Genomic DNA, 234155 nt, shown 5'->3' on the forward strand with positions numbered 1-234155 from the left:
TGGCTGAAGTCGGACGCTTAACCGACTGCGCCACCCAGGCGCCCCATCCCCATAGTGTTTCAAATGCCTAGTAAAAGCTGCATGTGGAAGAAGTATTAAATGTGAAACTAATTATAATAAACATTATTGTGGTTTTCATCCTAGAATTATAAGAGACCATGGATTAATCAACCTTAGAAAGTTTCAGTGTAAGTATTAGCTGCTTTCTTTATTTTAAAATTTCTTCCAACATTATTGAACAGTTTTGAACAAATCATTTATGGCAGTAGTTCTTAATTTAACTTGCATATTAGCATCAATCCGGAGCCTTTTTTTTTTTTTTTAAGCAATCTTCACACTTAGCATGGGGCTTAATACGTGACCCCAAGATCAAGAGTCACATGACCTACTGACTGAGCCAGCCAGGCGCCCCAGCATATCATGTAGGAAGCTTTAAAAAATTCTCATGCCTGGGTATCAACTCAGACTATTCAGAATCTCTGAGGATTAGTGCTAGAACATTTTTATTTTTAAAATATCTTTAAGGCAGTTCTGTTACATAGTGAGAGTTAAGAATCATTAATATCTGATCAACATTTATATGATAATTCCTTTTTTTTAAGTAGTATAGTAATTACAGCATGAATATTAATGGGTCATTTTCTGGAACTGGATAGGAACTATATGTTAAACACAACCGTGATCATCAGGTTGTTAAACGTTTTTATGGAAAAAGTCAACCCGTATTGTGCATGGTAGTGGACACAGAAGACATTTAGCTCTGTATGATGGTGAGAATGAAACTATAATGATTTTTAAGTGAATGTTCACTTTGATGTTACTGTTTTAAATATTGAAGTTACCTAGGCTGAGCAGAAAGAGCCCCTGTACTTTTTCTTCTTCTACACTGCAGTTTGTTCAGCAAATAAGAATTATGATCTGATAATTACAACATTTTTATAGAAATGTTTATAATACTCATATGTATTCTTTTTTGTAAAAGTACCTGATGATTATTGTGCTTTGTATCCTAGTTGATAGAACTTTATAGGGCTTGACACTCTGTGCCATTATAGGGTGCAGGTCAGCCAGTCATGGGTTAAATGTTTTTGTGATCATAATGTGACATTTTTTTTCACTTTCTGTTACACTTTTTCAAGTGATTGTGGTGTTTTGAGGATGTCACTCTTAATAGTTAAGTAATAGGCTTATCTTTTATTATTAGATATTTAGCTTTTTAAATCATCATACATAATTCTCTGGTGCATTTGTGAATAAAGCTTTATATATATTTAGAATTTTTTAATGTTTATTTATTTTGAGAGAGAGAGTGAGCGAGGGAGGGTCAGGGAGAGAGAGAGAGAGAGAGACAGAGAGAGAATCCCAAACAGGCTCCCTGCTGTCAGCGCAGAGCCCAGTGCAGGGCTCAAGCTCACAAACTGTGAGATCATGATCTGAGCCAAAATCAAGAGTCGGAAGTTTAGGGGTGCCTGGGTGGCTCCGTCGGTTGGGTGTCTGACTTCGTCCCAGGTCATGATCTCACTGTCCATGAGTTCGAGCCCCATGTCAGGCTCTGTGCTGACAGCTCGGAGCCCGGAGCGTGCTTCGGATTCTGTGTCTCCCTCTCTCTCTACCCCTCCCCCGCTCGTGCTCTGTCTCTCTCTCTGTCAGAAATAAATAAACATTAAAAAAAAAATTTTTTTTAAGAGTCGGAAGTTTAATCGACAGAGCCACTCACGTGTCCCATAGAATTTTTTTAAGGTGGATTCCCAGAAGTGGAGTTAGTAGGTCAAAGAATATGATCATTAAAAATGCTTGACATGTGCTGCCAGATTGCTTTCCAAAAAATGGTTGTATCAATTTATATTCCTTGCCTGTTTAACCTCATTGAGAACTGTGGGTTTGCAAAAATAACTCACAATCAGATTTCCATTGCCCTTTTTATAGACAATAATTGGTCATATTCTTGTAGCTACAGTAGTGGGTTCCTGTGTCTGAATGCCTGGGTTTTCAATAGCAGGTCAATAGGATTTTGACCTTTACTCATAGTAGAACTTGACTCATGTAAATTCTGTTCTCAGCTGGTAAACACAGGTCAGTTTAGCTTGATTATTCTTTTAACTGTACGTGTAGAGCTGAGAGGAGGCTCTGTTGCTTCTGAGAAAAAAGCAGCATGTGCAATGTGATTTCAGAGTTTTCAACTACCATTATAGTGAGTGTATGTGACCTTCATATCGTAGGCAGAGGGTTTTTCCATCAAATTTAAAATTTTTACTCCAAATTTTTCTGTACTATCCCTGCAGGGTTTTTTTTTTTGCTTTTGGTTTTGGGAGTTTTTTGGTAGTGAAAATAATCTGTGGCTGCCCATCAAATCAGCACCTGGAATTTGTGGATAAGAGTGTCTCCTATAAGGGAAGAGATGGAGCTGAAAAGAGACTCAATTTCAATAACGATCTTAACTGAAAGCCTGTATCTATAGTGGAAAAGTACGCAGAATTAGTTTAGTTACTGATCAGCTCATCTAATCAGTAGTTACTAATTCATCTAATCACCTGGTTTTGGTATAGTTCTTCTGATGGAAATGACCAAGTAGCAGTTCCTGGCACTTCCAACCTACCACTTAATTGTTCGTAGGTTTTACTCCCCATCCTCTTCACTGATACTTCTTTTTATTAGAAATTTGGTCATTAGTGATCCTCAGAGTTAACTACCTGAGGATCAGGAACCTGTATACACAGGATGCTATGACCATTTACTTGGATGATAATTCTCAAAATATAACTTCATTAGAAAGAGAGCACACATTTTTTCTAGGCTAACCTACCTCTTCTACATGCACTTCCCTTGTTTTCCTGTGGTAGTTCATACCAAAATTCTGCCCAACATTGTTCCTAACAATGCATGATCTGCCTTTAATTGTCTTTCCCATTACTGCCAGCAGTCCCTGCCCCTGTACAGATTAACAGACTGAGGTGCGGAGGTCACCTGGGTGCTCAGTAATGCAGATGACCTTCAATTCTCCAGTGATAACCGCATCCCTGTGTGATAGTCACTGTGATGCTGTTATCATTATGATTAATGTTTTGCATTCTTGGCTTTCCTGTTTGCTTCCTGTCATGGGTAAATTAGTCATGTGAGGTTAGGCATAGTATCCTTCCATTTGACTTCTAGTAAAAGAAACACAGACTCTAACTTAGAGATTTTTATATTCTCTATGGCATGGTTGTGTTTTATTTTCTCTGTAGTAATGGAACGGCGGTATCCCAAGGAAGTCCAAGACCTTTATGAAACAATGAGGCGATTTGCAAGGATAGTGGGGCCAGTGGAACATGACAAGTTCATTGAAAGCCATGCATGTAGGTGCTTTTTGAACTTTGTGCAAGTATTTGTGTGTTTGTGTATGTGTGTGTTTATATAAATAGAGATAATGGTATGTTTTAGGTGAAGTTCTATGAATAAATAATAAATAAATGAATATTTTTATCTTTTCTTCCCCTTTATTACCTTGAAATGACTTGGGGGTGGGACAAAAGAGGTTAAAAGCCTGGAAGCTTTCTTTTTTCCCCAGATAAACAGTAGTTTTATAGTCTCTCCCCTGACTTTTCATTATGGGAGTTTTCAAATACATATAAAAGTAGGTCTGACAGTGTAATGAACCCCCATGTATCCATCACTCAGCTTCAGCAATTAACACATCCAGTTTCATTTCTATTACCCCCTCTTCTTCCGTGCTCAACTGGATTATTTTGAAGCAAATCCAAGACATCATATCATTTTATTCATAAATACGTTAGCATTAAGAGTAGTTTTTAAAATGGGGACAAGATTTGGATGACTCATGGAGGTAGTACTTCCATCATTCTCTCTCTCTTTTTTTTTTAATGTATTTATTTTTAATGTTTATTTGGTCTTGAGAGAGAGAGAGAGAGAGAGAGAGACAGAGCATGAGCAGGGGAGGGTCAGAGAGAGAGGGAGACACACAACCCGAAGTAGGCTCCAGGCTCTGAGCTGTCAGCACAGAGCCCAGTGCGGGGCTCGAACCCATAAGCTATAAGATCATGACCTGAGCTGAAGTCTGATGCTTAACCGACTGAACCACCCAGGTACCCCTCCCCTCCCCCTCTCTTTCCCTTTTTTAATTAAAAACTATTTTTTTTATTTCCTTAAGTAATCTCTGTGCCCAACATGGGGCTCGAACTCACAACCCTGATCTCAAGAGTGTCATGCTCTACCGACCGAGCCAACCCAGTACTTCCATCATTCTCTTGCCTATCTTTCTGAGAGACCTTTGCCCAGTTACTATTTGATTTTTCACTATAAAAAAATTGAAGTTGTTAAGGCAGTAAGGCCTACACTTTAAAATAATCTGGACTGGGCAGCTTAGTCTGTATGTTTCATTGTGAGATTTATGTATTTGACCCTCAAATTTAGGGAAAATGCTTTACCAAGACTCTTATCCTGTTCTCATCATGCAATTATTTGTTGCATGGCATTATAGGCATTTATCTGAGCCTGGGTGGTTGTCCTCATCAAACACCCTGTTTGGTTGGCATTCTTTGTGTGGTTTGCACTAGGTGACTGATCCTTTACTTCCTGTCCCAGTTTGTGCCATCCCTGGTTCATGTGTCACTCCAAAGAACTACACCCCATGAATTGTCTGGGCTCTTCCTTCATCCTCTGTTTCAAAGCACCCAAATTTGAATGTTCTATCACATAATAACGCAAGCAGTACAACCTGATCTGTCCACTCAGAGGAAGCAGAAATCTTTGGTTTATGGAAAACAATGCTCTTTTGTTCCTATAGGAGAAAAGCTGTAAAGAAGCTATCTGGGACTTGAGCACAGAGCTTTTGTCCTTTGCTTATAAAAGGGCCACATCAAGTAATAGCAGAGATAGCTTTTATAAAAGAATTTGGTTATTTGGATAGATAAATAGAGGATAAACAGAGCAAGGAAACTTAGTTGTTTAAAAAAATTAATTCGTTACTTCTGTAGCTAATGAATTCAGCCAGTTCATTGTACCACCTTCTGGGAGACGTTTCCAGCTGCTTTCTCCAGCTGGAGATGGTAGCCAAAAGATAGCTAGAGTAGGTTTTTCTGAGCTCTTGGGTAACATTTCTTTTTTTTTTTTTAAGTTTATTTATTTATTTTGAGGGAGAGAGAGTGTGAGTAGGGGAGGGGAGAGAGAGAGGGAGAGGGAATCCCAAGCAGGCTCCACACTGTCAGCACAGAGCCTGATGTGGAGCTCAAACTCATGAACCATGAGATCACGACCTGAGCTGAAATCAAGAGTTGGATGCTTAACCAACTGAGCCACCCAGGCACCCCTCTTGGGTAAAATTTCTAATGAAATGTCATCATTATATAGGATTTCCCAAATGTAATTGCCCAGTCTTTTATATAAGACAGAATTACTGAAAATACTCAAAAGCAGAAGTATTCCTCTTAATGTTGATTTTGGCTTTCCAATTTTTCTCCTTCATTCTTTTTGGGATAAACAGTGGAATTTGAACTCCGAAGGGAGATCAAGAGGCTCCAGGAATACAGAACAGCAGGCATTACCAATTTTTGTAGTAAGTATGCTTAAGTTACACATTATATCAGTGGGCAAGTGTCTTCTTAGAATTTTTTTTTTTTTTTTTTTTTTTTGAGAAAAAGAGAGGGAAAGAAAGAGAATGTGAGTGGGGGAGGGGCAGAGAGAGAGAGGGAGAGTAAGAGAGAATGCCAAGCAGGCTCCATGTCCACTGCAGAGCCCAATGCAGGGCTCTATCTTACAACCATGAGATCATGACCTGAGCTGAAGTCAAGAGTCAGATGCTCAGCCAGCTAACCCACCCAGGTTTCCCTGCAAGTGTCTTCTAAACACATAAAGGAAGTCTCTGAGGCTTTGTGGATTTTTTTTTTTTTTTGGCTTTGTGAATTTTTTTAAAACAAGTTTTCCTTTTTTGAAATGAGTTTTTGATCTTTCCAGTAAAGTTTCATGTGTATAATCCTTATAAATACCCTTATATGGTTATCTCAGGTAAAATAAAAGTGACAACACAAAAGAGAGGTGCTGTTTTAGATGTGGGAATCTGCTATGGCCTCTAAGAAAAGGATTTTATATTCTGAATTTTAGCCTCAACCTTTTAAAATTTTGTGAATGCATGGTCTGATCATTTGTATTAACCAAGCTTCAAATGGTTCTACATGCTTGCATCCCAGTTCTTTGAGGTGGTAATAATACTTATATTAATAGCAGCCAACATCTTTCACCATGCACCAGGCCCTACACTATGATTCTTATAACAGACTTATGAGATCGGCAATGTTATTTCCATGTAATGAAGAAACAGATTTAAAGTGGTTAAAGATGGGAATGCAAGCTGGTGCAGCCACTCTGGAAAACAGTATGGAAGTTCCTCAAAAAACTAAAAATAGAACTACCCTACAACCCAGCAATTTGCACTACTAGGCATTTATCCACGGGATACAGGTGTACTGTTTTGAAGGGACACATGCACCCCCATGTTTATAGCAGCACTATCAACAACAGCCAAAGTATGGAAAGAGCCCAAATGTCCATCGATGGATGAATGGATAAAGAAGATGTGGTGTGTGTGTATATATATATATGTATGTATATACACATACATACAATGGAGTATTACTTGGCAATCAAAAAGAATGAAATCTTGCCATTTGCAACTACGTGGATGGAACTGGAGGGTATTATGCTAAGTGAAATTAGAGAAAGACAAATCATATGACTTCACTCATATGAGGACTTTAAGAAACAAAACAGATGAACATAAGGGGAGGGAAGAAAATAATATGAAAACGGGAGGGGGACAAAACAGAAGAGACTCATAAATATGGAGAACAAACGGGGTTACTGGAGGGGTTGTGGGAGGGGGGATGGTCTAAATGGGTAAGGGGCACAAAGGAATCTACTCCTGAAATCATTGTTGCACTATATGCTAACTAATTTGAATGTAAATTTTAAAAAATAAAAAATAATAAAATAATAAAGTGGTTAAAGAGGTAGTTGTAGTAGACCCAGGTCATAAGAGAAGGCAGTGGATTACAGTAGTTAAAAGCTTAAGGTCTAGACTTGGGCCAGTTGAGTTTGGATTCTGGCTCTCTTGTTTACCAGATTTGTAACTCTGTTTAGATTTCAGTTTTCCAAGTCTCTTAGAGCTAATAAGGTTAAATTAAAATAATGCATAAACACATAGCACAGTACCTGGCTCAAATGCTCAATAAATGGCAGTTTCTGTTGTTTTATTGGAAAGATCTTTAACATTCCCTCCTTCCTGTTGGTTGAAAGCTACTGCCCACTTCCCATAAGAAGTAGCCTTATTGGGTGTAAATTCAGCCTCGTGTAATGGTTCTTTATTTTTAACAACAGAAACCATTTCAAAATGGAATTTTATGTAGAGCCTAGTCTATAAATAAGATGAAAGTGAAACTACTTTGAATTCCGGTGGTACAGGTCATGTATGGAACCCAGGACCACCAGTATGTGGTGGTGCCTTTGCTCTTTACAGTAACCCCTGAAATATTTTCATGATATCCTGGGCTTTATGGAATATGGTTTGGAACTTTGGAATCTGTACAGCTTTTTTAACGTGTAGAAAACACCACACAGCTTTTGTTTGACAAGATGTACATAAGAGACACTGATACCAAGTTTTGATTACCCAATATTGATTGCCTCTGGGAAAGAAGGGAAAGAAATAGTGCTAATCAATGAGGACTTATTTTTATTTGTAATTTTAATTGGTTTTTAAAGCAGTATGCTTATAGCCCTTGTGTAACTTCGGAAAACATATAGATAGAAAAATACAACAGGATGCAAATATGATAGTATTTTAAGTTACTCTTTGGAAGTGGGATATATGAGTGACTCTTTCTTTCTTTGTACTTCTCTGTTTTGCAGGTTTTTGCCCCCATATTTCTCTTTCTTTTTTTCTTTAAGATTTTATTTTTAAGTAATCTCTACACCTGACATGGGGCTGGAACTTACAGCCCCAAGGTCAAGAGTTGCGTGTTCCACCGAGTGAGCCAGCCAGGTGCCCCTGCCCCCAAACTTCTTTCCATTTCTTTCCTTTCCTTTTCTTTTTCTTCTCTTTTCTTTTTTTCTTTTCTTCGCTTTTTTCTTTCCTTTCCTTTTCTTTTCTTTTCCTTTTTTTAATGTTTATTTATTGATTTTGAGAGAGACAGAGTGTGAGTGGAGAAGGGACATAGAGACGCAGAATCCAAAGCAGGCTCAAGACTCTGAGCTGTCAGCACAGAGCCCAGTGTGGGACTCAAACCTATAAACCAAAAGATCATGACCTGAGCTAAAGTCAGACACTTAACCAGTTGAGCCACCCAGGCACCCCCCTGTCCACAGATTTCTTAAAGCTAGAAAAAGAATAAAAATATTAATCATTTCTTGTCAAAAAAGGGATTTCAAACTGAGGGAACTCACGTTGCCCTTAGAACAATAATTGTGGAAGCAGTTTTGCAAAGGAAACCAAATAAAGGCAAACTGCTTGCTGGTCAGTTTGGAAGCCCTTCAGTTAGTTCTGCATTGTCATTGCAATTATGTGTCATCTACACCTTCAGGTGCCAGAACCTATGATCACCTCAAGAAGACACGAGAGGAGGAGCGCCTTAAACGCACCATGCTCTCCGAAGTTCTCCAGTACATCCAGGACAGTAGTGCTTGCCAGCAGTGGCTCCGCCGGCAAGCTGACATGTGAGTAATTAGTCCAGGAAGAAGGAGCATCTTCTTGGATGCTTTGGCTTTTACTTGTAGTTTCAGACATTTCCGTGGGTACCCCACCCACATGGCAGAAGAGTAATAATTGGGTAGCTAGAAAAACTCAGAAAATTTTAGCAGTCTATCTCAGAACTGTGGTACTGACTGTTTTGAGGAACATAGCTGCCCCCCCCTACTTTGCTACTTTGATCTTATTTTTAAAAATTAGAAAATTCCTCCACCCATGCCTCCTCTCTCCCCCATATCTACTGGAATGATTTCCATTGGTGAATCATGTCCTTGTCCTTTCCCTGTGATTGGTCTCCATTATGTTCCAGACTAAGAGGTCTTCTTAACAAATCCAAGTAATTTCTTACACCCCACGGAACAGATTTCCCTTAATACAGTATTTTCCCTGTTTAGTATAGTAGGATATCCTGTAAAACAGTGAAGTCTGTCTCATTACATCCCTTTAAAGTAACCAACCTAATAAATGGCACCCAGCCCACATGGGCTTTTGGAAATTGCCGTCTTTGGTGTGACATTAGTTAAATTCCTCTTCTTTGTTCTAGTGATTCTGGCCTGAGCCCTTCTATTCCGATGGCTTCGAATTCAGGTAATTATTTTTCCAGGCTGGAGCAAGACTTGATTGTGAAGTTTTCATTCTAGGGATTCACCCAGTAGTCCCTTCCCCCTTTCTGTGAGCAGTGTGCTTAGGCAGAGGAATGGTAAGTGTTATCGCAGTTTGTAAACATTAGCAAGTTTCAGTCTTTTCAGGGTTTGAGTACAGAGACAAGGGAAGAAAGAGCTCCAGAGAGGTGTTTTCTTTATTTTACCAATGCTCATGAGCAGTTCATTTGCTGCAGTTGTACCTACCACAGCTTTTGAGATTTGTCCCACAGTGGGTAAATTAAAGGCTTTGTATCCTGAGCAGAAATTCAAGGATTTCTTAATAATTTGGAGACTTGAGGTATTTGTTTGTTATCTTTACCTCTTTGGGTGTGTCCTCTATTTTGGGGTTAGTTGACAGAGCAAGATTAAACCATATGATAATCTGGAAATCCTTTGTTCTTGGTAATCAGTGAATGGTAATTTGGAGTGGAATAAGTTCTAGACTTCTGATCCAAAATTGTGGTGTTTGTTTGCCAGTTCTCTTGGTGGTTATTCTCACCCATGCTCCATATGCTATATTTGCCACTTTCCCTTATTAGAGCACACAGACCATGCTACTGTGGAGCCTGAGCTGGTCAGAAAGATGATGCACCTGCACTTTTACCATGCTTGAAACAGTAGACCTTTGATCCCATTTAAAGTCTCTCAGGTTCAGGGTCTAGACCAGGCTCAGATAAGGCTACTTTAGGAATACTTTTTAAAAAATTTATTCCTTTGTTTCAGGTGATTATTTCTTAATACTTAGAAAAGAGAGCCTTTTAGAGAGTAGTCAGGACAGCTGAATCCAACTTTTATTTTACAAATTTCATACTTTAATCCTGTCCCCTGAATCTACATACAGAAATACAAACAGCAATAATGTGACACGATAATAACTAATAATTTGGCATTTGTGTTTTCTGAAGCATTTATTCTGTACTGATTTATTCTTTGTTGCTTCCAAGGCTGGTGTTAGCCTTTCTCACCCCCTATTTTAGGTTGAGGAGACTCCTTGCTCCTCTTCATGTTCTCAGTTGGTCCTAAGGCAGTGCAAAGTAGAAAGTCTGGATCATTAATTACAACCTAGCCTCTGGTAACTTTGTTGAGGTACTAAATGATTTTAGTCTCCCTTTTTTAGTGTTTAGGGTAAGTCTAGACCTGTTGGTTATGGAGAACCCCTTATCCCATTGTTGATCCTATAGAGAAGCCTGTTTTCTAGCAGAGCAGCCTATAACAGTCCCTCCTCTCTCTCCCCACCTCTTAAAAGTCAACACCAATAAAACTTTTCTTTTGCCTAACCCAGCCCATCTATCTCCCCACTAATCCCAAATATACATTCAAAACAAAACCAAAAACTTTTGTCCATCAAACTTCCCATCCTGAGCAGTGACCTCATACTTGGGTTTCTTTCCCCATGTGTGAGTTCACCTCAGCTTCTAGTTTGCCATATAATGGCTCATTGTTCCTCTGTGTGTATCTTTCAGGTAAACAGGACTACTTTGGAAGGAACAGATATTCCCTCACATAATAAATAAGAAGGGCCTTTTGCTGGCCTAACAGTCTGCCTTTGATCTGAAGGCAAATGGTACTTGGTTAATTACCATGTTTGCCTTGTACTCCTGGCAGAGTAGTGAGGATTAGGAAATGTCTCTCCTGCAGAGTTGTTATTTCCATTCATCAGCTGTCAAGTGAGGCAGCATATGACCTTTTTTAACTGGATAACATCTGGGCTTTAGATTTTAGAATCTCCTACTGGGTTAGGAAGAATAGTCATATTTGATGTTTAGGTATATGTAATTGTGTATTTTAGCAGAGCAAAGGGCATGTGAATTACCATTTATATTTTCAGGTGAACGTTGGGGTGCCTGTGTTGCACACCAGACTGAGGCTGGAGGTATTGGGGAGAGATTTCTTACAGCTGGACATAGTGATCTTGTACCTAAGTGGCCTGGCTGTAGTGGACTTTGCTACTTTACACTTGAGGAATTGGCACTCCTATAAAATATATACCTTTTTCTGTGTCTGTAGGTAGACGAAGTGCACCACCCTTGAACCTCACTGGCCTCCCTGGCACAGAGAAGCTGAATGAAAAAGAAAAGGAGGTAACAAAAAGAAGGGAGCTAAAGGAAAGAGAGTAGAGTTGATTATTCATTGAATTGTCATTAAAACACATTATAGGATCCAACCCGTTTGGCTCTGCTCATGTGACATACATGTATAGCTGTAGTCTGTCCTACAATTTAAAGAGCTGAAGAGCTAATCTCAGCAAGTTTCAGAGAATTCCTTTCCTTAGCACCCTACCATTCGAAGACCATATGATATATAAATCTAATCAATGCAGCCATCATTTATTGAGGATTACCATGTACCAGATACTTTACTAAGTGCTTCATGTGAATGAAATTAATTTTTTATAAATCTAAAATAACTCCTATATGAAAATGTTTATTTCCTATTAGAATGGTCACTTAGATAAGTCCTACACTTATTCAAATAACTGTCTCCATAGCATGTATATAAGCCGTAAAGAAAGGGCTGCATCATCATATATAATCACATACAAATTTTGATTAAAAATGCCATGTCCTACTTTTGTTTTCCACTATAATCATCAGACTCATCTTCATATTACTTTTGGTTGTCTTAAAAATTTAAATCCAGCCTCAAAAGAGTCCTCCTCTAGTATTTTCAAAAAAAATGTGCACAGTGCTGAAGTCCATTCCAAAAGAGGAGTTCCTCTTTTGCTCCTCATGTGCTCCTCTTCCAGTTCCCAAGATCAGTCTCCCCATCTGCCACTCCAGACAAGTGAGGAAGAGTCATGGAGTAGGTAGGGGCTGTTAGTCTTTTAATTTATCCCCCAGGAACAGTAAAGATTAGTTTGGGAGTAGACAGAAGTGTTTGTTATATTTAAGTATTGCTGAAGAAGGTCACAGGCCATTCTGAGTCAAGTATTGAATGGCCTGGGGTTTCAAGCAGTTTTTATCCTTACCCACAAACGGTGACCTCACACTGCTCATTGTCATGAGATGCTGTGGCAGGTGAACTGGAATGGAGCCAGCTTTCTAGATTTTCAGCAGCTGAAATAGCCTCTTCGCAAGGTCTCTATATTTCCTCCTCCTCCAAAGTAGGAAATATAATCACAAAAGCAGGGACAACTACTTTATGCTGATACTAAAAATAATGTGATTCACACTTGGGAATCCAAGTATCTGCACCCCCGCCCCTACTGTGCCTTGTGGCTCTTCCTTGACTGGCTGTGTTGGAATGTGCTGGGCCAAGAGTTGTGTGGACCCAGGCTGCTCCTCTCGACACAAACTTGGAACTCCTTGACAAACCCAGGTGAGCCAGCTGACAGGTACTAAAGGCTCTCCCAGCATCATACTCTGGTTTTCTCTTCCTGAGTGTCTGTCGTTAGGGAGTATTCTCTCCAAGGAAGAGACTAAATGGAATGTGGTCCAGCCACCCAGCAGCTCCTATAAATAGTTGGAGGTTGATGTCACTTTTTAAATTTTATTTTGGCTATACCTACTGGATTAAATTACGAGAATGACAGATGTTAATGTTTATTAAATTTGCCGTGTCTTGCAGCTCTGTCAGATGGTGAGGTTGGTCCCAGGAGCCTATTTAGAATACAAATCTGCTCTATTGAACGAATGTAACAAGCAAGGAGGCTTGAGACTGGCACAGGCAAGAGCACTCATCAAGATAGATGTGAACAAAACGCGGAAAATCTATGATTTCCTCATCCGAGAAGGATACATCACTAAAGCCTGAGGCTCTGAGGGCTTGCAATCAGAAATCACAAGTTTGGAATGTGTGGGCCAAAGGACAGTACGGGCATTCTGGAGAGTTTCATTTCTGAGCTGAATTCTCATTGTAAAAAGAGGGGAAGGACAAAGGAAACCTTAAGTTGTATTAATACCTACTTTTTTCTCTGCCCTGCTTTAAAACACTCCTGTTGTTGGTATTGTGCTGCAGAGTTATGTGCTAGATAAGCTATTATTAAATGTGAGTGGGCATTTATTCCTAACACCTCTTGTAGCTAAAACAAGAACCATAGTACCTCACATCAGAGTGTTGGTAGAAATAGAAATGAACCAGTCTTTAGTCCCAGGAGTCCAGCTCAGATCTTTGTACTTGGGAGGTTGGTTTTCTGATTATCTGTTTCACCTTCAAACATTACAGAAAGATTTAAAATAAAGAGAAAGGTTATGGAGCATGAGAAAGCTTTCTCTTCTGAAGATTTCTTAAGCTGACATCTTCTGTTTATGAGCAAAGGGAAGGAAAATTTCCCTGTGATGGTCTTGTCCCAAACTACATCTTTCCCTTTAATGTCTGGCTTTGTACATTGCTGTCTGACTGTCTAATCTGCAGTAGACTTTTGAGGAGGTGGCACCGGATGTTAAAATGTCTCTGTTATTTTTAGAATTAATGGATTAAAATGTTTTGCTACTTAATTTGTGGGTGTGTCAAATATTCTGGTAACTAAAGCACACTTAGGGTGTTGAATGCCTGCCTCATCACGCTGCACTGTCTCTGCTAACATGTGTGTCCCGGAGTCACCCTGGTCTTACTGTGGGTTTCCCAGGATACCAAGCCCTTGAGGATGGAGATGACACAACTAACCTCAGCATTTGCTTGGATTGAGACCTGAGCCCTGATTTCTCAATGGTGACAGGCTAGCCTGCAATAAAAGCTACTTTTAAAACAAAAGTAAAGCAGTTTCATATATGAGACTCACTAGATATGAGGGTGAGTAGCCCCACCATATGTGAAACGATCCTCAAACCTTCCTACAAAATAAGCCAAACGCAGAGTCATGGTTATTCCATTTCTGCTAGAAGCAAAGCTGTATATAGAAAGAATTTCAGAATCTGCACAAATAGCCTTCAGTAGCTCACTGATTCCTTAGTTCTTTCAGCGTTCAACATGTCTAATTAAAATATATACTTTGGTGGAAGTATTTGCTCAAACTTTTTGACTGATACAAATATGCATGCAGCTTGCTGATAGACTTATCTAGGGGGTTATAAATGAAAAGGAAACTCTTGGGGCACCTGGGTGGCTCAGTCGGTTAGGCGGCCGACTTCGGCTCGGGTCATGATCTCGCGGTCCGTGGGTTCGAGCCCCGTATCGGGCTCTGTGCTGACAGCTCAGAGCCTGCAGCCTGTTTCAGATTCTGTGTCTCCCTCTCTCTGACCCTCCCCCGTTCATGCTCTGTCTCAAAAATAAATAAACGTTAAAAAAAAAAAAAAAAAAAAGGAAACTCTTAGGATCAGAGGAAATTGGAATAAAAGACTTCAATCTGAAAAAGGGTGGCTTGTGGAAATGCTCCCTTTTTTTTGCATTGTCATATCTCTTAGAAAATGTACGCTTCTACCACCATCACCCCTACTTGGTTATAAAGGGATTGCCTCTTGTTCCTGAAAACTAATTCCTCTTCTAAAGTGGGGGGTGCATTAGACATGGATGTCAAGTGATGTCTGTTGTAGTCCCAAGAGTCCTTAGTCTTGATTAAGGAAGGCTTCCTGAGAGAGGTGAGCTCTTGAAGCAATGAAACAATCGAGAAGAGAGAGAGAAAACGGCAGATGGAAGTGGGAGACTGTTCCAGACATGGTGGGTGGAGGACGATGTGGAGGCAGCAGTAGGAGTGAGGAAGATAGTACCAAGAGGTGTAGTTGGCTAGGACATGGGGGCAGCTGTAGTAGTTAGGAGTGGGAGATGGGAGGACAGTCTCGTAGAAACCTTGGGACCAGTCAACTCTGAAAAAACTGGGGAATCAGTTGATTTGATGAGGAAAATGGCAGAGTTGAAAATAGTGATAGTAAAATAAGGCTGTGATTTCAAATGACTGGATTTTAGAAAGTAGGATTATTACTGTGGTTAAGGTTTCTCAAGGATCAAGTCATATTTGGGGTAAAGGGTACTCTTCAGTCACTGCATCACCATCTTTGTGCATTTATAACAGAAAAGCACTTGCTGATATTTGATGTGGCTGGCTTAAGTACATTATTTTCTTCCATCTTCGTATCACCAAAGGAAGGCCTTTCTTGTTCTTAAAAATTCAGAGCTAGCAAGGGCCTTCAAAGTATATTCCATCCTTCCCCTTTGCTGCTAGATGGAGTTGGCCTTAAACCAGCTACACTAATCCAGGTCTCTCTTAGGCCGTATCATTACAAAGAGGGAACGTTTACCCTGAAATTCAATGACATCAGTAAAGACCTTTTACTGTTAAGAATTTTTATTGCAATTTAAAGGTTTCTGCTGGAATTCTGTGCATATCCTTCTTTGCCAGTGGTGAGAAATAGAGAATTTCTTCCTATGTCAAGACCCTTCCCATGCTCAAAGATCTAGACTGTCTCTCTTGAGACCAACTAACTCAATGGTTTATCTCTTTTTGGGTTCCAGTTTTTATTCTTTTTAGTCTCTCCCTGCTCCCCAACTCCCCATTTAAATCTGAAGTCAGTTAACCAATCCTTGTTGAGAGGTAAAAACAAGCTTCCAGTTTTCAGTAATGAAACCAGCCTGTGGTTAGCTGGAAAGGGGAGCAAACCAATGACATTCATGAAGAACAACAGAATTCCAGGTGGTAAATCACTCTAGCTTAAGGAAATCTGTAGATATGTAATAAGAGAACTAAACTTTCCAGTGTAAAGAATCAGAGGCCCAAATTGTAAAGAAAAGCTTGGAAAAACTCATTCATAATACTCTTCCACTTGTCTCTGGGCAAGAGAGTGGTACTGTGTTCTAAACAGCATTCTGGAATACTGTCCATCTTTCAGGATATCTTTGTGAGTACCTTCTAGATATACACTGTATTTTTGTTTTGTTGTGGTCTTTTGGGTTTTTTTTTTTTTTTTTAGAGACAGAGCATGAGTAGGGGCGAAGGGCAGGAGGGGGAGAGAGAGAGAGAATCATACTCCACACTCAGCGTGGAGCCCAATGCGGGGCTCAATCCCATGACCCTGGGATCGTGACCTCAGCCAAAATCAAGAGTCAGATGCTCAAATGACTGAGCCACCCGGGTGCCCCTATATTATTGTTAACACAAAAGGCTTTCCCACAACTTCTATGTTTCGTTTGAAGTTTGATTCAGGAGGTACTGATGTAGAAGTTTTGCTTTCCTTTCCAATATACCTAGCCAGATGTGGTTAACCTCTCCCTGATCTGCTGGAAAGGATCATGTCTGGTACAGTGGGGCACTGTGTGGCCTTGTGTAGAAGCTAAGACAAAGAATTTCTCTTCAAGCAGACACAATAACCAGCTCTTGTGAGCACAACATAGTAAGGGAGATTGAGCAGGATCTCCATGTGCAAGCAGAGTCAGAGCAGCCTGGTTAGGGAGTAATGGGCGTGCTGATATTGGCACTTAATTTGGGAGAACAGTAGGGAGCATTTAGTGAGTGTTTTGGAAAGAAGCCTATCCGTGAAGTATGCATCAGAACTTAGTTTGCTGCTTTTGAGTGGTTGGGGGCTAGGGGGTGGGGACACAGGTGAATCATTCCTGAGTAGTCTGGAAGGCCAGTTTCTAAATCTAATGGGAGGGAGTTCTTTTCCTGTTCAGTTTTGCCTACTGCCTTGGCTTCTGTCAGGAGTACCTCCGCCCCCAGCAACTGCCTTGATAAGAATATCAAATGCTCTTTGATTTGACTGACCAGGCTTACAAGTCAAGAGACAGGTATTTAAGGGAATGGTGAATGTTTTAACATCTGGCATTAAAATTCCTTTGTCACTATGAGTTACTTGCATGTTATGTATTGTATGCTGGGCCCTCTTCCCTGTTAGGAGTAAGAATAATAAGGAAGTTAAGAATCCAGAAAGTGACCATTAAAAGGTTTAAAACCCCAAACTGAGAGCTACAAAAATTTTTGATTTAATAGATGTACCTCCCTTTGTCTTTGCAAGCCCTGTAGTTACCCTTTGCCGGCCCAGGCTTGTTTCCTGTCTTTCAGGACTGGATAATTAAGTCTGGTGTGCTCATTTTCTACTTTGGAGCACAGGAGGCAGACTTCTGTGGCACCACACTAATTATTTGGTGGAATCAATCTCATTCTTAACCAAGCAACACTTTTTCAGCTTGCTCTGGTTTCCCCTGAGGTCTCAATGTGACAGAAAGCTTCCAGGTACCTTGCTGACAATCCTGCCTTGGTGCAGGTTATGTTGAACAGAAGTAGCATTTTAGGAAGTGTGGAAAGGAGAAGACCTCATAGTTGTTTTAAGAAACCAACATTTTATTAATCAAAGTAAAAATGCTGAAATGCTGTCATCTTATCACCTTCTTCGGTGAACTGACAGCCAAGTGCCAACTCGTGACACTTCTAATGCATCTCTCTTCTTGGAGAGCTGTCTGCCAAGTGTATTCTCTGTTTCTGAAATTGTTTGCAATGACCTAACCTGTTTTCTCCCATTTAACAATGGATAACTCCTGATTTGGATTTCCCCCTCCTATTTAGCACCCTTCATTTAGAGAATTCCTTAAAAACCCAACATTTAATATTTTAAGAAATAAAACATTAATGGAACCTGCACTGTGGAGCTTAATTTTAATATTCCCAATCAATGTCTCCTGTGAGAAAACTGGTATTGAATTGGGGCTGTTTTATGTTTTATTGCCCTTTCCGATCTTAGGAGGTTGTCTAAGATGAAAAGGGCAGTTTTCAACGGTAATTTAATAGCCTTCCCCCCGACAAAATACTGAAAAGGAGTGAAAAGTTTAGAAATGCCGTGAAGACACTAGCTCCCAAGTACCAGCGGCCTTAGAGATGGGTGGACTGATTTGAACTCTCCGTAGAGGAGAAGGGGCAGCAATGTGCCAGCCCTGACCCCCTGGGAATTTGCTGTCTGCTTTGGAGAAGGTAGAACAGCTTCACACAGTATCCTGCTTAGGAGCCTCTTTCTAACCAAGGGCGGGCTGCAGGAAAAGTCACTCTCCTGGGGGCAGGAGCCAGAGCCCTTCTTTTTTTGCCTAGAGGATAGATAGCACTTTGATTTATTTTTACCAAAGGGCATTTACCTAATCGCTAGCCACAGATAACAGTGACAACAACGGCAAGCTCACCTGGCAGCCCTCCTCTCCCACCCAAAGAAAATCTTTGCCTTGTTCAGGGCGTGCATGGTTTCAGATTCAGGACACCTGTCAGATCCAAGTCAGCATAGGTTTAACTTCATGATGCAAAGCAAAATGCTTTTGAGAGCAAAATCTCCCAGGAGTGCCTCCGCCCCCAGCAACTGCAGAAAAGAAGGCGTCTGTGGGAGAGAAGGGTGGCTATAGACGTCATTGCATCTTCCAGATCCCAGCTGTGACCTGGCTCAGAGTTTTACAGTTAAAAATAACCGTGGCTTAGAGTTGGGGGAAAAAAGTAAACTGTTGGGTCTCCATGGAAACTAGGAGAGGGATAAAAGCAAGCCATGGATTTCCAGCAGATGTGGCAAGATGGGGAGGATATCGGGGGCTGGAGCTTAGAGGCCCTCTTGGTGAAACAGGATACCCCTGATTAGCATCCAGAATATAATCAGCCGTTACTCCAGGGCAGTGGGGATACACTTTGCAGCCAAGATATGTTTGCAACAACAATGTATACATCCTAGGTCTGGTGAAGAATTATTTGAGGCAGCCAACTTCCTGTAATGTAGATTTGCTACTATTTGGCAAAGCAGAGAGCAGATGAACAACATAGGTTAGATTCTGCCTTTTAACCAATGTAAGAACTTCTGCTATACCCTCCCCCATACACATTCCACTCTCATTTACAAAGTCAGACTTGACCTCAAGTAGCAATTGTAACTATAGGAGAAGTCTTCAGTTTCTTGAGTTAACATGGACTTTTACTCCCCTTGAATAGGACCAGGTTTTTTCTCTTTGATGTCAGATTATGCAAAATGGCATTAATTACCTAGGATGTCTTTAAAAGTGTATCTCTTACCAATTCTGGTATTGTTACTACCAGAGATGATTAACTGTCTCTTGGGGGGAATTAATTTTATTTTTTCATTTACTCTTTCTTAAAGGTTTCTTCAAAAACATGTTTTTCAAGAAATACATGAATATAATATTCTGGTTGTAAAAAAAATTAACCCGTCTTTTCTCCTTTTTTAATGACGTTTATATACTTTCTTGCTTACTGCCCCAATGTATTCGAAAGACCTGAGGGCTGGCTAATCTTTGTTCTGCTACTTAATAATAATGCAACCTTGGGCAAGTTTCTCAACCCCTCATGTCTAAAGTGTGGTTGATAATATCTACTTGACTGGTGTGATAAAAATGAAATGGGATCACACATCTGGCACCTTTCTTTTTCCTTCCCATCAAGATTTTGATATTTTCATTTAACTCCAGCCAGGTATGAACAAGCACTTGATTTTCCTGTACCATACAATTCATAACCATGCTAAAGTCTCACAGACGGACACTAAGATCTGAAAGATACAGAGCAAATCCTAAAACAGGCAGATGTGTGTTTTCCAAGAATGTTTATATTGGGATTCTCAGCACTGTGCATCATTGCTACAGCCCCAGGGTTGAATTAAGGGCAGAAAACTTCAGAGACAGATATTAAATGACCTAGTTATCACAGGCATGTTGTAATATTCCCTTATATAATACCTAGCTCAAGGAGCTTGAAGTCAGGGTAGAAAACTGTATATACACTATGATTGTATAAATAAAACTAAAAAATCATGCATAGAAAAAAGACCAGAAAGAAGAGTTGCTATTTGTTGTTCTGGTAAATTTATGGGTGATGCTTTCTCTTTCTCTCTTTTTCAGTAATGTGACATTTCTTTGTTAATGGGAAAATAAATTTTATGAGAATTATGAAAACTCTCAAAGTAGCAGTTTAGGATATTTTACATATAAGGTGCTATCTTTCAACTTACAAAATAGCACAAGCCTTAGGCAAATTTCTGTAGTAGATAAAATGTGTTTGGGGACTTCTATCCTCCTAGTTCTTTTATCTTTTCCGTATTTATAGAGTGTCCTCCCATATGTCTGGAATCCACTGTTCAAAAGACAAAGATTTACTTCTTTAGGGGACTTGCATCTTTGTAGCTATCGATAGCATATACTCTGGAATTATGAACATTAGCAAGCAGGTGTTCAAAACATCTGTGAGCCATGAGCCCTGATGGCACCCTGAAATCAGACTTCTGTAGACAGGGGACCACTGATCACAGCTATTCCCCAATGCTGACAGATATAGCGAAGCTGCTGCCGGTTTGTTAACCAGAAGCAATGATACGAATGGAAGATGCAACCATTCTTTCTAAGGGACTCATAAAGGTCTGATTAATCTAATTTAAGTCATTGCCCAAGCAATTAAGGAGAATATTTTTGGAAAGGCAGACTTCAGTAGCCAAACAGAGTAGAAGTTTCCACCCTCAACTTACTGCATCTAATCAGATTAGCTCTCATTCTGCACCAAAGCTGCACTGCCCTAAAGCACTGCTTACTTAGATGTAGTTGGGAGCACCCACCCCTTCCCTGGGCATAGACAAGTCTTACTTTTGTAGCAGATGGCTTCTAAGATGTATTTACATCTAAGATAATTGATACTTCTAAAAATACCTACCTACAGTCTAGTAATGTGCTGTCCAATAAGATAGCCTCATGTGTCACCAGGCTCATGTGGCTATTTAAATTTATTAAAATTAATTAAAACCAAAAATTCAGTGTCTCAGGCACACTAGAGCCACATTTCAAGAGCCCAAATGCCACATGAGGCTAGTGGCTACTCTACTGGACAGTGCAGATACAGGATATTTCTATCATACCAGGTTGTATTAGACAGTGCTGATCTAGAAGAGAATACCTTCAAATTGCATTTTTGTTTTGTGTGTATGTGTTTTTTTTTTTAATTTTTTAACGTTTATTTATTTTTGAGACAGAGAGAGACAGAGCATGAACGGGGGAGGGGCAGAGAGAGAGGGAGACACAGAATCCGAAGCAGGCTCCAGGCTCCGAGCCATCAGCCCAGAGCCCGACGCGGGGCTCGAACTCACAGACCGTGAGATCGTGACCTGAGCTGAAGTCGGATGCCCAACCGACTGAGCCACCCAGGCGCCCCTGTATGTGTGTGTTTTTAAGAGAGAATGCAAGTTGGGGGAGACGGTGGAGAGAGAGTCTTTATTTTTTTTTTTTTAACTTATTTAGAGAGAGAGAACGAGCAGGGGAGGGGCAGAGAGAGGGGGCAGAGGATGTGAAGTGCCTCTGTGCTGACACCAGAGAGTCCAACACGGGCTCCAACCCAGGTACCATGAGATCATGACCTGAACCCAAAGTCAGATGCTTAACCACCTGAGCCACCCAGGCACCCCAGAGCAAGAGAAGCTTAAGCAGGCTCCACTCTCAGTGTGGGGTTGATCCCACAATCCTGGCATCATGATTTGAGCTGAAATGAAAAGTTGGATGCTCAACCAACTAAACCACCCAGGCGCCCCTCAAATTGCGCTTTTGTAGAGGCATGCTCACACATTCTGTAAAAAAAAACATAAAGCACCTCCCTGCCCACAGGCATATACAGTCACTAAATGGTTTTACTGACTTTAGCACTTCTTCCTACTTTTCCTTAATCTCTAGATCTTTACACATACATCACATTGAACACTATTTTAGCCCTCCTCCTTCCTTTTTACTGATGAGGATATGATTCTTTAAGGTAGACTTAGTTCCTGTAATCCATGAAAATGCCCAGCTCCTTGTCGCTAACTAGAGCTGTACTGGAAACCTGCCTTCTGTGTAACAAACAAGCTTGAATCTGAAGAGGGATGTATCTATTTGTGTTGCTGAGTCATTGAATTGACTGAAGGAAGGCGGGGGGGGGGGGGGGTGTGGAGACACCAGTGAAGCGGCATACAATCGTTTCTATTAGAGATTTTGCTATTTTGGTGTTCGCATGTCAAAATAAGTCACTAGATGAATTGATGTTGGAGAAGTTTAGTGCTCGGAAGATGCCTTTCCCAGGCAAGATTTGAACTCCTAGTGTTTTCATCCTGAATCAGATTCTGGTTTGTTCTCTTGCAGAAAGATTAATTTTGCCTAACTTTAAAGTTTTAATTCTTTTTTATGAAGGCAAAAATAAACAAAACCTCTCCATTGCAGGCCTTTTTAGCTCCCCTAAGATTATCACTAAAATGCCTTCGTGTTGTATTTTTGTCTGGGAAACAGAACTTTTAGACATTCCTGCACCCACGGGATGACGCTGAATCCAGTCAGAGATCAGAAAGAGCATGAAAAAGCCTCAGCTTTTGGTTGAAGATGCCGGGGAGACGTAAACCCAAAGAGCGTTTTTTCTTTTCTTTTCTTTTCTTTTTTCTTTTTTTTTTTTTTAACTTCCCTCCCCAACCCCTCCCCCCAAAGCTAGGACTACTCGTTTGTTCAGCAGTTCTGATGCCAACGATTTACAACGGTGAGGAGCTGGGTCTGGTGAGTAAAGGGCTGGCTGGGCGTGGTCAGGACCCTTAGGTGTATGACTCACTGCGGAGCTTTGAGGAAGTCCTTCATACCTCCCCTCACCTGCCGGGGCAGGTTGGGCTGAAAAAGTCCGTTTGCATCTACTCATGTTACAGACGAACAAACCTAAATTTAAAAAGACCCTCACAGTGACACAGCAGATAAGCCCTCAGCGAATCCATGTGTTGAGCCAGGTATCGGACGCCTTATGGCTCTACCTTGGGAGGCACGGGTTGTGGATCTGGTGTTTTGAGACTCCGACCGCACCTGCGGTGTCTGGCGGTGGGTTGCCGGTCTCGGGACTCAAATCTGTAGCTACTTTCGAGTCTCGGACAAAATAGTCTTCCAGAGTTACTAGAAACTGTACCTGCCCAAGCAAAATTCATCCAACAGTTGCCATTTATTTTCCCTTCACTCTTTGGTCCCAACTCCTGGGCGCTCTCGTGCTGGATACAAGGTGGGGGTGGGGTGAGAGGCGGTGATTAGTCACTTACTGCAGTCTTCACACCTTTTATATTTGTATTGTTGTCCTTAACCCTCTCGCATCCAGAAGGTATCCCAGTACACCACCCCTGCGCCCCCGCCCCCCAGACCCGGTTTGCAGGTAGACGCTGAAGTGGCGACAAGAGGGGTCTTATGTTGTGAAACACTTGAGACCACAGAGGACGCCTGAACGGAGGGGCGTCCAGGCGAGCGGAGAGGCGCGCCCCGCAGCTCCGTTCGGCGGCGGACGGCGCACTGCGCACGCGCGCCGCCCGCCGCTCCGCGCGTCCCCCGCCGGCTTCCCCCCCGCAGCGCGCCTCCTGCGCCGAGGCCCCTCCCCCGCCCCAAGTGCCCCCCCCCCCTCCTCCGGGAGAGGGCGGTGGGGCGCAGGGAGCGTGCGCGCGGCCCGCCCCGGGCGCGGGCGGAGGGGAGAAGGAGGGGCGCGCGCGGCGGGCAGCCCGCAGAAGCCGGGAGCCGCGCAGGAGAACGGAGCGTCAGCCGCCGCCCGGCCGAGCGGGTAGGGGGCCGCGGGCCGGGCAGGGGACGGGGCCGGGGGCGGGCGGGACTTGAGGCTAACGCGGCTCCAGGGGGCTGGCAGGACCCGGCGGCCGGAGCCCCGCGCGACCCTAGTCTCTGGAAACTTTGTGTCGGCGCCCACACCTGCCCCCCGGCGGTTCTCGCATCCTTTGGGCGACCGGGAGCGGCGAGGCCCGGGGCCCTCCGCAGAGCCCCCTCCTCGCCGGATCTGGGCGCGCGCCCCCCGGCCGCTCCCCAGTGCGGCCGACGCCCCGGCCCCGCGTACCGGCCCTAGGGCTTTTTCGCCAGCATCCTGTCGGCCCCCCTTCCCCCCTCCTCCTCCTCCTCCTCCTCCTCCTCCTCCTCCTCCTCCTCCTCCTCCTCCTTCCTGACCCTCTGCTCTCCGGCTGCGCCATGGTCTCTCCACCTCCTCACCCGCCGTCAGCATCCACCCGCTCTGAGCCACTGGAGCCGTCGGTGGCTTTTTGCATCTTCCATAGGTTTCTGGTGCATTGATAGGAGCAACTTGACTTTCAGCAATGCCAAGTACTCAACTTGAGCGTTCTCTGCGGTGGTAGATTGGGGTGCACAGTGCTAACGTGTCTTTTCGTTTCTCCTAAGTACCCTCGCTTCAAAGCGAAGTTGAGTTGTTTGTGTGCGAGAGGAGTCGCCTGCTGGAGCTGCCTTAAGTGGATTGTATAACTATATTTTATTTAGATGGATGTTGCCAATGGTACCAGCCAGTGTTATGGTAACTGGGCATCCCAGAGGCACAAATGCAATTCTACAGTGTAGGGAATTTTTTTTTTTTTTTTTTTACTACCTTGTACTTTTCTTTTTTTTTTTTTTTTTTTAATTTTTTTTAACGTTTTATTTATTTTTGAGACAGAGAGAGACAGAACATGAACGGGGGAGGGGCAGAGAGAGAGGGAGACACAGAATCGGAAGCAGGCTCCAGGCTCTGAGCCATCAGCCCAGAGCCTGACGCGGGGCTCGAACTCATGGATCGCGAGACCTGAGCCGAAGTCGGCCGCTTAACCGACTGAGCCACCCAGGCGCCCCTACTACCTTGTACTTTTCATCCAGCAGGACCTCAAGGCATTTGGCATGTGTTATCTAGCTGTTCATTGTAGTTTTATAGGAGAGGTAGGTAGAGAGCATTACCATCCCGTTTTACAGATGTAACAACGGAGGCAAAGAACCCAATCCTGATTCTCTACTAATCTTAAAGGAATGTGGACCAAGAAACTTAACCCTGAGTTTCCTGGAATTCCTAGTCCATAAGGCTACACAGAAGTATAATGGAATGTTGGAACATCTTCCCTGAGATTGTATAGATCAATTAAAAAGTCAAAGAGGCGGGGACAGGCATCAGCAGCTCCTTGTGAGAGACTCAGCTCTGTCACGAAGTTAAGTGATACTGGACAAGTCACAGCTGCTCCCTGCGTGTTTCCTGTTGTTTAAAATGAGGGGAACAAAGGTGCTGTATTCTTTGCAAAGTTGTGTGAGTGTTTCTGGAAGTTCCATTCACTCCCTTGAGCTGCATTTGGTGATTGTTAGTTGTTGTGGACTCATAAAGGTTCCCATTCTTGGGCTCCCTTTGGAAATGCAGGGAACGAGGTGCCCCCAGAATAAATAAGTGCCTCTTTTTCACTAGGGACACCTGAGAACTCATGTCAGGGACAGGCTGAGGCAGGGACCCCGACCTGGGTGGGAGGAGAGGGTTGCCGGCTGGAGGTAGGAAGGCACCCTGCACAGGCGGCTTGACACATGGGCCCTATTCCTGCCTCCAGCTCTGACTCATCTTCTGACGCTTGGGGGAGGAGAGGTAGTTGCTTGATATTTTTGGCTTTCCCCCATAAAACAGGAGACAGTTTCCTTCATTCCAAGTCCTTTTAACGTCAGCGTCAAACGTGTCTGTGCTGAGTTCTCATCTGAAACGTTTCATATTGGTTGAATGCAGGTACGATTTCTGTAATATTCCTTAGTAGAATGGCATAAATGTGTGTCTGTGTACATATATATGGATATATATATGGATATATATATGGATAAACTGGTCAGGTGTATAAACCCAGGAAATCTTTTAAAACTTTAGCATGAAAACTTTAGCATTTTTAAATGATGGTCTTTAGGGGAGGAATGTGTGTTTGGTGAATTCCTTTGCAACTGGGATTTTAAGGCAAGGTGGATTAAAAATGCTTTTTTCCACTATCACCAGAAATTCATTAATCATTCTCTGTGTAAAAATTAAAACTTCACAGATAAGGTTAAAGCCTTCTTCTGAGTATCATTCCCAAAAGTAACTGCTGTGTGTTTCTTTATCGGTCTGTGTGTATCCTCTTAGACTTTTCTAAGCATTTTTATGTCTGCACAAAGTGATTTTTTAATTGAAATGAATTATTATAAAATTAGCCAGTCCTGTTCATAGAGAATTGGTTTCTGTCTAGAATAGGTAGCATGTGTTTTAAGTACAGCTGGTTGTAAAGGGTTATTTATTATTTCTGTAGCATGGTAGTGTTTCTCAGGACGATGGGCAAATGGCCCCTTAAGCAACCTCAAAGCAGTTAAATCATTAAGATCCTAGGCATTACTCTCGGTTGAAATGAAAACTTTCCCATTAAAAAAGTATCTTGGAATACTAGTGTATTCATCTTTTCTTTGCTTATAAGGAAGCATAAAAGGGAGCGGAAGGCGGTGGGGGGTGGGGTAGGCGGAGGGGTGTTGCTAAAGCAACAGCACCTGGGTATAAACTTACAGAGCGAACATTTAAGGTAGTAGCTTTAGTTATTTATGAAAGCTTCACTGGGAGACAAAAGGAAGTGTTAATGTGGGCACAGTTCAAATCAGTAGTTTCAGGAGATGGGTGAGTTCAAACAATTCCTATCAAGAGTTTATGTTAGAGGACTTTTGCCATGCCAAAAGTAAAATCATTAAGTGCTGAATATTGGGGTAGCAGGCGAATAAGGTCCCTGACCTCATGAAACTGACAGGCATTTAGACATTTAGAGTGACATTTAGAGAGGAAATGTTCTTTCCCCACATTGGCCAGAATGTAATGGTTCTGAATTCCTGGACATCAATGTTTTATTTACTTAACTTTTTTATTGTGAATTATAACACAGAAAAAAATGTATAAAACGTAAATGGATAAGTTAATGAATTTTTTTAAGAACACAGAAGCATCGGGGCGCCTGGGTGGCTCAGTCGGTTGGGCGTCCGACTTCGGCTCAGGTCATGATCTCTCAGTCTGTGAGTTCGAGCTCCGCGTCGGGCTCTGTGCTGACAGCTCAGAGCCTGGAGCCTGTTTCAGATTCTGTGTCTCCCTCTCTGTGACCCGACCCCGTTCATGCTCTGTCTCTCTCTGTCTCAAAAATAAATAAACGTTAAAAAAAAAAAAATTAAAAAAAAAAAAAAAGGAACACAGAAGCACCTTCCTCCTATAATTTCCCAGTGACAGCATCTCCCCTCACCTCCCCTCAGAGGTAACCTAGCCTTTTTGTAGAAATCACTTCCTTTCTTGTCTGTCATTTTCATCCCCTAAATATTAATATCTAAACAAGTTTCATTTTTCCTGTTTTTACTTTTATGCAAATGGAATCAAAGTAGGTATTCTTTTAAATATTTTTTTGGGGGAATCAACATTGTATACATGTATATATGTAAATATATATACCCACTCATAATTTTTTAAAATTCTTGTAGCATGGTGTTTCTTTTTATGATTCATTCACATTGTTACCTGTGACTGTGATTGGTGCATTTTTATATGAACATACCACAAGTTATTTATCCATCTGTTGATGGATATCTGGGTTGTTTCTGGTCTAGGGCAGTTATGAACAGGGGTCACACGTGTGTGTATCTGCAGCTTTATTAGCTGATGCCTAATTTCCAAAATAGTTGGTACCAATTTACATTCCTCCAGTGGTGTCAGCCTTGAATTTATAATCTGCAGTATTTGTTGTTTAACCACAGTGTGTTTGGATAACCACAGTGTGAATGAATGAATGAATGAATGTCACCTAGGTGGTCTGATCCCTGGCCCTTTGTGTACTAGTGTATTTATATATCCTTGTGTTTAATTGTATAGTTTGGACTGACATACCACCCAAAGGCCTGAGATGGTTTTTCTACTCTATTTAGTTGGCAAATACCCAAGAGAATCATTCCTTCATTTTTTTTTTTAATGTTTATTTATTTTTGAGACCATGCAAGAGACAGAGTGCAAGCGGGGGAGGGGCAGACAGAGGGAGACACAGAATCTGAAGCAGGCTCCAGGCTCAGAGCTGTCAGGCCAGAGCCCGACGCGGGGGTCGAACTCACCAACCATAAGAACCTGAGCCGAAGTTGGATGCTTAACCGACTGAGTCACTCAGGTGCCCCCCTTCTTTTTTTTTTTTTTTTTTTTAACAGATGTGTAGTTATAGGAAAATTTAAATATGCAAAGTGTAGTATTAAAAATAAGTGTCTAGTTACCTAGAAGTCTTATTTTTTTAAACAATTTTTTTTAGGTTTATTATTTTTTTAGTAATCTCTACACCTGCAATGTGAGGCTTGAACTCACAACCCCTAGATCAAGAGTTGAATGCTTTTCCAACTGAGCCAGCCAGGTACCCTGACTAGATGTCTTTGGGTGAATCCTACCTCTCAGGCCACTATATGCTGTGACTTGGTGACTTGAATTATGCTGGTGAATGCCTGCCATGTGCCCAGCCCTGAATGTGTAGACCAGCAGTGCTGGCTTTGGTGTGGATGGGTGCAGGAACCCAGGCCAGTCCTTGTTTAAGTATCCTCTAAGGACCCTCTGAGTATGCTTTGTGCATGTGCAGATCCTTTTAAAGGCATTGAGCAACAGACCAAGGCTCATGCTTCCTTGGCATTTCCAAAGGAACCACAGCTTCTTGGCTATGGGGTAAGTTTCTCTTTTACGATCTTTAAAATGTACTTTTTCCCCCCCACATCTGCCTTGGTATACCATAGTAGAGGTAATTAAAACTGGATTTGAAATAGAGAATTTCTGCTTTTGAGTAGACAGTTGCCAGGTTAACTTCAATTGCTTGTGTTTGGTGTTGCTAGCTGGGTTTAAAGCTAGGTGGGGGGGGAGCGGTGGCAGCAAGTGTGCTTGAGAGAGATCTGGGGGAGGGGAGCAAAGGGAAGGAAGGGAGAAAGAGAGGATAGGGAGAGATAAGGAGGTTATGTCAGGACAGTTATTAAATTATTAAATTCAGGTATTTTTTGAGTATCTATAGTGCCTAGGATTAACTGCTAACAGTTTGTTTCTGTCCTTAGAGTAGAATGTTCTACAGTTCTGTAGGTTTAGAAAATACCCTCAGGGATATCCTTTTTCTTAGTTGGAGGGATAAAGGATGAATAAATAGCCCAAGGAATGTGAGATTTGTAGTTCCTTTTTTATTCTGTAAGGCATCTTAGAAAATGGCTGTGTATGCTCCATTTTCTGGCTTTACATAAATCATGAGTACTTTTTTTACTTTTGTATTAAAGTTTTTATTCAGATTCTTTAAAATAATCATGATTATAAAAACTACTTAACTATAAAAAGTTTTAAAGGAAGGATCAAAAGTAGTGTCAGAGCTTCTTCATTTGAGTGATGGGGGGTAGAAATCCTATTTGTGTTCTTTTGGTGTCCCTTTGGGCGGGCAGTGATTTGCAGAGGAGCTCTGTGTTCACCTGTTGCAGGGAAGGGGGTGGAGTGTGGGTGCTGAGGTCATGGCCATACTGGCTGCATAATGTCACATCCACCCACAGCCCTCACAGCTCACTTGGAATTCTTGCTCTTAGCACTGACAGAAAGTGACCTCCCGTCCAGTTTGGCCAGCTTTTCCCCCTGCCTTCTCAAAGTCTCAGTGGACAGAAAGGTCCTTTTGAAATTCACATGCAACTGCTGGTCTTAACTTCTGCCTTTGTCTCAGAATAGTTTGAGCATCAAAGGCCTTAGGCGCAGGTCTTCTTGACTCTTTAGGTCTTTGAGTTTGTGGGTACACGTGAGAAAATTCTTCCAGTAGAGCATGTTGCTTCTTTTGACTGGTAAACACTTAATGTGGCAGATAGAGAGCATGCCAAGCACCACCCTTCCTTGCTTGGAAGAGAGAGACTATGAGGTGAGCTTGCCTGAAGTTTTGAGAAAGTACTGATAAAAATAAAATCCAGTAGAGTACTGTCAGCATACAAGTTACATACAAATCTGAAATCAAAATTTATAATTAAGAATTTCACTAACTTAGCCATTGTGCCACTCTGGTATCCTTGCCAAGTTCTCTTACCAGATCAACTGTTAGTCTGGCTCCCATGTGAAGAGCAGGTGCAGGCCAGAGTCTGGGGGGTGGGGGGGTGGGTTGGAGTTGACAGCCATTTGTTACAATTAATTTTCTTCTATTCCAAATAATTTTTATTTTTAGAAATTGCAATCATACAGAAAATTACAAAGAACAAATTGGTCATACTTTCTCTCTTTTATTAAAAAAAGTGGGGTGAGGATTATAAAGTTGAAGCTTCCTTGGGCTTCCTTCTCCACTGAGACGGCCATCCCCCATGAATATGATAGGTTTCACTCCAACCCACTTGATTTATTTATATCTGCTTATTTAAAATTAAACTGCATTTTTCCTTTTTTTAAAATATTTATTTATTTATTTATTTTGAGAGAGAGAGAGGGAGAGAGCGAGCACATGAGTGGGGAGGGCAGAGAGAGGGAGAGAGCGAGCACATGAGTGGGGAGGGCAGAGAGAGGGAGAGAGAATCCCAAGCAGGCTCTGCACTGTCAGCATAGAGCCCAAAGCAGGGCTCGAACCCACAAACTGTGAGATCATGACCTGAGCTGAAATCAAAGAGTCAGATGCTTAACTGACGGAGCCACCCAGGCGCCCCTAAACAGTACAGTTTTAGTGAATGTCAGAAGGACACAAATTTTCAATAGCCTTTAATTTGTACCGTCACATATGTCATGTTTAGGGGACAGAACTTTCAGGGTTAGAAGTTGTATTTCATTTCACATGGTTCTTGCTAAAAACTGGAGAAGTATATTCAATGTTTGACGGAGTCTCAACTACCTGGTTTAAACTTTGAGCTAAAGAGAATCCAAAACGTAAGTGAAATGCAACTTGTTTCATACTGGATTATGTCTTAAGTCCAAATAACTACTGTATTATTTTATTTGAAAATAATTTTTTTTAATTTTTTTTTTTTTTCAACGTTTTTTATTTATTTTTTTTGGGACAGAGAGAGACAGAGCATGAACGGGGGAGGGTCAGAGAGAGAGGGAGACACAGAATCGGAAACAGGCTCCAGGCTCCGAGCCATCAGCCCAGAGCCTGACGCGGGGCTCGAACTCACGGACCGCGAGATCGTGACCTGGCTGAAGTCGGACGCTTAACCGACTGCGCCACCCAGGCGCCCCTTGAAAATAATTTTTAAAAATGTATATTTATGGAGTTTCTTGTTCCATTTATGCTCATGTAAATTATGTTTCTCTTTTCCACAATAGCTTAGTCTTATTTTAAATTCCTTTTACAAAGATACTTGCTAGAAATATAAATTCTCAGACCTTTTTATAAATTCTCAGACCTTTACCCCTAGAAATTCTGATTATTATGTCTGAGGTGGGGCCTTGGAACATGGATGGTAACCAGAAGCTCACATGCAGGAGTCCTTGGGACCACACTTTGAAAATATTCCTTTGCCATACTCTGGTGACTTCATAACATAATTTCAGCCAAGCCTTTTCTGTAGAGGGCCAGGTAGTAAATATCCTAGGCCTGTGGGCCATATAGTTTCTGCAGCAACTGCTTAACTCACCTTTGTGGCAAGAAAGCAACCATAGTTAATACGTAACAAATGAATGCATCTGTGTTACAGTAAAACTTCATTCACAAACACTGTCATTTAGTTTCATATTGTTTTAATATGTCATGAAACCGTTCTTTTGATTTTTTAGCATTCTTAGCTCATGGGCTGTACAAAAGCATGTGGCCGGCTAGACATGATCTGGCTGCCACAGTTAGCCAACCCTTGATTTGAACAAGAGTAGAGTGAGGTTGCAAGGCCATTGCATTCTCTCATAGCATGTAAATAACAGTAATATAATCTAAAAAGATTTATATATATTGTCTTATTGTATTAGACAATTTTTTCAGGGGACAATTAAAGACAAGGGAATAACTTCAGGATCTTCTGCCTTTGGACTTCCATTTAGCTAAAACTTGATTCCATGCAAATTGGTGCAGCCACTCTGGAAAACAGTGTGGAGGTTCCTCAAAAAATTAAAAATAGACCTACCCTATGACCCAGCAATAGCACTGCTAGGAATTTACCCAAGGGATACAGGAGTACTGATGCATAGGGGCACTTGTACCCCAATGTTTATAGCAGCACTCTCAAAAATAGCCAAATTATGGAAAGAGCCTAAATGTCCATCAACTGATGAATGGATAAAGAAATTGTGGTTTATATACACAATGGAGTACTACGTGGCAATGAGAAAGAATGAAATATGGCCCTTTGTAGCAACGTGGATGGAACTGGAGAGTGTTATGCTAAGTGAAATAAGCCATACAGAGAAGGACAGATACCATATGTTTTCACTCTTATGTGGATCCTGAGAAACTTAACAGAAACCCATGGGGGAGGGGAAGGAAAAAAAAAAAAAAGAGGTTAGAGTGGGAGAGAGCCAAAGCATAAGAGACTGTTAAAAACTGAGAACAAACTGAGGGTTGATGGGGGGTGGGAGGGAGGGGAGGGTGGGTGATGGGTATTGAGGAGGGCACCTTTTGGGATGAGCACTGGGTGTTGTGTGGAAACCAATTTGACAATAAATTTCATATATTGAAGAAAAATAAATAAATAAAACTTGATTCCACCCTTTGCTATAGGGAGACAGCCAGTTTTCCTCAGTGCAGTAGGCCTGTTGTCCCTACGTAGGGAAAGGGTATGGAGCTTCATGGGGTTCCTTCTTTCTAGTTAATTCAAGAGATTTACCTAGTTACCTTACTCCAGAACTGTAGTGAGTAATTAATTTCTTTAATTTATAAAGAAAAATGGGAAATTAATTTATCAGTACTTTATAAATGAAGTTAATTTGCTATAAAATCCCCCAAAATGTGGAATTGGGACATAGGTATGATAAAGAAATCCTTGTAGGGAGAAAATTGAAGCTCACTGATTGGGTTTTAAGGATGTTGTTACATCCAATAAGACATGGGAATAAAATGATCAAAGGGAGGTCAGCTATTCAATGTTGAGCTCTTAGTTCTGTGAACTTCATTCTGATTTATAAATTCTTTTTTGTCTTCCTTAAAGTAATAATGAACTTTCAAGGACTGAGATCTTATTTATGAAAAAAAAATCTGCATTTTTGAGATTTCATAGTCTTGCTTCTCAGAAGGTAGTAGTGACTGGCAATTTTGAGGCATATTTATACTTATTTTGGGTGTAATTGCTGTTTATGCTTTTTTTTTTCTTTTTAAGTATTCTGCATGTTGATGTTCTGACTTATATAAATCAAAGTTCACTGCTTAACCAAGAATCTATGATTCATATTTAATTTTTACCACTTAACTCCTTGAAGATTTTATAGGCTCTGCCACAAATTGGTTGCTAGTTATCACCAAACAAATTTAAATATGATTGTGGATTTTGCAAGCATTTTCTTGGTTCAGGTTTATCAGATTTTTTCACACCCTAAGACTATCTCATACCACATAGCAGTTTAGGATTTTTTAGATTCATATCCAGATTATAGATAAAGCACAGTCAGACTGACCTTATGTTCCTTAATTTCTTTGCAGTTTTTATTTTCTTCCCCAATGAAATGGGGACATTTTAGTAGTCTTTAGATCAGTTGACCTGTTGTGGTCAGATTGTATGACTAATCAACAGACAACTCATGGAAAAGGGGTTCTGGCCCCAGTGGGGTTACTACTTTTCTCTGTAGAGTCTGGCAAAGCCTCTTAACCTCCATTTACCTCTGATTCCTCATCTGGGAACCATGACAGCAGAAGGATACTGATCCATGTGAGGCTGATTGTGTTTATGTAGCTTAAACAAAACAGGCATTTGAGATTTTTCCAGCAAGTCCAGCGGGACAGACCAAGGCAGGTTGAAAGTGATGCTTCTCACACTTTACTGTGTATATAGATTAGCTGTTGAATCCCATTCCATAGGTCTGGGACGGGGCCCGAGATTATGCATTTCTGTTAAACTCCAGGTTGGCACTGCTGGGTTTTGGATCATACTTGTAGTGAGGGTTTGTAGAAAAGGGCTTATGTTCTCCATTTGGGATCTGAAAGTGAGAAGGCTCTTGAACAGCAAGAATGGCAGTATGTTTTAAATGGATTGGAGAAAAAGGATGATAGTATCATCTATGAGGCACCTCCCCAAGAAACAGCTTTCTTTTCCAGCCCCATCGACTGTTTTACTTTGCTTTGACCCCGTGCCTTCTCTGAATTGCCAAGGCACCCACTGTTTGCACTGCTCATTTGACTCACTTGATGTTAGTCAATCTTTTATTGTTATTCAACAGTTTTATATGTGTATCTTGTATCATCTCTTTAGGATGATAAAATCCTAGCGCAGGGTGATGGCTTATATTACCTTTTTATCCCTGTTGTAGCTATTGCTGCATAGCATACCATTCCAAAACTCGGTGGTGTAAAAACAACCATTTTTTATGTTGCTCACAGATTCCTATAGGTCAGGAATTTGGACCTCATGTAGTGGGAACAACTTGTCTTTGCTCCATAATGTCTGGGGCCTCTAGTGGGATATTCAAAGACTGTAGGTGACTCAGTGGCTGGGGGCTAGAATCATCAATTTGTCTTTACTCACATATTTCATAGCTGATCCTGGCTATCAGCTGGGCCACTGGCTAGAAGACCTATGTATGACCTCTGCACATGGTAACCCTGTTGAGCATAGCAGCTGGGTCCTAAGAGCAAGTCCCAAGACAACAAGGTAGAAGTGTGTGCCACGTTTATAATCTAGCTTCAGAAGGGTTATTCCTGCTGTACTCTTCAGGGTGAGTTGGTCACACAGTAAGAAGTTCAAGTGGGATGGGGGAGATACTGTCATTTGTGGCAAAGACATCTTGCCACAATCCTCACAACACTTAGAATAGTGTTGAACACATGACTTGAACTCAGTAAATACTGTTATGTAAATGAGTGACAAGTAATTTAAACACCTAAGTGGATGAAGACTAAATTAAAAGATTCAGTTCCAAATATGAACAGATTACCCCAGGATACCAAAATAAGTATGTGTTCTCACTTTTTATAGTTATTGACAGTCTCTTCTCCATACACGGGAATAATCTCTGAATTTACAGAGCTGAACTTTTTTTTTTTTTTTTTTTTTTTTTTTAGAGAGTGTGCAAGTTGGGGAGAGGGCAGAGGGAAAACCAGAGAATTTTAAGCAGGCTCCATGCTCAGCACAGAGCTTGACATGGGGCTTGATCCCATGACCTTGGGATTATGACCTGAGCCAAGAAATCAAGAGTTGGGCGTTCAACTAACTGAGTCACTCAGGCGCCCCTGGAGCTAAACTTCATAAACCTGCTCTCTTCAGGTGGACTGCCCATGTCATTCTTTGGAGTGTGGTATATTCTCCATCCAGCAGCTGGTTACAGCCTTAAAATGATTGGCCTTTTAGTTTTTGGGATGGTGGTCCACATGAGGACATTGAGATGGCCAGTCAGATCGCTACACAGGCAGTTGCCGTACAGCACATTACATGTGCTCTGTGTGTCACACTGGGACAATATCTGTGGCCAAACCAGAATGGTGTCTCTGTTGTTAGCTTTGTATGTATTACGGATATTTATCCTCATTCCAACACACCTTCCTATCAGTTAATTTATGTAGTGGGAAAAGCAAAAACAACCCTTCCTCCAGAAGTAAGATGTTGAGGTGGTTTAGCCAAATTACTAAAGCTTGACAGATGAGCAAGAACAGATTGTGAGTATCTTTTATTTCATTTATTTTTTTTTAATGTTTATATTTGAGAGACAGAGTGCAAGTGGGGAAAGGGAAGAGACAGGGAGACACAGAATCCGAAGGAGGTTCCAGGCTCCTTGCTGTCAGCACAGAGCCTGATGGGGGGGGTTGAACCCATGAACCATGAGATCATGACCTGAGCCAAAGTCGAATGCTTAACTGACTGAGCCATCCAGGTGCCCCTCATTTTATTTTAATACAAATCTAACTCAGCATTTGTTTGAATTTTATTCTTAGTGTGCTATCAGAAGGGTTGAAAGATTGCTACATTATGATTTTTATTTGTAAGAGTATTTTAATTTTTCCCCCAATGGAACACATTTCCAATTTAATCATGAAAATTAATGAGAAGAGTAACATTTATTTATTTATGGCAATGGAGGCTAACATGCTTCTATTTTAAAAAGGGTGACTTTATCTAGTTCTTAAAAAAAACAAAAAAAACCTTGAACATTTAACTGAAGGAGAAAATGTGATTACATACGCTTTTCAGGTATTAAAAAAATAACACTGTAGGCCTCCAGTATATACTATGCCCTTCTGAAATTCCTAAAGTTAAAATAATTTAGATCATTTTACACAGTCATTTCTAGCATCATTATGGCCATTTTCTGCTTATTCAATGTGAGAAGAGAGAAGGCAGTAGATACAATTTCAGTTTTAAATTGCTAATTCTAGTGGTTATTTGCTATGACTTAAAAAAAAAAAAGAAGAAGAAGAAGAAGGAAAACTAGCCCCTATGGCCTGGGGATGGATGCTCTGAGTAGATTGTGACTCCAGGTAGCTCCAGGTATGGATACCCAGTGCTAACTCCAGGCTGGTGCCCCAGGAGTTCTCCAGTGCAGGGAGCTATCAGGTGTTAATAGCTTATGCACTGAGATTACAGGCCACCTGGACAGACACTAATTCTGCATTTTGCTTAGCACTTTAGTGCTTTGATGGTTATTATTCAGACCAGCAAGATGTTTCTTGTAACTTGTAAACAAAGAAGTACCTTTCTGGGGTTGGCTTAGGACAGCTCCTCCTTTTTGTCTTGCATCACACACCCCTCCCACCCCCTTTCCCCTTGCCAGGAAAGCATTTTTTCCCTCCAAGAAGTAAATGCAGCTGCCAGAGCAACTTGGAAGAACTTAGTTGAACACCATGGACAGCGACATGGCCATTCCTTGGCGAGCCCTCTGGTCATCTCAGAGACAAGTGTGCTGCAGGGGGAGTGGTATGTTCACTCAGTACCTTACAGTCTTTGATCCCTCAACCATGGCTCAGTCTCTTACTCCGCTCGCTAATAGATGCCCTTCCTCTGTCTTCCAGTACACATTTACTAAGTTGATTTTGACAAAGCTGTGATGGAATACACATGTATCCTTCATGATCAGACTCTCCTGAGCTTGGCACTGACACTAGGGCTTCTTGTTGTGGAGCTGCTCCTTGGTGAGGTCCCTCTGCTGTCAGGGAGCTTTCTGTGTCCTGAAGGGTATCTGGGTCTGCAGCAGTATGTCTGTCCCTCTTCTGGGCGATAGGAGAAACTGGAGTAGCTCAGCCCATCTGGGCATTTCTGTAAGTAGCACTTACACACATTCTTCGTAGGCAGATCCAAGACCCTTTGGACGCACTGAAGGCGTCGGCTGGTGGTGTTGGGAGTGCTGTAAGGCAGGTGCTGAGCCACTCCCCACAGTCTCACAGAAAGGTGGTGTGTGGGCTTGAGCTAGGAGCCCGGAACCTTGGTTCTCTTCCTGGTTCTGTTATGTATCTTCTCTGAGTTGAAATCATCTCACCCTTTCTGAGCCTTCTATTTTCTGATCTGTAAAACGGGTCAGGAGTGTTTGTCAGAGGAGCATCAGTTATATTTGTGCCCTCTGAGTGCTCTTTGGCAGACGTTGTTTTTCTAAACCTTGGACCTAGCTTTAGCATTTTATGCAGGTTTGTTGGCACAAGACTGACTAGCAGCAGCAGGGAGGGAGCATCATGTCTGTCTCACTTGGATTCTGCCCTGAGGACTCACAATCTGTTGTCTCTGCAGTACCAAGTGGCTTAGCACTGCCCAACAAAGGAGAGTTAACAGAGTAAGTTAGGCTTCCAGGCCACCCATTACTTATCCTTGATGAAAAGACCAGCAAGTCTGGAACCCTTTCCTCAGGAGGGCAAGTGACTTCCCAAACAGAATGATGATTTGGGAGACCATAAGACTGAGTCACTATTAATTAGACAGTAACCAAGTAACCTGGTTGGAAATTTGATTAGCATCTTCCAGATTTTCCACATTCAGGAAGGGAGTAATCACCAGCAGTTTGAGAGCCTAATTCTGTGTTTGTTACTGCAGTGACTTTGCTTTTTAAATCACTAGGATTGTGCCAGGGAAAAACTTGGAAGTGGCACGAGACTGTGTTCTGCGGCAGGACAGGATGTTCTCATAAAAGTTCTGCCCGTTTCCATTTACAACTAACACACACATCTGTACACATTTCCTTATGCAACTATTTCTTGTTTCTCTTCAGGATGCGATCTCACCTATACACTTCATGTGTGCCGCCATCAGAAGGGGTCCCCAAGAAAGTTGTAATCTTGGGTGGGGCAGGACCCTTCAGACAAGGGCTCTTTCTGGGGAGGGACTTAGGATCTCTGTGTTCCAGCACTCTGAGTGCCCCAGTCTTGAAGCAGGGAATCTGGGTGGCTCACTGCAACATTGACCTCTACAGGATGACCTCTACAGGATGTGTCCTCTGACTGGCAGCATCACCTACAAAATGCCAGTTACTGAGTTCCAGCTCCACTCTGGAACTACTGAAGTGGAAACTCTTGGGGTGTGGTTCAGCAGTCTGTGTTTTAACAAGATTCTGATGCATGTTAAAGTTTGAGAACCACTCCATTATGAAGCTATAACTTTTATTATTTTTTTTATTGAGGTATAATTGATATATAACATGTTTCAGGTGTACAACATAATGATTTAAAAAAAATTGTTTTTAAGTTTATTTTTAGAGAGACAGAGACAGCGTGAGCAGGGGAGGGCAGAGTAAGAGGTGGGGGGAGAGAGAGAATCCCAAGCAGGCTCCACACTGTCACTGCAGAGCCCAGTGTGGGGTTTGAATTCATGAACCGTGAGATCATGACCTGAGCTGAAATTAAGAGTCGGATGCTTAACTGACTGAGCTACCCAGGTGCCCCCAACATAATGTGATACTTCTTTTTTTTCAAGTTATTAAAAAAAATTTTTTTTTAACGTTTATTCATTTTTGGAGACAGAGTATGAGTGGGGGAGGGGCAGAGAGAGAGGGGCACACAGAATCTGAAGCAGGCTCCAGGCTCTGAGCTGTCAGCACTGAGCCTGACGTGGGGCTCAAACTCACAGACTTCAAGATCATAACCTGAGCTGAAGTTAGACGCTTAACCAAGCCACCTAGGTGCCCCTGATTTGATATTTCTATTAGTACAAAATGATGATCACAATAAGTCTAGTTAATATGCATCACTATACATAGTTATAAGTTTTTTGTGTGTGATGAGAATTTTAAGGATTTACTCTTAGCAACTGTCAAATATGCTATACAGTATTATTAACTTGTACATTACATCCCCATGATTTATTTATACCTGGAAGTGTATCTTTAAACGCCCTTCACCCATCTAGTGCTCCTTCCCCCCACTTCTGGCAATGATCAGTCTGCTTTCTGTATCTGTGAGCTCCAGTTTTTGTTTTCTTTTTTGATTCCACATACAACTGATACAGTATTTGTCTTTTTCTGACTTATTTCACTTAGCAAATCTCCCTCAAGATGTGTTCATGTTATCTCAAATGTAAGATTTTCTTTATGGCTGAATAATACTCCACTGTGTATTTATACCACATTTTCTTTGTCTCTTCAATCTGTCAGTGGATCTTCAGGTTGTTTCTGTGTCTTGGCAATGAACATGGGGGTGCATATGTTTTTTCAAGTTAGTGTTTTCCTTTTCTTAAGATAAATATCTGCAAGTGGACTGCTGGATCATATGGTACTCCTTTTTTTTTTTTTTTTTTTTTTTTAAAGTAACCTCTGCCCCCAATGAGGGGCTCGAACTCATGACCCCAAGATCAAGAGTCACATGCTCTGGGGCGCCTGGTTGCCTCAGTTGGTTGAGCGTCTGACTTTGGCTCAGGTCACGATCTCATAGCTTGTGGGTTCGAGCCCTGCGTTGGGCTTTGTGCTGACACCTCAGAGCCTGGAGCCTGCTTCGGGTTCTGTGTCTCCTTCTCTCTCTGCCCCTCCCCTGCTTGTGCTCTGTCTCTCAAAAATTAATAAACATACAAAATTTTTTTAAAAAAGAAAGAGTCACATGCTCTACCGACTGAACCAGCCAGGTGCCCCTGGGAGTTCTATTTTTAATTTCTTGAGGCGCCTCCATACTGTTTTCCATGGTGTCTGCACCAGTTTCCATTCTCACCAACAGTGTACACAGGTTCCTTTTTCTCCACATTCTTGCCAACACCTGTTATTTCTTGTCTTTTTGATAATAGTCATTCTAACTATAACTATGAGATATCTAATGATATCTCATTGTGATATATCACATTGTTTTACAGATGTTGAACCATCCATGCATCCCTGGAATGAATCCCACTTGAGTGTGATGTATTGTTCTTTTAATGCATTGAGTTTAGTTTGCTGATACTTTGTTGAGGATTTTTGTATTATGTTCATTAGGGATATTGGCCTGTAATTTTCTTGTGATGTCCTTGTCTGGTTTTAGTATCAACATAATCCTGACCTTGTAAAATGAGTTTGGAAGTGTTCCTTCTTTTTGTATGTTTTGGAAGTTTGAGAAGAGTGGTATTAATTCTTCTTTAAATGTTTGGTAGAATTCACCAGTGAAGCTCTGTGGTCCTGGACTTTTGTTTGTTGGAAAGTTTTTGATTACTGATTCAATCTCCTTACTAGTTACTGGTCCATTCATATTTTCTACTTCATGATTCATTCTTGGCAGGTTGTATGTTTCTATGAATTTGTCCATTTAAGTTGTCCAGTTTGTGGGGATATAATTATTTATAATAGTATCTTATGATCTTTGGTATTTCTGTGGTATCATCATAACTTCTTGCATTTCTGATTTTATTGAGTCCTCTTTTTTTCTTAGCCTAGCTGAAGGCTTGCAATTTTATTATCCTTTTAAAGAACGAGCTTTCAGTTTCATTGATCTTTTCTATTGCCTTTTTAGTCTCTATTTCATTTATTTTCGCTTTGACCTTTGTTATTTCCCTCCTTCTACTAATTTTGGGCTTTTTTAAAAATCTAGTTCCTCGAGGTGTAAAGTTAGATATTTTTTGAGAGCTCTCTTGATTCTTGATGTAGGTATTTGTCATTATGAACTTCCTTCTCAGAACTGCTTTTGCTGTATCCCATAAGTTTTGGTATGCCAGATTTCCATTTTCATTTGTCTCAAGGTAGTTTTTTATTTTTTATGACCCATTAGTTCAGTAGCATGTTGTTTAATCTCCACATATTTGTTAATTTTATAGTGTTCTTCCTGTAATTGATTTTTAGTTTCATACCATTGTGGTCAGAAAAGATGCTAGATATCATTTCAGTCTTCTTTATTAAGACTTGTTTTATGGCCTAATGTATAATCCATCCTGGAGAATGTTCCATGTGCTCTTGATAATATGTTTTCTCTTGCTTTTGGGTTTAAGTCCATCTGGTCTAAGGTGTTGTTTAAGGCCAATGTTTCCTTATTGATTTTCTAACTTGGATCATCTATCCATTATTGAAAGTGGGGTGTTAAAGTCCCCTACTACTATTGCTGTCTATTTCTTCCTTTGGGTTTATTAATATTGTTTTATATCCTTGGGTGTCCCTATGTTAGGTACATAACTACTTTTCATATTTTTAAAAAGTAATCTCTAAGCCCAACATGGGACTTGAACTCACAGCCCTGAGATCAAGAGATGCATACTCCACCGACGGAGTCTGCCAGGCACCCCTGTATCATTATGTCATGCCCTTCTTGTCTCTTATTACAGCTTTTGTTTTAAAGTGTTTTTTGTCTGGTGTAAATATAGTTATCCCAGCCTCCTTTTGGTTTCCATTTACATGTAATGTCTTTTTCTGTCCCTTCACTTTCAGTATGCTTGTGTCCTTACATCTGAAGTCAGTCTTTTGTAGGCAACATGAGTCTTTTTTCATTCAGCCATTTTATCTTTTGATTGAAGAATTTAGTTCATTTATATCTAATTACTGACAGGTACATACTTATTGCCATTATTGTTCATTGTTTCCTGGCTGTTTGTAAATTCTGTTACTTTCGTCTTTGTGATTTGATGATTTTGTGGTATGCTTAGATTCCTTTACCTTTTGTGTACCTATTATAGGCTTTTGTTTTGTGGCTACCATGTGGCTTATTTGTAACAACTTACAAGAGTCTGTCTTAAGCTGATAACAACTTAAGTTTGAATACATGCTAAAGCTCTATGGTTTTACTCCCTCCCCCCCCCACTTTATATATATGTTTTTTCCATTAAGCTCTATGGTTTTACTCCCTCCCCCCCCCCCCACACTTTATATATACGTTTTTTCCATTCTATATTTTTGATGTCACATTTTACATCTTTTTATCTTGTATATCCCTTAACTAATTATTGTATTTATAATTTTATTACTTTTGTTTTTTTAACCTTCATACTAGCTTTGTAAGTGATTAATCTACCACCTTTACATTGTTATTCTACATTTTACTATATTTACCTTCACCAGTGAGATTTATACTTTTACGTGTTTTCCCATTACTTTCTTTTTGGCTTAAAGAAGTCCTTTAATATTTCTTGCAAGGCTAGTTTAGTGGTAATGAACTCCTTCCTTTGCTTTTGCTTGTCTGGAAAACTCTCTCTCCTTTACTTCTGAATAACAGCTTTGCTGGGTATTCTTGGAAGTTGTTTTTTTTTTTTTTTTTTTTTTTACTGCCCTATGTTGTGCCACACCCCTCTGGCCTGCAAAGTTTCTGTTAAAAAATCTGATACTCTTGGGGGGGGGGGGGGTTCCCTTTTATGTAGCAAGTTGTTTTACTTTTATTCTCTCCTTGTCTTTTAACATTCAACAGCTTGATTATAATGTGAGTGTGAGTCCCTTTAGGTTCTTCTTTGGAATTCTCTGAGCTTCCTCAGTCTGGATATCTGTTTCCTTCTCCAGCCAGGTTAGGGGAAGCTTTCAGCCATCATTTCTCCAAATACATTTTGTGTTACTTTCTCTATAATGTGAATGTTGGTCCACTTGATGTTGTCCCATAAGTATCTTAAGCTGTCTTCACTTTTCTCATTCTTTAGCTGTTCTGATTGTGTCATATGGGTCTCCTGTTGAAACCCTCTAATATATTTCTAGTATGTTTTTCAGTTCAGTTAGTGTGTTCTTCAGTGCTATGATTTCTGTTTGGTACTTTCTTATATCATCTATCTGTTGAAGCTCTGTGTTCACTCTTCTCTCAAGTTTAGTGAGCATCTTTATGACCCTTATTTTGAAGTCTTTATTAGGTAAATCACTTCTCTCCAATCTCGTTTCCTGAGATTTTATCTTGTTCTTTCATTTGGAACATATTCCTGTTTCTTTATTTTCCTCAACTCTGTGTTGATTTCTATGCATTAGATAAGACAGCCACCTCTCCCAGTCTTGAAGGAGTGGCCTCATGCAGGAGATAAACCTGATTGTTCAATACTGCCTTAGTTTTGGTTTTCTCTCAAACCTTTGTGATTGTCCAAGCAGCCTATTTATTTTTAGTGGCTCCTAATAGTTGGCCATGTGACAGGTGATGTTCTAAAGGGGAGGATCTCAGTCAGCAGCTTTTAGCATATGCAGATATACATAATAATCCTGTGGGACTGCAAAAGTTGTCCGTCCCACTGGCCAGCCAAGCCAGGTGGTCTAGAGGTGCCCCCCTGGGCAGCAGTCACAAAAATCAGGGCAGCAGACAGGTATACAAGTTCCTTTCCAGGAGATACTGGAGTCCTAGAGTGGGGCAGAGGGAAAGCACAGAGACGGTATCCCCTGGCCTCCACCCGAGGCTCAAGCTCCAGAACAAGCAATAGCCTTTTTCACAGAAAGGCAGAGGGTTATGTTTCAGTTGGCTGTCTGTGCAGTGCCCTGGGGGTGGTAGCCAGCTGAAGTCTCTTCAGTTCCAACAATCTCATGGGGTGCAGAGGCGCAAGCCCTGCTGACCACCAGAGCTGGCAGGCAGTGGGTGTCCCCTGGTGGCAGCCACCAAAACCAGGACACAAGACACATGTCTGGGCACTTAACAGTTAATCCCAAGCTCCTTGCTGGGAAAGGAGGGAGAGGAGGGAGAGGATGACAGTGGATGCTTATTACATCCATGTGTGTTTAATTAGAAGCCTGCCCCTCAAGCCGCATGCTATAACTATTTTTAAAGCTTTTCAAAAATGTTAAATAGGAACCTTGTCAGATGATCCAGCCCTTCTAGTCCTAGGTATTTAACCAAGAGAAAGGAAGGCATACCTCCACAGATACCTATATATGAATGTTTTACACCATTTTATACATCAGCTTTGCTTGTAATAGCCTCAAGCTACAAACAACCCAGTTTCCATCCGTAAGTGAATAAACCATCTGTACCATGGAATACTACTCAGCAGTAAAAAGGAATGAACTGTTGATACATGCAACAACATAGAGGAATGTCAAACTATGCCGAGTGAGAAAGCCAGGCCAAACAAACAAAAAAACCTATATTATCATTCTGTTTTATAAACATCTAGGAAATGTAAAAATAATGACAGAAAACATCAGTGGTTGCTTGGGAATGGGGCTAGAGAGTGAGGGAGGAATGAATTATAAAGGAGCGTGAGGAAATTTGGAGGTGGTGATGGATCAGATTATCTTGAGGTCATGGTGTGTCGAATGTACACAGAATTCAAAACTCATTGGCGCCTGAGTGGCTCGGTCGGTTAAGCATCTGACTCTTGATTTCGGCTCAGGTCATGATCTCAGAGTCAAGGGATCAAGATCCATGCTGAGTGTGGATCCTGCTTGGGATGCTCTCCCTCCTTCTCTCCCTCCCCTGCACACATTCTCTCTTCCTCTCTCCAAAAATAAAAAAGAATTCAAAAATTCAAAACTCCTCAAGTTGTACACTTGGTCAAGTTGTGTATCAACTTGTATGTCAGTCATACCTCAACAGAGCTGTGGAAAAAGTTAAGTGTGATGGTTACCTGGGAAAAGCAGAGGGACAGGTAGGGGAGGAACCCATTTTTAACAATGCTTGTTGGTGGTCATCATACTGTTACATAAACAAAAAACTAAGATGTCCAATTTGGAAGAGAGAATGAGATTTCCGATGCTGTCCACAGCACCAGCACCTCCTGCAGGTGGCATTTGTGAAGCTGGCCCCCTGCGCCTGGCTTAGCTGAGGGCATGTGGAAGAGACTCTAGCTTGTTCTGCCTCTCTTCTGGGCCCATTGAGCAGTGCCTTACATTTCCTTTCAAAAAACTTGTTGTGGCCCAAACTGCACTTAACGTTTGTCACACCGTGGGTTACATGTCATTCATAAAAAGCTGAGACTTAGATTGATACTTCCAAACTGGCACATCCTTTAAATGCACATCTAGATATATTTAGCGTGCTTTCCACTCCCTAGATTTATTCCAGTCAAACCCAATTTAGTAGTAAAAACCCAGGAGGAATTCTTTTGAACTTCCTGATTGGCTACATTGTTGCCTCTTTGTCTTTCTGCAGATCTGATTTGTATCCACTGTGATCAACACTCTGAATTAGGACTTTCCAGATCCTGACCCAGGACTGCAGAGTAACCAGATTCCGCACAAGTGAGTGGCTCCAGCACCACTTCTGTCCGTGGAACTGAAAGTGTTCTTATTCACCTGAAATCACTTTAGGTGCCCCTACCCTACCCTGGGTGGGGATGAACACACTTCCCAGTGGGCCCAGACTATAAAGCAGTGTGAGAAAGTGATGTGTCTGAAATCTCAGGAAACCAATATTTTCCATTTCTTTTGTTACTGGTTTACTCTATGGGCATTATATAATATTAAAGTCTTTTATATCAAATACTCTACTAATAAAAATGTAGATTTTCAAATATTAAACTACATTTTAATTTCAACACGCATCTGAAGCCAGTGGGATTCATCTTGCTGCTGAGAATTGTCTGAGGAAGGTGACGTTCTCATTTAACCACACCCAGGGTCAGGTCAGCCGAAATTGCTCATGAACTTAGACTGATGTATTTTTTTAATTATGTAACTCATCTAAGTAATCTCTATGCCCAACTTGGGGGGGTCGAACTCACAACCCTGAGATCAAGAGTTGCATGCTCTGCTGACTAAGAGCACGCAAGCTAGGGAGGGGGAGAGAGATGGGGACAGAGGATCCAAAGCAGACTCTGCTTTGATAGCAGTGACCCTGATATGGGGCCCAAACTCTCGGACTGTGAGATCATGACCCCTGCTGAAGTCGGGCGCTTAACTGACTGAGACACCCAGGTGGCCCGAGACTATTGTATTTTTGAGATAATGGCCTTCAAAGTGCCTTGGGTTATTCCCATGGAGACACCACAGCACAAGTTACTATTTAGCTATTTTGTTTTTTGAATAACGAAGGGCTAAGGTGACCAAATGTCCTGGCTTTTCTGGAACTCATTCTGAATTCAGTATCTTTTTAGTTCATAAAGGCAGTTCCTTTAATAGATTACCTAATGTGATCATTTTTATACCTTTATAAGATTGCTATGTCTAGAACTAGGTTTAGGAAGATAATAGCAATCATAGCAGCATAAGTAGGCAAGAAGTGTATGAAAGAACATGGCTACAGGAGTGATCAGAATTTCTCGTTTCTTCCTAATTACCAAGGAACACCACTCCCTTCAGTTCGAGCAAGGCCCTGCAGGATTGCTGTTCAGGAACCAGTTGGGCATGTTTCTGAGTTTAGACTATTTCTAAAATAGAATGACTATTTCCATTTAGTGCCTCTTCTTTTTTTTTTTTTTTAATAGAATCACCAGAGAGCTGGGTTTTAACCTTGATTTTAGGCTACTTTTCCTGTTAATCAATAGGAAATGATTTGTCTACATCCTTGAAAGAATGGAGTCTATTATAGAAAATGACCACTTCTAATCCTTTCACCTTCCCATTCCACAAAACTATAGAAGGCCGTGATGAATCAAGAATTGATAGCATTTAAAGTACTGACAGATACCTGTGTTTTGCAGGAAGAACACTGACTTTGGATTCCTTGGTGGAGGAACACAAAACCCTCTGGTCTTGCTGCCAACGATGCAAGTGTGATTGCTGGCATCTTCATGGGCTCCAGAGGTCACAGCACGCTCCCACGGACTCTCATGGCCCCTCGGATGATTTCTGAGGGAGACATAGGAGGCATCGCTCAAATTACCTCCTCTCTCTTCCTGGGCAGAGGCAGTGTGGCCTCCAACCGGCACCTCCTCCAAGCTCGTGGCATCACCTGCATCGTTAATGCTACCATTGAGATCCCCAATTTCAACTGGCCCCAATTTGAATATGTTAAAGTGCCTCTGGCTGACATGCCCCATGCCCCCATTGGACTGTACTTTGACACTGTGGCCGACAAGATCCACAGTGTGAGCAGGAAGCATGGGGCCACGTTGGTGCACTGTGCCGCAGGGGTGAGCCGCTCGGCCACTCTCTGCATCGCTTACCTGATGAAATTCCACAGTGTGTGCCTGCTGGAGGCGTACAACTGGGTGAAAGCCCGTAGGCCTGTCATCAGGCCCAACGTAGGTTTCTGGAGGCAGCTGATAGACTACGAGCGCCAGCTCTTTGGGAAGTCGACAGTTAAAATGGTACAGACACCTTATGGCATAGTTCCAGACGTTTATGAGAAAGAGTCCCGACACCTGATGCCTTACTGGGGGATATAATGCCACCAAAGCCTGCATCAGCAGCCCCTTGAGCAGTACCAGCATCTGCTACACACCGTCTGTTCCCCTCTTCACCTTTCTTTTCAAATGGTTGACTCCTGGCTCTCCCTGAAGTGTTTTTTACACTGGGTGTTCAGGTTTATTTTAAAAGATGGAGGGGGGGGGGAACATAAGGGGAATGCATACATTGCTAGTAACATTTTTAAAACTAACATTTTGGAATAGTGTTTATGAAAATCTTTAACTGGCTTTTAATCATTTTTAACAATTTGAACAGTTTAATAAACTGTTTGGTTCTGCTATATTCTGAATCCCATGCCTTTAGGCATCATGGCAGGTGCCAGAGGAGCTCAGTGCAAAAATCACTTTGGGTCCTGATTAACCCTTTAGAGACAAGCTTTGCCCAAGGCTGCTGACCACACAAATGCTTAGGGAAGATTGATACCAGCTTCAGTCTCTACTGGATTAGCCCTACTCTTTCCTTTCCTATTTAGTGACTCTGTAAGTTAAAAAACAAAAACAAAAAAAACACCTTTGTTATCTGGTTGTTAAGTAATTATAATGAAATCTGCTGCAAACACCCTCTTGGAATCATTGTGCCCCAGGACTATATTAGCGTTATTTTTAATAAATATATCTGCATAACCTATTAGAATTTTTACTAAGAACTCCAGGGTGTGTGTATGTGTGTGTTGATGCTGGAAGAAAGATGCTCTCCAGTAACTGCATTAAAATCCGGCTCCGGTGACAACTATGCCACTTAAAATAGACCTCTCGGCTGAACTGTGTCAACGTTTCACATCCTTGCAGATGGGCAGACGTTAATATCAGTCACAGTGCTAAAGCCGTGGAAAACAGCACAGAGTGTCCACTCTGATAAAAGATACAGTTTTCGGATGTCTTTGGCAACTGGAGTGCACCAAAGCAGTGAGTCCTCCATCAAAGAAATTGTTTTTTAACAAAAGCTATGCCTTTGCTCCACACAAAATGTTCTAAACCAAACCTCCACAGAAGTGACCATCAAACAACAATGACTTCTTTTGTTGAAACTTGGAACCATGTCATCCGGTTCACTGCTCCTAATAAATATGACAGCATAACTCATCAGGGACTTGGGAGAAGTTTAATTAGTTCTTCCCTATTCCACACTCCTCAAAAACTATTGGGAACCATCAGATTGCCCCTGCTCAGTCACAGTGCTGCTTTATCTTTCTTCATTTGCCACGTAGGTTGTAGCTCGCTTCTCTGTGGAATAATTTTCTAGGTTTTTGGCCCGTCTTGACAAGAAGCCATAAATATAATGCCGGTGGTTACGTATTTATATAAATTATATTTTCTAGATTTTTATCTGGTCCGTGGCAGTGGTTTCATCCAAATTCTACCTTGTTTCTTCCCAGTCATTCACTTTTATAAACATGTACTACAGTCTAAATAGGAAAATTAAAATGAGGTTAATAGTTTGGGAAATCAGAGGAACCCATAAATGAATGCTGCATCAATTAGCACATGATCGAAAAGCAGTCAGAAGAACAACAAAGCAATTCGTGGCTGTGGAGGCTATGGCTTCTCTAGTATGAAGGCAAACTGTAAGTCCTGTAGTCTTTGGATAAGAGTCCAAAAATAACCACTGTACTACAGTAAGAGAACACTGGGTGACAGATGTTCTTGGTAGGAAAATTTCCGGCAGAAATCCCGGCCAACACCACTACTGGGATGTAACTAAGCATTCTTAGTACTTAAGAAGCCTAACACCTTTCTAATCTCAATGTCAGAGTTTATTAGCTGGTCACAAAAGGAAGGCGTGTGACCTAGAAGGTGTTTGTTAGGGGAATTTCTGTGGTGATCCCCAGTGCAGGGCAAGCATTTCAAGTTTCTATAATGTAGAGGCCCTATAATCTTACCAAAGCTTAGGATCACACAAGTTATCAAAAGGCAAGTAGAAGGCATCTTGAAACAAGACATAGGTACATGCATACAAAATATTCAAGTAATTTAGAATATGCAACCTATTTGGAGTGTTAACTAGTAGTCACAGGACAAATAAGGCATGGATAATAACATACCCTGTGCCGCCTCTACATTGAGCACGTCCAGACAAAAATTAAGTTACACGCTAAGCCATAAAACGTCTAAAAGCAAAACACAACACCAAAAGAGAAAAGCGCTTATTCACCGCCACTCAGGCAGCAGGGTGGGAGCTGCCGGCACCTCAAGCAGTACGGAAAGAAGTAACCTTGGTTACTGTTTCCAAGGACACTGGACTCTGGCGCGTCAGAGCCGAGATGCAGACGAGCGCAGTGTTGAGTCGTCTGAATAAACTTGCACACGTAAAGAAAGTGCAAGGGTATGGTTCCACACTCTGGAAATCCTTACTGGTGGTATGTGAGTGAACATTTCCACTACTAAACAGTATTTTTCATAGCAAAGCCTTTTTGTTGGCGTCTGCTGTATATGCCTCTAGCGCCTCCCATGGAGTGACCAGACCTGCCGTACCTGGTGAGGCCGGCAGTGATTATCCTTGCGCTCTGCAACCTCTCTAGGAATGGAACCATTCTGGTTAGCAGGTGAGCACACGTTAAAAATGTCATTGACACAGGCCATTGCGACAGAATAATAGCCCATATGGCATTTCCAGAAACTCTCAGCACTGTGAATCCTGTCAAACTGGGAGACATTCTTAGCTGCAAACAAAGGCAGATTCGGTCATCCTGCTCTACCATGGAATGTACCAGACGGGTCAGAGGCCCGCTTCAATCCTGGCGCCGTGATGAAACTCTAGGTGCTGCTCAGGCTGAAGTGGAGACAGAGGCCTCAGGGAAGCCTGAGGACCCAGCCTGATGCTGTGGGTACTAAGGTAGCCATGTGGAGGACAAAGGCCCTGAGGGTAATAACTCAGGCTGTGTCAGTCACCCAGCTGGAAGGGAGTCTGGAGAAAATGAGAAGCAGATTTACCTCGTCAACACTTCCCTGTGCATTCTGGGGCCCAGCAAGGTAAAGCAGAAGCCTCATCAACAGCTGTTTAACAAAAACGTCCTATACCTTCCTTGGAGAAGACACCACTAAGAGGGAACAGAACAGGATCCCCTCAAGTTTAGTGCCGGGAAGGGAAAACCACCTACTTAATTATGTAAAACGGCAATTTTATACCCAAAATGACCTTGTTCAGTTCACAAATAAAAACTGACTCGAGGTCAGAGAGCCTAAGTCACACAACTTGTGAAACACAAGAGTCAAAATCTCCTTGTAGAGCACAGAATTTACAAGTCAGAGATGTGTATGTCCTAGGTTGGCCTGTTCTTCCCAGGGCTTCACAGCTTCACAGTCCTTAGCCACTTCGCCTTTTTTTTTTTTTTTTTTTTTTTTTTTTTTTTTTTTTTTTTCTGATTTTATGCATTCAGTTCTAGGCAGCAAATTCCCTACACCAGATAGCAAGCATGAGCCTTTTCCTTCCAGAATTCCATGCAGTTTTTGAACACTGTGCTTCCACTGTTTCTAAGTCATGTACCTCAACCATAAATATACATACATCTGTTTGCCTCAGTAGGCCAGGAACTCCACCTTCCAACTGTGAATGAATTTTCAGATCTCTCACATAATACTGTGAAGTCAGGCAGTACTGGTCCCTATGCAGTCAGTCATTTCTGGACATTTGGACAAAGGCCACTGCCAAGAGGTTTCATCCAGCTGCCTTTCCAAAACTTGTCTGCAAAAATACCATGTTCACAGTCTTTGAGGTAAAAGAAAGTTTTCAGTGAAGGCTCCGAAAGGGGAAGGGTGTTTATTCATCCTGATACACAAAGATTTGGGCCTCTGTCAAAATGAACATTCAATCCATTGCAAAGTGCCCAGGCGTGTTTTGAGAAAATACCTTCTTGAACGCTGATAGTTTGAGAAATGAACAAAAGAAGAACTGGTTCAGCTGTGACCACAAAGTCGGTAAATCTGCCCTCACCCACTTCCATCGTCTGATGGAGATGAGCAGAAGTTTTTCGATAAAAAGAACATCAGTTTAGTCACAATGTCCCCTTTTTATTCATTTCAGATATCAACAAGCTACATGTGGGTAAATGCATTCTACTTCACAGGACAGCAGGGTTCTAGATAGAAGCGAGCACTGGCTCAAAACGTTCTTGCCAATTCCAAACCTATTACAATTTATTTTTCTTCAAACGTCAAAATGTCAATTCTTCACAGTTTCAATATACGGCAGCAGCAAATGATTCCTTAAAGAAAACCGTGCCATATTTTAAAACATCTTAGCAGAACTAGAGAGAAGTTAGCAAACTTCTGGTGCCACATGCAGTTTGGGCAGGGCAATTTTACCTCAAATCCCTAAGACTTGCGGTGGGACCTAGGGGACAAATGTCTGCAGGAACGACTGGAGCTCGCAGCTTCTTTCTTGCCCCTGACCGTGCAGGGAACTCCTCCTATAGCTTCGTGGAAGCGAACTGCGCAGTCCTGCATTCTGTTCATTGGTCCCTGTCTCCTCCTGGGGTATGATGGGAAAACAGACCCAGTAGGTACTTCAAAGAGGTACTTTTCAGAGCAAATCAGGCAGGATGAGGCCGGGAGGTTTTGGTTCAACACAGTTGATCCAGAAGTTGGCACAGCTGGCGTGATACTGGTGTCCTCCATATGCCAGCTTGAAGCTGTCCGTTTCGGAGTTGAATGCCTGCCAAAAATAAACAGATATGTGGGGCGAGTCAGGCTGCTTCTGCACCTAAGAGCTGGTCGGCACCCTGCACGCATCCCTCGCCAGGTCACAGAGGCTGAGGCCACACTGGCACACACACAAAAGCTGAGCAGGTGGCTACAGGGCTTCAAGTGAGAAAGTTTTTTGCTGCTAATTAAAGGCATAAAAAAATCTTTACCATTAAACCCAGTTTCAGCAAAAGAAGGCCAAATGGTTCATAGCAAAGGCAGACCGAGGCTACAGGGGGTTGTGTGTGGGGGTGTTCATGTTACGGGGAACTAAAATAGCTGTGGAGGATTTTTATCCCTCGTTGTGCCAAAGGGAGCCCTGCCCTCAGGCTGGCATTGAATGATACATACAGTCCCTTCCGTTTCTGGGGCTGATTACAGTCCTCTCATGGAAAAAAACAAAAGATTAAAAGCTCTCAGGGTCGAATGCCACTGGGACCTGATAACGGAATCCACGTAATTAAAAAGTCCAAATAGGTATAGGATTTGTAAAAATAAAGACATTGAACAGGTCAGAATTACTTCCAGATGACTAATGCTTACAGGTAAGTCACAGCCAGCCAGTCCTCACCTCAGTTCCCTGGAGGGTGTCCTAAAGCACTACAAGTAAACAAGTAACACAGAACTCTAAACCCCAATTTGTTTTTGATCACTGCCAAATCGTGACGCTCTCTGATCTCGCTCCGTGTCACAACTTCCAGTCTTCCAGAAGTTGCTCATTCTGTTACCTTGTTCATCACAGAGGGAAAAATGACTTGTAACACCGGAAGCCAATTACAAGAGCTACGAGCATGCAAACAAGACAAGTGGACCCACACAGACACACTAGCTGGTCAAATCAAACACTATGGGAACAGACATGACTCAGTAAAGGAAGGATTCATGGTCACAACAGTTCAGGATGGCAGTGGAATCATCTGATTGGCTTTCCACACTCAAAATTAAGATGGAGATGCTAAGATCGTGTATAACTGGTTCATACTTTTTTGGGATGTTCTTCTGCAGGCTTCTCTTCTTTCTGAAATAACGTTGAAACCATAAGGTCAACAAAATTCCCAGGACAGGGCCTCCTGCCCCCAAACAAAGCCTTACAGGCTTCACCTCTCTCTACCACCCCACTGTGCACAGGGCGGGGGCACAGTGCAGACAGCTTTCTGTTAGAGAGGGAGGAACTACCTCCATTCACTCAATGGCTTCCCCTACTGCCCTTTTGTAAGAGTACATGTACTTCCGTGTCAGACTTCCGTGTCAGGCTTTATAAAAATCCCCACCTGTGGTCGTAGACCTTGCAGTGAAGTGGGCTGGATGGGGTCATCCCCAGGGGTCATGTCAGGGAAGCGCTGTGCCATCTGCAGGGGGAAGGTGTATCACTCACCTGGCTTCTGGAGTCCACATTTAAAAGGCACACCCCACAGGCAAGTTCCTGAGCATTTTTAATCCCAGGCCGTAGCATACAAGAGGAAAAATCCAGTGAATTCTCATCGGGCTAGGAGGACAAGACAAACGAGTAAGGACTCGGCAATTCCAAATGCTGCTGGCTTCACTCCCTGATCACTTATCCCCAGTAGGTCCAGCAGCAAGTGAAGTAACTTCTAATACCATCGATACAATTGTTCAATTTCCCAAACATTTACTGAGAGTTGCTGTGTTCTAGGTGCTCGGGACACTAGCATGAGCAAAACCTGGTACCGTCCTCTGAGAACTCACAGTCGAGGGTGGGGACAGGCGGGTAGCAGGCAGCACAGGGCCACAAGGACTACACCAGAGCACATGGGCTGGGCGGCACTTACTCCAACCCAAGGGGAAAAGAGCTGGATGACAGAAAAAGCTTCCTGGCACTTACAAACATCCTGAGTCTTGACAGGTAGATGCTAGGTGAGGGGACGGGGAAGGGCGAGGTAAGGGAGGGGATGGTATTTATTCTGTGTAGAACAAGCAACACAGGCAAGGGCAAGGCCTCTAAGCAGAAGATAGAGTGTGGGAAGAACACTCATAAGCATGTGGGAGCCGTGCTTATGAAAGGAGGGAGGAGATGGAACTCCAGCATGAAGGTCTTGGAAGGACTAGAAGAGACTGTATCTTGGGAAGCCATTAAGGGTTCTGACTGGACCGGGACAGGATCAGGATTGTGTCACGGACAGATCCCTCTGGGTGAGGTGTGGGCAATGAACTGTGGATGGCAATCCTCAAGGCATGCACCTCAGTTACAACGCCACTGTAAGGGGTCCAGGAGACAGCGAGGAAAGTTAGAACTAGGGAAGTAACAGCGGGGGCCGGCCACCTGAAGAAGCCCGGGTCATGTGTGGGATGTGCAAGGAGGGGTGAGGCTTAGGCAGCTGGGAGGGCTTGACATAGTAGGCATGCGAAAGGAGACCCACATTTGGGGCTGAGGGCTGGGAGGAGTTCGGTTTGGTCTAAGCGGAGTTGGAGTTGTGTGGGGGACAGCCAAGTTCCGACATCAGAGAAGCAGGAAGACAGATACATGGGCCTACTGCTCAAGGATGGAAGAATGAGGCATTATCAGCTAGAGAGTACATACACATACAGCTATTATCAGTGAAGCCCTTACTTGCCAGGCACCACACTAAGCTCTTCAGGTGCATTATCTAATTTCTTCCTTACAACAAATCTGTGGAATATGGGGTAAGAGGGCAGCCCCCAACTTTGGAAAGCTATCAGTTTTTTTTTTTTTAATTTTTAAAAGTTTTATTTATTTAAGTAATCTCTACGCCCACTGTGGGGCTTGAACTCACAGCCCCGAGATCAAGAGTCACACGCTCTACCAATGGAGCCAGCCAGGCACCTGTGGAAAGCTGTTCATTTCTTAAAATATGTATCTACTATATGAACTTATATGCAATTCCACTCCTTGGTATTTATCCAAGAGAAACGAAAACATGTTAACAAAAGTTTGCACAAAAAGTGCTCATGGTAGCTCTATTCACATAAGCCAAACTGGAAATAGCACCTATCTATAAATAAGAAAGTGGGTTAAAAACTCATGGTATATTAGTACAATGGAATATTACTCACTGATAAAAGGAACCAAATTGATACATGCAAAAATGTAGATGAATTCCCCCCACCCCTTCTTAAGTAAGTGCCATGCCCAACGTGGGGTTTCGAACTCACCCCCTTAAGATCAAGAGTCACATGCTCTACCAACTGAGCTGGCCAGGGGCGCCTTTTTTTTTTGTTTTGTTTTTAAATGAATTTTTTTCTTTTTAGATGAATTTTTAAAACATGTGAAGAAGCCAGACAGAAAAGCACATATATATTAATTTTATATAAAGTTCTAGAACAGGCAACTCTCTGATGACAGAAGTCTACGGAAAATGGTGGTTATTTCTGGAATCAGATCAGGACAAGAGGGAACTTTAGGAGGTGATGAAAATACTCCATACATTGCTGGGGGTGTGGGCTTACATGGCTAAATGCATTTGTCAAAACTGATCCAACTATATATTTAAGATCTATGCATTTCACTGTAAGTTATCCCTCAATTATGAAAAGCACTTGAATTACAAAACAAAAACAAAAAAAGGAAAAAAAAGTTTCAGAAGAGCTGTATATATTTTTTCAAGATTTTCTTTTTAAGTAATCTCTCTACACTCAACACGGGGCTCAAGGAACTCACAACCCCAACTTCAAGAATTGCATGTTCCACCAACGGAGCCAGCCAGGCGCCCCAGAAGAGTTACATTCTTAGTGTACAAAGTGTTAGATGTACCGAAAGCAATTTGTTTTGCTTATATATGCCCTAGAGCAGAGGCTTCTCACACTTGGCACCATTGACATTCTAAACTGGATAATTCCTTGTTGTGGGGCCTGTCCTCTGCACTGTAGGATGTTTAGCAAGACCTGTGGACAATTTGGGGGCAAAATCATCCCCTTCTTCCACTTTCCAAAAAAAAAAAAAAAAAAAAAAAGACTTTCCAAAGAGAAAGAAACGTGCACACATACAAATACACACACACACACACACACGCGTACATGAGCTTATTATAAATTCTTATTGATATAAAGACTGAGTAGCACATAATTTACAAGTAATAAATATACAATTATCTTTACTGAAAATTCCATATAATCCTTTGATTCTCACAATGCTTTCTCTGAAAATGTCTGCCCAATCCTGGGATCCACAGTCAGCCTGTGCTTGCTCTCACCAGAGTGTGTATGCTGTAAGTGCAGGCTGGTGTTTCTCAGTGAAGGGCTAAGACTGAAATGAGGCAGCACATTTCAGAATGTCCCCCCTCTGTCAAATACATGAGTGACTATGTTGAATTGGGTAACTGTTCTCAAATGCTGGAGAACATTCCCTCAGCTTTGTGATGTATTCACAATACAATGGCTATAGACACAGTATACTTTGATGTCTGATCTGCATTATTAACATCTGCTCGATAACCTTCATAAGTCTAGACAATCAACAGTACAACAAATTAAACACTGATCTGTAGCAGTTGCGGATTTCCATGGTATAAAAATACTCCCACCATGGCTGATGTCAAGGCACCAATGTGAGGTCACTGAACCTGGCACTGGGAAGGGATGCCGACCAGGGTGACCAACTTCCTAGTTTGCTCAAGACCGTCCCAGTTTCAGCTCTGAGAAAATCCCTCAGCAATAAGCAAACTGGCATCAGGGGTCGTCCAAGGACAGACACAAAGAACTGCTAAGGACTAAGCAGGTAGAAAGGAAGTGAGGATGGGAGTCGGTAGGAACGAAGTAAAAGGATCAAAAAACTGTCCTATCTTGAGGACCTGAAACAAAAGCAGTGTAAGCCAAGCATAAGCAAGTTAGAGGGTTACCAATCTGGGTTCAGAACAGGTCTGAATTAAGAGGGCACAGGTACTGCGGTGTGATGTGATCACGTGAGTGGGTGGCCGAAGTGCCATGGAGACAAGGGTCCCAGAGTCCAGAGGTCAAGGATCTTAGAGCCCGGCATGTTGGCTGGTTTGTCCTAAAGGATACTGATGTGACCCAGGATGATGGCAAATTCCTGCCAAAATAATGGCCACATTTTCTATAATTAGTTGAGGCTGAACCACTGAGGAGTTATTATTTTGTATTTGAAAAACTGTATTATTTTTTCCCTAGGAGAAAAAAATGGGATTCTCCCTATAAAAGTGTATACATTATATATGATGTTTGTCCCTTTCTAATTTGAAATAATAAACCATGCATTAGGCCCACAAACCTTTCCTTTTTTTTTTTTTTTTTTTTTAAGAAACAGATGATATTGTTTACTTGTTTGTTTGTTTGTTTAGAAAGGGGGTGGGAATCTTAAGCAGGCTCCATGCTCAGTGTGGAGCCCCACTTGGGGCTTGAACCCACGACCCTGGGATCATGACCTGAGCTGAAATCAAGAGCTGGATGTCAAAAGACTGAGCCACCCTGGTGCCCCCCCCCCCCCACAAACCTTTCTTAAACTAACTTGAGCTGCATTCAGATCACACCTAGGGAAGGAAGGACAGACAGTTCTCAAAGAAAAGAAGAGGCAGATGTTTCAACTATATGCATGAGGACTCTGACCTTGAAGTGAATCTACATGGTCTTAACCAATCCAGATGATAATCCACCCACCTCCCACACTTTTTCCCTTTTTTTCTTCTCTAGTGCAATCATGACCAAGTCTGGTCAACCCTAGAGGCAGCTGGTGCTATTATTTGTTTGCTGTCCCATTCTGTCACCTTTAAATGGTTAACAGTTTCATTGTCTTACCTGCCTTCCTCAGTTGCTGTTGGGACCTTCAGAGATATATAAAAAGTGCTCTGAGGGACGCCTGGGTGGCTCAGTCAGTTAAGCGTCTGACTTTGGCTCAGGTCATGATCTCGCGGTTTGTGAGTTCGAGCCCTGTGTCGGGCTCTGTGCTGACAGCTCAGAGCCTGGGCCTGTTCGGATTCTGTGTCTCCATCTCTCTCTGTCCCTCCCCTGCTTGCTCGTGCTCGCTCTCACTCTCGCTCTTTCTCAAAAATAAACATTAAAAAAAAAGTGCTCTGAAATGCCCTAAATGATAAAAATTACTCACTTTGACAAAATCTAAAAAGCTTTTTTAAGAGGTTAAAAACATAGCAGCACTTCCATAAACCTACGTTATAGATATTTGTCATGTTACTGAATAAGGACTATTTGAGAAATAACTAGAATCTAGGAAAACTCTGAATCTTGAAATCAATCCAATACCAGCCCTTTAGGTATCTGTTTGACCAAAGGCATAAGGAAAGCGAATGAAAAGGTCATTTTGTAATCTCCCATAAAAATCATAAGACTCTGCATAAACTATCCTGTGGTCAAATTAATCTTTGAAATGATAAAAATTAACCTTTATAAATACACTGCCATAACCCGGGGGGGAGGAGGAAGCGGGGGGGGGGGGGGGGGGGGAGGTTGCTATAGTACACAGTAACAATGTGACACCAATTCTCGGCCATAATTCTTTAAGAAGGTACGCCCTCTACAGGCCATTTTAAATTGAACATCATCTACATCAGCTAGCAAGTGTTTTATGCATTTAGTAAAGATTTCTAAAAGTAGTTGTATTACAAATGACCTGCATACACTCAGTCCCAGAGTCAGACTGGGATACATAATCCTGAATCTTTAGCCAATAATAAGCTGCTAAAATAGTGTCCGAGAAAATCATTATTGAAGAAGAAGAATTTGGTAGTAATTAGTGTTCTTTACAAACATCCTCATTATAATTCTTCTGGACAAATGGTAGGATGGGCCTTTCCGATCCCCTTAAATTGTGCAGAGCTGCATAATTTGCACATGTGAGTCACATGTGGCACTTCTGGGAGGAAGCCTTTAAAACTGATGTGCTCTTTGTCATGTTCCCTTGACCCTCTCACAGGAATCAGCTATGATGCACGTGGTAGAGGCTTTGTCAGCTAGGTTCCTGAGTGAAGGACCCGTCCACAGAGACCCCTCCAATTTGAGATGGACATGTAGCAGGAGCAATACAGCTCTACTGTGTTACATCACTAAAACGGGGTTGGGGGAGTTGTTACTGCAGCATAAGCCAGCCTAATCTGATACAAAAAAACTATCTGGACACAGGTTCCACAAGCAATTCTAGACTTTTGGTTTGGGTTACAATGTAACCATCTGGATTCTTAGTTGCAATGTTTTGTCTAATTTTTCCTATAGCTGCTATAACAAAGTAGCAAAAATTTAGCAGCTTAAAACAACACATTCTCTTAGAGTTCTGCAGGTCAAAATTCTAAAATGGGCTGGAAATACAGCGTACTTTCTGGAAATTCTATGGGAGAATCTCTTACTTTACCTTGTCTAGCTTCTAGAGACTACCTGTACATTCCTTGAATCACGGTCCCACCTTCCATCTTCAAAGCCAATAGCGCAGAATGTGCCAGTCTTTCTCTTTGCTCTGTCATATCTCTATTTCTCATGCTCACTCTCCTGCCTTCCTCTTTGTGAGACACTGGGCCCACCCAGATAATCCAGGATAAATCCCCTATCAAAAGACCCTTAATTTCATCACATCTGTAAAGTCCCTTCTACCTAAGGTAACAAATTCAGGTTCCAGGGATTAGGATATGGTTATCTTTGTCGAGGGAGGGGCACATTATTCCATCTACCATATCACCTTCTGTCAACGAGGACAGCCATGCAGAAACACAATGAAGATTCTGTCTTGGGGTGCCTAGGTGGCTCTGTTGGTTAAGCATCCAACTCTGGATTTCAGCTCAGGTCATGCTCTCATGGTTCATGGGTTCAAGTCCTGTATCGAGCTCTGTGCTGGTGGTGCAGAGCCTGCTTGGGATTTTTTCTCTCCCCCTGCCCCTCCCCTGCACACACACCCTCTCTCTAAGTAAATAAACTTAAATAAAAAAAGATTCTGTCTCTAAAACATTGTGTGGCACTGGCAAGATGACAAAAATGTTATCATTACTAAAAATAAACTGATCTCCTAAAATGCCACAGCAACACGAAGTATATACTCTGAAACTCACTGTTTATTTCATGTTGAAAGGAAGTACAGGGGGCCTGGGTGACTGAGTAGGTTAAGTGTCTGATTCTTGGATTTTGGCTCAGGTCATGATCTCATGGTTCGGGAGTTCGAGCCCCATGTCAAGCTCTGGGCTGCCGGCGTGGAGCCTGTTTGGGATTCTCCCTCTCCCTCCCTCTCTGCCCCTCACCCAATTGTGAGTGCTCTCTCTCAAAATAAATAAACAAAAACAAAAAACAAAAAAGAAAGGAAATAAAGGATTATATTATACTGAGGATAACAGTGACATCAAAGCCTGTGTGATTTTCAGTCGACTAGAGGTCAGGAGAAGAAGATCGCAGTCTCTTTTTGGAGATTTTATATGGCAAAAGTGGATCAGTTTTGTTTTCCAGGGATGAATCTCTCTTTGTTCCAAACCTACTGAACTTCAACCCTTAGGCAACAATTCACTCATCTCCCTGAAACTGGTGATTCCCACCTCCCGAGAAACAACCAGTACCTTCAGTCTGTGCCCAGAGGAGATGTACTTGTACCACAAGGGGGGGTTTTGGTCCACGATGACATGCGTGCTGCAGGGAAAGGGAAGCAGGAAACTTTGCACTGTAACTTCTAGCTTCAATAAATATCAAGGAGCCACAGTTTGGAGTTTAGGATTGTGTACTTTGCTTTCCTTAGCCCAAGCATTACTACTGTGATGTAGCACTAATATTCTAGGACTTTTTCACTGAAGAGAGGCAATGCGGTCACTTTTTGATGGGAACAGCTTCATGATGTCTTCATGGAGGAAAAGCATCCTCGAAGCTGGCACTGACACAATAAGAAAAATGGACTTTTAAAACTACGATACACATTCAAATCCCTGCTCTGTCAGTTTCGGACAAGTTTCATCTCTGAGCCCCAATTTCTTCACCCGTAAAAATGGGGATTATACTACTGACCTTACAGGATTGTTACCAGGATTAAATGAGAATGAATGTCAAGAATATGGCACAATGCCCGGCAGGATTCAGGTGCAAATAAACTATTATATTACTGGAATCAAAGAGCCTGGCACTGGCAATTTCGTTTATTAAGGAACTTTAAATTCTACCTAAAACGAAGCAGTGATATAAAGAGTTAAAAGCTTCCACCACAACATCAGCCACACCCCTCTCTAGTGACTTCTCGGCTCCCAGAGTCCCTGGGGCTTGCACAGTTTAGCTGCAACTAAGTGAACTCCACACATGTTGGTTTGTGTCATTTACATTCACACATCTATCTATTTTTAGGGTAAAAGCTTCTTTGTGACAAGACTTAGACTTCCTCTGGAGACTATATGCTATTCTTCAAGCAGCAGGCAATTCAAGTAAGTTTTATAGACCAAAGACCTATCAGTTATCAAGAGAAAATGACACGGTATAATTAGGAATAATATCTGAGCAGAGAATGGTTGTTCTTCTGTCACAGCTAATTCGGTGAAGAAAGGCACTTATAGCTGGAAACGTATGGGTAAATACAACAATGAATACTCAGCGGTGTTCATATACAATTTGAATGCATTCCTGTGTTGTGTAGTTGCAGACTAATTAATCTCTATACTGTAATCCAGTGTCTAAAAAAATGTCAGGTAAAATCACTTGCTAGACCCTGATGCTAGATATGAAAGTTCCTTAGGGGAGTTTGAATGAGAGGGCATGAATGCCTGGCAACTCTTCCCATTTACTGAGGGATTAAAATCACCATATGTGAACAGGGCAACACTTCCCAGGTTAGATGGGTAACCAGACCCAACAGGCTTTCTCCAAGATCACAAAAGCAAATTCTATGTTTGTTTGTTTGTTTGTTTGTTTAAGATTTTATCTTTAAGTAACCTCTATACTCTATGCGGGGCTCAAAGTTACAACCCCGAGATTGAGTTGCAGGCTCTAATGACTGAGCCAGCCAGGTGCCCCTCTATGGTTTCTTTAAAAAGGTCTGAACAAAACTAACCCTTGGTATAAAAAATCAGAATAGGGATCACCTCAGAGTGGAATGATGACGAAGAAGGAGCACAAGGAAACCTGGAATGATGGGATATCCTCTAACTTGTATAGGGGCATTGGTTATTGTTGGTTATTATTTGGGGTGTGCACTGAATGATTTAAGTAACAAAACTTACTGAATGATACAACTGAGCTTTTTGCATTTTCCTACAGGAAGGAAGGCAGGAAGGAAGGCCTGGAAGGGCAGAGTCCAGAAGGCAAGCCTTTCTCATGAGCAGCGGTGGCACTGTGGGGAGCTTGGATGTCTAAGAAGTTGTACAAGGATGAAACTGGCTTCCACCTCACCCAGTGGCAGCAGCTACCTCAAGAAGGAAATACAAGATAGCAAGCAACTCAAGCCAGGATTCTCCTCAATTATCCTTTGCCCCAAACTGAAAAGGATTAATACATAATGAATGAGCTTGGTTAGTGCGCTGGGTCTTTTGTGATAATTTTTCTTCAAAGAGCTCATGGCAAAGAAGAAGCTTTGCTATCGTGGCCATTTTTTTTCTACCAGCGCTAGAAGAGAAGAGATGGGTGGCTGATTTGAGGGTCTGTATAGAAATCTAGTTTTCAAAGCATTGTACAATGAAAAAAAATTAAAAGCTTTAATTATAAAAAAAAAAAAAAAAGAAAGAAAGAAAAAACAAAGAATCTTAAAATCCAAATGGAAAAGGGGAGGCTAATCTTAAGCTGGTTTTTAGTCCTGGGCTGTAACAACAGGGAGGAAATGTACAGAAAAGAACTTGACTCTTTCTATCAAGTTGCTGCCAGGAGAGATGCCTGGTGTTTCACCTCATCGACTAAGTAAGTAACAACCCTCTTTCCCCAGAAAGGCTTTTGCTCATCTCTGGTTTTACCCACCCAGCTTGCCCATTTCAAGGAGGCAACAGAGTATAGTGGGGGAGAAGCAGAGGTCTGACTTTTACATTGAATCCAGGTCTAATACCTTGGTGCCCCCATTTTCTTCATCTGTAAAACGTGAAGAATAATAGTATCTACCCTCAACACTTCCGTATTAAGTAAATTATACACATATAAAGAGTTAAGAATAGGGTACAGCACATGGTAAGCACTCAGTAAAAGTTGGCTAATCATGATGAAAATATTCAGGCTTCACCTGGTTCATACCAGCACAAAGTTAGGAAGCAAAAGATGGGTGAATCAGGAGAGAACCAGACACGTGCTGACCTCTAGACTGCTAATGCTTGGTCTTATACATCTTGTTGCCCTAAAAACATGCCACGAATGAGTTTTGAGGTAAGACCTCTGTAAGACTGGGTACAGAGGCTCTGATGAAGCAAAGGTAACAACACACTGAACTCTACAATCAACAACTGGTAACAGAGCCTCCTCTATTCCACAGCCACCCTTGAATATGTCATTAGTCAACCCACTTTATTTGTAGCTGGAGCTTAGAAATATTAAAAAACCCATGGTTTCATCATCCAAGCACAACCCTGTTGCCACTCTGGCACATTCCCTTCCAGCCCCATAGGAACAATTCTGTGTTATTTCAAACTCTGTGTTCCTTTAAAAAATGGCTGCACAACATCCGAATATATGATGCTTCACACAATTTACTTGATTGACCCTCTCGAGTTCTCACTTTTACAAAGAACAACTTGTGCATTTAACTTGCTTCTTTTTGTGAGCTTGTATTAGAACTGCTGCCTTAGGAAGTTATTCTATAAGTGAAGTTGCTGAGTTAACTACTCAGAATGTGAGTCCTTTTATTCATTCAACTTTCATTGGGTATTTATGCAGTGCCTGGCACTGTGATCAGACTGAGAATAAAACGTGGTCTTGGTCCTTGTCCTCAAGGACTTCACAGGTGGGGGTGGGTGTGGGAAGTATATTGCTAAATACCCTTTATATAGGGTGGTACCAATTTATGTTTTCTAATAAACAGTCCCCATTTTACCACATCAACACTATTAGGATTCCAATAAACAAGCCAAACAAAAACTGGGTTTACTATTAGGTAAAAAAATGAAGTCTTGCTTGAATTTGAATTAATGTTTACTGGTTAGCTGTGCCTCCTCTTGTATGAATCACTTCATGGTCTTGCTCAGCTTCTACTGGGATATTGGTGTATTTCTCATGGATTTGTTATGTTTTCTTTATGGAGCAAAGATGTGAGCCCACCATTAGGACGCACTGCCGTGCTATTTCCTAGTTTACCGTTTAGTCTATTTTTCCACACTTGAATGACTCTCACTAATTTGTACTTGGAGCTCTGCAAATTGGCCTATACTGAGAAATTTCATAAGAAATGACTCAGTGAAACCTATTGCTTCATCTGCTGAAAGGATGTTGAGGATAACACAGGTTACATTAGTTTCCTCTTTACAAGAGCCCACAAAGAAATTTCTTTCTGGTATCAGTACCAGGAATAATTATGTGTCTCCTGAGTAGTGGGTTTATTTTTATGTTATGAACACAGTGAATCATGGAACTCATCGTGTCTTCCTTACCCTTCCTAGAAAGGGTAAAGTCAACTAACTACCGCTCACCACTAGCAAATGTAAAGCACTTTAAAAGCACTTCATCTTCTCTCTCTTCCTTTCTTTTTCCCCCATTTCATTTTTCTTATGCATTTATTTAAAAAATTTAAACCAGGGGGGCGCCTGGGTGGCTCAGTCGGTTAAGCATCCAACTTCGGCTCAGGTCATGATCTCACGGTTCGTGAGTTCGAGCCCCACGTCGGGGTCTGTGCTGTCAGTCCAGAGCCTGGAGCCTGCTTCAGATTCTGTGTCTCCCTCTCTCTCTGCCCCTCCCCCACTCACACTCTGTCTCTATCAAAAAAATGAATAAACGTTAAAAAAAAAATTAAAAAAAAAAAAAAAAAAAGGACACAGTCTGGCTTTTAAGGGGCAGACAACCAGGCAAGAAGCAAGCACACGATTACCAATAAGCGCAGTAAGTGCGAGGACAGAGAGAGGCGCTGTGGACACACACCGGAAGGGCGTTGAATTCAGACTGAAGGGCTCTCTGGAATGACTTCTGGGGAAATGATGCAGAGGCCAGAGGGAAAAGCAGTCTAACAGAGAATGAGAGGCAAAGGCAATCCAGGGGATAGAAGAGGCCTTATACACTGACCTAAGGAGCTGAAACTTGATCCTGAAGACTATGGAGAGCCCACTGCAAGATTTTAAATGGGATTTGAATGACATGACCAGACTTGCATTTCAGAAAGAATGGGCTAGAAGGGCGTGCAGAATAGATTACGACAGGGGATAACAAAATGAACCAGCAACTCCAGCTATGCAGTCAGAAGTGATAAGGACTGGAGTGATTGAATGCATTAACCAAATAAGGTTCCCATTTTTATTACACTTTCTAGCTATTATTAATATGTAAGAATGTTATGAATTTTTGCCAAACTCAATAAATTTAACCTCTTGAATTCAGATTTCTATAAATATTTCATATCACCAAACAAGCATAATTTTATCTCTTATTTTCAAATATTTATATTCCTTATTGTACTGGCCAGAGCTGTATTTTTTTTAACAAATAATGACCCAAACTATAGAAACTGAAAAATAGTCCAAGGGAACAAAACAGAGAATTTGGCAATGATTTAAACTCTTTAAGAACTTAATACCACAAACCAGAAACAATGAACACTGGGGAGACATGTGCTGGGACAGCTACTCCCTGCCTGGCTGTGGGCACAGCTCAGGGACAACTGCTACCTACCACGTGGCCGCAGTCCTGCTCAGATGGGCCACCTAGTTATATGTAAGGAAAAAAAGAAAGAAAATGGAATAGCGTATTTCTTCCAGCTGTGGAAGGAAGATAAATTTCTGACTTTTGTGAAATAAAGGATATTATCAGAGAGACAAACTGAATGGTGTGAATATGTAAAAATAAAGTAGTTTTACCCAATGAAATGGAAAACGAAGGGAACAGGTGACGAAAATAACTGATATAAGCTTTCCCATAGACGTATGTGTGCGCGCGCGCGCGTGTGTACATCCATTACAAATGTGAAATACGTAAGGTCAATAACCATATCTCATTGAACATATGGTCAAATGGTCAAGACAGGTAATCAATTTACACGTAAAGGAAACAGAAAGAGTAAATTATCATTTGGAATACCGCACAGCTCCTACAAAATGAAAGACCTATAAAAACACCGTTAGGGACTCAATATACATTTGCTAAATGAAAAAGCGGACAAAGAAAGCTAGAACACAGTATAAAGAAAAGTATGCTTGCATGTTGCTGGCAGCACTGCCAACTAGCCCGAGCTCTCTGGAGAGCCACGCAATAAAAGAGACAGCTACATACGAATGCACGCACATGTGTGCAAACACACACTCTGACCTCTTAGGTCTTGGAGGAACTATATCCCTGAAAGGACACAGAGTCATTTGTTTAACGATATTCAGAGTAGAACCATTCAGAACAGGAAGAAGTGGAAATAATCCACAGACCTAAAAAACGGAAAAGGCGTTTAAGACAGTCACACTGAACAGTTTCTGAAAAGACACATGTAGGGTCATAAAGAACTAGAAGTGCGAACAGAGGAACTCACATCGATGCTTTGCAAACGTGCATATATGCATGTGACTTAAGAAGGATGCAGACAGGGAGCCTGGTTGACTCAGGCGGAAGAGCATGTGATTCTTGATCTTGGGGTTGTGAGTTTAAGCCCCACGTTGGGTGTAGAGATGACTAAATAAATGATCTCTAAAAGAAGAAAAAAGAAGAAGGATGTTGACAGAGTGAATGTCCTCCTACAGTCTTATTTTATGGAGGCCCACAGGCCTTTGTGCAATCCTGAAGCCGAGCTGGTGCTACTCAGTGAACCGCACAATTATCTCCTTCCTTTAACGTAACACGACCCAGCAGGCACCTCACCGTCACCCTTCAGTCAGGGCCACCACAAGAACGTACACTTTGCTTTACCACTGAGGTTTCTGGAAAGGAAAGCAAGTGCTGAACATCTAACGGACTTACCGTGAGTGTGGCCAGGGACATAAAGCCAATAAGGTTATTCCACACTTTATCGATGTCCTTCAGCAGCTGCTGGAGTTTCTCACTGCACACCGCGGTGGCTTTTATACCCAGCTCCACACGCTTGGTCACCCTGTACACCTCAACAACACCTACAGAGTGAGAGAGTGGAGTTGGGCGCGGGCAGTGCAGAAAGGTGGGCGGCACAAGGCGGCACTACTGCGTGCAGGTATCTTAGCTGGAAATATGGATTGTTTCTCAACAGAAGTGAACTTACCACTCCTTGGGACCAGTCCACCTCCAGTGCTGCAGGGTAACTTACTGGTAAGAGCACAGCCTATAGCTATACTACCTGGGTTCCAATCCCAGTTCTGTCGCTTACTAGCTGTGTAACCCTGGGCCAGTCACATAACTTCTCTGAGCCTCACTTTCCTCATCTGTAAGATGGGAATACTAAAAGCACCTCACCAAAGAGGATTAAATGGGTTCATACTGTAAAAGGCTTAGAAGAGTGCCCATAGAACATTAGGCACTATGCAGTGTTAGCTCATTTTCTTTCTGGCTTCTTTCTTTCTGGCTTTAAGTTTGGGAAATCCCATTTAACTGGCTGAAAATGGGAATATCAAAAGCTTAAAAGAATCTGAATGTCAATATCACCACAAAGTAATTAAGAAACAACTCACTTCTCCGAATGCCCAATGATTTACAAACCCTGTGGCTTCACGCATCGTTTATAAACATAACAGAACACAGGACGGCTCTTTTCCCGTGGTCTCTGAATTGTGGCTGAGTTCGTCAAGCAAGGAGGACAGGTGCCAAGTATCTTCACATTCTAAGGATGGTCACCAGACACATCCCCAACCTTTACCCGAGCCTCTAGAAGCGAGGACTGGAGGAGTTGTCTGCAGAGCAGTACCTCATCAACCTGTGTACAGCCCACTGTGGCTTTTCCTCTTCTTTCCCCAGAGGAAGGGCAGGAGTCACTGCCTATCCTACACCAAGTGAGGGGACTTCTCAGACAACCCCTCACAGACACTAGGCGATGTGTGCAAGGAAAGACAGGCGCCCTACCACCTGGTGTGTTCCCGCAGTACAGCCGTGGCCGTCTGAGCAGGAAGGAGGAACAAGAGTGCGGCAGTGGAACTGCAGGAGAGACCACGTCTCCCCCCCACCCACTCATCCAGCAGGTATTGGTGAGGGACTACTACGTGCCAGGCGCTCAGGTACAGTGCCTTACAGACATTCCCAGGGGACAAAACAGACCAAATCACTCCCTTCTTAGAGGTTCCTTGCAGGGGAGGGAGACAGATAACAAATAAGAAAAGGTAAAATATACAAGATATTAAAGCTGACGGGACAAAAGACAAATAAAGCGGAGAATGGGAGAGGAAGGATGAGGGTGGGGTGAGAGGGCACAGTTTTGAGAAAGAGAGGCCAGGGAAGACCTCCCTTAGCGGGTGACACCTGAGCAGAGATGTGAAAAAGACTAGGGTCCAGTGCATGTGGCTCTGGCCACGGGCCAAGCGGGAGCTTCAGGAGGAAAAGAACACCAGATTGGACAGAGACCGGAGTTTCAAGCTGGACTGGGACATTTAACAGCTGAAGGTAGTCAGGGAGGTAAGGAATCGGTGATGTCGTGAAGGGGTGGAGAGGAAGAATCGACAGAGCATGGTAAGGCATTAATTAGAGACCCAATGTTTTCATTCTAGTAAACCAGTAACACAGATGCAATTTTACATTGTTGCTGCTAGTTTGTGTATAGTAAGGACTGAAAAACTTTGCCACAGATACTTTAAGTCAAATAGTGTGGTTTCTGTCTGTGACTTAAGCATCTCACCCACAAACGCAGATACTACTTAGTGAAGTCATATGTAACTTGAAAGATCTAGATTAAAATACTTAATGTAAGGGAAAACTGAAAATACTATCAAGTGTCAGGATTTTGAATAAGTAAAACATAAATGAACATACCTAATAAATATTCCATGCCTTGGGCTGACTGAATTACTTCTGTGCACACAGAACTACTACTGATTCCATTTAAGGTATCATTTGCCTTCTTAATGACCTATAAGAAATGAAATCACATCACCTTATATAATTGAGAAAAGTCATTGCAAATCAATTTACTATTAGTAGAGAACCCAACAGAGAAGCCAGGAGGTGTGAAAAAGCATGACTGACTGATATATGTATATGATCATGCTGAAACAAATGTGAGAATTTAATTTTAACCTTGAAGAAACCATCCTCCATTTCTTTGGAAAAGACAGAGGTTCTTTAAGTTTAAATATTATTTTAATTTAGGCAGCATTAATGATATCATTTTGTTATTTTCTTTTTTCTTCTTTAGAGAGACAGAAAATGTGCTCGTGTGCATGTGAGAAGGGGAGAGGTGGGGGGGAGAGGGAGGGAGAGGGAAAGGGAGGGAGGGGGAGAGAGGGAGAGAGAGATAGAGAGAGAGAGAGAAAGAGGGAGGGAGGGAGGGAGGGAGGGGGCGAGAGAGAGAGAGAGAGAGAGAGAGAGAGAGAGAGAGAGAATCTTGAGCAAGCTCCATGCTCAGCATGGAGCCCGACAAAGGGCTCAATCCCATGACCCTGGGATCACGACCTGAGCCAAAATCAAGAGTCAGATGCTCAACCAACTGAGCCACCCAGGCGCCCCTCACTGTTATTTCTTAAACACAGTGACAGGTGAGGGCACAAGGGACAAATGAGCCACTTTTGCTATCATACACGTGAAAGAAGCCTCACTTAAGCTGTATGGCTTTCCCTCCAGCTTCCCTTTGCACAAGGCCATGGAGGAAGAGCTCTCCTCAAGTTTTCCTCTGTCCATTCAAAGGCACCACGGAGAGGGCAAAACGGCACAAGACAGCACTCACACATGTGAAAGCACCGCAAAAGTGACATACTCACATCTAGGGCGCTCCCCAGGCACCTCTGCCATTCATATGCATATCTCTCATTCTCCTGTGAAATTTGTAAAAACAACGGGGTTAAACAGGCAGGACTGGAGTCCTCTATGATTTCTGTCAATGTACAGAGCATTGGAAGGCTTTACTTTTTATTAAAAACACTCTACTTCAAGCATGGTTTATCTCTTGAAACCACTGATGACTCTTCACAATTACTAAGTGCACCTTCTGAGCACATGATCTGTGAGTCTGAGGGGAATGTTTTGTAGCAGCTTCCCTCTGCAAATGTTGGCTCACTGGTTCTAGGAATAGTTTAAGCTTCTCCAAAGGCACTCGCCACATAGGTGTCTAGTACAAGAGCTAATACTAAACCACCAGCTTCCCACTCCACAGTTATGACGCTGTGTGTGCGTGAGCATGTGTGAACGACAAGAAGGGCACAGAGGAGAGATAAGGGTATCGGCTGTAGGAGGAAGACAGCGTGGGACTAAGACGCAGCAAATGCAGACTTTCCTCATCTCCTCTATCCGGTGTTTTAACATTCACTAAGTCTAAAGTGATAAAGTCCAAGTGCTCAAAGAAAAACTCCCCCAAACACCCCTCCTCGTGAAGTCTCCTGAACAATTTCAATTTTAGGGCCGCTGACTCCTTTCAGCAGATGTCCCACCTGAGAAGTATTTTTATCCAGGCCTAATGCTGCCATTCTCTCACTTTAATTGAATATTTTGTGTCTGGTGCCTTGTGACTTTCTGTCCCTCGCTTCCCCACAGAAAGTTGAAAGCAGTTTTTCTTGAGGCCCTCAGTGCTCAGTTGGTCTTTTCCCTGCCCCTCTGTAGAAAACTCCCCTGCTCACCTCCACCTCTCCTGTCAGATCTTTGTATTTGTCACGGATGACAGGCAGAGCCGGCTTCTCACTCAGAGTGTTGGAACGGTCCCTGAAAGGCTGCTCCAAAGCCGGAGAAGGAGAAGAACGGCTTATTTCTTTATCACCAAGGCTCAAACTCCTTTTGTGTGATCCTGGAGAAGTGGATGGCACAAAGGTTCTGATTACTCAGCTTAATTCAAGCCGAGGCTCTTCCTTGCTAACATGACCCTCTTCTTTAGATGCTTCTGTCATGAGGCATTCAGAAACATAATCCGTGTTCATTCTCCTCTGGCAAGCTATCCAGGCATATCTCGGAGATGTTGCGGGTTTGGCTCCCAACCACATCAATAAAGTGAGTATTGCAATAAAGTGAGTCAAATGAATTTTGGGGTTTCCCAGTACAGATAAAAGTTATGTTTGCCCTACGCTATAGTCTACTAAGTGGGCAATAAATAGCATTATGTCCAAAAAAAAAATCAATGTGCAAAGATTAAAAAATACTTCATTGAAAAAAATCACAAGCTCAGCCATCATCTGAGCTTTCAGTGAGTTGTAATCACTGATCACAGATCACCATAACAATGTAATAATGAAAAAGTTTGAGATGTTGCAAGAATCACCAAAATGTGACACGGCGACACAAGTGAGCAAACGCTGTTGCAACAATGGCACTGACAGACTTGCTTGACTTAAGGCTGTTTCAAATCTTCAAACTGTAAAAAACACAGTACCCAGGAGGCGCAATAAAATGAAGTATGCCCTATGTTGAATCCTTCTGGTTGTTCACTTCTGCTTGGTTTCCCTGACTTTAATTTTCTCCATTACTCTTCCCTGATCTAGCACAAGTGCAAAGCCACTGGAGTCTGGAGGACAAATTGTCTTTTTAAATATCAGTGCGTAAGAGTCGTGTTGCCTTTCCAGTCATTAGTCACGGATTTGCACTGAGCTCCTACATACTCTCGATCCAACAGAAATCAATGATGCCTTCTGTTAGGATGGGCTTAAAGCAGAAGGGGCAAACTCAAATGCTTTCAGAGAGCAGGCAGGTCAAGTGCATGGCTGAAGTGGGTCAGCCAGAGAGAAGAGGTGATGGGGACTGTGACAAGGAGGACAGCATACCCCATCTGTTAGAGGGGGCAGTGCCACTCAGCTCTACCTGATTGTCAAAAGGGGGAATACAGGCCTAGTATTGCCAGATATTACTTTTCAAGAAAAGCTAGAAATCCAGATTGTGAAATCTCATGATTCTTATTGGCTGGCAGCACATTAAAAAAACCTTCCGTGTGGCTCAATCAAAACAAGTCTGCAGAGGCAATCTGGCTGGCTCGGTCATTTAAGCGTCTAACTCTTGGTTTTAGTTCAGGCCATGTTTACACGGTTTCGTGAGTTCGAGCCCCTCATCAGGCTCTGTGCTGACAGTGCAGAGCTTACTTGGGATTCTCTGTCACCCCCCTCTCTGCCCCTCCTTCACTCGTGCTCGCTCTTTCAAAATAAATCAATAAACTTAAAAAAAAAAAAAAAAAAAGTCTGCAGACTGGATCCAGACCCACGTTGCAGCCTCTGGATTAAAAAACACAGTCCATAGCCAGGGAATAAGAGCAGGGTTGACTTGTCCCCAAGTGCATCAAATCCATTTCTCTGGCTCTTTTAACACAGTACCCCTCTAGCCAACAAGCTAATGAACAGACTGTATGCTGTGCTTGTTTTTAGCCCAAAAAGCAATTATCTGAGGGATACTGCCTTGACTTCAGTTTAGCTGCAAACCCTTTTGTATAGCCATCTATAATAGACCCTGATTTCAGAGGCTGCAAATCCATTTCCCACTAAACCAGAGACCAACTTTCTGTTAGAAAGAACACCTAATATCTCAGTGGAAGAAACCACCACAGTACAGTCGACACTGAAAGCAACTCACCTTGAACAGAAAGGTCAAAGGTCGCCAGCTCACTTTTGATCATTTCTTCACTGGATTTCATTTTGCTCTGTGAATTGGCCACCAAAAAGTCAAATTTGCTGATTTTGGGCTTTTCACTTTGAAACTCTCCAAAGTCATCTGCACATTCTTTGGGAGTGTCGTGAGAAGTGCCGCTGGAGGCCGGGCTTGGACAGGTGGCGTCCGGGCTTCGTTCGGCTGTAGGCAAGTCCTGTCTCGTGAAATCTTTATAGTCCCCACTTTCATATTCCTTTTGCTCACTGGTCTGAGGAATCACATCTTTAAAACTGGCAAAAGCTGGGAAGGTGGCCTCTGGAAGAGCATCTTCATTTGAGAAGGTTGTTACTCTGGAGAGAGAGGTCATGGTGATGTTTTCGGAACTGCCGAATGAAGTCTCTTTCTTTTGAAGAACCGAGGCAGCTGAGGAGGACCCGCTTCCTGCTGAGAGGACAAATGGAGAGAGTTTTCTGCCCTGAGACGCATCATCCCTGTCTGACCAGTCATAGCTCGTAAGTGTGCTCACTGCAAAATTGCTACTGTAGGTTCCAAAAGCAGCATATTTTAAGTCCTCTATATCTGAAAGGGAAATAAGACCCCACAATTAGAGGCAAGCTCATGATTTAGGCAAAATGCCCTAAACTCTGCAGAAGCAAAATGTCTAGCATATTTGATTAGTTTTATGCTATGCTGGAGTTAACTACATTTAGAGCTTGTACTAAAATTAAAGGAATTGGGCTATAAAATCTGATCTTTAAAAACCCACATTAGCTTTGAGTTGGCATTTATATTTAGTTACAGAGTTATTTTCTTTGCATATAAAGATTGCTATAAAAGACAGGAGTATCATCTACCAACATATGACATGATTAGGGTTATTTGATAAACTGTTCACTTACAAGTTTTAAGATGTACTTACAATACCCCCTGCCTACAACTGGTGCCTTTTGTCCCAGCTTGGTTGGGAAATGTTCCTTTAACACACGGATGGACAGAATGTACATGACAAACTAGTGAAAAACTGACAATTTCTCAAAAGTAAAGTGCAAGTAATGTCACCTAACTTTTAGCCAGTTCTCAGGAGTCTCTGTCTCGCAAGATCGAACAATAGATTTTAATTAAGCAGTTACTTACCTAGTTGTTATTTTGGTCAATATGATGTCATACTGCTGTGATGGAGTATGAGGAAAGAAAAATCAACCTAATCTACTTTAGCCTCTAAAAAATAGAATCAAAGGTCTGGGTCCTGGTGGGCTCCTGTTTCTCCTTCAACTATGTATCAGCCCCTCATTAAAAAAAAAAAAAAAAGAAAGAAAGAAAAAAGAAAAGAAAGAAGAAAAAGAAGGAAACGCTGGGGCAGAAGACTCATTTCACAAAGCATTCTTAGTACACGTTTAGATCATCTGAGATAGCATAAAACACCAGAAAAAATGTAGGTTTTTGATTTAGACACATCAGGGTTCGACTCTAGTGCTGCCACCTACTACTTGTGTGACACTAGGCAAGTTATTTAACGTTTCTTAACCTTGTCCTGCTCACGGAAGGGCCTGTGTTGTGTCGACTCCCCAGTAATGTGTGGAAAGGGCCGCCCCGCTCGATGCCCGCTGAGCAGTACATAATAGCAACATCTGTACAGCATAGTTGCCCCGGGCCTCCATTTGACATTTAGGTGCGGCTTTAGGGTCTACCATGGAGTTATCTCAGAGTGCAAATGAAGGGCCAACTCATCACTTTAATGGTCTGACAAGGGAAAGTTTCTTGCCCATTTTCAAAAAGCACACCCAGCTGAGGCCGAAAGCCGCTCATGCGGAGTGCCCCGGTTTCAGCAGCGCGGTCTATGCAGCCTGGCTGGCGGGCTGAGTTTCATCCTGGTCGCTGTCTACGAGGCCGGAGGGCCAAAGGCAGACTCCCTCTCTCTGACGGCCACAAGTGTACTTTACAAGGCAAATGCTCACGAGTTTGGTGATCCAGGTTTTCCGAACTAAGTCAACAGGTGAACCACACTCGGTCATTTTCTCTTTTTTTCCTCTGAGGGTTAAGGGGCTCCTGCCATGTCCATGGCTCTCCTGACAGTATAAACCAAACCTCTCTCGCTTTAAACTCAAGTAGGAAAAGGGTACTAAATGAATAATAACAGTGGAAAACCCTAGATTACACAAAAGGCGAACCAGCCAAAAGCGGGTACCAGCTTTCATAGAACAGTATATTTTAAACCTCTGTGGTGCAAATGGTACCCTTTCAGATTTGGCTTATTGAACAAGAGGGAGACAAAGATTCAGGTGAAAACTGTACAGTTTAGAATGAATAAAACAAGGCTTCAGGCAAAATGCTTTCTTAATCTCCGGCTGTAGCGTTTTGTGCCTCCCACCCCCAGCTACTACTATTTAAAGGGATCAGAAGGTGCCCTGACTCCAGTGAGGGAAACTTCAATCAAGGGGCAGACGCAGTGACACACGAGAGTGGTCTTCAACGTGTGCGTTCAGAAAAATGTCTCAGAATACGGATATTTTTATTATTGGACCCTACCAGAAAGCTTTTTGGGGAAGCTGTATTATGAACTGCTTTAAGAATCTCACCTCCTAAAAGGGTAGCAATTTTCCCAAAGACTGAAGGTAAATTTATTAGAAAGTTAGGCTCTAGTTCGAAAACCACAATCCAGTTGCTATGGTAATAAAAAGACCCTTTTGTGCACTTATGCAATAAGAAAAAAAGGGTTAAAAAAACAACCAGAAATGATTGCAATATAATGAGGTAAAAGGCATTATAAGCAATAAGGGATTACCTTAGCTGAAGAGCTTTTAAATATTTTTATAATACTACAGATCTTCAACAAATCTTATTTTTATTAAAAATGAGAGACATAACATTTTGCCTTTTGGAGCAACTCACAGAAATGACCAAATGAAAGATTTTTAAAAAATTAATTATGTAAAAAAAAATCATATATTAAAAAAATGAAGTGTAAATATATAAGATATACCAAAATCCAGCTGATCAAGCTGGATACCAAAATCAAGGCTGGTTTTAAAAGTTTACTTTTGCTTATTTATTGGCCATTATTATGTAAAAAAAATTTACTGAAGTGCAATTCATTTGAACGCATAAGGAAATACTAAAACTGAATTACATAAGGAATATGAGAACATGGTATTCCTAAATCTTAGTATCTATAAATAATATTAAACTGAGTAGTATTTCCTGACCTGGTGAATATTAGTAAACCATTTTCTAAGAAAACTGTGGTAAATCAATTCACTGAGGGTAGGGTAAGCCAAGGAAATTTCTCATTGCCCATGATAACTGTTTTACATTTTCTAAGCAAATTACATGTATTATTGTATGACAGTCTTCAAAATATTAAAGATTCTGGGAGAACTACAACGTAAGTGATGGAAGCCCTGTCTACAAAAATGATATGGAATAACCCACACTTTGTAATCACTGAAGTTTCTATTGCTGGGTCTTCCATTCGATAGCTGAAGTTTGAAAATTGCAAAAGAAAAAGGAAAAAGAAAGCAGAAGGGCTGCAATAAAATGAACAGAGAATCACTACTGTATCTCCAAGTCTACAGGAGAACTCTTACTTAGGCTGTGCTAGGTTGAACTGCTATTGCACACAGATAATAGGCCAAATTGTGTGCTGTAATACAGGTATTTGTTTGCAACCAGGAATGTCCTATTACAGAGGCCAAAGGAATAAACTATGCTAGCTCCTTTCCATCATGGATCTTAAATCAAGACATGGATTTCTTGCTTATGCTGGCAAGTAACCCTATCAGTCTTTTCCATAACCTCTATTCAAATCCCTTCTGAACGGATGTTGAACACAAAAACAAGGTATTTCTTGGAACAAAGAATGTGAGCTGCCACAAGACACAAAGGCCATACCAATTCCCATGGACCTTTTCTAAAGCCGTAAGCATATGCCCAGATGATTACGTTACTGGCTTTTGAAATGGGGGTTTAGAAAAAGAAGAAAGGATACATGTGCAAAATCCACTATTCTCCAGTGTTTTATATAGCAATAAAAATGTACATCGGACTGAGGAAGAAATATCTTTTAATTTCCAATGCTGATTTAATCCAAACTTCACTTACCAACACAAACCATGAAATATGTGTACATTTCAACTTCTTTCTACCCCTGGCCCTATTCTGCCTTTACATTCTCTATTAACTATAAAACCTGGGTTGTGTCCTGTAAGTCTCAAATACTCTGAGAGTTATTGAAGAAAAGAGGAAAGTGATCACACTGTTAAGTATGACAAGCTACAAAAGGCTGCTGTATGATTGCCTTCTAGTTTTTCTAATTTGCACAGAGACCTCCCATTCTTCATTTGTACCGACTCACATACATCCAGGGTTTTAAATGATACCCATGCTATCTGTAAGCACCTTCAGGTTCCTGTTAGTGCTTTAAGTTCAATAAAGAAAAGCAGTTACTCTGTGGGTATTTTAAGTCAGAGGGGGCTGGAAGGCTAAGGAATGGTGTCAGGACATACAGCTGACCCTTGAACAACATGGGTTTGAACTGCATAGGTCCACTTATACATGGATCTTTAAAAATAAATACAGTTTAGTACTGTAAATGTATTTTCTTGTCCTTGTGATTTCCTTAATAACTCTTTTTGCTAGCTTACTTTATTGGAATACAATATATAATACAATACATGTGTTAACCAACTTTATATACAGTAAGGCTTCTGGTCAATGGTAGGCTATTAGTCAAAAGTTGTATGTAGATTCTGGACTGCACTGGGGGTCAATGTCCCTAACCCCCATGTTGTTCAAGGATCAACTGTATGTACAGCAGGACTGCTCATGGTCACCATTAACGATCTCACCAAATGAGCATAGAAGATGGCAATTACATTTAGGGCCTTTTGGCCATGCAAGGGAGAAAGCAGCACCCAGAAGACCCTCTTACGCACATAATCTTATCATGCTCTCAAAGCCACTGGACCAACATTTTCCAAAACAACTTATCAAAAGAGTTCAACTGATGGAAAAACAAAGCTAGAAGCAGCTCTTTAAACATAATTTGATTCTGGGGCACCTGGGTGGCTCAGTCGATTAAGTGTCTAACTCTTGGTCTGGGCTCAGGTCATGATCTCCCGGTTCACGAGTTTGGGCCCTGCACTGTCAGTGCAGAGCCTGCTTGGGATTCTCTCTTTTTCTGCCCCTCCCCCACTTGTACTCTCTCTTTCCCAAACTTTTTTTTTTTTTTTTCTTTTTTAAATTGGGGTGCCTGGGTGGCTCAGTCAGTTAAGCGTCCAGCTTCTACTCAGGTCATGATCTCACGGTTCATGGGTTCAAGCTCCATTTTGGGCTCTGTGCTGACAGCTCAGAACCTGGAGCCTACTTCAGATTCTGTGTCCCCCTCTCTCTCTGCTCCTCCCCCACTTGTACTCTGTCTCTCTCTCAAAAATAAACATTAAAAAATTTTTTTAAAAAGACTAAAAATAAATAATAAATAAAAATAATTTGATTCTTTGAATTATTTTTGTATTTAGCCCAGCTTCTTCAATACTGCCAGCATCCCCTTCCTGTTCATTTGCTACTTTTAAAAATCCATACAGATTTTCATGTGAACAACAGAGTGAATGTAGAATATGAATACACTTGTACATTTGCTCAGGCACTGATGTGTGACACCAGCACTAACTGGATTACTTTACTTGGCATGGGAGTAAACACAACAGTATTTGTTTGTTTGCTTGAACCTGTAGCATAGAGTTCTTCAAGTCTTTGTTGCAAGTTTATATTACCATATTATTAAGACTTCCTCCCGAAAAGTAATGTTACTCTAGAAAAATTAACTGCTCAGTTTATGAACGTGATTATGTTTTACACACAGTTCAGTCTGCTCAGATAAATGCAGAAAGGACAAAATAAAGCAGTCCCAGATGGACCAATTTAGCATTAGATAATTCCATTGACAAAGCAATTTCTTAGCTAAAGCCACCACAAGATTAGTCTCATACACAGCGCTGGAAAATTCTAAATAAAGGGTAGTTGGTATTATCACTAGATGGAGGCTACACCAAGAACTCTTTCTTCCAAATTAGTTAGCAGCATACATCATAATTAAAATGTAATATAATTTACACAAGGTTTCTGAAACCAAGTATTATCCAACTTTCTAAAGCATTAATTTCTGGAAAACACAGTAGTTTGAATGGCAGATTCAGCTTTCCTTTGCATTAATCTAAACATTACTTTAAAAAAATTTTTTTAAATGTATTTATTTTTGAGAGACAGAGAGAGTGAGAGAGACAGAGCATGAGAAGGGGAGGGGCAGAGAGAGAGGGAGACAAAGAATCTGAAGCAGGTTCCAGGCTTGGAGCTGTCAGCACAGAGCCCGACACAGGGCTCAAACTCACGAACTGTGAGATCGTGACCCGAGCTAAAGTTGGACGTTTAACTGACTGAGCCACCCGGGTACCCCTCTTTGAATTAATCTAACCCCCAACATGCAACTTTTTTCTTTCTCAAATGGCCTATTGCAGATACTGTAAGTGATCTCTCTGGAATCCTCTTCAAAATCCTCATTTTCAATGGTTTAATTTCTTACTGCCTCAAATTCTTAAAAAAAGAACTAAAATTTCAAAATATAAGAAAAAAATGGAAACCATGGAAACAATCCTTTTTTCCAAGGTTTTTATTGGTCTTGGGTTTATGATCTAAAAAACAATAGTATTCCTAAGGTTTTTTGCTATTAATATTCTCTAAGATAGAAAAAAATATTTTCCAAACTTAGCATTCTCTTATTGCTAACTTTTGTGCATCTTTCTAGAATTATTTTCTCAAAAAATGAAAGTGATTTAAAGCTTGCTTTGAAGATATCCTAAAATCGTTTTAAGAACTTGCTTTATGGACTGTGAGCTTTATAATACATTCTGAAGTTGGAAAGATAACAGGCTCTACAAGTAGAGGGTGAGCACCTATTTCAGACCCACACTGAATTCAGACCTGAAGACTTCCTGATATTAACACTGAACACTCTCCATTACAAAGATTATCAATTTAAATTCAGTTTGCATGTACTGTGCTCAGAAGCCCATCTCAACACCATTTCATGATTTATTTTAAATTTACAGACATCTAGTTATTAACAGATGTATCCCCTGTCCCCAACACTCAACTATTAGATCTGTCCCTCACCTGCCCCTCTTCACAGTATAACTCCTTGTGGTGGTGGGCTCTGTGAGGTTTACTAAGCAATAAAATCGACTCCCATTTTCTCACTAGAAGAAAGGAGTAACTTTTCCCTATTACACAGTGTGTAAGGTTTACATTTATTTTTTAAACATTTAAAGTTATGTTTTAATCCAGTGCCATGTTAAAAATTTATATCAATGGGATTATTAGGGGAAAGGGCTAAACCAATACTTTCTTAGGAGAAAGGTATTTGAAGAGACAAAAGGGAAAACCCTTTAATCACAGGAAGTGCTGTTGTTTTACACTTGATATGGACCAGGTATTTCTTTGGTCTAATCCTGAAAAAGTACAAATTACACACATCCCCACACTTTCAAAATATGCCAAAGAATTATTTATTAACATAGGACTTACAGATCACAAAAGAGAGTGGTACAGAAGAGCTGGAAAAGAAGTCATCAGAATAAGCATGCAGATCAGTATTTGCAGAGGAATATACCAAAGCAAGTTCGAAAAGGCACATTCACACAGAAAATGTCTAAATTCAAAAAAAGACATCAGAAAAGCAGCCAAAAAGAAAAAAATACTGATAATAAGGCGCTGATTAAAATACAACGATTTTCAATGTCAAAGAAGAGCTACTTTACAGGTAGGTAGGGAGCTACAGAAGTCTCGCTAACCCTTTGAGAGTGTCACAAATGAGGGTAAGCTCTTGCTGCCAACAAAACCAGATGATTGTAATGACTGCACATCAAGATGCTTTGGGGCCATATTAAATTTAGTGGTGGGGATAAAGCAGCCTAGATGAAATTATATTGCAGCAAGGGCTCAAAGGGTTAAATGTAATAATACGCAGAGAAATCAGGTAATGTTATTATTAGTATTATCTACCTTCCATACAAAGAATAATTGCAAGAGTTAAAAGAGACAGTATCCCTTTCAGAGTTAAGTTAGGGTTCCTCAACAACACTAAGGTCCAGAGATAGCAATCTGCTAGGTTTTATTCTCTTTTCATCAGCCCAGTTTTTATTTCTCCAATGAGAAGTTATCTTTAACCCTCAGACCAAGAGAGCATGAGATACTGCAGTCAATGGGAGGATAAAGAAAAACCAAACTGCGTTGAAGAAGTCCCTGCCATTTACCTTCTACAGTACATTTATGCAGCAGTTTTGCCCAACAACAATATAGCCCATTGGTCAGACATCAACCCCTTGTGACAACCGCTCTAAAGGGATACTGCTCTTTCTGACAGGAGGTTTACAGATCAAAAAGAGGAAACAATCTGCTTTTAAGGATATCCTCAAACTGAAGAGACTTGGCTTGAACATTACAGGTTCCAAGCTGGGAATGTTCCAAACATACATAAAAGAACATGTGCACAGAAGATTATTTTCACAGGTCAATCAGAACAAGCTCAGTCAAAAAACCTCCCCTCCCCAAATAAAATGGAAAAATTTAAAAGAAGGAAAAAGAAAGACATCACAAACCTGATTAGACTCATCTCATAAAGACATCTAGCTTGGCACTATGAAAGAATATAGATTCACTTTCAGAAAAATAGCTTCTAATTAGTAACTCGAGAGTCCAGAAGGCTAGTATACATGTTATGAGATTTTTAAATAAAAATCAAATATTGTTCAAAAAAACAGAGCACTCTGCAACCAACCACGGTGGCTCAAGCAGCTCATACAAAAAAGAGAAACAAAATCACCCTATCAAACAAAGAGCAGCAAAAAAATAGGAAAACGTCTGAGGAAAAGTACAAAAAAAGGAAGTCAACAGTCAGGGGCACAAGGAGCCCCGCAGACAGCCCACCGCCCTTAGACAAAGCCTCAGCAAGCCGCCACGGGAGACACACACGGTCTCTGAACACCTGCTCTCGATTCGGCACCCCATTTAAGGATACCTCCAACATTTCAACAGCCAAAGGACGGATACGATTTTGTTTTCTGACTTACCAATGTGATCTATGCAAAAGCCGTAATACTCTTTAACATTTCTGCTGGAATCTGTAAACTTGGAAGTGTCTTACATGTCCCTCTCTAGTTAGAAAAACAACAAACCCTTCATATGCATAATACGTTTTCTAGAATAATACAGTAATATTGAGATAGTTCTCATTATTAAAGGCCACAAAATGGGTTTATCTTTCTATATAACGTAGCAAATAACAAAACAAAATAAAAACGAGGACACTTGGGAATCTAGATTTTATGTCAGGAAGTTGGACTAGAGAATAAACTGCTACATGTAAATCCATACAGAATTTAAAGAGGGCTCCCTTATAGGATGTTTTCAAACATTTTATGAGAAAGTGAGTAGTTACCCTATTCTACCATCTACAGATGTGTTACAATTTAATACTTTCAGTAATAGAGTTAACGCTGAAAACCATACCTGAACTCCACTAACGACTCATGCCCTCCTCCTTGCCAGACCCTGGCACACAGGACATCCACACACAAGCTCTTTCCATCCTCTCTTGCGGGGATGTGGCAAACCACAGTACGACTGGCTAAACTAATTTTTACTAAGACTTGGCCTAACAAGAATCAGTTCTGTCAGCCAAACAGAATACTATATTGGCCGCTGCCAAACAGACCCAAGAGAAGAGAAAAGGAGAGGAAAACACTGACCTCACTCACAGAAATGGAGGAACAGTACCCACACTGCAAAAGTCTTTATAAAATTCCTGGTGATGTAGGGTTCATTTAGCAGTGGATTTTTATGTGCCTCTAACACCAAGTTGGGGTTAGAGTTTGAAAATAAAAATATTTTAGCTATCCAGTCTAAGTTCCAGAGTATTCATGGGATCCATATATCCAAGTACCCACAGAATTGAATTTAAACACTGCTTCAATGGGACTGGCAATGAAGAGGTTATTAGAAATCCATTAAGGTTAAGAGCCAGAGCCTTACTCTACTATAAGTCAACACCCACCGAACCATCTTTGAAATCTACATCACCATTACCAGAGTAGTCTCACCAATTCCTCACCTGCAGCAGGAGGATGCTGGCCACTAACTGTTGGTAAATCCAAAGAGCTATCAGACATGACATGCTTAAGATCTCCTCCCACATCAGCAAGTTTCATGTCAAACTGAACAGAGAGTGCATCTTCAGAGTCCTCCTTGCCAACACTGCTGCCACCAATGGAAGGGAGATCCAAGGACTTCACTGAAGCAGAGTCTTCTTTGGTGTGTCTGAAAGCCACTGATTTCTCACCCAGAGATTTGTCTGAGTTCATGGAAGAAAATTTACTAGGGTGGAAGTCAGCAAAATCATCATCACTTTTTCCTGAAGGGGTATTATCTTTCAGTTCTTCAATACCCAGTCCAGATCCTTCCAGAGAAAGTTGTTTGAAGACATCGTATTTGGTGGACGTGGCAGCGGAGTTTTGTCCACTCTTCACTGTACTGCTCGAGCTGCCACTTAGAGGAACAGGACTAGCCTCCTCTTTAAGGGCGTCATATTTACCATCTGCCTTTTGCTCAGATGAAACAGAGCTATTACTGAAAGCCATAAAATCTGCAAAGTCATCCTGTTCCCCAACAGATGCTGGACTAGAATATTCCCCAAAAAGGTTGAATTCTCCAAAATCATCAGCCAAACTAGACATCTTAGTTGATGCCAGTGCTGTCGTAGCTGCAGCAGATCCTGTTGGCTGTGGCCGTGTGGAAACAGATTTGGATGCACTAAAAGCAGCTGAAAAAGATAATGGTTTCTCGCTGCTGCAGTTAACTGAGGAAAACATATCAAGGTCTGCTAAGTTCAGAGGATTCTTCACTTGTGTTTGTTGTTTCTGTTGTACAGCTCCTGAGGGGAAGGATGCTGGAAAAGTTTGGTCTTTTGTTGGTGGCTCTAGTGGTGATAGACTATCGGCAGTTTTAAAATCGGTGAAACCGTCATCAGTGCTCGCAGATCTGAATTCTGCAAAGTTTTCTCCTGAAAGAGAAAAATACGGCAAAATAAATAAGAATGCTGAGCTGAACACCACATGATGCACAGCATATTAAATTACAAGCATACTTTTAGAGACTTGCCCCTCACTAGCTTGACATTATTCAACTGCAGCTTACACCCTACCAAAACAGCTCTTTGGACACTACACATCTGTTTCCGTGCCAAAGGCTAGTGATGCCAAAATAAATAAAAATCAAACCGAGAGCACCTAACCATGTCAGTTTCGTTTGCTCATTTTAACGTGATAACGTGTCCTAGTGCCATACCCTTCAAGTGGCCAAAAGCACTGCTCTCAGGATTTTTTTCTCACTACAGCCAGCTGGCCAAGCACACAAGAGAAGAAGAAATGGGTGCTGGAGGTTCCTGAAGAGAGAGACATTAAGATGATCCTTTAAAGATAAAATGTTTTACATGGTGATCAATCAGGAAAAAAGTATCATGGGTGCTCTAGTGAAGTATTACGAAAAATCCTGCATCTAGTATTTAGGATGTGAAACACCTTGCTCAACTAGGTACTTCAGGCATACTGTTAGATAATTAAGTGGTCTTGCTCAAGTGTGTGGAGGCATTAATTTGAAGCTAACTTTGATGAAAAATTATGAAAAGGCATCTACTTATTTGCAAAGCATTCATTCCAGCTAAGGACACATTTTAAAGTGGCTTCTCTATATAACAAATAAGCCGAATCGCACAGAAAAAAAATCTGTGAGCACTTGGGCTTATCTCGAAATCAGCCATGTCACTGTACCAACTAGTATTTACTCTTATTTATTAAAATTCAAAAGGATTTGAATAAATACCAACTCCACTATTAAAAATTTCAAGGGACAGTATTTAAACTTTATACTGTGCTACTCTGAGAAAGGAGTTACTGAAATGTTTTTCTTATTATTTTTTAGAGAAAATAGGTACTAATGTATTTCTAATAAATAATTAAATAGACTCAGTTAAGATGTTGATAAAAATCTGAATCCATGATTCTAAACAGAGTTTCTTTTCTTTATTATGAGAGTGACGTTATCACTCTTAAGTATGAGGTTAGGAAGCAGATGATCTCAATTTTTCTAATGGTGTCTGAAGGTCTTCCATAAAATCTACTAGATTTTACCAGGTAATGAAAATCAGAGCTAAACCAAATATAAATATAGCTACACCAACATCACTTATTATTTAAAAATATTAATGCTATTCTAAAACATAGGCTGTAATTCTTCATCCATTTTTCAAATTCTATTTGTCCCTAAAAATGAGATATAGAGACATATGAGCCATAAAAGTATACTTCAAACCAAAATCTGATTCTTAAAACTGTCATTATAATAAAACAGGCTTTAAATATTTAGTGCTTATAACACGATACATACTTTAATAGAAGAAAAAAGCATAGGAAACAATGGAAGCTGATTTTTCCTCTTAATCTGAGACTTAATTCACCAGCATAATTTATCAACACAGAGAAATCTATTTAATATTATTAGGGAAATTTTAGAAAGAGAGGAACAGCATTCATAATTTCTGTATTTTATGTTTTTAAGACATACCACTAATAAGACTAAAGTCAATTTCACAAATTGACAGGAGAAGCAGATGTAAAACTTAAAAAAAAATTACCCTGTTTTAGGTAAGTATATCACTGATAATATTTGTATCATTTCCCTAAATGAAAACGTCATAAGCAGCCGATTTTGTCAGTCTAAATTTTTGATGTGCTACTTTGAAATATCTGTGAAATTGACAAGTTTTGTTTTGTTATTTTTAAAAAGAAATCACCACAGCAAACTAAACTTACTGAGGAATTGTAAACGTTTCCATTAGAAATGTAAGCTGGGTGAAAGGGTCAAAAAGAGATAAAATGGGTGGGTTTACAAGTTCAAAAGCAACATGAATTTGGGAGCAAATAAATTAGTTGCAGTCATTGGAAGCTTGCATATCAGAGGGTACATTAATCCTCTGAATCCTTCTGAATCCTCATAAGTTCCCCTCTCTACTTGTCACTTTTTACGTCTTAAAAACATTTCAAAAGAGATCACATTTGTCATCAAAATGTAAGCAGTACCTTAATGCTGCTTTTATAGTACTTTAGTAACAGAACCCCAGATTGTTGCTGACATTTTTGTTGGTGTGCTTTCATTCCTGACTTAACTTTAAGGACTTCCAGTAGAGGTGCCAACTTTTTGTTCATTTTAGGAGAATATATTTTATTTTATTCTCGTTAAAAATACATCGGCCTGAATGCATCAAGTGTGTTGGTGTCTTAGAATTTACAAAAAAATCATATAGTATTGTGTTCAGAACTGTGCGTTTCGTAGGTTACTAAGTGACAGAGCTTAGTGATATTTCCTTTTTTCTCAGGAATAACACCCCTATGATATGATCATTAATACCACACTACACAAAAAACTCTGATAGTAAACCATGCTCTTTACTCCAAACTCACTTTGGTCCAAGAGGTGATGAAAGAACTGCTAGGAGTCAAAGACCAATTAACAAGCCAAAAGCTCCTCTAGGGTTTTATCTCTGTACTCCTAGTGCCTAATATAGGCACTGAGGAACAAAGTTATTACATCCTAAAGGCTTGAATGCAACAGAAGGAAATACTTCTAGAACCTGACAGCTATAAGGGATTGAATATTTTTATTTTTTTCAGTGTTTTATTTATTTATTTTTGAGAGAGAGAGAGAGAGCGAGCACGCACACATGAGAGCATGTGCACGCGCAGGGAAAATGTGGGGTTGGCGGTGGGGGGGGTGGAAGGGGGGCAGAATCCCAAGCAGGCTACCTGCAGAGAGCCCACACGGGGCTTGATCCCATGAACCGTGAGACCATGACCTGAGCTGAAATCAAGAGTGGGACATTTAACCAACTGAGCCACCCAGGATTCCCAAGGAATGAATATTTTTAGGACAGGTGGATTTTTCCTTTTTAGAGATATTTAAGTAGTACACTTTTTCCTTGAACTTTTACTCCTACATTACCTTTCCTACAATCTCCTCTCATCCCCCTCCCTTGGACAGAAGGGTGACAACAAATGAGTGAAGGATATTCTAAATTTGAGCATTCAGTACACAAAGACAGTCCCCAGGAAGAAATCCTCATGAGAGTATGCAAATTTCGTAGCATGCGCAGTTAAGCTGTGAAGGACATGATTTGACCTATGGATTATTTAAACCCTACACATCCGGTTAGGATTTAACCACAAACATAACTTTCGGTCTTCACACATACGGTTCTTAAACTATCATTCTGTATTCCCTTCTACTCTCTTTAAGCCCTTCTATAAATCCCGCTTACTTCATCTTATTAAATTATAGCCACGTTTGAAAATCTTGAAAAGACTGGTTGCTGCAAAACTTCTGCACAGTCCACAGATCGCTGCACTGCCAACAGTTCCAGTTCTTGTTAAACATTAAAATAACTGAGGACAGTCACAGCCTTCCATTTGATACAGAAGTCTATCCGGGCTTGAAGGTTTCCAGTGAAAGGGAACATAACTAGCTTCAGAAGAAATTGCCTCAATTTGGAGTTTGCCCTAAATTTTAGAAAAGAATTTCCAATAACTGAACCATATTTTGTTTCCTTGTAATTTCCAGAGGCACAAAGCCAAAAAACCTCACCCACACAATATAATAAAGACATGTTCAGGAGTGTCCCTGAAAGAATCATCAAAAATATCTTTTATTAAAAACTGAGGGGCGCCTGGCTGGCTAAGTCAGAGGAGCACATGACTCTTGATCTCCGGCTCGTGAGGTTGAGACCCATGTTGGGTGTAGAGTTTACTTAAAAATAAATGAATACAATTTTTTAAAAATTGAAATTTATCCATTTAAGGAATCAAAAACTTACCTGAAGTTTTACCCTCTGTTGTCTGTTCAAGTTCTCTGAAAGCACTGTATTTATCACCAGGCTCTATGATGAAAAGACAGAGTCTATTAAGAATACGAAACTTGAGATTAAAACTCAAGGAAATAAGGCAGACTGGGTTAACTGCACATACTTGACAAGTGGTGTAAGCATTTTATACATTTCTCATAAAAGGCCACCATTAAAAAGGTTTACATTCATAGGTTACATTCATAAGTTTATGAACTGACAACGTGTTTTTACCTCCAAATGGAATGTTACTTTCAGAGGATTTGTCAGCTGCAATTCCTTTAAACACAGCATACTTATCCATCGAAGCTGATGCTTTAGTGCCAGGAAGGGGCATCAACAAAGAAGGGGCACTAAAAGGGAAAATGAAATATTTCTTAATGACTAGAACATTGAATCCTTCCCTTATCATCAAGTAGGAGCTTAGAATTAAAATGGCAAGTAGGTACCTGATTAAAATTCATGGTTCCCTGCCTTAAAACTCAGAAACTATATATATTCACCACAGAGGTTTAAACCCTTTCTCTTGGGAAAATATATTGAAATACCTCCCATGTGAGAGGGATTATTGATTATTGATTATTTCAAGATTTCAATCAAATCTTGATTATTTCAAGATGGGTCAGACCGATGCTGACCATCTAATCATCTTTGTAAACCACGAAAACAATTGGAATGGCACTGGAAATAGATTCTCATAGAATGATGACCTCCTAGAATGTTAACTTAAGGTCCGTAACACTGGAAAAGTAAACTGTTCCAAATACGTAAACCCAATATTTTAGAGTAAATTATGTTAACCTTAGTACAAATCATTCTTTAAAATGGGTTCAGAATGCAGAGGTGGAATAGTTAAGATAAAAATCTATTTATGAAATGTTGTTCAAGCCAGGATGTAAATTGTTCTTATTTGATCTTACTGCATTGCTTACTGGCAGAAGTTCACACATCTGATAAACAGCGGTGGAGTTAATACAATTTACATTTTTACAAGGATCACATCAGCGGTTCCAGAAGCTATCTTTGTAGCAAAACAACAATCACTTCAAAATTAGATAAAGATACTTTTGCCTGTGGACATATTTCTCGCTGGATGGAAAAATAGTGTAATGAGTAGTATCTGTGTGGGTAATTCTTGGATGGCTTAAACACATACTATAAAAGCATTGCCTTTTTTTTCCTCCTTATCACACCCAGGCAGCTCCCTGGAAGAACAACTTTACATATGAATGACTACCTTCCCCCACTAGTTTGTGTCATTCAATACCACACACACAAGTTATAGAAATGGATTTCTATTGAGTTCTTTGCCCTGAAGCAAAAATCTTTCCACAGTCATTTAAATCGTCTTATCAGGCGCCTACAAGCAAGGTAAAAAACCCAGCTCTTGCACAGGCATGCTAATGGAGGTCCACAGTGCTTTAGGACTCAGTGTATCAAATATTAGAATTTCACATCACTACCAAATAGCTGCTACATATTTGATCTTGACAAACAGGTCATCGCCTCTACATCATAGGTGGATTTTTAAGTTTCATAAGTAATTAAACTACAACTCATTGAACAGCATGTTACATATAAATAAAAGTAACTAATATTTGAGAAAAAACATCACAAAGTTGAACAATCAATTTGTTTTTCATGAATAGCCAACTTTAGTTGTGGTCTTATAAAGCCCATTGGTAAAATCTTCTACTAAATGTGGCATTTAATTGATGATTATTGTTTAAAATTCTTTTCAGAATTGGAAAAAAAATAGAGGAACTCCAAGGTAATGAAATACTGACAGAAGTCAACAAAATAAAATTCCACTCAAAAAAGAGCAGACTCAGACTGTAATTTTATGCATATTACAAATGAGTAATTCATTCTAGTTCCCTGAAGTTATTTAAAAAAACCCAAAAAACCGTAATCACCATGACAGTGTTAATGCCAGTTATATAAAGTAGTTATCTATTCCAAACATGAGAACTGTTACTTCTACTCTTTAATACTAATGAAAGGTACTCAGTGAGGAGGCATACTGTTTTAAAATTTAAGAACCTTAAGAGAATTTGGCCAAAAAAAAAAAAAAAAAATGTATTTGCTTTTTCTCTAGTGAATCCATTTGTTTTACAATCACTCCGTGTGGCTGTAGTAGATGCTTTTACTTAGTTGCTTACCCTGCTAAATGTAGAGACATTTTAGAAAACAGGCGTGAGCGATAGAAATTTGATCAAGGCAAAAGGACCCACAGCGACCACCTGGCTGAATAGACATGCCCATGGGGTGACCACCTCAAATTATCTACAGGCCCTAAGGGACCAATGGGCTACTTACAACCAGGCAGGCACAGTTACCAAAAAGGGCAAATTCCATTCTTCACCAGCCATAACTACTCCTCTTCCCCCTTTAAAAACGGCCCCCACCCACTGCCTCCTGGCAGATGGTCTCTCCTTTGCAGTCTTGCCTGCCCCTCCCTTGCAGTGTATTCAGTAAACTATCTTTGGGTGAGTCCTTTCACCTCCCCACATCACCAGCTTCCACCAGATCATTGCCTGGCATTTGGGGGCTCCCATCCGACTGGACAGACACCACACTAAATACAGCCATTTAAAAAGTAAAATGAAACTAACCAACTCAAACCCCTACTACACCTTAATTCTTTGTGAACTGTTTTATTATCAGTGCCCCATATCTGTGATGTTTATTGTTCTAAGCTCCCCAGTGCCCAGCACACAGTAAGTATTTTCTGGATGGATAAATGAAAGACATTGCTGACTTCCAGATCCCCTTTCATGCTGGCTCAAGTGCTCTTTCTCCTTTGACATCCAGTTCAACCCTGAGTCTGACCAATTTCTCACACGCACACTTTTCAGTGCCTAACTCTAAACCCAGAGTACACCTCAACATCTCACAACAGGATTACTATGGCAGCTGAATTTATCCCACACAGTAGCAAGATCACTTTCATCATGCCACTTCTTATTTCTAAAATGCTTGACAGATTACGTCACAAATCCTAAGACATCCCACATTGGTGCTGCCCTTAACTAATGAGATTTTTTTCACAGACTAACAATACTCTCTACTCCAGCCTACTTCTAACACCATACTTGCCTTTTCATCTTCTCTGACAAATAATGCCCATTTTTTGCTTTAAAATGCTGCCCAAAGCAGTCTCACTTAAGCTCAGCTATTTATACCATGATTTAATAAATATCCCTTAAAATAAACTCATAATATGCATTACAGATCATAAACTAGGGAATTCATTATACATGTGTACACACACACACACACACACACACACACACACACACACTGAGGGACCAATTCTAAGAGAATTTCATCAGATAATATAAATACTGAGATAAAACTAAGCTTCTTTACAGCAGGAACTGTGCTTTCTGCTTCTGTATTTCTAGTGCCTACCCCAATGTCTGGCATAGAGCAGATGGTAAGTAAATGTTTTTGAATGAATAAATAAACAGTGAATGTGGATTCTTAGACATGAGCAAAATGTTTTCATGTAAGCATGGAAGTAATCAAGTCAGAACTGAAAAACAAGTCTACAAAGTATGACTGTGTATGAAAGTAAACTATTATGTGGAGATAATGCCACACAAAATTGCTAATATTCCATATATCTCATGTCTGGCCACCATCTTACAACTTTCTATGCCCAAATTTCAATTCCATCTACTGTTTTTTTCCAGAGGAGTAAACCACTAATTTGGTCAATCTGGTTTATAACCTTCATGCTACATCACATTCACCCAACAAACCTTTATTAATTATATATCATGGCTAAGTACTACATATGTAGCCGTGAAAGACTATCTTCAGGGATGACAGCCAAGTGAGACAGAGAGTCAGATAAACCAGTAATTATAATCAGGGCACAGATGTCCATAATGCACCCGGGCAGTAAGTGGCCCTCATCTTTGAGGTGGGGACTGAAGTGGTGAGGTTAGTAAAAACTTCCTATGTTAAACTGATTTTTGAAATAGAACTAGAATTAACTATAGAGAGAATTTCAGATTGAAGAAGGTAAAGGGTCAGAAGCCTGAAAGAGCATTAGTCTGGAGTTGCTCTGGCATGGTTGGGACATGAGCTGTAGGGAAAGGGCAACAGTCAAGAGACTAGGCAGGAGCAAGATCAGACATAGCCTTTTTCCATGGCAAGCAGAGAGTACAGAGTCGATGGTGGTTAAAGGAGAGAGTGAGGAGCCAAAAATAAATAGCATGTTTCTGATTTAGTGACTGGACATGGTGACATGATTCACCAAGGGAGGGAATGGTAATTTAACAAATTTTTATTTAGCTGAGTAGCAAAATAATGAATCTAATTTTATGCAGGTAATGTGAGATGTCTTGGGTCATTCAGATATGTTATAGATAGCAGAACTTACACATTTTATTCAAAGGAAAAGATCTGAAAAATATTACGTGTCTATCAGGTCAACATGTGTGTGCTGGTGTAGTGGGCTTGGAAATCCCAGTACTTTATAGTCCCACCACTCAAATGTTTCTATGTGTCATTCCCTATAATGCCTATCCCTTGGTTCTTGTTACAGTGTACATGCAGGAAGCATCAAAAGATACTCATTTCGTTAAAATGGAAAAGATGAATGATACTGCACAAACAAGGAACATAAGAAAAATGATGCATGTATCCTGACAAAAACAAGTTCCAAAAATAACTGAAGAAATTCATATTGCTTGCTTAAAGTCTGGTATATTCTACTCTGTGGAAGAAGTACTATCTAAAAACTTTTAAAAAATGATGGAAAGGTATTGGCGACATATTTAGATTTCTGAGTTAGGATTTCTGTGGAGAATCAGCAGTACATTATATTACAAAAATATCAAATTATGTTCCCCTGCCTAAATAGCCAAAGGCTTGCATTTGCTACAAGTACATGAAGTCATCACTGCAAAGGTGCACTCTGCTATAGTCAGGTTTAGGACAGGCAAAAAAAAAAAATAAATAAATAAATAAATAAATAAAAATTAAATTAAATTAAAAAAATATATATATATATATTAGCAAGCAGGTGTATACTGGGAGGAAATGGGGGTGCTCAATTGTTAGGTGGACTAAGGGGAGAGAAGTTTCAAAGGTACAAGTATGAATAAAGAGGGAATAATCAAGGAAAGCATGAGAGTAAGAAGTCTTAATTTTCTTACTTAGGCTTCTCACTATTGATGCCTCTTTCTCAATTATTAAATACAATGTTAACTATATTCAGCTCTTTTCTACCTGCTTCCATGCTGGGAATTACTTGTTTTTGAAGAAGCAGGCAACTCTTGGAAATCACTGAATGAATCATCAAGGGATCCTGACTTAGAAGCATCTTGAAAATCCTGGAAGTCGTCTTCTTCTGGTTTTACCACCTAGATTTGTAGAGGACATTTAAATAGAAAGACTGAATTGATAAAATAGTAACTAACAAATTCATAACTGTCAACCTCAAAAATTACCTTTTAAATCTCCCCATTTAGGTACCTATATTAGGTAGGTGTGACTGCCTAAGTTTAGAAGAATGCACTTTAGGGGCGCCTGGGTGGCTCAATCGGTTAAGCATCCGACTTCAGCTCAGGTCATCATCTCTCAGTTCGAGGGTTCGAGCTCTGCGTCGGGCTCTGTGCTGATAGCTAGGAGTCTGGAGCCTGCTTCAGATTCTGTGTCTCCTTCTCTTTCTGCCCCTTCCCTGCTCATGCTCTCTCTCTCAAAAATAAATAAACATTAAAAAAAATTAAAAAAAAAAAACGCACTTTAGATATAATACCAATTCAAGTATCTAGGACAAGAATCTGTCTTGAATTTTTAGATACTCTCTTGCACAAATTGTAAAAGACTGTTTAAAGAACTAATCTATACAATTTTTAAATAGACAAATTACATTTAATAGATTACCGCCATCTTTAAAAAAACATTTTATACATGATGTAAATTATATGGAGTAATGCAAGCTTGTTATAATCCATCATGTGTATGTATAAAGTCAACAGTGAACACTGACTCCTAATCACATGATCTGGAAGTAAGTACTGTGAATAGTTCATTTGTTTTATTAAAAAATGAGTTTATACTACATTGTTCCGCTCTTTAAAAAGATATAATAATATCTATAAAGTGGACTTTTCCACGTTGCACATGTAGTAGTTCATTCATTTTAATAATCAAATGTTTACCACTGTATTAATGAAGCAAATTTTATTTAACCTTTCTTTTTGTTAATGTTTGTTTATTTATTTTGAGAGTATGAGAGAGAGAGCATGAGTGGTAGAGGGGCCGAGAGAGAATCCCAGACTCTGCACTCTCAGCTCAAACCCATGAACCATGAGATCATGACCTGAGCCAAAATCAAGAGCTGGACGCTTAACCAACTGAGCCACCCAGGTGCCCCATAACTTTCCTTCTTTTTTTTTAAAAATTTTTAAAATGTTTATTATTTAATTTTTGAGAGAGAGAGAGAGAGGGAAAGGGAGAGAAAGAAACACAGTGTAAGCAGGGGAGGGGCAGAGAGAGAGGGAGACACAAAATCTGAAGCAGGCTCTAGGCTCTGAGCTGTCAGCATAGAGCCTGATGAGGGTCTTGAACTCACAAACCACAAGATCAAGACCTGAGCCGACGTTGGATACTTAACCTACTGAGCCACCCAGGAGCCCCTAACCTTCCTTCTTCTGATGGACATTAAGCTATTTATAACTGTTTACTCTAACAAACAATGCTATAACAAATATCTTTGCATATTTTTGCTAATTTAAGTTACTATTTCTGTAGGATAGATCCCTAATAGTGTGACTGCTAGGTCAGAAGATACAGACATTTAGATTTTAGGTAGCTATTACCAAACCTGCTTTCCAAAAAGGCTGTACCAACAAACTATTTTCCCCCACATTTTCACTAAACATTATGTTTTCTAAATTTTTTGCTAATCTGAGAAGTGAAAAATAAATGGAAGCATTTAAATTTCAGGTTTAGTAGCTTCCCCAAAAGACACAGTCTAGGAATTTAGTTAACCTTATTAAGCTTGATGTTTAAAACGTATATACTATAAAGAACTATAAACTTCTAGCCAAAATTCAAATCTCTTAAGGCTTAAGAAATTTCTTTTTTTTAAAATAAAAAATTAAATTTTGTATTATTTTAATACTGCCTAATTTCACCTCCAATGTCCATCATAATACAGCAATCTTCTCTGCATCCTTGGAAAAAAGCTGCCCAGATTCACTTTCAGGGATTCTTTGGAATACATATAGCTTCTGCATTTACCTGATTCGCAGGGTAAGTTGGCATGAAGCCACTGGAAGCCTGGGCTGCAGCTCCCCCAACTGGTCCAACAAGGTTAATGCCCATGACCGGCTGTCCAAGGTTGAGGGGTATGGAGCCGGCAGGGCCTGAAGACATCCCAGTTGGCTGACTCACCGCAGTAGGCAAAGTCATAGGAAATCCACTTAAAGTTGGAACAGGAGCAGCTGGAAATTGGTTTAAAGCATCAGGACTCATGGCAGGAACACCTCTCTACACAGAGCAGAAGGAAAATGGAAACATTTTAGGGGACTGCAAACCACACACAGTCTAAATCCAGCAGAGAGACCTAAGTGTAAAATCTGTAATCCTGGTATGTTTCCACTCTGACTCCCAAAACTCATGAATTTGATATAAGAAAAGAACTTACAAGGTTAACGTAGACCTAGTATCAGGCAAAGAAATGGATGACATATAACAATTGTGGCAATGCACTCTCTGACATGTTTGGTTAATTCATTATAATCAAATCATTTAAAGTGATTCTGTATTATGACAAAAATTGCTAGCAGATCAAGAACACTTTAAGGAATTTTAAACAAGGACTTCAAAAACATAAAGAGTCATTTCATCTATTACTAACTTTCAAGTTCATAAAGGATACAGTTAGGTCAGAGAATGTTAATACATTTAATAGTCTTTAAACAAAGGAACATTTTACTAGCATGTGCATGATGCAAACTGTACATTTTTGAAGTACTGTATCCTAAAAATAATCTAAACTTTAATATACAAGGAGTTCTACATGGTTGTAGTCAAAAGGATTTATATTGAAAAGTTATTTGATCTAACTTAAGAAACAGTGTCTTGGGGCACCTGGGTGGCTCAGTTGGTTAAGCGTCCGACTTCGGCTCAGGTCACGATCTCGCGCTCCGTGAGTTCGAGCCCCGCATCGGGCTCTGTGCTGACTGCTCAGAGCCTGGAGCCTGTTTCGGATTCTGTGTCTCCCTCTCTCTCTGACCCTCCCCCGTTCATGCTCTGTTTCTCTCTGTCTCAAAAATAAATAAACGTTAAAAAAAAAAAAATTAAAAAAAAAAGAAACAGTGTCTTACCTGTGTTACCGCTATCATGGCGAGAACAGTATAAAGTTCTTCCTTAGTAAGTTTGCCAGGTGTAGTTCGATTAGCCAAGGCCCATATCTGTCCAAGAGTTTCCCTGGGCAGTCCAGATGACATCAGAATGGGATAAAGTTTAGCAGTATCTATTCCAGTTGGGGTCACTGTGATTTCTAAAATTTTCTTATAGGCATCTATCAAAGGAAAGACCAGATTACAAATGTAAACATATTATAAGTGATTGCTATTTTCTGTTGTCATTGTTGCTTATATAAGAATAATCTTGGGTTGCCTGGGTGGCTCAGTTTGTTAAGTGTCCTACTTCGAGTCAGGTCATAATCTCATAGCTCGTGGGTTCAAGCCCCAAGTTGGGCTCTGTGCTGGCATCTCAGAGCCTAGAGCCTGCTTTGGATTCTGTGTCTCTGTCTCTCTCTGTCCCTTCCCTGCTCACGCTCTGTCTCTCTCAAAAATAAACAAATATTAAAAAAAATTTTTTTAAAAGAATAATCTTAGGTCAAACTGCTTTAATAGAACTGAAAATGTGTCAGGGTTTGAAATGCTATAAAGATCATTCAATTGGAAATATCCAATATAATTAGGGTCTGGAGCTTAGAAGACAGGATGGAGCGTGGTAAAATGAAGATTTGGGGCCAAAGGTCAGAGAAAGTCTTATAATTCAGGAGAGGATAGTAACAACACTAAAATGGAGGTGGTATAAACAGATGCTTTGGACTTTATTTTTAATGTTTATTTATTTATTCTGAGAGAGAGAGAGAAGAAAAATAGCTCAAGCAGGTGAGGGGAAGAGAGAGAGGGAGAAAGAATCCCAAGCAGGCACTGCACTGCCACTGCAGAGCTCAACACAAGGCTCAGACTCACAAACCGTGAGATTGTGACCTGAGCCGAAATCAAGAGTCAGACGCTCAACTGACTGAGCCACCTAGGCACCCCTAGATGCTTTAAAAGACAAGTTGTAGAATAATGATGGTGGGAATAGTTTGAAAACAGTGGTGGGGAGGCAAGAATTATACCAATACCACCTATCTCCTGCCCCAGTCAGAGTCTGTGAGAGAAAACATCACTGGGTAAGGTGCTATGGGAATAGAGCCTTCAGAGAAAGGCAGTTTCAGTAAAGGTGAGAAAGCAGAATACATGTTTGAAAAAAGGGACTGTTGGGAGTTTTTCCACAATAAAATGGGGTTTCCAAAGGACAAGTTGGGAAAGGCTATTAGAGACAAGGTTGTCATATAAAATTTAGGATGCCAATACTGCATGGGACACACTTCTATACTAATTAATAATTTACTATTTACCTGAAATTCAAATTTAAATTTTTTTAATGTTTGTTTATTTTTGAGAGATAGAAACAATCAGCATGTGAGCGGGAAAGGGGCAGAGAGAGAGGGAGACACAGAATCCAAAGTAGGCTCCAGGCTCTCAGCTGTCAGCACAGAGCCCCACGCAGGGCTCGAACCCATGAATCGTGAGATCATGACCTGAGCTGAAGTCAGACGCTCAACCGACTGAGCCACCCAGGTGCCCCTACATCTAATATTTAAATATGGATTATAGGTTAGTAGGCTGGCCATAAGAACACATATTTTGGCTAGGAAACTATGTGTGCATGTATGTTCACAAGGAGGGTACAAAATGAATATAAGCTGGCAGAAAATGGACAGAACTCCAAAATTTACCAGATCTGGCTTTTTGTTTGTTTGGCTTGAAGACAGAGAAGAAGATGATGCAAATTATCTAATGGGCACTTGGAAGAAAACCTATTGTTTTATGTACAGCTGAAGTCTAACAGGATTTGGGGAAATTAGCCTTTCAACTGAGTATGTGATAATGATGTAAAGTAGATATTACTGGTTTTTTTCCAAAAGAATTTCAGGGACCCTTGCATGACTTTTATTTAATCAAGCATAGAACAACTTTAGTCTAAGGATCAATCTAGAAAACCAAAGATCTGATGAAAGTTACCTTTAGATTTCAAGGGGTTGGCAAAATAGAGCAAAATGAACAAGACACAATATATTAAAACTGATTAACATATGCTGCTGTAATAGTCATTACTGTATTCACATCAGCCATGGCTTAGACTATTTTCTGGTATCAACTGAATACTATCACAAAATATGCACCTTCGTGATTTTATTGGCTCAACAGTAATAATCTCTATAAAGAGAAAAGTAAACATCACCTCCCAATGTTGACTGAAAAAGATGCCACTTAGTCTTTCACTTCATATATTACATGATAAGTCATAAGAATAGATTTTTAAAATATATAATCACCAAGAGTTCATAAAATTACATTAAATGTATTAATACTATTATTGGTAAGTTATTAATAATCTATGAAATAAATAATAATCTTTTATTTATAATAATTTTTTTTTTTTATTTTAGAGAGTGCATGCATGAAAGAGAGCATGTGCATGTGTGAGCAAGAGAGAGGGGGAGAGAGAGAATCTCCAGCAGGCTCCGCGCTCAATGTGGAGACTGACACAGGGCGTGATCCCATGACTCTGGGGATCATGACCTGAGCCAATATCAAGAGTTGGACATTCAACCAACTGAGCCATCCAGGCACCCCAATAACCATATCTTTTAAAGCATGGTAAATCTAGGGAAAGCTTTTAGAAATAAAAGTCTATGATGGTCAATAAAACATTAAAGCAAAACATTTCTCCTACATTTATATAGCCATTTCACCTATAAGGCTGTCTTAAATACTGGATCCTTTTTAATTTTCTGTACTCTTTCAGAAAAGAATAAACAAGAAAAAAGTAAAAATTTCTTCTGCATATTTTGTAATCACAACAGTAAATATTCACAACTACGTTTTCAACATCTGAAGCAAAATATCCAGATGGGAATCCTAGACAAAGTAGCTTTTTTACCTGGAACCAAACTCTCATTGTAAATCCAAGGCGGCATTCTGGGCTGAACAGGATCCTGTGAGGGAAATACTCCCACACCTAGAAGATAAGAAACATTGTTTAATGTACATAACAGTCCATGCAGAAGATGGGGAAATCGCAGAGTCACTGTTTTTTATAAGAGCGCTGGCTGGAGATACTAAAAAAAAGTCACCAATACAATGAAAATATTTGGTTTCTAAATTTCTCTTGTACGTTAACTATGTCCTAAAGAGTAAACAAAAAAAAAAAAAAACCCTAAGATGTACCAAATCAATATTCTGAATCATACAAGGCTTGCACCATTTCATGTGTGTTACAAATTAAAGAAAACATGACAGCTGGTGGTTTAAAAATTACCTATGTAAAAAAATGTAATTGCTCAAGCTTTACCTGCAGCTTTTAATAATATTTCTTTGTACACTCTGACTTTTTTCCACCTGAATATGACACTGCTGCCTTGGATGTATAGGATTTTTTATTCTGTTCAGTAAAATATCCTCCAAAAGTTTGCCTCCTAGGCTGCCCAAATTCTAATTCATCTCTGCAAGCTAAGTTTATAAAAATTTGGACCTTTTAGGCAGCAGTGTGTATGATTTATTTCACAGAAGCAAAGTCATATTCTCATTGGTGACTTTTCCAGTTAAATTTTAACTTTCAACCCTTATGGAAGAATAGAAAGTGTAAGAAAGGAAAAAGCTTTTATAAAATAAAAGGAAAAGAAATTTTAAATCAGGAATAATTCTGATTAAAAAAACTGGTTATCAAACATTTTTAAAAGGAATAACTGCGGAAAGAATTCAGAGCAAAATCGTAGGGGTTAATTGGAGAAAGGAATGCATTAAAAATATTTTAAGCACAATACTGATTAGCAAAAATCAAGCAGCATTCATTTTAAGATTAATGCTTAAGGTGTTAGCATTTGAGCGATATTTGGTTAAATAAACTTTGGCTGAATATTTCATGAGCTCACCACTCTCTTCAATGGATAGGTTTTGGTCTGAAGTCTTTTCTGCCTCTGCAATGGTGGTACCACTTACACGTCCATCTATAGCACCCCCGTTTTTGGCCGTTAAACTGGGATGGTTCTTACTGGAACCTGGGCCTAGGGCTTTGTGACCAACGTCAGAGGTATTTAATTTAATTTGTTCCTGCCCAGATGAACTTATATCACAAGATACTAGGAGCTTCTCCTCCAAGGAAGGGCCTAAACAAACAGCATGAAGGGTTATTTGTATATAATTGCAAATTTCTGATTTTTTTCAATCATCCATTTCCACCCCCAGGTTCTAAAGGGTAGACTCTGCCACACATAATGTAGATTTTTGAAATAATCCAATCACCACACACTTGTATAGGACCTGAAAGGCTTTAGAGAGTTTAGAGAACTTAAAACATCATTACCTACTTTGGTTCTCAGGAATTCTGTAAGCCAGCAGGTCGAACGGTATAGTGGAAGGAGTACTACCTTAGAAATCTGGTGACTTACACCAGAGAGACACTTCCCCTCACGGCTGGGGAGGCCCCTGGCCAGTAACATCACCTCTGGGTCTGTTTCTACATCTGCCAACTGAGGAAGTTTGGACTAAGTCCATATCTGCTACGATCTTTCTCAGCACAATGTCTCAAGAAGCAGTGTATTAGTGCCTCCCATCCCCTTTAGTTCACAAGTGATACACCTGAGGTTCAGTTTCAAAATTTGTCCAAGGACACACTGACAATAAATGGAGAACCAGGCATCTGACCCCCAAGTGCTCTACCACCGAACCAGAGAGCACTTTCTAAAGCAACTCTTCTTGGCTCGTTACTCTGAACAAAATATTGGTGATTTTCCCAAACAAGAGAAATCTCATGTAGAAATCAGTTTGCTTTTAAAGTTCGAAAGTGATTTAAATAGCTCCTAATTTAGGAGCCAAAGTTTTAAATCATTTTTCCAGAATGTGAAGCTCCCAGAATTAAAAAATCGATATTCTTATTTTGGTGAATTTCAATAGTACTCATATATTCCGGTACACATTTCCTTACCAACATCAGTGTATTACTCTACTTATATAAGAGAAGTAAATTATCCTAGATTATTTTAAGAATACTTTCATTAACATTCTAGGAGTTACCTGCTTTCTGTACATTGTATGAGGCTGCAGCAGTAGAGAAAGAAGGAATTTGCCCAGGGACACCATGTAAGGCAAAAGACACTGGAATCTGACCTGGAGGGAGAGGCTGTGCTCCAGCCTTCTGTGTATGCAACTGGCCAAATGGGGTGGTGGGATGGAAAGACTGAAAAGGCTGGGAAGTGGAAGAAGGACCACATGTGGGAACTTCAACGGGCCCCTGCATAAAGTCACTGAATTCTTCTTCATCAAGAAAGGCAGGTGATGGGGAGACAGTTTTAGTAGAATGAGATGGTGTGGGATAATCTGCAAAACGGAAAATGGCAATGAAACACACGGAAATGAAAATCAACAAGGAAAAAGAAATTAAGATGCAGTACAATCCCAAAAGAATATACTGAAACATGAATAACAGAAGTGAACAAGAAATAACATGTAATGACAGCCAAATGGAATTATTAAGTGAATGAAAAACACTTTGATGGCTATTTACACACAATTCATTTCTTTTCAAAAAGCAGTTTTATAGCTATTTTGCATTTTGTTCAAAAACAGAAAAATGTAAAACTCAAAACTTCTTTCCTTCTTTTATTAGGTTAATACCACTTTTTTCCTCTGAGACCACTAGTAATTTACATGAAAGTAGTGATTACTTTTTTTTTTTTTTAAGTGGTGATTACTTTTGACACCCAAGTGATCTGTTGCATAATATCCTCTCAACCAATATGTTCCATATATTAGAAAATCTACCTATATGTTGCTGAATATGTTTTGGACAAATATATACTCTGATGATTAATTATGCCAGTCAGAAACAATGCATGATACATACTTGTCATTTTTGATGTATCATGACTAATCCATACACTTTGCATATGTAGTTCACATCAGTGAAGTTACCACATGAGGAATGAAAATTACAAAAGAATATTACACACATTACCAAGGTGATATTATAAAAAGCATCAAAATCAGGATGCCATAAAGAGCTAAATCAAGCAACTCAACAGTCCTTTTAAGAAAGTAAACCCTGAATGAGGACTATGTTTAAAAGATCTTTGGCTCTAATGTCTATCAACATCATTGGGGCTTTTTACTGTTAAATGTGAGATTTACTTATGTAATAAACCTTCTCTACAGGGGCATCATTTAACAATATCATTTTTGCTTCTTCATATTCTTTTTTCGAAATCCACAAAATTTAAATAAAGCAACTTTAAAAAACTAGAGTCACATAGAGGGGTGCCTGGGGTGGCTCAGTCAGTTAGGCGTCTAACTCTTGATTTCGGCTCAGGTCACGATCTCGCGGTTCATGAGATCCAGCCATGAGATCCCCCCTCCCCCTCCCCTCCCCACCTCCATCAGGCTCTGCACTGACAGTGCGGAGCCTGTTTGGGATTCTCTCTCTACCTCTTTCTCAAGATAAATAAATATTTAAAAACTAATACATAAAAACTAGAGTTACACATAGGCAGATAAAGGCAACATCATCCCTATCTCCATCTCTGTCCCTCCATCATCCACATCCAGATTCAAACTGGACTAAGTACCTCTCAATCTGCCCTTTCTATTACTATTGAGGTACAGCTAACACATAACATTATAGTTTCAGGTGCACAACACAGTGATTCGATATTAGTAAACACTGTGAGATGATCACCACAGTCTCATTACCATTTCACCAAAGTTACAAAAAATTTTCCCCTCATGAGAACTTTAAGCCAACTTTCAAATATGCATTACAATATTATTGACTACAGTTCCCATACTGTACCTTACAACCCCATGACTTATTCTTTTTTTTAATTTTTAATTTTTTAATTATTTTTTAAATTTACATCCTAATTAGTTAGCATATAGTGCAACAATGATTTCAGTAGTAGATTCCTTAGTGCCCCTTACCCATTTAGCCCATCCCCCCTCCCACACCCCCTCCTGTAACCCTGTTTGTTCTCCATATTTATGAGTCTTTTATGTTTTATCCCCCTCCTTGTTTTTATATTATTTTGTTTCCCTTCCCTTATGTTCATGTGTTTTGTCTCTTAAAGTTCTCATATGAGTGAAGTCATATAATATTTGTCTTTCTCTAATTTCACTTAGTATAATACCCTCCAGTTCCAACCACGTAGTTGCAAATGGCAAAATTTCATTCTTTTTGATTGCCGAGTAATACTCCATTGTATATACATACCACATCTTATTTGCCCATGACTTATTTTATAATTGGAAGTTTGAACCTCTTGACTATCTTCACCCATTTCACCCACCTCCCCACTCCACCCTGGCAACTACCATTCTATTATATTTTTCTGTTTGTTTTTTTTTCTCAGATTCCACATACAAGTGAAATCATATGGGATTTGTCTTTCTCTGTCTGACTTATTTTACTAAGTCTAATACCCTCAAGATCTATCTACATTGTTGCAAATGGCAAGATTCCATTCTTTTTTATGGCTGAGTAGTATTCCGTTGTATACATATACCACATTTTCTTTACCCATTCATTCATCAAGGTACACATAGGTTGCCCCCATACCTTGGCTATTTATGGCTGAGTAGTATTCCATCGTATACATATACCACATCTTCTTTACCCATTCATTCATCAAGGTACATATAGGTTGCCCTCACACCTTGGCCCCATACCTTGGCTAAATAATGATGCAATGAGCATAGGGGTGAGTATATTTTTTTGTTAGTGTTTTCATTTTCTTTGGATAAATATCCACTTGTGGAATTGCTGGATCATATGGTAGTTCTATTTTTAAGTTTTTGAGGAACCTCCATGCTGTTTTCCACAGTGGCTGCACCAACTTATATTCCCACCAACAATGCATGAGGGTTCCCTTTTCTCCACATCCTTGCCAACACTTGCTGTTTCTTGTCTTTTTGATACCAGCCATTCTAACAGGTATAAAGTGGTATCTCATTGTGGTTTGCAATGTGATTTGCATTTCCCTAATGATTAGTGATGTTGAACATCTTTTCATGTACCTGTTGAACATCTGTATGTCTTCTTTGGCAAAATGTTTATTCAGATCCTCTGTCCCATTTTTTTCCATTAGATTTTTTTTGCTATTGAGTTGTAGTTCTTTTATATTTTGGATATCAGCCCTTATGGATCTATGATTTGCAAATTATTTTCTCCCACTCAGCTAGTTGCCTTTTCATTTTGTTGATGGTTTCCTTTGCTGTGCAGAAGCTTTTTAATTTGATACAGTCCCATTTTTTAAAAAGATTTTTTAAAGCTGGGGCGCCTGGGTGGCTCAGTCGGTTAAGCGTCTGACTTCGGTTCAGGTCATGATCTCACGGTCTGTGAGTTCGAGCCCCATGTCGGGCTCTGTGCTGACAGCTCAGAGCCTGGAGCCTGCTTCAGATTCTGTGTCTCCCTCTCTCTCTGACCCTTCCCCATTCATGCTCCATCTCTCTCTGTCTCAAAAATAAATAAACATTAAAAAAAATTAAAAAAAAAAAAGATTTTTTAAAGTAATCTCTACACCCAATGTGGGGCTCAAACTCACAATCCCGAGATCAAGAGTCATATGCTCCATTGACTGAGACAGCCAGGTGCCCCAAGTCACTTGTTTATTTTTGCTTTTGTTGCCTTTGATTTTGGAATCAGGTCCAAAAAAATATGGCCAAAACCAACATCAAAGATCTTATTGCCTATGTTTTCATTGAAGAGTTCTATGGTTTCAGGTCTTACATTCAAGTCTTTAATATATGTTGAGTTCATTTCTGTGTATGGTGTGAAACAGTGCTCTACTTTCATTCTTTTGCATGGGCTGTTCAGTTTTCTCAACACTGTTTATTGAACAGACTGTACTTTCCCCATTTGTGTGTTGCTTCCTTTGTCATAAATTAATTTACCATGTACAGTTGGATTTAATTCTGGGCTCTCTATTCTGTTCCACTAATCTATGTTTCCATTTTTATGCCAATATCATACTGTTTTGATTACCACAGCTCTGTGATATAGTTTGAAATCAGGGTACATCACGCCTTGAGCTTTCTTTCTTAAGACTGTTTTGGCTATTCAAGGTCTTTCGAGAGTCTATACAAATTTTAGGATGGTTCTATTTTTGTGAAAAATGCCACTGGAATTTGATAGGAATTGCGCTGAATCTGTTGAATGCTTTGGAAGACATTTTTAACAAAATTAATTCTTCCAATTCATGAGCACAAAAACATCTTTCCTTTTTTTGTATGTGTCTTCCTTAATTTCTTTCATCAATGTCTTAAAGTTTTTAGCATACAGGTCTTTCACCTTGTTGGTTAAATTTATTACTATTTTTATTACTATTTAATTCTATTTGATTCAAGGGTAAATGAAACTGTTCTCTTAATTTCTCTGATAGTTTGCTCTTAGTATATATAAGCACAACAGATTTTTGCATGTTGACTTTGTACCCTATAACTTCATTGAATTCGTTTACCTGTTCTAACATTCTTTTGGTAGTCTTTAGGGTTTTCTATATGTAAAGCTTTTTCACATTTTTAGCTACTTTAAGTTGTTGTAACATTCATGAAAGTCTAATGTCATAGAAGGAGTCTTTTTTTAAAAAGGTTCTCATCTGCCAGACTTCAAGCTGTATTACAAAGCTGTAACCATTAAAACAGTATGGTACTGGCACAAAAACAGACACTCAGATCAGAGGAACAGAATAGAGAACCCAGAAATGGACCCACAAATGTATGGCCAACTAATCCTTGACAAAGCAGGAAAGAATATCCAATGGAATAAAGACAGTCTCTTCAGCAAGTGGTGCCGGGAAAACTGGACAGCAACATGCAGAAAAATGAAGCTGGACCACTTTCTTACACCATCCACAAAAATAAAGTCAAAATGGAGGAAAGACCTAAATGTAAGACAGGAAGCTACCAAAGTCCTTGAGGAGAAAGCAGGCAAAAACCTCTTTGACCTTGGCCACAGCAACTTCTTACTCAACACGTCTCCAGAGGCAAGGGACACAAAAGCAAAAATGAATTTTGGGACCTCATCAAAACAAAAAGCTTCTGCACAGCAAAGGAAACAATCAGCAAAACTAAAAGGCAATCAATGGAATGGGAGAAGATATTTGCAAACGACATATCAGATAAAGGGTTAGTATCCAAAATCTATGGAGAACTGATCACTCAACACCCAAAAACCAATCCAGTGAAGAAATGGGCAAAAGACATGAATAGACACTTCTCCAAAGAAGACATCCAGATAGCCAACTGACCCATGAAAAAATGCTCAATGTCACTCATCATCAGGGAAATACAGATCAAAACCACAATGAGATACCACCTCACACTGGTCAGAATGGCTAACATTAACAACTCAGGCAACAACAGATGTTGGTGAGGATACAGAGAAAGAGGATCTCTTTTGCACTGCTGATGGGAATGCAAACTGGTGCAGCCACTCTGGAAAACAGTATGGAGGTTCCTCAAAAAATTAAAAATAGAACTACCCTACGACCTAGCAATTGGACTAGTAGGTATTTATCCAAGGGATACAGGTGTGCTGTTTTGAAGGGGCACATGCACCCCAATGTTTATAGCAGCACTATCAACAATAGCCAAAGTATAGAAAGAACCTAAATGTCCATTGATGGATGAATGGATAAAGATAATGTGGTATATATATACAATGGAGTTTTACTCAGCAATCAAAAAGAATGAAATCTTGCCATTTGCAACCATGTGGATGGAACTAGAGGGTATTGTGCTAAGCGAAATTAGTCAGAGAAAGACAAATACCATATGGCTTCACTCAAATGAGGACTTTAAGATACAAAACAGATGAATATAAGGGAAGGAAAGCAAAAATATAAAAACAGGGAGGGGGACAAAACATACGAGACTCTTAAATATGGAGAACAAACAGAGGGTTACTGGAAAGGCTGTGAAAGGGAGGATGGGATAAATGGGTAAGGGGCACTAAGGAATCTACTCCTTAAATCATCATTGCACTATATGCTGACTTGGATGTAAATTAAAAAAAAAAAAGGTTCTTATCTGAAAAATGGGAATACTACATGCTTCTCTTTCAGATCCATGAAATAGAACCTTTAATGCTTCCAGGTAATGCAAAATGAGTATCCAAAATTAATTAATTTTGTTAAAAAAAAAAAAAAGCTATGATCCAATGAATTCCAACCCCTCCCAATAATGGTTAGGAGAGTGTGGATTTAAGCTCTCAATTTGGGTTCTCAGAGCAGCACTGGTAGAAAACAGCAGTAATGGAAAACTAAGAGCTACTATGAGTATTAAAAAAAAAAATTATGTTTATTTATTTTGAGGGAGAGAGAGACAGAGTACAAGCAGGGGAGGGTCAGAGAGAGAGGGAGACACAGAATCTGGAGTAGGCTCCAGGATCTCAGCTGTCAGCACAGAGCCCGACACAGGGCTCGAACTCACAAACTGTGAGATCATGACCTGAGCTGAAGTCGGACGCTCAACCAACCAAGCCACCCAGGTGGCCCTACTATGAGTATTTTTTAAATGGATCCTACTTAATAAGCAATAAGGCTGCAAAGGCTAAACAAATGTTTCTTTGCATTTGACTGGAATTATGTTAATCCTACGTGGTACATATTTTGGCTTATAAACTCTCACAGTTATATATGTGATAAGTACAAAATTATGTGATAATTTGTATAGTCAATATTTTATGATACGGGGGGAGATTAAAAGATGACTTTGGTGGGTAAAAGGCTGGAAACTCTTTTTATATACTTTAGGCCTAGGTTAAGTCTCTAACTGGAGAAACTCTGGAAACTTCTTGGGTTTGTTTCAGAAAACTATTTTTTTGGATAAGAAGCAACTAACTGCATGTATGTTGACTGAACTCATGAGACTATTTAAATATCAAAACACCAATTTATTATTTAACAATGAGATTGTTAAGCTACACCTAGTTGTCCAAAAAGGTCATTCTCTACGGTCAGAACATGCCCTAACAATGACCACTCCTGTCTTCTCCTTCTTCTAAGTTCCACGCAGGGTTCAGTTTCAGCATTCCAAAATCTATTTTTAAATTACTTCTTGACTAGCTTATTCAGCTTAAAATTTTCATTTTTACTTATGTTTTTCCTCTCTGAACTCAATCTGATTCCTAATATCCATTCTCTTTTCAATCTTGCTGTATATTTTACTTTGCATCCGAGTATATAATCTAACAAGTGAAATTACTAGGACAGAGTTAAAGCTGTCCCAGAAAGTCAAGAACTGGTTACTGTGCCAATATTAGATTATTCCCTCCTGATCCCATCTATAAAAGGTACTACAATATAAGGGTTTAGGATAAAATTTATTAATGTAATATATGCCAGCAGAAAAAAGTACTTGGTTGGCTGAATGATTTGACAACTCTTCACCTATTAATGATATGTTATTCTTAACCCCCTGTAAATTTTAAACATCCAAATCTTCCCTTAGCTTGAAGGATTAGATGAGCACTGACATAATACCCACACATACTGGTCAATTAAACACACAGAAAATCACCTTCCAACGAAAGAAAAAAGTTTTTTTAAGTTTTATTTATTTTGAGAGAGAAAGAGGACACATGTGTGCATGAGCGGGAGGGGTGGAGAGAGCGAATCCCACGCAGGCTCTGCACTGCCAGCGCAAAGCCTGATGTGGGACTCAGACTCACGAACCTTGAGATCATGACCTGAGCTGCAACCAAGAGCCAGATGGTTAACTGACTGGGCCACCCAAGCGCCTCCAAAATAAAATTAAAAAAAAATTTTTTTTAACGTTTATTCATTTTTGAAAGACAGAGAGAAACGGAGCACGAGCTGGGGAGGGGCAGAGAGAGGGAGACAGAATCCAAAGCAGGCTCCCGGCTCTGAGCTGTCAGCACAGAGCCCAATACGGGGCTCAAACCCACGGACTGCGAGATCATGACCTGAGCCGAAGTCGGACGCTCAACAGATTGAGCCACCCAGGCGCCCCTCCAAAAGAAAATTTTAAATTAATATTACCTGGTTTCTTAGGGTGCGATGCTGGAGTAGGATGCATTTTAGCATCTCTGGAAAACCCATCTAAGTTTCCTTTTATGGCTTCCAAAGCATCATCTCTACTCTTCTCTCCTGTCTAGAAGACAATAAATGTATGGATATATCTTCACTTATGTCTCACTTCATCCTAGATCCTCCCAAATTAAAAGTACAGAGATTGGTCTATTTTCAAAATTTTTACCGCATACTTCTGATAGGGAATTCTCTGAATCAGAAAAACACTGGTAAGTGTTATAAGTAAACCAAAGGCATAAAACAACACTATAAAATACAAAAAATATTAAAAGGTCCATTTATAAATACTTCAGGATACAACTGATATTAAGTATCCTGAATTAATTAATATCAAGATCCATGATTAACCTTCCCAAGAAAAGATCACAAACACCAGTGGTAGTAAAAAGGAGTTGAGAAGATGATGGTTGATAGCCCACCCTCCTCAACCATACAGCATCTTATAGGAAAAGGAGAATTCTTCACTTGTGGAATCAGATAAAGCAAAATCAACCAACCACAGCATAAGCTTGGGCTTGTGCCCCAGTGACAGAATCCACTGAATGAGCATGAGGCACATGCAAGGCGTGTGTGCGCTGTGGCAGTGGAAAAGATTACCTTGGGTTTCACACTACTCAAAAGCCTGAGCTTTTGCTTCTGCTCTTCAAACTGGCGTCTTTTTCTTTCTTCTTCTAAGAGCTTCTGTTGCTGTTCAAATCGTTTTCTGAAGGAAAAGCAACATAGTAAAGAACTAACTGCAGGGGCATTATCAATTGTGTTCTATTCGTACTTCTAACAGTTTCAGCAGTATTGCCTTACATTTCTAGAACTAACAACTTCATTGCTAATTAGATCTAATTTTCTTATGACAATACTATTTCCCCCAATATATTAATTTCAAAATATATGAAAGGTGTCCAAAAAAATATATGCTTAAATTATGGACATGAATTTATTCCTTGTCTAATTTGGAAGGGGAAGAGACAAATCTTTTGCATTCAAAAGTAATCTCAAAAAACAGGCAAGTAGACAAAAAAGAAAACTCCAACTTGGGAAGGCAGTGTCTCACAGGAGAAAGAACAATGCTTTGGGCATCAGGAAGTCTACATTTGCTAGTAATTATGTAATCTGGCCTGACAAAGTTGCTTCATTTCTCTAAACTGTCCTTTCTCTAGATGTAAAATTAGAGAGTTGAATGAGAGGCTCTCTAACGTCTGTCCTTGCTTAAAACTTATATGTAATGAAGTATTTCACGAATCTTAAAGGTAACATGACTGTTTGGGCTTCAAATGTGCATTAGAAACCATGTGACTGTTCCTAAAATAACTGCTATCATGCGTCCTCAGGTTTGAATCCCGAGGTCTCTTACTGCTGCTCTTCAGCGAACTGCTTCTGCATGTCTGGGGTGTACTGTGGGCCCGGGGGACGCATTCCCAGGAACGGTGTTTGTCCAAGGTAAGGCATTCCTGCTGCTGGCATTGGCCCCATTGGTATCCCTGCCTGAAAGAAACAAAGGCTTAGAAAATACAATTCTTCCTATTAATTATTACAAAGAAAAACTATAACTTCCATAAATTCTTTCTTAATATTTTTATTAACGAACTATAGGACTTTCTTAAACAATAGAGTCAAAAAACACAGGCAAAAAATGGAAAGTTCCCCTTACTATCTCACCCCTTTCATTTCCTTCATTGTCTGAGATGTGACCACTGCTAACAGTCTGAGGGTGTGTATGCATGGAAGCACACGTGCACACACGAGATATACTCTACTCTTTGAAAAGAGGTATCATATCTTACCTGTCTTTGTATTTTCCAGCAACAGATAAGAGGCTGGCATACAGTAGTTAATCCAAAAATGAGATTAAAACATGCTTTTCTGATATGTATGATAGGATAATGAATATTTTGATGTTCAGTATCACAGGCCTGATGGCCAAACTTATACAGAAAATAAAATATATTTAATCAGTAATAACTTACATACTAATACCACAGTATAAAGTTTACTCAAGTGTCCAGAAGTAAAAATAGTATCACACTATAGCTAATCACAAAATCTAATAATAATGATGATGGCACTGATAAGAATGATAATGAATAATTTATACTGAGTGGAAATTCTCCTGTGCCTCAGCCTTCTCCCTGAAAGGCTCCCCTTCTGTTCCCTAATTGAAATATGGCTATCCCTGGAAGCCCTCTTATCTGGAGATTGCTGCTTCTCTTCCACGTTTCCTGTAAAAGGGGAATATTTCTCCTTGCTTCTTCTAAACCTATCCTCTCTTCCTTCAAAAACCTGACTGCATGCATCCAGCTACGTTAGTTGCCCAGATTGCCTAGTCTATGATTCCAGGATTCTTTCAGTTATAGTGAGTGAAGAATGTGTTTGCAATAAAGTGCAACTCCCCTACTTATATAAAATTAATGTAAACCACCAAAAGTTAAATTACCTTAAGGTAAAGATTATATTCACACTATTGGATTTAATATATTCAGACTTTCATCAATTCATTTTTAGTGAAGTGTTTTTTTTTTTTAACAAGACTAAGATATCAAAATTAAAAAAAATTTTTTTTAACATTTATTTATTTTTGAGAGACAGAGATAGAGCACAAGCAGGGGGGAGGAGCAGAGAGAGAGGGAGACACAGAATCCAAAGCAGGCTCCAGGCTCCGAGCTATCAGCACAGAGCCCGACATGGGGCTTGAACTCACAGACCACGAGATCATGACCTGAGCTGAAGTCAGCCACCCAACCGACTGAGCCACCCATGCACCCCTAAGATATCAATTTTAATCTAACAATGTTTGTTGAAGAAATCCTGTTAAGTGTTTCCCTCAAAATATTTGTTTTAGAAATTATCAAAAATACCACCATGGGGTGTCTGGGTGGCTAAGTCAGTTAAGCATCCAACTTTGGTTCAGGTCATGATCTCACAGGTCATGGGTTCAAGCCCTGCGTTGTGCTCTGTGCTGACAGCTCAGAGCCTGGAGCCTATTTTGGATTCTATGTCTCCCTCTCTCTCTCTCTCTGCCCCTCCCCTGCTTATAATCTCTGTCTTTCTCTCTCTCTCTCTCTCAAAAATAAACATTGAAAAAAAACTTAAAAAATGTCACCTCATACTGAATCTTGAAAAAAGTGCACCTCCCTGTAATAGCAGAGAATTGGAGGATACAAATAATATAGGTAAAGCACTTAGAGCACTGTGTAGCATATATGAGTAAATAGCAGCTATTATAATTATTAAAAGTTACTGACAACAAAGAAGTACTCTCTCAAAAACAATAATGATCCCATTTTTTTCCCGGAACAAAATAAGATTCTGCAAGCAAATACAGAATTAAGGCAACTAGATAAGAAAAATGAACACTTAACAGTTATAATATAGGTATCATTTTATTGTGTTCATGCCATATGCCAGCTATAGAATTAGGCATTTACATACATTATTCTCAATATACATAAGATCCTTAGAGTTAGAGAATTTCTGATAATGATCAACAAGAATATCTTATTAATAAGAATGTCTTATTAATAACACTAATGAAGCCCCTACTATGTCCCAGGGACTTTTCTAAGGGTTTTATGTATATTAATTAACTTAATCCTTATAACAAACCTATGCAGTAGGTGCTACTATTATTCTCATTTTACAGATGAGGAAACAGAAGTACAAAATAGTTAACTACCTTACTTACTGCTTGTAAGTGACAGAGCCAAGATTAGAAACAGGCAGCTTCTGGTTCCAAAGTGCATATTCTCCATCATTATGTTACACTGCCTCTCCAATTACCAACAACAACCACAGATTCAGACTTAAAACAAATTTTAATCTGTTTTTGTGTCTATTCATATGCTCAGGCATACACCTGCTCAATGAATAGTAGTAGCTTGGAAGCCTTATGAATGGCTTTAGGACTTTACAATAGGAGTTATAAGTAATACATATTACTTAATTACTAACACTCTCTATTGGAAATCTTGAGTGGGGATGGCAATGTATACTTACTTTTAATCACAGCGTGGTTCTCCTGGTGCTAAAAATTAGCACCATAGTCCTAGGACTACATTTTTTTTTTCTAGCTTTATTTAAATAAAACAATTTACTTAATCAATCCCCTACTTTTTTCAGCTTTACTGAGCTACAGTTGATATAACACTGTAATTTTAAGGTATGCAACCTATTGATTTGATACACTTATATACTGCAAAATGATTACCACCACAGCATTAACTAATATCTCCATCATGTCACATAATCACCATTTCTTTTTTGTGGTGAGGGATTAAGTTCCTTTTTAAATTGACTTCATTTACCCAAGGCACATAAAATGCAAAAGAAACCACTCAACTCATACAGACTAACAGACCAGATATTCCACAAAAATAATAAATAATAAAAGAAGGAAAGGTATTATACACTTTGCCTTCCTATTTAGAAAATTCTGTTCTTCAAGAAGATTCAAACTTGCTAAATGGCATTTTGTCTTTTTCGAATTCCTGAAAAGTTAGTTTATACATTCATACAGTCTAATTCTTTTAAAATCTAGATAAACCTAAAGGTTAAGAAATACTAATCATTAGTTATATGCTGGGTGAATGACAGGACAAAAGAAATAACTCAGAAATCTGAGATACATCTAATCAACTGCTAAAGACATTCAAGATAAAGAAGTTCACTCCCAAGATGAAGAATATTGAAGGCTACTGAAGATTTGAGTGACTGGAGAGATATCACAGACCAAAAAATTTAAAAATGTCAGTTTCAATAAAAATCCCAGCAGATTTTATGTGGAATTTGACAAGCTGATCTTAAAACTTATCATGAAGAGGAAAGAACCATGAATAACTATAATTCTTTAAAAGAAGAACAAGGAGGATCCACACTAGCAGATATCAAGGCTTATCTTAGGCTAGATTAGGAGACTAAGATACTTATTGATGCAGGGACAGACAGAAATAGCAATAGGACAAACAGAAGAGCTCAGAAACTAATCCAAAGCATATCAAGAAATTGGATAGTACAGCAGTCATCTTGGAAATCAATGAGTAAAGAATGGGATATTGATAAATGATTTGGAGAAAACTGGCTACTCAAATGGAAAATAATAAAATTAGACCTTTAGACTCACATATCTGATAGCACAGAACAATTCCAGGTTGATTTAGTAAGAAGAATAATATTATGATCGCAGGGTAGGACTAGGTCTAATGAGGCACACAAGAGATCAGACCATAAAAGAAATGATTTATCCATCTGACTTAACTTCTACATGACCTCACCAAAAAATTAAAAAACAAGCCAAAGTATAGGAGGAGATATTGGGAACACAAATAACCACAAAGGTAAGAATCTGGAATATATAATGAACTCTTAGAAATCAATAAAAACAAAACAAATAGCAACAAATTGGAAGCAACTTACATGTCCACCAACAGAAGAATATATACTCATGCAGTGGAACACTACACAGTAGCTATATGAATATATTTGGCAGCACTCTATAACAGGGATAAATTCTGGGGCAAAACAATGTCAACTAAAAAACTCAAATGCAGAAGGGTACATGCTTACATAAACCTTTAAAACCTGGACAATATATAATATTCATGAATATTCAAACATGTAAAACAGGAGAAGTACAAGAAGACATATGAAAACACTAAGCACTCAATTCATGATAGTGATAACTATCTCTGGGGAAGTAGAAGAAGGAAATTATAACTGTTTTGTTCATTTCTTTTAAAAATGTGAAGCAAATACAGCATGTTAACATTTGATGAAAGGACAAGACTATCTCCATAGAAAATTCCAAGGTATCTAGAAAAAAATTCCTAGAATAAGTGAGTTCAGCAAGGTTGCAGGTTACAAAACAAGTATGCCCAAATCAACCACATTTCTATATACTGGCAATGAACAGAACATTGAAATAAAAACTACAATGCCATTTATAATTACTCAAAAACTTAGATGTAAATCTAACAAAACATTTAAGGAACTTAAATGCCAAAAACTATACAGTGCTGATGACAGAAATCAAAGATCTAAATAAATGGAGAGACATACCATGCTCATATATTGCAAGAATCTACATATTAAAGACGTCAATTTTCCCCAAATTGATAAAAAGGTTTACCGTAATTCCTATCAAAACTCCAACCAGACTTTTCATAGATAGATATAGGCAACGTTATTCTAAAACTTATATGCAAAGACAGATAAACCAGAAGAGTTAAAATAATTTTGAAAAGAAGAATAACATGGGAGAACTTGTTATACAGCTACACAGATTTAGTCAGTAATCAAAATCTCCCAACAAGAAAAGTCCTGGACCTAATGGCTTTGCTATTGAATTCTACCAAACGTTTAAAGAAAAAACAAACAACTTAGACTTCATGAAACTTTAAAAATTTGTACATTAAGAGACACTACCCACAGAGTAAAAGGGAAACCCACAGAATGGGAGAAAACATTTGCAAATCATATATCTGATAAGGGATTAATATCCAAAATATAGACACGACTCCCACAATTAATTCACCAACAAAAAACCCAATTCAAAGAAGGGCAAAAGACTTAAACATTTCTCCAGTGAAGATATACAAATGGCCAATAACCACATGAAAAGATACTCAACATCATTTACTAGAGAAATGAAAACCAAAACTACAATGATACACTACCTCACGCACATTGGGACAGCTACTATAAAAAAACCAAAAAACAAAACAAAACCAAAAACACCAGGGGACACCTGGCTGACTCGGTTGGTAGAGCATACAACTTGATCTCAGGGTCCTAAGTTCAAGCCCCACATTGGGTGTAGAGCCTGCATAAGGAAAAAACAAAACAAACAAACAACAACAACAACAACAACAACAACAACAAAACAGAATGGGAGTAGTTTGGGAAAGATAGCAGAGTAGGAGGATCCTGAGCTCACCTCCTTCCATGGGCACATCAAGACAGGAGCTACATCTATGCGACTAATTCTGAAAACAACCTGCAGACTGACAGAATAGACCTTCCACAGTGAATTACAGAGAGAAAACCACATCAAAAGGGGTAGGAGGGGAGCTAAATGAGATGGAAATAAGCAATATGCCTGATGAAGAATTCAAAGTAATGATCACAAAGATACTCTCTGGACTTGAGAAAATAGTGAGAATCTAAATGAGACCATCAATGAAGATATAGAAAATATAAAAAAGAACCAGTCAGGGCTAAAGAATTCAGTAACTGAAATTTAAACATACACTTGGAGAAATCAACAGCAGATTAGAGGAAGCAGAAGAATGGATCAGCAACCTGGAAGACAGAGTAATGGAATGCAACCAAGCTGAACAGCAAAAACAACAGAGTAATAAAAAAATAAAAACAGGTTCAGCAGACTCTGTGACATCATCAAGCGTAGTAACATTCGCTGTACAGGGATCCCAGAAGGAGAAGACAGAGAGAAGAGGTCAGAAAACTTATTTGAAGAAATAATACCTGAAAACTTCCCTAATCTGTGGAAGGAAACAGACATCCAGATCCAGAAATAAGAGACCCCCCAATAAGAGGAACACAAGAAGGTCCACACTAAGGCACACAATAATTTAAAAAGTAGTGATAAAGAGAGAATTTTAAAAACATCAGAAGAAAACAGTTTACATAAAGCTATCAGCTGACTTTTCAGCAGACACTTTGCAGGCCAGAAGTGAGTGGCATGAAATACTCAAACTCAAAGTGCTGAAAGAAAAAATCCTGTGAACAACATACTCTACCCAGCAAGGTTATTATTCAGAATAGGAGCAATAAAGAGTTCCCCAAACATACAGAAGTTAAAGGACTTCATCACTAAACCAGCCTTACAAGAAATGTTAAAGGGAATTCTTTGGAAAGAAAAAAAAAGCCATAATCAGGAGTAAGAAAATTATGAAAGGAAAACAATTTCACAGGTAAATACAAACATAATAAAAGCAGATTAATCACTTATAAAACCAGCATGGAGGTTAAAGCTCAAAAGCAGTAAAGCGAATTATAAGAATCAGTCAAGTGATTTGCAAAATAGAAGGATGTAAAATATGACATTGTATTCATAAAATGTGGGGGTGGGGAGTAAAAATCTAGTGCTATTAGTATGGGCTCAAACTTAAGTGACCATCAACTTCATATAGACTGCTACATGCAAAACATGTTATAAAAGAACCTAATGGTAACCACAAATCAAAAACCTATAATAGAAAAAAATAGAGAAGAATCCAAACATAACACTAAAGAAAGCCATCAAACCACAAGGAAAAAGAGCAAGAGAAAAAGGAACAAAGAATGACAAAAACAACCATAAAGAAGTAACAAAATGGCAATGAGTACATGCCTATCAATAATTATTTTATTTAAATTATTTTATTTTATTTATTTATTTTTTAACATTTATTATTGAGAGACAGAGAGAGACAGAGCATGAGCATGGGAGGGGCAGAGAGAGGAGGAGACACAGAATCTGAAGCAGGCTCCAGGCTCTGAGTTGTCAGCACAGAGCCCAATGCAGGGCTCGAACTCACAAACTGTGAGATCATGACCTCAGCCAAAGTCGGACACTTAACCGACTGAGCCACCCAGGTGCCCCTGTTTTATTTTTTTAAAGTAAGCTCTATGTCCAACAGGGAGCTTGAACTCACAACCCTAAGATTAAGAGTTGCATGCTTTACTGACTGAGCCAGCCAAGAGCCCCTCAGTAATTACTTTAAATGTAAATGGACTAAACTTTCAAATCAAAAAACATCGGGTGACTGAATGGATAAAAAACAAGATCCATTTATATGCCGCCTACAAAAGACTCACTTCAGAGCTGAAGATACATGCAGACTGAAAGTAATAAGGGATGTAAAAACATTTGCCATGCAAATGGAAGTGTATATGTTGTTACCTTAGCTTTCTTTTCATCGTACAAGACAGACTTTAACAAGAGACAAAAGGACAAGGGAATATAACAATCGCCAATACCTATACACAACATAGAAGTACCTAAATACATAAAGCAAATATTAACAGACATAAAGGGAAAAAATTGACAGTAATACAAAAATAGTAAGAGACTTTAACACTCCACTTACATCCATGTAGAGATCATCCAGAGAGAAATCAACAAGGAAACAGTGGCTTTGAATGACACGTGGATCAGAGGGATCTAACAGACATATTCGGAACATTCGGCCCCAAGACAGTGGACTACACATTCTTTTCAAGTGCACATGGAACATTCCCCAGGACAGATGACATATTAGTCCACAAATCTCAATAAATTAAAAAAACTGAAATCATATTATGCAGTTTTTCCAAACACAACAGTATAAAACTAACAATCAACTACAAGCAAAAATCTGAAAAAAAAAAAAACAAATATATGGAGACTAAATAACATACTTAACAATGAATGGGTCAATCAAGTAATCAAAGAGGAAATCTCAAAATAGATGGAGACAAATGAAAATGAAAACACAATTGTCCAAAATCTTTGGGATGCAGCAAAAGCTGTTCTAAGAGGGAAGATTACAGCAATATAGTCTTACATCAAGAAACCAGAAAAATCTCAAATAAATAACCTAACCTTACATCTGAAGAAACTAGGAAAAAAAAAAGCCCAAAGACAGTAAAAGGAAGGAAATAATAAAGATTACAGCAGAAATAAGTGAAATAGAGACTGAAAAAAAAAAAAAAAAACACAACAACCCAATAGAACAGATTAATGACACCAGGAGCTGGTTCTTTCAAAAGTTAAACAAAATTGATAAGCCTTTAGCCAGACTCACCAAGAAAAAAAGGGAAGACTCTAAATAAATAAAGCCAGAAATGAAGGAGAAAAAAACCACACAAAGGATTATAAGAGAATACTATGAAAAATTATATACCAACAAATGGGCAACCTAGAAGAAATGGATAAATTCCTAGGAATATGTAACATTCTAAAACTGAATGAGGAAGAAGAAATAGAAAATTTGAACACTGATTACTTTCAATGAAATCGAATCAGTGATCAAAAACTCCCAAAAAAACAGAAGTCCAGGACCAGACAGCTTCACAGGTGAATTCTACCAAACATTTAAAGAAGAGTTAATGTCTATTCTTCTCAAACAATTCCAAAAAATAGAACAGGAAGGAAAGCTTCCAAATTCATTCTATGAGGCCAGGATTACCCGTATACCAAAACCAGATAAAGTCACTACCAAAAAACAAAAACAAAAACAAAAACAAAAAAACAAAATAAAAGAGAGAGAGAGAGAGAGAGAGAGAAAACTATAGGCAAATATGTCTGCAAAACATAGATATAAAAATCCTCAACAAAATATTAGCAAACCAAATCTAACAACACGTTTAAAAAATCATTCACCATGATCAAATGGGGTTTATTCCAGGGATGTAAGAGTGGCTCAATATCTGCAATCAACACTGATAAATCACATTAACAAGAGAAAGGATAAAAACTGTATGATAATTTCAGTAGAAGCAGAAAAAGCACTTGACAAAATACAACATCCATTCATTAGTAAAAACTCAACAAAATGTGTTTAGAGGGAACATATCTCAACATAATAAAGGCCATATACCCAAAACCCACAGCTATATTCAACAGTGAAAAACTGAGAGCTTTTCCTCTAACATTAGGAACAAGACAACAGTATTCATTCTCACCAATTTTATTCAACATAGTATTGGGAGTCTTAGTCACAGCAAACAGAGAAGAAAAAGGAATAAAAAGCATCCAAAATAAGGAAGAAGTAAAACTGTCACTATTTGCAGATGACATGATACTATCAATAGGAAACCCTAAAGACTCCACCAAAAAACTATGATAACTGATAAATGAACTCAGTAAAGTTTCAGGATACAAAATTAATATACAGAAAACTGTTGCTTTTCTACACACTAATAATGGAAGTAGCAGAAAGAAATGAAGAAAACAATCTCATTTACAATTACACCAGAAGTCATAAAATACCTAGGAATAAATTTAAACAAGGAGGCAAAAGACTCATACTCTGAAAACTATAAGATACTGATAAAAGTAACTGAAGATGACACAAACAAATGGAAAGATAGTCCAAGCTCATAGATTGGAAGAATTAATGTTGTTAAAATATTCATATTACCCAAAGCAACCTGCAGATTCAATGCAATCCCTATCAAAATACCAACATTTTTCAGAGAACTAGAACAAATAATATACTAAAATGTATTTATATGGAACCACAAAAGAGCTCTATTTGCCAAAGCAATCTTGAGAAAGCTGGAGGTATCACAATCCCAAATTTCAAGATATATTACAAAGCTGTAGTAATCAAAACAATATGGTACCAGTACAAAAAGTGACATAAAGATCAACTGGAACAGGACAGAGCTCCTAGAAATAAAGCCATGCTTATACAGTCAGTTAATCTACAATAAAAGAGGCAAGTTCATACAATAGGGAAAAGACAGCCTCTCCAACAAATGGTGCTAGGAAACTGGACAGCTACATGCAAAATAATGAAACTGGGCCACTTTCTTACACCATACAGAAAAATAAGTTCAAAATGGATTGAAGACCTAAATTTAAGACCTGAAACTGTAAAACTCCTAGAAGAAAACATAGGCAATAAGTTCTTTGAAATTGGCCACAGAAACATTTTTCTAGATATGTCCCCTCAGGCAAGGGAAACAAAAGGAAAATTAAACTTTTGGGACTACACCAAAATAAAAATCTTGCGCAAAGCAAAGGAAATCATCAACAAAATGAAAAGGCAACCTACTGAATGTAAGAAGATACTTGCAAATAATATATCTGATAAGGGGTTAATATCCAAAGTACTACATAAAGAACTTATATACTTCAATACCATAAAAACAACAAGGCAATTAAAAATGGGACCTCAATAGACATTTTTCCAAGGAAGACATCCAGATGGCCAACAGACACATGAAAAGATGCTCAACATCCCTTATCATCAGAGAAATGCAAATCAAAACTACAATGAGATCATCACATCACACCAGTCAGAATGGCTGAAATAAAAAATACAAGAAATAACAAATGTTGACAAGACGTGGAGCAAAAGAAACCTTCCTGCACCTTTGGTGGGAATGCAAATTGGTGCAGCCACTGTGGAAAACAGTATGGAGGTTCCTCAAAAAATTAAAAATAGAGTTACCATATGATCCAGGAATCCCACTACTGGGTATTTTTTATCCAAAGAAAATGAAAACACTATGCACTCCTATGTTTAGTGCTGCATTATTTACAATAGCCAAGATATGAAAGCAGCCGAAGTGTCTACTTATAGATGGATAAAGATGTAATAACATATATATGACATCTTTTATATATACATATAATGTAATATTACTCAGCCAAAAAAAAGAATGAGATCTTGCCATTTGTAATGATATAGAAAGACCCTAGGGATTATAATGCCAAGTGAAACAAGTCACTTAGAGAAACACAAATACTACATGATTTCACTCATATGTGGAATTTAAGAAACAGAACAAAGGAACAGCTCCCTCCACCACCCCCAACCAAGAAAAAAAAAAAGAGAAAAGAAAAGAAAGGAGAGACAATCCAAAAAAGACTTTTTTTTTTAATTTTTTTTATTAGTTTTCTTTATTTTTGAGAGGCAGAGAGAGAGACAGAGCATGAGTGGGGGAGGGGCAGAGAGAGAGGGAGACACAGAATCTGAAACAGGGTCCAGGCTCTGAGCTGTCAGCACAGAGCCGGACATGGAGCTTGAACTCACAGACCGTGAGATCATGACCTGAGCCGAAGTCAGACGCTAACCGACTGCGCCACCCAGGTGCCCAAAACAGACTCTTAAATAAAGAGAACTAGGGGTGCCTGGGTGGCTCAGTCAGTTGAGTGTCTGACTTCAGCTCAAGTCATGATCTCGCAGTTCATGGGTTTGAGCCCCGCACGGGGCTCTGTGCTGACAGCTCAGAGCCTGGAGCCTGCTTCGGGTTCTGTGTCTCCATCTCTCTCTGCCCCTCCCTTCCTCTCTCTTTCTCTCTCTCTCAAAAATAAATAAATGTAAAAAAATTTTAAATAAATAAATAAAGGGAACTAGTGGTTGCTAGATGGAGGTGGCTGGGAGGAGGGTTGGAAAAAAGGGGATCAAGAGTACACTTATCTTGATGAGCACTGAGTAATGTATAGAATTGTTTTCTTTTTAGTTTATTTATTTTGAGAGAGAGAGATAGCACACAAGTGGGGGAGAGGCAGAGAGAAAGGGAGAGAATCCCAAGCAGGCTCCCTGTATAGAATTATTTAATCATTATACTGTACACTTTTCAATAAAAAACATAATATTGCATTCTCTGGTAAACTGTTTCCAGTTACTTGCTGCCTTTACTCTAAGATTACACATTCCTATGTGATGTGCATTCTTCCTGGTATGTTCTTCCCCTTACCCTTACTGATGTTCGTTTTGGTCACACTACTTTGGTTAAGTAGAAGTGACTAATGAATGCCACCTCTGAGAAGAAGCTTTAAAAGTTATAACAGTGTTTGGCCATCTCTTTGCCCTATGCCAAAAGTCTGGGATGTCCTAGGTAAGAGTCTCAGGATAAAGAGAACACAGAGCGGGGTCATAGCCAACCTTCCAAGGACATGCCTTTGTTTTTGTAAGTCAGAGACTTTGGGATTGCTTTTTCTACAGCATAACCTAGCAAAAACTGAGTAACACGGATTTAAAACCTACAAAAGTTCAGGGTGCCTGGGTGGCTCAGCTGGCTAAGCGTCCAAATCTTGTTTTTGGCTCAGGTCATGATGTCATGGTGGGATCCAGACCCACATCTGTGCTAAGCATGGAGCCTGCTTGGGATTCTCTCTCTCTGTCCCTCCCTGCTTGTGAATGCGCACTCTCTTCCACTCAAAATGAATAAACGTTAAAAAAAAAAACCTACAAAAGCTCAATTTATTCCTATTTCTTTCTATTAGAGAGGAATAAGGAATGATTCCAAAAGTCCTCCCAAATCTTTACATACAACACAGAAGCCTCATTTGCCTATACAACTTCAACGTAACAAGTTTCAACTTAAATTCTGCTTATAAATCCCAAATATTACTTATTTATAAATCATATATATGTGTTTATACATGATAAACGCACTGAAATAGAAAATTTTAAATAATTGGGTAAAATCAAAATATATGGCATGAAAATATTTTTTAACAGTATGGAAACTTTTTATTCTGGCTGATTTGTGAATGAATATGTTTATTTAAAAAATAACACCATAACACTCTGCATTCAACCATTCAAAGATCAGACTCCTGGATTCAGTTTATTTGGTTACTTGGTTTAAATGGATATCATAGCTAGAGAAGATAATTTACAAAGACATGGAGATCCAAAATGAATCAGCCCATCTTAGGCTGTGCTTACTAAATCCTGATACCATCAATTTCATTTACCGATTCTAAAATAAAGATGTAATAGTATTTGCTTTAATCAGTCAACATCTCACCTGCTCTCACTACATCAGCCTTTTAATGATTCTCCTTCCATCCATTTTTGCCCTCCTCTCTCCCTCCAATCATTCTCTAGTCAGCAGTCAGGATGATCTTCCTGAAATACAAATCTCATTGTGTCATTCCACTGCTTCAAACTATTCAGTGGCTCCCTAATGCTCTTAAGAGAGAATTCAATGTATAATTTGGATAATACAAACTTACTCAAGACTTAGGTTCAAATCCCAACTTCCTATGCAATGTGAGCATCCTCACAAAGCTGCAGATTCCTCCTCAGAAAAATGGAGACACTACCTCTTAAAAGTTGTTATGGGGATTACATAATTCAATATAAAGAAGGCCCTAAGTCTTCCAAACAATGACACTGTTCTTTTCATGAGAATAATGCTACTTCTATCAATGCTACTTCATGGCATTAGGTCCCTGAACTTCCCAAGATGTCATTCTAAAATTCTTCTTCTTCTTCTTCTTGTTCTAATAATAATAATAATAATAATAATTCTAAGTCACTAATCAAATAAAGTAGTCACCAGATTTTCCTTAAATGATTTATCTTGGTTTCCCCCCACACTCTTATGAACATATCTTCATTTCATTTTGAAGGAAGCCACCTAACATTCAGACTACATTTACTGCCAAATAGAACATTAGGCTCCTGGTATGCAGCTCTTAGTATGTGACACGTACCAACAAACAATAACTGTGTAAACTATTGGTTAAAGAAGCCAGTACCTGCATGGCCATAGGTCCTTGGGGCATCTGAGAGCTGTAACTCATCCCTATCATGCCCTGCATATTAGGCTGCACAACAGAGACCATAGGAAATCCTTGTTGCTGCATTGGCATCAGTCCTGCTGAAAAACATAAGGGCATCATTAAAGTCAATATATTTTATAGTCTATTTTCCAAAAACTGTAAGTACATAAACAACTTGTTACTTGGGAAGCAGCACAGTTTAGCGGAAAAGCACAGGCCGTGAAGTGGGACAGACTTGAATATGAATTCCAACTCCATTAGTTAATTACTTAGCTATGAGATCTTAGGCAAGTTATAAAACTTCATCTGTAAAGCGAAGATAACAGAATTTTTGTGCATATTAAAAAAACTAATATATGACCTAATTGTGACATTTGGCCTTCCAAGATGGGCTCCAGCAATCTCTGCCCTTTGGTATTCATACCTTTTGTAATTCCCTCCCTCATTGAATAGGGCTCACCAGTATAACCAATAGGGTATGGTGGAAATGACAGTGTGTAACTTCCAAGGCTAGTTCTTAAAAGCCAATATATCTTCCTTCTTGCTCTGAGGAAAGCTACTGCCACATCATAAGAATACTCAAGGGGCGCCTGGGTGGCTCAGTCGGTTGAGCATCCGACTTCGGCTCGGGTCATGATCTCGCAGTTGACGAGTTTGAGCCCCGTGTCGGGCTCTGTGCTGACAGCTCAAAGCCTGAAGGCTGCTTCTGATTCTGTGTCTCCCTCTCTCTTTGCCTCTCCCCCGCTCATGCTCTGTCTCAAAAATAAAGATAAACATTAAAAAAAAAAAAAAAAAAAGAATACTCAAGCAGTCCTACAGAGAATCCATGTGGCATGGAACTGAAACCTCTTGCCAAAAGGCAGCACAATTTGTCATCCATGAGAGTGAGCCATCTTGGAAACAGACGACCCAGCCCTAACAAACCTTAAGATGCCCACAGCCCTAGTTGACATCTTTACTGCAATCTCTCTGGCCCTGAGCCAAAACCACCCAAGTGAAGCCATTTGCAGATACCTGATCTGCAGACACAGTGTCAAATAATAAAATGGATTTTTAAAAAAAAGTTTTGGGGTATTTTTTACACAGCAGCATATAACTAATACAATAACACATATACTAAATAGCATGAACTCTGGATGCCAACTAGAAATGTCACTTGGTACCTCTGGGACTTTGAGTAACTTGCTTAACTTCTATGCCTCGGTTTCTCATCTGTATAACTGTTTAATACCTAATATGCTTGAAGGAATGATCTTCTTCTTGTCTTTCGTTATATGAATAGTTAATATAACATTTACCACAAATAGCCATCAGCATGACAATTAAATGATGCAATGGCAGGAAAATGATCATGAGAATAGTATCTCCCAAATTTTTTCAATTTAGTATTCCCAAGAGGGGAGGAGACTGAAGAAACATCCCTTTGGGAATTTAATAAATACTAAATGCCTACTATATTTTAGGCACAGTTCTAGAGAGCTGGTATTCAACTGTGAATAAAATAAAATCCCAGGGTGCCTGAGTGGCTCAGTTAGTTAAGCATCTGGCTCTTGATTTCAGCTCAGGTCATGATCTTATGGTTCATGAAATTGAGCCCCATGTCAGGCTCTGAGCTCACAATGCGGAGCCTGCTTGGGATTTTCTCTCTCTCTCTCTCTCTCTCTTTCTTGAAATAAACAGATAAACTTAAAAAACGAAACTCCCTACCTGTGCCGAACACAAATTTCAATCCAATTTTGCATTTTATTACATCTATGTTGGTTCTAACTAGTTAAAAAAAAATTAAAGGTCTGAGAAAGTAACCATGCTTATCTTTTTTTTTTTTTTTAATTTTTTTTTTTTTTAACGTTTATTTATTTTTGAGACAGAGAGAGACAGAGCATGAACGGGGGAGGGTCACAGAGAGAGGGAGACACAGAATCTGAAACAGGCTCCAGGCTCTGAGCTGTCAGCACAGAGCCCGACGCGGGGCTCGAACCCACCGACCGCGAGATCGTGACCTGAGCCGAAGTCGGACACTTAACCGACCAAGCCACCCAGGCGCCCCGTAACCATGCTTATCTTGTGGGTTCCGTGTACCTTAAAGGTTACTTATTCACAGTTTAATTTTAGAAGCATGAACATCCACATTTATAAGTAACAGAAGTATTGGCATTCACTTATTCATTCAATCATTTATTCAAATATTTGAGGGCCTACTCCTTGTCAGGCATCATTCTAGGGACATGGCAGTGAACAAGTTCCAAGAGGTCCTTACCCTCATGGAACTTACATGTTTTCCCTTTTGCCTCTTTGGACCTACAGTCTTATTCATTTGAACTATTGTTATTTAATTCTTGAATGGGTAATTTAGGTATTTGGTACAACGTTTAAAAGCATAAAAGTATGCACAGTGAAAACTCTTGTCTCTCTCGTCTCCTGTTCACCTACTCATGATCTTTTGGCGACTCTTCCTGTCAGCTTCTCGTATATGCTTTGAGAAACAATCCATGCATAATTTAAAGTCTTCTGATGACTGAAAAGTCTACTCTAACATACTTCATGAAAAGAAAAAAAATCTCAAAACAATTCCAAATTCCAAAAGAAAAAATATCAGGCAATCTTTGGGGCTCTCTTCTTGCTCTGCATACAGAGTCTTACTTTAAAGTTTATAAAAATGCAAAATCTTGAGCCATGAAAATGAATAACTGTAATGCTTTCCTAAAGAACAAAAGATCTCAAACTATTCTATCCAAATCTGGGACATATATAATTACAGATAGCTTAAATAATGCATAAATGTGAGCACAATGAAAGGAATACAACTGACTCCTGGAAAAATTTACCTGAAACTCAACCTCCATCACTGATTACAAATGGAGACAAAGTCAGTATGAGCCACTGACCACCTGCTACTGAGCCACTCGTTATCCTTCATCTCTATTGGTGATCTGGGAGTCTCTGTTTCTCCAGCAATTCTACCATAAGCAATCAACATTGGCTTTGTGAGAAGGGCCAGCTTTCAGAAGCAGACTGGTATGTGTCGGGGGTACAGTGAAGAGGGTGTGAGCAGAAAGAAGAGAAGGGCAGACATATTCTTTCTTCGACACTGTGTCCCAGTGGCACAGTACCATGAGTCAAGATTAGATCAGTTCACTATGGTTTCCCTGAAGACACAGCTAGAACTGACTTTGGTGGGGCCTTGTCTGAAACAGAGAGAAGGAATATACCCACTAAAGAAATTGAAGAGAATAAAACTGAGACTTAAAATAATTTATACCGAATCAGAATATGTGATCTCTTATATACATAAGACCAAATTCATACAGAGAAAACACGGTAGTATCAAACACTTAAAGAGGTTCTTTTATCCACTCAACAAACATCCAGAGAGCCCCTATAATTTTCTATCAGCATACCGGGTGCTGTAGATACCGACTAGCATAAGACAGACATAGCCTCTGCCCTATGGAGCTAACAATCTAGAATTACACAATTTTTGAGAAATTTCAAGCATAGCTGGCATACAGGTTCAAGACTATAGGAAAATTTTACTCTATTTCGCAGCAATAGGACTTCTTTATCCAATTAGTTCCCAAGTTCAGAAACATAACAGTGAAAAATAAAAAGTTTAAAATTTCAGCTTTCACATACCTTGTGGGGGTCTTATTCCACCTGCAACTGGAAACATGAAGCTAAAAACAGAAGAAAAACATATCAGGATCTTCTATGTACAAAGATTTCAAACAAAACATGTAATTCTTTATATACACAAAAGAACTGTAGACAGGGTCCTGCCATTTGTTCTGTAGTACGTACTGAACTACCCGATAGCAACACAGATCGAACATCCACAGGATGCATGACGGCAGGCATGTCAGTGCAGGGAGAAAAGTTGTGAACTAGAAAACAAGACATTGAAACTAGTCCTGGTCTGTCACTATGTGACTTCCTTGGATTCCAATTTCTCCATCCATAAATTGAGAAGGTTGGATTATATTCAGTTTGGCGAACATTTACTGAGTAACTACTACATGAGGGAACTGAATTAGTGCACAGTCTTGTTGAAGACACGCACGCAAGCTACTAACTGCAGCATCAAATAAAGTGTGCTAAGTGCTATGAGAAGCCCCAAATACTAATAGAGATGAAAAGAAAAAGATTAATTTGATGGGTTATATCTCGGGGACTTTTGTGAAGTTATCTTTTAAACTGAACCTTGAAGAAAGTCATACTATATAGTTTGAGCAAAAGCTCTGAGGCCAGAGCTTTGTGTTTAGAGATTTAGGATTGAATATAAGATACAGGATTAGAGAAGCAAGCAGACAGTAGAGGACCTTTAAGCTGTTTGATTTTACTTTGAATATTGTATGAAGTCAGAGATTATTAATTGTGGTACAACACACGACAAAATTTTACCATTTTAACCATTTTTAAGTGTATAGTGTGTACCATTAAGTACACTCACAATGTTGTACGACCATCACCATGATCCATTTCAAGAATGTTTTCATTATCCCTAACAGACTATACCAATTAAACAAGACCTCGCGATCACTCCCTCCCCCAACCCCTGGTAGCTACCACTTTTTGTTTCTATGAATTTGCTATTCTAGCTACCTCACACTAAGTGAAATCATATGATACTTTTATACTTCATAGCTAGCTTATTTCACTTAGCATAATGTTTTCAAGGTTCATCCATGTTGTAGCAGGTATTAGCATTTCATTCCTTTTTATGGCTGAATAACAAATACTCCATTGTGTGTACATACCACCTTTTGCTTATCCATTCATCTGCTGATGGACACTTGGGTTGTTTCCACCTTTCAGCTGTTGTAAATAATGCTATGAACATTAGTATACAAGTATCTGTGTAAGTCCCTCTTTCAATTATTTTGGGCATATATCTAGGAGTAGAATTGCTGGGTCATATAGTAATTCTGTGTTTATTCTCTGAGAAACTGCCAAATTGTTTTCCACAACAACTGCACCATTTTACATTCTCACCAGCAATGCATGGGGTTCCAATTTCTCCACATCCTCACCAACACTAGTTACTTTGTTTTTGTTTGTTTGATAATGGTTATGCTAATGGGTATGAAGTATTATCTCATGATTTGGATCTGCATTTCCCTGATGTGAGAGGTTCTAAGCAGGAGAGTGAAATGATCAGAAATGTAGTTTAGGTTTTTCTAGAAACACGGTAAGGCAGAGCTTTGAAGCAAAAAGAATCAGCAAAGAAACTAGCACGATAATGTTTTTTTTAAAGTTTACTCTGGGAGAACCTATTTATTTTGAGAGAATGTGCACGTGAGCAGGGGAGGAGCAGAGAGAGAGGGAGAGAGAGAATCCCAAGCAGGTTCCATGCTGTCAGTGCAGAGCCCAGAGTGGGGCTCAATCTCACAGACCATGGGATCATGCATGAACTGTGAGACCAAGAGTTGCACGCTCAACCAACTGAGCCACCCAGGCACCCTCTACCATAATCATCTTAATAAGAGATGAAAAGAGCTATAACCAGAATAGTGATACTGGAAAAGAGGCGGTGAATGAAAGCTATTCAAAAGGAAGAATGAAGAGGACCTGGCAATTGGCAGAATGGGGAAAAGCAGTGAAGCAGCAGAAAGAGCTGAAGACGTTGCTGAGATTCTGAGCCTGAGCAAATGGCAAGGATGGTAACACTGTTTCCCAAAAGAAGGAACCCTTGAGTAGGTTTGGGGGGAAGGGCAGTAGATGTGCATCCCTGAGGAGCGATCTAGCAGGCAATCAGAAAAGTAACTCAAGCTCAGGAGAAGAGTCCAGATCAATCTAGCTAGGCTCTTTTAACATTTATTTATTTGAGAGAGAGAGAGAGAGAGAGCGAGCATGAGCAGGGGAGGGGTAGAGAGAAAGGGAGACACTGAATCTGAAGCAGGCTCCAGGTTCTGAGCTGTCAGTACAGAGCCCAACGCAGGGCGGGGCTTGAACCCACGGACCTCGAGATCATGACCTGAGCTGAAGTCCGACGCTTAACAGACTGAGCTACCCAGGGGCCCATGGCTAGGCTCTTTTAAATAAAGGTTAAAAAAAAAAAAAATTAAGCTCTGGTTGTGAATGAAATAGCCAAGGGAATGTGCATATATAGGGAGATGACAACAAAGAGCAACTTGGAGAATTCTTATGGTGAAACTGAGTAGAGAATGGTCATTGAGAACCAAGGGACTTGGTTATAACTGCAAGTTATAACTAAGGAAGAACCATATTTCAGGAAGAAGGAAGTAGTTACCAGTATTTAATGCTGTAGAAAAGCTGATCAGAATAAGGATTAACAAAAAAAGATCACTGCTTCCGAAAATGCCGATCTTTGAGTAAACAGTTTTAAGAGGAGGAGAAACTCTTGGACCTGTAGGGAGAAAGGTTTAGGATACAAAAGATATGCTTAGATACAGCCTGGCAGCAAAAGGGATCTGCTTTGAAAAGGAAGAGGGACTTCTTTCTTTGAGAATGGAGGGAAAGAAAATGGAACAATTCAAGGAAGAAAACGTCTGAGTGGGAAAGATTCTTAATCTGGGAGTCAAGGATCTGAAAGGGGTTTCAGGCAATCTTTAGAATCTAGTGAAAGCTAGAAATTATTTGCCAAATTTATGTATCCTTGCATTTTTCTAGTGTGTAATACCCCCCCCCCCTTCCCAGGAAAAAGGCTAAAACCCAAACTTTCCAGTCTTTTGGCTCTAACATATTTTTAATTAAAAAAAAAAAAAGTTGTCAGGTGGTTTACCAAGTTCTAGTTGGACATCTATCTGACTATATGTTATTTATAGCTTTGAAGAGGATCTGAACTGTTAGCAAATTCTACTGCTGACAAGCAGGCCTGCACCCAAAGAGAGGACTTTTCTGTACTGCACACAAGATGTATTAGCTAAGTAATTTGTTAACTGGATAGAATGTTTAAACTGAAAGTTGAAATTCAGTAGTATCGTTTTTTTTAAAAGGTACTCACATACACTAAGATTTATAAACTTAGAAACAATGCATTTAGATAATCAACTTGTCAAGACTTTTCCAAATCTTAAAGATTTACAATTACCAGTATGTCTTAGTGGCTAAGTAAAAACTGGAAACTGAAGTTACATTTTTTCCAGTTCAGCCATAAATTAACTGTAAAGCTCCATGCAAACCCCTTCACCACCCTGTCCTGTTTCCCCTCTGTCAAATGAGGACACAGAACTGCAAGTCTGCCAAGGTCCCAACTAAGACAATCAAATAGACAATAATAAATGTACACACATAAAGGTTACCTTGAAAACACAAACAAAAACTGAATGAAGAACGTTACTGACAAACATGATTTGCTCCAGTAATTATTTAGCAACCCAAACTCCTTAGTGACCTATGTACCATTCGTATGATTCTCTGGAATGTTTAGACTAACAGCAACGTGCTTCAAGACTGGTTGGACAAGCAGCTAAGACACTGATAAGAAAGCATAAGTTTGGCAAAAAAAAAAAAAAAGCCAAAACCAACCAAACAAAAGCCCCCCAAAACTGGGCAGCAAGATGACCAACAATTTATTTTCAAAGGTAAAACCCACTATTTTTTTTTTTTAATTTTTTTTCAACGTTTTTTATTTATTTTTGGGACAGAGAGAGACAGAGCATGAACGGGGGAGGGGCAGAGAGAGAGGGAGACACAGAATCGGAAGCAGGCTCCAGGCTCGGAGCCATCAGCCCAGAGCCTGACGCGGGGCTCGAACTCACAGACTGCGAGATCGTGACCTGGCTGAAGTCGGACGCTTAACCGACTGCGCCACCCAGGCGCCCCTAAAACCCACTATTTTTACTGATAGCCTAGCATGAAAGCAGAACTGAGGTCTACTTGCCACATGCGTACCTCACTCATTCCCCCTTTCAGGTACCTTTGCTACTAACCTGCACTTCTCAGGCATGGACTCCAGCAACACTTCCTCAAGGATCTCCCTACCTCCAGACTCTACAAGATACAGCTCATATAGCAGAGGTGAGGCGCATCTTCCTAAAGGACCATTTGATAAGGCTATTCCTGGGGTTAAAACTATGTAATGATTCCCCCTTATATGGAATTTCCTTAGTTTATATCCAAGGCCCCCTCCTGTTTCAGCACAATTTTTTTTCAGTTTTATCTCATAAATCTCATCTCCCACTTAGTGTCACAATCCATCTGGCCTATGTGCTATTCCCCTTGCGTTCAGTAGGCCTTCACATCTCCTATGACAATCCCTTGACCACTTCCTCTTCCTCCAACTGAGGCCCAGATAAAATAGTCCTTTGCTTTTGATGTGCCTTGAATCCACAAATATTTATAGAATGTTTTCTTTTTTAAAAAAAATTTTTTTTAATGCTTATTTTTGAGAAAGACAGAGACAGAGCATGAACGGGGAAGGGTCAGAGAGAGGGAGACACAGAATCCAAAGCAGGCTCCAGGCTGTCAGCACAGAGCCCGACATGGGGCTCAAACTCACGGACCGTGAGATCATGACCTGAGCCAGAGTCGGACGCTTAACCGACTGAGCCACCCAGGTGCCCCTAGAATGTTTTCTATGTTAGAATGTGCCAGAAGCAGTGGAAGAGAAAGTGGAAGAGAAAAAGATGAGGAAGCCCTTAAGGAGTTTATAAAAGAGCAGGAAAAAAATAGACAAATGATAATATCCCAGAAGGATACAGACTAATCAAGATCTTTCAACAATTTTTTCTCTGTTGTAGTTGTCTTAAAAATTTTTTTTTTCTACTTCACATCTCTTGGGTAAATTTTGCCCTTTTTATATAACTCTACCATTTATTTTAAAGTAGCCCAATCAGGATACCTATCAAAAGTAGGCTAACATTAATAAAGCTGGAAAATGCCACTGCTTTTTGTTTAGTCTCTCAGAATAGAAACAAGTATCTAAGAAAAATGGTACCTTACAGCTTCTGGATTTTCTCCACTAAAAGCTAAGAAACGATGCCTGGCTCTTCCCTTAGAAATATACTTAGGCTACCAAAATGTTAAAAACCATACTATCCTTTCTTTATTGAGCATACAGCTTTTCAGCCCCAGAAAGTTTCCAATATATGTAACGCTCACCACACATTTTTCGAGGCAAGGATCATTTTAACTCCTTTTCCTTCTCATATATATCCTCTAGTTTTAGAAGGCAGATGTTACTCTAAACAAATTTTATAGATGAAAGAAATTTTAAAATCAATCATTCTAACTTCTATCACAACTCAGGCCACACTTATTTTTTAAAATGTGTGTTCATGGACTGGTGACATTAAAATACTGTAAACTAAGGAGAATGATCCACTCAACTTTCTGCACATAAGGTCTTCCCCACCCACCCAAAACAGAAACCAAACCAACCAACCAAAAGAAAACCCCTGGGCCTAAAATACCAAATTCTTTTAAGTTTATATTTTTCCCAGAACTTCGTGCTATGATTAATCATATACTTGATCAAATTAATGCCACTCGAGAACATTTTAGAAACTGTTATCACATATAGAAAAGACATTATTACACATGTGTCTTCTGCAGCCAAAACCTGACTTATATCAAGTATTCATAAAAGACTGCGATGAAACAGCGTAAATCAGAAAAAGTTTTAAATCTAAAGTGAAAGATGTGTAGAGGAAACGGAAAATGGGGCTGCACACAGGTGGTTTATTCAACAGCCACCGCCTTTTTTTCCTAGCCTATATATAAACACCTGCAGGAGGTGATAATTTTAAAGACTACACTTCAGTAGTGTTTGTGACTCCAAAATTAAAACACTGCCTATCAAAAAACTAACACTTTGTTTTCCAAAAATAATTTAGGATGCTGAAGATAAAGCGCTGATTTTATCTTCAAATGTGTATGCATTATGTGTTGGCTAGCAAAACAAACTCAGCCTAGGTCATTATACAAGTGGGGTGAAAACTTCCCAGAACAAAATTATTTCCTTCAGTGATGAACTTGTCAAGTTGCAAACGTTCTTCTCCTTTATCATTCTGGATATGAGAACCACAGGCAATTACTTATATGGCAGAGGGCAGATTTGTTTAAGGTCTAAGTAAAAGCCTGGAAGCTTTGTTTTAATAACTGCGTAACTGCTGTTTAATAGTGATTTGATTTTAATAAGGAGACAAGACTTAAGAGTTACGTCTACACGAGCCCATTCAAACGTCTTCAGAATTTCCTGCTGTTTGTCGTGTGTTAAGGAGATAAAAAGGACAGAACATTCTAAAGGGGGGGCGGGGGGAGACGAATAGTACACACACACCTCTTGCAAACAGCTATTCAGCTTTGTGACCAGATCTTTCCCTTTGTGAGCAGAGCCTTCCCGACTCTATCCCTGCTCAAGCCCGGCAAGCCCTGGAAAAGGGAAGTCTGGTCGCTCGGAGCGAGGCGTCGGGGTTGCTGCTCTCCCCAGCCTGGCTGGGTGCCAGCTCAGCCAAGCGGACCCTCACCTCCTGCTCCTCCTCCCCGCACTGGGACGCTCTCGCTCACTGCTCGGCCCCAGCACCAGTGCCCCTGAGCCTGGGAAACAGGACACGGATGTCGGGCTCCTCCACCCACTCGGCCTAGATCCCCGAGGGACCCCTTTCTCCCGTAGCCCAGTGCCAAAGGAAAAAGGGGTCGAAGCGGGCGAAAACCGTCAGAACCTCCAAACAGTCCTCGCCCCTGCGGAGCCAGCCCTGGGACCCAACTCGGCTCTTCACACCCACCTGCCTGCCCCGGCGGCCCCCGCGCCGGCTCCCGCGGCCCCGCCGCCCCCAGCTCCCGTTCCCGGCCGCAGCGCCATCTTTCTCCGGGCCCGCCGTCGCCACCTTACAAGCAGCTGTCAGCTGAAGACAGCCACTTCCGGGGCAAAAGCCAGCCCCACCAAGCCGCGAACTCGGCGACGGGGCGGGGCCTGCGCCCACGTGATCCCCCGCGCCCCAGAGGCGGAGGCAGGGGCGGTGGCCGCGCGCTCTCGCCCCGTGACTCAACCGCCCCCCGGGGTCCTCCACGTGTGTTTCTAGTTCTGAGGCGGTCTGGGCGGCTCGGGTAGCTGATTCATTGTCTGGCAAGGCTCTCTGCAGGGCCCGGCTGGCGGCCCAGCGGTAAAGCACTGTCGTTCCTCAGTTTGAAAAAGCACCTTGTTGGTTAGTGAAGGGAAGATCGAATCCTGCTTTGAAAACTGCAATGATGAGTGCACGGGTATTCCTTTATGATTTTTACCCGTAAAGAATAGATGGATCCTGGACGCTCCTTTGATAGCTTCACAGCGCTGATGAGTGATCATCTCTCTCCCCCAGAACCCGGCAGCTTCCATTTGGTACCCACCCCAGAAGATGAAGGTATTTAAATTTTAACTTAGTAAAGCAGGCTAACTCAAATAAACCCAACCCACGTATAAACCTCCAACGTGCTTGTGTTTGGTTCTGCCACCAAGCCACCCCAAATCCGCTTTCCCTGTACTTGCAAGCAGGGCAAAACATCGGTGTTTGGAAAGCAGGTCATCATTATTCTGAACCCACCTGGGCATATTTTTACTTTTATTTTTTTTCCCCTGTGCGAACTACTGTGAGTAAAATACAAAAGTCCAATGTAAACTTTTTCAAGTCTTAAAGCAGTTTGCTTATTAGCAAGTAGTGGATTAATTATAACTGGCTTTATCTTTCACTCTTGCCTCAGGTGTTTTACAAGGAAACCACTTTTTTTTTTAAGGTTTATTTTTGAGAGAGAGCACGCGCACACGCGGAGCTAGGGAGGGTCAGCGGGAGGAAGACAGAGGATCTGAAGCGAGATCTGCTCACTAAGCAGAGCCCGATGCCAGTCTGGAACACACGAACTGTGAGATCATGACCTGAATGTAAGACGGATGCTTAACTAAGTCACCCAGGTACCCCCAGGGAAACCATTTATAATAGTTATCCTTTATTGGGCACAAATCATTGGTGGGGAGCCTTACTGCATTTTTTCAAATCCTCAGTGGCCCTAAGAGTTAGTATTGGAATTTTACAGATGAGAAAACCAAGGTTAAAAGAAGTTGTAATTTGTCCAGGTCATAGAGCTGCAAAGCAGCAGCACCAGGATTCAAGCCCACATGTTTCACATAAAAGTCCTTGCTCATTTCACTAGACCAGCTATTTGTTATCACCTGTTCTCTTTTCATAACTAATTTCATTCCTCCTCTTTAGGCAAAACTGAAATTTGTGTAGCATATAGTTCCAAATGACATAAATATGCTAAATTCAGTATGAATCCGTTGACAAACCAAGTTGATGTCGCCACTGTTATTTAAGGATGGGTAGTTACACAGAAGAAAATAGTAAAAAAAAAAAAAAGAAATAAAGTCAAATGAAGGGACTATATGAAGGATCAAGATGTGATCTCTTGTTTCTGCCTGGATACTTTGTTCTCCTTTGCCTGTGGATTCCTACATCTGCTAGACTCAGCACAGGATGTCAGCCTTCCATGACATGTTAGATGCCAATCCTCCCTTGCTTCAGCACCTTGGCCTTACGTCTAACACAACATTTGCCACACTATTTGTTCCCTTACTTTATAGCCACTGCTACACTCTAAGGGCACAGACTGTGTTATTAAGCTTTGTATTCCTCACCAAATATATCATGTTTGTTTAAGGAATATTTGGCAGGAGTTTGTAACATGTCAGGCAGAGCCGGGTCCTTCCAATGTTGAGACATAGTTGATATTACCCCCATTTCATACATGAAAAAACAGAAGCTCTGAGAAATTAAAGAACCTATTCGAAGTCACACAGCTGGCAAAGAGGTGGCACCATCACAACTACCTCCAGGATATATAGTGTCAAGGATGTGTTTACAAGAACAGAGAAAAATCACATGCTTGTAAGTTATTTTTTTGCACCTTATAGCAAATGGTCTCCATTTGCATAAATTCTGAAGGTGAACAATTTGTCTCATTTAAAATACTTAAGTTGGAATCTACCTGTTCTGACTTTCGAATAAAAGGCTGACAATAAAGGAAATTATTAAGTGTAATTCAAATGCTACTAAGCTAAGATTATTTAAATTATAGTACTGTAGTAGTACTGATAATAACTAGCAATCTTCTCAGATGCCACTCTAAGTACTTCACATGTATGGAGTTGATTTTTTATTCCAGCTGTACAAAACTAGCAACTAAGAAAAATCTGCTAAGAGTGAATAGTCTCCATCACTATATAACCTTAATTCTTTAGCTTTGGCAGAGACCTGTTTACTAAATGGATACAGGGCCATAAAACCTCAGGAAAGACAAGCTGTAAGAGAATGCAGCCACAGGTATATCAAGTAACAGGAACATTCTTCCTTATCAGGATAAAGTGTTTATCAGTTTTCGAGCAAAGTAATCTTGAATGGAAAGAGACAGGAAAGGGCATGATTAAGTGATAGAAAATGGAAGAAAGAAAGGGAGAGGCTGACCATAATCTCGCAGTTGCAACACTATGACAAATAAGGTATAAGCTATCTTACCAATGAGGTAGAAGGATATTTAATAGACCAAAGAATTTAAAATCCTAGGGAACTTGAATAATCAGCCACAGAAGAGGCTGTTTGTTGTGGCTCATGCCACAAAATGCCATCAACAAAGTAAGAAATAGTAAAATAAAGAGAGCAGTAGATGGTTTAATCTTGGTAGACAGCCTGTGCTGCTTCTTGTCTAGCACCGTCCCCTCCTCAAAAAGTGAGGGTGGAATGGGTGGTGGTGGTAGAAAGGGGCATTCAGTCTCAAGGCTTTACTTTTTTTTTTTTTTTTAATGTTTATTTATTTTTGAGACAGAGACAGAGCATGAACGGGGGAAGGTCAGAGAGAGAGGGAGACACAGAATCTGAAGCAGGCTCCAGGCTCTGAGCTGTCAGCACAGAGCCCGAAGTGGGGCTCGAACTCACAGACTGTGAGATCATGACCTGAGCTGAAGTCGGACGCTTAACTGACTGAGCCACCCAGGCGCCCCTCAAGGCTTTACTTTTAAATCTGGTTCCAGATGACTCTCCACAGCATACATCACACCTTCCTTCATACTTGAAGGGAAAAATCCTTAAGAGTTCACCACATTTGGGTGTTAATTTTAGCATAAGCTTTTGTTCTTCTATAAGAAGTTATCTCTCTGGATTCAAACCACAGAAATGTCAATGAATGTTATTTCCATTGTGTAGTCAGTTAAAAGTCACCAACAAATTGAAATCTGACATGATGCATTGATAGTTTAGGATCATTTTTCATCAGTCCCATGTTCTTGTAGTTGCTTTCAAATGTTACAGGTGATTACAGGATTTGAAGTATTCCATGAAAACAACATTCATGCTGGGATCATTAAACTCCATTTCTGATAAAGTCTTTTAGAAAGTTGGTTTTTAACTTTTGTCTTCAAGAGCTACTTTCTTCTTGCTGTTCTGACCAGTGACCTTTTTCCTGTGACAAGAAAATTAGAGAAAGTTGAATCTAACATTCTAGATATACGTACTGTCTAAAACTCTGCCAGTTTAATAAACGTTTCCTGAAGCCTACTGTATAATCAAGTACATGAGGCACTAGGAACACAAGGATGCATTAGATGTGGTTTTTGCCCTTTAGAAAACCACAACCCCCTAAGTAAGACAGAACATCACAGGAAACCACACTACAACATGGTATAAAAGACAGCCTGACGGTGGCCTAATAAGGGTTCACATTGATTAAGAGCTAGATACTACTATACGTGCTTCATATGATCAACTCAGATAATCTCCCAAACTTATGAAAAAGATTCGATTATTACCCTCATTTTATGAGGCAAAGTGGTTGAGTAACTTGCTGATTATCACACACTGGTAATTAACGTTAAATATGAACCCTGACTGTCTGATTTTAGAGTCTGATGAATCCCATCAATTAGGTGTTTAACAAAGAAAAAGGAAAAAAGTTTTGAGAAGATAACCAATGTTTTCCTACTATAGTTTAGTAATGCAAAGCTCCTGGATGTATACTAACTCATTTAATCCTCAACCAACCTTGAGTAGCAGAGTTGGCAATGATTTACATACTTATTTCCATCAGACATAGGGGTAAGTGACTTGTCCAAAGTCACTAATACCCCAAGAAAAGGTGGTATTAGAGCCAGTTCTTCTGACTCCAAATCCAATTTTTCCCTCCACTGTACCAGATTGAGTTTATAGAGACTAAAGTCAGGTCCACTGGGCAACAGGATTCAGGTTGATATGGAAAGCTGGGCCTGAAGATATGAACTTCAGCGTTATCAGCAAGGTGTGGGTAGGGTCATTAAAGGAACATCTAGTGTTGGGTCTAGGGTCATCTAGGGTCATTAAAGAAACACCAAAAAGGTGAGCAAGGGTCAGATCAGGTGTTGTTTACATGCTCTATGAAGAAGGATGGCTTTTAAATGTAAGGACAATGGAGACAGCCATAGCATTGTACATGGGGGGCTGCAATGACGAGATTTATACCAAATGTCCTCAAAGTCTCAAAGCACAGCTTGAAGCTTTAACACCTCAAGTGTAAATGCTACAAACTTAAAAAATCAACAAAGTATAATTCTTTAAAATACTGAAGTTTCTTATTAACATTCAACATACCCAGCATCTTATACTCCAGTTGATTTCTGACTTTTGTTAAAACTTTCATCAGCTGTTGCTCAGTGCCTGAAGAGATTACATTTCTAATTCTTGCTTTAAGATCACTCAAAGAATAAGGTTCTGATGCATACACAACAGTTATGATACAGCCCACCACAAGAAAACGTCTAACAAGACAGGTTAGGTGACCAAGGTGGCCAAGCAGGGTGACTGTTTCTACCAATCCACTGGTTTAAGTGTTACCCAGAACTGCTGTCACAAAAAAATTTAAAAACGTATTAAGAATTAACACAAATAAGTACAAACAAAATGTTTTAAGTTTTCAAATGACACTTTTGTAAGTTTGTAGCATTTATTCTTACCAAGTTATTAAAGCTTAAAACTTCACTAAAACTTTGGGACACTGTGTTCACTCTATATACTTGAACCAAACATCACTTTCTCATAGTCAATACAAAATGTCAAGTAAGACTTAGAAGGAAAGTGCAATGCCAGTTTTCATGCCTGTCTCTTTTATATGGCCTAAATGTTACCTGTCCTTAAAGACAGTTCTACCTCCTAGAAGCTTTTTGTAATGACACCAATTCAAAATATTTCTCATCTCTAAACTTTTATTTAAAAATTATTCTCTAATTTTTTTCATGTATACTAATCTCCTTTCCCAAACTCTAGGAAAGGGGCCTCATTTTATATTCATTCATTTATGCAAGCACCTGGCAGGAGAAAAGGTACTTGGTAAATGCCTACATTTTGTATATATTATATGTTAACTGGTACCAGTAGAATTTGAAGTGTCATTTTCCTTCAATAGTGTGAAGAGTAGCATTGATTAGCATGGTTTTGACTACCTCTATCAAAAGGTAGTCTTGTGTGTGCCAAAAAAAAAATCAATGCTTTAACATCCTTATAAAACTCAGCTAAACCACTACAAATTTACCCAAAGCATACTTTTTAGAGGTGTTACAGTGTGCTTCAGCATAAGCCTAAGATCGTACTGAAATCCTGCCTGACTACGGAGCTTCAGGGACAACTCCATCAATGTGAGTCAATAGCCCTAACTGCCTCAGCAAAATGTCCTGGTGTAGGCTGTGTGGAGGTGGTGGGCAGTGCAATCCTAATTCAAAGTGAACTGAAATCATACTTTCAAAGATAGAAAAAACCTGAGTATTAATATACAAATACAGAAAAATTCCAAGATTGAATCATCCAAGTTCCCAAATCACAGGCAACCTAAGATGTATTACTTTTATCACATTCTATATAACAGACTGAACCTATCAATTCTACCTCAAAAAATTTATCCTAAGGAAAAATAGCGTCTACTATATGACAGAGTCGAACAGCAACTTTTCTCATCATATACTTACTGTTTATTCTTAGCTTTTTCTAAGAAATATTTTGGAGTTGTACTAATGCTCTCCCTTTCCAATGGCTTCTTAATCATCTTTTTCTTTTGTTTGCTGAAAGTTGCAAAGAGAGGAAAGAATTAAATTCAGTGGAACTTAATCAAAAATAGCTAAAGCTAAAACTGGTTTTGATTCTTGATCATAAAAATTCACTTTTTAATCTACTTACGGGTTTATGATGACACTGTATCCACTTTAAAATGCCAAATTACCTAATAGCATTTAGAGAGGTAACCCAAAGGGATGATAAATTCAATTTCTTAAAAAGCCACTGATTATGATTAAAATATGTCCTGTGTCACACTTATAGCCTGTGCCAACAAGCATTACAGTTTGATTTTGAGCAACTGTTTTCTATTAGTGCTATGAACTAAAATCAATTCTAAGCATATTTCATCACTTACATTGAATACTTTTTTAAAAATCTGAATACTTAATATTTCAAGAATGAAAAAACTGACAAGGGAAGAAGATATAACATTCACAGATATTAAAAAGGAATTAACTTTTATTTTAAAATTTCTAAAAGTAGTAGTATTGCTAGAACTGTAATTGTAAGAGTGTGAAAGCAAGAATGCATACAGAGAGAGAGAAAGAGAGGGAGAAGATCTAGGTAAATTCAAGACTGTACCTTGGTAGTTTTTGGAAACCTTTTATGTATTCTGGTACAGGACATCCGGCCTGCTGTATAACATTGGCAACACTGAAAAAGGAACCCATAAGCATAAATCTGTATAAACCCATAAAGCATTAAAGTGATGTTTATGCATTAAACCCTCTGTGCAACTCAAGAGGAACTAAAACTACACAAAAGAAACAAATGCAGTATAGTGTTCTGCTGTAAATTACCACCAGATGTAATCACACTGAATTAGAACTATCTGCTGGACTGAAATCCATGTGACGATGAGGAATTTTATCTAGCAGCTATTTCTCAACATTTATCAAGCCCTAAAAAGCTACTAAACCCGATCCTGGATGAGGCACGAACTAAAGAAGGCACAAGCTTCAATTTATTAGATACTAGTGCTTACCTATGCACTTGGCATTATCTTAGGCTTTTCACGTATATAATAACTTAGTCAACATACACAACAACCCTTTACTAATGAAATACTATCATTATCCCCATTTCCCAGATGGAAAACTGAGAGGCATAGTTATGTTGATATGGAGGTCATCATATTCACATGCTTGGGAGTTACTGAGGAGACTGTATATCAATCTAGGCTGTTGGAATATACTACTCTACACATGAACTTGTGAAAAGTCTGCTCAAAGTGAATCCAAGGCTGCCAGAGCCAAGGTTCAGAAGGCACAAATTGAACAGATCAAAGTACAAACTGCCTTTGGCCATAACTCATTTCTTAGAAATGTGAAGTGCTATCAATTATCGTGAGTCTAAATTCACTGTAGGCAGCTAAAATGTAGGAAACTCTGCTTTTATTTTAAAATCTATGATGATGGGCTAAATTAAGACCCAAGGTTCTAAAAGTATATCATATGTTACCCAGGCTTCAAGGGGCTGCAACTGAATAATACTGGAATATATTACTAAAATAGTTTTTCCTAGGACTAAACATAAAATTCCATATGCCCCTAAGATTAAAGGGAAGGATGCACCATGGTTAAGGGATAATTTTGACTGGGATGACAAGACTCAGGGGTTAACTTTATTCACTAAACCAAAAACCTCACTATTAAATTATAAGTAATATTAACCAATGGCTATTGGGAGAATCCTGAGTCTGAAATTTAACAACGAACATTCCATTATGAATACTTCCAAAATCTAATAATGGATAGGCAAAATCAAGGCCCTTTGATCATTTTTCCCTTGGTCATGGCTAAAATCTGGTTGACTAACACCATAACAGAATTTGGGACCTGACCATCTTGTAATTATCTATTAATTGTGTGTGCATATACTTATGAAGTGATCTTGCCATCTTAATACTAAGTTATTTTTCCTAATTTACCTTCTTAATAATGGCTTATCATCCTCAGTGAAAAATGTAACAGCTTTTCCTTTATGCCCTGCTCTTCCAGTTCGACCTAAGGAAAAAAAAAATCAGACCATAAAAACACTTTTCTGGGGAAAGGGAACTTCAAGATTTACATATAAGTCACTGGCTTTTCACTAAAATGAGCACTAAAAAAATAAGCACATTGGAAGAGAACAGGAGGCATTAAAATGAGTGGTGCCCAACGGTGGTGGCAGGGGTGGGGACAGGAGACACAACTCACCGATCCTGTGGATATATTCCACTGAGCTGGTTGGAAAGTCATAGTTGATCACCAAGTTCACACCTTTAAAATCAATCCCTCTGGCTAGCAAGGCTGTACAAATAAGAACCCAGATTTTTCCAGCTCTGAAGCTGTGGACTGTGTTATCTCTCTGTTTAATAAAACACGTGTTATATGTTTTAGTACCACTCTGGGAACAGAAAACAAGTACTTCATAAATTTCATGCCAATATTTTAAAATTTAGTCGTTCTTTATCATTTTCAAAGTACACATTTGGCTTTACCTGTTGCTGTGTTCTCTCAGCATGAATAACATCCACATTTATACCTTCATATATGAGCTCATGAAATAGTTCTTTAGCCCTTTCAATGGACTGAACAAAAACAAGAACGGGTGGGTTGAAACCCTAAAAGAAAGGCAAAAATCAGCACATATAACCCATAATCAAGAATAAAATCACAGTATTTCATATGATTTTAGTTCATAAAAGCACCAAATTCAATTTAATGCACTTTTTATTGCCAATTTCTCAGATCAGTGGTCTACACCTGCCGTCATCTTCTTCACCATCCATTCTCAGCTTGAACTCTTATTTCATCTTGCTAATTCCAATAATATCTAATTAATCCCCTTTACTCTTTTACAATGATAGATGCCCACTCCTTAAAACAATCATCTCTTGGCTTCTGTGCCTCAGAGATTTTTAAATTCTGCTAAAATGTATTAACTCTCTTTTTAATTCATTGTTTATCCTAATTGTGGGTATTCCTCCAAAGCTTAGTCTTTGGTTCTCCGGTCTCTCAATATAATCGCTATCTTATTATGTTAGACAGAATCTGTTATCAACTACCAGCTCTAACCAGATGTTTACATTTCTATCATCAAACCCCACATCTCTTTCAAACCAGCTTTCTATATTTTCAACTGCTGTATTAGGGCTTAACCTTTTTTTTTTAATTAAAAAAAAAATTTTTTTTTTTAACGTTTATTTATTTTTGAGACAGAGAGAGACAGAGCATGAACAGGGGAGGGGCAGAGAGAGAGGGAGACACAGAATCTGAAACAGGCTCCAGGCTCTGAGCTGTCAGCACAGAGCCCGATGCGGGGCTCGAACTCGCGGACCGTTGAGATCATGACCTGAGCCAAAGTCGGATGCTTAACCGACCAAGCCACCCAGGCGCCCCAGGGCTTAACCTTTTTACTTTGGTTCACAAACTCCCCTTTCGGAATCTACCGAGGCTATGAAGCTAATAGGCAACCATGCATTCACACAAAATCTGACATATCATCAGAGGGTTTACAGACTTCCTAAGGACCAGACATGGCTAGAGATCCCTGATGTATAATCTCTAGGTTGGGTATCCATGTGGAAAACCTTAAATTTCCTAGAGCCAAATGATATCTTTAAGAATACTGATGAAACTAATGCACAAGCATCATGTGCCAAGCACTATTGTAAGCGCTATATTTATATTAACTCATTAATACTAAAACTATTCCCTGAGGGAAATATTATTATTTCCATTTTATACAAGACAAAGGCATGAGGTTAATTTGCCTAAAGCGAGAATTCCAGTCCAGGTAGTCTGGCTCCAAAGTTGAAGCTCTTCACCCCTTCTATAGTCACTAGGTACTTGCAAACACCTTTCCCTTTCATCCTCCAACTACTCTTAATTTTCCACCACTGAGGCTGTCACCCTCATTTCCCTCATTTATTTCCTCCTCATCTCTAAGCAGCCTAATTTAACAACGTACTAATTGGTTTCCTTACTTTTAGTCACTGTTTAAGTAATTTTCCTTAAAATTCATTTCCTTAAAATGTCTGGTGGTTTCTCTTAAGGTGACCCCTACTTTCCTGTCCAACTTGATCTTTAATTCTCACCTTAAACTCTTTGCCTTAGACAGGTGACCTCTTCATGAGTCTCCCAAACCCACTGTGTTCACGTGCACTGCTTAGACTTTGCTCTAGTTACTCCTCCAACCACTAACTTCCCCCACCCTTTTATCTCACAGATCCTTCAAGGCCCACAGTAGTAGCATTTCCTCCATAAGGCTATCCCCAACCAATTCAACTCTCCCTCTTGGCCCCAGGAAGACTACAGGGATGCTTAAGAAAAACGCTTTTATGGGGCGCCTGGGTGGCTCAGTCGGTTGAGCGTCCGACTTTGGCTCAAGTCAGGATCTCGCAGTTTGTGAGTTTTAGCCCCACATCGGGCTCTGTGGTGACGGCTCAGAGCCTGAAGCCTGTTTCAAATTCTGTGTCTCCTCCTCTCTCTGCGCCCCCATGCTCATACTCTGTCTCTCTCTGCCTCTCAATAATAAATAAACGTTAGGAAAAAATTTTTTTAAGAAAAACCCTTTTATGACACTTTATTGCAAACTATCTTACACAAGTATATTTCTTTTACCCCTAAAAAAGAACAAATTCTAAGGACAGGGCTTAGGATTTCTATTTGTTTTATTATTCCCTGCCCTGACCCCTCATAGTTAACTTTTTAACTATGGCTTCTACTCAATACTTACTGAAGGGATAAAAAAAGAAAACCGTACTCAGTGTCCTACTCGTTCTACAGTGCTCCAGTTCTATAAGAAACCAGCAGAAGGATGGCGGGAGATGAAGGGAGCCAATACAGATGTGGAAGATGTGGAAAAAAGAGGCTTTCAGGGCAGGAGGTAGGTCTTTTCCTAGCCCACCCTGAGCTGGAACAGAAAACTTAGCATATTCTAAGTGGTGAGCCTCCCAGCCTTGGGACAACAGTTGACCTAATGTGCTTACAAATTTACCACTGGATTACTAATATGATATAGGAATAGTGCTCAGCCTCCCACCAGTCATCTAAGACTTGATGAGTTTCATCCAAATTCAAGAAGATAGTCCAAATATACCTTTTTAACAAGTTCTCTCATGGCCAGAAGCTTCCCAGTCTCAGACCCAACAAAGAGAAGCTCTTGTTCTACAGTCTCCACTGCAGAATTCCTGAAAGGAAAACATACCTTGAAGATTGCAAGAACCAATTTTTGTTTCCCCACAGCCTGAATTCTAAATAAATGAAAAAACTTACATATAACCCCCAAAGAATCAACCTTTCCATTGTCAATATAAGCATTTAATTATTTATACCTTAATCTGAAGACAAAATAAACCCTATACCCAAGGGGGGACTTGAACTCACAACCCCAAGATCAAGAGTTGCACAATCTTCCAACTGAGCCATCCAGGTGCCCCAAAGTTATTTTTAAATGTTTTATTCTAACTATAAATGTTATCTAAAGAAAATTTGGGGCACCTGGGTGGCTCAGTCAGTTAAGCGTCCAACTTTGGCTCAGGTCATGATATCATGATTCGTGAGTTTGAGCCCCGCGTTGGGCTCTGTGCTGACAGCTCAGAGCCTGGAACCTGCTTCAGATTCTGTGTCTCCCTCTCTCTCTCTGCCCCTCCCCTGCTTGCACTCTGTCTCTCTCTCTCACTCAAAAATAAACAACCAATTGTCCATAATTCTACCATTTTAGAATAAATTTTGACATTTTTTTGTAGTCTGGTCATAAATTTTCATGTATTTAATTACAAAAAAATTCTAAAAATAAAATTACTGGATCAAATAATTAGAACAATTTTAAGGTCGTTATTACTTGTCTGAGCTTTTTTTCTTAACGATTAGCAAGTTTTTTAGTAGACAGTTGTGGGGGAGGTATCTTAAGGCTTTATAAACATTGTAGGATGCTGTAGTACATTACACTATGTCATAAATATTTTTTCCCTTCTGTTGTCTGCCTTTATGGTGAATTTGTTCTGCTTTCTTTTTTTTTTCTCAAGTTTACTTATTTTGAGAGAGAAAGAGTTATTTTGTGCAAGAGTGGGGGAGGGGCAAAGAGAGAGGGAGACCAAGAATCCCAAGCAGGCTCTGAGCAGTCACTGCACAGCCCAATGCCGGGCTTGAACTACAAACTGCGAGATCATGACCTGAGCTGAAACCAAGAGCCGGACGTTCAACTGACAGAGCCACCCAGGCGCCCCTACTTTCTTTTTATATAACAGAAGTTTTAAGTTTAAAGTAGACAGGGTATTTTTTATTCTCCCATTTGGCTTTTTTTTTTTTTTTTTTTTTTTTTACTTAATATGGTATTATAAAGAACTTTTTCATAATAATTTTCATACTTATCATTTCTTAGGTTGCACAATATTCTATCAAGTGGCTATAATTTCCTACAACTTTTTTCTACTAGTGCACATTCACTTAGCATAAAATGCTCCCCCAAGTATTTTTTTAAAGGAATTATAAATCAAGGGGCTTGGTAATATCAGCTTTCTCCTCTGTCATCCTACTTAATTAAGCCATCCAAGAAACTAAATCCCCTGGGTGGCTACAGAACTCAGGTCATGCTTTGTGGATGGGAAAAATCAACTGAATGACAGAAATACTAACATGACAACTTGAGAATCTCCCCTTGGATTATTCTAAAATAGAAAATGCTTAATCAATCTTGACTTTAAAGAATTCAGTAAAACTTTCCCTGTTATTTTTTTTTTTTTTTTAATTTTTTTTTTCAACGTTTTTTATTTATTTTTGGGACAGAGAGAGACAGAGCATGAACGGGGGAGGGGCAGAGAGAGAGGGAGACACAGAATCGGAAACAGGCTCCAGGCTCCGAGCCATCAGCCCAGAGCCTGACGCGGGGCTCGAACTCACAGACCGCGAGATCGTGACCTGGCTGAAGTCGGACGCCCAACCGACTGCGCCACCCAGGCGCCCCAAACTTTCCCTGTTATTAATCTAAGGCCAAACAACCTATCTCCTTGAATCTAAAAAAGAAAGGACTTGTATTAAAAAACCAAAAATCAGTGGATAACACAGAAGAACAATTACCTTGCTCCAATGGATACAGTGATGACATTGTCCAGGTTGAGTTTGCACCACTGCTCCACATCATATGCAAAAGTTGCACTGAACATAGCTCTTCTGACCTTATGGGATGTGCAGGCCAGGAAAATGGAAGCCAGCTGGTCTCTGAACCCAGTTTTGCCATCTTCAAACAGTTTGTCTGATTCATCTACCACCAGCCACTCAACACTAAGAAATAACAACACAATTTGTGGGTATTGAACTGGAAGATCTAAGACGCTTCACTAAATTGTGGGGACACAAGAAGTCAAACCATTATGCTCCTTCTCAGATCCACACAGCATACCAGAAAAAGGTAAAATAAAAATCAGCAGGAAAAAGGTAAAAACAAGATAAACATAGTGTTCTATTCTGTTAGCCTCAAAGAAAGGAGGTCCCATTAGCAACAACAGAGCTTCACATAGACCTTATAAACTCCATCACCACTGCTGAAAGCTATGAAAACATCTAAGGGAATTCTGTACTAACTACTTATCAGAATCTGTAACTTTCTTCTAGACCAGACAGTTATTTTCCTGTGTTTAATAAAAACCATGTTCTCAGCACAAACACTGACTAGAAGCTGGTAGATTGCAAGCTCCAAAAGGCAATAATACAAGCAATCAAGGACAAAATATAATCAACCAAGTGAAAATACACATAAGAGAGATTAAAATGTTATCTGTACCTTGTTAAATCTATTCCTGGAGGATCCTGCTTTAATAAGTAGATTAGTCGATTTGGAGTAGTCACAAGAATATCTATAGGAGAAACAAATAGTACAGATTGTAAAAGCAAGATTCATTTCCCTCAAACTAGGGAATTAAGTCTCCTGAATTTCAGTGAATAACCTGAAGAGGGGAGAGGAGGGGGAGGTTATACTCGCTATCTTATTACACCAACACAAGTTCTTTCTTATTTGTAAGCTAACATATATGTTTTTTTAATCCATCATAGCACAAATTATGCTTACTCTCCTTTTATATTTGATCTGCCTACTCAACTTCTAAGAAGCAAGAACACTATAATCCAACAGTGTTATTTTCAAATACTTCATTTTGTTTTTCAGAAAAATCCTTTCTTTAAATGAAATTTTACTTAGAAGCTCAAGATGAAAGACAGGTAAAAGCTGGTTTTCTGACTGATACAAGGGTAGGGATGTGAGCCATTCTTACCTGCAGAGTATTTCCACGGCAGATTAAAAATCAATAGTATAAGGCAGGGTTTCTCAGCCTTAGCACTACTGACATTATGGTCCAGATAATGTTTTGTTGTAGGGGACAGTCTTGTGCATTGCAAGATGTTTAACAGCATCCCTGGCCTCTACCTACCACAGGTTAGTAGCACCCCAGTTCTGACAACTTAAAGTGTCTCCAGATATTGCCAAATGTCCCTGGGGTGGAAGGTGGGTGGGGGCAAAATTGCCTCTGGTTGAGAATCACTGGTATATATTTATATAACTACTGAGTGGGAACGGGGAGATCTCTTTTAGCTTCTCTAAACACCAAACTGATTGTGTGCATGCCTACATTTTTAAGAACTCTTAGGTGACAGAATATCTGTAATTTGCAAGTCCCTTGTATGCTCTACAGCTCAAACATGAATCCCTTACCAAACTTCTTAGATGATTTAGGTCCAAATTTCTTGGCTGCCACTGCTGCTTTGTGTATCATGTGTATCCTGAATCCTGTTCCCTCAGAGATTTTTACTAACTCTCGGTGAATCTAAAATGGAAAATGATAAAAACATTAGCTGTTAAGATACTTAAATGAGATGTACTGTCTTGTTTACATTATTAAAATAAATCTATTACCAACCCATGAATAAGTTATTTATTTACCTTAAAGTTTTATTTATTTAAGTAAACCCTATACTCAATGTGGGAAATTAAACCCATAATAACATGTACATTAACCTGGAATCTCGGCATTTTCCAATCTGCTATGTACTGTTTTTAGAACATAGTGCTATTATAAAACTATTTCATACTTGGCATGTATTTTCTATTAAGCACATTGGAAGGGTAGAACACGTCACTGTATGTTTTTTTTTTCCTCTCAAAAACTGAGATGAGGTTTCATTCACCTAGGTGAGAAAAATACATTTTAGAGAGGAACTATATATTACCGTAGCCTAAGCTTAAAACGTCTTAGAGCATTTACCAAAGAATCATTAATGTTAAAATCGTTGTTTTAGAACATCATAAAAAGACAAAAAACTTGCCCATGAACAGTAAGATACAGAATAGAGTGCCTGTACAGAATACTTGCCCATGCCAAAAAACAAGGACCTTACTCTTTTTGAGATCTTTTTATTACCCTCATAAAAGAAATGACTGAAGCAAACACCAAACCCATCCTCTTTCAAAGCTACAAGTCATACCTGGTTGGCAAGTTCTCGTGTTGGTGATATAATCAGGGCTCTGAAGCCTTTATTTGTGGGTTGTTTTAGTTGCATCAAAATGGGAATGCTAAAAGCCAAAGTCTTTCCAGATCCAGTAGGAGCAGAAGCCAGAAGTTCTCGACCCTAAAAACAAGGCATATTACATATAAGTACATAAACTTTTCAGAGCGTGGTTAAGTAATGCAACCAGCCACAGAAATAATAAAATAATCATAACGAATGCAGTCATTCATATTCCCACTGCTAATCTAACTTTTCCCACATTTGCTTTTCTAACATCATCCACCAGTGCCCCAGTGGAGTTTCTGAGCATTGCCACCAAATTCCATTTGAACTGGGTAAAGAATATGGATAACTAAAATCCAAAGATAATTCAAAACCTCAAGTATTTCCATTACTTCAATTTTTCTTTTGCACTAAACTCTTATCAAAGCAAAATTCTAAAACCAACTTTTCCCCCCAATATCAGTATTGCTCAATCCCTAGGGAAGATGTTTTTTTTTTTTTTTAAGTTTGTTTATTTATTTTAAGAGAGAGCGAGTTAGCGAATGAGTGTGGGGGGAGAAGCAGAGAGAGAATCCTAAGCAGGCTCCATGCCGTCAGCACAGAGCTCAACTCGTGGCTTGATCTCATGAACCATGAAATCATGACCTGACCTGAAAATTAAGAGCCGGACACTTAACCAACTGAGCCACCCAGACGCCCCTCCATAGCGAAGGTTTTAATAAATAACAGAATGGCTGAAGGTAATAAATAAAAACTGGCAATATCCTGAGTGACAGTAATTTATGTGACAGTCTTCAAAAAGTCACTATGATTTTAAAGCTTTAAGTTGCAACAGAAATAATCTTAAATGAAAATTAGAAGCAAATTTACTATAATGTGAGTCAACATCATTCAAAAGTACTCTCACTTCAGTTCCCAAAGAAAACAGAAAGGACAAGTATGGATGAAAAGGTAACACATATCTTTTGGCTACCAGAACCAAAGGCCATCTTGGCTACCTGGGGGGAAAAGTCAGCTCTCGTTAGTACAAAAAGAAACCTCAGAAAAATTTCATTTCCAAAACTCTTAAATTAATCCATACCTCTATCAACCAGTAGATAAACAAATTGTGGTATTTTCAAACAACAGAATTCTACTCACAAATTACTGATCAATGCAACATGGATAAATCTCAAAAACAATCTATGCAGAGTAAAAGAAACCAGAGATAAAAAAATAAAAATAAATAATGGACGATACCACTTACATGACATTCTAGAAGAGGCCAAACTAATATACATGCAATAGAAACTAGAACAGTGGTTACCTCTGGGCAGGAGTGAGGACTGAATGGAAAGGGCACAGAATTTTCTGGAGCAACAGAAATGTTACACATCCCCACTGGGGTGACAGTTACATAGGGTATGCCTTGTTGGAATTCACTGAACTGTGAACTTACAATGTATGCATTTTATTATATAAAGTATACTTCAATAGCAAAAAGTATTGGGGAAAAAAAAGTCAGGCTGTACAAGAATTCTATATTTCAGAAATAGTTCCTGGGAATTATAAATTAATCAGGGATGAATAAACAGAACAGTCCTTATCCTCAGAGGGTTTACACTCTAGAAAAATGCAAAAGGTAAACATAATTAGTATAAACATAAAGTGTAAGATAAATGTGGTAAGAAAAAGAACACACTGAATACCTTGGAGAACTGGTGGTAGAGGAAACAGGGTTGGTAAAAGAAAAAGATCACATCGAATTATAGTGATATGGTGGCACAGACATTTGAGATGGACCTTAAAAGTAAAGGGAGGATTTCAACAGGGGGAGATAAGGTAGAAAGGAAAACTTCAAATATGGAAGAGAACGGGCTAATACACAGAGGAAGGAATGTTAGAGGCATCATAGACCTTCATACTCACATGCAGCATAACTGGAATGGCTTGCATTTGGATTGGTGTAGGCATCTGGAAGCCTGCATCTAGAATGTTCTGAAGTAGTCGAGAATTGATTTTATATTCCTGGTCAAGTTGCTGAAATGTAGCAATTGGGTCAGGAAGATCAGTTCCTTGGACATGAATTTTGTGTTTATTCCGGAAGAAGTTTATCTGAAAAGTGAAAGAAAGGGGTCACCATAACTATGGTCATATACTTTATAAGATGTTATAAAGCAACAGTAACAGTTTCCAGCATAAGCTTTAGTAGCATGAAACTTTTTGGTGAAATTCCAAGCACTAAAAGATACAGATACTAGATATATTTCATGCCCTTTCATAGACAGAAGACCTTCATAACAATAAAACCCATCCATCCACTTTCTTCATATTAATGTGTCAATACCATGAGTAATGTGTTATTCATATTAATATGCTACCATAATTATTAACTTGTAATTTTATATAAGCTTCTAGAAGGCAGAAATTGAATCCATCTAGTATTTTTCTTTATATGCCACTTAACCACGCAAGTGCCAATGCTTTTTGATGATTTACTCTAAACTCTACTTATTAAAACTGAGGACCAAAAACAGAGTCTAGAGTGTTGATTTGGTTTATTTTCCATTCTCTGATAGAGAGCCAAATTCTGGATTCTGGGTTCCTGAAGTGAGCTGAACAATATTCTCCATCTGTAACATGGCAGGCGTGCAACAGACATGACAATGATATATTTGTTGTTTTTTCTGTATTCTACTCCCCCTAGTCCCAAGGTATAAAATACGTTTCTTAAGAATTCTAACTCTCAAATCCCTGTCAGAGGAAATCTTTCTAAACCAGCTTAACAAAGAGAAGAAAGGGGGAAAATTTTGTTTATCAAAGGGGATATGAAATTTAAAAAGATTCATTCCAAATACATTATCAATCTTGAAATTTGAACAGGTCAAAAAATTACATAGTATGTAGTATATAAATATAGTATACTATATAAGAATAGTATGTATGTGTGTATACACACATACTGTATTCACTTTTACCAACAGAACACTCCAAGGACAAGGGAAAATTCACTAGGTCAGAAAATCAACTGGGGCTAAGACATTTTTCTAACCTTTTCTTTTCTGAGATTCTCCAACTTCCCTGAAGTTAGTTTATTTTCTCTTTTAATTTTTTTATCTTCAATTTTTGCTTCCACAGATGATATCCACTGTATAGAACCTTCTTCTTGAGAAGTAATTTCTAAAATATATATCAAAAAATTAAAAGATTTTAAATGCAACATCCTTTTTTTTCTTAATGTTTATTTATTTTTGAGAGAGAGAGAGAGAGTGAACATGAGCAGGGAAGAGCAGAGAGAGAGAGGGAAACAGAGGATCCAAAGCAGGCTCCAGGCTCTGAGCTGTCAGCACAGAGACCAATGTGAAGCTAGAACCCATGAACTGTGATATCATGACCTGAGTCGAAGTCAGATGCTTAACCAACTGAGCCACCTAGGCGCCCCTTAAGTGCAACATTCTTGAGTGTAGCAAACAGGCCATAGCTTCACACTAAAGTAAAGCACTAGCTAATACAACTAGAGAAAAGAAAGTAATAAGAGGTATAAAAATTGGAAACGGAGAGGCAAGTTCTCTGTTGGTAAAATCAGAGCTCTGAAGTTATTTCAGCTGTGTAATATGTAGATGACTGTATACTTGAAAACAACAAGAGATCAAATTGAAAATACTTAAATAACAGATTCCAGGGGCGCCTCTGTGGCTCAGTCAGTTAAGTGTCTGATTTTTGATATCAGCCCAAGTCATGATCTCATGGTCCCTGAGATTGAGCCCCATATGGGGCTCTGCATTGACAACTTGGAGCCTGCTTGGGATTCTCTCCCCGCCCCCCTCTATGACCCTCTCCCTCTTGCTCTGTCTCCAAATAAATAAAAACATTTAAAAAAATTTAAGAGAGATTTCAATGAGACAACCAGTTTTTCTGTATGTAACCAGTTAGAAAATAAATACTATGAAAGAAAATATTTCACTTATAATAGCAATGAACACAGCATAGTAAGGACTACTGTAATATAAAGATAGCCATTCTCACTATAACTAAAATTAGTTTAACGAAAAGTCATGACAGGATTGTTTTGGAAACCAGACTAGCTGACTTTAAAATTCATGTGGCAGACACCTGGGTGGCTCAGTCAGTTGAGTGTCTGACTTCTGCTCAGGTCATGATCTCATGGTTCATGAGTTCGAGCCCTGTGTCGGGCTCTGTGCTGACAGCTCAGAGCCTGGAGTCTGCTTCGGATTCTGTGTCTCCCTTGCTCTCTCTGGCCCTCCCCAGCTTGAGCTCTCTCTGCCTCTCAAAAATAAACGTAAAAAAAAATAAAGTTCACATGGCAAAATAAATATGTAAGAATAACCTTAAAAATTCTAAGAAGAACAATAAGCAAGACCACTTCTGGTATTTCTTTTAAAATTTTTTCACTTCACTGAGGCACAATTGACATACAATAAATTGCATTTATTTGAAGTATAAATTTGAGAGGCGCCTGGGTAGCTTAGTCGGTTGAATGTCCGACTCTTGATTTCTGCTCAGATCATGATCTCACGGTTCATGGGTTTGAGCCCCATGTTGGGCTCTGTGCTGACAGTGCAGGGCCTGCTTGGGATTTTCTCTCCCTCTCTCACTGCCCCTAGCCCTCTTGCACTCTCATTCTCTCTCTCAAAAATAGATAAATGACATTTAAAAAAAAGTATAAATTTGAGGAATTTTGACATATGTATACACCTGTTAAATCATCACCCCATTCAAGCTATACCCATCACCACGCCAAATTTCCTTGTGGCCCCTTTTAATGCACTGCTCTATCCCTAAGCAACCACATATCTGCTTTCTCACTAGAGATAATTTGCTTTTCTGGAATTTTATATAAATGGAATCATGTAATATATGCTCAATTTAGTCTGGCTTCTTTCACTCAGAATAGTTATTTTGAGATTCATCCATGTTGAGCATGTGTCAATAGTTAACTTTTTTACTTATACGTAGCATTCCATTGTATGGATATACAAATTGTTTATCCTTCACCTATTGAAGGACATTTGGGTCATTTCCAGTTTTTAGCTACTGAAAATAAAGCTGCTATGAACATGCGTGTAGAAGTCTTTGTGAGGACATAGGCTTTCCTTTCTCTTAGGTAAATTCTTGGAGTGAAATACGTGCATCATATGGTAGGTGTATGTCTAACTTTTTTTTTTTTAATTCCTTTGTCAATTTCTACCCAAAAAGCCTACTGGAATTTTAACTGAGTTTGTTTTACATTGATTCTACATTATCATTTTAGGGAGAAAATATTTAGTTGAACAATCAAAGCATGATATGCCATGGGGCACCAAGGTGCCTCAGTCAGTTGAGCGTCTGACTCTTGATTTTGGCTCAGGTCATGATCTTAAGGTAGTAGGATTGAGACTCTCTACCTCTGTCCCTCTTCCACACATGTGTGCATGTGCTTTCTCTCTTTCTCAAACAAAAACAAAAACAAAAACAAAAACATGGTGTGCCACACCACTCTGCACTATGCCACATATGTGCTAAGTTATATTTCTGGTTGCTTAACATTTGAATCCTTTTCCCAAATTTGTGGCTGGTCATTTTTTTTTTTTTTTTCTTTTAACTAATTTTGGTGGAAGGCTTTGCAGTCAGGGAAGTAAAATGACTGTTATTGTAACACTGTAACAGCAAAACTGTGGAAACAAAGTAAATGTCCTTATACAAGGACTTGTCAAGTCAATTATGTAATAACATCCCTACAATGTGTAATGGCATACCCTATACTATGATTCAATGAACACAGCAGTGGACTTCCTGTTGATACAATGTTTCTGGTAGACAATTCCAAAATACCTAAATTTAAATCTATTTGTTAACACTGAAATTCCATTTCTTTTTCTTTTAACGTTTATTTATTTTGAGTTTGAGAGAGAGAGAGAGACAGAGGGAGACAGAGGGAGACAGAGAGAAAGAGCTCGCCAGGCATACAAGCAGGGGAGGGGCTGGGGGAGAGAATTCCAAGCAGGCTCTACACAGAGCCCAACAGCCCAATGTGGGGCTCCATCTCAGGAACATGAGATCATGACCTGAGTCGAAATCGAGAGTCAAACGCTTAACCAACTGAGCCACCCAGGTGCCCCTGAAATTTCTTTTTTTTTAAAAAAAAAAAATTTTTTTTTTAACATTTATTTATTTTTGAGACAGAGAGAGACAGAGCATGAACGGGGGAGGGTCAGAGAGAGGGAGACATAGAATCTGAAACAGGCTCCAGGTTCTGAGCTATCAGCACAGAGCCCGACGCGGGGCTCGACCTCACGAACCGCGAGATCATGACCTGAGCTGAAGTCGGCCGCTTAACCGACTGAGCCACCCAGGCGCCCCTGAAATTTCTTTTCTAAGAATTTATCAGATATAACCCCCACATACACACAAAGATAAGTGGAATAGCATTTATTGCCAACACGATAATAGCAAAAGTGAGGAAACAAACTAAATGTCCATCACAAAGGAATTTGTTAAATTGATTATGGAATGTACAATGGGATACTATTTTGTTAAAATGAGAAAGGCAGTGCAATTCCTACTGGTTGCAAACAATCTCCAAATATGTTGTTGTTGTTGTTTTAACAAAGTGTAGGAGGAGGAAGGGTTCAGAATAGAATAACATATACAGTATGCTATTATTCAGGTAATAAAAGGAAGTATAATTATAATGAATATATATCTTTACAAAAATACATAAGAAAATGATTAATAGTGGTTGCCTCTGGAGAAATAGGGGACTAGAAATAGTGAGAAGAATGAGAAGAAGATTTGCTTCTAACCACTGTATAACTTTTAAAAACCATGTATAAGGATTTATTTTATTGAAAAAGGTAAACAGCTAGGAAACTTAACAGCTATAACAAAGAAGATACAGTACAGAAATAAACAACCAAACCTATGAAAAATAGGCAAAGAGTAAGAACAGATGGTTCACAAATGTTGAAATGTAAATATCCACTAAAGCATAAAAAAATGCTCAACCTCACCAGTTATCAAGAAAATATAAACAAAAAAAGTTTCATTCATTAGATTGACAAAGAATTTAAGACCAGTAGTATCCAGCATTGACAAGGGTGTGGGAAGTCATTTTTCAGTATATGTTTAGAGAAAGAAGTGAGCATACTCTTTCAGCCAGTGATTCCACTTTTGGGATGCTAATTACAGAAATAACAGGACCTATGGAGCACCTGGGTAGCTCAGTCCTTTGAGGACTCTTGATTTTGGCTCAGGTCATGATCTCTAGGTTCGTTAATTCAAGCCCCAAGCCAGGCTCTGCACTGACAGCTGACAGTGTGGAGCCTGCTTGGGATTCTCTCTCCCTCTCTCTCTGCCCCTCCCCACCCTCAAAAATAAGTAAATAAACATTTATTTAAATTTTTACTTAAAAAAAAAAAGAAATAACAGGACAAAAGGATATATGTACAAGTATCTTTTTTTTTTTTTTTTTTTTTTTTTGAGAGAGAAAGAGAGTGTGAGTGAGCAGGGGGAAAGGGGCACAGAGAGAAAGAATCTTAAGCAGGCTCCACACTCAGTGCGGAGTCCAACTTGGAGCTCAATCCCACGACCCTGGGATTATGATCTCAGCCCGAAATCAAGAGTCGGAGGCTCAACCAATTGAACCACAAATATCTAAGGCCCTCCACAAATACCTTTATTGTAACAATATCTGTAATGGGAAATACCTGGAAACAACCTGAATGCCATTAACTAATGGAATGACAGTATATTGTCTGACCTTAAGCCTGTATTAATATTTTTGTAATTGAAAAAAAATAATAAAGAAGGAAAAAAAGAAACCAAGAACTAACCTGAAGTCATCATCTTCCTCTTTTTTTTGTTCTGCTCCCTCTTCCTTTCAGTTAGGCTTTCTTTTTTCTCTTCATCTTGAAGCGGGACAGACTTCTTGTTTCCAAAGAAGTCCAGTCCCTGCAGCACCTCTGAAGAATCAAAGTCATATTTCCTTTTTCCTACCTAAAACCCAAAAAATTTAAAAAGCAATCTACCGACTGACATTGCTTTCACCCAAGCAGTATTGGCAAGTAAGGATGTGGGTATAATAACTCACCATCTTTTTTTACCTTTCACCAAGGGTGAAAGGTGTTTGTTGAACTGACAAGTGTGTTTTGGGCAAATAGAACACAAGATGACAACTTTCCTGACCTTTTAACAGTAATAATCATAATAGCAATTAACACATATATGCTTATCAGCATAACATCTATATGCTGTCAGGCAGATTTCTAAGCATGTTTGTATATATTAAATTACCTCAGCCTTCAACAACGGTAAGAGGTAAACAGCGATATTACCAATGAAAAAATTCTCGGCATTTGGAGGTCAAACAACTTGACCAAGGTCTCAAAAGTATTTGGACCCCCAAAATCTGTCTCAAGTTCAGACTCTTAACACCATACTGCCAGAGAAAGGTGAAACACACGTGTCGCCCGATGACAAGGTTGATGCTTAAGATTTTCCATAATCGGGCCCCAACTAACTTCTCCTGGCTTATCATTCACCCGCCACTTCCCTATGTAAGATTCCCCATTTCTAAATCACTCTTCTCATAGGTAACTTTACACGCCACGAGGGTGTGGGAATAAAAAGACCCATGCCCACTAAAGCTATACGCACGGCAAACCAACCTGGGTAGACTACAGTGAAAGAAACTGTTCTCTTCATTTTGGGTTAATTTTTTTGAAATCCCTTTCCACCAGTTTTGGAGAAATAGCTACTTTTGAAAGGATTCTAATTGTGCTTTGAATAAACTAGAAACCGGTGAGGGGGCAAGGGTCTCCGTGCCAGGCCCACCTAAGACTATAAAAGAGGAGTAAGAGTTCACTCGGAAGGCAGGACTTGACCGGATAGGTCTGCGCTCGAACCCAACGCAAAAAGAAAGGAAATGCCTCACGACCAGGCCACGGCCTCCGCGTGCCGGCTCTACCAGTAGCCAGATCATTTTCGGGCTCCTGCGCCTTCTCTGTTACTCAGACTTGTTGCTCTGCGCACAGTACCTGGAATCGCGCCGCGTCCGCCGAGAAACGTCTCACGTCGAATTTGGCCCCCACGCCAAGCCGGCGAAAGAGATCGTGAGCATCCATTTTTACCCAGACAGCTCCGCGACCGCAGGGCGCCTGCGCAGAGAACTTCTTCTCCTAGAAAGTCTGGGGCCCGAGCCGTGGGCGGAAGTGGTTGCGGGGGGGGCGGGGGGGCGGGGAGGAGGGGGCGGAGCCTGGCGATTCTGAGAGGCTGGATCGTATAGCCTGTCTTTGTTGATTAAAAAAATTATTTATCAAGATGCTCTTATGCCGGGCACTGTTCTAGACTTTTATGGGTAGTTTGGTGAACGACACCTTAAGATTCCCCACCTCAGGAAACTTACATATAAGTGGAGACAAAATTGTTAACTAAGCAAGATAATTTCGAAAGTGAAAAGCGCTGTGAATGAAACAAGTAACAGTGTAATTGATAGAGAAAGGCACCGGGAGCAACTTCTAGGCAAATTAGTCAGGTTCATTCTGAAGAAGTGATATTTGAGCTAAGAGAAGGCAGTCGTTCCCAGATCCGGGAACAGCATTCCAGGTAGAGGAAACATGTATTTGAAGAAGGGGGGAAAAAGGTTTGAAACATTGAGGAAATAGAAAGGTCAGGGTGACTGGAGCCAAGTTGCAATGAGGAAATGTAGTACAGATAAGGTTGGAGGGACAAATAGAAACCAGATCTCATTGAGTCGTATAAGGAGGTCATAGTAAGGAATTTGGATTTTAATCTAAACTTGCTGTGAAGGTATTAATTATTATTTTTTTTTTTTTGCTGCGAGAACATGATTTAGCATACTACATTGTATTTATTTTCTTCATTGTATTTGTACTGTACAAAATTATTCACTTATGCATTGCCTCTCCCCGTCCTAGAATGAAAGTCCATGAGCACAGGAATCTAATTTGCTTCACTGCTGTATTCCCAGTTTCTGTGCACTCTTCAATAAATATTTGATGACTGAATGAGTGAATGTTTTATAAAAGATTACTCTGGCTATTTAGAGAATGGATGTAGAAAGGCTAAGACTGGAAACAGGAAGGCTAGTCAAAGTAGAAATGATGATGGTGGCTTAGTTTAGGGTGGGTCTCTGTGTGGATAGAGATGAATGGATAGATTTGGGATCTATTTGGCGGTAGAGCTAAATGCACCTGATTGATTTTACGTGGAGGTAATGGAAAGGGAGGAATCACACAAATCACTCCGAGGTTTTTTGCCTAGACCCCTGGGTAGATGGTATGCCATTTACTGAGCTAGGAACCACTATGGAAGAACAGGTTTTTGGTGAGGATGAGGCATAGGAGTGGTGGTGGTGGTGAGGAATTAATCGCTATGTTTTGGACATGTTAAGATACCTAATTGACTTTAAGCGGAGAAGTCTGGGTAGGTAGTTGGTTCCCTAAGTCTGAATCTCAGGGAGAAAGGTCAAGGCTGGAGAAATAAATCTAGGAGCCATCAAAATATAAATGGTACAATGGAATACTATCTAAAAAGCATTTAACTTATTAAAATTGAGTTATACATATTCAACCAAAGAGTGTAAGAAATACTTTAAATAGTGTGGGTAATTCCTTTACATTCAAGGAAAGCAAGTGTGGAGTAAGCATGAGATGGGGAATGTAAATCTGCTGTATTCTCAGATGGAATCAGCCCCCCCCCCATTTCCCTCTCATAGAAGGAGAATCGTGATGTTCAACTTGTGTCCACTTTTTAAAAATAAGTATTTTTCATGAAACCTGACCCATAAGTGAAAGCCCGAAGTACTTTATCTGTTGCTTCATGAAAACAATTTATCTCAACATGGGAGGAAAATAATTGACGTAGAGCTTATTAGGAAGTGAAATGTTGGCCTTCAATTTGGCACATAAATATGGTCATAACTATTTAAAAAATCAACGTGTGAAACCACAACTACCATACTTTATAGGAGATTTAAGGAATTTCCAAGAATAATTCTATTTCATGAATTTTCTTCTCTTCATGAATTGACTTCAGAACCCAATCCCTATGTAAGTGGTGACAAGCCATATCTAAAAGCATAATCATGTGGCCAACAGACTCATGAAAAGATGCTCAACATTACTCATCATCAGGGAAATGCAAATCAAAACTACAATGAGATATCACCTCACACCTGTCAGAATGGCTAAAATCAAAACCATAAGAAACAACAGGTGTTGGCAACGATATAGAGAAAAAGGAAACGCAAATTGGTGCAGCCATTGTGGGAAACTGTATGGAGGTCCCTCAAAAAATTAAAAATAGAACTACCATATGATCCAGGAATTGCACTACTGAGTATTTACCCCCCAAATACAAAAACATTAATTCAAAGGGATACATACAACTCTATATTTATTGCAGCATTATTTATAATAGCAAAAGTATGGAAGCAGCCCAAGTGTTCATTGATAGATAAATGGACAAAGGAACTGTGAGATAACTATCTATCTGTCTATCTATCTATCTATCATCTATCTATTTAGATATATAGATACATATTTGTCATTATATATATATGGGAATATTAGTCATAAAAAGAATGAAATCTTGCCATTTACAACAACTTGGATGGAACTAGAGAGAGATGATATATAATGCTGAGCAAAATAAGTCAGATAAAGACAAATACTATATGATCTCACTCATATGTGGAACTTAAAAAGCAAACAAACAAAGGGGGAAAAAAGAGACAAGCCGAAAAACAGACTCTTCTTTAAATTAAAAAAAATTTTTTTTTAAATTTTTGGGTATATATATTTAAATTTTTTTAATTAAAAATTTTTAACATTTATTTTTGAGAGACAGAGCATGAGCAGGGGAGGGGCAGAAAGAGAGGGAGACACAGAATCTGAAGCAGGCTCCAGGCTCTGAGCTGTCATCACAGAGCAGGAGGCAGGACTCTTGAACCCATGAACCATGTTGGACACTTAACAGACTGAGCCACCCAGGCGCCCCTTATTTTATTTTAGTTAAAAAAATTTTTTAAGGTAATCTCTACACCGAGTGTGGGGTGTGAACTCAAGACCCCAAGATCAAGATTTGCCAGCCAGACACCCCCAACTGGCTTACTGACTTACATAGACTCTTACTATGGAGAACAAACTGATGGTTACCACAGGGAAGGTGCGTGTGTGGGGGGGTGGCAAATAGGGGATGGGGATTAAAGATTAGACTAGTCATGATGAAAAAATAAATTAAAAAAAAGCATGATTATGAAGGTGGTCACTTAGATTGTGTGAATAGGGGTGAGAAGGGGACCCAGGACTGACCCTTAGAGTACCCCAACATTTAGAGATCAGGTAGATTAGAGAAGACTACACCTATAACACAGAAGTTTGAGAAGAAGTAACCAGGGAGGTAGGAAGACAAGGAATGTGGTGTCACCAAAGACAGAAGAAAATTTCAGGAAGAAGGCAAGGTAGGCTGTTTTAAAGGCTGTTGAGAGACTGAGGACCAATGAGAAAGGTTACTACATTTGGCAACATGGAGGTCACTAGTGACCCTGATAATATCAGTTTCAGTGGCATGATGGATGCAAATGATTGAATTGACAAAGGTGGACTGTGTTGAAGCAAACTCTTTGCAATAGGTTAGGCTGGGAAGGAAAACAGAGAAGTTGGGTGTTAACTAGAAGCAGATGTGGGCTCAAAGGACGTTTCGCTTTTTGTTTTTGATGTTTTTAAAGATAGATGCTAAGGGATGCTTGTAAATCGTAAGGAATGATCCAGTGAAAAGATAGAAATTGTTGATGCAACAGAGAATGGAGGCAAACTAATGGGAAGGGAATGGGATGAAATTTTGTCAGGGAGCATTGGAGAGTTGAGGATGGAAGAAATGATATGAAAATAGTGTCCTCTAAGAGTGAGAAAATGAACTTAGTAGGAAAATGTGTAACATTGCTGAGCAGTGAATGCCCATAGGAGTTGGAGATAGTGACTTAAAAAAGAAACCAATCAGCATGATTCAGTTGCTTAGATAAGGGTATGAACATGTTGTAGTGTTGAATTTAGCCAGGGTTAAAATTTTTCAGGTAAATATGATAGAGGGTTGTCACAGAATTCTTTGTGACCCAATCTCTGCCCCCCCCCCCCCCAAAAGCCCCCTGGAATTGGTGGTTCAACAGAGGGTTAGCCTCCTGAGACCTAGGGATGGTTCTCCTTGTTAAGAATAACACTCTGGGTTGGGGCACCTAGGTAGCTCAGTCAGTTGAGTGTCCGACTCTTGATTTCAGCTCAGGTCATGATCTCATGGTTCTTGAGTCCAAGCCCTGCATCAGGCTCTGTGCTGATAGTGTGGAGCCTGCTTGAGACTCTCTCTTTCTTTCTCTGCCCTCCCCATCTCAAAAATAAATAAACATTTTTTAAAAAAGAATACTCTAGGTTATATTAATCCATTATGCCTCCATTCTTTCAGAGGAACAAATTGTATTGAGTGTTGAATATATATGCTCTATACTTTAACTCTCGTAAGCATGTAGTTGGAGTTAAAGAAGTCTGAGTTTAAATCCCTCCCAGCCTGTCCATGTAGGCTGTGACCTATTCAGATGAACCTGATTGGACTAATTTCCTCATCAGGACCAATTTCCTCATTTGTGAAATGATGATCGTGACACTTCAGGATTGTTCTGAGAATTGAGCTTGGCTCATAGGCCAATCATGGGTTTGGGCTATCAGAAAGGCTTACAGGTGAATCCAGTTGTATCTACTAATGGTGACAACCTTAGACAAGTTATTTCACCAGTCTGCTTCAATTTCCTCATTGGTAAAATAGGGATTATAGGATTATAATATTTACCTTGAAGGCTAGAAACAATAGAATTGTTCACCACACAGGGCTCAAAATGGTTTAAGTGGCTCAAGATACTATATATATATACATCTTCTAACATATAGAGATTATAGTTATTGTTTAAAGTTATTGGAACAAAATCTCATGTATAGTAAGTGCTTAATACGTAATAGTTCTTTTCCATCTTTCAGCCCTTCTCCTAGTTGAGTAGTTCTTGACCCTCACTGCACATTAGAATCTTCTGAGCAACTTAAAAAACAAAACAAAAGAAAACTGGGTCCCATTCCCAGAAATTCTGTCTTGATTGTGTTAGGAACGACCTTTATTTGTTGCCTAACACCAAAGTCAGCAAGTTGCCTTGGATCAGAGTAGCTGGCCTGTAATTTCTGAAAGCTTCTCAAGTGATTTTAATTACAGTCAGGGTTAAGTATCACTGCTGGGGTGTGGGGAGATGGGCAAAATGGGTGAAGGGGGGTGGGAGACACAGGCTTCCAGTTGTGGAATGAATAAGTCATGGGAATAAAAGGTGCAGCATAGGGAATATAGTCAATGATATTGTAACGGTGTTGTGTGGTGATACAGTTGTGGTAAGCATGGCATAACATATAAACTTGTTCAGTCGCCATGTTGTGCACCTGTAACTAATGTAACATTGTGTGTCAACTATATTCAAAAAACTTTTTTAAATCATGAGTTGTGACGAATTTGAGGAATTAGATGACACATTCATAATTTAATCAACTAGATGACGTCTGGCCTCGTTATGTCTTAAAATATCAGTTCCATTTCTTTCCTCTTTATAGCCTCACACTATATTTTGAACATTTAAAGTAATCAGTGTGTATATGCTAAGTTAATGAACATGGAGAAATAGGAACTCTCATACATTGTGTTAAAATATATGTATGTGCATTAAATATATTTGTGTTAAAAAGGTAAAACTGATTCAGCCTCTGTGGAAAAAAATTTGTTGGTTCCTCCAAGCATTAAACATAGAATTACCATATGACCCAGAAACTCTACTCTTAGGTATATACCTGAAATAATTGAAAACAGGCACTCAAACAAGAACTAAAATACATACATGTACATGCATGTTCATAATAGCACTGTTCAAAAAATTAATGAATAAATTTAGTTTTTTAAAGTTTATTTATTTATTTTGAAAGAGAGAGAGAGCAGCAGCAGGGGAAGGGCAGAGAGAGAGGATCCCGAGCTGGCTCTGCATTGTCAGCACAGAGCCTGATGAGGGGCTTGAACTTTGAAACCTCAAGATCATGACCTGAGCTGAAACTAAGAGTTGGACACTTAACTGACTGAGCCACCCAGGTGCCCCTGAATAAATTTATTTTTAATGTTTGAAAAAAAAAAATCACTGCTAGAATTATCTTTTGGAAGCCCAAATGGGACCATGTTGTTTCTCTGCTTAAAAACCTCTCGTAATTTGCCATTGTCTACTGAATGTAGTCTGAGTTCCTGTAACTTGTATGCCAGGCCCTGAGCAATAATTCTCAACACTCTTAAGAAATATGACATCCTCGGGGCGCCTGGGTGGCTCAGTCGGTTAAGCGGCCGACTTCAGCTCAGGTCATGATCTCGCGGTCCGTGAGTTCGAGCCCCGCGTCGGGCTCTGTGCTGACAGCTCAGAGCCTGGAGCCTGTTTCAGATTCTGTGTCTCCCTCTCTCTGACCCTCCCCCGTTCATGCTTTGTCTCTCTCTGTCTCAAAAATAAATAAACGCTAAAAAAAATTAAAAAAAAAAAAAGAAATATGACATCCTCCCACAAATAACTCCAGCTCGGGTTCAACACCCCCCCCGCCCCCCTCAGCCCTTTACTTACCAACTGTGTGACCTTAAGCAAGTTAACTCCTCTAAGCTTTAATTTTATCATCTCATTTTGGCTTTGCTTCTTCTAACTCTGAACCTTGGTTACATATTTTTCTTTCTTTTTGGTATGTCCTCTCTTCTTTTCCTCCCTGGAAAACTCCTATATTTTTCAAAACTCAGCTTTATATCTCCTCTCCTTTGTGAAGCTTACCCTGAATATCCTCTCCTTGACATAATCTGTCTTCTTTCTATGAGTTCTCATGCCACTTCGTAAATACCTCTATTTTAGCTCTTTTCCTATTGCACTGTAATTGTTTCCAAATCTGTCCCACACCAGACTTTAAGCTTCTGGGGGGCTGGGCCTGTATCTCACTTATTCTTATATTATGTTTGCCTCTCATGGAGCCTGTTTCATAATAAGTGGTCAATAAATCTTGTTGAATTAATGAGGTGAAATAAAAATAGACAAGGATCTCTGAAACTGCCAACTTTGTGGATTTAGGAAAGGACCTATGTCTTTTGTTTGGTGCTTTGTAATCAATTTGGGCTGAAGGAATGAAAAAGTCAAATGGAAATTGTCAGACTTCTATCAATTCTGATCTTGACAATGTCCAAGTGACTCATTAAGAGACCATTTCCTCTTGGGGAAAAAAAAAAAGAAACAAAGCAATTTAAAACCATCGTCAATAAAAGTGGCAAGGAAATTGAATCATGGTTTTGTAGAACTGGAATTTCTCCAAAAACCAGTATGGTCTGACTGGTAGACACACATGGTTTCTCAAGTGGACAACTGAGAACACAAAGTCTGGATAACACTGCAGTGGGTGCTAGGTGGGATATCTTGCTTTTATGAACAGAGTGATGATTCCATGCCTTCAAATTATGTCTTTGAAAATATTTTTCTTCTCTATTCCCCGCCTATTATTCCCCCAATTTTGTGATTGTTGTTTTCAGGGTGCTCGGCATGCCCTAGGCCCTAGGGATATACAGACAGATTAGACACAGTCCTTGCTCTCAAGTAGCATCAAGTCTGCTAAGGATAGAGAGCTTCTTTCAGAGAAAGCAAGAAAATTCTGGGTACAGTTGTGTAAGTTATAGAAGGTAAGGAGGTAGTTGCTCTGTGGTGGCAGTATGGGCTTTGTGGAAGGTTAGGAAAGGTGTATAGGGGAGATAAATTTTACATATCCTTAAAAAGATGTTGAGAAATTAGACAAGACAGGTAAAGCTATTTTAAGTAAGGGAAACAGTAGCAACAGACGTAAAGAGGTATGAAAAAAGCCTGTTGTGTTTGGGGATCTACTAGTGGTTCAACAAAGCTGGAAATGGATAAAACCAGACTCTCTTTTTTAAAAAGGTTCATTTATTTTTGAGAAAGAGAGAGACAGCGAGAACAAGGGAAGGACTGGGAGAGGAAGAAAGAGAGAATTCCAAGCAGGCTCTGCACTGTCAGCACAGAGCCTGATGGAGGCTCCAACTCATGAACGGTGAGATCATGACCTGAGCTGAGATCAAGAGTTGGACATTTAACCAACAGAGTCACCCAGGAGCCCCAAACCAGACTCTTAAATGCAGAGAACAAACTGGTGGCTGCCAGAGGGGAGGTGGTGGGGCTGGATAAAACAGGCGAAGGGGATGAAGAGTACACTTACCATGATAAGTCCTGAGTAACATATAAAGTTGTTGAGTGATTATACCGTATACCTGAAACTAATATAACACTATCTGTTAATTATACTTGAATTAAAAAAAGTAGGGGCGCCTGGGTGGCGCAGTCGGTTAAGCGTCCGACTTCAGCCAGGTCACGATCTCACGGTCCGTGAGTTCGTCGCGGTCCGTGAGTTCGAGCCCCGCGTCAGGCTCTGGGCTGATGGCTCGGAGCCTGGAGCCTGTTTCCGATTCTGTGTCTCCCTCTCTCTCTGACCCTTCCCCATTCGTGCTCTGTCTCTCTCTGTCCCAAAAATAAATAAAAAACGTTGAAAAAAAATTAAAAAAAAAAAAATAGAAGCTTAGTGCCGAGATCTAGTGGTTTGCCAAACAGAAGAAAGAGATCAGCCTCCAACTTTCTAATATTCCTCACTCCATGAACCTCAGTATAGGGCTATCCTACAGTGTTTTCATTCTGCATGTGCACAGAAATGTCACAGCTGGGACCCAAATGGAACAAACAGAAAATCTGTTTGCCATTGATATAAAAAATATTAAATGCCCTATTTCTGGATGGAAAGACATATGACATAAGTTACTTATTGACATGAGGTTACAAATTCTAATAATGAAGGAGATAATGTAAAGAAATAATTTGCATGCATTTGTGTTAATTTAAAAACAAGGTAGAAGCAGATCATGCAGCAAGAGTTGGATCTGGATGGTGGGTAAGGACTAGGCTCCTCATCCCTTATGGGATACCAAGGAGTTTTGACTTGATCTTGAAGGCACTGAGCCATTAAAGGATGTTAAGCAAGTGGTATAAGCAGTTTTTCATTTTACAAGATCACTCTAGCAGCAGCATGGAAGGGAGGCAAGTCTGAAGTTATAGAGACCTAAAGAATATTGCGGTAGTAGTCTAGGGAGGAGAAAAGGTGGTAGCAAGAGGGAGGAGGATAAAGAAGCAGAATTAAGGGACAATAAGGTGACATTGAGAGACTCTCTTAGTGATTCGATGTAGGAAGATGGGGAAAGGGAGAAACCTAAGACAACTCCCACGTCTCAAACTTAGGTGACTGGGTGAGGGTGGCTCTGTTCGTGGAGATGCAGAATATTGGAGGGCTAGGTTTGTGTGAGGATAATATAGTCACTTTAATGTTGTGTGGGCTGAGTTTGAGATTTCTGTGGGGTACCTGAGTGGAGTTTCTAATGGGACATTTGGAAATAGGAATTATTTCTTTGCAAAGGGAGCTAGAGACTTCAGGATCACAGCTTCAGGGGCTTAATTAAAATAGAAGTTGAGGAGAGGGTGATTGGCCAAAGATAACAAATCAGCAGCCATTCACACTTGGATAAAAATCTCAGTTTCCTTGGAGCTAAGTATTCAATTTCAAATTCTCAAGAGTCACCAGTACTATGGTAGTTTAGAAATCCAAATCAAGTACCTTAAGAAATCCAAATTTTTATACTTTTTGTACATTGTTTTCTTCCCATAAAGAGTCAATGGAGTGAACTTTTTAGGCTTTAATGTAAGTATAATGCAATATAAATGTAACTACTCAAATATTCCTGTCATCAGGACAGAATTCAAGTAAATATCATCAGGACCAAAGCTGACCTCATGGTGGCACTCCAGTCTTGTCGGAATAAAGGGCTCTGGAATCATGTTACTAACCTCCAAGAGGACAGTCCGCATTGAAGTAAAGAGTTGGCATAAACTCTAGATCCATAGACCCCACAGTGGAACTTCCTGGGGAGAAATTGCAGGGGAGGGTATGCTTTTCTGGTTTTAAATCAGCTCTGGCCTGAGGCTGGATCAACAGTATAGGTATTTAATATAGCAGAATGTCTCCATCCGAAACAGAAATTCCATCAGGGCTGAAAACTAACCAAAATAATATTCTCATTATTAGTTATCCATAGCTACCATTTATTGGTGCCTATTGAATGCTGCACACAGTTCTGGGTACTTTTCATATTAGAAGGGCTCATTGAACCCTCACAACAACCCTATGGGATTGGTAATTATTCTTGTTTTTCTGAAGAAGTCACTGAGGCTCAAAGACATTAAGTAGCTGGCAGTATATAGCCACACTATATTTTGAACCCAGGTTGTGTGATTCCCAAACTTGTGACTCCAGCCTTAAGCAAGGCTGCATTGCCTCATCTTACTGATGCCAAGATGAAAGCAGTAACAGATGAAACGTAGTTTTCTTTGGGTATAGATGTTTGGCATGAGGTAATTTCAATAATACCATATTTAAAGAGATCTAGTGAGGACGCCTATTGTGAATTTGAGGTCTCTTCATGAAATTCTTCCCTGCCTGTGAGAAACACATGAGGATATTTAGAATCACATGTATGTCCCACAAGGTACTTATTAATTACAAAGAGAAAAATAGTAAATTTACAGTGGAGAACCCTTGCAGACACTATATTAACAAAATCATCAAAGTACAAATGATAAAGCAAATGTGGTAAAATAACAATATTTGGGCCATAGGGAAATTCTTTTCCTTTTATAGTGGAAAAAACAAAAAGGACAAGGGAGGATCTGTTGACGTCAGTTAGCAACGGAGTGGAGGACTAATTTCTATCTTTGATCTTCATCTGTGAAAGCTCAAATCCCACAAAGGTTTCCAAATGAAACATTCACCTTTCTAAAGGGTAGAGAATTACTGGGGAATCCCAGAATTTATATAAAGGAAGACTCCCAAAAGAAAGACATAAATAATAAAACTCAAGAATAATGTTATTATACTGACCACAGACTACAGAGGTGGGAGTTTGTTGTTCTTGCTTCTACAATGCTTAATCAAGAGTGTCAAATCATATTTATAAAGCATTTTTAAAATGCCTCACAGACTTCAAAGCCATAAAGCTTCTCTGCATCTCTAGGGATTAATGTCTATATTTTGTATATTCTCAGCCTAAGATAATTACCAGTCTGCCTATTTTTAAAAGAATTGTTCTTTCAGTGAGAAGGAAATGATGTCTGGAGAGCTTTTTGTTCAAAATGTCGGTGTTTGCATGATTTACAGTATAATTAACCAGCCTTGTAGCACCAGAAAACTGGCTCCCTTAACTATTCATCATTTTCCAGTGACTTCAGATCATCAACTCTACTGGGAGGAAATACCTCCTCCTTAGAGATGTAAAAATATGATGTCCCTGATCATCCCCATAGATAGAATGTGATCTAGCCTTATATACCTATTGTTTTTCAGATCTAAGGGATTTTTCCTTCATTATTTTTGACATTACTACTGTTGGTGCTAAAATCTAATTAAATACACATGTACAAAATCTAATCTACTTAAGAAGGATTTCGTTATTCAATTGCTTATAATCACCAGAACACATTTGTTAAGATATAATTGTGCTGCTTAAAAGACATACAAAGTCTAGTAGCCCAGAATCTAAAACAAAAATACCTATATGGATAAATACGTAGTGAACATTATCACAAAAATTACTTTAAAGCTCTATATTATAACCTTACCAGGTATCTTAAAAACTTCAAATATGTTTACTTTTGGTCTAGTTATCCTACTTCTGAGAATTCACCCTAAATATATACCTCCAACAATATGGAAATACATATGCTCTAGGTCAATTATTGCTGCATTGTTTGTATTTACAAAATATTGAAGACCATCTAAATGCCCGTTTAGAAAAGAATGGTTGGATAACTTATGATATAAGCACAAAATAGAGCATTCTACATCTGTTAGAAAGAATGTGGTAGATGTCTGCATACAGATGTGAAATGATTTCTAGTATATATTGTTTAATGAAAAAAGCAAAAAACAAAAGAGAATGTTACCTTTGTGTTAAGAAAAAAAGGAAAGTGAGAAAATAGGCCTGTGCCTGCTTTTTGGTCAAAAAGGAAAACAGGAAAGATACACCAGAGACTAATGAGATTGTTTATTTACCAGAGGTGGGTGGGAATGTGATTGAAAGGGTGAGGAGGGTGGACACTAAGCAGAAGATGGAAAATGACATTTCTTTTGAAGATTCCTTTTTGTATGGTTTTTTAGAGCCATGTTCATGATTCGTATATTGAGGAAAAAAAAAGAAACACACACACACACACATGCAAATAAGGGAAACCCTAACAACAGAATACAAACAAATCAAACTACATTTCAAATGAATAATAAAGTCACACTGAAATGTAGGTGTGAGGGTTGGGAGGGGAACTAATTCAAGCCAAATAACCTAAGAATACAATTTTTAAAAAACTGTATATTCTCAGACTAAAGAAAAAATGAACTATAAATGAATATTAAACTTTGTGGGTTTGGGGGCGCCTGGGTGGCTCAGTCGGTTAAGCGGCCGACTTCGGCTCAGGTCATGATCTCGCAGTCTGGGAGTTCGAGCCCCGCGTCGGGCTGTGTGCTGACAGCTCAGAGCCTGGAGCCTGTTTCAGATTCTGTGTCTCCCTCTCTCTGACCCTCCCCCGTTCATGCTCTGTCTCTCTCTGTCTCAAAAATAAATAAACGTTAAAAAAAAAAATTAAAAAAAATAAACTTTGTGGGTTTGTTTTTACAATGGTTAGTTTTTTTGTCTTTGTTTTTGTTTGTTTTTGGTAGCAATTCTAGAACTTCTTGCCGTGTATTCTGGGATTGGGTAAATGAGTAAAAATATTATGAACAATGGAATTCAATTTTCTCACTGAGAGAAAAGAGAGTTACAAATAGGGAAAGAGAGAAGAGTAGAATATATCTTATAATAATGGATTAGAATTGGACAAGACAGTACAAACTCATGGTGTTTAACATAGATAGATATGGATATGTGTGGATAGATATGGATATAATTTCCTAGCTCTGTCCACTGAAAAATCTCAGAAGGAATAATGCCCCAGGAGTAATAAGCACACTGGGCACCCAGAATGTGGTTTCTAAATCCTGTTTGCTACTGAAAGGAGCCAGAGCTCCTTGGAGAATTGGCTGGTTCTAGAGCTTGAGCTGGGAAGGAATATGATGAACCTCATATTATGCATCATTTTAAGCTACTAAGTTAGGAAGCGCTCAAAGAATGGTGGGACATGTCCAAATGATAAAGAGCCATACTGAAAAGTCTTCAACCAGCCAAATCTGGGACAATTAAGCATAAAAATAAAAAATAATAGTAATATAGTACCACTTATGGACTAAAATAAGAATATAAAAACATATAAGTAAATAAGAGAGTAAATAACAAATGTGGGAGAAGGGAAAGTGAGTCCTTACAGTAGAATGGTAGCTAATAAATGTAGAAGGAATGATGGGATTAGAAAATCACTATTTGGCAACCATGATAGTAATAGTTGAATTGGTAGAGGATGGTTAAGCTAGTGGGTGACATTTGGATGAGAAACAGGATATTTACATAGTTACAAAGTATGTTGTCACAAAATATTAACTAACTACAAAGGGAAAAGTAGTAAATTTATAGTGGTAAAATATGAATTTTGGGAAATCTTGGTGAAGATTACAGGGATTTTTTTTACTATTTTTACAACTCTTCTGTAAGGTTGAGATTATATAAAAATTAAAAATAAATGGTAATTAAAGCAGCTCCAAGGAGTTTGCTAAGCTACGGCAAGACAAAAGCTGTAATCAATGCATAGCAAGTTGATTCTGCCTGCCTCCTTAGCCATCAATTTGGAGAGGGGAGTGGTGGGAGGTCAAAAATCTTATTAGATGTTTCCTTGGACAAAATTTTAAGAAACTATTTTGGTCATTTTTTATTTTAGATTTTATTTTTTGTAAGTAGCCTCTACCGACATCCAAGGTGGGGCTCAAACTTACAACCCTAAGATCAAGAGTTGCATGCTCTAATGACTGAGCCAGCCAGGTGCCCTAAAAATATTTTGTTTTGAAAAGCTGTAAACCTGTTGGAAAAGAGTTTTTGATAGCATTTTTAAAAACTCCCTGTTATCACCAGAGACAAATTCTGTTTCTAGTTATTAAAAAAAGCAATTGGATGAAGATTTCAGTCCCAGGAGACCCAAAAATCAAAGAAATCAAGAGTAAAGAAATGGAGTAATTTCTCTTTTCCACCCAGATAGTAAATTTAAATAGAAATTTATGATTATTATGGCAGTTATAAAGTCTTAATGTGACTGATGCATTGGCATACCCCCCAAACTGTTTTTTCTTTCCTTTTACACAGAAATAAGTAAAAAGATCATTGAAAAGAACTGTCCTGGGGAGAGGGGAACCCGAGGGCCTGAGGACCCAACTGCACATCCAAGTGGTTTGAACTCTGAGCCTCTTGTAGTCCTGATGAACAATTTCACTTTCCTCAAGTTTGTAACAGTTGGAACTTCAACAGCTGTGGGTTTATGCACTTTGGGACCAGTCAACACGGTGCAGAGTTCAAAGTGCTAAGAGACAAGAGATCAAAATGGCTTCCAGAGGAAAGACAGAGACAAGTAAATTAAAGCAGCATTTAGAGAACTAAATTGGAAGAAGAAATTTGAACAGACTAATGCAGCAATTACAGGCTCTGGAGGAATGCAGAGAGGAATGTGATAGAGATGAATATGAAGAAACCAAAGAGGAAACTCTGGAAAACTAAGTGAATTTAATGATTCAATGGAGAAAATTAAAAAGTCTGAAAATATGACTTTGATAGATGAGCTAAGTGGAAAGCAACTGCTAAGTGGAAAGCACCTGGAAGGCAGCTATCAGCCAGGCCTTTAAAACTCTGGAGGTTTTCAGGGGTGTCTGGGTGGCTCAGTTGGTTAAGCCTAGGACTTTGGCTCAGGTCACGGTCTCAAAGTTCTCAAGTTCGAGCCCTGCATCAGGCTCTCTGCTGTCAGTGCAAAGCCCACTTCAGATCCTCTGTCCCCCTCTCTCTCTGCCCTTCTCCTGCTTGCTCACACTCTCTCTTTCAAAAATAAATAAACATTAAAAAAAACAAAACAAAACCTTGGAGGTCATCAGATTATTTGCAAAGAAACAACCAGGACAGGGGCACCTGGGTGACTTAGTCAGTTAAGCGTCTGACTTCAGCTCAGGTCATAATCTTGCAGTTCATGGGTTTGAGCCTTGCATCGGGCTCTGTGCTGATGCCTCAGAGCCTGGAGCCTGCTTCAGATTCTGTGTCTCCCTCTCTCTCTCCTCTGTCTCCCTCTCTCTCAAAAATTAAATAAACACTAAAAGAGAAAGAAAGAAAAAGAAAGAAAGAAAGAAAGAAAGAACAAAAAAGAACGAACGAACCAGGGCACCTTCAGACAAGGTGAGCAGGGATGGATGGAGATCTCATGGCAGGAAAGTTGGAAAGAGGCCTGTACACTCAAGACAAAGTGGAGATACTAGCTGCTCTCAGGAAACTTAGGGAGAAGCTGACTGCAGATGATGAGGCTTCTTGTCAGCACATGCAGGTGCTACACTCAGCCAGTTTGAGAAAGTCTCTACAGACCTTGGCTTTGGAGACAAAGTTCTTGCACTGGCAAGCTCTGAGTTTGAAAAACGAAAACATGACATGGTGTGGAACCTTGGGACATTGATCACATTCTTATTATTCTAGGGATTTTGAATCATTGCAAAGAAATCACGAGATTCTTGAATGCATTGATAACCTAAGAAAAGGTGACAGAAAAACATACTTGTGGCTCCTGGTTATACCCTTCATCATTGTGCTTTGTGTAGGGCTGCCTGCCTGAGTGATCCTAGACTTTTGGAGATGAGGGACCCATTAGACCTTATTCATTGTGTCTTGTGTGTTTGAGAGAGAGTACAGAAAAAAGTTTCTCTGTTTTTATTAAGCCTTCGTGTTTTTTTTTTTAATGTTTATTTTTACTTTTGAGAGAGAGAGAGAGAGAGAGAGAGAGAGCAAGTGGGGGAGGGGCAGAAAGAGAGGGAGACACAGAATCTGAAGCAGGTTCCAGGCTCTGAGCTGTCAGCACAGAGCCCAACATGAGGTTCAAACTCACGAGCCATCAGATTGTGACCTGAGCTGAAGGCAGACACTTAACCAACTAAGCCACCCAGGCACCCACAAGCCTCCTTGTTTTTAAGTGCTGAGAGTAAATGAAAAGATGTGAACTAAAAAGCAAAAAAACAAAAAAACAAAAAAACACAAAAAACACAAAAAACCCAAAAAAAGTGCTGGTAATGAAGTGATAATACTTCTACTATCACAGCTTGCCAGATACTATTCTAAATATTGTTCATATATTAATTTATTTAATCTCACAGCAACCCTGCATAGTAGACCCTATTATTAGACTCAATTTACAATCGACAAAACCAAGGTTCTCAAACTTTCTTGATTAACTGTGGTCTTCAAGTCTCAGTAATTTTTTCATGACAACTCACACCAAAGGAAATACCTAGTAATTCCACTTGTTAAGTTGTTAGATCCAAATATCTTAACACATATTTATGATTTCACAACTGAGTAGCCATTAAAATACATACAAATTGAAAGAGCGAATAGTATTCTTATTTCATTAAAAATTTTTTAATGTTTATTTATTTTGAGAGAGAGAGACAGAACGTGAGCAGGGGAGGGACAGAGAGATATGGAGACAGAATCGGAAGCAGGCTCCAGGCTCTGAGCTGTCAGCACAGAGCCCGATGCGGGGCTGGAACTTATAAGCTGTGAGATCATAACCTGAGCCAAAGCCAGATGCTTAACTGACTGAGCCACCCAGGTGCCCCTATTTCATTTTTAAATAGTCAAATTACTTGCTAATGGGAGATGTGAGGCTGTTGGGTGCTGCACAACTTCTCCAACCTTGAGCTCATATTAGACACCACCACACTCATTTCCTGCTCCATACTGATGGTATTCATGCAGTGCTTGCTTTTCATCACAGCAAGTGCAGAAAACTCATCTTTGCAAAGATATGACATCATTAAAAGAGTAAGTTTAATGTTGAAACCATAATCTACCTCATACTAGAAGTTCACATAATTTCTAACAGATGTTGAGTATCACTATGTTGCCCTTAAAAAATTTAAATATTATATGTTTCTAATAAAGACCATATATGAAAGCCCCACAGTGAATATCACACTCAATGGGGAAAAACTGAGAGCTTTCCCCCTAAGGTCAGAAACAAAACAAGGATGTCCATGCTCATCACTTTTATTCAACATAGTACTGGAAGTCCTAGCCACAACAGGCAGACAACAAAAAGAAATTAAATTCGTCTGAACTGGTAAGGAAGAAGTAAAACTTTCACTATTTGCAGATGACATGATACAATATATAGAAAACCTGTGAGATTCCACCAAGAAGCTACTAGAACTGACAAATGAATTCAGTAAAGTCACAGGATATAAAATCAATGTACAGAAATCTGTTGCATTTCTACACACTAATAATGAAGCAGTAGAAAGAGAAATTAATAAAACAATCCCATTTACAATTGCATCCAAACTAATAAGATACCTAAGAATAAACCTAACCAAAGAGGTAAAAGACCTGTATATGGAAAACTATAAACATTGATGAAAAAAATTGAAGTTGACACAAAGAAATGGAAAGATATTCCATGCTCATGGACTGGAAGAATAAATACTGTTAAAATGTCTATACTACCTAAAGCAAACTACAGATTTAATGTAATCCCTATCAAAATACAAACAGAATTTTTCACAGAACTAGAGCAAACAATCCTAAAATTTGTATGGAACCACAAAAGGCCCTAAATAGCCAAAGCAATTTTGAAAAAGAAAAGCTAAACTGGAGGTATCACAGTTCCAGATTTCAAGTTATATTACAAAGCTGTAATAATCAAAACAGTATGGTGCCGGCACAAAAATAGACACACTGATCAATGGAACAGAATAGAAAACCCAGAAATAAACCTACAATTATATGACCAAGCAGGAAAGAATATCCAATGGGAAAAAGCCTCTTCAACAAAAGGTATTGAGAAAACTGATCAGCTACATGTGGAAGAATGAAACTAGACCACTTTCTTACACCATCCACAAAAGTAAACTCAAAATGGATTAAGGACCTAAATGTAAGACCTGAAACCATAAAAATCCTAAAAGAGAGCATGGGCAGTTATGTCTCTGATATCAGCCATAGCAACATTTTTCTAGACATGTCTCCTGAGGCAAGGGAAATAAAGGCAAAGATAAACTATTGGGACTATATCAAAATAAAAAGTTTCTCCACTCAAAGGAAACAATAAAACTAAAGGCAACCTATGGAATGGGAGAAGATATTGCAAATGACATATCTGATAAAAGATTAGTATCTAAAATATATAAAGAACTTATACAACTCAACACCCGAAAAACAAATAATCCAATTACAAAATGAGCAGAAGATACGAACAGACATTTCTTCAAAGACTTCCAGATGCCCAATAGACACATGAAAAGATGCTTAACATCACTCATCGTCAGAGAAATGCAAATTGAAACAACAGCAAGATATCACCTCACACTTGTTGGAATGGCTAAAATCAAAAACACAAGAAACAAGTTTTGGAGAGGATGTGGAGAAAAAGGAACCCTCGTGCACTGCTGATGGGAATATAAACTGGTGCGGACACTGTGGAAAACAGTATGGAGTTTCCTCAAAAAGTTAAAATTAGAATTTCCCTACGATCCAGTAATCACACTACTGGATATTTACCCCCAAAACACAAAAACATTAATTCAAAGGGATACATACATCTCTATGTTTATAGCAGCATTATTTACAGTAGGCAAAGTAAGGAAGCAGTCCAAGAGTCCATTGATAGATGAATGGATAAAGAAGACGTGGCATATATATGATTATAGTGAAATAAGTCAGAGAAAGACAAATAACATATGATTTCACCCATTTGTGGAATTTAAGAAACAAAACAAATGAGCAAAGGGGAAAAAAAAAGAGAGAGAGAGAGACAAACCAAGAAACTTAACTATAGAGAACAAACTGATAGTTTCAGAGGGGAGGTGAGTAGGGGGATGGGTGAAAGAGGTGATGGGATTAAGGAGTACTCTTGTGATGAGCACTGGGTGATGTATGAATTATTGAATAGCTTTTTGTACACCTGAAACAAATGTAACACTATATGTTAGGCATATTGGAATAAACAAAAAAACAAATTAAATGTTCTGTGCTTCCCCATAGGCTTATTGCTATGCACCCTGTGGTATCTTGGGCTACAGTTTAAGAACTGTGGATCTAACACAGAATTATTTTCAGTTTGAGGGACAGAACTCTTGGGCAAAAATACAACTCAGATTGTCATATGTGATATTACTTAATTTGTGTGAATGTTAACAAATTTTATAAAACATTAGTATTTTAAAAATCTTGCTCTCCATGTATTATTTATTTATTTATTTATTTATTTATTTATTTAATTTTCCATGTATCTTTTTTGTTTTACTTTTTAAAAAATTTTAAAAAAATTTTTATGTTTATTTATTTTTGAGAGAGAGAGAGAGAGAGAGAGAGAGACAGAGCACGAGTGGAGAAGGGGCCAAGAGAGAGGGAGACACAGAATCTAAAGCAGGCTCCAGGCTCTGAGCTGTCAGCACAGAGCCTGACGTGGAACTCGAACTCGTGAACTGTGAGATCATGACCTGAGCCAAAGTCTGACACTTAACCGACTGAGCCACCCAGACGCCCCTTAAAAATTCTTTTAATGTTTATTTATTTATTTTTGAGAGGGAGTGGGCAGAGAGAGAGGGAAAGAGAGAATCCCAAGCAGGTTTTATGCTGTCAGTGCAGAGCCCAATGCAGGGCTCAATCCCACAAACTGTGAAATCATGACCTGAGCAGAAGCCAAGAGTTGGACACTCAAATGACTGAGCCACCCAGGTGCCCTTCCATGTATCTTTTAAATGCATGTCTCTTACTTTGTTTTGTCTAATTGCTTTGGGATAAACTCCTATTTTGCAAATGACAAAGCAGAAACAGAATCATCTGGAATGAACAATGAAATGTTACATCTTAAGGTCAAGGTAAATCACTGCATTTAAGGAATGGGAAGCAAAGACATTCCTGAAATGATAAACATTTGAAGCTGATATATATACTTAAAAAATACTTTATACTACCAAGTGCATAGAGTGAACTCTAGGAACTTTGCAAGTTTAACTGAATGAACTTCTCTTTTAAGCAACCTTATTACTTGAAAATCTGGATCGTTTAAACCAGTATACAAGGGGCTTATTTGTTTTACAAATGATATTATTTGAGAGTCCTTGGTGCATTTAAAGTAGGATGTGGTTCCCTGAAATTAAGATGTATGCCTAACTTTTTGGACACATTATTATAGAAAATATCTCATTGTTTACATTGCATTTTGTGTTTTGTCTTTGAGAAGGGTAGGAAGTGAAACATCCATCTCCTAATTGTGTACAAAGGGAAAATGAGGCACAGAGAATAGTGAGTTTAGCATCATGCAATAAGAAATTAGAAGGCATCACCTACTCATCTTGGTTATGAAAAATCATGTGAAAAAAAATCATGTATGGATGTTAGTCTCTAAATATCATAGTTCTTTTCACAATAAGGTGATGATACACAACAGTCAGTCAATAAAATTAAAAATGCCCAGGGGCTCCTGGATGGCTCAGTTCATTAAGGGTCTGGCTCTTGATCTTGGCTCAGGGTATGATCTCATGGTTTGTGAGTCTGAGTCTTACGTTGGGCTCTGTGCTGACAGCACAGAGCCTGCATGGGATTCTCTCTCTCCCTCCTTCTCTGCTCCTCCCCTGCTTGTGCTCTCTCTCAAAATAAATAAATAAACATTTAAAAATGCTCTTTTTTTTTTACAATGATTTTGTACTAAAGTTAGTGTATGTGATTTTTCCTCAAGAATTGAAGTCTCAATTCTGCTGACTGTACTGACATAGCCAAGATAATGCCAGCATACGGTATGCCATGAGTGGTCTGAGTGATAGAGGCTTGATAACAAGCAGAAGGAGATGCTCACTGCTGGTTTACTCCTACAGCCATGCTAAAGGGTTTACTTTGATTAGTGTGACATCAGCACATATTAATAGAATGAAGAACCAAGAAAATTTCACTTCACTTTGCCATCATCATTTTGATGGTTGATTGACCCAACAAAGCTGGGGTTCCCAGAGCACTGAGTAAAACAACTCTGAGGCACCTTTGCAAAGTTATTCTGCAGCCCGGACTGAAATACTGTTTTCATATCTTCCGTGGGGCCTCTGTTATTTTAATTATGGGGAAATTACAGAGCACTGTCCTCCCCAGGCAGTTTGCTGCATGTGGCCCCTTTCTTTTCACTGTTCAGGCTGAGTCCTGGGATTCTTTAAGGTAGAAATAAAAGCATTTCCCTGGGTCCTTGGGAAAAGCAGGGAAATCTGAAATAATCCTGATGGAGAAGTGGTCTTTTTATAGATCTGAATACTAGATCTATTGTTGCTCAGGTGTCCTGAAAGATTGTCTTCGGGACTGTGAACCAGAGTTCCCTATCCGAAGTTTCATTTAAATGTCATGATGAATTGGTTGCAAAAAAGAGGACAGGGAGGAATGTGAAAGGGCTTGTATAACAAAGAACCATAAATCATTGCTGGTGCAGCGGGCCCCCTATCATTCAGCCTGTGGGCTTCTTGACAGAGGTGCTGCAGGGAGAGAGAGGAGAGGGAATGGGGTCTTCCAGCTGTGGGACTGCAGCGTCCTCCAAACCAAGAAAGCCACTTAGCCCCAACCAAATCCTTCCTGAGGTAGGAACTTATCATTTAAGGAATGAAAGATAGGGGCAGAGGGACCTCTATCTACTATGGTGCAAGGCACTATGCAAGCTGCCATGGGGGTGGGCAGGGGAAGGGAAAGGGAGAGTAAGACCAAGATAAATAAGATACAGCACCTGCCTTCCTATTTATTAGACATTATGGCAAGGACTCTGCCCCCCTCTTCAGCATAAACACTAGTACATAACTAGGGTGTGCCTCACTTGATAAAACAGCGGTATTTCTGAGCCTTACCGGCATTAAAGTGAATTTCCACCCACAAAACCGGCCGCGTTGCTCTCCATTGGGATTCGTTTCCTCCTTCCTCACATTCCTGTAGCCCCCTCTTCGTGTACAGACTCTATCTTCTTGGTCAGCAGGCCTTCTTGAGGCAACTATCCTAGAGCAGAAAAAAGAAAGAGCCTGGGCCTGGTGCCAAACAGGCTCAAAATAGAATCCCAGCTCTGCTACTTATTAGCCATGTACGATCTGGATTCTCAACCTCTCAAAGCCTCAGTTTCCTCCTCTGTAAAATGGGAATAAGACAGTTCTTGTGTTTAGAACTTTGAGACGATTGGGGCACCTCAGTCGGTTGGGCGACCAACTTCGGCTCAGGTCATGATCTCATGGCCCTGTGGCTTCGAGCCCCGCACCTGGCTCTGTGCTGACAGCTCGGAGCCTGGAGCCTGCTTCGGATTCTGTGTCTCCTCTCTCTGTCCCTCCCCTGCTTGCGCTCTGTCTCTCTCTCAAAAATAAAACATTAAAAAAAAAAAAAGAACTTTGAGACGATTAAGTGAGATATGGCATGTCAGTATTTAGAAAAATGCCTGGGATATAATAAGCATTCAGGACTGGTTAGTCATTACTATCAGGTGCTTCACAGGTGTGGAAACCAAAGCTCATAAAGCTTAAATAACTCAGGTGCGCTGTAACCGGAAGGTGGTATGGCACTGCTTTTAAGGATGCTGAGGTCATGTATACCTCACTCCCATTCCTTTCCTGCCAATTACTATTTATACAACCCTGAACAAATAATTTCATTTCTCTTAGCCTTCATTTCTTTATTGGACAACAGAGAGGTTGATGGCTAGTAACGTCTGCCTTGCTGCTTATATTATGAGGTTAAATGACATGACGTATGTAAAGTGATCGGCACATGGAATGCACTCAGAAAATTGGAAGCCACTGTTTTTACCAAAAGTCACCCAGTTGACAAGTGGGAGGACGTGGATTTCAATGCAATGGGTCTGACTCCCCCAAACGTAGCCTTTTCTAGTAAACTCACCACTAGCTCCCTTGCTCTCTGAGCTGGAAGGCTAAAGAATTAGCAGATGCAATGAACACTTAGAAGGCTTTTCTCAAGTGCAATGAAATTAGTTTACTTTCCTCTTTTGATAGATGCTTTACCTTATTTCACAAATAGGTACTCACACACCCATAATCTTGAACTAGACTTTTCTCTCTTAATCAACCATATATATTATATATATATAATATATATATACATACAATATATATATATACACAGAAATTCTATACATATAGTTTTTCCCCCCAACCTCATAGAGGAATAGCCAACATCTCAAAGGAACATACTGCTGACTTCCCAACTCACAGAAATCTTCAAAAACACTTGCCTTTGAAAGAAATCATCATCCTAGAGAAAGCATTACAGGGATTCTCTCACGATGAGGAATAGGATTAAAACTCAAAGCTTGTGGGCTGAAATCCAAGCGGAAAGGAAAAGCAAGAGTGTGCCTTCTTCCTCCCAGCAAGCCCTGCCTTGGCATACTGCCCCTCCCTACTCCCAGGAGGGGAGAGAGCCCAGCCTAGGGTCAAGGAGTGGTGACCAGGTTAGCAACAAGGGCAACAGAGGGAGGAGACAAAAGAACAGCAAGTGGAAGCGGCTGGCTGAATGCGGGAGCATGTTTCTTTGCTGAAAGAGAATGGCCCGACATCGACTCTAACTGGGAGAGAGGAGTGTGGAGGGGGCAGAGGACAGCTAATGGATGGGGTGGCCCAGCAGGGGTCAGAGGTCATGAGGGCAGTCAGTGAACTAATTGGCCACTCTGTGCATATTCACTTTCTGCTTCTAGCCTACAGCTGGGCCTTGAGAGAAAGCCCTGGGGTTGAAGCTGGCTTTATTCATGCCCTGGGATTTGAAGCCAACTGGTGAAAAGCAACTGAAACTAAAAAGTAAGACGAGGACCCTTTTTTCTTTTTCTTTTTCTTTTTTTTTTTTCACTCCAGGAAAAGTTGACTGGGGACAGCCTTCTGCAAGGAAAATGCTAGATTCCACTTCATTCGTTCACTCATTCATTCATGTATCCCTCTCTCTCTTTGGCTTCAAAAGCTTGGAATTTAACCCTTTTTTTTTTTTTTTTTTAATTCTCAGGTTAGTTAACATACAGTGTAGTCTTGCCTTCAGGAGTAGAATCCAGTGATTCATTGCTTACATATAACACCCAGTGCCCATCCCAACAAGTGCCCTATTTAATGTTCATCACCCATTTTCCCCAGCCCCCCCCAACCCTCAGTTTGTTCTCTGTATTTAAGAGTCTCTTATGGTTTGCCTCCCTCTCTGTTTTTATTTTTCCTTTCCTTCCCCTATGATCATCTGCTAAGTTTCTCAAATTCCACATATGTGTGAAATCATGTGATATCTGTCTTTCTCTTACTGACATATTTCACTTAGCATAATAGCCTCCAGTTCCATCCACATTGTTGCAAATGGCAAGATTTCATTCTTTTTCATTGCCGAGTAGTATTTCATTACACACACACACACACACACACACATATATATAATGATGAATGGATTAAAAAGATGTATGTATATGTGTATATATATATGTACATATATATGTACACATGTATATATACATGTATATGCACACATATATGTACACATGTATACATATACATGTATGTGTACATATATGTACATATATACACATATACACACATCTTTTTAATCCATTCATACATATATGTACATATATATATATATATATACACATATACATACATATTTTTAATCCATTCATCAGTTGATGGACATTCGGGCTCTTTCCATAATTGGGCTCTTGTTGATAGCACTGCTATAAACATTGGGGTGCATGTGCCCCTTCAAATCAGCATTCCTGTATCCTTTGGATAAATTCCTAGTAGTGCAATTGCTGGGTCATAGGGTCATGTATCTCTTCATCTTCCCCTTCTTCCTAATCTCCATATGTTAGCTGGATGCCCTAGGAAAGGTTATGCTGGGCACATTCCAGATGGGAAAGGATTATAGACACCTATAGCTTAGAACACAGATTATCGGAGTGAGGCCTGGGCTTTAGGGTCTTCGAATGCCGCTCTCTTGTTTCATACTTAAGGAAACGGGGAAGGCAATTTGCTCAGACCACAGAGAGGTACCAGAAGAGGACTGGAATGCTTAACAGCTCAGCCTCTGGTCAGAGAGCCTGGGCTGGAATTCTGGCAACCAGCTCCGGGGCCTTAAGATAGTGACTTAAACTTTCAAAGCATCAAGTTGCTTGTCTATAGAAAAACAGGGTTGTTGTGTGGATTAAATGAGGCACATGCAAGTAAAGTGAGCATGTGCCTCAATAAATGTTAACTATTCCTATTACTACTGCTATTACTTCAAAGCCCAGGAAACAATGTTCTTATGAAGATAAACACGTAGCACAATGAATACCAACTCCCTGTTCCCCTGTCATCTCCATGGGCAACTCGTTCCAAAGTGAAAATCCTCATTCCCCCTCAGTTAAGAGACCTATGAAGATAGCAGGGAAATTTGGGAGTCCTGTCTGAACTTTCTGCAGGTAGAGCTGTCCAAATTTAGAACGAGCTGACTTGGGATGAGTCAATACACAAAAAGGGCTGAGAACGGTGCCAGGCACAGCACTCACTAAGGTTTGCCACTTAGTGTTATTGGTGTTTGCACCAAAGAGGGAGCTCTTTGTCACTGCAGAGGTTCAGGCATGAGACTGACTCACCCCTGGTCAGGAATGTTGTCAGGGAGCTTCACAGATAGGATCGGAAGGAGGCTGGCCAAGATGAGATGTGAGTTCTGTGATTTTTCTTTGTAGCATTTTTGTCTACCTCTTCCCAGATTTCTGAAGCAGACCATCACACTGGTACCATTACATGTGGATTCTGGAGCAAATAAAAAGATGAAAATACAAAAGAGACATAGACACTCTCTATAAACCTTTGCTCTCCAAACCCACCTGGGACTTTTACATTGTGGACATGAAGGGACACAGAGTGGAGACCACCAGTTTCTACCCAAAATTTAATTTTGAAGTTCCCTTTTGTCACCTGTTTTTCCCACTTCATTCATTCATTCATTCATTCATCATTGAAGTGTAATTTACAGAAAATAAAACGACAGATTGTAAGTATTCAGTTCAGTGAGCTTTGATAATTACATACACTCATGTAACTTCTATTCAAAGCAAGGTATAGAACAGTTCTATCAACCCAGAAAGTTCCCTTATTATCTTTTCCATTCAATCCCCTAATCCTTCTGTTCTCTCTAGGCTATTCTGACTTCTATCACCCTCTATTCATTTTGCCTATTGTTAAATCATACACATTTTTGTACCTGGCTCCCTTTCTTAAGATATCTTTGGTATTCATTCACATTATTCATGTATTAGTTGTTCATTCCTTTTTATTGAACAATCCCTCATATGAATATACCACAACTTATCTATATTCCTGGGGTGGACATTTAATTTATTTCCAGTTTTTGGCTGCTGTGATTATTCTTATGTATTTTCCTGAGCCTCATTGCATCTATATATATATTTTTTTAATTTTTTTTTAACGTTTTATTTATTTTTGAGACAGAGAGAGACAGAGCATGAATGGGGGAGGGTCAGAGAGAGGGAGAACACAGAGGGAGAAACAGGCTCCGGGCTCTGAGCTGTCAGCACAGGAGCCTGATGCAGGGCTCGAACTCACGGACCACGAGATCGTGACCTGAGCCGAAGTCGGCGCTCAACCAACTGAGCCACCCAGGCGCCCCGCATTTATATTTTAATTATGAAACATATAAGAATAGTTGAGAGAAGATTACAGATACTCATGTACTACTACCCATATTTAACAAAAATTAACATTTTGCCATATCCAGTTCCTTCTTGAAGAAACATTACAGATTTAGTTGAAACTCACTCTGTATTCCTTCCCACTCTTTTCCCCTCTCATACTTTCGCAGTAACTACTTTTCTGAAGTTGGTTTGAATCTATTCTGTGTTTTATGTGTTTAAGAATATGTATGGATGGATTGATCTGTTTTCGTCTAATATGCTGGACATTTGGTGAGCCTTTTCCATCTGGAAAGCCATGTCCTCTGGAAAAATTTTCTTGGATTATTTATCTGAGAATTTCTTCTCTTCCATTTTTTCTGTTCTCTCTGGAACTCCTATAGTTCAAATGTTGGACTTCCTGGATTGGTCTTTTTTTTTTTTCTCTCTTGGTTTTTTTTTTTTTTTTTTTTTTTTTTTTTCTCTTTGTCTTTTATTCACCTTTCAGGGAATTTTCTCAACTTTATCTTCCAACCCACTTATTAAGTTTTCCATTGGTGTTATCATATATATTTTAAATTTCTTTATTTTATTTTAAATTTCTAACATTTTTTTAATTCCATGACTGTTCATTTCAAAGCTTCTTGCTCTTGTTTTATGGATGTAGTAATATCTACTCTTACCTAAGAATAATAATCTTTTTTAATTTGTTCAGATTTTGTTTATTTGTCTTTAGTTTCCTTTTCCTACTTAGAACCTGTTTTCTCCAGGTTGCTTTTTTCTGTGTTTGTTTTCATCTCTATTGTTTATGGTAGAGGTCTTCCTTAGTAGTCTGGTGATCCCCAGATGCTCACTAATATATAAACATGGGACACTAAAAAACTGAGAGCTCTGAGTTTGAGATTATGGGGCTCACTGTAGGGTTATGTGGCTGGGTCATGTCCTTGGGGGAGCCCCTGATGTCAGAAGTGTTAAGCTTTTCCACTTGGACCAGTCAGAATCCTTAGAGAAGCATTTCCCAATCTTTTCCTGGAGGGTATAGGGTCCCTTCACTTCATCAGCATTTGGTATATGAACATTCACTTAATCCTCATGTTCTCTGTATAATTACCGTCCCTCACGTTTGTCTGCTGTTTTGTTTTCCAAGGACTCTTTGTTTTATTTTCTTCAAAGTTCTGGCTGCATCAAGCAAGGAAGGACATCTGGGAACCTACTGGCTTTTTAAAGATTTCCATCTAATCATGATATTCTTCACAAATATCAACCTGGTATCTTTACCTGGAAGTCACTCTTATTATGATTTTAAGTTGCATTTCTCAAAATACCAGTGAGGTCAAGTACCTTTACATATGTTTTTTGCCCATTGCGTTTCCTTTCCTGTGACTTTCTTGTTCATATGTTTTGCATATTTTTCTCTTAGGTTGTTGATCCTTTTTTAAAAAGTGGATTTGTTAGAATTTCTTAAATAATCTGGAACTTACCCTTTGTTAGTAATATTCATTGTAAAGATGTTCTCCCACCCTGGGCTTGACTTTTAACTTTGTTTGTTGTGGATTTTTTTCCCAGTTCAATATAATTAATATATTAAACACAGTTAATATATTAAATTTATATTTTAACATACTCAAATTTATTCTTTATACTATTGTGTTTTTAGGATCTTACCTAAGAAATCTTGCCCTACTCCAAGGGCACAAAACTATTCTCCAATATTTTCTTCTAAGAGCTTTAAAATTTTGCTTTTTTCACATCAAAGCTTTCAGCTGTGCTTTATATACAGTGTAAGGTAAGAAGATAATATTATTTTAATTTTCCATATTGATAATCAATTATTTTGGCACCATTTGTTGAATTGTCCATCATTTTCTCAGTGATTTGTGATACCATTGCTGTAAATGCCAAATTCTTAAATGTGTGGGTCTATTTCTGAGCTTTCTATTCCATTCCATTGGAGTTACTTATCTCTCTCTGTGTCAGAATCACATCATTTTAATTACTATGGCCTTATTAAAAATTTTCACTTGTGGTAAAGCAAAATGCCTCCTTCTTCTTCAAAATTGTCTTTACTATTCTTGGCTCTTTTCTATCATATTTTCAGATTAGCTTGAAAGTTCTCTATGCACAGATATGGCCAAATTGGGATTGTTATTGGAACTATGTTGAATTTATAGAGTAATTTGGGATTTAAAAAATAATATTGTGTATTCCATCGATGAACATGGTATACTGCTCTATTTGTTTTGAGGCCTTCTGACTGTCAAAGTTTTATAATTTGTCCATTTGGGTCAACATAATTTTATTAGATCCATTGCTAATAACAATATACTTTTTAGTTTTTGTGCATATAGTGACAGGAACTCTTAAAGATTACAATTCCTAATTAGTTTTTGCAGGTGTATAAGAATGCTTTTGATTTTTTTGATATGATGAGTACGAATTCAGCAACCTTGCACAATTCTTGTAATAGTTACAATAATTTGTGTATAAATTCTCTTGGATTTTCTATGAAGACAATCACATTGTCAACAAATAGCAGTAATTTTATTTTTTACTTTCCAATCATTATACCCTTTATTTCTTTTCTTGCCTTATTGCATTGCCTGGGATAGCTGCTAAAATATGAATGAAAGTGGTGAAAGTTGATAGCTGTTATTAAAGGAACATGTTATCTTAATTATGATATGTCACCAGAATTATTGGCTCTGGAGCTATGCTGTGCCTGCTAGATCTGTACCAGCAAAATGTATATGCCTTTGGTACTTGATAATATGCATTTTTATTATCATTTAATAGATGAAGAAACAGAGACTCAAAGAGGTAAATAACTTGCTTAAGACCACATAGATAATAAGTGGAAGGTTCAAACCACAATCATCTGATTCATAGTTGAATGCTATTCAATATCATTCATAGTTGAATGCTATTTCCATGATTCCAAACTTCCCTCTAACTAGCTATCTGTGCTAATGTGTCATGCTTCTTAGATAACATATTTCACTTTAAGAGAGATATTTCAGCGATGCCTGGGTGGCTCAGTCAGTTAAGTGCCAACTCTTGATTTCAGCTCAGGTCATGATCTCACAGTTCATGAGTTTGAGTCCCCACATTGGACTCTGTGCTGACAGCTCAGAGCCTGCTTGGAATTCTGTCTCCCTCTCTCTCTTCCCCTCCCTCAATTGCTCTCTATCTCTCTCAAAATAACAAGAAAGGAAAAGAAAAGGAAAGAAAAGAAAAAAGAGATATTTCAGAACAAACAATGGCTTTACCCAGTTAAATGACTCTAATAGTGGGAGTGTTAGGCAGATATTCTGTTTTGCCTAAACAGAAGACTTGGCCTACTTACAACTTTTTTAAAAATATAACTCACAGACTCTTACAGTTGAATGGCTTATCTTATGCAACCTCCTATTGAATGTAGTTATCTCTGTACCACATCCCAGCAAGATCATCCTCCAGCCTTCACCAACTGCTAGGGTAGGGTTTCCTCATTGACAAACAGTTAAATAATTCTCATGTGGATCTACAATCTGTCCACTGGTCCAGAGAGCAATGTGTTTTCTCCTCTACATAACACCTCTTCAAGTATATGTTCTCATTAGATCTTCCCTGTGAGACTACTCATCTCTAGGATGTTTGCTGTTGTCTGAATGAGAGTTTCCAGACCTTTCACTATTCTGATTATTCTCTTCTCAATGCTTTTCAGTTGGTCAATACCTCTCTTGAAAAGTGATGGCCAGTGGGGCACTTGGGTGGCTCAGTCAGTTAAGTGAACAACTCTAGATTTCGGCTTGGGACATGATCTCATAGTTCATGAGTTCGAGCCCCACATCGGGCTCTGCGCTGGCAGTGGAGTCTGCTTGGGATTCTCTCTCTCTCCCTCTCTGCCCCGCCCCAGCTTGCTATCTTTCTTTCTCTCAAAGTAAATAAACTTAAAAAAGGAAAAGAAAAGAAAAGGAAAGGAAAGGAAAGGAAAGAAAAGAAAAGAAAAGAAAGAAAAGAAAAAAGAAAAGAAAAGTGATGGCCAGATTTTAAGGTGGGGTCTGATTGCAAACATGGCTGGGCTCTTATGTCACATGATCTGGACACAGTTGCTTCTATTGATGCACTCTAGATTTTTGTCTTCTCAACAACTATGGCACATTGTTGACTTAAGTTTAGGGTTAACTAAACCCATATGTTTTTCATTTGAATTACATTTCTGGAAATCTGTTATTTGTTAAAAAGAGAAGAAAAAAGCCCCCAAAGAAGAAATATATATATATATATATATATATGCATATTCTCATTAAATTTAGTCATTTGTGTTCCTACTTCATAACCAGCCATCTATAAATGTGATAAAGCATGCCTTGTGTAGAGTGAGATCTGGACTTGGGGAATGCAAAGAGGTTGTCCTGCATTGCCTACTAATTCAGGCTAGGAGCCATGGTGGCTTATTTGGCTTTTTCCCCATTCCATCCCCCATATCCTTTCCTGAAGCACTTCGGAGCTCTCTAGGTCAGGGCAAGGTCTGTAGGGAGAAACTAGGACAGAAATCTATTCTGTTACAGAGACAAAAGGGGAAAAATGTGCAGCTTGGAAGCTGCCGACAGGTTACTGGCAAACACCTGATCAGTCAGGGGTAGGTGAAGTCATTTGGTGCTGCTGTTCTGGGACAGGATAAAACTCAAATTTCAGAGCATTGGTACTTTGAGATTTTTGCCATAGAGTTAAACTTAAATTTCTCATGTGAAACCAGGAAGCTCATGGTTTTTAAACCATTCTTAAGAGATGATAGAAGAACCCCAGGAAGGGAGGGGACAGCAGGAGACAGAGTTCTCTGCTCAGCTTTATACTACCTGGCTTAGTGGGGTTACCATCCATCCTTCTATCTGACTAACACAAATGAATTCAGGGTTTGCTTTTGAGACTGAAATCCTAGCTGCCCAAATCTGCCTTGCCCCTGTCTTGCTCACAATCCATACTTGTAAATCAATACGCCTTCTCCTACTCTGACACATGCTTCTCATCTTCACCAAATATTTGTAATTTCTCCTGAACAGTATTTACAAGGACAGTGTTATGTGAATCCAGTATTGGCATTCCAATAATAAAAATTGCAAACATTACATGGCACTTACGATGTGCCATCCATTTTCTAAGTACTTCATATGCATTAACTCATTTTGTCTGGGCAACAGTCCTTTGTGGTAGAGACTGTTATTAGCATTGTTTTACAGATGAGGCAACTGAGGCACAGAAATTAAGTGCTTGTGCAAGGTCAAGCAGCTGAAAGTGGTAGGTGGGTTGGACTCCAGCAGTCCAGCAGTGATGTCTGCGCTCTAAACTACCATGGGTCCTGTGTCTCTACACTGTGAAGGGAGCTACCAAGGACATCACATGTGTGGGACCTGCAGCCCAGACCTGGGTTCCTGCCCCAAGGCTGTCCTTCTCCAAATAATCTCCTCTTATGATAATCACCAGCAATATTCCTTTTTGAAGGTAGAGTCTTCTGATAGGCTTCAGTCTCTTTATAGATGAAGAAATGTAAGATCAGAGTGTTAAATTGTATTCTCAGGGTCATGCAGAGAATAAGTGACACAATTAGGATGTGAACCCAGCAGTTGGTGACTTTAGTGTCTACACACCTTCCCCTACACTACAGTGTGTCTCTTGTGGGGCCATCTCTTCAGAAAGAGCCTAGATGCTCTCAGTATCCTCTTCTGCGTGGGATAGAGAATGTGGGGGGGGGGGGCATTCTTCAGGGAAAAATCATCATCATCATTACCAAAAAATCTTGTTAAAGGTCTAACTGCATGCTGGATGCTACAACCTGGGATGACTTTTCATGCCTCTTTGAGGATCCCTGAAAATATGAGTGTATCATTGACCTGGCAGAAGTAAGTTGAAGGCTAAATAAGGCCTAAGTAAGTCCTAAGATTGGTTTCTCCATTTCTTGAGCTGATTGGCTGGATTAATGTACTGCTTCTCATATACCATTCTCTGCTCTTGCATTCAGATCAAGCATGAAAGTTTGTTTTCAGAATGTAAGTCAAGGGCATGGTTCCTCGAGAACCATATGCTGGTGTCTGGGATCACTGGGATATGCACATTCCTGTACACACATATGCCCATGGACACACATACACCTGACATGGACAAGCACACATACCATACAACCATTTTTGTGGTGAGCAGTTCCTGGAACCAAGGGTAGCCTTCAAGGGAGCAGGTAGTACATGGGGTTGTGGTCTCCATTCCCCGGTACATTCTTGTGGCCAGTTACACCATCCTGTGATGGGTTGGAACCTGCCCTCTCTGAACTGAGTCCTGGCTGGGGCAGTCTTTCCAGAGGTGTATCCAGGGGTCTGGGGACACAGTTCCTATCAGGCCTTCTCAACACATTCTCTGGTCTTATACTGGCAGGGCAGGCTGACAGGAATGCCCACCTCACAGCCCTGTTAGCAGGGTCCTGTGCTCTAGGCTGCCCCCCCCCCCCCCCGGCCAGTAGTCTTCTTGCAACATGGAGGGATGCTTTCTTAGGTCAAAAGGGAAAGCATTGTTGCTGCTCTGTAGCCAGGCAAACAAACAGCTGGCTTTGAAGTCCCGGGAGGGGCGGGCGGGGGCAGGATTTCCTCCGGCTGGAGTTGGGAGTGTGAAGGAGAGGCCTGCAAGCCTCCCCCAAGCCTGGCTGTGTTTGTTAACTCCACCCTCCCACCCAGGTCTGCTGTATTTGATGTGTTGGGGGAAGCGGGAGGAAGGAGGCACGCTCCAGGGGTCCTCAGGCGGGGATATTTTCAAGTCCTGCTGAGCCTGCAGTCTCACCCAGGAGCAGAATGCAGACTGGGGCCAGAGTCCAGAGGAGGCCTCCCACCTAGAAGGAAATACCTAGTCTCCTCTCCTCCAGGTGGTCTACTGGGGTGTGGTGCAGGGCGGATTGCAGTGTGCTGCTTCCCCTGGGCAAGGTTTTTATTCAAGTGGGATCAGGTAAGAATGAATGGCAGGGAAAGACCTGAAGGGAGAAAGAGGCATCTAAAGGCAGCACTGATGCTTCACGGCCATGGGCCTGCCCCTCCTGCTTAGAGTCTCCTCTTCCCCATCTCCCCTCCACCACCAAAGCAGCGCCAGTGGATAGTTTGCTCTTCCTCTGCTGTGCTCCTGACTCAGAAGCTATAGCTGTGACCAGACACACTGCCCACCGGCCCCTTCCCCCAAGCAATGAAATGCACTGGGTGAGGAACTCTGGGGATGGGGGAGAAACTTCTAGAGAGTAGACACCTGGGTAAGACAGTGTTTCCACTGGGCTGGCTCTCTGGGCTTGCCTCAGGATTTCACTGCATTCCAAAGCACGGCTAAGACCTTTCAGGCCCTGGGCCACAGGGAATGATACAAGAGATCAAGCATTATTATTAATCAACTCAATATCCCATACAACATTAGCTTCCGTCTCCCTCTTTCTCCCCTCCTCCCATTCTCCCTCCCTCCTGAACTCTTATATCTCTACAACCTAATGTGCACACTTGTGCTAGATTCCTACCTCCCCCCAGTGCCCCTCTCCAGTCTGTCCCCACCTACCTGCTTCCCTCCCCCTCCCCCCAATGTTGTGCTTGAGAAACAGCTTGTTTGCGGTAAGACCTGGAAAGCTGGAGTTATACATCCTCCTGGGATGGCCCCCCTACCTCAGTGCTGATGCCTTGGTGCCAGCCAAAGCAGGCTCACCTGCTTGTGACCCATCCCCTTCCTCCCCAGAGTTCTCTGCTTCTCCTCTGCAAACACAGGACAATGGGCAAATGGGAGTTACCTGTCTCAACAGGTGTTAGCCTGGCCTCACTTTCCTACGGGGTGATGGGAAGGTCACCCTCCAGCCCACCCACTCTGGGCATTCCTGTGATTGTGAAAGGTCCCCTTTAACGCCATCTTCCCTTTGGCCCCCCATGATTTCGGCTGTGGGAGGCCAAGCCCACCTCAGAGGCTTTAGAAGTTTTCATGTTAGCTACTGGGTCCACTGGCTAGAGAGCAGGCAGCACTCATACTGTCTGAGAAGGCAACTTTCCCTGCTGAGCCAAGAGCCCCCTGAGGGAAGAGATTGTTTCTTATTTGTCATTGAAACTCTAGGCCCAGCAGACTGCACAGAATACAACTTCGCTAAATGACTCATAACTATTTGGTAAGTTGCCATCATTCTCATCACCAGTAAATATTTATTGGGGGTATCTTATGTGCAGAGCCTCCACTAACCAGTAAGGGGCACAAAGATTGTTTAGACACCATTCCCGCTTTCAGGGGGGACTTATGCCAGGGAGACCCAGAGGAACTTCACTAGGCAGGAGGTCTCAGGAAGGAGCTAGAGCTGGGGGCCCCCAGGGAATCTGCTTGGGCAGCCATAGTTTGCCAAAGAGTAAACTTACTGCTGGTAACCCCAGACTCAGATCCCATTCACTATGGATCTCTGCATACTCAGAGCAGAGCTGCTAACTCACTATCTGCCTGTCTAGCCTTTTTCCTTTGTCATCTCAGCGTCCTCGGCTCAAAAATGTGAATAAAAGTAAAAAACTAGTGTCTCTGGAAAGAATTTCTTAAGCTGTTAGCCTGGGAACAAAGGAAGTGTAAGTTGCCCCCCCTCCCCCAACCCTCCTCACCACGTCCCAGCTAGAGCTGCACTTGCTGTTAGATGGGCCCCGTGCTGTTTGCTTTGGGCTCCCTAGGGATCGGAGACCAGAGCTGCCACTGCCCTCAGGAGGAAGGAAGGAGGAGGTGCAGGTGTCTGGAGTTGAGTTCATCCTAACCCACCTTAACTGAGTGCTTCGTCTGTGCTGAGCGCTGTACTAGCCACGGGAAATACAGCAAATGACAAAAGGAATGTAACTCCTCTCCTCTCAAACTTATGTCTCAGACAACCTGGGAGAAGAAGGACAGCAAGTTGATCTCTTGGGATCCAAGGGTCAGCCCAGATGAAGTGAGAAGCTGTTGCTGTACCGATGCCTTTGTCTCATCAAGGGGACCTTCCCTGCATGGAGTAAGGGTCTAGCATCATGCATGGAAGGTGGGGACACTGTCAATGGGTGGTATTTTCTGCATGGCTCTTTCAGGCCGGTGCTTCTGAAACTTTTCTACTGAAGTACCATTAATGCCAGAGAAGATTGAATTTGTGTTTCTCAAGGGGCCTGTGGTTTTAGATCACTGCAAATGGGAGATTTCTCTGAAGCCCCGTATTTTATTTTAAAAATGTGTGTAAATTTTGTATTTTCTGTCATGTTCATGCATTTGCTTTTATATAAAAATGCAGTTAAAATTACTTATCTCTGTACCACCTCACACCTGTCAGAATGGCTAAAATGAACAACTCAGGAAACAACAAGTGTTGGCAAAGATGCAGAGAAAAGGGAACACTTTTGCATTATTGGTGTGAATGCAAACTGGTGCAGCCGCTCAGGAAAACAGTGTGGAGGTTCCTCAAAAAATTAAAAATAGAACTACCCTATGACCCAGCAATTGCACTACTAAGTATTTACTTGAAGGATATGAAAATACCGATTTGAATGGGCCCAGGCACCCCAATGTTTATAAGCAGTATTATCAATGATAGCCATAGTATGGAAACAGCCCAAATGTTCATCAACTGATGAATGGACAAAGAAGATGTGATACACACACACACACACACACACACACACACACACACAATGGAATATTCACTCAGCCATCAAAAAGAATGAAATCTTGCCATTTTCAACAATGTGGTTGGAACTAGAGTGTATTATGCTAAAGGAAATAAGTCAGAGAAAGACAACTATCATATGATTTCACTCATCCGTGGAATTTAAGAAACAAAGCAGATGAACATAGGGGAAGGAAAGGAAAAATAAGATAAAAATAGAGAGGCAGACAACCATAAGAGACTCTTAAATACAGAGAACAAAGGGTTCTGAGGGTTGCTGGAGGGGACGTGGGGGGGGGATGGGCTAAATGGGTGATGAACACTAAGGGGGACACCTGTTGGGAGGAATGCTGGGTATTGTATGTAAGTGATGAATCACTGAGTTCTACTCCTGAAACCAACACTACACTGTATGTTAACTAACTTGAATTTAAACAAATAAACTCAAACAATTTACTTATCTCTGAATAAAATCAATGCTCTGGGAAAATGAACTATTTTTACTGCAGCTTCTTGTACTCCCTGACCCACTGCCCTGTACCCTGGGGGTGAGAAGCATGCTTTTTAGGACATCAGACCCATACACAGGCACCACATTCAGGGGTGCCATCCTGAAGCAAGTCTCTAACATGCTTGCATTGCCACACCCTTGATACCAAAACACTCCCCTGGGTTTGTCCTATGCTGTGCTGGCCACACACTGATCCAGACTGACCCATAGGATCATCCTTTCTCCTCTGGGTTCGTCCTGGTTCCTCTAGCAGGATTTGGAGATAGAGTGCCTGTAACACTATTCCCCAAATGTCTAGGGACAGTGGCTCTAAACCTTTTTGCAGTCTCCTTCACAGGGAATGGGCAGGGCCGGGCAACAGAAGCATGAGATCCTGAGGTGGCTGGAAAACAACTAGTAACATGGATACTTAAGGAACTAATTACCCAAAGGGCTAATGACTATCCTTGTGACTCCCTTGGTGGGCTTTAGCACTATGCCCCACCTTGCTTTCCCTGACACAGCTGCTCCATCTATACAAGGAAACTAGGAATCCAGACTGCTTATCTGATGAGGTAGAAACTGGGCGATCCGAAGTCCATCGTAGGTTTGTTGTGGATTCAGTATACCAATGGTTTTTAAATAAATAAAAAAAAAATGCAACCCGTTTATCTATTCATCCATGCATTGATGAACTTTTATCCACTCAACATGTCTTTATAGAGAACCTACTATGCACCAGGCACCCTATGAGGCACTGGAGGTATAATGGTGACCAAGAAGGACATGGTCTGGCCCCTGTAGAACTTGCAAATGCGAAGCCCCCACATGCCACTTTCTCCTCTCTTCCTCGGCTACCTGCGGAGGTGGGCAGCCAGCTCCTACTTGGCATCATGGCCACTCTCGGACTTCTGGTGAAGTCCAAGATTGTGCAACAGAGGGCCAAGAAGTTCATCTGGTGCCTTTCAGACTGATATGTCAAAATTCAGTGCAACCGGTGGAAACCCAGAGGCATTGACAACATGGTATGCAGAAGATTCAAGGGTCAGATCTTAATGCCCAACACTGGTTACAGGACCAATAAGAAAACAAAGCACAGGCTGTCCAGTGGCTTCCAGAAGTTCCTAGTTCACAATGTCAAGGAGGTTGAAGTGCTGCTGATGTGTAGCAAATCTTACTGTACAGAGATTGCTCACAGTATCTCCTCCAAGAACCACAAAGCTACTGTAGAAAGAGCAGCCTAGCTGGCCATCAGAGCCACCAATCCCAATGCCAGCCTGCGCAGCAAAGAAATTGAAGAGACAGACAGCTTATGTGCATGTAATATTTGTGTTAATAAAACCATAAAACTACAAAAAAAAAAAAAAAGAACTTGCAAATGGGAAACAGATTTACATGAATAATCTCCAAGGAAGTGATTGAAAGAAACACAGATGGGGCAGGCCCAGGTCCTTCTGCCTTTGACTGCTCCTGCTCTGGAATGTTCTGTCCAAAAGCATAGGTACACAAATAACAGGTTCTGGACTAAGTCAGAGGTAATGGCGGGTTTACCATCTGAAGCTCCTCTTAGAAAGGTAAGAAACATAAAACAAAATCTCCATCCACGTCCCCTCACATGCCCAAGTGCCCTAGGACAATGGTGTGTGAACACACTTGAGAGGACGACATTCAGAGTCTCACCGGATTCTCATTTCAGAGCTGTGACCCTAAGTGGCACATTGACATTAAGTCCCCCATTTCACAGATACGGAACCCGAGGCCTCAGAGAAGCGAAGCAGCCCGTTGAAACTCACCTGGCCAGGATGGGACCAAGATGGGGTGACTAAGGCGGTGGGGAAGAGTAGGGCCCAGGGCGTGACTCTTGCTTCATTTTCTTAAAGTTTATGTATTTTGAGAGAGAGAGAGAGAGGAGACAGACAATCCCAAGCAGGCTCCGTGCTATCAGCACAGAGCCTAGTGCGAGGCTTGAACTCATGACTCACAAGATCATGACCTGAGCCGAAATCAAGAGTCAGACACTCAACTGACTGAGCCACCCAGGTGCCCCATGATTCTTGCCTCTAATGAGCAGTGCTGGGTTGGAGGCCTCCAGTAACTTGCCAGACAGACCCCCTACCCCATGGTTCTGGAGACACTGGCCACTGCCTCTTATCTTTCCTCCCCATGACATGTGCAGATCTGATGGCTCTAATGCAGAAAAACTCTGGACTCTAGAACTCAGCTAAGAGTTGGTGGGACAATGAAAACATGGGCTTTGAAATATACCCAAACAACCCACAGCCCTGTTCTCTCCTCCCCAAAGATTGACCAATGACCCCTACGCCAGTGACTGAATTGTTTCTAAGAAACCTTGTGTGGCTTTGGCTACTGACTGACAAAAGATTGTCACACTTTTCCACCCTTCACCTTTGGGACATCTTCACTAAACATGCACTGCCATTTAAAGCAGAATTCAACCAAATTTGGACTAAGTTTGGTTGTATAGCTAATCATGTTTAGAGTCACCTTCCTGTGACATTAAGGCCTCCAGGAGAGTCACTGAAAAGCCTGTGAGGTCTGCTAATTCCATTGCGAGTAAGGAATGTGTTTATTCTTCCATGGGGCAAAGATCCCCCACTCAACGTGACGCTGCCACATTGTGTAACCATGAACATGGGTTGTTGCTGATGTAAACAAATGGCCAGGGGCAGACCTGCCAGGAGCCCAGTCTCCCTTTTCCCAGAGGTGTTTCTTATGAATGGTTGTACCCAGTGAAGCAATTTCCTGCCTTGTAAACTTCTGCCCAGCAAACCACATCTCCTATCTATCGCTGCCTGGCTCTGGGTCATAAAGCAATTCCCCAGACACCAATTTGCACCCGATCAAGAGTCCTTGAGTAACAAGAAAATTACCCTCCACCTGCGGACATAATGACACTTTGCAAGGCTAGTGGCTTTGCAGTTTCTGAACGTAAACATCACATGCCTTACCCCACGCCTTACCTCTGCTCATCTGAGATGTGGGGCCCACATATTTGATTCTCAGACTCTGGTCCACTCCTCAGAGGCACCAGCTGGCTAGTGACCCATTACCTTGACCTGAGGATCCTGCAGCCTGTCAGATCATGATTTACAGAACCAGGGCAAGAGAAGTTCAGGCAGGGGTCCCAGGCATGCAGAAGACAGAAGGTTTGGGCTGAAACAACACTGGGAACTCATTGATTTGGACATTCATTTTGCATGTTGTGGTCCCTCAACGTGAAATGTCTTTCCCACCCCCCATCTGCCTGGTGAACTGTCACTCATTCTTTATGATGTCAAGTGTCTTTCAAAGGACCTTCTCTGATTTCTATCTAAACAGAATTGCTTCCACTGTCCTACCACTCTACCTTCTGACACCTACATACTGCATTACAATCACTTGTTAATTTGTCTGTCTCCCCAGCCAGGTTGGGAACTCCCTCAGGGTATCTTGGAGCCCTCAGTACCCACCACACTACACTGGCTCAAAGTCAGTGTGCAAAAGAGGTTTGTTGAATGAATGAGTGAATGGGAACCTGTTAACATGCCTCTCCACCATACTTAGATGTTCTGCGTAATGAAAATATACAAAGGACATGGTTAAAGGAATGAAGACCTGGGTTAGGCTAGTAAAGAAGGCATAGTCAAGGGGTTCTGTACTTGAGAAGGGTGCAATCTGGCATATTCCTGCAGATTATAGGAATATTTGCAGATGAGGTATAGAGGTTGGGCCCATGGGTAGATAGATAGAAGTGGTTTGTTGTTGGTTTTCCTTTTTGAGTGCGAGCTCAGGAGCCAGAACGGGTTCCAAGCCAATCTAACTAACCTTAGTATTACACTAGCCATAAGGCATTACCTAGGACCTCCATTTTTAAAAATAATTTCTCTTTTAATTTACACCTAACTTAGTTAGCATGTGGTGCAACAATGATTTCAGGAGTAGATTCCTTAATACCCCTTACCCATTTAGCCCATCCCCCCTCACACAACCCTCCCAGCAACCCTCTGTTCTCTATATTTAAGAGTCTCTTATGTTTTGTCCTCCTCCCTCTTTTTATATTATTTTTGTTTTCCTTCCCTTATGTTCACCTGTATTGCATCTTAAATTCCTCATATGAGTGAAGTCATATGATATTTGTCTTTCTCTGACTAATTTCATTTAGCATAATACCCTCTAGTTCTATCCACGTTATTGCAAATGGCAAGATTTCATTCTTTTCATTGCCAAGTAATACTCCATGGACATTTGGGCTCTTTCCATACTTTGGCTATTGTTGACAGTGCTGCTATAAACATTGGGGTGCATGTGCCCCTTTGAAACAGCACACCTGTATCCCTTGGATAAATACCTACTAGTGCAATTGCTGGGTCATAGGGTAGTTCTATTTTTAATTTTTTGAGGAACCTCCATACTGTTTTCCAGAGTGGCTGCACCAGTTTGTATTCCCACCAGCAGTGCAAAAGAGATCTTCTTTCTCCGCATCCTCACCAACATCTGTTGTTGCCTGAGTTGTTAATGTTAGCCATTCTGACAGGTGTCAGGTGGTATCTCATTGTGGTTTTGATTTGTATTTCCCTGATGATGAGTGACGTTGAGCATTTTTTCATGTGTTGGTTGGCATCTGGATATCTTCTTTGGAGAAGTGTCTATTCATGTCTTTTGCCCATTTCTTCACTGGATTATTTGTTTTTTGGGTGTTGAGTTTGATAAGTTCTCTATAGATTTTGGATACTAACCCTTTATCTGTTATGTCATTTGCAAATATCTTCTCCCATTCCGTCGGTTGCCTTTTAGTTTTGCTGATTGTTTCTTTTGCTGTGCAGAAGCTTTTTGTTTTGATGAGGTCCCAGTAGTTCATTTTTGCTTTTGTTTCCCTTGCCTCTGGAGACCTGTTGAGTAAGAAGTTGGTGCAGCCAAGGTCAAAGAGGTTTTTACTCCCTTTCTTCTTTAGAATTTTGATGGCTTGCTGTCTTATGTTTAGGTCTTCCATCCATTTTGGGTTTACTTTTGTATATGGTGTAAGAAAGTGGTCCAGGTTCATTTTTCTGCATGTAGGAGCTCCATTTTTATCTGTTATCTATTTCCTTTCTTCTTATCTCCATTTATAAAAGCAATAATAATGACTTGCTCCTTCCTTTGAAGTTTGATGAGTTTGACATGGTGGTGGTAGGTATACATTGGGTCATTTTCCAGACATTTAACTAGTAAACTCCATGACATACATATGCACATTCATTCATTCAAAAAATATTTAATGAGGGGGTGCCCGGGTGTCTCAGTTGGTTACGCATCTGACTTCAGCTCAGGTCATGATCTCACGGTTCATGGGTTCGAGCCCTGCATCGGGCTCCCCGCTGACAGCTTGGAGCCTGGAGCCTGCTTCAGATTCTGTGTCTCCCTCTCTCTCTCTCTCTTTCTCTTTCTCCCTCTCAAATAAATAACCATTAAAAAAATGTATTCACTGAGTACCTAATATGTTCCAGGTACCAAAAGATGGGGCCCAAAACAGTGAACAAAACACCAACCCCCTGTTCTCATAGAACTTACATCCTAGTTGGGGAAAAACATTCAGTGACAGTGAAGTTGGGGCCCATCATGTTTTCTCATGTTGTAATCCTGGAGGGACTGGATGCCAATAATTAACACTTACTGAACACTTTCTATGTACCAGGCAAAGGGCTTGATGCACCTTGTCTCTCATTTAATCCTATGCCAACCTTATTTTCAGATAAGGAAACAGACCAAGTAGACTTCCCAAGATCACACACCTAGTGAGTGGCAGAGCCAGGATTTGAATCCAGATTTTTTATTGCTCTCCAGCCTGAGCTCTTAACCACAACTCTCTACAGCAGCAGCAAATATTTACTAGATGAACAAAGAAGTGGATGAATGGTTAACCCTAACTATAGTGGTAGCTTGGTGTTTGGCTTCCATGATACAAACATGAGCAACATGTTTAGGTTTTTCATTTACTTATTAATTTAAGCTTCTCCAAAGTATGGATTCTGTTGAAAGTAGATTTTCTAAAGATTAAGAAGCCTCATTGTCATTCATGTTTCATGGGCAAGGCAATCTGTTTTACAAATATAATGATGATTTCCCTCCTGCCCCCACCCCAGTTTTATTGAAAAATAACTGACATATATCACTGTATACGTTTAAGGCATGCAGCATGATAGTTTGATTTATATCTATTGTGAAGTAATCATATTTTAATTCAAAAATTGTGCAAAAGAAACTATCACTCTAAGTTCTATTCTGGGTTTATCATAAAGTCTCTGTATTAGACTATATAATGACCCCCAAATATATTAGGTCCTAATCCCTGGAAGCTGTAAATGTTACCTTAAAAGGAAAAAGTCTGGGCAGATATGATTAAAGAAGATTATTTTATTTTATTGCTTTTGGGGGGTCCCTGGGTGGCTCAGTCAGTTAAGCATCCAACTCTTGATTTCAGCTCAGGTCATGATCTCATGGTTTGTGAGTTTGAGCCCCCTGCTGGGCTCTGCACTGACAGTATGGAGCCTACTTGGGATTCTCTCTCTCTCTCTCTCTCTCTCTCTGCCCCTCCCCTACTCACATGCATGCACATGCGTGCTCTCTTGTTCTCTCTCAAAATAAATAAATAAACTTTATTTGTTTAAGATCTTATTTTTAAGCAATCTCAACATGGGGCTTGAACTCACAACTCCAAGATATAAATTTGCACATTCTACCAAATGAGACAGCCAGGTGCTCCAAAGAAGAATACTTTAGATAATCCAGTGGGCCCTAAATGCAACGCAAACACATGTATCCTCATGAGAAGGTGAAGGGGGAGATCTGGCACTGAAGAGAAGGTAAAATGACCATGGAGGTGGGGACTGGTGATGGGGCCACCAGAAGTTGGAAGAAGTAAGCAAGAGAGACTCCTCTACAGCCTCCAGTGGGAGTATGACCTGCTGTCACCTTGGTTTTGGCCCCATGGTACTGGTTGTGGACTTCTGGCCTCTAGAACTGTGAGAGAACATATTTCTGGTAATTTGTTAGAGCAGCCACAGGAAATGAATACAGTCTCCCACAGAGATTCCCCTACAAATGAATTCACCTCCTTCCCTGCCTCCAGCCCCTTTCTTGGCTATTTGTGTTTCTTTCTAGTACCTATCAATTCCTGGCATGATGTATGTTTGTGTATTATTGTAGGCTCCTCCCACTTGAACATAAGCGCCACGGGAAAAGTGACATTTTTTTAACCGCTTTTCTCCCCATGCCTAGAAGAGTAGGCACATAGTAAGTACTCAATAAATATTGGTTGGATACATGATTGAATGTCATGTTATTGCCACCTGTAGAGCTTGGAGATCACATCAGGGATATAGTAGCAGACATCACAGCATGACCTACCACTTTTAAAGTGCCACTTTAAAAGATATCTGAGGGGCGCCTGCATGGCTCAGTCAGTTAAGCATCTTACTCTTGATTTCAGCTCAAGAGTCATGATCTCACAGTTTGTGAGATCGAGCCCTGTGTTGGGATTTGCACTGAGCATGGAGCCTGCTTAAGATTCATTCTCTCCCCCCCCCCCCCCTCCCCGACTCTCTCTCAAAAAAAAAAAAAAAATCTGAGATAGAGTCTAGTCTCAGGCAACCCTGTTTTTCATTTCTGCATCAATTTCTGTTTCCTACTTCATTCAGGCCCCAAACCTTGCAATGGCCTTCAGAGTCTCTCCTTCCCACACTCTATGTCCAAACCACCAGGAAATCTTGGTGCCTTCAAATTCTCTTCCTTCAAGGGGACACCCACAATCCCATTGCCTCTCTTCACTTCCATTGCCCCTCTGCCACTCCTGGTCTCAGGCCGATGACAGCAATGGCTTCTGGTGGTTTTTTGCCGTCACTCTTGGCCCCTCCGTACAACTCAGCAGCCAGAGGGATCCTCTGAAAACATAGTTACATCTTGTCTCTGCTTCGTTCATGACTCTGATGGCTCCTAGATCCCTCAGAGGAAAAGCCAAGTCCTCACAGCAGCGCCTACAGATGGCAGTGACAACTGCCCTCTGTCATTTGTTGTCATATCCCACATCCCTGATACACCATTCTGTCACTCAGCTCAAGCTCCTCTAACCTCCCTGCTTCCGTAGAAGTTTTTGTCATCACACACACGCATTCAGTTACTGCTTGTTTCCCCCACTAGAATGAACTTCAAGAGGGGAAGGATTTCAAGATTTTGATTTTAAGTAATCTCTACAGCCAAAGTGGGGCTCGAACTCATGACCTTGAGATCAAGAGTCGCGCGCTGCACTGACTGAGCCAACCAGGCGCCCCAAGAGGGGAAGGATTTTTATTTATTTGGTTCATTGATGTATCCTCAGTGTCTAGAACAATGGTGCCTGGCACATAATAGGTGTCAGTAAATATTTCTTGAATAAATAAATGAGAAACATAATTTTGGACTAGGTAATGTTTCCAAAAGCAAAGGATACATGGGAGGACTTATAAAGCTCAGGAAACCAGGCACACTTTCCTTATACTGGGATTTTTTTGTTTTTGTTTTTTAAAAAAATTAGCTTTCTCTTTTTATCCCTTTCGTAATTGAGAATAATTTGATGTGATTGGCTTAGTAAGGCTCTCTGGACAATAGGGCAGAGAAAAGAAACCTGCCTTTTGGGAATATGACAGTATGTAAGAAAATTATATGTGGAAACTATAAAGAAATATGTAGTTTGTGTTGTACGATTTGTTGGCGTAAACATACATACACGGACTGTGTGAAAATTGCTTTGATGAGTCCCGCTTTTGATGTTAACCCCACCCCCCTCACTTTGTTTGCTCTGCTCTGCTGTCCCTTAGAACACATTTCCTCCCTATACATGCACACATCTCCGTACAGACACCCAGGAAAAAATGGTCATTCAGGCATGTGTCAAGTCCTGCACACCCCAAAGATTCATTTAAAAAATACAGGCATGTTATAAATCTTGGCTGACAATCTAGTATTTGCCTAGCCAGAATGACCTCTGCACCAGAACTGGGGGCAGAGAGAGGGAGGAAGAGAGGGAGGAGAAGGAGAGGGAGAGGGAGTGGGGAGGGAGAGAGGGGAGGAGGAGAGGGGGAGAGGGAGGGAGGGGCAGGCTTTATAGCCATTTGGTTTAGTGGACTGCAGCTTCTCATGAGTATTCAGCCTATAGGATGCAATCAGGATATGTTTGAAGTATTATAACATGGATATGTCATATATCACTGCATGGGCCCCTATCAGCAATCTCACATTCCAGAGCAGATTTTGACGGTGTTTGTTTGAGTTAATTCCTAATTCAAAGGGAACATATCAGTCCTGATTTTCCTTGGGAAGAAGTTTGCTCCTGCTTCTTCCTGACCCACACCATTGATTGCTCTGGGCACTCCTCTGGCATGCCCCCCACCGACCCTTAGGACCACTACCAGCTGTAGTCTCAGCCTCCTGGCTCTCATACTTCCTGCAATGGTCACCACATTTCACCTCCTTCTTCCCCTTTAGGAGACAAAGACTCTCTTCGGTCAGGCCTTTCTCCTTTCCTCAGATGCCCCCTCCCTGACTCATCCTTGGTCCCTGGCTGGATTTTCCATACACCATAGAAATGAAGAAAACCACTTTACCAGCTGTTTTATCAAGCATCAGATTTGTGGTGAGGTTATCTGGAAATAGCAACAAAGCCTGGAAGACCATGCAAGATGTCACTGTGGGATGAGAGAGTACTGATAACACAACAGACCAGCTACACTTCCAAGTGTCTCAACTCATTCACTCCTCAAACAACCTTATACAGGAGGTACTATTATCATTACTCAATTTAATGGAGGACACAGAGGATGGGGTTAAGTGCTGGAGTTGGAGATTCTAATCAGGGCATTATGGCTCCCAAATGAATACCAAAGACCTGCCTCCAGCCGTGGGCCAAGAGCTCAGATTCCCTGGGTGTCTACATTGTGTTCTTATCCCCCTGAATCTAGCGGCTAACCCCCCAGTTATCTCTGCCTTAGTTGGGGGAAGAGTCCACTGTTTGGCATGGAAAAGGTTAATGCATTTGAAGGCAGGTCTTCATTACTGATTTCATTTCCATGAGTGTTAAAATGAAATCTGCTTCCCCAGAGCTTTTCCCAGAAAATGACAGTAGGTCATGGGAAAACAGAGCCATCTGTCTGTCAGTCTGGGCTCCAGGTGTAAAGAGAGGCCCTGGAAATGTCAGTCCATATAGCTCTGGGGGAAGAATGAGAGTTTTTAGTTACAGGTAAATCTTCAGAGGGGGTAATTCCACCTGAACCCTACATGGTGGCCTCCTTGTCCCTTGTAGAGCCAGTATAGAAGGTCCCTGCTTGATGCAGAAGGGAGGTGCTAACCTTGCCAGGGTTGTCTTCCACATGTCTTGGTTTATATAGGGTTTGGTTAGGAAAAGTCCCTAGAACATTCCCCAGCCTACCTATCCTCACTCCCCTCAGCCTCTAGTTCTGCCCACATGCTTGGATGAAAAGACCTTCTGCATTCTCGGGGCTATTGCAATAATGCAAGATCTAAAATGTACCCAATTAAGATACTTGTTTCAGAAACAACGTGAGTCCAGATATGGGGTTCCAACTGAGGCTCGGGCTTGAGGCCTGTATTCCCTTCCTCATCCTGGAACTCACAGGAGCTACCCAATAGGACATCTCAACTAGTGACAGGGGATCTTGGCCTCTCTTGACATGTGGTGCTTGGCAGTGGCCCCAGCTCCTCTCAACCGAACTAGGAATGTTCTCTTGACCACTTCAGCTCACGTGACATCGTCCAGGGGAGCCGGGAACCAAAGGAGGTCGGCATTTCCTTATCTACCCATCCCTGTCCTGGGCACATAGTAGGATACGTACTCAGTAAATCTGCCCAGATCACCGCGAAGTGCGTCTTCCACTGCACCTATTGCCTGCGACCTGCTCAGCACAATTCCCTCGTTCACACCGCGCCTGGCAAATGCTCTGACTTGAAGCAAGAAACCACATGCTGGTAGGTCTCTGCTGTACAAGAGGAGATGGCAAAGAAGACAGGTACATCCTCTTTCCTGAAGTCAGCACTGGATTGTTTGTGGCAATGTCCTTGCTGGTGGAGTGTCCAGGCCTTTGGCTTTTATTCGTCAGCATCCTGACCGGAGGGGCAAAGCTGGACAGGAGGTGGCAACCATAAGAGTTTCCCATTCTCCTAGTGACTAACAGCTCCATAGAAGGAAGACTGGGATTAATGCTTGAAACGAGGCCAAGAAAGTTACCCACAGGGTTTCCATTCTTTCCGCTTTTAATCTGTCCCTATGACCAAGAGTCACCAAGAGCTGGCTCTATTCCTTTGTTCCTATGAGTTGCAGGGAAGACAAAGGTGTGGGCTCCCACTGTGGCCAGATCCCCTGGTGGTGGGGGTGGGGGGTTGTGGAGTCTGGCGAGGGGAATTAACTCTTCTTACCTTAGCAGTACAGCTGGTGTGAAGACACTAGGACGTGTAGCCATGAATCCAATGGACTAAGTGGAAAACTCCAAGGAGAACAGGAACCAGGGGCTCTTGGTGGAACCAGGGCAGGGGAAATGTCAGAGACAGAAATATGAGACTCTGGGCGGTGATAAAATAAATCGTTTTAATGGGAGGCTTTCCGAAAGGGTAACTTTTTCTTGTGCTATGAAGCAGCCAGTTTCCTTGCCTTGGGGGTTTCTTGGGTGGTGTCCTGACTGAACCCCTAGCCCCACCGGGAGCTGGATGTTAGTCTGACACTATGTTCAGCCCCTCCAGGATCCAGAGGTGTGTCTTAACATCAGGAGATTGGAGTCAGCTGGCAGTCAGTCCCAAACGTACAGTCCCTGTGTGTGTCCAGGCCTGAGGGAAAGGGGCAGAGGCTTCACTTCCGACTCAGGATATGTCTCCGTGGGGGGAGAAAAAAGGGGGCAAATCACTTTGAAAATTCAACTCTGACCTTTACAAAGAAAACTAATAGACACTTTAGTATTATATACAGGGTAGGGGCGAAAGGGAGTGGAGGGGAAATTGCACTTTAATTACAGTAGGTTATAGTTTACACCCATTGGACAAATTTGCTTCTTCAAAAGAAATCTCGAGATCAGCTGGGAGGGGGTGGGGGAGGGGGGTCTGCAGATATTTACAGTGTGTTTGGCTCAGTTCAACAGCACGTGTCCTCCTCCTGTCAGTAACAGATTCAAGTTTTCACATCAGTTTGTTCGATGAAGGAGCATAATGCAGGCACGACAGCGTTCTCTCTTCCTCTTCTGCGGTTTCTTGTCTCCCGCCTGTGGGCGGGATGGGAGTACTTGACGTCTTGGGAGAGGCATGGCGACAATACTGCATAGAAGGGAAGGGCTGCGCCTCGGAGCGGCTGTCTGAAGCGTCAGCAAGATGTCAGGTAAGCAGAGACCTCTCGAAGGTGCTTGTCAGGTCACTGGGCTTTTCTGTGACAGCTGCCCGGAGGGTGATGGTGTGGAAAATAGGGTCCTTGTTGCTGTGCACAAAGCAAGTGATGTGTGGTCATCACCAGGCTTGGAGAGGGCACTGCAGAGAGAGCAGAGAGAGCTCAGCTGTGTGCAGTTAGCGGGAGCAATGGCCCTTGGTTTGTCTTCTCCAGGGGAGCTGAGACCCAAGTCAGCCGGCAAAGGGCCAAGGACCTAGTGCCTGCTCAATGCCACAGTGTTGGTCCTGAAGCACACTCCCTTTAGGAACACTCGGGAGCCAGATCTTCTGGCCACTCCAGAAGAGAGAAGTGAATTGCTGGGGACCTTGAATTAATCATAACTCACTGACCTTTATTCTGGAGTCAAGCTCCTCTTTCTTTGAGAGTGGGTTTTTATTTTAATGTTTATTTGTTTTTGAGAGGGGGGAGGGGCAGAGAGAGAGGGAGACACAGAATCTGAGCAGGCTCCAGGCTGTGAGCTGTCAGTACAAAGCCCGACATGGGGCTCGAAGTCACAAACCGCAAGATCATGACCTGAGCCGAAGCTGGAAGCTTCTACCCAGGTGCCCTGAGAGTGGGTTTTACGATGTGCTCGGTGTGGGTGCAATGGCATCTGGACAGGAGCTTTTTGCCTCTCATGGAAGTCAGGGTCCTGTTCCTAAGACCTCTAAGGGCTGGGGTCCCCTAGACCATTGATCCCCAAACTTCAATGGACCTAAGAATACCAGACATCCCGTGAAAATGTGTATTCTGATGGAGTGGGCTTGTGGTGGACCTAAGAACCTGCATTTCTAATCAGTTCCCAGATTGTGCCAATGCTGCCGATCTACTTGAGCACATGAGAAAATGGCCACTTGCTCAAACGACCCATCAGGGAAGGAGTATGGGAAAGTGCTCTCTGTAGGCTTGCTCCTAATAGGACAAGAAACCTGGGCTGAAGGCCTCTGATGCCCAGATGAGGGCAGGAGACCCCAGAACAGATGGAGAAACCCCCTGAGAGGAGTTACCCCTTCCAGAGCCCTCGGCCTCATTCATTTCAACCGTCATGGCACACCATTCCCGTCCTTTTCCCTCCAGGGAGGCCCTTTTTGCTTCCCTCTGTCTCTTCTTTCCCTTTCACTTGTTTGGGCATCTAAGGGGAAAGTTCTGCCTTTTGAGCTAATGGCTCTTTCTCTAAAGACTCTTCCCTAAACACTTAGGAGCACACATAAGTGTGCGTGTGCGCACACACCCACACGCACAGCCCCCCCCACCGTTACTACGAAAGGCCTATTATCCCATTATCATCTCATAAATCAGTGCTCCCAGCCATAATCCTGTATGAGGTTGCCATTATGCCCATTTTACAGATTAGGAAGACGAGTTCAAACAAAATGAATTGTCCAGGGTTTTAGAACTAGTACAGCATAGAGACAGAAATTCAAACTGGTTCTGGGTACCCTCCTGGCACATGTTCTTTCTATTATGCTCTGAGGTTAAGAGTCTTCTACTGGCTTTGTGTTCTTGGTCAAGGTATTCTCTTTGTGCCTCAGTTTTTTCATCTGTAAAATGGAAGTTGTAGAGGGATCGGGTGAGCCGATGCATGGGAAGTGTTCAGAATTAACACTGGGCTACACAGGGTGCCCTAGTCCGTGCTGCCCTCGAGCCCTCTTCAGAATGCGACTGAGCTGTGCATTCATTTGAAGGGACCGGTTCTGACCCTTTTAAATTCTTGAGGCCCTTGTCAGGGTCCTCTGATACCCTTTGCCTCGTCTTCCTCCCGTCGCCCGCCCCCACTTTTGAGTCTCTTTACTTCCCACTATCAGCCCTTTTCCAATTTTCAGATTTCAGGGAAGGAGAGAGAAAATGGCTTGTGACCTCGCAGGTTTCAATAGAAGAGCAAACAAGAAGGGCAGATAAGGAGACGCCAGCGAGATTCTATGACCTGTCATTAGGGATGGGCTTCCCAGCTATCAAATGTTTGCTCACATAATAAAATGGTGGCAGAGCCCTAAATGTTGTCAAAGGAACTAGAGTTATTTGTCCCCTTCAGAGTCTAAACACAAACAGCTGATAAGGGGTGCGCTGTGGTCCCTCAGAACCAAGGCCTGGCACACACAGCCCCTCGGGGGCCTTGCCCAGAGGATCTGAGGGAACCTCCCTCTGAAGGGGGTGGTAGCTGTGGTGATTACGTATGGTAAGAGCTAACATTTATCGAGGTCCCACTGTGTACCAGGCACTGTGCTAAGGAAGGACTTTACTCACATCATTGTATTGGATTCACACATCAACCCTTTGAAGCAGGTAGTTATATTCATTCATTTAATACATTTTTGAAGACCGTCTATATACTTAGCACTTTTTTAGGCACAGGGGATGCAGCCACAAATAAGACCCTGTCCATACCCTCACAGAGTTTATATTCTAGAGAGAGATCTGAACAATAAAGTGAATAAATATATATGTATGTGTACACACATGTGTACATATATTGTACATATGTACACAAAATACAATTTCAGATGGAGATGAACGCTCTGTAGAAATATAAGCATGATGACAGGTTAGGGTGATTTGAAGGCAAAGGGAATAAATTATAGAGGGGAATCAGGAGGGGCCTCCTGGAGGTGGTGACATTTGAGCTGAATGAAATGAGGGAGCAAGCATGAAAAGATGTGCATTATGGAATTTGGGGGGCAGAAGAGACCACAAATGCAGAAGTCCTGAAGCGAGATCACTTCAATTCTGGTTCAGCTGAAGCCGGGTGAAAGAGGGAGGAGAGGAAGGAAGTGAGAAGGGCAGGGCCGGCAGGGGGCTGATTACACGGCAGGAGGCCTTGGAAGCCTCCATTTCAGCTTGGCTGCAATGGAACACTGTTGGAGAGTTTTGACACAGGTGGGGGTGACATGATTGGTTTCCCCTCTCAAGAGATCATTCTGGCTGCTGCGTAGTGAACAGACAGTAACCACCATCGTGGGGCAGGAGTGGACGTAGGAGTGGGAAGCTGGGGCCAGTGAAGAGCATCAGTGAGAGCAGGGGCTGGACTGGTGGGGAGTGAGAAGTGCTCAGATGTGGGATGCAGAGCTTATCCATGGACTGGTTGTAGGGCGCGCAGAGAAGAATCAAGGAGACTCCCAGGTACCTCACCTGAATAACTGGTTACCATTTCTGGAAACGGAGAAGCCCCAGGACGAAGCAGTGCGAGTAGGGAGAAACGGGCAAAATGAAGAGTTCCTATTTTGGTGAGGCTTATCAGATACACCGGGCATTTGCATGTACATGCCCGAGCTGCACCGGCTTTGTGAATGGGCCACTCAAGGGAGAGGTCTGTACTGGAGACAGAAGTACACGATCCATCAGTGTGTATGCTTGATCCAGAGCCATGGGATTGGGGATCACCCAGGAGTGAACACAGAAGAGAATGAGTGATAGGGCCCTCCAACAACTAAATGTTGGGGAAACAAGCTGCCAGCTATGGAAATGAGGAGTGCCACAGTGGGGGAGAACCAGGAATGGGTATCGTTCCAGAAACCAAGTGAAAAAAGGAGGGAGGATCAGCTGTGTCAGAGGTGGAGGTCGGAAAGTCCCCATTGGGTTTGACAATATGGCGGTACTTGTGAGCTGGACCGGAGAGGTTCTAATGCGGTGTCAGGACAAATGCCCATCAGGAATAGCCCTAAGACAGAATTGGGGGTGAGGAAGTAGAGACCGTGAGTACAGATAACTTCCTGCTGTTATTAAGTTAGATTAATTATGGCTCCATTAATTAGAAGTAATGATTATACTTCAAGGAAATTGAGGCCTAGAAAGATTATAAATAACTTGCCCAGGGTCTCACAACAGAAAAGTCTATGCCCTTAAACACAAGGAAGGTTATTTCCTTCTACCTTCTGAGTGTGGTCACAGGGAGGCCACGGAGAAATAAATGCTACGTACAGTCTTCCTTCCTCAGGGTTGCCAGCAGGGGAGGCCAAGTTCACCCCAGCCGCCATGGGCTGGGTGTTCTAGGCCAAGCACCAAGCTAGGTATTTTACAAGATTTATAGCATTCAGTCTTTTTAATGACCGCCCAGAAGAGGAATCATTATTTTCATGTTACAAATGAGGAAACCGAAGCTCAGAGAGGCTAGGACTTTTGCCTGAGGTCACCCAGGTAGAAGGTGGTAGAATCTTGGGCCTGGGTCTGCCTAACTCCCAAGTCAGTGCTCTTAATCATCACACCATACTGGCTGACCACCAGCAGAGATGGTTGGAAGCTGTGGAATAGTTGCCAGGGATTTATGGCAAGGCTGTCCACCTCCCTGTCAGCACCCCTGACTGGTGGCTGCTCTAGGGGCCCTCTCCTGACCTCTCTATAAACTAGGAAGTGGAGCTGTAGGCACAGAGGTTGTGGAAACAGGATTCGGCTCTCAGCCTGCCCACACTTGTTCTAACCAAGGTCGGTGCTTGCTGCGGTCTGGTTTCCAGACTGGCGGGGCATTGTTTTGCAGGAGCTCAGGCACAGACCCACTCGTATGGTAACTCGCCAGCACCCAAGGTTGAGGAGGAGGGGGAGGCATAAGCTCTGGAAAGGACGGAGGGCAGGAGCTGCAGGTGAGACAGTCCCACCCTGAGATTCCTGAAATGTGATCCACAAGGCCCTGGGGCACGTCTGTCCTGACAATGGAAAATACTGGGATCAGATACCAGTTCAAATCCTGGTTTTAGCCTTCTACCTACATAACCTTGGGTCATTTTTATGAGTGCTTAAAAATGGATATTAGAAGGAGAGCATCGCCTAATGGATTTGGAGTGAGAAGACCAGTAGTCTGGAAGTTGAGTTCCAGGTTCATCATCTGTGTGAATTTGGCCAGATCCCACCTCCGAAGCTCAGTGTTTTGCTCTGTAAGTCGGCCTCGCAGAATGGGTGGGGAAGGTTGGCCACGAAAGGTAAGAATGGAAAAGCACCTGGAGTGCTGCTATGGAAATGGGAGGCACTCAAAAAATGTTAGTTCTGAATTCATTCATTCACTCACTCACTCACTCACTCATATTTACTGAATGTCTACTATAGCCCAGGCATTTGGCTAAGCACAAAGGCAGTCCCTGCTCTATTTGCTTTTATCCTGGGAGTGAACCTCCTTTGACCCCATGTAGTTCAGTGAGTTACATTTTGAAGAAGTCGATAGAAAGTATCTCCTAAAGGATCACAGGTGGCAAGGAGAAACAGGGGGTTAGCACTCTGAGTACTTGACCATGTACCAGACACTGTCTCCTACACTTTGAAGATCCTGTGGTGGGGGGTGGGTAGGATTTTCTCCACGAGAGACGCAGAAGTGGTCTCGCAGGGTGAATCAACTGCCCAAGGTCACATGGCGAGTAGGGAAGGAACCAGGATTAATGCAAGGCTGCTGGGCTTTCCTAGAACTCTGGGGTGCTTCTACAGTAGCACTGCCCAGGATGTGTCCCTCTGCCCGGAGCTTCTGTGCACCCTAATGGCCCCATTCGAGGCACACAGCAGCATGTGAAAGATTCGGAGAAGCCCCGCCTTGTGGTGTCTAACTTTAACCCAGCCGTTCACCCAATACTTATAATCAAGGGATCTTCCCCTCCTCACACCATGTGCCCCCAACTCCCAGCAATGGTCTTAAAACTCCTTTTGGAAAATAATACTTTAAAACAAAGAGAAAGCAGAATTGCCACCGGAACTCATTTCTGACCCTTTGCCTTGGGAACAGAGTTAGTGCAAATTTTCTTCACCTTGGTTCTTTCTGCTGTCAGGAGGCAGCACCTGTACCCTCACTTGACTTTGTTCTGCCCTTCCCCCCACTTCCTCTTCTTCAGTTTGTAGGAAGGAAGTTTCCTGATTGGAACACCTATGTGGGCTAGATTTTACCCTTGTTCCTGACCGTTAACTCCACAACAGCAGCAAATACCATGGGTATTTTAGAGATGGATATTGGAAGATAAATATCGTTTAGGTGGAAGGAGTCTAGGATTTAGAGCCAAAGCCCAGAGTCTAAAGGTCCAGCTCTAGAAGTGATCACCTGTTGGACCTTGGGAAGGTCACTCTCCACCTCTGAGCCTCAGTTCATTCCTTTGTACTAAGGAAGTTTCAGTAAAAAGAAATGATGAGATCCTGTTCATGAGAAGTGTAAACATAAAATGCTATGTGAATAGTTTTATCCCAAGTGTAATCATCCTTCTTATCATCCCAGAAATGAGTCTACTACCAGACTCCTGGAATATCCAGGGACTTAGGGACAACTTCACGGTGGTTCTAGAGGGCTGTTCATGCAGCTTCAAGGTTGGCTGGCCACTCTGTCCAGTGGAGGGGAGACGCCATTTGGGGGCCAGATGCTCAGAGAGCATCTCCAAGTATTTTGATTAAGAGACAATTTCCTGAATTCAGAGGGCCTGTTTCAACAAGCAAGCATCAAAGTCAACTTGGGGAAGACAGGAATAATTAATCACAGCCCTGTCTAGGGCTGACCAAGCGGCAGATGGATTGATAAACCTTTCAAAGGGGAAGGTATTCCCAAGCAGGGCTGCTGCGCCTGGCTGCCCCCCTGATTGAGATTTGTGAGCACAGATAAATGTTTTCCCTGCTCACTACAAAGAGTGGGAAATCACACGGGAGTCGAAGGGCAGGGCAACAGGGGGTGTCCTTTCATCTTCCATTGGGTGAGAGAAGAGTGGCAGAGCCGGTCCCACACAACGCTCCCTCTCTCCCCAACTCCAGAGCCCAGCTACCTAGGCTGTGTGTGTGTGTGTGTGTGTGTGTGTGTGTGTGCACGTGCGCACGTGCACGCATTTCATGAATGCACATGCACACACCCAGGACATGCCAGGCCCTTAATCTACATGACCTCATTGAATCTCCAGAATAAGGAGATGTTACAACTCTCATTTTAAAGCTGAAGAAACAAGGGCTCAGAGAGGTCAAGGTAACCAAACAAGTGGCAAACCAGGAACAGAAGCTACTGCTCCACAACACTGCAGGACCAGGAGATGTGGGCAAAGGGAAAAACAGAGAACCTGAGCCCATGAAAGAACTTGCTCGGCAGCATGTGGCAGTGGAGGAGGTGTGATTCACAGGGCTCAGGTGGATAAAAGACCATCAACAAGACCAAACCCTGCTGAGAGCCACTGACATGAAGTTCAAGGTTGTTGCCTACTTATCTAGTAATCAATAAAGGCCAAACAGTTCCCACACTGCACAGACCCCAGCTCCTAAAAGGTCCTATTGTATTATTCTGGAATTGTCATGCATGCTCAGACATCTTGTCCTATTTCCTAACTCTCGGTGTCCCGTGACAGTCCAGCTGTCCAAGCGGCAATGATGAGCCACACCTTTGGTTGTCTTTGCTACTTCATCAACCCTGCGTGGAGGTGGGAACCAGCCATCCACTGAAAGAGTGACTAACCCTCTGGATTTCCCACTTTTCATGCACCAGGAAGTCAATTCCAAGCTTCTTGACAGCAGACCAAGTAAATGCAGGTCCCCTCTAAGGCCAGGTTGTCTACTGGAGCATCTCCATGGGTTGGTTGAATTGGGTCATTCTCTGGAGCTTACAGCGTTCTGGGTCCAGCATGGGTCTTGGACTGGGGGAATTGGCCTCAGGACCCTGACTGCTTACTCCCTTTTTCCATTGATTAACTTGTGGAAAATCCTCAAAGGGGTCCCTCTTGCAAAGCATGAAACTCTTTAGAGGGTGTGACTTTCCTGAGTCTCCCTTGGAAACACCTTTTCTATGGCTCACTGATTAATCTCCTGGGGAATACTCAGTCTCACTACCTAAAGGCTCTGTGTCACCCAGTCTCCAGTGATTTATCAAGCTGTAGTCATTTTTTGCTCTTGTTGGCAAAGCTGGGGGAGCAGTCAGTCCCTTTAGGCTGTGGCCCATCTTCTTTGCCCTGTAACCTCAGGGATTCCTCTAGCAAGTAACCAGGAGCCTGGGAAGGACCAGGCTTACGGCTCAGTCCACACGCACCATGCTCTCTGCACGTCAGTAGCCCCAGCCATTGCCCTCTCCTGACTTCCTGCCAGCATTACCTGTTTACTGGAAGACATGTTGGTAAGCGTACTGATGCTGCTTGTATCCGTGACCACCATCGCAGACGGAAACCGGGATGTGTGCGAATACTGGGGGGGTTCCTGTTTGTGTGTGTACACTGGAGAGACAGAGTGAAGACAGAGTCAAGCTGAGATCACACAAGCACATGCACAGCTACAGATACCCCATCCCATCCCATCACTCCTGTGTCCCCAGGCAGACGGAAGGGCAGTGGTGGTGGCGGCGATGTTTTGGAAGGCAGTGTGATGGGGTGAAAACACTAGCCATGTGTTTAAATCCTCGCTCAATTACTTAACCTCAATTTCCTCATCTGTAAAATAGGAATGTAGGGTTAGAAAACATCATGTGGAAAGTACTTTGTACCAAAGAGCTTTGCACAGTGTCTTTCATGTAGTAGTGGACAGCACTTCTGTTCTCCTGACTTTCAAGTGTTTATTTATTTTTGAGACAGAGCGAGACAGAGCATGAACGGGGGAGGGGCAGAGAGAGAGGGAGACACAGAATCTGAAGCAGGCTCCAGGCTCTGAGCTGTCAGCACAGAGCCCGACACGGGGCCCGAACTCACGGACCGTGAGATCATGACCCGAGCCGAAGTCGGACACCCAACCGACGGAGCCACCCAGGCGCCCCGTGTTCTCCTGACTTTCAATAAAATGTTAGGTGCCCAGACATCAACAAGTGGCCCCCTCAGGCATATGTGACGCATCAGAGATTTTAAGACAAAAAAAAAAAAAAGTTCTAAGCAGTTAGCAAACATAAACGAGCTGGCCAGCGCATGCTTGTTGTATCTGCCATGACTCAAGCACCTGGCCTCATGCAAGCAATTATAAATGAATTAACAATGATAATTAGACATGGATATAGTTAATTGTATAATCAACAATTATACAATTATAAATAATTATATAAATCTGGGTTGTTCCAGACTGCACTAAAATGACATCGTATGTCACATCATGCCATCGCAGAAATAGGAAGGATGACGAAGGGAGACAAGATTCAAATAAAACCTCCAGGAGCATGTGACTCAGTTTTTAGCTTTAACAGTACTTGTTCACCAAGTCTAGAACCTTTTGAGTTCTGTAACTGACCATTAGATTCATATAAACTCCAGGTCACATGACCTAACAGAAGCATGTGGCTGTTGGGCCATGAGGGAGGGAGCAGTTTATTCTCTACCAAAGCATCCTCTAGTAGGGAATGGGGTAAATGTCACCACTTGCCAGCCCAGCTTGTCCTTCCTGTGGAGGGAGGCCGGTTATTTCCTGGTCCGGGGGCCCCTAGCTGGGCCTTGGTGGTCCACAGGTCACTGGTGACCAGTGTCTGTCTTTCCCACCTAGGCCTGGCCACTGAGGAATCCTGCCCAGGTGAGGGGGCAGGGACAATTGGGGGCATATTGCCAGGCCCTGAAAAGACAGAAAGTGGGGTATGACATATGGTCCCAGACTCTGCTACAGGCTATGGCAGATTTTTTTTTAAAGCCACAAAAAAAAAAAAAAAATGTGATTGGAATGTGAGATGGTGCATAGAAACAAGCTCCACAGGCCTGAGGCGGGGACAGAGCCTAAGGATAGAAGGCCGAACTTGGTTGCTCTTCCTTAGACCCATGGTTCCGATTGAGGCAGCCGGGGAGAAACAAAACTCCCCTTCCCCATTCCTGCCTCCTCTTATTAAAAACTCCCTTAATAAACAATGACTTGCATTTCTTTCACTCTTATGCTCACCAAACACAGTTCATACCAAGTCTTACTTCATCTCCATTATCACTCTACATTATTATTTCCATTTTACAGATGAGGAAAATTGAGGCCCAGAGAGTGGCTAAGTAACTTACCAATGGCTACACAACTGGTAAGTCTCAGGACCAGGATTTAAATCTAGGTGTGTCTGACTCCAAGAGATGATCACTCTATTACAGAGACTTCTCTGGTGTTCCTGTGGGATGGTGCCTGCCATGATTTCTCCCCAGACTTGTAGGCCAGGGGCTGTATCCTGACATGGCCAGAGGGCTGGGGGCCTGGGGCTCAGGGTGGAGGGCAGAGATCTAGTGGCTGGCTGTGGGTGGGAAATAAGTGGTTGAAAGACAGGACTGAGAGTAGGTATAGAAATAGGATATGAGAACTGGGGGGGGGGGGGGGGGGGGGGGGGGGGAAGGGGTAAATTTCCTTATCCGGGGGGGGATGAGGATGGCATTTTCCACCGGTGGGCGGGGGGGGGGGGGGGGGGGGGAGGGGAGAAGTGCTAATATTCCTTATCCAGGATGGCATGCAGATGGCATTTTCCACCTGTGCTCATGATTCTCGATTCGAGATGTTCGGGGTGTGTAAATTGGAGAGCACGGGGATTCTAGAAGATTCTTCAATTTCAGGGAGGGCACATGGGATGCAAATTGCATTCCCACTCTTGCCATCTGGTAATGGCTGCTCAGACTTTCAGATTGAAAAGGCTAAGTTGAGGCTCATCAGGAAAAGGTACTGTGGCTGATTGGTGATATCTTCCATGGGTACCAAAGTGGGCAACAGTGGCATGTGTCCCACACATGTGCTACACCCTGCTTTCTTTCTCCAACTCCACTTATGTAAAGTGGGCCCTCAACTGTCCTCTTCAAACCTGCCCGCCCCCCAGGAATTGGGCAGGGGGGATCTAGGAAAGGCACAGACCACAGGAAGGTCATGCTGAGACACTGTCTGGGTTGATAACAGGTAGAGAAAAGTGACCAAATCAGTATACTTCCAAGCAAGTACAGATCCAGAGAGGGCAGAGGTGGGTTGCGTAGGGCCCTTGCTGGTACCTCCGCCCCACCCCCCCCAACCCGCCTGCATCCTTACTGTGGGAGTTCTGTAGCTGAGTCACGGCCGCCATGAAAGGCTGCTGAGTCATGTGGCTGCCGGGGCTTTGCTGCATGAGGGGCTGCTGGTGAGGGCTGTGTAGCTGCTGGGAGAACTGGACAGGCTGCAGGGCGGCCAGGCTGCCAGCCACACTGTTGATGACAGGGACGCTCTGTGCTTGGGAGGTGTTGAGGCCTGTGGGAGCAAGAAGGAAAGATCAGAGGTGGCTTCCGGGAAGGGGAGGGTTGAGTGCATGGATGAGGTCACCCACCGAGCCCCTGCTGTGAGCCAGGCAAGGCTGAGCTTTGCTTGAGAGATTGCACAGGAAACGACTTTCTAGATCCGTTATACAGACAAAGAAACTGAGGCTTGGAGAGATCGACCTGCTGACATTCCACGGTGAGTTGTAGATGGAAATGGGCTTACACAGATCTGAGGTGTGAGAGTCTCCCAAAGTCACCCGGCACCTCCCAAACTTGAGTTTGCCAGGGCCCTGGGAAAGCTGCCTCTACTTGCCCACTCCCTCCAGGCCCTGAGAGGGCTGCCCGGTGCCCTCAGGGCACTTAAAGGAGGCAGATTAGTGCCCAGGCCTGTCTGTCCAGCAGAGGGCAGGAGTGATCAGGAACTCACATTTCGACAAAACAACAAAACCACCTCCACAGTCCTAGGAGTACGAAGCCAGAACACCCTCATTTAGTGGACTTGTGCAAAGACCCCGACAGAGGTCAGGTGCTCATTCTCTTGCCGATAGCAGAGAGCAGGAAAAACAGCAGACCTCAGCCAGTTCTATGAAGTGGACGTAACTCATCCAGTGGCACGGGGCTTGTGGCATCCAGAGGTCCAGGTACTGGGAGGAGGTACGACTCACTTACTGAGTCGTAAGTGAAAGGTTGACAGTTTACAGTGGTTCTTGCCATCTTTCTGTTCTGGGGGTGGGAGGCTTCTGTGGTACTGCTCCATGCCTGTGTCCTGAAGCCTCTTCAGAACCAGGGCCGGCACTACAGAGACTGGGTCCCTGGTCCCACATCTCTGGGCAGGAGTGTGGGGGAGACAGCTGAGGCAGAGTATGAGTAGGGATGAGGGGATCAGGGGCAAGATACCCTGACCTCTTTCCTGGGGCTGTCAATGTTCCTTTGACCGTGCTTTCTGTGAAATGGGGGGCAGGATGGGAGGGAAGAAGAAAATCCAGAAAAAGGTGTCTAGGCAAGTGTAGAAGGGACAACTCGAGAGCCTTTCCTGAAACAGAGAGGGTTCCAGAAGTGGGTTTGTGGGAAGTCTTCCAGGGAGATAGCACAAAGACCTCAGCTGCTGCTTACTCAGGGCTTTAGCTGATACTGTTATCAGAACCCTAAAAGGCAAGGCTCCTGAGCAGAAGTGAAGGAAGAAGCCCCCTCCTGGCTTCCCTGGGTGGGGATGGGGCCGGGTCCTCTGATCGCCCTCAGACCAGCACTATCTCCCATTCCCCAGGGGCTCACCTGATACCCTGATATCCTGTTTCCCTCTCCTGCCTTCCACTGTGGTCTCAGTCTCCTGGGAGGCCCCAGATGCTTGCTGTTCCCCCGGGGAGCCCATTACAGCTGCTCTTTCGGGAAATCCCTGCCCAGAAAAGCAAATTACCCTGCCTAGAGTGGATGACATTTGAGGGCACAGTTCTGAAACCTGCCTGTGCTTTAGAGTCATCTGGGGGAGCTCTTTAAGAAATACACATTCCTCCGCCCCACCCAAGACTTAATGAGTCAGAACCTTCCGAGGTGAGGCCCAGGAATCTTATTTTCAACACCGTCTGTGATGCTGCTGTGCCTCAATTCCAGGATCCAGAGCCACTGATGTCATCCTAGCTCCCGCGAAGTGTGACTCGTGGCCTTTTCCCCTGCTTTCTGCGCACTGGTTCCTGCCCAAGAAGCATGTTGTGCAGCCCAGGGGATGAAGAGAGTGTGAGGAGTCGGCAGTGCTGGGGCCTTTGCTATCACTTCTCCATGGGCCTCTGTGGTCCCGAGGCAGGACCCACACACTCAACCCAACAGTTGGCCACATGAAGGTGCCTGCAGTAATTATTCATCCTGACACTCTGTAGGGTAGGACCATGTGTCTCAGCTGGGTTTTCTGTTGACGCTCACCATTGTTCATGCTCCCTCCACTCCAAGCACACGCACGCACGCACACGCACACCCTTCCAAGGGCCACCTACACTCTGGTGCTGCCCACCTGCAGTAGATTAGGACTACAGTGAGAAGGTAGACAAGTGTGGGTGAGGAGATTAGGAGGAACGAGATTGAAAAATATGGGATAGCTCCAGGAAAAATTTTAGTTCAGATAGTGCCTAAGAAAATATGTAATTGTGGGGGCGCGTGGGTGGTTCAGTCGGTTGAGCGTCCGTCTGACTTAGCTCAGGTCATGATCTCACACTCCGTGAGTTCAAGCCCTGCATCGGGCTCTGTGCTGGCAGCTCAGAGCCTGGAGCCTGCTTCGGATTCTGTGTCTCCCCCTCTCTCTGCCCCTCCCCTGCTCATGCTCTGTCTCTCTCTGTCTCAAAGATAAATAAAAACATTAAAAAAAAAATTAAAAAAAAAAAAGAAAATATGTAATTGTGTAGCTGTCGGCCAAAGCTTGATGTGGGAAGAAAAGAGGCAAGTGGGATGGTTCATGTATCATTTTGGTCGTGGAAATAAAGAGGTGGCATATCTTACTCATGGGTCTTTTACTCAAATCTTCTAGAAGGCGAGCAAGCTGGGTTTAGATATCCTATCTCATTCTCAAACCCTGGTGTTAGTCTGGTTACCATATTCCTGTGAAAAGGCAGTAAGTTCAAAATAAATTTTTATTTGGTAAGCCCTCTAAATGCTTCTCTACTCCCATTTCTCTCTGCAAAGAAATGCAGGGTGCAACCATTTCTTTAAAAAAATTTTTTTTTAAGGTTTAATTTTCAGAGGCAGAGAGAGACAGAGTGGGCGGGGGGTGGGGGAGGGCAGAGAGAGACACAGAATCCGAAGCAGGCTCCAGGCTCTGAGCTGTCAGCACAGAGTCCGATGTGGGGCTCAAACGCACAGACCGTGACATCATGACCTGAGCTGAAGTCGGACGCTCACCTACTGAGCCACCCAGGCGCCCCTGGGTACATCCATTTCTGAGCAGTTGAGGATACAGTGAGAGCCACACATACTCAGGAAAGCCGTGCCTCCCGTCGGCCCAGCCCTGTTTTGCCCTCAAAGAACACATAAGCCGTCTACTCAGAAGGGATGAGTTGCTACTTTGCTGGGGCTGATTTAGAGAGAGAGAAGAGAGAAACAGGAAAAGGTGATAAAATACAGAGGAGTCGGTGCAGCCACAAGGGCAGAGGAACAATGTCAGTTAAAACAAAGATGAGCAATGCGCCTTCCTTCGATCCCTCCTGAGACTTCTTGGGAGCGCTTCCCAGGGTCACAGTGGTGACTTGGCCTTAGCTGTCACGACTGAGCTGAGAACACACTGAACACTCATCCACATTAGGATTCTGAGAGAGCCATCCACAGACATGGCCCCAGTCAGCCTTCCCATGCCCTGAACTGGCCCATCTGTGAGGATGTGGAATGAGGGCCTCCTAGACCTGGGAGGACCTGATCCATTCACCAGTCTCCAGCCATGTTTCTCCTTAAAGACTCGGAGATGCTCCGCCAGTTTCCCTCAGAGCTCCCTCTCACTGGACTTGCACCACTGGGCAAACAGGCGTCCCATGACCACATGAAATTCCCTGTTTAGAAGGAAGCCCATTGTTGTTCCATCTTTGCCAACACAAAGAAACATCAGCATAACTTTGTGGAAAATCCACCGTAAACTTAGTGGTCGAAATGAACACTAGACAAAAGTATAAGCTATGATATTATACATACTCACGCCTTATAGATTGGCAAGCATGTTTCTACACACTATTATTTAATCACCTCAGCAACCCATTTTACAGATGAGGAAACAGAACCTCATTAAGGTTAATGATTTGCCCCAGGATGCACAGCTGGTGAGTTGTGCCCAAGATTCACCTTGATTCTGTTATTTTCTCTTTCTTTAGGCTAAACAATCCAAATACGGTTGAGGAGAGAGAAAAGGAACTAAACAAGTGGAATCAAATCGTACAAGTGGTGGGTGAGTTTGAAGGGGGTCTGCTAGGAACTGTTTTGAAACTCAGGTTGACTTACTTCCCACACTTCTCCTTACCTACCCCCGAAGTTTTCTGACCAAGAACAGAACTTACTTTGTGCAATGGCCATGACTCCAGAGAGGGGGGTCATGATGAGGTTTTGAGATTGCTGGGGATTATGGTGGGACAGGCTGTGGATATTCGTCAAGGTGCTGACGGGGGGCAGACCACCTCCTGAGACTGAGATCTGCTGGAGAGAAAAAACAAAAACACCATGAGTGGAGCTGGGATTGCAAAAAGCAGTGTCCAAATTGACATAACTCAGGGCACCTAGGGGCTCAGTCGGTTAAGCGACTGACTTTGGCTCAGGTCATGATCTCGCGGTCTGTGGGTTTGAGCCCCGCATTGGGTTCTGTGCTGACAGAAAAAAAAAATTTTTTTTAATGACATGACTGAGCAATTCCTTGGCACAGCTCATTCATTCATTCATTCATTCAGTAAAAATTATTAAGCATACACTGAGGCACATTTCTAGATGCTGGAGATAGAGAAGTAAAATACCCAATAATCCCTTCCCTATGGTGCTTCCAGTGGTTGACTATCTTTTTTTCTTTTAAGTAAAAAATATTTTTAACATTTATTTATTTTTGAGAGACAGAGTGCAAGCAGGGGAACGACAGAGAGAGGAGACACAGAATACGAAGCAGGCTCCAGGCTCTGAGCTGCCAGCCCAATGTGGGGCTCGAATCCACAACCCATGAGATCATGACCTGAGCCAAAGTTGGAGGCTCAACTGATTGAGCCACCCAGGTGCCCCTCATTGGTTGACTATCTCTGAGTTCCTAGCCTGCCTTAGACATTCTTCTGCCCATGGGGTATTAGAGGACTGTCACTTGCTTAATTTGGAAGTATCCTCTGTTCTGCTCTGTACCTTGTATATTATTGGTGCTAAAGACACATGGCTGCTAAAAATAATAACTGAAGAAATGCTCTGGGAGAGCAGACTGGGGACCAGGCAGAAGTGCAAGAAAGCTTTCACGGACTACAGGCTCCATTAAGTACCACTTGTACATTAACTTACAAACTTCATGATAGTTCCATAAGGCAGATACTTCTGCCATCCCTGTTTCCCTGATGAAAAAAACCAAGGGTCAGAGTAGATATGTATAATGCCTAAGATCCAATAACCTAGTAAATGGTATATCTGGTATTCAAACACAGGTCTGTCTGCCTCTAGAATTTGAGTTCTTTTAGAGAACTTCTTTTAGAGAGAAACTTTCCCCACCCCTGCAATTATTATCAAGGGTTGCAGGGGGATCAGACATCATTGGGCTTCTCTACCTTTTCCAAATCTCCACTATCCATTAAAAGATTTTTATTTTTTATTTTTTGGTCAAGGAACTGATGTTGTAATGAGAAAGCTACTAAACAATAAGCCCTCGGCCCCAGGTGCCCCCATTCTGTTTCACCATTATATTTTAGTGATAGGTTAGTAAGAGAAAGCTACTGATTTTCACGTGTTTACTTCATACATCCTTTTGGGGGGGGGGGATCGAATCCTTTTATTTATTCCTAATAGTGTCTTTTCCTTATTGATTTTCTTCATTTCTCCAAACGTATAATGACATCACAAGCACGTGTGCTGATAGGGTCTCTTCCTTGCTAGTACTCATATGTGTACATGTCTATTGCATTGGTTAGAACTTTCTAAATAGTATCAAACAGTAACAGCTGTAATAGATGTGCTTGCTTTGATTCTGATGTTTTCAGAAATGCTTCCAGTGTTTCCCCATTAATTATAAGGAGCTATCACTTTCACACACACCCACACCCACTTTTGGTGATGAAGCATTTTAATACTTACAGTTTTAAAATAATTTCTAAAATTATTAAGAAAGGGTGTCTCAGGCCACCTAGCTGGCTCTGTTGGTGGAACACATGACTCTTGATCTCGGGGTTGTAAGTTCAAGCCCCACGTTGGGTGTAGAGATTACTTAAAAATAAAATCAGGAAGGAAGGAAGAAAAGGAGGGAGGGAGGGAGGGAGGAAGGAAGGAAGGAAGGAAGGGAGGGAGGGAGGAAGGAAGGAAGGAAGGAAAGAAGGGAGGGAGGGAGAAAGGAGGAAGAAAAGAAAGAAGGAAGGAAGGAAAATAGAGGTCTCCCATCATTGTGAACTGCTCCAGACATTCTTGATGGTATCAGGACCACTGGGAAACGTTTTAGGGTTAGGATACAAACATTCAGTGTCTGAGTAACTCAGTTGCCCTTCCTCCCAGAGCTTGTCAAATTATAGGTCGCACACCAGCACCCAGGTAAGACACTATCTCCCACCTTGACCTGGTCAGCCACAGAGCTTCCAAGGTTAATTTGAAAAAGAAAGAAAGAAAAAAACCAAACAGGTTTGTTTGTGTTTTTAAAATGGGCATCGAGAAAGGAGTTGGGGGGGTCACGTGACCAAGAAGGAATTCCGACCACATCAAACAAGAGAGAACCAGCCTGTTTGCTGGACTTGTTTTTCAAAATGTCAGAGTCATTAAAAAAAAAAAATCAGTAACCTGCCTTCGGACTTCCTTTGGGTAATGTAGTCCTTTGGAGAAAGTCAACGAAGTGACGGTAATCTCTCCTGTTTCAATGTTTGATTTTAATGGTGAAAGACAAACGCAGATGCCGACGATAAAAACAACTTAAATGTGCATGGCTTCAGAGTCTGTAATGTGCTTCCACTGACTGTCCTCAATAGGTATCGACACAGCTAGGGAGGGCATTATTATCACTGCCCCTGTGTTACAGATTAAGAGTCTGATCCCCCGAAGAGTTGCAAGACTAACACTAGGTCCCTTGACTAGTGAGTGAGGAAGCCAGAATTCAAACTCAGTTTTACTAGAGTTCAAATACTTACTGTTTGGGGGTAACCTTGGTCAAGTGCCTTCCCACTAAAATGCAACCATTCTTTTCTATTTGTCACCAAGACTGAAGGAAGCCCGGGGCTGCCAAGGACGCAGCTGGGTTTGAATTACATGAATGCTGCCATTTGCAGAACTTTCACCTATGTTAAGCGCTTTACTGCCTACAGCCTAAGAGGTTAGTGTTATTGCCCCTACATTGTGGACAAGGAAACTGAAGCTGAAGAAGTGAAGAAATTTGCACAAGAAGTGGTGTTGGTATTGAAAGCAGGCCATTTGCCGCCAAGGTTTTTCACTGTTAGGCTATACTGCTTCAATGTGAAAGAATCCAGAATGTGCTTTTTAATTATTATTATTATTTTTTAAGTAAACTCTACACCCAGTGTGGGGCTCAAACTCACGACCCTGAGATCAAAAGCCATATGCTCCACTGATGGAGCCAGCCAGGCACCCCAGTATGTGCTTTTGAAAAAAAAAAAAAAAGGAGAGGGGCACCTGGGTGGATCAGTAGGTTAAGTACCTGAATTCAGCTCAGGATCTCAACATTCATGAGTTTGAGCCCCGTGTCTATGCTGACAGCTCAGAGCCTGGAGCCTGCTTCAGATTCTGTGTCTCCCTCTCCCTCTGCCCCTCCCCTTTCATGCTCTGTCTCTCTCTCAAAAATAAACAAACATTGAAAAAATTATCTATGAAAAAAACAACAACAAGGTTCAACATACACAAACTGCAACCCTAAATCTGGCCAGCTTTTTGTCAATGCATTTGGGTATGGGAGAGGGGACAGATAGTGCAAAAGAAAGCTCAAATGATCAGCAGCATTTCCCAAACTAATTACTGGGGTAAGATTTCCAATTCACGTCCCACTGACAGTTAGTACACAAGAGATTGTCACTCCTCACATGGGGCTTACCCAAACGACAGCGGAGCTATAAGCAGCCCTCACACCAACCCCATGACGCAGGCATTATTACCCCCCATTTTATAGATGAGGAAGCTAAAGTTAAGCAACATATCCATCTGATTGCTGAGCCCAAGGCTTACACACACTGGTTCTCTTGCCCGTGTTATTTTTAACCATACTCCACTCTTGCCTTGGTGGACCACAATCTGTGATGCACCTGTTAGATATTAACAGAAAACAGATTCTTGAATTTGGGCATCCAGTAATAGTGACATAACATATGAACCAGGGTGTTGGAGACTAGTAAAAAGCTGGTCCCTGCAAACAAGCTTCCAGGTGTTTGCTAACGTTGAGGTGTGCTCTCTTGGTCAATCATCAATCCAATAATATACTGGCCATTAGGGCACTGCTGAGCAGAACAGGAAGCAGAAAGTGTGTCTGCAGGCTGCCTTTGGAGCAGCCCCGGCTTGGGGTGAGGCCACTTGCCTCTTAGGAAAAAGAGCAGGAGGGTGCAAGGGAAACCCCAAGGACCTTCAAGCAATAGAAGCAGAGACTTGAAGGATTTCATGCACTGAGAAGTCAAGACTTCTTCCACAAGACCCTCTTCTCCAGGGCAGCTTGGGCAATCCTTACTCTTAACCTGTTTGGGTCTCAAAGTGACTCATGAAGACTTGTCTGTGCCTCTTACAAAGTAGCCACACAAACGGTTTTTCATGAAGAAAAGGCATAAGGGATGAGGGGAGGGAAAGGGGGCTACAAAATGCCTCCCTCAGGAGCGCCTTTTCATTTTTGTTTGCACAGACCACTACCAGGGAAAGCAGCTCGCGTCCCCGAGACGAGAGTTGGCCGAGCCAGCACTCCTCTTGGAAACTACACTTTGTTTTTCCTCCAGGGAGCTGGGGACTCAATCACCTGTGACTCACCATTCCTGTGTTGCCTACACAGCACACACGTCAAGGTCTAAAATGGCATCTGCTCCCCGTCCCCTTCCCCCACGCCGGCCCCCACCTGCCCCTGGGTCAGACACCTTGAGGGAATGTGTGTGGCTCCACCTTGAGCGTGGAAGCCAGGAACCTGCAGCTCCTCCCCCCCAACCCCCCCACTGAAACATGGAGCATGACCCAAAGAATAAAGTTTTCCATTTCCTGCCCTTACTCGTGTCGTAATGCTTGTTTCTCTCCGGGGCTGCGCTCCCCTGCACTCGTGCTGTTAGAGAATGAGAGCCTTGAAAATTCAAATTCAAAAAGAGTCTATTCCTCGCCAAGTGTGCTAAACTTACATCTGGGTGTGGGCTGTGGTTATGATTGTAGAAAACTTCAGTTAAAGAGAGGAACACTGACATTAACAATAACACCAGTCACTTCTTGAATATTTAACACGGTGCTGAGTATTTCCCTTGTTATCACAGTTGTTCCCCCCAACAACTGCACTGTTATTATGCCCGTTTGAGACGGAGAGTGGTTCAGTAACCTGCCCAAGGCTACACAGCTATTAAATGCTAGAGCTGGGATTTGAACCGGGTCACTGGAACTTCAAAGTCGGTGCTTCTCACTTTCCTTGTAAGCCTCACCTCGCCCTGCCCCGCCCCACCGCCATTTTGTGCCCTGCTCTGCACTGACATACCACCTGATGTCCCAGTTCAAGAAGCCTCTCTCCATCTCCTGCCACCCACTACATCCTGACTTAATTTCTCTCCTTGCCGGCACCAGTGTGTGGCGAAGAGAAAGAGGGGGCTTGTTTCAAAGTGAAATACTCTCTAAGGTTAAAAGACTGGCTTTGGAGGCCTTGGGGGGGGGGGTTACGAATGAACATTTTATCAACACAAATGTCATTGCCTGCCCCAAAACAAACAGCGTCCCACCCGGCTTGTTCCTTTATGAGGCATTCAATCAATAAAATGAGAGCAGGACTCTGTCAGATTTATTGGCTAGGTTCAAACCGAACACCTCTTCCACCCGCCAAAGGCTGGGTCACCAGCTCTACCTTTCGTCCCAACTCTGGACAGCCCCTGTTTTCCCCTCCGGGGCTACAATGGCTCATTGTTTGAGGCAGGCCTTGTGAGAAGTTGTGTTTGTTTTGCCTCTTATCTTATCAGCTCCAGAGCTACAATGGCCCAGGTGTACTCACCATTTTACCATCAGGTGAGAGGAGATTGTGGCCAGGGTCCAGACTGGCTGGAGAGACTTGCTGTAAAACAGACTGGCTGGTCACCATGGCATTGTTGCCATGGTGACTGATTGTTGAGGAGGAAGTGACCTCATTGTTTCCCTGCTGGCTGTAGCGGACTCCTGCAAAACAAGACAGACCCAACAGCAGACATGAGTGCCCCCAGGGCCCTGGAACACACATTTGACTCCCCTTGTTTTCACACAGTGGATGACAAGAACCCAAAGTTGCCTTTTCCTCCCCTGTTTCCTATGAGAGACACTGGCTGGCTTTCTCCACGGTAAAGGCTAGAGTGGACTCTACTTAATTTTGGAATGTAAGCTCCTTGAGGGCAGGACATTTTTATCTGTTTTGTTTTGTTCATTGCTGTATCCCCAGTACCTTGCCACTTGGTAACCACTCAATAAATATCTGTCAGAGGAATGAATGAATGAATGAATGAATGAACGAACGAACGAGCGAGTGGACAAAAGGATGCTGCTTATTCTTGCTTCAGCATACTTCTTGCAGGATTTGGGGGCTGAGATTGGCCTTCTCTTCCTAACTAGAGTATTTCTTGTATTCTTCAAAATGTCTTCTAGAAATGTTTCCCTGGCATCTCTTGGCAATGTGGGGCTGCAAAGCATGAGTAGACCCGTCCTACAAAGAGGCACTTGTCCAGGGAGCCCTGTAAGAGCCAGAGTGGAAGGCATCAGTCTTTGCACACTACTATTATGGCTGAGCACAAGAGGCCGGGGCTGGGGGTGAGGAGGGTGTTGCACACGGACAGAACAGGTCAGGGATGAGGCTGTAGCTGGGGGTCTGTGGCTCTGGAACTCACATTCCTTTGATGGGGTCCCATTTGGCTGACTTCCAGGGCCCAGGGGAAGGCGAGTCTGCCGGGAGGTGGGGCAGGCAGCACACACAGGCAGGATGTGGATGCTTTAGTAAACCACTGCAGTTAGGTCTGCAAGGGAGGGGAGAACCAAGCATGTTTATAGCCTCACTACTCTGGCCCTCCCTCTGGTTCAGGAACCAAAACAGAGGTCTGTGCTCAGGAAAGAAAAAGCACTGGGCAGAGAAGGCGACCGAAGGGGTGCAAGTAACCTGGACCCAGTTTGCAGAGTCCAAGTCCTGCTAGATGTGCCCGTGAAACAGACAAAGACAAAGCTGGGGGCAGCTGGGGCATCTCACCCTAAGCTCAAAGCCTACAAAGACTGTGTTCTTGTGTTGTACTTTGGACTTGACAAAAAGGTTTGGGGGACCCTATTTCTACCTGCAGGAGAGGGAGACCAGTGCTCTGGGCATGCAGTTATTTGGAGGGGTGGGCCAACTATCTGGCTGCACTTCTCCTTTTGCCAGCTTTCCCAAGACAAACCATTACTGTATAAAGTATACTGATTCTATTGGTCTGTTTCCCCCTGTCCTGCTTCCTGCTTCCCCCTGGAGCCCCACCTGCCCAAGGAGGCTACAAAGCCCCCCTTCCCAGGGGCCAGGCAAGCTGCCATAACCAGCAGCCTCCAAATCACTAAGATGAAGCTTGCCAAGAGGAGACCCAAACCAGTCTTCTGGCATCATCCAAAGGACATTACCCAAGGCTGATATGACCTAGAGCTTAAGAGGGCTGGGAAGAAAACAAATGCTAAGGCAGGGTTCTAACCTTCAAGAGCAACGTGTTTGACTCTGCGTGGCTTGATGAATGCTCTATGGGCTTCCTCTATTGGTTGCTGTCCTCATCCTTTGATTCAAGGGGCTGTCAGTGGGGGGTGACGGTGGCAAATTGGAATTTGGTGGTTATTGGTCTGGGGCACCACACTTTTGGGGGAACAGGAGCCATGAGGTTAAAAGGAGGAAGGCTCCCCTGCCTCTGAACCAACACCCCCTCCCCAGTCCTGCCCGCGGTCCTCCACACCTATCTGCAGTCCCTGCGTCTCCTATCTCCTACCCTCTATTCATCCCATTGGATCACACTGGGTCTTTTTTCTCCACTCACATTTACCACTGGGCTCCTGGCAGGATACATCCAACAGCTCACAGTGTTGTGACATAGAAGAAGAAAGATCTGTGCCTTGTGAGCTCAGGAGGCAGAGAAGATCCAACAGAAAAGAGGGAGGCAGGTTTCAAAGCAATAATAGGAAGAATTTTCTGAGGAGGGACAGTGGGAAGACTGTGGGCTCAGGAGCTAGACAAACTCAGGCTCAAATCCCACTTTGCCCTTAGGAGATGTTCGATCTTGGAAAAATTACTTCTCTCTCTCTCTCTGTGCCTTCACCTCCTCTCATAAAATGGAGGGAACACTTCCTTCACAGGGCAATTTCTGGATAAGAGAATATATCTAAAAGTTTCCTAGCATGATGCTAAAGAAATGGTAACTATGGGTCAGGAGGCAGCTAGTATGGGGATGGACCCCAGGATACTTGCCCTAAGACTCTAGAATTCTAGGCAACTTAGGGCAGATTCTAAGTACTGAATGGAGTGACCTGTCCATGGAGCATAGTTCCCCAAGAATCCTACTCTGAAGAACCACTTATGTGTTTTGCCCTGGAAGCTACTTGGGAGGCAAGCCTGGCTCCTGTTTTCTCGTTCTTTCCTTTTGGAGGGACTGCACTTCACCTTGTTTTTCTCTTGCTTTCTCTGACTCCCCGGCCCGCTATTTACCTCCCCAAGATGCTCTGCTCCTGAGTGAGTGGTGATAACGCTGGGAGTCAGGTGTGTGTTCACCTCCCAGCCTGTCCCCATCATCGATTCAGCCTCAAGTCAAACAGACTCTGGTTTTAGCCTATTTAATTTGGCCAAAGGAAGAGGGCCCGTCCTCTGGTGATCAAATATGGGTCACAGGGAGGCTTCTCCCCTACTGCAGGCTACATAATTATGTATTTAAAAATAATTAACCAAGGATACCCATAGGAAACAAAGCCTTCTTTAGGAGGGAGCCTGGCAGAAGAGCGTCAAGGGCCATTTGTTAGAATCCAGCCAGGGTAGCCCAAGGCTGCTGTGGTTTTCAAACCTTGTTTTCTCCCCCAGCACAGCTTCATGTAAGGGTGGAGCTGTTCTGTTTAAAGACAGAGGGGCCTTGGGGCGCCTGGGTGGCTCGGGTGGTTAAGCATAGGACTTCAGCTCAGGTTCATGAGATCGAGCCCTGCATCTGGCTCTGCACTAACAGGGTAGAGCTTGCTTGGGATTTTCTCTCTCTCTCTCTCTCTCACTTTCTGCCCCCCCCCCACTTGTGCTTTCTCTCTCTCTCAAAATAAATAAATAAACTTATGGGGCGCCTGGGTGGCGCAGTCGGTTGAGCGTCCGACTTCAGCCAGGTCACGATCTCACGGTCCGTGAGTTCGAGCCCCGCATCAGGCTCTGGGCTGATGGCTCGGAGCCTGGAGCCTGTTTCCGATTCTGTGTCTCCCTCTCTCTCTGCCCCTCCCCAGTTCATGCTCTGTCTCTCTCTGTCCCAAAAATAAAATTTAAAAAAAAAAAAAAAAAAAAAAAAAAAAAAAAAAAAAA

The 234155-nt window shown here is 41.0% G+C and overlaps 5 protein-coding genes, 1 long non-coding RNA gene and 1 pseudogene across 23 annotated transcripts in view; 4 read left to right on the forward strand and 3 right to left on the reverse strand.

Annotated features, from left to right (window-relative positions):
* TADA2A (transcriptional adaptor 2A) overlaps positions 1–14919 on the forward strand; it is a 48774-nt gene extending 33855 nt beyond the window's left edge. Inside the window, 7 exon segments of the mRNA XM_049636552.1 lie at positions 145–188; positions 3225–3335; positions 5480–5551; positions 8571–8703; positions 9279–9322; positions 11386–11459; positions 12946–14919. Coding sequence (XP_049492509.1) covers positions 145–188; positions 3225–3335; positions 5480–5551; positions 8571–8703; positions 9279–9322; positions 11386–11459; positions 12946–13131 — 664 coding nt within the window. The 3' untranslated portion in view covers positions 13132–14919.
* Positions 14920–23687: 8768 nt separating this feature from the next.
* DUSP14 (dual specificity phosphatase 14) lies at positions 23688–48361 on the forward strand. 2 transcript variants are annotated; one of them, XM_049636566.1, is made up of 3 exons: positions 23688–23803; positions 45519–45607; positions 47008–48361. In XM_049636566.1, the coding sequence occupies exon 3, from the start codon at positions 47098–47100 to the stop codon at positions 47692–47694; it is 597 nt and encodes a 198-aa protein (XP_049492523.1). In that variant the 5' UTR covers positions 23688–23803; positions 45519–45607; positions 47008–47097; the 3' UTR covers positions 47695–48361. The 2 variants fall into 2 exon arrangements, with proteins under 2 accessions (XP_049492523.1, XP_049492524.1); XM_049636567.1 differs by lacking the exon at positions 23688–23803 and having other exon boundaries at positions 44115–45607.
* Positions 48362–48803: 442 nt separating this feature from the next.
* Positions 48804–135556, reverse strand: SYNRG (synergin gamma). 12 transcript variants are annotated; one of them, XM_049636557.1, is made up of 23 exons: positions 135366–135556; positions 128314–128354; positions 124657–124775; positions 110809–110939; positions 110058–110163; positions 109410–109521; positions 101527–101736; positions 100293–100526; positions 99302–99379; positions 96397–96593; positions 95309–95557; positions 93290–93423; positions 88280–88398; positions 88019–88081; positions 83210–84157; positions 73036–73629; positions 71109–71272; positions 70257–70310; positions 69313–69409; positions 67345–67493; positions 53771–53881; positions 53378–53413; positions 48804–52366 (listed from the first exon to the last, which is right to left on the reverse strand). In XM_049636557.1, exons 1-23 carry the CDS (start codon positions 135440–135442, stop codon positions 52235–52237), a joined length of 4155 nt encoding a protein of 1384 aa, XP_049492514.1. In that variant the 5' UTR covers positions 135443–135556; the 3' UTR covers positions 48804–52234. The 12 variants fall into 12 exon arrangements, with proteins under 12 accessions (XP_049492514.1, XP_049492511.1, XP_049492513.1 ...); XM_049636554.1 differs by having other exon boundaries at positions 101434–101736; XM_049636556.1 differs by having other exon boundaries at positions 124657–124778.
* A 2837-nt stretch (positions 135557–138393) lies between these two features.
* On the reverse strand, positions 138394–160348 carry DDX52 (DExD-box helicase 52). 2 transcript variants are annotated; one of them, XM_049636568.1, is made up of 16 exons: positions 160183–160348; positions 158980–159142; positions 154200–154327; positions 153077–153262; positions 151142–151285; positions 150749–150844; positions 150372–150483; positions 149448–149520; positions 148745–148948; positions 146766–146856; positions 144163–144285; positions 143879–144029; positions 143611–143686; positions 142263–142334; positions 141593–141685; positions 138394–139065 (listed from the first exon to the last, which is right to left on the reverse strand). In XM_049636568.1, exons 1-16 carry the CDS (start codon positions 160267–160269, stop codon positions 139008–139010), a joined length of 1857 nt encoding a protein of 618 aa, XP_049492525.1. In that variant the 5' UTR covers positions 160270–160348; the 3' UTR covers positions 138394–139007. The 2 variants fall into 2 exon arrangements, with proteins under 2 accessions (XP_049492525.1, XP_049492526.1); XM_049636569.1 differs by lacking the exon at positions 150749–150844 and having other exon boundaries at positions 160183–160347.
* Positions 160349–174865: 14517 nt separating this feature from the next.
* Positions 174866–176087, forward strand: LOC125927655 (protein LZIC-like; annotated as a pseudogene).
* Positions 176088–208896: 32809 nt separating this feature from the next.
* The window catches only part of HNF1B (HNF1 homeobox B), a 54746-nt gene continuing 29487 nt past the window's right edge, over positions 208897–234155 (reverse strand). For 2 of the 5 annotated variants that reach the window (XM_049636574.1, XM_049636572.1), the window contains exons 5-9: positions 230637–230797; positions 224821–224953; positions 220596–220790; positions 217746–217864; positions 208897–209833 (exon numbers count right to left, since the gene is read on the reverse strand). In XM_049636574.1, the coding sequence (XP_049492531.1) occupies positions 209813–209833; positions 217746–217864; positions 220596–220790; positions 224821–224953; positions 230637–230797 (629 nt within the window). In that variant the 3' untranslated portion in view covers positions 208897–209812. Of the gene's footprint in view, positions 209834–217745; positions 217865–220595; positions 220791–224820; positions 224957–230636; positions 230798–234155 lie in introns of all 5 variants that reach the window. The other 3 variants (XM_049636573.1, XM_049636571.1, XM_049636575.1) reach the window with 2 other exon arrangements.
* Positions 209638–230610, forward strand: LOC125926779 (uncharacterized). Its single transcript, XR_007459167.1, has 3 exons — positions 209638–209687; positions 224638–224711; positions 229311–230610. It is a non-coding gene; the product is annotated as an uncharacterized LOC125926779 (long non-coding RNA).

Source organism: Panthera uncia, chromosome E1 (genome assembly GCF_023721935.1).
Source record: "Panthera uncia isolate 11264 chromosome E1, Puncia_PCG_1.0, whole genome shotgun sequence".
Classification (NCBI taxonomy): domain Eukaryota; kingdom Metazoa; phylum Chordata; class Mammalia; order Carnivora; family Felidae; genus Panthera; species Panthera uncia.

Bases quoted from the DNA above. Each gene is read 5' to 3' on its own strand.
- DUSP14 (XM_049636566.1), top strand. From the start codon at position 47,098: ATGGGCTCCAGAGGTCACAGCACGCTCCCACGGACTCTCATGGCCCCT.
- SYNRG (XM_049636553.1), bottom strand. From the start codon at position 135,442: ATGGCGCTGCGGCCGGGAACGGGAGCTGGGGGCGGCGGGGCCGCGGGA. The intron at 70,311-71,108 runs GTGAGCAGGGGA...CAAATTTCACAG, and splicing joins ATCTGACAGGAGAGGTGGAG to GAGAATGAGAGATATGCATA. The intron at 53,882-67,344 runs GTAAGTCCGTTA...TTGTCCTCCTAG, and splicing joins TGTCCCTGGCCACACTCACG to CCCGATGAGAATTCACTGGA.
- DDX52 (XM_049636568.1), bottom strand. From the start codon at position 160,269: ATGGATGCTCACGATCTCTTTCGCCGGCTTGGCGTGGGGGCCAAATTC. The intron at 153,263-154,199 runs GTTAGAAAAATG...TTCACTTTTCAG, and splicing joins AGAATCTCAGAAAAGAAAAG to ATAAACTTCTTCCGGAATAA. The intron at 141,686-142,262 runs GTACAGTCTTGA...TGCAACTTTCAG, and splicing joins GGTTTCCAAAAACTACCAAG to CAAACAAAAGAAAAAGATGA.